The sequence below is a fragment of the Talpa occidentalis genome, unplaced genomic scaffold (genome assembly GCF_014898055.3).
Source record: "Talpa occidentalis isolate TD23 unplaced genomic scaffold, MPIMG_talOcc4v2.1 talOcc4.2, whole genome shotgun sequence".
NCBI lineage: Eukaryota > Metazoa > Chordata > Mammalia > Eulipotyphla > Talpidae > Talpa > Talpa occidentalis.
In genome coordinates this window covers 106017576-106305933 of record NW_023602073.1, presented here as the reverse complement: position 1 = coordinate 106305933, position 288358 = coordinate 106017576, and the positions used below count along the sequence as shown (strand labels likewise).

Sequence of the window (288358 nt, the reverse complement as noted above, 5' to 3'; positions counted from 1 at the left end):
TGTTAATGAGTGAGGGGTGTTGATCTGTATGCAGTTGCAGACTTATGATAAGCATGTTTGAATGTCTTTCAATTCACAAGGGCACTCTATTTACGTGTGCTAGTCAGCAGCAGAAATCCATTTTTTGAAATTGTACTCAGACCTTCATGAAAATGGGTGGTATTTTTTTTATTTTAAAGAATTTGGTCTAATGGTCCTAAAAGTAGAGTTTAAAATTCCACCAAAATTAAATATCTCATTTAAATATGATTCAAAATTATATTATCATCTCTTATTAATAAGCCACATTCTCTTTTTATATTATTTTGTTAAAATGTGTAAGAAAAAAATGATAATGGCCATCATTAAGTACTAGAAATAAACTGAGTATTCTCTGTATATTATCTCCATTAATTATCACAACAACCCTGTTTGTAAAGATTCATTATTCTAACCTTGCAGAAGCAAAACTATAAAATTCTAATTTTATTGAAGTCACAATTCTCTGTCCATGGTGATAGTTATTTTCTTTCAGCTATAATACTTCCTCAACATTTCTTCTTAATAAGGAGTGCTTATCAATATCATGTAAGACATTTTTTAATTCATATAGGCTTGGACCAGATATCTACAACTTCTCTTCAATAGGTTTTTGGTGATGTCCAAGTTTTATTTGTTTGGTCATGTGTGCATTTTAATTATTTAAAAATTTAAAGAGATCAACAATGATACTGATGTACATGCCCACTTTGAGTATCACAGTTCTTTGCTATTAGAGAATATAATTACTAAAATAATGTTTTCAACTATCACTAATATTTAGATACATATTGATGGAGCTAGACTCTAGGTTCCAGAGAAATGGCTTATATGTGATGATTACTGACTGATATTCATCAGTCTCTTATTATGTGCTTGATACTACTATTTTAAGCAGTTTGTGACTCATAACCACTGAATCCTCACAGTGGCATTACTGAACAGAAACTTTTTAAAACTCATTGTACACATAAGGAACTCAATCGTAGATATATTAAGGAATTTGCACAAGATAACAGAATTTGAATATATGATTTGTGTTTATAATCCTACATTCTTAAATAGTTTTTGTATACTTACAATGATGTCTATGGTACTCAATGAATTTCTTTTTAAGATTATAAAAGTAATTACATTCAAATTAATATGTATAGCACTGATGATAGGTATACAGAAGAATAGTAATAAATTAATTTGTATCAATTTTCCTTTTTCCTTTTTGTAGATTTGTTTATTCTTATTTTGTTATATAAATATAAATTTGCTGTCATCATTGTTTCTCTTTCCTATTGTATCATTTTCTTTTGGCATTTCTCTTTGACAACTACTTTCAAGTAATTTAAGGAGAACAAATTTATTATTTTATTGCATATGTATTTTTGAATCAGTTTCCAATCTTGCTGAGTGTTAAAATACTGCTTTATACCTGTCCCTACCAAGACAGAGTCAGACAAGAGGCCTTTTATTCTTTGTTGTGGAGATGTAGATACTCCTGGCTCTCTCTTTCAGAGGTCCCAGCTTTGTGTATGAGTCCCTGAATTAATTAATTCCCCACCACATAGATCCAAAAAGTGAAGCTCCACGATATATACATTTCTGGATTGTCAATTTCTTCAAAAGGTATGTATGTCTATGTTTTAATGTTCCATCTCCTTCTCCTCCTGCTCACTCTCTCATTTCTCAAAATTTCTTACCATTTTCTCTGATAATTTAATATATACTTTATCAACCTTTTTTTAAGTTATTTTATTTTTGGAGGGGTGATTTCAAGATATCTAGTATGCCACAATACAGACAACAGATACTACAGAAAACATAAATATGAGGCATAGGTTTTGAATGCTATGAAACACATTGTTCAAAAATATTGTTACATCTGAATTAAAACTCTAAGGCATTCCTCTAACCTTATCTGCATTTCTCTTGTATGAGGATGTATGAAAGAAAATTTTTGAACAAATAGACTCCAACTGTTTCTCCACAAGACCCAATAAAATAGGCATCATAACAAATCACAAAGAAAAAAGGTACAGGTATAAAGTAAAACACTGAAAACCTCAGGAAAGTCATTTTTATAGTTAAACTATGCAGAAAAAGCAGATTCAGTTACTTTTCTTGTGTATTTATTTTTATTTAGCATTTTTCTCTATGTAGCTTCTTTTGATCACTTATTTAATTTTATAGTCATTAAAAAAATCTGATGAAACAGACCAGTTTGTGGTACTAATTTCCAGCTCCTATTTATGATCTAGATTCAAAATAGACACAGGAAATACTCAAAGCTTACTGAAAATATGAATCCTAGGACTTAGCATAGTTAGTATAGATAAATAGTAATACACAAACCCAGTTAAAGAAATGGAAGGTTAATAAAAAAATAAACTTCCAAATGTACAACACCTACTATCTGACAAGCAAATCAGTTGACAAATATTTCTTTCTAAAGATTCCAATGTTGGACGTACATTCTATGACATTCATATTAGCCCTCCCATGTTTTTCTAATTATTTGTCTGTTATCAGGATAGTGCAACTGACGAGTATATATTATTTTAAAGTAGCTCATTTTATTATGAAAATATGATTTTTTTAGTCATTTAGAATTTTCCAAACTAAGTAGGAGGTAAACTTAAGAATTCTTCAGAGTCAATAATTTAATGTGATGTGTGTTTATTCCTGAAATTGGTATCATGGTGGATTTTGTGGTGTAGATAACAAACTATATATATATATATAAAATTTATGTTTATCATATATATTAGATATATGATATATATATTAGATATATTAGATATATATGATAAACATAAATTATAAATATGTATATTTAGATAATGAAAGCATGTAAACAATGCATTTAATAACTGATTATTAGACAATTATATTGATCTTATTTACTATGGAATGAAACAAATTAGAGAATGTTGTATCAGTGTCTGTTCTCTGAAGGTCATTCATTAAACCAAGCAAAGTGGCATGTTCAGTGAGCTTAAAGGGTATACACAAATACCCTAAAGGGTATGTAAAATCCATAGGAAGGGATTTGTCTCATTGCTTATTTCTAATTTTGAAATTCAGTCGTTTTAATTTCTTAAAGTTCTTTAACTTAACTTTCTCTGCTCTTTGATTTTCTGAACACACATTTTATCAAGAAGATATATAGGGAAAATTAGGAAAGTTTTCAAAAAAAGAGATATATTATGCTCTCTGCCTCATTATATCTCTAGGTATATGTGATCCCATTGTTTGTTCCAAATAGCAACCTCAGATTCATTGTCAATAAAATATATGTGAATACTGAATTGAAAAAAGAAAATCTCTATTTTTTTCAGTGAGCCAGGTAGCAGGAATCTGTGGTGTTATAATCAGTCAAATATTAAGTACTGAGGAAATAATACAGGAAAATATGATGAATATAGATTAGGAGAAAGTTGAAAACTAAAAAGAAAATCCAGGTGTTGTACTAGAACTGCTCACAGACTGAAACACAGCCCATGTAATGTTGACTTGATATTACCATTATCTCAAATAAAACTGAGCTTTTGTAGTATTAGAAATTGAGTAACTTCACACCCTGTCCTGCCAGGATATGTAATGGCCCTATTTTTAATGATGTATGGTGTTCTCCACTTGAATTGCAAAACGTGATTGTGAATTCTATTAATAATCTCTGGCTAATTTCCTTAAAATATTTCTCAAAGGACTGAGAAGATATTGGAACATTCACATCATTTTGAAATTAATTGCAATTAATTTAAATTTGGAAGCCTCCCATAACCAGCTGCAGTGAATGAGGTAGGGAGAGCTGAGCAGATCATTTTTGAGTCTTTTAGCTAGAAATGTGAGGAGAATTTATGTTTGTACTTCATTACTCTATTTGGTAGAGGAGACTGAGCTTAAAACATAGATAGCTATTAGAACTCTCGAGAAGCAATGTAAAATTTGTTAGCAATGAATAACATGGATTTGAGTAAATTTCAAAATACTTCTTTCAGAAAGTTCATGAAACAAGAGTAGTTATTTCCAGTAATTTCCAACAGTAGTCACAAATGTTTGCAGTTTGCCTTAATGAGATAGAAGTTAAAACAGTAAAGAACTGTTTTTTTTTTTAAGATTTATTTTTATTTATCTATGAAGAGAAGAACTGGGGTGTGGACCAGAGGTGCAGGGGGTGAGATGATTCACCAGAGACAGAATGGGGAAGCAGAACAGGCAGATCTACTGTAATACACTGCTGAGGGGAGCAGCAGGTGAGACAGGAGAGGTCTGCTGTGCCATGTGGGTTAGCTCCTAGGCTGGGGATTGAATTCATGGCTGCAGTGGCTGATGATAGCTAGATAGTGCTGAGACTTTAACCCCTGCACTGCCAGCAGAGACCCTGATAACAGTTTTTATATCAACATTGGACAGGTTGTGTTTGTATTTTTACCTGAGGCTGTCATTAAATATGTAGTTTCTAAATAAAATATATTATTCTCCAATAATAACTCTCTGATCTACCTTTTTTTTTTTTTTTTTTTTTTTGCTGCAGCAGAAGCATCTTTGGGAAGATGAACTGGCTGATGGAATCTTGATAGGTCATTCTAAAAATAATTTTGTAGCTGCTGTTTTGCTCTGACTTTAATGTTAAAGCAAATGAAAATTCTGACTCCCATCTTAGACATTCAGATACCCTCACTTTGAAGTTATAAAAATAGCCTCTAAAATGAGGTAAACAAGGCACCTTGGGAATACATTTACCTAACAACCTCTGTAAAAGCTAAAGCTTTCCGCATTCCATTAAGACAACAGCTGAAGGAAGTCATTTTGGCTGCACAGCTGGAAGAGTAGACATTGCTGCTGACAGGGCTTCAGGGAGTTTGGAACAACCAGCCATCTGCTGAGGGCAAAGAGCCCTCCTTGTAGTGTCTATTATATTATGGGGTTGCATTTGGTGTTACAGGGCAGAGAGAGTACCTTGGTGGGCAGGAAAGACCACTGAGCTGGAAGGCTTAAGGTATCTCTCTCCCAAACTATGTATAACTCCCAGCAGGAATCTTTGGTAGCTGGAGACCCCAGACCAAATCAAGTCAGATAAAGCAAACCTCCTAAGCTTTACTTCAATAATCCTCTTAGTGTATTTTTATTTCATGCATCTTTTGTTCCTATGTCTTTATGAGCAGGTCAAGTGTCTTTAATTTATCTTCAATAACCTACACTCTAGAAAATTTTACTCTTGGTTTAAAATGTTTATTTTATTCATTTTTGGGGGCTTAAAACATTTATGAATTGAGTCTTTGAGTCACTTAAAAAAGTGAAACTAGACATTTGTGAAAAACTTGAAGTATGATCTTGGAGTAAAAACTGGTTATTTACCCCATTGAGTTAGCTCCTATCTCAACAGTATTTGCTCCCCAGCATGTAGGTCATGTTGGCTATGGGTATTTTCATGTTCTTTGTCAGCATCTGGATAGCAAGGTTATCTCGAAATAGTCATTATGGAAATTTAAGTTTTCCTTCATCAGTACCAAGATATTTCCATCATGACTAAGTATCTCAAAATATTCATAAAATTGATTTTTTTGGTCTTACTAACTGGATCATTTTGTATCAATGCTGTTGATTTACATAACTTAGAAAAATTTCTTTCATGTATTCCAGATTAGTGTATCATCTCTAAATTGATCTGTTGATTGATGAGTATATAAACTCATAGGAGGCAATGATTCTGGCACATGATTTACTTCACAGACAATCAAATGTTAATTACTATACCCAAATAAATTAGGATGTGCTGTTTCTTGATCACCACACCCATTATATTATCACAATTCATGACTCTTAACATTGCTATTCCTATGGTAGTTGCCTAGTGAGATGATCTTTATATTAAGAAATGGAATAGGGATAGATAAGCCTATTCATTGTCTTTGTCCAGATAAAAGACAGTGTGAGCGATTCCTGTTGCCTTCTTCCTATTCCACTTTATTTTTTTTTTCCTATTCCACTTCAGAGACCATCCTGACATTCTCTCTTTATCCTTCTAGAAAAACATAGCCCATTATTTCATGCACTGCAACCTGCCAGTGGATGAAGATCTGAAAGAATTAAGGTCTGAAATATATGGATTTCTCTTATTCAATAGAGTATTATATCTCACAGGACAGATTTTGGATTACTCCACTTAAGATCACTATATTGTGCTCTCTGGGTCTTCAAAATGCTGAGGAACGTGATAACAAGGAAGGTGTGTGAATGCACACAGAAAAAATTGTGATGGGGAAAGATATTTTAAAATATGAGCCAATTTAGGTTACAAACAAAAGTCTTCTAAGAGTATTTATAGCCAAGGAGCACAAAGAGAGGTCTGTCAAAGGGGGAAGGTATTAGTTAGTTCCTGCTTGTAGAACTATGACGATGAGTTCAATAGTTTTTCAGATTAAAGAAGCAATCCCCCAGTTATAAGAAATATCCAAGGAGAGGATAGGAATCTAAAGAGTGATTTCAATATTGGAATAAGTGCTAAGGTTCCTTTGAAACTCCAAATTGAAATTTCAGCTTTCTTTTCTATGAACCTACAATGCTGTCTTCATTTGCTTGTATTTTCTACCAACACAAAATCCTTGCCTTCTAAAGACTCAGCTGAAGTTTCAACTTCACAAAGATCTGAAAGAGTCCTTTTTTTTTTTTTAATTTTTCAGTCCTCTAGAGCATTTCCTAAAATGTGTAGGGAATAAAAAACATTTACACAAAATGTTTACAGATGCTAGGTGTTCCGTCATTAAATCGATTTGGAAAATATCCTGTTAAAATTTAACAGGCTTAGTTAATATGAGTTTTCAGATTGAGAAATATAGCATGTCAATGTGAATTATGAGCTTCGAGACTAAAGAACAGATGACAAATTTCATACTTGTATTTAATATCAAAACATTTTTTCAGTGTGATGAATCAGTAAGTATTCTGTGGATCACATGAGAAACACTATCATCCGATGGCAATTATTATATTAGTTATTTATGCTATGTGCTATTGATAAATCATCTTTCTATCTGTATATATCTTTACTGATATTAAGGAAAATTAAGTGACTTAATGTATGTACTTTTCCCCCTCTTAATCCCAAAGTGCCTAATATAACACTCAATAGTACTAAATACAGAAATTGGCTTTCATGTGTTTTAATATGGAGTCTTTTGCTATTTTGTCCACATCATTGTCTTACTATGAACACTAAATTTTTATATATAAGAATTTCTTCCACAGTTCTTGCTCTTTCTCTATGTGTATGTGTGTATATATATATATATATTTCTAATAGAACATACATATCATATATATCAACTTATCAGACATATGAAAATGTCAGAATTTTAACAAAAGATACTTAGAAGTTTCTTTTTAAAAGGAAGAAACAGGGCCTCCCCTGGTGGCGCAGGCGGTTTAGCGCAGCACTGTGAACCTGTCCGCAGCCTCTGCAGCACTGGTTCTATCTCCGGCCACCAGCTAGGGTCCCACATGGCACACAGACCTCTCCTTCTGCGCCCACTGCTCTTTCCAGCAGTGTATTTCGTCACTCTGCCTGTTCTGTTCCCTGCTCTGGCTCTGGTGAATTCTCTTATCCTCCCGCGCTTCTGACTGTACCCAGTGCTTGTATAAATAAATCTTAAAAAAAAAAAAATCTTAAAAAAAATAAATAAATAAAAAGGAAGAAACATAATTTACAAAAAAGCTCTCTGTATTTCCATTTATTTCAATTATTTGTGCTCTTATTTCTTTAAAAAAATACTTCCATGCAAAATTTATCTGACTTGAATTATTTTTTTTTAATTTGTAAATTACTCTGTAGAATGGGAGTGTTTTTACAGTGAAAAAAACTCTTCCATTAAACTCACCTGAAAAATGTCATGAATTAGAATACCTAGTATTAGATTTTTCTTTGCTATGAAGTATACAACCTTACAAAGCAAGGGACTGTGATTCAGACCCAACAGTTTACTTTTCATTAGAAGCATCCTTTTTATGGTTCCTTCAGTGGGTTCTTTGTTTTGGGTGTCCCTGAGAACAATTTCCATTGTGATGTTGTGTTCAGACTTCCCCCACACCAACAAGAACTTCTTAGTCACCAACACACTGTCCAAAAATTTACACAATTCTGACACTATCTTCCTGGAGATAGCACTTGACACCACAGGTTAAGTGCTCAGTCTCCCAAATCCACATTCTACTTAACATAATGGGTGTAAACCCCAGCCAAGCCCCAGGCATTTACCTGTATTTTTTGACCAACCTACTACAAATCAGCTATCTCCAGGAAACTCTGCTCAGATTTGATTAATTTTCTAGAACAACTCAGAGAACTCACAAAACCCATTTATTCACTAGACCACTGATTTTTTGTTTCGTGAAGCTGTCTGTAGCCTCTGCAGTGCAGGTTCAATCCCAGCCAGATGGCGAGAATCCCATATGGCAAAGCAGACCTCGCCTGTCTCTCCCACTGCTCCCCTCATCAGTGTATTTCTGTAGATCTGCCTGTTCTGTTCCCCGCTCTGTCTCTGGTGAATCCTCTCACCCTCCTGTGCATCTGAACTGTACCCCGGTTCTTGTATAAATAAATAAATCTTTTAAAAAATTTAGGAATATAGCAAATAGGCAGGTATTATATTTGACCAGGCAGGTATTATATTTGACCAATATGTTTTATATTTTTTTTCATTCAATTAATGCTTTCCCCCCCACCCAAAGATTTATTTATTTATTTATTTATTTATTTATACAAGCACTGGGTACAGTCAGAAGCGCAGGAGGGTGAGAGAATTCACCAGAGACAGAGCGGAGAGCAGAACAGACAGACTGATGAAATATACTGCTGAGGGGAGCAGTGGGCAGCAGGAGAGGTCTGCTGTGCCGTGAGGGACCCTCACCCGGTGGTCAGGGATCTAACCGGTGCTGTGGAGGCTGCGGGCAGCTTCACAACCCAGCACCCAACTGCTGCGCCACCGGGGAGGCTCCAATTAATGCTTTTGTTAAACTCTTCACATACTTATAAAGTAGTATTTTATTACTTGACATATTTTCCATACAAGTGTACAACATAGTGTGTCATAGGTAATGTTCAGTAGCTTATAATGTGGACTTTCCTTCGAGAAAAGATCACTTATGTTATTTTCTACGGAGGTTCTGATAATGCAAGGACAATGTGATTTTCACATAGTTACACTTTTTAAAATTCAGTGAAGAAAAATTACAAAATTGACTCTTCTTGAAGCGACTACAAATTTACTTGTAAAATAACCAACTATCCTAATGAGAAAAAAACAGTGATTTAAGTAGCACTTTTTTCACAGCTATGTAAAATGCTTTATTCTGCTATACCCAGTGTAAGGTATGAACTTATTTTTGAGCAGTGATGCATTTTTGTGCCTAATATTTGGCTTTTCAGTTTTTTTGACCTCACCTTTTTCTTCTGTAAACTAAAAAAATGTTACTATGCCAAGTTAGGTTATCTATTTAATTTAAGTATTTCCTCACTGAGGCCTGAATCTTCCATTGAGAAAGACAGTTATTTTGGCATATTCAGGACTCTGGTGGTTTGGAAAAAAAATGGCAGCTGTGTTGTATCTTTCTGTTTGACATTAATTTCTTATATTTAAGTGTTTGTTCAACCTTAGACTCCCACTGGTACTTGAGATTATTTCTTAGCATGTTGGAGACTGTCCTGGAGCATTTTTTAAATTTTGCCATAGATGCATCAGTGCATTTCATAGAACTCATCCATATAGCTAATATGTTTTGTTCATATTTCTGGCTATGCTGGTTATAGTTAGGAACCCTAATGACCTTTCTGTAGTGAGCATCAAAGTGTCCTTTAATTTGTGAATAGGAACTTAACTAGATTTTAATCCCCTTTGGACACTATCCTGGTTTTGCTGTAGCTATCTACCTGGGCTACATGTTTTGCGTAATTAATAACTTTGTTCCTGAATTTGTTGGTGCTGTGTGGTTTAGACCAATCAGGTTAGGTCATTTTTTTTTTTTTTTAAGATTTCATTTATTTATGCATAGTAGAACTGGGATGTAGGCCAGAGGTGCGGTGGTAAAAGGATTCACCAGAGACAGAGTGGGGAGCAGAGCAGGTGGATCTACTGAAATACACTGCTTAGGGAAGCAGCGGGAAAGACAGGAGATGTCTGTTGTGCCATATGTGGGTTGGCTCCCAGGCTATGGATTGAGCTCAAGTCACAGTGGTGATAGTATGATAACACTGAAAGTTAGCACCGATGCCATCAGGGAGGGAGTTAGTTTATTTTTATAAGGAATATAGTGATTTTCAGTTAATATTAATGTATTTTTTTAAAGATTTATTTATTTATTTATTTATACAAGCACTGGGTACAGTCAGAAGCACGGGAGGGTGAGAGAATTCACCAGAGCCAGAGCAGGGAGCAGAGCAGGCAAAAGGACCAAAGTACACTGCTGAGGGGAGCAGCGGGTGGCAGGAGAGGTCTGCGCGCCATGCAGGACCCTCCTCCGGTGGCCGGGGAGCCGGGGAGCAGCCGGGGATTGAACTGGCGCTGCAGAGGCTGCGGGCAGCTTCGCAATCCAGCGCTCAACCGCTGCGCCACTGGGGAGGCCCAATATTAATATATTTTTCAAGAAAAATTTGGAGCAACAGAAATGCTATTAGAAATTCTTTAAAAGCATAATTCAGAACTTTGTTTTTTGATTCTTAGAGGCTATTGAATGAAAACATTGCGTGTATGCAGTTTTTTTTTTTAATTTGGATATCAGTGTTATATTAAGCTGCTTTATTTGATGTAGTAAAAGATTAAATCCAAAATCATGTATTTAAAAAATTGATAATTTATATTTTTATTTTCTTATTATGAAAAATAAATTAAAAATCAGTATATTTTAAAATAAAGTGGTAATAGCTGCTACTTACTCACTACTAACTTTGAAATGTCAATATGTAAAGCTTCATTATTTCTATTGGTAAATTACTTTCAGGTGATTGAAACGATTACCCAGTTGTCAAACTAGTAAAATATCTCTATTTCTGCTCTTAATATTTGCTTGTATAACACATCTTCTTAATGTATAAGGATATATGCACAGATCAAACTTTCAAGTAGATTTTTGAAAAAATTACTACATTTTATAAACCATTAATATCCTATAAGAGTTAAATTCACAAATAGTATGTTACCTATTCCGTACAAAACAAAGCACAACTAGTTAAGTTTAGGCTAAGCAGATTTACCTTATCTAAAAATAACTGTTGGAAAATCTGTCCCATCATTTTTTCTAAAGAATTATGAATATCATGACCCAGAGATTCATGCTAAATCATTTTGTTCCAATGAATGAGAGAACATTTCCAGTCATTTCAGGCTTGTCGAAAACATTAGTCTCCTATTTAAAAATCCTTCACCATGAAATCCAACTTTTAAGGAAGAAATGTATTTGTTAGCACCACTTTAACACATTCAATGTTCACCTAATAAAGCTGTTGTTTCAAATTAGGAATATTATCATGGCTTTATTTTTTAATTTTGAATTATTGTGATAATTTTGTATATAAGTGTTTTTAAGAAAGAAAAGAAATAATTGCACTTGACCCACAATTTAAATTGTGAAATAAAAGGCTTTATTTAACATTTCTTTTTCCTAACATCAAAAGCAAATCTAACAATTCTGAGGGACCAGCCACACCTTCCTTGACTCTTACTCAAGTGGAACCAAGTAACCTTTCCTAAAGGTGAAATACTGACTTGATTGAAAACTTGTTAACTACACAATCAAATCAATAAAATAGGCATGATTATCAACTCTATTCTCCTTGAATGGAAATCACTGGACTGGACTCTTAAATTCTCATGGGTGATTCTGTACTATATCATAAATAGGAGTTCTGAAATATATGTATTAGTGAAATGATTCTGGTATGCTAAGAGTTTAAAGAATATTTTATATATCTCCAACATTACAAAGTTTCAATTAGCATTATAATAGCATAATGAAAAGGTGTAATGAAATAGGTTATAATAGCTTTTCGAAGACATGCCAAATAGATGGATAATGATTGCATTTTCTATCCTCATTTAGATTTAAATCACATGTCTATCTCAATAAATATTGAGTAATAGGTATCAGACCTGCAGCCCAAACCTAATTTCTGTGTGAGATTTGAAAGGCTTGTGATTTTTATATGTGGAATATATTTAAAGTTCTGTAATGGCGTGAATTTATTTTGTATTATAGCATAGGCTGCTGAATTTATTTTTTAAAGGAGGGTTGGAATACAATTAGGAGTTATTGAGGACTTATCTGCAGGATGAGACATGCTAGCATCAATCACATTAACAGGAGGTGACAATTTACTACTATTCCCTATACTATTACTGATTTTTAGATATTTATTCCTTTGGCACATTGCAGTTTACAGATTTTCTCCTTAAGTATTCTTTATATGATTCTGACAACAATTCCTAAAAAATACAGATTCACGTCTTCATTCCCCAGTTTCCACATGAAAAAAATAAAGATAAAAGCCATGAGACCCTACTCCAGGTAAGAGTGGAACATTTCTTACTCCAGGTTCAGTGCTCTACTCCTTGCATTACAGCTTTCTTAATTCCCAAGGAAAGAGTATTTGCTGATAAGACATTTTTGGATACAATCTGTACTGATTTTGAGCTGGCAAAAGAATAGAGAAGGTAAGGCAGAAAATCTAGATAAATTTGGAAAATAGAAATGTGCATTATTTATCTCTGTATAATGTAAGGTTATTGTCACGGATCTTCTAAAATAATTCAACAATGAAGATGAGATCCCTTTGGAACCGTTGCACTCTTCTTTGAAGTATTTAATAGATGCTAGTAAAAAGTCTCTCTTTTAAATATTGTGAAAAATTCTGTTTGGTGTTAGAATATACAGTATGTATATATAGTATGTATATATGTCTTGTGTTCATGTCAATAATATATAACTCCTATTCATTATTTTAATGGAAGAATATGCATAAGCACAACTAGTTGGTAAGATGTGTTGTGTGTGTGCATGTGTGTGTGTTAATCTTATTGCTATCATTGATATCTAAATTATGAGTGCTCATACAAAGAAATTAAGGATTTTCATTTTTCTTCTAGACTGTTAATGAATGTAAATGATTAAAAGGTATTGGCATTTCTTTCCATATTTTAATATTTCCCAAATCAGTATGGCCTAACAGTCCTGGATGGAACCTGTCAACATTTTTGTAATTGTCACTAAATATTCTAATGATAAAGTTTTCAAAGATTCATGTATAAGGTTGTAATGGGGAAAGAAAGCTTAAATGTAATTTCTCTTGTCCTTCCTTCCATCACCTTAGGAAAGATGCCTAGCTATGTATCTCTGCCTGCCTCCATTAGACACCTGACTTTGTACAAGCACTTCTGGGTTTCATTCCTGTGAATACAATCAATAGAAATCATCACAGACCAAAATAGTAACCTGTATTTGTAATCATCTATTTGACATTGTCCTTCCTGTGCTTCATTTGTTCTAAAAAATCTTATCCCCACCTACCTGCCTTGGCCTTCTTCCTGCGCATATGGATAAGTTGGATTGATATAGGGTTATATTGCATTTTTGTGTCTTTATAATATCTGCTTTGTTCTCTTTAATTAGCATATACAAAATATCTGAATATAACCTATACATAAGAGTGTTCTGTAGGAGCAGGTTTTAATGAAATGGTTATATTAATGTCATTTTTTCCTATCAATAACCAAAGAAAGCCCTTCCCTTCCCATGTATGGTTTTGTCTTAATTTATAGCAACTTTTTGGAGGAATGGCATAAAGTGGAAAGCAAGCATGTGGTTTGCATGGTTGTGCTTGTTGTATAGTTGAAAAAAATTATTTGGAATCTTTGACAGCCAAATCAGTAGAATTAAAATCAAATACAGTGGTTTTTAGAAAGGGTACTCCTTTCTAAACTTATAATCCTTATAACTCTGGCAATAACTTTTATTAATTTGTGTAACAGACATCATATAGTACTTTCCTTAAAATTAAGCACTGTTTTATATTTCTTCATTTTCTCAATGTCTGGTTAAATATCTGACACGTAATAGATATTTAGTAAGTGTAAAATGAATTATTTGGTGTTATATAAATGCATTTAAAATTTAATGTAATTCATTTATTAAACAAATATTTATCAAACTTCCACTAAAAGTCAGGTAGTTTTTAGGCCATGAGGATATCTCAGAGAACAAAATAGCTTGGAATTCTTGACCTAATGGAATTTATGATATTTAACTATATGAAACTATAAAAATTTGACAGTCTTATCTATAAAAATGACAGTTATCTGTGTTCAAATGAATATATTTTAGTGGGAAAAATAAAATAGATTCAAACTTAATTGAAGTGGTGATGAAACTTCTTTCACTTGTTAAATTCTCCATGGTAGTTAGCATGAAGAACACAGTCAACATCCCTGACATCAACCTAGTCCCAATCTCCATCTTTCCCTAGCTGGATTATAGAAGTAGCCTCTAAACTGATCTTCCTTCTTTCTGTTCTTTTTCTGTCATTAAAGTAGCCCAAGTGACTCTTTAAAAATATCTGCACAAAACCCTATATTGGGTCTACATTTCACTAAGAGAAAACATTAACGTTCTTGCAATGGTCTACCCTGTAGACTTCATATATTCCAGTATCTTTTCCTTTTCTTTTTTTTTTTTTTAATTTATTTATTTATACAAGCACTGGGTACAGTCAGAAGCGCAGGAGGGTGAGAGAATTCATCAGAGCCAAAGCAGGGAGCAGAGCAGGCAGAAGGACCGAAGTACACTGCTGAGGGGAGCAGCAGGCGGCAGGAGAGGTCTGTGCGCCATGTGGGACCCTCGCCTGGCGACCGGGGATTGAACCGGCGCTGCAGAGGCTGCGGGCAGCTTCGCAACCCAGCACTTAACTGCTGCGCCACTGGGGAAGCCCTCTTTTCCTTTTCTTTCGGTATTTGTTTCATATTATACACACCCACATGTTCAAACTCTTTTCGTCACTCTAGTTTCTTGAATATTCCAGTTTTGCTTCTGCTTTAGGGTCTTTGTACTGACGTTTTACTTCAGCCTGGAAAACTCTTCCCTTAGATATCTACATGGCTAACTCCTCACCTCTTTCAAATTCTATCTCTAATCATTTTTTTTTTCCAGTGGGCCTTCCTTAATTACACTTTCAAATGTATTACCTATCATGTTAAATCACCTTCATGTTTTCATTTTTCTCTCTACCATAGCTCCTGAGTGTTTTCTGTATAACTTGCAATTATCTTATTTATTACATCTTATCAGTTGCCTCTCTGCCTTGCTAGACTGAATTTGTTGAAAATACTTTTTAATAAATTGTTCATCAATATCCCAAGGTTCTCAAACAGTGCCAGACATATAGTAGTACCTCCAAAAATATATGTGTAAACATACATGTATTTTCAATAAATGGATGACTTTAGCCATTTGTAATTGCACTATTGTTCCATTTTATTTGAAACATAGATTATGCTGATGCTCTTCCTATCTTAATATTCTGCATTATCATCTATAAGAAAAGCATGAGGAAATGAACATTTATTTCTTAACTAATATTTAGCAGGCAACATGCTAGAAAACCTGCTTTATTAGACTCCATTTAATTATAGTAATTATAATAATTTTACAGATTAAGAAGCTGAGAATAAGAGCATAGTCTGCATCTAGAACAATTACAATGTCTTAGACCTTTTTTCTTTCCATTGTATTTTGTATACCAGTAAATGTATTTTTAAATTACTCATGTATTTTGCAAAATAGGCATTAATATTTTGTATAAACCAGAAAGGAACATTTTAATCACTTCATTATTGATTATTTGAAAGACATGGGGTGGGAGTTGAGAGTAATGTATGTATTTACCTATTGATTGGGCTGTTAATTAGTACTAAGATATTCTTCACCAAAGAAAAATAATCAGAAGTTTCTTTTTAAAAAATCATGTTGTAACTGTTCAGTCAAATGAACATTAGAAATGTATACCACAGAGTTTTTTATAGCTTGTTCCAGTTTCTGACTTCATTAGAAAGCACTAACATTATGGGGAGATAAGATTAGATGCTACATTTTCAAATCAGTGAAGGCTTTTATTTATAAGTGTATGTTTGAAGATCTTTGCCAACTATTATGATCTTGAAAATGCAACTATAGGTGTCAGTCTTTGTATTGCTTCATGTGAACTAGAAATAAAGAAAATTCTTTTTAACAATTACTCAGATAGGGAGTTCTTTCTGACTACTTAAACATATCTCAATGTCATAGAAAATCTCTATAATCCTCAGAGCAAATTCAACATGCATTTCTATATGGAGTTGTAAAAGTTAACAAACTATCCAAACTTCTAAGAAAGTGCTAGAATAAATAAACTTTCTTCCATTACAATAGGGAATTCTGTATCCGAGTAAAATCAATTGTCATCTTGATTGATCTAAATATATCTTCTCTTGCATAGTGAAATAGTACCAATAATATATTTGAATTAATATATCCAGTTGACAGTATTATTCTTTTGACTGACTTCATAACACAAAAGTATGGTGTGGAATAGTGGACAATGAATTGATATAGTCATGACTTCTGAATAGGAAAGAACATTGACTAGTTCCATGGTTATTCTTGTTCTATTAAAGTGTGCATAGATTCAGAATGAAGAATGTATATAATGACTCTTTTTTTAGGGAAAAACAACAGCAACAACAAAAAATAAGTGTTTTGCATCGTGGCACATGAACCCCATTATCATTTATGCAGAGGATGGTTTATCACATATAGTATAAAACATGTATGGAAAAAATGGAGTGAATCATTAGATTTTATTTTCTTCATTCAAAACCATATAGTGTTTAAGGTTTGAGTCTAATTTAACTAAAGATATTTTCTAAATAATTTTATTTGCATTTATTTGTACCCTGCATGATTCCAATCCTTGGAAATTGGTCAAGGCTTTCTTATGATCCAGCATAGGGTTTTATATAGGTAAAGGTGCCATTCGTATTTCTTTTTCTTGCATATTCTATCAGTAATTAAGAAAGATCAACTATGAATGATGAAAGCCCATTGCATCTGGAAAATGTATATTTAAAAATTAAGGGGCCTCTCTGGTGGTGCAAGGGGTTAAGATGCAGCATTGTGAAGCTATCTGCAACCACTACAATACCAGTTGGATCCCCAGCCAGGGAGTTGACCCACATGGCACAGCAAACCTCTCCTGACTTGCCTTCTGTTCCCCTCAGCAGTGTATTTCAGTAGATCTGCCTGTTCTGCTCCTCAATCTGTCTCTGGTGAATCCTCTCACCCCCCACACATCTTGCCTATACCCCAGGTCCTGTATGCATAGATAAATAAATCTTTAAAAAAATAAAACCTAGATGATGTCACCAAGATAGCAATAGAGGAATTTCCTTGTTCCGCTCCTGAGAGAAACATGCTGCACTGAAAGTGTCCCAGAGATTGTGGTGAAACTGAAATGCCATTGCATATCAGACACCTCCCTGTGGCAGGGAGATTTGGAAGAAATTCATACTTCACTGAATAGTAGATTAGTGGCAAAAAATTCCTGGAGACTGTTTTCCAGGGCAGGCGATACAGACCACAGAGCTGTGAAGTCATCCAGGGACACTGGGGCACAGAAACAGTGTAGAGGCACACAAAAAAGAAAATTTGGAAAACTTGCAGAGTGTCAGTTTCCTTATCTTCATAGTTCTGAATGAGCACCACAAGGCCTTTTAGGAAAATGAGAAAATAAAAATAAACATATATTAACAACACAGCCCAAGTCTGCTTTGCTACAAAATCCAATGCTAGAGTAGTATCTTGACTCAGAACCCTGTTCAGCTAAGTCAGCTTTAATTAGAGTGGTATTAAAGTCATTAGAAGAAGAATAAATCAAGAAAAAAAATCCCATTTATATTGCATCAAAATAATTACAAACATAGGAGTAAAATTAGATAAGTCATGACCTCTATCTTATTTGTAAAATATAAAGTACTTTGTTTTGTGTAAGAAAGACACTAAATACAAATTTTGATAGAAAATTGCTGAATAAATTGCTCTTTTGGGTTATGGTTATCTTAAAATATGAACACCAAAGATGATGCTTAAGACTACCCATCTGTAGCAAATAATCAACTCAAATTTCTATCTTGAGCTCTATGTAGTATCGGGTCAAAGTATAGAAAATCAAAAACCCAGAAAATTATGACTGAATGAGATTACAAGTATCTGTGTAAACAATAAGTATACATTTATATTCATATACCACTTTTCCATATGCTAACATAGAAAGATACACATCCCAATGGCAATGAGTACAGCTAATCTGGAGTATTCTCCACTTAAAGGAACAAAGGACTCTTGAAAAACGATTGATTCTGGGGCCTCCCTGATAGTGATGTGGTTAAGTGTCAGTGCTATCAAGCTATCTGCAGCCACAGCTGCACGAGTCTGATCCCTGGCCAAGGAGGTGACCCACATGGCACAGCAGACCTCTCCTGTCTTGCCCACTGCTCCCCTCAGCAGTGTTCTGTTCTGCTCCTCACTCTGTCTTTAGTGAATCCTTTCATCCCCTGTATCTCTGGCCTACATCCCAGTTCTACTATGCATAAATAAATAAAAATAAATCTTTAAAAAGTATAAATAAAATGAGTCTGGGATTGAGACAAAGGAAATAAAAGATGAGCCTATAATACATTGCTCATCTACAGGGGGGGAATTGCACAAAAAATAAAAGGAACATTATTAAAGGACACAGACCCTAGATCATAGACTCTCCCATTGGGTAGATATGAGAAAATTTGACCATAAAAATAACAGAGCAATAAAATATCCATGGAATCTTTCACAATTTAATTTTAGTGTCTGCCAGTTTTCTGTATTGCAGAAATCCTATGTCCCTTCAAATTGATTAGTAATTTGAATGGAACATATTATTCATTCAATTATTATTTTCCCTAAGATTACTAATTAATTATAAGAGGGACAATAGTTTAGTATACCATATTTTATTTCACTATTTTCTTTTTTTGCTTTTAATTATTGTGATGTACAAAATTTATGATTTGGTCAGTGGGAGCTCATTCAAGTTAGGCTAATTTGACATGCAATTTACACAGGGTATCGATTTATGCAATTTCAGAGGATGGCTAAGGGTTCTCTTTATTGTCATATTTCTGTGTTGAATGCTGGAATTTGATCATGATGGGGCATGAAAGAGATAGTCAGGAAGAAAGATCATGAGAAGGATGTAACCCCAAGCAAACAAGGTAGAATTCCACAAGAAAGAACTAGGCAATGTCCATTTTAAGTGTCTTTATCCTTGATATTCTGTGCATTATTATGTCTTCTGATCATGGGATTAATACATACACCTGTCCTAAGAGTGAGAGACAGAGTGAGAATTCAGGAAGAGGTAAAACAATTGTTGGCCCAGATGATGACTCCAAATCAACAAAGTAAATTAGCAGATTAGCAAAAAATTGCATTAACTACAAAAGACAGTCTTGGGCTGATCCTAAGCAGAATTGTATACAGAAGGAGTTCTGAGAAATGCAGTTCACATCTCCTTAATACTAAATAGCCTTTAAATGAAGAAAATAACAGAGGCATACAAGTATTTATATCTCTTATGATGAAACTATCATATATATAACTGAAACACACTTTTACTCTAGGAGTATAATAGCTAGATCATATGATAGATCTATTTTTAATATCCCCACCAACAGTATATGAGGGTGCCTTTTTCTCTATACTCTCTACACTCTCACCAATACATGCTGTTTCTGGTCTTCATATGAGCTATTCTCAAAGGTATGGGATGATATCTTATTATGGTTTAGATGTGTATGTTATAATTTCAGGTCTTACATCCAAGTCTCAATCTATTTTGAATTGATTTTTGTGTGTCCTGTGAAATAGTAGTCCAGTTTCTTTCTTTTGCTTGTGGCAAACCAGATTTCCCAGCACCACTTGCCGAAGAGTCTTTTGTTTTTCCACTACATGCTCTTGACTCCTTTGTCATAAATTAACTATCTGTTTAAGTGTGGGTTTATTTCTGGGTTCTCCATTCTATTCCATTGGTCTGTGTGTCTGTTTTTTATTCAAACACCACTGTTCTGATCACTGCAGCTTTGTGTTATAAAGTCTATCAGTATGAAGCTGCCATTATTGTTATTTTCTCAAGTTCTTTGGTGGTTCAATAAAAATCAGTATTGTTTATTCTATTTCTTTGACATGTGCTTCAATAGGTCAATGCCACTTTAAAGAGATGGAGTGACAGTATAGTCTAGAATACCATCTTTGTTCTTTCTCTTTTAGTTGACCTAGATTTTGTGATGCATCTAGTTGCTTTGTAAAGTTTCCCCTTTTTCTTTTTCCTTTTTTTAAAAAGATTTATTTATTTATTTATACAAGCACTGGGTACAGTCAGAAGCACGGGAGGGTGAGAGAATTCACCAGAGTCAGAGCAGAGAACAGAACAGGTAGACTGAGGAAACACATTGCTGAGGGGAGCAGTGGGCGTGGCAGGAGAGGTCTGTTGAGCCATGTGGGACCCTCGCCTGTGGCCGGGGATCTAACTGGTGCTGCAGAGGCTGAGGGCACCTTCGCAGCCCAGCACTCAACCGCTGCGCCACCAGGGGAGGCCCAGTTTCCCCTTTTTCAAGGCTTAAAAAGATTTATTTATGCATACAAGAACTGGGGTATAGGCCAGAGGTGTGGGGGGGTGGGTGAGAGTATTCAGAACAGGCAGATTTACTGAAATACATTGCTGAGGGGAACAGTGGGTGAGGAGAGGTCTGCTGCCTCATGTTGGTAGCTCCCTGGGTGGAGATCGAACTCGTGATGCAGTGGTGCGGATAGCTTAATAGGTTGTGTCTTAACCCCTTCTGCCACCAGGGAGGCCCAAGTTTTCTAAATTTTCATTTTAGCAGAGAGCCTCATCTGTCTGTAGGCAGAAGGCTATAAATGTGTAACTAGGGATGTAGTAGCAGTTGCTTCCATGGGAGTGAATAGTAATAGCAAACTGAATGCATCACTTGCTTGCTGCTGGTTTATTTTTGGCAAAATTTCCACAAGGGACTTATTCTATTATCATGTTTTTACTTATGATTGCATCAAATTACTGCTCACTGTGAGAATAGAAATAGCTCTTCTCTGAATTATTTTATCTTTATCTTATGCCTACAAGTAAGCGTAGGAGTTAAATTGGGATCAAATAGAATAAATATCAAGATGGAATTATTTGTTTTTCTTTTAAAAAAATGAATTAACACTGGTTCACAAATTGTAGATGACTTAGAGATATAGTATTAACCAGGGTTTGTTACCACACCACACCCACCACCAAGACACTCATAGTCCTCCACTGTAGTCCATGATGCTCCCTCCCTAGTTTGCTCTCACCCACCAGCTTCCTCTCTGATAGTCAGATTTCTTGGGATTGTTATTGGTCTGGCTTTATGTGACCCCTTTTTTTTTGTTTTTTCTTGTTACATTTAAGTGACACCTTCTGGTATTTGTCTTTCTTCTGACTTATTTCACTTAGCATAATCTCCCCAAGTTCCATTCATGCTGTCCCAAAGAGTTTACTCATCTGTTTTTGGTTACTTAGGTTGTTTCCATTGCCTGGCTATTGTAAATAGCACTGCAATGAATATAGGAGTGCATGCATCCCTTTGAATTAATGTTTTTTGTATTTTTCTGGTAAAATCCTAGGAGAAGAATTCCAGGATTATGTTGTATTTTTAATATTTTAATGTTAAAATTTTTAATATTTTGAATAATCCCCATAGTATTTTTTCATAGAATCTGAATCATACTACATGCACAACAATTATGTAAGAGAGTTCTTTTTCTCTACATCCTGGCGAACACTTGTTGTTTCTGGTCTTTTTGTATGAACCTTTTTCACAGGTGTGATGTGGTATCTCACTGTAATTTTGATTGGCATTTCTGTGATGATAAGTGATTATGAGCATTTTTTTTAATGTGTCTATTGGCCATCTACGTGTCTTCATGGGTGAAGTTCCTATTTATTTTTCCATTTTCTGATTGGGTTATTTTTTTTTTTGAGTTGTATTTGTTCTTATAAATTTTTGTAAGACTTATTTATTTATGCATACAAGAGCTGGGGTACAGGCCAGAGGTGTGAAGGGTGAGAGGACTCACCAGAGACAGAGTGGGGATCAGAAGAGGCAGATCAACTGAAGCACACTGCTGAGGGGAGCAGCAGGCAAGTCAGAAGAGGTCTGCTGTGCCATGTGGGTTGCTCTCTGGCCAGCTAGGGGATCAAACTCATGCTTCAGTGGCTGCAGACTGCTTCTTAGGTTGCGTTTTAACCCCTTGCGCCACCAGGGAGGCCCTGTTCTTATAAATCTTGTATATCCAATCCTTGTCAGATGTGTGGTGAACAATTTTTTCCCATTCAGTAAGATGTCTTTTTGTTATAGTATTAGCTTCTTTCATTGTGTGGAAACTTTTTAGCTTGCTATAGTCTCAATTGTTTATATTCTGTATTCTACTTTGTTGTTCTTGTTATGGACATTGTAGATAAATCCGCAAAAATATCATTGACTCATGTATAATGGAATATTTTGCCTGTGTCTTCTTCTATGTATTTTATATTTTCAGGCTTTTATCCAAGTCTTCAAAATCATTTTGAATTAAATTTTGTGTACGAGATTAAAGAGTGGTCTAGTTTTGTTCTTTTGCATGTAGCAATCCAGTTTCCCAGCACAGTTTATTGAAAAGACTTTTTTCTCCAAATCTTTTTTTTAAAGACTTATTTTTTATTTATGCATATAAGAACTGGGGTGCAGGCCAGATGTGCAGGGGGTGGGAGGATTTAGCAGAGACATAGTGGGGAGCAGATCATGCCAATTGATATAAAATACACTGCTGAGGGGAGCAGCGGGTGAGATAGGAGAGGTCTGCTGTGCCATGTGGATTAGCTCCCTGGCCAGGGATCAAAGTCCTAATGCTGTGGCTGCTGATAGCTTGACAGTGCTGAGACTTAACCCCCTGAGCCATCAGGGAGGCCCTACTCTTGGCTCCTTTGTTGTAAATTAACTTCATCTAGGTATGAGTTTATTTCTCAGCCATTGGTTTATTTCTAGCCCATTGGCTTTTATATCTATTTTTCTTCCGGTAACATACTGTTTTGATTATTATAATGGTTTATTCTGTTTCTTTGAAGAATGTCATTGAAACTATATATTGCTTTGGCTTTTCTATGTATATTATCATGGCATCTGCAAATAATGGTACTTTCACTTCTTTTTTTTTTTTTTAAAGAGGCATGCATTTTTATTTATTTATTTATTTGTTTGTTTGTACATGAACTGGGTACAGTCAGAAGTGCGGGAGGGTGAGAGAATTCACCAGAGCCAGGGCAGGGAGCAGAGCAGGCAGAAGGACCGAAGTACACTGCTGAGGGGAGCAGCGGGCGGCAGGAGAGGTCTGCGCGCCATGTGGGACCCTCCTCTGGTGGCCGGGGAGCAGCCGGGGATCGAACCGGCGCCACAGAGGCTGCGGGCAGCTTTGCAACCCAGCACTCAACCGCTGCGCCACCGGGGAGGCCCGGTACTTTAACTTCTTTTAAAATTGGAACCCATTTAGATCCTTCTCCTTCCTGATTGCTCTAGCTAGGACTTCTTATACTATGATGAATAGTAGTGGTGAAAGTGAATAAGAGCAATGGTCTTGTAAGAATTCTGTAAATCCACAACAGGGATGACTTAAATTTTTGGATAACCAATAATCTGGAAATTTATGTGGTGAAGGTGCACAAGGTCAGGCAAAGATAATATAGTTGGTAAAAAAAATAACTACTGAGGAATTGTCAACTGTAAGTCCATGGATCACACAATACTGAGAGGTACATGAGTCTGTTTTTTGGTAGAGTGGTGGCACACTGTGTTGATCACCTGTCAGGAGAGGCCTCAAAAGTCATCACACATTCATAGCCCTGGAGTAAAGTCTAGTCTATGCATGCTTTAGCAAACCTAAAAAATAAGACAAGAATGCATCAAATTGTTCTAAAAATCACTTAAATGCCTAAAAAAAGGTCAGACAACAGAGTCTATACAGTCAATAGGATAATCTACCCAAAGCTTAGTATCAAGTCAAAAAGTGATGGACATACAAAGAAGCAGGAAAATGTGACTCACCAATATGAGATATATCAAATCATGGACTAAAAGATATAATGAGATTAGTAAAATATAACTTCAAACCAGCTACCATAGGCTTCAAATTAGTCTACTGATGCCTTGTATTTATGGCGAGGACAAAATTTCCCAATAATTTTTATTGTCTTCATCTTGGTTGGCTTTGGGTCTTTCATTTGTGTTTCCTCAGAAAGCAGCTCTTCAGTTATATTCCACTGTTAATTTTTACATAGTGGTGGTTCCTATGGGTCAGTGCATTGGCAGCCTTCATTTTTCCAGGCAGAGAAAAGGAGACTGAAGGAAAGATTTAAGAGAGGAAAAGGGATAGGGAAAAAAAGGATGAAAAATAGGATGGATGAAGGGGAGGGGGAGAAAGAGAGAGAGAGAATGGATACATGGTAGCAAGACAGTAGTCTTTTATTCATCTAACCTGTGAAATGTCACCCTATTACTCTATTCTATAGATGTGTCATTTATGTGCATTGTAGCAACAGGATAAGATTTCATGTGATGCTGAGAGAATTGGTAGATATTTTAAAGAGGGCCTACCAAGAAACAGAAACAGGGAGATTAATAAAGATCTGAACAGATAGTAATGAAACAGGACATAGACAAACAATAAAAAAAAAAAAAAACAATGAATTTGAAAGTTCTTGGAGAAGATTAATTAAATTGATAAATCTGTGAGTGAGTTTACCAAGAATAAAAAAAAAGACAGAAAACAAAGACAAATAAATGATCTTGAGAACAAAAGCAGGTACATACCTATAAATATGATATATTAAATAGTGGATGAATCTTCTGTAATCATGCCAGTAAATATTGCACACAGATGAAATAGAAAAATTCCTTGAATGGCAAAAATTATAAAACTGAGAAACAAATAGAAAATATAAAATTATACTTTTACAAAATAAGTAGAAAATCTCTCTCATTCCTGATATTGATAATTTGTTTCCTCTGATTTTCTGAATCATTGATAGTTTATCACTTGTTTTGATCCCCTCAAGAAAGAGATTTTGATTCTACTGATTTTCATAGTCCCATGTTTTATTTCTTTGATTATTGATTCTATTACTAAGTCATTCTTTTATTGCCTTGGGTGTAATTTGCTCTTCTCTTTTAGCATGTTAGGGTGGACATCAAGTAACTGGTTCCTGCTCCATGTATTTCTATTTTCAGTATCCATTTTTAAAGAGTTTCTCACATTGGGACAGCCTATTTTCTTGAAAAAAGTAAAAAGCAAGAGACTGGTGTCAACATGAAATGACTTTTCAGATTTATAAGTTCTTATTATATTTTGAATATTAACCCTTTGTAGGATATAGATTTGCAAATATCTTATCTCACTTGTTAGGATGCCGTTTTGTTTTGATTATAGTTTTGTTTTTTTTTTGTAAACTGTGGAAAAGTTTTTTAGTTTGAAGTAGTTGTTTGATTTTGTTTGTTTTTGCTTTTGTTTCCCTTGCTGTTGTATTAAAATTTTTAAGACCCATGTCAAGAAACATATCTCCTATAGTTTCTTCTAGGTATTTTATGTCTCAATTCTTGCATCCATATACTTAATCCATTTTGAATTAATTTTTGCATATAGTATAACATAGTGGTGTAGTTTCATTCCTTTGCATGTGACTGTTCAATTTTCCCAATGTCATTTATTGACAAACTTTCTTTTCTCCATTGTAAGCTCTAAACTCATTTGTCATAAATTAGTTGCCCATATGTGTTGTGTTTATTTCTAGGCTGTCTTATATGTTTCATTGATCTGTGTGTTTGTTCTTGTTCCAATACTATGCTGTTTAGTATATTGTTATAGTATTCTTTGAAATCATGAGCTTGATACCTCCATTTCTATTTGCTTTTCATCAGATTGCTTTGGTTGCTTGGGGTACTTTTATTTCTGAATAAATAAATAAAAATGTTGTTGGCATTTTGATAGGGATTGCATTGAATGTGTATATTCCTTTGGTATTATATTCATCTTAATGATGTTGATTAGTCTACTCCATGAACACAGAATATCTTTCCATGTTTTAGTGTTCTCTTTTTCTTTCAACAATATCTCATAGTTTTCAGTGAACAGAAATTTCACCCTCTTAGTTAAATTTATTCCTCGTTTGCTAAAAGTATAAATACAATCATTTTTTTCACTTCTTTCTCTTAGTTCATTACTTGCAAATATAAATGCAATAGATTTTATAAATAAATTTTATAACATAACTTTACTGTACTCATGATTGCTGACAGTTTTTTGCTGGAGTCTGTGGGATTTTCTGTGTATATTATCATGCCATCTACAAATAGTGATAAATACTACAAATCAGTATTACAGAAATTGCTCTAAGATGTCTGCTCATTGAAGGCACTCTTGCTTTTTTAGCACTGTTACATTTGTATAAGGTCACTTTTATTTTTTATTTTTTTTAAAGATTTATTATTTATTTATTTGTTTATTTATTTATACAAGCACTGGGGTACAGTCGGAAGCACGGGAGGGTGAGAGAATTCACCAGAGCCAGAGTGGGGAGCAGAACAGGCAGAGTGATGAAATACACTGCTGAGGGGAGCAGCGGGCGGCAGGGCAGGAGAGGTCTGCGCGCCATGTGGGACCCTCGCCGGCAGCCGGGGATCGAACTGGCGCTGCAGAGGCTGCAGGCAGCTTTGCAGCCCAGTGCTCAACCGCTGCGCCACCAGGGGAGGCCCTGTATAAGGTCACTTTTATATCTTAATTTGCAATGGGGATTTTGGGGTTAATTTGGAAAAATTGGCTCAACTTTCTATCTTGAAATAGAAGTCTTTCTACAGATTTAGTAACAGACAGGATCAATTAATTCCAAAAAATAAAAGCACAATCAAATCTATAATTAGTTCCTGGAATTAATGAGATTTATTTCATGAAGAATAATGGGCAACATGCCATTTCATAGAGAAAAGTATAGACTCAATAGCAAAGAAAGACATGCAAATTAAAAAAAAAAAAGGGTACAATTATGTCCCTGTTAAACTAGCAGAACAAAATAAAATATAAATACCACATATTGGCTTTTTAGTTAGGTAAAATTTGTCTCATAAGATACTTAAAATTTGGTATGCTCTTCTGTCTAGAATTAAATCTCACAACAAAATAACCAAACCAGCAAAACTTTCTACATATTTGAAAACTACATTTTCCCATAGGGAATGTCCTCCCAGAAAGGTAGTTCTCAAGAAAAATGTTGAAGTAAAACAAGCAAAGTGTTTATGATTTTAGTACCATTATATAATAGTTGGAAATAAAGTAAATATCCTACAAAATATTTATTTTCATGCAAAATATGTAAGGTTAATGTAATGGAATACTGCTTCTACTTAAAATGTTAAATGGGTATCCCATCTTGAAAAATGGAATTGTTTGCAGGAAAATCTAATTAATGCGAGTGTTATAATAGAACAGTACTTTTAAATGACTTATACATCTATACAAATATTGCAGTATTCACATTATGATGAAAATAATCAGAACATGTTCAGTATTCAAAAGGTCTATCAGTTTATATAATTTCCTAATTTAAAACATTACAGTGTTTTCTACTAAGTTTAATAGAAACTAACTGGCATGAGAAAGCATGATCTTCCTTTAAAACAAATCTTACTCAAATTGTCATATATACTTCTTAAAAAAATCTAGGTTTTATTTTAATTCAAGGTATAAATTCACATAATTTAAAGACCAAAACAGTTCTAAACAGCTTTTATTCAAATTTAACTTTCCCTTGCATATATTTCCCCCTTTTCTCAATTCTCAGAAACCCTAGAATCAACTATTTTAACTGATTCTTTTAGTTTCCACTATTTTTTTTACTACCTGCATTGCCTCTTTTGTCTATATTGGACATTTTCATTTTTATATATTTTTTAATTTTTTAAACATTCTTTGTTTTTTGACAAGACTTCTCCATTCAGGAGTGTTCACTAGTTTTATCACCACCAAAGTGCCCGCAGTCCTCCACTACACTCCATCACTCTCTCCTTGCACCTGTTCTCTACTTACCTCCTCTCCCTCCACCACCTCTTCCTCTCCTTAGGATCTCAGATCTGTGTTCTGCTTTCAGGGGTTAGTTTTACAATTCGTCTTTGTCTGAGCTTTCCTTGTTTTCTTTAGATTCCACAGGTGAGTGAAACCATGCAGTATTTTTATTATTCTCCTTCTGACTCACTTAGAATAATCCCCTCCAGTTCTATCCATATTGCTACAAATAACATGAGTTTATGTTTTTGGATTGCCAAGTAGTATTCTTTGTGTACATATGCCACATCTTCTTGATCTACTCATCTATTCTGGGGCATTTAGTTTGCTTCCATATCTTGGATGTTGTAAATAATGCTGCTATAAACATAGAAGTGCAGGTTTCATTTAAAATTAGTGTTTTTGTGCTTTTTGGATACATAACTAGAAGTGGAAATGCTGGGTCATATTGTAGATCTATTTTTGGTCTTTTGAGGAATCTCCACACTTTTCATAGGGGCTGGACCAGCCTCCATTCCCGCCAACAGTGTAACAGAGTTCCTGGTTTTTTTTTTTTTTTTTTTTTTTTTTTTTTGTTGTTGTTGTTGTTTTTAAATATGGGCCATTATCACAGGTGTGAGGTGGCCTCTCATTGTAGTTTTGATTTGCATTTCCCTGATGGTAAGAGAGGATAAGCAATTTTTCATATCTGTTGGCCCTCTGGGTGTCTTCTTTGGATAAGTGTCTATTTAACTCTTCTGCCCATTTTTTTCTCTTGATTGACATAAACTTCAGTAATATCTTTGTGGACTCATCTCTAGCAGCAATGAAAACAAAGAAGTAAACAACTGGGACTATATCAAACTAAATATCTGTGCAGCAAAAGAGACAGTAACTAAAACTGAGCCATCATACTGAATGGGAGAAAATAATTACATACCATACATCTGATAAGGGATTGATATCAAAGATCTACAATTCAAGAAAAAGAAACTAACCTGATCAAAGAAAAGTCATACATACTTTTAAAGCAAAAAGATAAAAATATTTTATCAACAATTGTTTTTATAATTTGTCATTTTGAAATAAAAGAAATATTTTTAGGAAAAAAAATGTTGCATAAAATTTCATGGAAAACGGTACAAGCAGGGTATAAATCTTAAGAATTCACTGCACTAAGCTGCTGTGTAAGGGAATCACTGTTATGTTTCACAGACAATAGACTTTCTCTTGCAATTACCATCATTTTCCCCAGTTTCTGATTATTTGCAAAACAATAACCATTTGGGCAGTGGTTAATTGTTTCTCTTCAAACATTTGACACATTCTTCATTACTTTTAGTGGATGTGAGTCTTTTACTAAACCACAATTATAATTAAGACTGATGAAATCATTAGGATTGTTGTAAACATTCAGTTTATCCAAATAGAGTTTGGCAACATTTTAAAGGTCTTCTGTCAGGTTCATTCAATGTTTAATTATTTGTTGTTGATGTTGAGTTCCAGCATGATTGTTGTCATTTGTCATTATGCTGTATTGCAGTAAATCACCTAATTTTATTTATATTTCTGATCCTTATAATTTAAAATAGCATCAAATACTGCTTTTTAAAAGTGATACTTTATCTCTTCTGTTATTAATATAGTGGGTGCCCAGAAATGGTAATATCCTTATCCCTTGCTGACTAAGTAAATAGGTACTTATACTTTATTAAGGACCAAGCCCAGGTGAGATAAAAATGAAAAACTGAAACATTATCCCTGACCTCATCTCTTACTTTCTAGTGTATTTACTGTGTCATCTATACAAAGTGCTATGAAAAATATAGAGAACTCTACCTAAATCACAATTAGGTTAAGGATTTGTGAGATGTTTTGCTACTCTAATTTTTTTTAATATAATCTGTGGGGATAGATGTCAGATTTCTTACATAAACTTTGTTTTTAAAATCTGCTTATAACTTGGCTAGTTTTTTGTATGGAATCTTGCTAGACCTTATTCCTTCTTTCTTAAAAATATGTGGTGAACAAACCATGCCAGTTTAATTCCAGAAGACCTTTGCCTTAAAAATACTTTCAGTTTGGTGGGTTTTGTGGTTTCCATCCAGTTTTTGAAATTAACTGTTGAAACATTTTTCTGTTTAGTTTGAAATAAAATAACAAAGGATGGTAAGTACACTAACAAACTTTATTTCATCAAAGCCCAGGGCATTTGGTGAATTTGACTGATTATTGAAGGTGGTACATCTCACTGTAACTCTCAAGATCTGTATCTTTACATTTCCAAAAGAAATTATAGCCTAGGGTGACATTCCTTAATTTCATATCAGTGAATGCATAATCAGTGTTAAACAGGAAATAAAAGACATTATTTTAAATAGTTCAAAATTTCTTTGAAAGGATAATTCTCCCAAAGTATCCTTGATTGAAATAATTGTACTATTTTATAGTCATCCAAGATTTTTTCAGAGGCCCTGTCTAGAGAAATCAAATTATTTTGTTAAAATTTACAAGGTAAGCTTAAAATAAGTATTTTATATAATCTATGACAAATTTTATTTTAAACATAAGACAGTAACATCATCTGAAACTCATAGTGGATCAAGTGGATTTTGATTCTCAGGCTACATCATATCACCTGGAGAATAAAAAAAAAATAATACTAATGCATGTACATAACATAGAGCACTGAATCCACATTTCTAGTTATCAGGCTCTGGCAAGGGTATTTTAAATAAATTTCTCAAGAGTTTTTAAGGTGCATGGCTGCTATAGAAAACTCTCTGGTAAGAGTTATCAGTCTATAACCAGACTTCAGATAACAGATAAATAACAGATAAATACTGTAATATGAAATTTAGAAGCCCATATAGAAACAATTTAAACATGATTATAGGATCACAGAAGACCTTTCTTGGTTTTTATGTATGTACAGCAGGATTATTATATATCATGTAATAGGGGTTATCAGTGGTCTTGACGTTGATTAGTAGTCCTTTGTCTTGTGCTGTTTATTCTCTATTTTTTAAAGATTTATTTATTTATGCATACCAGACATGGGGAAGAGGCCAGAGGTGTAGGGGGTGAGGGGATTCTCCAGACAGAGTGGGGAACAGAATAGGTGAACTGACTGAAATACACTGCTGAGGAGAGCAGCGGGTGAGTCAGGAGAGGTCTGCTGCACCATGTGGATAGCTCCCTGGCCGGGGATCAAACTCATGCTGCAGTGGCTGCAAACAGCTTCATAGGTTGCATCTTAACCCTTTGCATGAACAGGAAGTCCCTATTCTCTATTTTTTTGACTCTACAAAGAAGTTTATATTTTTTCTTGTGCAGCTTTATTTTATCTATTTTTTCATTGCTTTTATTGCAGTAACATAGGTTTACAATACTATATATATATAATTTAGATGTATATTTTCATACCCCTTCAGATGTTTATTACCACACCATGCACGCCACCAAAGCAACAATAATCATGATCAGTTGAGCTGCATCCCTCCTCTGTTGCCCACTTCCCACTTTCTCCCTCTGGTACAATCAATTCTATAGTCAGATTTCTAGGGTTTATTTTTGATCTATTCCTTTTTTTCCTTATATTTTTACAGATTATTGAATGCAGCTCATATGTATATTGTATATATTTCTCCTGACTATTTGGCTTTGCATAATCTCTTTCAGGTCCATCCCTGTTGTCACAAATCACAGATTTCCTCCTTTTTTATACCTGACCAATATTCGATTGGGTACTTAATCCCACATCTGTCTTTGGACACTTAGGTACTTTTCATGACTTGTCTATTATAAATAGTGTAGCAATGAGCATAGGAGTGAATGCAGTCCTTCAGTGAGTATAGGAGTGAATTGCTTTCTTCAGGTGGATACCTAGGAGGAGAATTGCTGGATCATATGGTAGAACTATTTTCAATGTTTGTCTAGCTTCTTCCCATTCAGTGAAGCTTGCCTCTCCTCCTCTCTGTGAGGCCTGTGTACATCTCTGATGTCCATGGCATTTTTGAGTTTGCCCCAAGTGACTAGGATTCTCTGCTTGTAGTATCCTCTGGTTAACTCTTTAATGTTCCTTTTAGGAGTGAAGCAAGGATACTCCTCTAACACCATTTTGGTGAGGTTCATATCAGCATTGCATTTAATATCCTAAACCCATCAAAGCTTTGGTTTATCACCTTATTGTGGGCTATAGTGATATCTTTTACTTAAATCTGGAACATTTCAATGTTCCTTAATTTTCTGTCATAGTATTTATGGCAAACTGTATAATTATATATATATATATTTAAGATTTATTTATTTATTTATACAAGCACTGGGTATAGTCAGAAGCGTGGGAGGGTGAGAGAATTCACCAGAGCCAGAGTGGGGAACAGAACAGGCAGACAGATGAAATACACTGCTGAGAGGAGCAGTGGGTGTGGCAGGAGATGTCTGTGCACCATGTGGGACCCTCGCCAGTGGCTGGGGATCGAACCGGCACTGCAGAGGCCACAGGCAGCTTCGCAGCCCAGTGCTCAACCACTGTGCCACCAGGGAGGGCCCTAATTATATATTTTTATTTAAGTTTTCCACTTACTGCAACTTAATTTACATAGGGATAGATCTTTGTTTGAACCAGGGAGGTATATCATGCAACCAGAAAAATATGAAGTCCTTACTACATATATAATCTGTGCAAAATATAAACACATTTATACTAAAAGCATATATATGTATATGTTCTTATTTTTTCCTTTTAACATTGTATTCTAGTAATTTTGATCCAGTACTAAATTAACCCTTTAGTGATTATTGCAGTTGAGCTTCATACTATTAGATATAATACATGCATGAAAACATTTTGAATTGTTTTTTTTTAAAGATTTATTTATTTATTTGTTTATTTATTTATACTGGGGTACAGGCCAGAGACATGGGGGGTGAGAGGACTCACCAGAGACATAGTGGGGAACAGAACAGGCTGAAATACACTGACTGAAAATGCACTGCTGAGGGGAGCAGCGGGTGAGACAGGAGAGGTCTGCTGGGCCATGTGGGTTTCTCCCTGGCTGGCCAGGGATCGAACTTGTGCTGCAGAGGCTGTGGATTGCTTCATAGCATGGTGCTTAGCCCCTTGCGCCACGAGGGAGGCCCCGTTTTGAATTGTTTTAAAATGTTTTATTCTGAAACTTTTTGTTTTAGAATAAATCCAATAAGGAAATGCGATGGGTGAGAAAATGTGAAAATTTGCTGTCACAATCTCTATTTTAATGCAACTAATGAATGTTCAAAATAACCTCTCTTTAAAAAGTGAAACTTAGGGGCCTCCCCGGTAGGGCAGCGGTTGAGCGCTGGGTTGCGAAGCTGCCCACGGCCTCTGGGGCACCGGTTCGATCCCCGGCTGCTCCCTGGCCACTGGAGGAGGGTCCCACATGGCGCACAGACCTCCCCTGCCACTAGCTGCTCTCCTCAACAGTGTACCTCAGTCTGTCTGCTCTGCTCCCCGCTCTGGTTCTGGAGAATTCTCTCACCCTGCCACGCTTCTGACTTTACCCAGTGCTTGTATAAATAAATAAATCTTAAAAAAAAAAAAGTGAAACTTAGATAGTAGGTAAATGGTTAAATAATTGACTGTTAACTGTTTCATAATTTCTCCACCAGTAATAAAACATAATTTATATATATATTCATTATATATGATATCACAATATATGCAAACACCTTTGCATATATTTGTGTACATTAGAATATAGAATTTTGATTAACTTCTGACATCTGAATACATTGTAGGCAATATTTAGCTTGTATGTAATTGAATATGTTTCACAGCATTAGAGTCTGGGATACAAGTGGGATTCTGCATTTCAGTAATATATTTGTATGATTATATTGAAGACTATACTTAAGAATTGACCGAGAGGGCAAAATTAATAATATCATTAAGTACCCTTTAAAAATGTTATATGATAATATAGTGAATACAGCATTCTCCACAAATTGCTGTAGTACTTTTTTCTCTAGTAATAAATGACATAGATTGAATAATTAATATTTTATATTGCTTATTAATTAAAATAACAAAATATAGAGTATCTGGAATATTTATCTGATGATTGAGAAAATCTATTTATGACTGATTATCTCAGCTTCTTAATTATGTGAACCAAACTATTGAAGGATAAATATGAAACAAAGTTTTAGTTTATTATTTTTACCCATAGTTGATGATATAAATTTTTTAGAAGTTTTTCTTTTTAGAGAAATCAAACAATTTTGTTCATCTTGACCTGTCTCCTAATTTTTGAGGCAATGCTGGAAGGTGTTTATGTAAAAGAGCTAATTTTTCCCTGATGATTTGATTCACACTGATTTCCTCTTTGAAAAACTCCATTTGCAACTTTTGCCTGGAACATGAAATTAGCAACTCATTATATGTTTTATTGTTCAATACTGACTAAAGGTAAAATTGTGAGTTCCCAAAAGTTGTCTGAGATCCTCTTCACCTCTTCTTTCTTTATACTTTCCCTTCTTTGTAAGAAGCCTTTGTCTGAGGTATTCTAAAGTCTTTCCAAAAGTGGGTTTTGAATGAATGTGAATTATAAAACATGGTTTTCTTGTTACTTACTGTTACTGTTAGTTTCCCCTTTGTTTCTGACTTTGAGGTCAAATGGTCTATTGCCTAAATAACAGCAAAAAAACAAAACAAACAAACAAACAAAAAACCACAATGCATTGTTTAGTCGGGATATTATTCAGTGATTCCAAAATCACAAGATCGTACTTACCTGTCATTCCTTTTCTAAAAACCCAGATCTGCAGATCAGTTTCTTCACAGAGAAGTTAGTAGTTTGTACTAGCCACCTGTAAATAAATTAATAAAGCAAAAGAAAGTCTTTTAGCCATTTTATACCCTTTCTTTTTATGTGCTTCTTATACTAGATATATTTCAGTAGCCTAATAGATTCATGCAGGTGGACTAAAGAAGGCATTTATGTATATTATTTCAATTGACTAGTCTATCAGAGGGAGTATATCTTCTGGTCTGTGTAATATAATTCTCTATGTTTAATTCTCTGTGTCTCAAATATAGTTTTTTTTTTTTTTTTTAGATAAAAGTATTTAATGGTGAGTATCCAGCATTTGCATCTGGGCGTTCTTCAGAGGGTGGGTGATTGCCTTCCTATAGAATCAGCATATCTTTAGATGATTTAATGATTTAAAAACTCCTTCATATTGCAACAGGGTGGTCCCCAGGAAAGGGGGAGGTTCCCTGCCCCACCCAAGGGAGGGTGGAGCTGAGCAGGAAGAGAAGAAGCTGCAGGAAGAGACTGAGGAAGGAAGCAGGATGGAGCCAGGAGACCTGGAGGAGGTGCATGGAGCCTAGAGACACGTGAAGAAACTGCGCTTGTCTTTGGGTTGTGGACTGGGTGACACAGACGTGGGTGAGACCCATGGGGAGGTGACAATGGCAGCTTTTATCTTGATGTTGATTTTGCTCTTTTCCTTCCGGGCTTGTCTGGTTATTTCTGACCCTTTGCTGTGGGTCCCCACTGGAAGATGCTTTAGACTTGTGGCAGGCTTTGGGACCTTGTTCTGGGCCAATCCCATATGGATGGACTTTTACCCACGAGGGGACGGGTAACTTTGGGTGCTTCATTTAGAAACTAGACTCTTTGCCTTACCTGTATTGTTTCCTAGTTTTATTAAAGTTCCTTCCCATTAAAGTCTCATATGTTTAGTGTTGATGCGGCGGATGGCAGAACCCATTTAGAATAGGCAGGTTTGCGGGGTTTGGGCTGCCCCTCTCTCTGTCCTATAACAGATTTGGCGACCACGAAGGGACAGAGCCATTCGTGGTTAGTCAGCCCCATGGGGAAATTGGGCTTCCCTATGGCACTGGCTACCACAAGCGCAAATGTGATTTTTGGTTTCTCCGGTGTGTTTGTTTCATATGTCGATTTGCTGTTGAAAAACTGGCTTGGGCTTTGTGAAGATCTGTGTGTCTGTATGTAATTTGTTTGTAGTGACTTTCTAAGACATTTGATTTTGTGGAAATTGTTCTGTGCCAGTTTTACTCAAAAGATTAGGCAGTACATTGGACCATGTGGCCAGATCAAAGATGGCATCTGAGGCCACTTGGCTGGCTCTTGTAAAATTCAGAGTTTCTTGTTGCTAGGACTTTGGAACTTTTTTTTTTCTTTCTTTTTGCAATCTCTGCTGTCTCATTAGCATTTCTAAAGGCAATAATGGTTCTTTAGTGGTATGTTGCTTTGTCTTTGGCAACTTCCTGCTCTCTGCCTGATGGAGGGGCAGCCCAAACCCCGCAAACCTGCCTATTCTAAATGGGTTCTGCCATCCGCCGCATCAACACAAAACATATGAGACTTTAATGGGAAGGAACTTTAATAAAACTAGGAAACAATACAGGTAAGGCAAAGAGTCTAGTTTCTAAATGAAGCACCCAAAGTTACCCGTCCCCTCGTGGGTAAAAGTCCATCCATATGGGATTGGCCCAGAACAAGGTCCCAAAGCCTGCCACAAGTCTAAAGCATCTTCCAGTGGGGACCCACAGCAAAGGGTCAGAAATAACCAGACAAGCCCGGAAGGAAAAGAGCAAAATCAACATCAAGATAAAAGCTGCCATTGTCACCTCCCCATGGGTCTCACCCACGTCTGTGTCACCAAGTCCACAACCCAAAGACAAGCGCAGTTTCTACACGTGTCTCTAGGCTCCATGCACCTCCTCCAGGTCTCCTGGCTCCATCCTGCTTCCTTCCTCAGTCTCTTCCTGCAGCTTCTTCTCTTCCTGCTCAGCTCCACCCTCCCTTGGGTGGGGCAGGGAACCTTCCCCTTTCCTGGGGACCACCCTGTTGCAATATCAACAATAATGACATCTTAATGTCAAAGACTCACTGTTTCTGATTATATAAACTAAATTCATGTTTATATTTCTCAGAAACAGTACTCACAGAGTAAATTTTGGCACTGATTCCTGGGTTTGAATCCTCATTTTATCTAATAAACTTTTTGTCTATTCTTGAGACCGTTTTTCAGTTAATAGATATTTTTATAGAATTTTGACAATAACACACAATTAATTAGAATTTTATATAATATAAGCTGTTAGTTTTATTTGTAATTGATTTGAACAGGAAAGATGATCTCAACTGAAAAAAATTGTTGAACTTCATATCATTTCTCACCATAACAATACTTTTTTAAAAAAGAATTCTGATATCTTCTCATTGATTTATAAGGATTAGCTCTTTTCTCAAAACTGGAGAATTTTGAATACTTAAACCAATAAAATGTGGCTGATTTAATGCTATCTTCTGAAGTTAGAACATAAAAAGCTACACAGCTTCCATCTGATTTATTTAATAGAATGCCATTCTGGGGAGTCAGTGGCCATGTATAAAGCACCTTCATCCTAACACAGCATGCTAGTCTATAGGCCACCAAAGCACAACCTTCTCTCATTTCCAGAGGTGTGAGTGAAACCCTCTTGGATTGTTCAGAGTAGCCCACTGGTTCCCTGAATATCACTGAGTGATCTCAGTCTTTGCCTAAGGGACCAGAAGAATTGCTCAGCTGAGTCTGGGGCTAATGCATTTGAAAGATAATAGAATTGTTGTTTTAAATCATTAGATTTATGGTAGCTTTTAAAATAGTAATATATAACTGGAATAGTTATCAAAACAAAAAAAATTCAGTGAACATAAAAGAAGCCAGATGTAAATACTCTGCCAAACCATGGGATGTAACATGACTCAGATGATATGAGATCTCAAAAGATAAACCAAGAACTCTGAGAAGAATAAAGAACAAAAGAAATTCTCTGTTATAAATGTTATGATGAACACTGTTATCTTGTGATTTTGGAATCACTGTATAATTTTAAAAAATTAGAAGAGATACTATAATACTATATATTTCTAAGGTATTTATATTCTTTTCATGATGTTACTCTCTTAGCATTTTTAGAAGAATGTATTCTTTTTAGAGAAAATATTTGCTAACAATAGACTGCGTTACTTTCTTCGTAGAAGAAATATCTATTGTTTCTTTTCATTTTTTTCTAAAGATTTATTTAATTTCTTTATGCATATAAGAGCTGGGGTGTAGGCCACAGGTACCTGGGTTGGGGAAGATTCACCAGAGACAGAATGGGAAGCAGAACAGGTGGACTGACTGAAATACACTGCTGAGTGCAGCAGGCGGTGAGACAGGAGAGGTATACTGAGAAATTGAAGACATGTAAAGAAGTCATAGTACTCTTTTCCTGAACTATGAAAGTCTTATGAAATTAGACTTTAATCTGTATTTTCATGGAAATCAGGCTCTTGATGGGCAATATTAAAGATGTCTCATTATAAGTCAGTAAAAATGAAATAATATTTGATTGATTTTCAGAATTAGGTTTTATTGTTTGATTTCTTAATTATGTTTTATAATTTTGGGTAGATAAGTTGAAGAGCAACTAAAGGGAAGAAAATAAAATCTTAAGCATTTTCTGATTGCTCTGTGTGTGTATGTGTGTGTGTGTGTGTGTGTGTGTGTGTGTGTGTGTGTGTGAGTATATTTTCTTTATAAACTTAGGAGAAAAACTGCAAGACTACAAATGTCGTCTTCACAATTTATCTAGTCATTTTTTGTCTCATATAAGATTATACTTCTACTGGATGATTTGATTTATAACCTCCTTTTTTGCCTAAGTAGCCATTATTTGTGTCCTGTTTGACCTTCACTTTCTTAAAAACCAATCCTCACCTTCTGAACAAGGAAAAAAACTGCTCATAATCTTTTCAATGTTAATTTCCCTCATATTAATGATAATGTCACATCCTTCTCAACTGTTCTTTACTTTCCTGTTTTTCTCTCTGAAAACTTATAAATTGCCCCAGAAAGTAAACCTTCAATCTAAAATTGAAATGGCAGTGATCAGCTCTTGATTTCAAGTTTATTGTTTTATTTTAGAACCACAGTCTACACCTATTTACCTTTTTTTTTAAGATTTATTTATTTATTTATACAAACACTGGGTACAGTCAGAAGGGAGGGTGAGAGAATCCACCAGAGCCAGAGCGGGGAACAGAACAGGCAGACTGAAATACACTGCTGAGGGGAGCAGTGGGCGGCAGGAGAGGTCTGTGTGCCATGTGGGACCCTCACCTGAGGCAGGGGATCAAACCGGCGCTGCAGATGCTGCGGGCAGCTTCACAGCCCAGCGCTCTACCGCTGCACCACCAGGGAGGCCCCTTCACCTATTTTTAAATGATGTTTAGGCAAACTTTAAATAACTAATATTTGCTATTGGAAAAAAATTCTTGTTTTTTTGTTACAAGCCATTCATAGTACTTATTAATAAAAACTATCTCCTATTTCAGATTCACTGAATAATGCACTGGTGAAAATATATTTAGATTCTTTGTATATATTATTTTAGAGCCTTCATTATATAGTATTCCTCTCATAAGTAATTTATCAAGTTTTCTTTTTATTACACTAATTTTTTTTTTTTTTTTTTTTTAATTTTCTAGAGGCATGTCTTATTTATTTATCTATTTGTTTGTTTGTTTGTTTGGTTTATACATGCACTGGGTACAGTCAGAAGCTGGGAGGGTGAGAGAATTCACCAGAGCCAGAGCAGGGAGCAGAACAGGCAGAAGGACCGAAGTACACTGCTGAGGGGAGCAGCGGGCGGCAGGAGAGGTCTGCGCGCCATGTGGGACCCTCCTCTGGTGGCCGGGGAGCAGCCGGGGATCGAACCGGCGCTGCAGAGGCCGCGGGCAGCTTCGCAACCCAGCGCTCAACCGCTGCGCCACCTGGGAGGCCCTTATTACACTAATTATTATGCAGTATCAAAGATTTAAAGCTATATTTCCTCTCTTATAGTTACTGTTTTGGAAAAGTTTTGCTTAGCTGTACATATCTGTGCCAGATTAACTAATCTACAAGTAAACAACTTATATCCATTTAAAAATATAATTATATTGGGACTACTTTGCCACAAATTGATAAGCAATTTACCTTTTAAATTTTATGAACTATAAAATATTATTAAAGATAGTAAATTAGCAATTCATATGTTTTTCTTTAAAAGCAATGAGATTAAATTTTTAACAAGACATCATCTTAATTTTGATATGTTTTCTAAAAAAGAAGCCCCTGTTTTGGGAAATAAAAGTTATCTAAATTATAAGACAACCAGTACTTTCTTTGAAATGATTCATTCATTCACAAACAAAGATTGGCCATCTACTATATTTTTGTCATTAGGGATACATAAGATAGGGTTAATATTACTTAATATTATGTTCTCTGAAAACATACTGCTGAAGTGTCAGTTACTCCAAGCTACTTAATTAATAAACTGTTGTACCTTAGGAAAATTATTTTTGTTTTGGTTTCTGCGCTAGTGAAAAGGGGTAATAATACTATCTTCCTCATTTGCATTGTTGGACTTAATGGCCTAGAACAATTTCTGATACTTACATGTGTTTCGTGTCACAAAATCTAGATTTGTTTTAGAACACAGATAAAACATATTCAAACATTAAATTATTTAAATTGATTTTTAAAAGGTTTACTTATTTATGCATATAAGATCTGGGGTACAGGCGAGAGGTGTGAGGGGTGAGAAGATTCACCAGAGACAGAGTGAACAACAGAACAGGCAGATTGATCGAAGTACAGTGCTGAGGGGAGCAGTGGACAAGTCAGGAGAGGTCTGCTGTGTTATATGGGTTGCTCCCTGGCTGGTGGAGAATCGAACTCGTGCTGCAGAGGCTGTGGACAGCTTCATAGGTTGTGTCTTAACCCCTTGCACCACCAGGGAGGACCCAATTGTTGAGGAAAACAAGAACAGGGAGTTGTGAGGAAAAATTGTAAATATCATAAATTCGGTCCTTAGATAAGATACAGACTTCTCCTGAATATAACATTTTTAAAGGAAAAAATATAATTTCATATACATAACTTAACTCTAAGTTAATATGCTATAAAAGAAGACTAGGGGAAGAATTTTAGAGGCAGCGAGAAAGATCATTTCCAGCTATTGGAAGTGAGAATTTCATGGAGACTTTCAAAAATTATACAAGCAACTAAACAAAGGGGTAGTGTCTAAGATAATGCAAGAAAATATTCAATTTAACAACAACAACAAAACATCCTAATTAATGAATGGAAGGCAGATTTGAGTAGATAATGCTCCAAAAAGGAAGGCCAATAGATACATGAAAAAGTGTTCAGTGTCACTTTTAATAAGGAAGCTGCAAATCAAAACCATAGATATGATCAACTAGAAGTGCTGGAAAGGATGAGGAGAAAGAGGAGCCCTCAGACACTGTCGATGCAAATTTAAACTGGTGTCGTCATTATAAAGGTATCTGAACCCACCTTAAAAAACTAAAAATGGAAATACTATATGACCCAGCAATCCCATCTGAGGGCATGTATCAGAAGAAGATGGAACCATCTTTTCAAAACTATATGCTCCACAATGTTTGTTGCAGTATTATTTGTGATAACTGAAACATGAAAACAGTATAAGCATGCACTGATAAAGGACTGGTCTAACAGGATATATCCACACAATGGAATACTATTCAGCTATCAAGGAAAAAGAAATATGCCCATTTCAAAAAATGGAAGGAGAATGAGTAGATTATATGTGGTAAAGTAAGTCACAAAGATGAGGACAAATAATAATTTGTATATTATATATGTAAAAGAAGGAATATTAGTGGGCAAATTGACAAAGCAAAATTATAAACTAGTGGACGTTCATAAAAGTTGCATGATTTTTGAAGTTCAGAGGGAGCAGGGTGGGATACAGATTCAAAGGGGTACAAGATGGGGGAAAAAGATTTGCTAAGTAATTGATGCAAATTTACAAAAAAAAAAAATTGTGGATGCCGGCCAAGTGTCATACACTGATGAATGAATGAGAAAATGGTGATATATATGCACAGAGACATATTATTCTGACTTAAAAACTTAGGAAATTATGACACATGGTACAACTAGGATGAGCTTTGATGACATTATCTTTTAAGTAAAAGGAACAACTTATAAAAGACAAATGCTGCTGGATACCTCTTAGTAATGGAGATAGGGTAGCTATATTTAACCATTTAATTGTACACTTAAAAATTATTGCTAGAAATGTGTTATTTTTCCCATTTACCACCACAAAAATTAGAAATTAGAAAAAAATTGGAAAAATTTTTAAAAATTAGAAAAAAATTAACTATTTTGTCCTAATTTTTCTAGCAATTCACTTTTATTGCTTGCTGTAGAATAGAGATAAATACAAAACAAAACAAAGCTCCTTTTGCATGTTCACCTCCAAGAGTTTAAAAACACTGCATTAATAAATTGTTTTGGAAAGATATATGATAGAGAATCAGTTAAATTTATAGTTATTATTTATGTTGACTCTGCCATAGACTTAGTTGACTCTTGGCCAAAATTTTGAGCTAGGATATGCTAAATACACTAATTGGAATCCTAATAGTATCAAGGTTACTACAGTAGATTCTTGTTAGAGGTTAATGCAACATAGGCTACTAAAGCAAAATTCAAGAAGCATATATAGTTTATTTTGTGTATTTTTAAATATGCAATACTGGGAATGATGCAATTATGTGCCTGACCTGCTCTGGGTGAATTTTGGACTTGCCAGGCTTAGACCTGAATCCTTCCCAACTGCACTACGTGTAAAGATGACTCTTACACTTCCAAAAGTCCTGTCAGCTCTTAGAGTAGAATTTTCTTTTAGGCTTTTAATTTTTTTAGACTTTAGCTTGAGGATAAAATTAACCAATCCTCTTCTATTGGGAGTTTATAATTATGCACTAATTTGAGTGTTTTTAGGAGACACAAAGAAGAACCCTTAAATTTCTTGCCAAAAATAATTTCGATACCGGAATCTTACTTTTAGAAACTGTTGAGTTACAATTAGACTCACTTCCCTGTGACCTTTGAAGTGAAACAAGAAATCCATTGAAAGATTCCAAAGAGAGTCTGAATTGAGGAAACCAGCAATCAAAATGGTTTTTAATATATTAATGATTAATCTTTAAGTTGTTGATCTTCAAATATAAACTTCATAGATAGATGCAACAGACCTATTCCAAAAAAATACGTGTCTCATATTAGGATTCAGCACCTGGCTTTTTCAGTAACAAATGTTCACTTGGCTTACATGAAACATGATGTAGTTATCCCAAGAAAATTTTCTATAGGTTAAGATTTTGGAGACTTGTGTATCAGATTGTATTGCACAGGAATATATTTCTGTACCTGGATTTAAAAAAAAAAAAAATATAGTGGTTGTATAGTTTACAGTGATTAATATGACTGTGAATAAAATACATCTTTACATTATTTATAAAGAGAAACATGTACTCATTCAGTCTGCATATTCAACCAGTTCCCTTTCAGATCTTTGGGGTTATAACAGTGGCAAGATTAGATAGGACTAGGATAGGCCTATGGCTTAGGAGAGTTTGATTCTGCTTAGGGATATGCTTGAAAATCAAGGGTAACTGACCAAGGGATCTAAAGGACTTTTTCTAAGTGTCACAGAGAGAAAACTTACCATGAAAACTCTGGAAAGGAAGGTTAGAAGATAGGTGTGTTTGTCTCTCTGGAGCAATTAGAAAGAAGGGATATTGGGAATCAGTAAAGAAAGAACCATAAAACTCCTTAAAACTCATGGATTATAAGTCTATTTAGTTTAATTTATAACAATTGCTCTGACTTTTGTTACATTACCTAAATCTTCAGTAATGTAACAAAAGGCTTAGTGTACTTGATACTATTTTCTTTATAATTGATTGAAATTAAAAGTATATTTTAGGTGCATATAAATATTTTCCAATATAGTGCTGGCAGAGAAATGTGTTGAGGAAATGTACTATTATATTGATTTTAATAAAGATAATGGTTTGGGGCCTAACTATTAGTCTGGGGTTAAGTCTGAGCACTGTCACCACAAAGGCTGAGTTGGATTCCTGGTCAGGGAGCTACCCACATATGGCAGAGCAGACCTCTCCTGTCTAGCCTGCTGCTCCCCTTAGCAGTATATTTCATTACATATGCCTGTTCTGCTCCCCACTCTGTCTCTGGTGAATCTTCTCACCCCCTGCACCACTGACCTATACCCTAGTTCTTCTACACAAATATAAATAAAAATATTTAAAAAAGATAAAGGTTTTTATGAACCAATAAAAAAATACTCTGTTTAGTCTCCAAATATTGATTGAATATATGGAGAAGAATACTTGTCTGCACTAGAAATTCTTTGACTACAAATAACTGACTTGGGTTAATCTAAGTAAGTGAATTAAGAGATTTATTGGAGGAAGTCCAAAATATCTTATCTCCCAGGGAAGTAGAAATGAAAGAGATAGACATTAAGCCAAATTCCTTTTAGGGTTTTCCCAGAGTTTCACATTCTATTGACTTTTTTTAATATATATTCAAATTATAAACCCTGCCATGAAGAAAATTATCTTGTAGTACTTGTTAGTTACTATGGATATTTTAAACGGACATTTAAGAATAATTCTCCATCCAGACTATCAGTGGTCGCCATCTTGGTTTTTTACACTATTGCTATAGCTATTTGGAATCTTTCAAAAGAAGAACTGCCACTATTCCCATCCTATTTGGATGCATTTTTGCTTGTGCTCAGAGTTTTACAGGATCTCTAGTTTTACAGGACCTCTAGGACCTCTCATTTTCAACTTCCATAATTAACCACATCTCCTATTTCTTAAGAAAACTTTACCTCAGTGCTGGGCTTTCATTTTGAAATCAAATAAATTCAAAACAAGTCCAAGCAAATCAAACACCACCCCATTCGTTTAATCCTCTCCAACTTTTCTGTTGCCTAGATCCTCCTCTAATCAAACTCAACCATCATTTTCTATTTACAAAAGAAGATCCTATGGTGAAATCTTGTCAGAAGCAAGTAATAGGTGTGAAGTCAAGGGTGATAAAAGCCCATGAGGTGCAGATCTTAGCCTGACTGTTGAAATTTCCTGTCACAATATGAGAAAAAGTGTCTCTCAAATTCTTGCAGCACAATCTTACATAGTAATCACAAGGAATTCCTTTGTTTTCCAGTTCAGTTGATGTGATGCTTTAGAGTACCCTCTCTCCCCCATCCCGCCCTTCCTACCCCTTTCTCCCCATCTCCCTTCCACTCTCCCTGTGACATTTTGAATCCAGCAATATGTCAGTGTTACTGTAGGATAAGTGAAGACTTCAAAGCTTAAATCTCCTTTCCAGATGGGAGTTCCCTTGCCAGTGTCATGTACACCTTCTGCTCAAGTTGACATGGTGATCAGTAGTGCCAGTTATTGTCTTCATTTGACATTCAGGATGGGACTGAAAATTGTACTAGTGTCTTGTTATATCTATTCATCAGTGCTTAATGTGCTCCATAGATTAGTGCTGATCAATGGCATCAATACCAGGATATATTTGGTCATTGATTTTACTTATTCTCTGACTTGTAGGTTCTTAAATTATTTGACTGTGATGACATAGATTTGTGACTCTCAGAAATTTGGGAACATAATCCAAAGACAATAACTTAGTTTTTTTGTGTATGTTTATAAGTTCTCTTACAAGCTACATTAATCATTCAGTAGTTCACTTAAAGCATGAAACGGAAAGAATTTTTTTTTTTTGAGGCAACATTGGTTAACAATGCTTTATATGATTTAGAGGTATTGAGTCACACCCTTTGGGTATATTACCATATCACACCCATCACCAAGGCATCTGTAGTGCTCCTCCATAGTCCATCGTGTTCCCTTCTTTCTCTGCTTTTATATTTCTTCCTCCCGTTTTGGTAACCTCAATTCTACCATCAGATTTCTACAGTTATTTTTTTGGTTTCATCTGATCTTTTGTTTCTCTGTATGCATATATAAATGACATCATCTGTCACTTTCTCCTTCTGGTTTAATTTATTTATTTTTTTAAATAATAAATTTTATTTTTATATTCCCCATACAATGCAAACGCCCCATTCTGACCCAATCCCTCCCTCCGCCCCCCATCCCCCAAAAGTGTCTCTGGTTCATAGTTTTTTGTTGATTTTGATTTTCACTTTCTTATATTCATTTTCCTGGTCCCTTATTTAAGTTTTCTAGATTCCTGCTATGAGTGAGACCATCCGGTATTTTTCTTTTTCTTTTGGCTTATTTCGCTGAGCATGATCCCTTCCAATGCCATCCATGTTGCTGCAAATTGCATGTGTTTATCTTTTTTGAATGCTGAGTAATATTCCATGGTATATATGTACCACATCTTCTTGATCCAGTCATCTATTTTTGGGCATTTGGGCTGTTTCCAAGGCTTAGCTATTGTAAATAGTGCTGCTATAAACATAGGGGTGCAGGTGTTCTTTGGAATTGATGTTTCTGTGTCCTTTGGGTAAATACCTAGGAGTGGAATTGCTGGATCATATGGAAGCTCTATGTTTAGTAGGTCCAGAAATCTCCACACAGCTCTCCATAGTGGTTGGACCAGTTTGCACTCCCACCAACAGTGCAGAAGAGTTCCTTTTTCTCCACACCCTCGCGAACATTTGTTGTTGCTAGTTTTTTTAATATGTGCCATTCTCACTGGTGTGAGATGGTATCTCATGGTAGTTTTGATTTGCATTTCCTGATTACAAGTGATGCTGAACATTTTTTCATATGTCTGTTGGCCATTTGCATTTCCTCTTCAGAGAAGTTTCTTTTTAGCTCTTCTGCCCATTTTTTGACTGGATTATTTTCTTTGTTGTTGCTGAGTCTCATCAGCTCTTTGCACATTTTTGTGATCAGTCCTTTATCATTAGTGTTGGGTGCAAAAATGTTCTCCCAGTTGGTGGGGTTTCTCTTTGTTTTTGTTATTGTCTCTTTTGCTGTGCAGAAGCTCTTTAATTTGATGTAGTCCCAGCTGTTATCTTTGCTTCACTATCACTGCTTTGGGTGATGTGTCTGTAAAGATGTCTTTGATGTGCAAATCCCGTAGTGTTTCGCCTATATTTCCTTCTATGTATTTTATGGTTTCAGGTCTTATGTCTAGTTCTTTAATCCATTTTGAGTTGATTTTTGTGTATGGTGTGAGGTAGTGGTCAAGCTTCATTCTTTTGCATGCAGCGACCCAGTTTTCCCAGCACCATTTATTGAACAAACTTTCTTTGCTCCAATGCATAGTCTTTGCTCCTTTGTCAAAGATTAGTTGACCATAAATCTGTGGGTTTATTTCTGGATTTTCTATTCGATTCCATTGGTCTGTATGTCTGTTCTTGTTCCAATACCATGCAGTTTTGATGATTATGGCTTTGTAGTATAGTTTGAAGTCTGGGAGTGTGATGCCTCCATTCCCTTCTTTCTTTTTCAGGAGAGCTTTGGCTATTCGGGGTTTTTTGTGATTCCATATGAATTTCATCAATAATTGTTCTATTTCTTTGAAGAATGACATTGAAATTTTGATTGGAATAGCATTGAATCTGTATATTGCTTTTGGTAGGATGGCCATTTTAATAATGTTTATTATTCCAATCCACGAGCAGGGGATGTCTTTCCATTTCTTTGTGTCTTCTTCTATTTCTTTTAACAGTGTTTTATAGTTTTCTTTGTATAGGTCCTTTACCTCTTTTGTTAGATTTATTCCCAAATATTTGATTTTTTTTGTTTCGATAATAAAAGGGATGTTTTTTTTGATTTCTTCTTCTTCAGATTTATTGTTTGTGTATAGGAAGGCTACTGACTTTTGCGTGTTGATTTTGTATCCTGCCACTTTACTGAACTGATTGATGAGTTGAATTAGTTTTTCTGTGGAGTTTTTGGGGTTCTCTATGTATATTATCATATCATCTGCAAATAGTGATAGTTTGACTTCTTCTTTTCCTATTTGGATTCCTTGGATGTCTTTCTCTTGTCTTATTGCTCTGTCTAGGACTTCCAGTATTATATTGAAAAGCAGTGGTGAGAGTGGACATCCTTGTCTTGTTCCAGATCTTAATGGAATTGCTTTCAGCTTTTCACCATTGAGAATGATACTGGCTGTTGGCTTGTCATAGATGGCCTTTATGATGTTGAGGTATGTTCCTTGTATCCCAAGAATTTCAAGGGCTTTTATCATGAATGGGTGTTGCACTTTGTCGAAAGCTTTCTCAGTATCTATTGATATTATCATATGGTTTTTATATTTCTTTTTGTTGATGTGTTGGATAACGTTGATTGATTTTCGGATGTTAAACCATCCTTGTGTCCCTGGAATGACTCCAAATTGGTCGTGGTGAATTATCTTATGGATACATTGTTGGATTCTGATAGCTAAAATTTTATTGAGGATTTTTGCATCAGTGTTCATTAGGGAGATTGGCCTGTAGTTTTCCTTTTTTGTGTTGTCCTTATTCGGTTTTGGTATTAGTGTAATATTGGCTTCATAGAACGTGTTTGGTATTGTCCCTTCCTTCTCAATTTTTTGGAAGAGTTTGTGAAGGATAGGCACTAATTCGTCTCTGAATGTTTGGTAGAATTCATTTGTAAATCCATCAGGTCCTGGGCTTTTGTTTTTGGGGAGGTTTTTGATTTCCATTTCAATTTCGCTGCTTGTAATTGGTCTGTTTAGGTGTTCTATTTCTTCTTTATCTAGCTTTGGGTGATTGTAGGGTTGTAGGAATTTGTCCATCTCCTCTAGATTGTTGAACTTGTTTCCATATAACTGTTCATAGTAGTTACTGATTATTCTTTTGATTTCTGCTGTGTCCGTTGTGATTTCTCCTCTTTCATTGATGATCCTGTTTATTTGTGCTTTCTCCCTTTTTTCCTTTGTGAGCCTGGCTAGGGGTTTGTCTATTTTATTTATTTTTTCAAAGAATCAGCTCTTGGTTTCATTGATCTTTTGGATTGTTTTTTTAGTATCAATTTCATTTATTTCTGCTTTGGTTTTTATTATTTCTTTTCTTCTACTGGTTTTGGGGTTTTTTTGTTGTTCTTTTTCTAGATCTTTGAGCTTCGAGATTAGGTTGTTTCTTTGAGTTCTTTCTTGTTTTTTGATGTGAGCTTCTATTGCTATATTTTTTCCTCTTATTACTGCTTTTGCTGCATCCCATACATTAGGATATTGGTGTCCTCCTTGTCATTCAATTCAAAGAATTTTTTAATTTCTTCTTTGATCTCCTCGTTAGTCCAGTGGTCTTCCAGTAGTGTGGTTTTTAATCTCCATGAGGTAGAATAGTTCCTTGCCTTCTTTTTATGGTTTATTTCTAGTTTGATGCCTTCGTGGTCAGAAAAGATGGTTGGTATGATTTCAATCTTGGTGTATCTGTTGATGTTTGTCTTGTGCCCCAGTATGTGATCGATCCTGGAGAATGATCCGTGTGCGCTTGAGAAAAATGTGTACTCCGTTTTTTTTGGGTTCAGTGTTCTATAGATGTCTGTTAAGCCCAAATGCTCTAGGTCCTTATTTAGAGCTTTAGTTTCTTTACTTATTTTTTGTCTTGTTGATCTATCCATTGTTGATAGTGGTGTGTTGAAGTCTCCCACTACGTATGTGTTTTCTCTGATGTCTGTTTTCAGAGAGGACAACAGTTGTCTGATATATTTTGGTGCTCCTTCGTTTGGTGAGTATATGTTAATGAGTGTTATTTCTTCTTGAAGTATTGTCCCCTTGATCATAATGTAGTGACCATTGGGGTCTCTTTTTATTTTTTTGAGTTTGAAATCTGTTTTATCTGATACAAGTATAGCTGTTCCTGCTTTCTTTTTTGGTCCATTTGCTTGTAGGATTGTTTTCCATCCTTTAACTTTGAGCCTATTTTTATCTTTTGTAGCTAAATGTGTTTCCTGGAGACAGCAAAAGGTTGGGTTTTGTTTCTTAATCCAGGCTGCAACTCTGTGTCTTTTTATTGAAGAGTTTAGTCCATTTACATTTAGAGTTAATATTGATATGTTAGCATCTGTATTTGCCATTGTTTGTCTTTCTTTGATTTTATTTATTTATTCTTTTAATAACTTTTTTTTTTTTTGGTCTTCTTTCATTGTTATTCGTCCCTCTGAGGTTCTGGCTTTAGGATTCCTTGTAGTATTTTTTGGAGGGGGGGTTTAGTCGTAATGAATTTCCAGAGTTTCTGTTTGTCTGGGAAGATCCTTATTCTTCCTTCATAGAGGAAGGAGAGCTTTGCGGGATAGAGTATTCTTGGTTGGCATCTGTTTTCTTGGAGTCTGTTGACTATGTCCCTCCACTCTCTCCTTGCCCGTAGTGTTTCTTCAGAGAAGTCTGATGTCAGCCTGATTGGTTTTCCTTTGAATGTTATCTGTTTCTCCCTCTTGTCAGCTTCATTATTTTTCCTTGTCCTGGATTCTTGGGAGTTTTACTATTATGTGTCTTGCTGTATTTTTCCTTTCGTCATGGAAGTTTGGTGTTCTTCTTGCTTCTTGTATATCAATTTTCAGCTCCTTCTTCGCATTTGGGAAGTTCTCTTCAATTATCTCCTGCAATATTTTCTCTGTTCCTACATCTCTCTCCTCTCCTTCTGGAATTCCTATAACTCTTATATTTCCTTTCCTCATGGAGTCAGATAGTTCCCGAAGTCTTTCTTCATTCTTTTTCCTTCGTACTTCTCTTTCCTTTTCTGTTTTGGTTCTTTTTATTTCTGGGTCTTCAAGAGTACTTATTTGTTCTTCCATTTCACTATTCTGCTTTCATTGCTTTTCCAGAGTTCTTAGTTCCTCCATTAATTCTTTGATTTCCTGCATTTCTTTTAGTTCCCTCTTTAGGGACTCAATTTCATTCTTCTGACCATTGTTTTCCCTCTTTAGGGACTCAATTTCCTTCTTCTGATCATTGTTTTCCTTTATGACTTCTATCACTTTTTTAATCATGGCAATTTTAAATTCTCTTTCTGGAAGGCTCATAAGTTCTTCCAAGTTGCTGTCGTTGCAATCTGGGGAGTGGTTTTCTTTTTGTGGTGTGCTTCTTTCCTGAGGAGTTGTTAGGTTGCGTGTGGTTCTTCTACTCCCTACTGTCTGTTTTCTAATTTGTCGTATGCATTGGGACACTGTGTTGCTCGGACTGGCTGGCATCTTGGGTGAACTTCTCCGCTCCCCTCTGGCTCCTCCAGGAGCCATCTCTGTCTTCTGGGGGAGCTTTCTGCTGGTTTTAGGCAGTCTTTACTGAAGAAATGTCCCTGTTCTAAAATGGCGAAGCGGGATGCAGTCCCTGCGCCTCCGGTTTCAGGCACACTCTTCTGCGCGCCCGGTTGCCCCGGACGTGGGTGCCTGCTCCCTCTGTGTGCTCAGACTGCTGGTCGGAAGGGGCCTGGTGTGGGCTAACTTCCCAGCTGGCCACTGGGTCCTCCAGAAGCCTTCTGCCCTTTTCAAGCAGTCTTAAGAAATTTCCTGTTCTATGGGGTGTTAGTGACAGTGACTTTTTTTTCCTGGTCGCTAGGTTGCGCCAGAGATCTCTCCTATTGTCCTTGGGGGGGCTGTTTTTCGCCTCCCCCCACCCCGTGGGACAGGGAACAGAGCGGGAATGGTAGGGTAAACCTCAACGGCTTTGGGGTGCTGTGTCTGCCTTGTGCCCCACCGTCGTGGCGAACCCAAGCCCCGAATTTCGTGCCCCGGGTCTCAGTTCAAAGCCCTCAGTTCCAAGAAGCGGGCTGTAGCCCAGTTCAGTGGCGCGGGAATGGCGCCTTTTGCACCCCGCTCCTGTGCCTGGGCGCCTGGTTCCTGTTCACTCAGTGAGGGCCTCCGAGCATCTCCCCGCAAGCCTAGGTCGCAGGCGCGGGGACCTGGGCAGCAGCGATCTGCGCGCCAAGCGCGCCACTTTTCTGCGCCAGCTTACCGGCAGCCCGGGCTGTGTGCGCGTCTCCCGGGGTCTTTGTTCTTCTCTAATGGCACCCGGAGCCATTTGCTCACTGCCGCGGCGAATCCTGCAGGGTTCTCCACAGCTCCCGTTCACAGGGTGTGGTGGCTGCAATAGTTCCTTTCCACTCACAGTCCCGCTTGCTGCGTCGTTTGTTCTTGTTGGCCGTTTTGGTTTGTTGTTTTCCTCCTCTCTGCCGGTCGGAGAGTGCCGCCTCTGTGGGCGGGGGAGGGGAGCAGGGTTCTGCGCTTTCCTCCCTTCTGGTCCTTTTTTATGGCCACTTTCTTCTTCGGGTAGTTTGCTGGCGTCACCCGTTTATCTTCCGTGTCCCAGTTCTCACTGGGACCTGCCGCTTTTCCTCCCTATTAACTTTTTTTAATGGGAGATCTTACTCGCAGCGTCTCCTCGCCGCCATGTTGCTCCGCCCCTCCCTCCTTCTGGTTTAATTTAACTTAGCATAATTACCTCTAGTTCCATCCAAGTTATCACAAATATGAGTTTGTTTTTATAACTGAGTAGTATTCCACAGTGTGTGTATGTATGTGTGTATATGTATGTATGTGTGTGTATATATCACTTATATATCATATGTATGTGTATATATATCACATATATGTGTGTATAGCTATATATCTATATCATCTCTTCCTAATCTACTCATTTGTTTTTGGGCACTTAGGTTGTTTCCATAATTTGGCTATTATAAATAGTTCTGTAATGAACAAAGGAGTGCATACATCCCTTGAAATTAGTGTTTTTGTATTCTTGTGGTAGATACCTGGGAGTTGAATTGCTGGGTCATATGGTAGATCTATTTTTAATATTTTGAGAAACATGTAAACTGTTTTCCAGAGCTGCTTGACCAGTTTACATTGCCATCTACAGTATACATTCCTACCAAGCCCTCTTCAACACTTGTTGCTCTGGCTCTTTTTGATGTGGAACATTTTCTCTAGTGTGAGATGGTACCTCATTGTGGTTTTGATTTGTGTTCCTCTGAGGATAAGTGATAATGAGTATTTTTCATGAGTCTGTTGGCAATTTGTATACCTTATTTGGAGAAGTGTTTATTTAGTTTTTCAGCCCATTTTTGATTGAATTATTTTCTTTTTTGTTGAGTTGTAGGAGTTCATTGTAGATTTCGGATATAAGTCACTTGTCAAATGTATGATGTGCAAATATTTTCTCCATCCAGTAGAGTGTTTTTATTTTAATTATGTTTTTTTTTTTCAGTGTGAAGATTTTTTTTTTTAGCTTGATGAAGTCCCATTTATTTTGTTTTTTGCATAACTTGCTGTTGCTGAGAAAGTCTTTGTAGGTGTTGGATATCAGCCAATGGGAAGATATTGAAAAAAAAAGTAACAATTTTATGGGCCCTAACTATACTCAATAAGTTTCAAACAAACAAACAAAAACCCTTCTATTATTTAAGTTCACTCTCTTCAAAATGTTCTGTGAACTACTTTTCTTTCCTCCTGTATAAAATTTCAGGCAGGTGCCATAGATTTCTTTTCGCTCTTGGAAAACAGCCTCCCAGACATTTTCCACCCCAAGAAGATTCTCAATGCTAACAATAATTAATAAAATGCAAATGTGTTGCAAGTCATACCCTTTTTCCTCTCCTCCTAATTGACTCTAGGAAACCTGCAATGAGGTAAAGCTCATGAGAGATTCCTGCTGTATTTCTTCATCATACATTTTTTTTAAAGAATTATTTATTTATTTATTTTTATTTTATTTATACAAGCACTGGATACAATCAGAAGCGCGGGAGGGTGAGAGAACTCACCAGAGCCAGAGCGGGGAGCAGAGCAGGCAGAAGGACCGAAGTACACTGCTGAGGGGAGCAGCGGGCGGCAGGAGAGGTCTGCGCACCATGTGGCACCCTCTTCTGGTGGCCGGGGAGCAGCCAGGGATCGAACCGGCGCTGCAGAGGCTGCGGGCAGCTTCGCAACCCAGCACTCAACTGCTGCGCCACTGGGGAGGCCCTCTTCATCATACTTTTGTATTTCTTCTCTGCTAACATACCATGGTTTCTGACCAAACTAGAGTTGGGGCAATGAGGAGAGAAGGATAAGGGAAAGGCCATATGGCCATCCATCTGACCACTGCTGCTATATTAAGATGCCAGTACTTGGAAGATATTTAAAGTTCAGTTTTTTGCAGAACATTTTTTTGTTTCTTAGATTCTTCCCTAGACAATATTCAAGAGGAATGCTTCTTGTATGACTTGGTGGCTTATAGTGTCAGCTGTTTTTGAGTGCTGCAACTTGCAAGATAGAACACCACAATGTTGTTTTAGTTTATAATTCATTTATGTGAAGTCTATCTCCCAGTAGCCTTTTTCTGTTGAATCCCCCAGAAGTCCCCAAGTATACTTTCTTAGGCAGAATGTTCTAGGCACTGACTTTGACTGCCTTTTCATTGGAGGAAGAACAGTATGTTCCCCATGCATCTGTTTCTCTTAGATCACTTCTGTCTGGCAAATGACCACTGTCTGCCAGTGTTTTCAGTCAATTGTACTTTTGTCTCTTGCGTGGGGGGGGGGGCGTATGACAAGTTCTCCAAGTAATCTTTTTGAAGACATTTTATTAGATCTGAAGAAATAGAACACCTTTACATATTTTTGAGACAACGTTTTTAAGCTGTAAGCCACAAATATGTAGACTCTTGAGATCATGGGCTGAGGGTGACTAAATTATTCAATATTTTTAAGCCACTCCTTTTACAAGTGCTGTAGCAGTGATCCAAACAGTGTCAGTGCCTCAGTAAAGGATGGGGGGTCCATGCATCCCTTGCATTCTTCTCAAACTTTGAATTATCACTGATCATTTTAACAAAAGTCATATAATTATACATAGTGAGTCATTAATAGAATGAAATTAAATAATGAGGGAAAGGGAGAATATGAGATTTTACATAATACTATAAAAGAGAGGAAAGTGATTACAGGAAGATGGCTTAATAGGAAAAGAAAAACTATAGTATAAAAACAGCAGATCTCTCCCATGAGCCTTAACTCATCGCATGTTTCCTAGACTAAATTAGGAGGAGAGGAAAAAGGATATGACTTGCAACACTTTTGCATTTTATTAATTATTGCAAGCAATGAGAATCTTCTTGAGGAGGAAAATGTCTGGAAGACTATTTTCCAAGACTGATAAAGTACAAAGTAAGACGTTGTGGGTTCCTGTCTTACAAGTTGCAGTATTTTTGAAAAACTGTTTGGTAAAACATGTTATTTCCAATGAGTCTGAAAGTAAATATTAGCATTCTTATCATCAACATGTTATTAACACTTTTTATGATGTGATTAGGGTTTGAACAAATTAAATGAAAAATGAGATAATCTGCATCATAGGTATTTGTTTTTTGACACTGTAGAAACAAGAATCGAGGTTTACTTGGATCAGCAATATCACCTAAAAAATGGAAAGCAGTGTAGAACCTACATTTTTTAAAAAAAAAAGTAAGAAGAAATGATATAGCTTCATGTGCAAGAATTAAACAGAAACATCCCTTTAGTGTGTTTACTCTTTGACAATATAGGTCTAATCATGTTCCTTTTTGTGTCTGTATTTTACAAAGTGATTCGCCAATAGTCTAAACACTATTTTTGGACAAGATAAAACTATTTTAGAACTTCTTTCAATATCTCCTAGGGTGACTGGCTTGTGCTTTTCAATCTTCATTTATCTGTAGAGGTGACTAATGGTGTTATTTGAGAATTGCAATGTATCTTTATTGTTTTAATTTTAAAACAATAATTTGTTCAAACACATGATTTGTGAATAGACAAAATTTCAAAGAATTTAATTTGATGAAAGAAGTAAAATTAGCACTTTTTAAAACATTTTGAACAATGGACAAACACAATCAGAAGGAATTGAATGATTTCCTTAAATTAGAAACAGTAGTCAAGAAGAAAATTGAAGATTAAAAATCTTAACAGTGTATGTTATTTTTCTTGAATTTTTGACACGAAATTCTAATCATAATAAAATACATAGGGGCCTCCCCTGGTGGTGCAGCGGTTGAGCGCTGGGCTGTGAAGCTGCCCTCAGCCTCTGCAGCGCCAGTTAGATACCCAGCCGCAGGCGAGGGTCCCACATGGCGCAGACCTCTCCTGCCAAGCCTGTTGCTCCCCTCAGCAGTGTATTTCGTCAGTCTGCCTGTTCTGTTCCCCGCTCTGTCTCTGGTGAATTCTCTCACCCTCCTGTGCTTCTGACTGTGCCCAGCGCTTGTATAAATAAATAAGTAAATCTTTAAAAAAATAAAATAAAATGCATAGATGTCATAGTATATAAAATGTAATTAAAAGTCACACAAAGATTATATTAAAACCCATTTAAAATGTATTTTTACAAATCTTTTGAGACTACATATTTTATAAAAAATATATTTTAATGGAAATTGTTATAAATCCAATTTACTTTAAAATGGATAAGTAATGAATATCTTTTATTCATATAATGTTTTCTTAGAACATTCAGAATATTTGAAAAAAGAAGAAATACAAGTAAAGGTATGTGGAACACTCATATTTAAAGGAAACTTTGGAAAGAAAAACATTATTATCCTTGTGGGTTTAATAGATTATCAGAAATACTTAAGTGCTGATATTGCAAAATTCATTTAACCAATGTATGTTCCCTTTTCTTTTATCATAATGAAGCTATCTAACTATCTGCAGGGAATGTTATAAAGATTAATTACTTCATTTTTGTAAGAGTTCATAAAGTTTAATAATATTAAATAAAAGGACAAGTGAAAGATTGAAATAAGAGCTATTAAACATTGTTGCAAACCCACCTATCATTATTACTTATAGTGATGAAGGTCACTGTTTCACTTGCAACATCTATTAATGTACAGTCAGAAAACATGATAAAATTTTATTAATAGTTTTAAGATTCTACTGTATATATTCTATGTATAAAATTTTAATGACAATTTTAATTAACCCTTTGCAATTTCTAATCTTTTTAATATTTTCTTTTCATACCAGTTTATTATATATCTTTTTTTAGCTCTATAATTCCTTTTACATCTCTTTCTGACTGGTATCTTCTTAAAAGAATGTATTTTTTTAATATTCTATCACTTTGAACTTTTTTTAGAATGTGTGCATTCTTTTGACTATATCAACTAATGTCCTTATTTAACTAGTTCTAGAATCCATATTGTAAGCCTCAGGTATCCTTTTCATTTTAGCCACAAAATACCATGTAAATTAACAGTTCCATATGGGTTTTTTCTATCAGTATCTCATAACCAAAATATTCAAAATGGCACATCTTATTAAGCTTCTTTTCTAAGAGCTGGGATGGTACTATGTATTCTCCAAGACTATCTTTATGATATTGTACCACCAGGTGAGTTATCTTCTCTGAGCTTTAGTCTCCTTGTCTGTAAATCGGGGTTGATAAAAGGTTGTGACTTTTGTGAGAACTGTTAGTAAGTGTGACATGTTTTTAATCGTATACATTAAAAAATATGTTATTGTTGTTTCTCCTTTCTTGGTAAGATAACAAAAACATAGAAACATACTTCAGTTATGCATTCAGTAAGTTCCTTAAAATAAAGTCAAAAGAAAAACATTTTTTAAAGATTTATTTATTTATGCATACAAGAACTGGGGTACAGGGCATAGGTGTGGGGGTGATAGGATTCACCAGAGACATAGTGGGGAATAGAACAGGCAGATGTACTGAAATACACTGCTGAGGGGAGCAGCGGCAAGACTGGAGAGGTCTGCTGCGCCATATGGGTAGCTCCCTGGCCAGGAATTGAACTCGTGCTGCAGAGGCTGCGGATAGCTTCATAGGTTGTGTCTTAACCCCTTGTGCCACCAGGGAGGCCCAATTTGTTAAAACTTATTAGAAAAAACATATGTGTAAGCCAAACAATGACAATTTAACTCCAGATCACCTCATGCTGTTACCATGTTATCTTTGGAATTCTCTTCCCACTCTTATATGTGGTAAACTCCAGTTATCCTTTGGGCCATGTAGAGTCAGTTGCTTTTTAAAACCCTTTTTTTCCATCTATCCTTTATCTCTTTCTTATACTACTGCTACTCTAATAAAAATATACATATATGGTATTCATGCTTATATATTTAAACTTCATATATAAGTATGAATTAATCAGTGATTTATTCATCTGTTTACCACTATACTTGATGGTATGCTATAGAGGACACAAGCCAAAATTTATCATTGAGTGTGTATAGAATAGTATTCTGTGCATGATGCTTAGGAAACATTAATTAAATTTCAATAATATTTAAACTTTTTACTTTGCTATTTGTGAATGTCATAAGATCACTTTAACTGATTATTCTGGAATTGTCTTCCATTATTCCCTCAACATACAAGGAAGAACAAAGCTCAGAAAAAACATTTATTTTCTGTGATATTTTTTAGCGTATTAACACAAATCGAGACAGAAGGTAAAATGTTGCAACTATTATGGAACATCTGTCACAATTTGTCTGAATGGATTTGCTAATTTCGAGTAGCCAGATAGATAATAAATTATGAGATTTAGAAGGACCAAAGTTGTGCCATTCTTGAACTGAAAAATTTTAGTTGAAATGACTTCAACTATTATAAAGTAATTAAAATGACTTTTGGGCCTCCTCTGGTGGCACAGTGGTTGAGCGCTGGGCTGTGAAGCTGCCCGCAGCCTCTGCAGTGCTGGTTTGATCTCTAGCTGCCAGGCGAGGGTCCCACATGGAGCACAGACCTCTCCTGCCAAGCCCGCTGCTCTCCTCAGCAGTGTATTTCGTCATTCTGCCTGTTCTGTTCCCTGCTCTGGCTCTGGTGAATTCTCTCACCCTCCCACGCTTCTGGCTGTACTCCGTGCTTGAATAAATAAATACATAAATCTTTAAAAAAAGACTTTTTATATGAGGAAAATGGTATTTTGAGGGCATTTATTTCCTATAAGTAAATATTCAAAAAATAATGGCCATTCTATGTTAGAGAGTGTGTGTGTGTGTATGTGTGTGTGTGTTGTGTGTGTATGTATGCATGCCAAAGAGGAAATTTACTTGGTAGGAACATAGAAAGACCTAGCAATTTAAATCAGTTTATTGTTTGATAATTGATAAATTCAACAGATGACATGTTTTTGTGGTACAAATATCTCTTTTATATTCAAAGGGAGCCTTTGAATACCTTTTGTGTCACTTGAATTTGTGTATACAACTATAGAATATGTTTTCTCGAGTACGCTAAATTCTAAAATGATAGTGGTGTTTCCCTTACAGGGTTGGTTGTGTCATTAAATGGAATCATGCATGAGAAATAAGTGGCAAAGCTCAATTAAAATCTAGACCCTGAAGAGACAACCAGATTTAATACCTCAGTTTCTTCCTTCCACTTACTAGCTATTCAGTATGTCTGATTTACAGTTGTGTTTCAGAAATATTGGAAATGATGCATTTTTTCATCAAGTATATTTAGTTCTAGGTGAAGAGACATCACTGATGAGAAAAAAGTGTAAAAGCAGTGAAGTTTCTGTTCCCATGGATGCAAAATTCTATTGAAGGAAATGGAATTGAATGCACAAACACACATACAAAAGCTATATAATTACAATGTGATATATATTATAAAGAGGCTTTTGTAGCTAATGAGAAGTGACATTTGCAGTGATGAATATCATGGAGGAATTGATATTTAATCTAAGACCCAGAAAATTATTAAAAGCTGGTCATGCAAAGTAGACAATATATTCCAAACAGAAAACAAGCATGTTTAGGAATTTTTGGAAGTGACTGATGAAAAAAAAATCTACAGAATTAATTATAATTCACCTTTTTTTTCACAGTAGAACTGGGGTGTAGGCCAGAGGTTCAGGGGTGGGAAGGGGGTGAGAGGATTCACCAGAGACAGAGTGGGGAGCAGAACAGTCAGGACCACTGAAATACACTGCTAGGGGAGCAGCAGGTGAGACAGGAGATGGCCGGCAATTGAACTCATGCTGCACTAGCTGGTGATAGCTTGATAGCACTGTCTTTAACCCCTATGTCACCAGCGAGGCCCCTAAGAGCAGATCTTATTAACAAGATTCTCACTGTATTTGCCTTTCATATTTCATTAAAAGATAATTTCAGTAGGCATTATCATTTTTCATACTTTCATATTCTAGGAACTGCTCTATAGTATATTTCTTTTTATTTCATCATAAAATAGATCATAAGTAGATTTATAAGCTTGTCTTCCATGTGGTTATAATTTTACATTGATTATTTCATGATATTAGATATAAATAGCCATATAGCCTACTAATTAAAACAGATCAGACTCTTATCTGTTTTTATTTGTTTTTAAACTGACATTTACAATCACATCATTGAAAATTTTGAAATAATTTTATCGTGGTTATGGTTTAACTTTTTTGCAATGCATAAATTAATTAAATATTCTGCTTCTGTACATCATATGAAAGAACTACAGCTTTACCTAAATATCTTGAAAATTATCATGCATTGAGTATATTTAAAATGTTTTAATTAAATTTGTTAATTTTTTTGGTGTAGCATTGGTGCACAATATTGCATGTGGTTTCGAGGAGTAGTGTCATACCCTTAGGTAATTGTTTGCACATCACTCCTACCATCAAGGTACTCTTAGGGATCCACCATAGTCCATTATACCCCTTCCCCACTCTGCTCTTTGTCATCTGGTAGCCTCAATTCTACATTCAGGTTTCTAGGGTTTGTTATTAGTTAGACTTGATATAACCCTTTGTTTTGGATATTTTATATCCCATATATTGGAGACATCATCTAGTATTTGTCTTCTTCCTTTTGACTTATTTCACTTAGCATAATCCTTTTCAGTTCTATCCATGTTGTTGCAAATTTTAAGAATTCTTTAAAGAATGCAAACTCATTCAGTACATTTATTTTCTTGAGATACATACATCATATAATGGAAATAGATGTTATAAATATCTTTCCATTGCTAGCTGTAGATTAAATGGGTTTCTCTTGTGACTCCAGTGTTTTTTTTTTTTTTCCCTAGTTTGCATCTGAGACTCAATAGCTGGCAATCCATAGGACACTCAGTGGCGTTTATCTTCCAGTAAACATAACCCATGGTTTCCCATCCTGTAGTCTTGGTGTACCATCAAGGTACCAATTCAATCCCAGATTTACCCACCATACTTCTTTACCTTTTATTAGACTGCCTTCTCCAATGGAGTCTAACTCATATGTTTAGAAGGGAAACAGTATGAGGGACACTTTCCACTTTACTACCCCACAATTACAGGCTCTTCTTTAGAGCTCCATTTAATTCACCCTTATTAAGTAATCTCCAACATAGGTATAAATAGCTAGTTAATTTTTATAGGAAGGTTTAGGTTACTGTGTATTTTCTTCTGACTGAACCATGATTCACAAACACACATGCATGCACACTCACATAGTGCAAAGTTGTATTTAAGACAATTAGCATTTACTAGATTTTTTGATACTTGGCTTTGATGTGCTCTTTAAGTTCTCATATACATATTTTGTGTATCAACTGAATCTATACAACAAATATGCATGACTTTTGAAATCTTAAAGCATATAGCTCTTTTCACAAAGCATTAATGAGCTAAGCTTGGAAGATAAAATTATATACAGTATTTTAAAACCCTGTAGGGAATCTAAACTCCAAATATTTAGGTTGAGAGTTTTTTTTTTTAATCATTCTAGTTTTGTACTGTATTTTCAATGGTTTAAAATGAAGCTAGAAAGGAATAAAGCCCTGAAATGAAATCAGTGAAGAATGTCAGGCATTTATGTTATTGCAATTGTAACTAATTGTTGTTGCAGACAAAAAAAAAAAAAGTGGAATTACTTTTCAAACTTTCCCTAGATCAAAATTACTCTCTTTAGTGCCCTTTAAATGAAAGAGTATAAACTAAGCAGACAGTACGGTGGATGCATTATCAGCATGCTGACATGGCCTCCTTTGCCTGTTCTCTCTGATTTAATGTCATCAGACAAAAGGTGATTTAGAACATTCTTGGTAATAATGGAGAGGCTGAAATAAGATGTGTAGATATTTTTAATGCCTTTTTCCTCCCCCAAGGTTTGTTCTTTGGTTAAGGCAATACTGTGGAGACAGTTAATATATAGGAGAATATAATGAAAATGAATATCAAGAGTAGATGACATTGACGGGAAGAAATCACTTTTAATTCTTGCAAAACCATATTGTTACTCAGTAAAAGGGTGATGTGTATGTGTATGATGTATATAAATATAAATATAAATATATATATATATATATATATATATATAATCTTTTTCTCTATCAGAATTTCAAAACTTGGCAACTTATACCACTGATGTAAGTAAAATTTTGTTTACATTATCAGAAGAGTAGGTAACTCATATTTCAGTTTTCTTAATGTTGTTTGTAACTGGGCACTTAGGAAAACAGTGGAAATTTACAAACGGATAGCTTTATTTTATGGTATACCAAGTTAAAATATATTTTAACAGGTAGAGAATGTTATAAGATCCCTTTAAATAATCTTAGGTCATCAGTTTTTTTGTAATACTCAAGAGTTTTCACATACAAAGGATATTTTTCTTATTGTCATCATCAGACTGTTAAACTTGACCTACAATTTTGTAAGACATGGGTGCAAATTAACACATAAATATTTATTCAAATTTACTTTCAGAGCAATATGTAGCACATCTTTATCATCTCTGATAGCGTTAATCCTGTGTTTTTTGTTTGTTGTTGTTTGTTTGATCCCTGTAATTTCAAAGTATCACCAAACACACTGGATCACATATACGTAGGTCTCCATATATGATTGTGAAATAAATTGACTGCATCAAAGACAATGATATTTTGTTACTCATTTATCTTGGTTGTTTTCCAAGAATTTCTCTAGAATACAAGTATGACTTTAGCTGTATTAGCCTTGCCATATATGTTGACTTGCATGCCAAAACAGCAACAACAACAAAAAAACTTTAAAAATAAGAAATTTCTGTATTTTCTACCCTTGAGGCAGGTCAGACACAGCTCCATAAGGACCTTAACTAGTCCTAAACATTGCTGGAAGAACATAAAAAGTCCTCTTGCTTCTTTCTGGTGGGTTTCCTGTTAATCCTTGACTCAGACTAGTATCTTAAATGCCTGAAGCAAGAGCAAGTCTGCTTCTGCTTCTTGATTTCCTCATCCTTTTGGGCAAGTTTGCTTTTAAAATTCTTTATTGCTTACCAGTAGCTGGACCTGTCAACTTATCAGTGAGAATAAGATCAGGATAAAATTCTTCCTTTAGCTATAATTATTTAAGCTCCATTTAACTTTCTCCAACATACCAAACCTCCCATCTTCCAAGATAGGAAGGGTGCCTGCAGCTTTCTTAAATAGACACTTCATCTTATAACTTATTTTATATTTTGTTACTTGAAACTGATCAATGTCAAAGTCCTTTTTCATACACTGGTAGTTGATCTTTTATTCTTCAAATTCTATATTTCCCTTTTTTCAGATAAGTCCAAAATGACAGATTTTGAATTATATTCTACCTCTACAATTTTTATAACTGCTTATATATGTTTATAAATCCCATTTGATTTTAATCTTTTTAGCTGAAAAACTTGAGTCTTTATTATTTTACCTCTTCCATCAAATTATCTCTAAATAATTACTTCTGCTTCAATCAGCTATCCTTTACGATTCACAATTTATGGCTCATTTATCCATGTTGCAGTCTAAAAGTTTCTTCCTTGGAAACTTTTTTTTTTAATCACTGGGTGTTCTTTGACATTCTCTGATGCATGTTTAAACACATATGTTTTAAACACTATCAAATTCTCAACATAATGGTAGGGCAGTGTTCTCAAACTTGACTGCACTTTAGGATTTGTATGGAATGGAACATAATTTCTGTGCCCTACCCCAAGAAATTTTAATTAATCTGGGGTAGAGCCCAGTGTAGGTGATATCAATCATCTGAGCCCCACCTCTACCTGAAAGGGGACTGTACAGCAGGGAGGAGATTGCCAGCATATCAGATAAAGACATGCAAAATTTATGATTCATTCTTAATAATCATATAATACTGAAAGACCCAAAACACAAAATACTAAGAGAATAATTAGATACAAATCATTTTGGATTTTATATAAAAACCTAGAGGTTAAGAAAATTAAAATGATTATTATCCGAAAGAAAAGATTTGTGTAAATAAGAGTAACCAGTGAAAGTTTAACAAGCATATACAACAAAGTATATGTTGGGGATATATCTGGGTTAATTCAGAGAAGGATAAAGGAAATATTAAAAATAGCATGATGGAAATATTAAAGGAAATATTAAAAATAGCAAATATTAAAAATATCAGGCAAATAGCATGATGAAGCCACTGAGTCATACTTATGTTAGCATTATAGGAAATTAGACTTGCTTGACTACAGTATATTTGGAAATTATGAGAAAAAGAGATGGCAAAATTAAAGACTGCCTTTTGCTCCATCTCTGCCATTCCTAGTGAAACATCAAATAATCAATGAAGTAAAATGGTAATATGGAAACCTGTATCTACCTTTGTTATTGGAATGTATCCATGAAATGATCAACACTGCATTAAAGAAATACTTTCAATAACATAGAAAGGTTGGAATATTCTTATCTATATGACAGAAACATTAATTATTTTACTATTACCATGCATAGAGGGCCTGATTAGAAGAGACATAGAATGAACTCTCTTTTTATTTATTCCAGTGAAAGAATACCTGAGAAATAAAGGAAGGACACCTTAATCAATTAATATTTTGAACACCTGCTAGAAGTATGAATATAGACATTTGGTATACGGTACAAGACACAACAACCAGCATGTGTTGTTGTGAAGACTACATTAGGAAAGTGACTATAATACGACAAAAGCCCTCATAGCAAAGTTCCTTGTGGTATGTGTCACTAAAGAATACAAGTAAGGCATAGAATCTCACCTGGCCCCCACATACCCTGTTCTTTGCATCAGGGCCTGCAACCTAGAACCCGACAATGAAACTACTGGAACACTTATTTCAGAACACTGTAATGAGGTCAGTTGAGATTCAAGTCCAAATGCTCTTGCTTACACAGGGTGACTTAGGCAGTTTAATTATTTTTTTTTTAAATTCAGTTTTCTTATCTATAAATTGGATTCACTAGAAAATAATCTTATGAGTATGTTGTGTGAAATATGTAAAATGAGGCAGGAAAGGAATGAGTGAGCTCCTTTTATATTCTAGAAGGCAGAGAAGGCAGAGATGTAGTCACAAGAAACACATGTAGTGAAAGAACATTCCCACAGAGTTAACCTCCACAAGAAAGAGAAAACCAATGATGTATGTCTAAATACCATGGAGAGAGATAACCAAGACTGAAAAGTTACACAGATCTCTGAGCTTACTCTGACAATCAGAAGCTGCAATAACCAAGTTCCAAATCAGTAAATATTCTCCTGGAGTGAGTTCCCAGGAAAAGGTCTAGCCTATAGAATCATGCTAATTGCTACTCCTAGAAAAAAATTAATTTACCGTAAGTCAAAGATATTTTAGAACATTGCAATAGAGGTGTTAAGCATATGGGGTACCAAAACCTTGAGAAGTAGAAGGAAGTTTGATTGGAATTCAAAAAACATTACAGTTTTTAATTACAGATAGTAAACATAATAGGCATGGGCTTAGATATTCAGATTGTACAAATGTATTTAAGAAAGAACTCCCTAAAGACACACTACATTGGGAATAATAAATGAATTAATAAATAGTTATAGATGGAAGAAGTAATAATGATAATTAAAATAATATAAAATGAAAATAATGAATAAGTTACCAAATATAAATGGGTTGAAAAAAATTTCAAAATATGCATCCCATTTTTTGATAGATTGGATCTAAATAATTTGGGGCTTTGGCTTAGTCAGTGGGGGATAAAATAAATCAAAATATCTTAACTAAATAAAATAAATAAATAAATAAATAAATAAAATCAAAGTATCTTAAAAACTCTTGATTTGTAGATTTTTAGAGGTTAGATTTAGATCTAAAAATATGAACTTTTTTTGTTGTTTGTTTTTGAAAATGAGGTGAGAGTCTACCTAGGACAAAGGGGAAGGGTGAAAGTAAACATCCTCTATTTCAGCATTCTTTTAATCAGAATACTTGTCATTACAATTGTTAGAGCTAGAAAAATATAGGAAAAGAAATGGAAAATTTTTGACCAACTATAGATAGGTGAGATATTTTTTAATTGTGCTATTATTACTGGCACTGAACAGATTCCCAGGCCACACAGAATATATTGTAACTAACAAAATGTAAAAATATTTCCTCTTACAACATTCTCTTTATTACATTGACTCAAAAAACACTATGCTAACTGAAAGAGCGAGCCCTTATAATCAAAACAACTAAATTGTCAAAGGCCAAAACAGTATTAATTATAGGGTCTATCAGAGGTATTAACAGTTGTATATTAAACAAAAGAGAACCGAAGTACGATGGGATTAAATAACTTGCCTAGATACGCAGAAATGGAAATGTGGTTACAACCTAAACATATGATTAAAAACACCTTTCTTTACATATCTTTCCAGCATCCCTCCCCACAATCTTTTTACTACTTGCCTTAGTGAGTTAAATTTGGATACGTCATTGGGTAGAACAGAACTATGCTAATAATCTACACTCGTGGTTGTTATTATTGCTTTCATGGATATATGCAAGTTTCTACAAGGATAAATTCCCAGTCCAGAATGCCTTATATGAGCTAATCATTATTAATATAGATATGGCATATGATTCACTAGCTTTCAAATCAATATGAGCTAAATATCCTATTAATAAGTCTTTCTGAGAACTTTTCTTCATATATCAACTACTTAGGTAAGTTTCTTTATATATGCATATATTCCTTACATGTATGTATATATGTATAAATGCATATAGAGATACATGCATGTATTTATATGTATATGTAAGGGTAACATGGAGTTACAACACTGTATGATTTAGAAATATAGGACCCCATCTTTCCATGTGTATGTTATTATACCACATTCACCACCAAGACACCCATAATTCACTGTGTCCCTTGTCCCCTTTTCTACCCTTCCCCTCCTGCTCTGATAGCTTCAGTTTTACAGTCAGGTTTCTAGTGATTGTTTTTGTTGTGTTGTGTTGTTTTTGAAAACCATTTTGTCCACTTAAGCGTTGTATGTTTTCAGTCAGGATTTGCATTTCAAGGGGTAGTGGTGAGGCTGCCACCAAATTATAGACTGTCCTACTTTTTTCTAACAAATTATTTCTCCTTGGATTTTTACTAGATGTATCAGGAAATTTGGGACAATAGGAGTAAAGGAGCATGTGAATCATTGTAAACATTTAATAGTGTACAAATGCAGAATACCTGCTATATTCTCAGTTAGTTTTCCTAGACTTTTTGTTGGACTTGAATTCCTGTGGGCTATACCATTTAATGTTCATAATTTTTAGTGTATCCTCAAAATTTTCCATTTGAACTCCATTTGAACTCTTATTGTTTTTTTTTTTCTGACCCTTTGTTTTGTTTCTTTATATTCCACATAAAAGGGAAATCATGTGATACTTGTCTTTCTCTTCTTGACTTATTTTGCCTAGCATTATTCCTTGTAGTTCCATCCATGTTGGTGCAATTGGCAAGATTTCATTTTTTTTTTTTTAATTACTGAGTAGTAGTCCATCGTATAAGTATACCACAACTTAATGCACTCATCTGTCCTTGGGCACTTAGGTTTTCCCATAACTTGACAATTGTAAATAGTACTGCAATGACAGATGAATGGATTAAGAAAATTTGGTATACACATATACCTAGCCAGGTATAAAAAAAATAAAATTTTGCTATTGGCACAACAACATGGATGGAACTGGACAGGATTTTATGCCGAGTGAAATAAGTGGGAAGGAGAAAGATAAATGCCTGGTGTATTCACCCATATGTGGAATATAGAGAAACAAAACAAAGGAATAGATAAAACCAAACTAAAACCTAGAAATCTGACTATAGAATTGAGGCTAACAGAATGGGAGAGTGAAGGTGTGAAGAACAAGTGTGAAGGGGTCTCAGTGAACAGTGTTGGAGAATGATGGGTGCTTTGGTGGTATGTGTGTTGTTGCATACAGTTGATAAAAAATGAACTTATACCTTTGAATCATATACCAATATTTCATCAATAAGAAAATAATGCAGGGCTTCCCTGGTAGCCTAGGGGTTAAGTCTCAGTACTATCACCACTAAGGTATGAGTTCGATCCCTGGCCAGGGAGCTAATCCACATGGAATAGCAGACCTCTTCGGTCTTGCCCATTGAACCCCTCAGCAGTGTATTTCAGTAAATCTGCCTGTTCTGCTCCCCACTCTGTCTCTGGTGAATCCTTTCACCCCTCACACCTTGGCTTACACCCCAGTTCTTCTATCCAAAAAAAAAAAGAAGGTAATACAATAAAAATAGACAGCATGTACTGAAGATAATATAAAATAGTGTAAAATGGAAATCTAGTTTACAAATAAGCTATGTTGTAATATATAGAATATAGAACAAAAGTTGAAATTTAATGTGATCTCTGTCTTGAGATATTGAACTTATTTTATTTTCCATAGAAAGAAAAAAATATCTGTTGTAACAAAACCAGTGAAAATTACTTCCATTAGTTATTTATTGAGCAACATCTATGTGCATACATTCACAATTATGATCATTGATTAAAAGTAGGTAAGGTAATATTAATCTTAGAAAATTTCATAATAGTGGAAAAATAGTAAACAAGCAACTACCACTTATCCTATGTGTTCTACTACTGTACTTCAAGACATTTTTGGTGTATATAACGGAAAGTAAACACAAACTTCCTTTAAATAACTAATTAAACGTTAATGTTTTGTGCGGATATGATCTTATGCTTGGGAGGCAGCATCATGGAATGAGAACATTTCTTTGGTTTATCGCCATAATATATTTGCTTAGTGTGATTGTATACCTCTATTCTGGTATCAGTCATCTCTTGTTTTCTCTTGTTGTTACATTATTCAAAAATATTCTTATATACAGGTATGCATTTCTTTCAAACTACCTTCTAAAGTGTGAAATTATTTTATGAGAGAGCAAATCTTTATTTTCCTGATTGGAATAGAATTTTCTTACAATTGAAAGGGAACTTTTAGTTTCTTCCATGCACAAATTTTTTTTCTATTATTTAATCATATTGTTTAAAATATTACTTTTCATGATAATTATGATCCCTTTCAGTAATGGCATCTTAGTATTGTAATTCTCAGTGGTTGATGAGAAAATTATATCCCTCTCTCAAAATCAACATCTACTAACTAATAAGAATCATTTATCTTTATGATGGATGTGTGAAAAATACTATTAAGGAATCAGATAACATAATCATAGAGACCACTTTATCATTTCAATCCAAAATTATAAATGCTATTTTGTAGCTTCCCTGTTCTGTGATATTTCTAGTTTTCTACTTTTTGAATTTCACCAAAGTATATATGTATAATGTTCATTGAAATACTGGCTCACATGCATTTATCAAAATGATAAAAATGTTATCTCACATGTATGAACATCAGAAATTCCTATTTTTTCCATAAATGCAATATTGTAAATTATTTTCAAATGTGAAGAAATTTGGTTCTTCAACACAACTCATTTTCTTCGCTTATAAAGAGAAAACATTGTTGAAATGTTTTTTAGAGTGTGTTACTTTTATCCTAATATTGTTTGCTATTATATGGGCAGTTCTTACATTAATGTTGTTACTAAATTCTTAGCTACTAAAGCAGCATAACTTGTATGGCCAAACCCTAATGTGAGTTCTTTAGGTCTTCTAAGAGAGTGTTTTCCAGGATAATGCAGTTTTAGTATTGAAATGCTGGAAAATACTCCAGAGACAAGCTTTCACTTTACAGATTAACAAATTACCCAAGAAAAAAAACAAAGTAACTTGTTTAATGTTACACAGGTAGTAAATTAGTGGCCTCTCCATGACTAGAATTGAAATTTATTGACTTACATTCCACTATTCACTCTGTTATACCACTAATTTCAAAACATTCCTAGAAAAAGTTTAAAATAAATTCCAAAACTGTGTCTTTCTTGGTTTTACCTTTTTTAGGTTTTCAGAGATGTTCAATACTAGATGTTTAGAAAGGCTTTGGGTACCTTGAAAATGTATGGATTTATGCCACTGGTTCTTACTGGTTTACTTCAACCTGCAGAGACTTTTAGATTATCAGGGCTTAGATTTTATTATAAATTAAATGGAACAGCATGGGAGGTTAAAGCTTGTGATTAATACTGTCATCATTAGCCTTTCAGAACACCACTCTGCTTGCTACGATAGACAGGAAGAGGTCTCTTAACCACAATAGAAATCAGGTATTTATGAAAGAATACTGATAATATCTACACATAAAAGTCCCAAGAAGATTTAAGTTGACATCAATTCATTTAAAAACAATGCCCTAGAATTTCAAGGTTGTGTGTGTATGGGATTATAGATGAGAACTAGGAACAGTGGTTGTTAGTTAACTGTATCTACTGTAATAAGCAGAGAAAGGATAACTATAATACTCTTAATTACAAATCATAGAAGTTAATGAGACTATCACATCAAGACTATTTGATTTACACAATGTTTTATAGTTATTTATTTTTGTAACTCGCACTGTAGTTTAGTCATGAAACAAACACACACTGAACAATGGCTATGAACCAGAAATCATTCTTGTGTCATTACAGTGATGAAAAGCTATTGACTCCTATCTTCCTGGAGCTTCCATGTTTGTATCATGTAGCCAGGTTAAAAAACTTTAAATGGATGAGATTTGGGATAGAGAGTAAATTTAAGGACAAGAGCTAGGAGGACTTTGGTTAAGAAATTTAAGGAAGACTTCTCTGATAGCAGAGTTTTTGACTTGATACTTACTGGTCAATAGAATATCATGGAAAATAGAGTTCTTGGCAGAGATAACAGAAAGAAAAAAAGCCCTACAGCTGAAATTAAGTGGTATATTTGAGGAACAAAATTAAATACCAGCTCTGGAGAGCAGCCGTGAAACAGAGGGTTTATGAGATGAGACAGAAGAAAATATCTGGTCATGTAAGACATGTAATTCCACTACATGGAATTTGTTTATACTGAATTTAAAGCAAAATTATGCCTTGCATAACTACATCCAATTTCTGAATGAAAAGATTAATAGTATAAAATTCGGTTTACTGAACAAAAATATTACTTGGAAAAATTATAGGATAATTATCATTTGTCCCTTTTTTTCTTTGCTCGTCATTAAAGTCAACAGTCTATTCGTAATACTGAAATCACACCTTAAAAAATAATAGACTGTTGAATGTTCTATTTCCACATTAGCACATAGGTTACCTGGGAATATTTGTTGTGTATTGGTTACTGTATTTCACAAACTAACCTAGTGCATGCCACAATGTGTTTAAATGTAATTTATGACTAGTGAATGAATGAATGAGCCATTGACAATTCCTATATATTCACCAAATCCATTTTTATGTGTTTTTGGTAAAACCAGCATAAATCCAAATAGGATATCAATGATAATGAAATGTCACCTAATTCAACATAAATATATTCAACATAAAAATAATACTTGCAGACCAGATTTTTTTTTTAAAGTCAGTTTCCTCAATAGAGAAAATTAAGTGCTTTCCTAATTTTCCTTTTCTACAAATGAGAAGGGGGGTGATAAAAGATCACCAGTGAGGATATTGGAATTTGTTTTTAGAAGTACGTTATATAGCCATTCTAACTAAGAAAGAAGCAAAAGAAGACACAAAATTACTAATGTCTAGCTTTACTAATAAAATGAAGACATCTCTATAGATCTTATGGATATAAAAAGAATAATATCTTTCTTGGACCTCCCCAGTGGTGCAACGGGTTGAACGCAGTGCTGTGAAGCTGTCCGCAGCCTCTGCAGCATGGGTTTGATTCCCAGCTGGCCAGGGAGATACCCACATGTCTCTGCAGACCTCACCTGTCTCACCTGCTGCTCCCCTCTGCAGTGTTTTTGGTCCGTCTGCCTGTTCTGCAACCCTGGTGAATTTTCTCACCCTCCCATGCCTCTGGCCTGTACCCCTGTACTTTTATTAATAAATAAACCTTTAAAAAAAGAATAATATCTCTCTGTGGGGATATTTATGTTTTTGCAATTTATGTAATTATTGTGTTTGAGGTGGAAAACTAGATTGTGATTCTGATGTCTGCAGTGGAGGAGGCAAATGTACTTTGGTGCTTTATTGGAGCTGCCTCCACTCAATGATGAAAATTTTTTGTCTTGTTTTCTATATGTTGATGAATTAAGTTTGCTTTTGCTACTCTTCACAGAGTGCATACACCATTTCTTGAGGACCTATCAACTTTAAACTAAATGAATTCCACCTGAACAAATCCTTTATGTTTATCTAAGGGCTCTCAGGTCATCAAAACTTTCCTACTTCTGTACTTAATTGTCACACTATCCAACAGAGGTAATAAAAGGTAATACGAAGTAACAAGTAGGCTTGGAAAATGTGATTGGGTGAAGAGAAAGGACAAAGGGAGAAAAGGAAAATATGGGGATTGTCTATTATTTAAAAAAAAAAAAGTCACCTCACAGTCATGCATTATATCCTCACATACTGTTCATTTATTAGAGGGTGTTAGAAAAGAAGAGATATTCAAAGAATCCTTTCCATTTTCTGACTTAGCCCTTTTGCCCCTGGAAAATGAGCACCAGGGATGTTTGTACCTCATACTTAAAGTAATATATTTTCTATTTGAACTGGGCTTGATCCTGTATAAATGCTTGTGTTCAGGAAAATTAGAGATGTTAGTGAGGTCATAGGTGACCTCTAGGCTAGAATCATCCAATATAAATATTCAATAAATGTTTTAGCATAGTCACACGACACATGTAAAATTACATGTGAGAAATATATATTTAATATATTTTATTATCCATCATATTGAAATATCATCCAAATGTAACTCATACTTGTCTTTTTTTCTCCCATTGCACCTTTGGTTTTCTTCACGCAGAATTCTAGCTACATTTTTTAGTACAACTCTTCTAATATAATTCCTCTTTTGGATATTTGTTGTTACTTACTATTTATCAAATTGGAATAAAACTGTTGAATTCTTATTCAACCTTTACCTCTATAAAACTCTTCTCTTTGTGAAACCACACACTTCATTTTCTTGGTATATGTATTTCATTTGTAGCTGCTCCTTAAGTATTTTTCTTTTTTGTCTGTACCCATTCCCTCCTTCATTTTCTTCATAAGGGTATTATTCAGGGAATCACATAAAACCTTTTAAAAATGTAAATTCCTTGGAATTTCTGGAGATTTTGGTTCAATAATACTGATGATCTACTTAGTTACCTGTATATTTTAACAGACTCAAGACTAATGTTAATAGGTAGCAATAAGAAATATTGGCCAAATAAAACCAACTGAATATATTTCCACTCTCACCATATGCTTTTATGACTAAGATTATTTGTCCATAATGTTTGTTGCTTCTGTAATTCTTCAAATCAGACATCTGTGCATATTTAGCTGGGTTTGTGTTTAGTACCAGGATACTTATGTAGTTCTAATTAGCTTCCATTCTATCACCTAATCGCTACATTTTGAATTGAAAAATGTTCTAGTTTTTAACCAGAAGATAAAAGCTAATGTCTAAAGTCTATGACAGGACATAACTGGTTTCTAATGATTCATATTAGGGACCTGTTTTCATTATTGTTATTTCAAAATGGTGGAGACTTTAAACAGTACATTTTTGCTTAAAGGAAACCTCTAATTCATGTATGTTGGCATGCAGTTGGTGTTCTGGATTTTTTTATGCCATTATATACCTATACCTATGTGTTTAATTTATACCAGCTTAGAATTACACCAATATCTTCAGATTATTATTTCAAATAAAAAATACTTTCCTCTCAAAATCAGTTCAATTTTTTAATCAAACATTGGATATGTATCATAACTCTAAAATAAATCTTTAGGACATGTAACTATTATCACATTAAAATTCAAGATGTGTGCCTTGAGAATATTTTTCATTATTCATTTATAATTAATGCCTTCTAATATTTCCCATATAATAATGATTTAACTTTCTAAGATATTGAAACAAGTCAATATAATTTTACCTCATAATACTCAACTAGTTCTATGGAAATGCAAATTAAAGAACAGAGTATTAGGCAAATCAAATTTGCATGCATATAGTGTATATATATAAAATGACTCAGAGTATTGGATATCATTATCCAATCATTACACTCATAGACCATAATAGGGAACAAGAGAAATTTGCCACATAAAAGACATTAACAAAATGGAAAATTTTACAGGCATACAATTTATAATCTATCCCTAACATAGACTTGAATGCCAAAATCTATTTAGCTAAGAAAATAAAGGTAAAAGCAACATTTCATTCAGTATTCTGAAGAATATCTCTATAGGGAATAAGTCTAATGACTTGGATATTATCTAGATCTCTTCAAAAGGACTTAACAATGCACAACTATTTTTTCCCATTTAAACATTAAACATTTCTATTTAAACTCACTAAAGTGAACATGAGCACATAGTATAGCAATTTAGAAGTTAAGAACATATTTTTGAAATTAGCTGAAATCTAAATTGTGGAATTAATGTTTACTAGTTATATTATCTTGCATGCATTTTTTAACCCACATATATCCTTTTCTTATACATATAGAATAAATCTTTTCTCACCGGATATTGTTAATATGCATGCTATAGTTATATGGTATTTGCATATAGTGACTATTAATCATGCATTACATATTACCTTTATTAATTGATGCAAACAGAATCTCACCCTTTTATCTCTTTTAAAATGTTTTTTTAAATGTAGCCCAAGCTTAAATCTTCTCATCTTAAATGATAAATAAACTCACTTAGAGGAAAATTCTCATATCATCAAACACAATCATTTCATAATTGCCATATTTAGAATATGTACTAAAATCCACTTACAATGTTCGTGGAAGTAGAAATATTAGAATACCCAATACTATAATGAAAAGAAAACACTTAATATTTGTCATTTAAAAATCAAATTTGGAATATAATTCACAGCAAGTTTGAAGAGAAAAAATCAAATTTGCATTCTGTTCTATAAATTCTGTATTCTACAAATCTGTATGAGTCCTTAATTTTAGATTTTGTCTTTTACTGTTCTTGTACCTTTTTAGCAACTCAGTGAATATCTCTATAGCTCAGTTTCCTTAACTTTAATATAGAAATAATAGTCCAATCATAGTTAGAGTTTTATAAATTTTACTGAAGTAAATTATAGAAGAACTTTGCAATGTGAAGAAAACTATCTAAATGTTGTTTACATATGTCTGAAATTTTCCCACTGGTAACTGTAATAAAATACGGACTCTTTAGTTAGCCAGAAATTATTTAAATGGAAATAGGAATAAATAAAAGAAAAAACAAAGAAAGTAGGTTGAAATGCCTTTTGAATTAGAATTATATTTCATATCTACTTTTAGTAGATATTTCATATCTACTTCTAAAATTGTTGTCATATTCTCTCAGAAATTCAAAGGAATAATAAATGTCATGAGACTTGTTTCCAAAACATATAGAATTATGGAACTTTATAGAGCCTTTAAAATAATATTTGGAAAAATACCTGGAATATTGGTATGTAAAAGAAACACTCTCAGGTTTTACAGAATAATATCTTCAATATGAATTAATCAGTTTATATATGCATTTATATAGAGACATATATTTGTACTTTTATAGAGAAAAAAGAATCAGAAAGATGTACGCAAAACTATGGATGTACTAATTACTTCTGAGATAAGGAGGTAAAAGTGGGCCTGATTAAAATAGGATTTTCACCTTTTTCATAGTTCTGAACTGAGTAATCTCTTCAATGAGAATGTTTTCATCTTTATGTACTTAATCAAAACAAATTTGGAGAGAAAATATATTTAACACATATTAAGGAAGAAGAGTCATTTGTAGTTAATCTCTAGATATTGGAATATCAAGTCTGCTATCGGGTAGAATTTCTGATAGACTTGAAAATCTAAATTCAAACCTTAAAGGTGAATAGTGAAATTCAAAATAGGTATTCCAGAGTTCAAAAATTTCTCTGATTTTTTTTAAAGATTTCTTTCTTTCTTTCTTTCTTTCTTTCTTTCTTTCTTTCTTTCTTTCTTTCTTTCTTTCTTTCTTTCTTTCTTTCTTTCTTTCTTTCTTTCTTTCTTCTTTCTTTTTTCTTTCTTTCTTTCTTTCTTTCTTTCTTTCTTTCTTTCTTTTTCTTTCTTTCTTTCTTTATTTCGTTTATTTATTTATACAAGCACTGCGTACAGTCAGAAGCGCGGGAGGGTCGGGAGGGTGAGAGAATTCACCAGAGCCAGAGCGGGGAGCAGAGCAGGCAGAAGGACCGAAGTACACTGCTGAGGGGAGCATCAGGCGGCAGGAGAGGTCTGCGCGCCATGCGGGACCCTCCTCTGGTGGCCAGGGAGCAGCCAGGGATTGAACCGGCACTGCAGAGGCTGCAGGCAGCTTCTCAACCCAGCGCTCACCCACTGCACCACCAGGGGAGGCCCTTCTCTGATATTATTAACTAAATCAATATTAAGTCTTAAAAATAACAGTGATGTATAGAAAAATAGGCAATTTGGGAGAAAGAAACAAAAACTTGAACTATGTTTTTTCCAGTAGGTAAGATATAATTTATTGTACAGTTGAAAATGTTGCCTTTAGGTATAGCCATTTTAACACATTGACAATGGAGCTTAAGATGTGTCTAGATGTTGGCAAATGTCTAGGTTTGATGAAGGGAGATAATATAGATTAATAGTTTCCGGCAAGGGGCCTCCATGGTGGTGCAAGGGGTTAAGACACAACCTATGAAGCTGTCTGCAGCCTCTGCAGCATGAGTTCAATCCCTGGCCAGGGAGCTACACACATGGTGCAGCAGACCTCTCCTGACTCGCCCGCTGCTCCCCTCTGCATTGTTCTTCAGTCAATCTGCCTTTTCTGTTCCCCACTCTGTCTCTGGTGAATCCTCTGACCCCCCACACCTCTGGCCTGTACCCCATCTCTTGTATGCATAAATAAATAAATCTTTAAAAAAAAAAGTGTCTGGCAAGAAGGTAGTAGAGTGAAGACCTCTACATGGTCTTTTCCACATATTCAAAACTAAATCACAACAAATCAAACACAAAATGCTTCCTATGATAGAAAATATTTTTAATAATATTATGAATGTTTTATAATTCAAATCAAAATACAGGTTATTTTAATAATATGATCCCTAATGCTTTTTACTATAAAACCTCAAGTGTTTGATATGTGATGAGAAATCTGGTTGAAAATGCTAAATATAAGTTCTTAACAAATTTTATAATCTGTACTGTTTAACTTAGTAACTAGAACTCTAAAATTATTTTTTTCATTTATTTTTTTCTTTTCACATGTACCTGCTTTCTCAGTTTTCTTTTGTTTTCATATCTCATCAGAGAAGCAGGCAGGCTTGTAATAATACAGATGTTCTTAAAATAATAGTGTTACAGAGATTTGGAAAATGGACAATCTAAGTGGATTTGAAATATTTTCTAAAATTAAGTCAGAAATGTTTTTAAAGTACATTTTAGTCTCCTGAAGTAGAAGCTTAAAGGATTGAGAATACATCAATCCTATCCTATTAAATTTGTGTTGTGCTAAAATAGATAGCTTGCTTTGCTAAAATGAAAAACTATTCCCTTTGTTTTGCTCAACAGAATACAATTCGAGTCAGATATGAAAATTTAATCTAGATGGTCATTTGGAATTTGTATATTAGAGGAGAAAAATTGGAACGATAATGAATGAGATTTGTTATAAATCCTTTCAAGTATACTTCATCTGATTTTCTTGCACAAGATATATCTGGCTTTGGCCTACTGTTATTGTTAATCTCCAAATTTTGTTTCTTCCTATTTTGAATTTGTTTTTAGTTTTGGATGTGTTTTAGCACAAATTATATTGCATATTGTTTCTTTTCATTTTTCCCAAGTATGTGTTAAAATTGAAACTAATGTGTCTACATGGGTAATTATTCTAAATCCTTTTACCTACCCTTAAACCATCAGCAAGATAAATTGCTATCCTACATATATATTTTTTTTCTCTATTAGCTAGCTACCTTCTTTTAATTGTGGTGTAATAACAATGTTTCCTACACAATTTTGAATATTCTTAAGTAAATCTGAATATAGCTATAGTTATAGAGTACCAATATTTACGCATCAGTGGACTCACTATTGGGAAAGAATCTTTGCCAAACAAAACAGATAATTAGAATAAAGCCTGTTTTATCAGAAGCACAGTGTTTAAATTCTTCACTCTGACTTTCTCTGGCTATGATTTCTACTGAGTTTACATGAAGGAAGTAAAGGGATATTCTGCAGGTGCTGATACAGGACACCTGGCATGACTAGGATGTTTCTTAAATTTTCTGGTAATCCAAAAAAGCAAGTTATGGTGTATTTTAGGAAAATGCCTTCTTCAGAATTATCACATGTTTAAGGAATGAAGTATAGATTGCTACCTTCTTGAAACCCCCAAAGCAGCATTTAAAAAGCATTACTTCTGGCAGTTATCATATTTATTGGAAAAAATGAAAATTTATTAAAAAAGAGGAAACCAAATGAAATATTTATAGACAAAGAGTTTAGAACCATCCATTTGATATACTACATGGAGTTCGAAATAGTAGTTTTAGTGACATGATAGGACAAAACCTTGGTTATTGAACATTTAGAAAAAATGAGGGAAGAGACAAAAGGGAATAGTAAAGGAGGACAAAATGGGGATGGCTATTATTTTATGAAAAACGAAATAATGTGCTTTTCAAGATGGAAAAATAACATTTACATTTTCGGTAATGTAAGTTCTATTGCATATAGAGATAAAAGGGAATTAGAGAAGATGTTAGGATAATGTTGAAGTAGAAAAACTAAATAAGATCTAATCTAAAAGTGAGAGGATTAGTATCTAAGCAGATCATAAGATGTTCTACATCATATGATGTTAAGGAATTATAAATTAAGTAAACCATTAGATATCACTACACACCTACTAGAATGACTAAAATCCAAAACACTAACAATACTAAATGCTGGTGAGGATGTGGAACAACAGGAGGCTTCGATATTTGCTGGTAGGAATGGCAAATGCAGCTATTATGAAAGATGGTCTGGCCATTACAAAGCAAAATGTAGATCTGCCCCAAGAACCAGCAGTTTCACCCCAAGCTTTTGACCCAAATGAGGTGAAAAATTATGTATATCCAGCCTCTTGCAATGGATGCTTTTATCAGCATCATTCATAATTTGCCAAAAGTTGGAAGCAAACAAGATATTTTGCATGATACTATAACAAGTTCATACCAATACTATGCATTTATTAAAACCCATACAACACCATGACACAAAGACCAAACTGCAATGTAAACTATGAAATTTAGTTTGTTATGATGCTTAGTTTGTTATGATGTTATAATGCAAGATGTGAATAGGAAAAACTGGGAAGATAGTGAGAGTATACAAATATGAACTCTGTAATATATGCATGCAAACTTTCTCTGGAAACTTAAAACTGCTCTAAAATGGCTATTCAAGATAAAAATAAACATAGAATTATAAAAGTATTAAAATAATTGGAGGAATTACATTCTGGGTCAAGCAGTAATCTTTGCTAACAGGTTGGAAATTAACATTCAGATATAGATGCTGGTGGGGAGAATATATAAGTAATGGTAGAAATTGTGATTGCTTCAAATTTCTCAGTAGGATATGAAGAAAGTTTTCATTTAAAATTTGAGTATATTTAAGTGTTAGAAACTTAAGATAAGAATATGTGAGGGCCTCCCCTGGTGGCGCAGTGGTTGAGCGCTGGGCTGCGAAGCTCTCCAGCACCGGTTCGATTCCTGGCCACCGGCAAGGGTCCCACATGGCGCACAGACCTCTCCTGCCACCCGTTGCTCCCCTCAGCAGTGTGTTTCATCACTCTGCCTGTTCTGCTCCCCGCTCTGGCTGTGGTGAATTCTCTTACCCTCCGAAGCTTCTGACTGTACCCAGTGCTTGTATAAAAAAAAAAAAAAAAAAAAAGAATATGTGAAATAACCTCTAGAGAGAGTAGAAAAATTAATGAATTAGGGAAGTGTAGGAAATTTGCAGTGCAATTAAGAATGCAGTTGACATCTGTGGTTTTAATTTGAGAGCAAGAACAGTTAATGTGGTTTTGTGTCTTTTTTTTCCTTTCCTCTAGATTTACTCAAATGTCTGCTACATGTATAGAATAAGAAGACATTGGATTTAACCAGAATTGCAAAGCAAACTCTAGGATGAAATGTGGGGATGGGGTGGGTAAGAGAAGGTGTATGAAAAAGAGTAATTTTAATAAATTACCGTTTTTTTTTTTTAAGGATTTTTATTTATACAAGAGCCGGGATACAGGCCAAATGTGCGGGAGGGTGAGAGACAGAGTGGGGAACAGAACAGCCAGACTGATGAAATACACTGCTGAGGGGAGCAGTGGGCAAGACAGGAGAGGGGTTCGCTCGCCATGTGGGTTGCTCCGAGGCCAGTGGGTATTGAACCAGCACTGCAGAGGCTGCCGACAGCTTCATAGCGCTGAGCTCAACTGCCTGCGCCACCAGGGAGGCCCTCATATATTGGTTTTTTAGGGTTGCCATAGCAAAGTACCACAGACTAAATGCTTTAAGCCACAAAAATTTATTTTTTCACCTTTCTGGAAATAAGAAGTCTATGATCAAGATGTCTGGTTTGGTTTCTCTTGAGACTTGTCTCAATTCAACCATGTTCTTTGCTATTTTATAACAAGAATTGCCTTTCCTCTAAGTTCAAATAATATATTTCACATCTGGGGTTTCATCAGAATCATTTTTAATGTCCCTATATTTGTCTTCTACCAATAGTCTATTCAAAGAAATCTAGGATATTTGTAATTTGCAACTCTCAACTTTTCCAGTCTAAATCCATTACCCAGTTCCAAAATCCCTTCCACATTTGTAGGCATTTGTTACAGCAACAATCCAAAATCTCTACCAAAATCTTACTACCAAAATCTCATTACCCAAAATCACTTTTAATTTGCTATAGCATGTTGCTTAAGCAATAGACATTTACCTTTTCATGTTTTAGAGGCTGGACATAACAAAATCAAGGTGTTGACAAATGTTTTCCTCTGAGGTCTGTCTCCTTGGCTTAAAGATGACCACCTTTTTGCTATGTCCTCACGTGTCCTTTTCTCTGTGCACACATATCCCTGGTATGTCTCAGTGTGTGTCCAGATTTCTTATAAAGACAGCTATGCGTAGCCTCTGCAGCGCCGATTCGATACCGGCCGGCTGGCGAGGGTCCCACATGGTGCGACAGACCTCTCCTGTCTCACCCGCTGCTCCCCTCAACAGTGTATTTCATCAGTCTGCCTGTTCTGCTCCCCGCTCTGGCTCTAGTGAATCCTCTCACCCTCCTGCGCATCTACACTGTACCCCAGTTCTTGTATGTATGTATGGATAAATAAATCTTAAAAAAAAAAAAGAGGTTTACCTTCTCTTCCAAGAGGTTTACTAAATTCTCTGATTTTGTTTCCACTTACTTTTTACTAATTAATTAATTTTTGTTTTATTTTAAAAAATATTTTTATTTTATATATTTTACATCATTTTCATTTTTGCACAATGTATGCATTTTCATCTTGGTTATAGTAGTCCCCATATAATTCCCACCATCCTTCTTTTGATCTTACTGCCTTCTTCCCACCCCCCATAGATTTTTTATAATTTTTTTTAAAGATTTTATTTATGCATACAAGAGCTGGGTACAGGCCAGAGATGCGGGCAGGTGAGAGGATTCACCAGAGACAGAGTGGGGAGCAGAACAGGCATACTGACTGAAATACACTGTTGAGGGGAGCAGCAGGCGAGTCAGGAGAGGTCTGCTGTGTCATGGGGTTGCTTCCTGGTGGGTTGGGCATCAAACTTGTGCTACAGAGGCTACAGATTGCTTCATAGTGCTGTGTTCAACCCCTTGCACCACGAGGGAGGCCCTTCACTTACTTTTTAGATAAGCTGATTAGTATCAGCCCATGAAATATATTGATACATATATTGGACTTATGATTCAAATCTGGGAAACTTCATAAATATACTGACAGGCCCTGAAGAGCAAATGTTTCAAACCTTCCAATGCCTTGATTAAAAATATCAAGTATAAGATAAAATAAGTAAATATTTCTTGTACCCTCTACCACTCAGAGAAAGACATTATTTTAATGGATTTTCCATATTATAACATATTTATATACATTTCTGGAAATTTTTTACTTATGAACTTGCAGTCTGCCTATTTCAAGTTGGGCCCTTAGTAAGAGAAAACTAAACCATTCAGTCTGAATTGCTAGAACCCCTGTCTTTTTACCCTTGTGCAAAATGTAAAATTTATAATAAATTTTATATATATATACACACACACATATAAGAACTTAATAAAAGGGATTATCTATAGCCTGAGTTGTGAATTCTCTGTAAACATTTCCTCCAGCTATATATTACTCATGTATTGATGACAGTTTCAAAAGTCATTCTGTTCTATATTCCACTAAATATTGTAATGAAAGGGAAAGAATTATGAAAGAAATGGTGAATAGCTTTTCTTTGAAGAGAGTATATCTAACATCCTCCAAGAATCAAATAAGGAGAATTAGACATAATAGACTACATAAATATGTTCACATTCTTCTCATCATTATGCAACACAGATGGTATTATCTAGAATTTTCATATGCTATTATTTTATAGTACACTTAATATTTGGTTTTAAAATTTCACCTTTTGTGAAATGCTTTAGTTTGTAATTATATGACTTGTGTTGAATAATTAATTAAGCTCCTGCTTTTGAATTCATATCCTATTTTTTGACTCTATAACCCCTGATAATGGTTCTGTTACCTACCATGAAAAAATCTTTTCTCTAGGCTTAATTTTGCCTTTATTGAAATTTACTCTAACCCTTAATTATTGTATTATAGTGTACTGTAAAGACAAACAGAAGATCAATTTTCATTCTATTTTTCCATAACAATGATAAAGTCTTTCTCCTTTTTCAGATACATAACAGGCCCTCTACAAGCAATTTTTTAACAGAGAAAAATGCTGCTATGATAGATTATGAAATATTATTCAAAATGGTTCCAAAATTTTCTCACTGTATTCTGAAATATTGTCCTTACTGCTCTCTCTGAGCCCTGGTGAATGTCGTAGAATGTTATCCCAGATGACATTTTTTTTTTTCCATCTAACAATATATAAAGTCAAAGCACATCTCAGATTAGAAATTTGCATCATTCATCATGTTGGGGTAAATCACTCTAAATTCGTCTTTAAGATTAAAAGCACAGATTTGATCATTACTGTCATGATTAGTCACAAACTACATGACATTTTTAAGAGTGCATGAACAATTTTCTCATGCACAAATTAGACCCATTAGTACCAATGTATGGTACCTTTCAAATCTTCGTTTATTGTACTGTCGTAGTCAGTACTTCACAGGAAATGGTCTCCTGACCTCAATATCAGCATTCCTTAGAGACATGAGTTTACTTGGAATAATCACACATGACCCAATTCTCAGAGCCTTTGTTGATTCCAATGACAAAATAGTCTGCCACTTAAAAAAAAAAAAAAGCTGAGTTGGACTAGTTAATTTTATATATTTCATTCCTTTCATGCTTGGTCACCTCCACATTAATAATGAAATTGTTTTTCTCTATCTTCTTTCTTATTTCTACTAAACAAGAAACATTCTTGGAGAAAAGTCATACTAATATACAGATCATCATGTCTATATTTTGGTAAGATTCACTAGTTGGCTATATTTTATATTCTTAATGCCTCCTCATTTTTCCAAATACTGTAGAGACCTCACATTTAATCATTAAACAGTGTTCCCTTGCATCCTCATTTTTTCAAAGAATATTTTTACTAATTTCTTGCCTTAACCAGATTCTGGTTCATCTGTGTTGACTTTCCTTGGGACTGCTCAGTGTGCTGACACCGTGTAGTAAAAACTTGGATGAAGAACAAGATGGTCACAAACTATCCCATTGCTACTCCTAGCTATTTGCTATCTTATATGCCAATCACTGTACTACTTGATTACTGTCACTTACCACTTGACCATTGAGTATTTTATGTGACTCATCTTCTTATCACACATAAATTCCAAGGAACTTAATGCTACTATAAATGTACTTTCTTCCTAAAATTACTCATAATTTATTGATATCCCCAATGTTAACTTTATAATCATATTAAATAGAATCATATTTTTATACAGTATCATTAGTTTACAACACTGTAGATGATATAGTGGTATAGGGTCTTACCTTTCAGGTATAGATTATTTTATCCTGGCTTTTCCTATCTCATCTGAAAAGGTGTTTTATTGCCTATCCTTTGCCTCCAAGATATTACATTAAGATGACAAGAAAACTCTATTTCTCCTTTAAGCTATTACTCCTTCCTGCTGCAGCCAAACCCTCAAAAAGTGAAATTTCTACTCTTTGTTTTCATTTTATCAGAATCTAGCATTACTTAAACACTTAACCATCCTGGTTTATACTTACCCAATCTACTGAACCTGCTTTGGTAAATTGCTTTCTTGAAGCATTGTTTATAGTGACTACTTGTTAAAAACGTGTTATTATCTCTATCAATCTATCATGGATATTGAGCTACAGAAGTCTTTTCTAATTCATTTTTGGGACAAAATGAACAGTCTATAGAGCAAAATTAGAGTGGGTTATATTCACCAGCCTGCCTTCTTTCACTGCCTAGAAACTCAGAGTTGCTCTATCTAAATCAAATATGGCTGATGTGGATTTCTGATGCTGCCTTAGTAAACTGGTAATTTTTTTTTCCAGTAATTTTCCAGTAATTTTTTTCCAGTAATTTTCAAAATCACATAAATTAGTGGAACTTTTGTAATGTGATCTTCTTGGCTTATTCATTTCATGCCATTATAGAATCTTACAAAGACATATATACTATAGTGGCTATTAGAATGTTCCGTTGGACTCTTGGGGTAATGCAGAGCCCTGATAATCACAGGGAGGGGGCAAAGTTAGAGAGAGTAGTTGTATGAATAGCTTTTGTAGAATCCCAAAAGCAGCTCATCAACTTGAGCTGTTCCATCATAAATTGTATTCCAAATATATTTAGTTTCTCTTTAATTTTTCTTCATAGGATGATTTCCATGGCCAATTATAATGAATTAAATAGAGCCTTTAAAGTCAGACACACTGGGATTAGTTTTCTGTCTTTCTACCTATGCAACTTACATCAAATTATTTGTTGAAAATAGTTCCTTATCCACAAGAAAAGACTTATTAAAATTTCAGATTTGAAGATTGTAAGACACAGATCTAACACATAATTAAAACAATGGTCTGGTTTAAGGTAGGTGACATTGTTATCTTTATTATGTAAAAAATATAAAAAACCTCTGGCTTTAAGATAAGATGTAAATGTTGAAAATGACTCAATTTCTCAAAGATAGAACCGAACCCAGATCATATGATTCCAAAGTGTTTTAGATAACACATTGATTGCTGGGTCAATAATAAGGAAAGAATAGGTAGAATCTTATAGCATTTCTATTACCTAACAAATACTTAATTCAAATATATCCTTGTATTTATAAAATTGCTTAAATTTTATAAATTTCTTCCATATTTTTTTATTTGAAGCTTAAAATAGTCTTATAATGGAGACACAATAAACACTGACATCCTTATTTTTCAGATACGCATACAGAGATTTGTGTTACTAAATGAACTTTTTTGAACATAATTAGCAAATGGCATAGTTGTTTGAATTTTTATATTTTTTCCTACAATATCAGAGTGGTATATGAAAAATAAATTTTATATTCCATTTGTAACATAGAAGAGTAATAAAAATTAGCTCAAAACTTTTATTTAATACCAATTAATTTTATTAACAGGAAAATTCTATATTCCATTTCTTCATTTCCTGTTAGCTTTATTTTCTTCTTTTTATAAACAGCTCCACAGAACAAAAGAATAAAGCTATGAGGTATATTGCTCTTTCTGAAATGGATGGTTAGATTTTTAAAAAATGGTGAAACAGAACACTGATTCTGCAAGAAGATTGAGACTCTAATTGATGAGGCTGCCCTTTAATGTCTGAAGCTGTACATGCTTCAGATAGTTTGTTTCTTATATGACCAATCATATTGTAATCCAATGTGAACTAAATTTCCAGTCCAGAAGGTTTATTTTTTAAAAAAAGAAAAACAACTGATAAACAGATCATCTACTAATAGAGAAATGTCAAACACAAGTAGCCGGAGCTGTTTGCATCCTTACAAACACCTAGTCTGTTATTCTCAAGGGTGAGTGGTATCTCTGTAATAGCAAATACATAAAAGAAAACAAAAAACTTAAGTTTAGAAGTCAAAAATATATTCATATACATTATTGATTATTGTGAGATTATGAAAAGAATCTTTTACTACTAATGATATGTAATGATTTGTATTTGTATTAACTAAATTGTGTTTACTTTTGATAATCATGATCTTAAATATCAATGATTAATATAACATAAAATTTGCATTAGTTGTTTATTACACATAAGCATGTTGTGATTTCTTGTGCTACCATTGTTTTACATGCAATTATAAATTCTTATTGAAATTTTTTATCATATGCATGCCTGTGTGTGTATATGAGTGTGTGTTTACTTTTTACTCAAATACCATTATAGTTTTTGATTGAAATGCTGCACTAAATATTACAGGAAAATTTAGGAAACACTAAAGTTCTGTATATGTTTGCAATATAAGTTATTAGAGATTTTAACTTTGGGATGTAAGAATAATCAATCAATTACTAAGATTTATTTTCACCTGCCTATAAATAAGACACTCCCCTTGTGGAAAAGGAGTGATCAATTAGGTGAATTACTATAATCCCAGGGTCAGTGTTTCCATTTTAATGCTGGAATGTTATAAACTAAGAGATTTATTGAAACACATACACAAAAATCCAGGTTTGTATTAAATGTAGCATAGTAATTCTAAATTTGAGATAAAAGTTTTCATAGCCTAATCGTACAAATACCCTTAGCTTTGCGAACAGGGGTTCATTGTCTTTATGCCTGTGTTTTCTCTTCTGCAAAATGGAAATGTAAATATGTTTGTTTTATAGATTGATTAATGACAAGTTCTTAAAAGAGAGTGTAGAACTGTTGACTAAAATATCAAATAAGATATTCTGATTTTTTTTTCAGTTCTGCTATTATATTATGTTTTTCTTTTCTCTTTACTTTTTATACCTTCACATATAATGCTACCTACCTGTGCATAAAGAAATGACTTTCTAGTAAACAAAACTATATTTCTTTAAGATTTTTAATATTTTTTTACATCTGGTATACCACATTGTAATGTTCTAGACTTCCTTTCTCTAAAACTCATTTTTTCACAGAGATGTACATATTGTTGTTCTTTCTTTCCAGCTTATTTTCAAGGCTGCTATAGTATTGCTAGTCATTCCCTAAAATATATGTATTTTTAAAAAAGTCTCCCACAAAATAAACAATGAGGATTTAATGTAACTTTAAAAGCTATTTACTTTCTTTTAAGATTGTTTTTTTATTTATGCATGCAAGAACTGGGGTGTAGGCCACAGGTGTGAGGGGGGGTGAGTTAGAGCATTCAACAGAGACTGAGTGGGGAGCATAACATGCAGATTTAATGAAATATACTGCTGAGGGGAGCATCTGGGCAAGACAGGAGGGGCCTGCTGCACCATATGGGTTAGCTCCCTGGCTGGGGAATAGAACTTGTGCTGCAGTGGCTGCTGATAGCTTGATAGAACTGACTTTAAGCCCTGTGCCAAAAGCTGTTTACTTTTTATTTACTGTTTAGATTTCTCAAGCTAAGAAACAGCTTATTTTTACTTCTCAGTATATACTCTTTAATGATTTCTATGCTTCTGATGATTCACAAGAATAAAACAATTAAGGCATTTGTTTCTGAAATAGTCAAGGTAAAATTTTGAAATAGAAGTAAAAAGGAAAGGCTGTGTACTCATGAAATAGCAAATGGTGTAACTGTTACATTTATTAAAATACAGAAAACTTTCTAACATTACATATTACATAAAGAATGGATCCCTAATCTACAGATTTGCAATAGGAAATGCCTTCATATTGAGTTTTGCTATAATATGATTTACTTATTTTTCACATACAAAGTACTTGTTTCAAAACAATAGAATTTTTGAACAGACAACATCAAATTATTGATTCCTTTAATGTGTGAAAATGTAGACTAGTGGAAATAATGTCCATCACATTGTTGTGTACTAAAAACACATGGCTTGGTGGTGATCAAGCATCTCTGCTTTGTTTTGGCATTCTATCACCTTCAAGAGCTATTTATTGGTTCATATATTCCAGTGCTATAAACATTATGCCTTATTTAAAAAATGTATTGTGACAGAAAAAAATAACAACACTCATCAAAGAGTGATATATAGCTTGCAAGAGCTTTGCTATGTAATTCAATATATAACCACATTGACATATCTATATTAAATAACGCAATGAGGATTTGCTTTTTGATTTATTTATAATATTGTAAATTATATAAATAGATTTAAGCATATATCTCCTTATCAAGCATTATATAAATTACAGGTGACTTAACATAAGATTTTGTTCTTACACATATCACCATGGCATCTCTTCTTTCTAAGGTGATTCACAGAAAAAAACTATTTTAAAGATCATTTTAATGTTATTAAAGGTATCTGTTATTTCTTGCTAAGATCACGGTGCTTTTATTTTAGTTCTTTTTTTTTTTTGGATATTTCATTATGAAAATGTCCTGCCAGCCAGGGGTGTACAATGAAAAAGAGAGTTTTGGTTAAGCATTACATATGGTAGGGACCCTGAGAACATTTCAGTCCATTGCCTGAATTCTCCATGTAAGCCAGGTGGTAAGGAGGAAACTGCACCATCATAACCTGGAATCAACAGAGAAACAGACATAGGGACACAGTGAGCCAATTCCAGTCAAAGGAGGTTCTTCTGGGTTAACAGGGTCTACACATATAAGTTTCTGTAATTTCTTCTGAGTGGTGGATTCATTTCTACTTACTAATAAGTAGTACTGTGAGTATATTATTCCTTTTGCCTGAAATATTATACTTTACTTAATCTTTACATTTATTTTTTAGTCATTTGGGAAGAAAGTAATTATAGATATTATTAACCATCTATATCTCACCTTTGGTTCAATAAGAGGTTTTTTTTTTTTTTTTTAAGCTCTAGAAAAACGGCACATACAGACCATCTCATTTCTTATACAACAATTTAACCATAAAGATGCATCAGAGTCTATATTGCATAGTATGGTTTTAGGATAGTATTTTCAGCAGAAAAAAACTACAAATATTCTAGTGTTAAGTATCAAGTATTGCACAGTTATGAGGTGAAATGGGACAAACAATGACATAGATGGAATAGATGATTCAATATGCTATTAAATATATAATACCCACATTATATATTTTACTTCTAATTTTGAAAATTTCAACTATATAAAATTAAACTCTAGAAAAGTTGCAGACATAATATAGAACTCTTATATACCTTTCACTCAGTTTCCCTAAAATGTTACATAAAAATGGTCCCATTAATTTACTTAAGGATTATCAAGTTCATAGAATGCAATGTGCTACATTAGTGTATTCTCACATAATTTCCTTGGACTTTTCTTGTCTGTCAATAATTGCTTTCTATATTTTATCTCTTAAATCAGAAATTGACAACATCAGTAGTGACATATAAAATCAATTAAAAATACTATCCAAACAACTATAAATAATGAGAAATTTATAAAAACTCATAATAAACTGTCATATTATGCAAGGTAAAATTCTCTTGTTAAAGAGAAATGTGGTCACTTTCTGTACTCTGTCTTTGTATCTTCAGACTCACTTAACACTTAGTGTCCATCATCCTGTTTTCTGACATTCAACACCTGTATAGTGGTTAGTGTCCCCTTGGGGTTGCTAGAATAGGTTTTGCCTATCAGCACATAGTTTCAAATTGGCTAAGATTTAGTAACTATCTTTTGAAAGCAGAATTAAGCAATGAAAGGCTGATGGATACAAACTATTATGACTTTAGTTCCCTAGCCCTAGGATAATTTTGAAGCATGTGTTTTATTGGCATTTCAAAGATTTTCTCTAAGGGTTTAACCTTCAGTCACCAGATTAGCTGGTTTGATAATCCTCTTTTTACTGACTGCCTGTGTTTTCTTTTTTCACTTTTTTCTCTATTATTGTTGCCTCCACTGACCACATTGAAGAAATGTGTGTCTTTTTTTCTTGGAAGGCGGTAAAAAGATCAATTAAGATAATACATATGATTAGTAAGTATTTTACAATCAACAACATAGATCCATGGAAGTTTCTATAAAGTTAAAACAGTTGAAACAGTCGAATTTCAAGATTTTGGGGTGATTTGCTCATCACTTTCCCAAATAATGGATATTTCAATGATAATTGTCTTTAACTTATCTGAATTAATTCTTTCTGAAATATCCAAAATTTTCTAATAAAACATTGAGATATCAAATCCTAGTGACTTATACTTGTTGATATTTTCTAATTTATTTGAAATAAATGGCAAGAGAAGATTCTGATGAATGTGAAATTGAAATATAGTCTAACAATTTGTCACTTGACCACACAGTCATTGATGAATTTGCAGTTAACATACTCTCTGCCAATGACATAAAACATGGCTATTAATTGTTAGGCATATTCAATTTTATTTCTGTGATATAGATTTTGTGATGAACATCTCTTTATCAACTACCTAAAATGTTTGTTGTGCATGTGGGATTATGTTTGTTCAATAGATGTCAGGTGCCAAAACTTGAATAAAATAGATTTGGGTACCAGTGCAATGCTTTCAGCCATAATTGTTAAATGATAGAAACAACTGTAGCTCTTCAGGAATTTATTTCTTTTAAAATAGGAGTGAGTGCTAGTAATGAGTTGTAATAGTAATTACAGAAAACATGTTTGCATGTATCTTTATTCAGCTCCTTTCCCAATCCTACAATTTCTTTCTTTTTGGTGGGATTATTCTTGTTTGCAAAAGTAAATACATCTCCTGGGGAAATTCACCACCAACATCAACATTCAACATTTGAAAAAGAGTAATAATTTTTCAGTGTACCTCATAATTATGAGAACTTCAAATTTTTATTGTGCCGTCTTTCAAATTCTCAAAATACATACTTTTTTTTAAGGTACAAATATATGAAAGCATGAGCACATTTTCAATCTATCATCTATCTTTGTCCTTTTTTATCATTCAATCTCTGAGAATTAGAATCTTGTTTTCTATTTTAGCACATGAAAATTGTCCCTTGACTTCTCACATTAGTTCAAGTTCTTTGAAATGATTTATAAATAGATGAAATTTGTATAAATATATTTTAAAAGATTCCATTTTGCCTGGTCCTTGGAAAACCACATTGTCAGTAGGAGTATGGATTCAACAGCTATCTGATTGGAATATGCTCTTATATATTGTTAACAAAGGAAAAAATGATTTTAGAAAGTTTTTTTTATATTCCTTATTTAACATTCTATCTTTGTAAACAGAAGATATTCTTAGCTGTTGATAAATGAGCTACTGAGATTTTTAAAATTCTACTGCCATTGTCTCCTGAATGAGTATTGCTTAATTTATGGTAACCTGCCATTCCTTATCTAACAGCTTTGCATTCAGTGTTTCACTTAATGGACTCCATTTAGCTCAGGAAATTTATGTTTCACATTATCATGGGCTTTGTTTCCCTGGTAAAACCAGCATCAAAATATCATAAAAGAGAGGCAGAAGAAACAAAATTCATAGGAAAAATGTACCTGTAGTCCTAAAAGAGATTACTGGTTCTATTTTCCATTCCATAATAAATAAAATGGCTAATATTGTCTTAACTTTGGAGGTGACCCTACCATACTTTAAATAATGAAAGGGAAATGATTTATGATGATGCATTTTATGCTATTACATTTGGACATGTATAAATGATGTGCAGAATTTCTATAATGCATCAATTTACCCATGTTATCTAAAGGTACAGTACCTTTCTCTTTTTGGCAGACTATGTTCTTCTGCTATATAAAAATTATCTTAAGCCATGCTCAGAACAAAATATCCTCAAATTATACTGAAATATGAGTATAACTTGAAATATATGTTTAATTTTATTTAATTAAGTATATTTTCTCATATTTTGTTATACTTTAGAAATAATAGACTTGTAGAAAAATAAGCTTATGAGATGTTCATAAATTGATCAACCATATACTAATTACATTTTCATATTATTTACATTATTTCAAATTAGTCATTCTTAGTTCAGTTCAAATAATTACTTTAAGAATTGCTCTCTAGAGCCTCCCTGGTGGCGCAAGGGGTTAAGAACTGCACTATGAAGCTATCCGCAGCCTTTGCAGCACCGAGTTCGATCCCCACCCAGCCTGGGAGAATCCCACATGGCATGGCAGACCTCTCCTGTCTGGCCCGCTGCTCCCCTCTGCAGTGTATTTCAGTCAGTCTGCCTGTTCTGTTCCCTGCGCTGTCTCTGGTAAATCCTCTCACCCTCCTGCACATCTGGCCTGTACCCCGGTTCTTGTATAAATAAATAAATCTTTTTTTAAAGATTTATGTATTTATTTTATAAAAGAACCGGGGTACAGCCCAGATGCACAGAAGGGTGAGAGGATTCACCAGAGACAGCACGGGGAACAGAACAGGCAGACTGACGAAATACACTGCTGAGGAGAGCAGTGGACGAGACAACAGGAGAGGTCTGCCGCACCATGTGGGACCCTTGCCATTGGCAGGCCTCTGGGGTTGAACTGGTGCTGCAGAGGCTGCTGACAGCTTCACAGTGCGTCGCTCAACCACCTGCGCCACCAGGGGAGGCCGAATAAATAAATCTTAAAAATAAAAAACAAGGTTGGCCTGGAGTGGGGCTACTGATACCTGAAAACTTGCCACAAGTCTAAGGCACTTTCGGGCTGGGAACCATAGGGAAGGGGCAGAAAGGGCCAGGCAAGTCTGGAAGGAAAGGAGCAAAATCAAAGTGCAAATCAAGATTAGTGCTCTGCCATTGTCAGCATCCCCATTTCTCTTACCCATGGGTCTCTTTCAAGTGTCTCTACATGTCTCTATTCCCTGTGTCTCCTTCCAGGCCCCTCAAGTCCCTGATGCAAGTTCAAAGCTGAGAAGCAAATGGGACTTCTTCATGTCTCTCTGCTCCATGAGTCTCTCCTTTGTCTGTCCTCCAAGACTCCTTTGGTTCCCCTCAGTGCTCAGCTCCACTCTTCATTTGTGAGGCAGGTAACATGGAATCACTCCTTTTTTTTTTTTTTTTTTTTTTTTAATGGGACCCTCGCCGGCTGCCGGGAACAAACCAGCGCTGCAGAGGCTGCGGACAGCCTCGCAGCCCAGCACTCAACCACTGCGCCACCAGGGGAGTGTGAGATTCTTCTCTGTAACAATCCCTTCCTGTAACATAAGTATGCTAAAAATATGAATTAACATTCTATCTACATATTTTATTTTGGAATAATTAGGTTTAAGGCTTTTTTAAAAAGATTTATTTATTTATGCATATAAGAACTGGGGTACAGGCCAGAGGTGTGGGGGGTGAGAGGATTCACCAGAGACAGAGCAGGGAACAGAACAGGCAGATAGACCAAAGTACACTGCTGAGGGGATCAGCAGGTAAGTCAGGAGAGGTCTGCTGTGCTATGTGGGTACCTCCCTGGCCGGGGATAGAACTTGCTCTGCAGAGGCTATGGACAGCTTCACAGTGCTGTGCTCAACGCCTTGCGCCACCAAGGAGACCCCGACCTTTTTGTTTTTTATAAAATATTTCAAAATATATATGGTGACTATAAATGAAAGCATGAATGACATATTCTAAATTTTTCAGAATTAACTTATATGAATGCTCACATTTTAATTATACTTTATAAAGTACATTTTGTTTTACTTTTATATATTGTCTTTCTTATGAAATGAATGTTAGAAATACTCATTGTATCTTGTTTATGAAATTTTGGCCTGTTTATTAAATGGTTTAAAAAAGAAATCTGCTAATATATAGTTAATCCATATTTAAAGTTGCCCTCATAGCCAATTATGTTGAATTAATTTTAGCAATCCTCTGAAGCAACCATCCTGTTTGAGAAGATTTTTTCTCATTAGAGATTATTTGTAGATTTTATAGGAGATAAAAATTACTGAAGCTGAAGAACAAAATGATGGGTAATTAATTCTATACAAGAATATCATGGAACCCAGATGCAGTAATAGAACCTGAATTAGGAAATTCAGATGTCTTTGCTGGCTTCATATATATGAAGATATATATATATTTTTTTTTCTTTGCCTTTTTGTTCTTTTTTCTACTCTCCTTTTTGCAACAGAATTGTGAAGAGTCTAAATTTATTGTTCGAGGTACTTACCACTAATTTGACAGGCTTAAGTCTCTGGCTTAATATGCTGTACCATGGTATGATATTTTTCAGATTTAGCATCTTGGGTTAAGTAAGTAGACCTTCTCTGTGCTTTCTCATGATTCATACTTGTTCAAATTCATCTATTCAAATTCTGTCATCGTGTGACCTTATCTCTCTTAGTTTCATTGTTTCCCCCTACTTAGTTTAGCTGTGTTCTGGAAAGCTCAAATCACGTGGTTGTAGAAGAAAAACACATTTTTTGGAATTGAGGAATATGTTTCACATTTCCAGGTGGACATAACATCTACAGATATTGAGGTTTTATTTTTTAACAAGGTATATTATCAACTGATACACAGCAAATTCGTAACATTATAAAGAAATTCTGTCAATTTAAAACAAAAAGTTTAATTAGTAAGCAATGAAAAACCCTTTACAGAGGGCAAGCAAGCCTACAAAATTTCTCAGTTGTACATTAGGTCACTTTATGTAGAAAGAAAGGAATTACATAGATAGTAGGAAAGCAGAAGTTCACAGAACAGAGTCAGGAGACGTGGTGAACGAAGCCCTGATGAAGGAACTGGAGCATGTGGGAACATGATTCTGGACCTTAGAATTGCTACAGACCAGTGACTCTGTATGTTTACAGTTTCCCCCAATTCATTGTTATCGACTAAATTGTATTTTTCCAAAAATTATATGTTAAAACCCTAAACTCAAATCTCACTATATTTAGAAACAGGACCTTTAAAGAGGCAATTAAATGAGATCATAACCGCTAATGTTAATCCTATTAGACTAAGGTCTTAAAAGAAACTGAAGAGAGATGTATGTTCAGAGGAAAGGCAAGCCAGGAAGAGAGGCCCCCTCAGAATGTAACCCTACTGAGACCTTGGTGTTGGATTTCCAGTATCCACATGTGAGGAAATGCTACTGTTTAAGTCACCCACTATAGTGTTATTTTATGCCTGTTCAAATAAACTAATACAGAATGTCTATGGCTGTTATTCTGTGGCAGCAACACATTGCAAGGTGAATGGAGGCTGGTAGATTCTAGTGTTTTTAGTTTACCAAAGGAATTAATATTTGAGGAGTCTTTACATGTGGACCTGGCATTGATCCTAAGTATCTGAACGTTGGCACATAGTCTTCATACATATATTATGATGAGCTGTGGCTTCTGTGAACTTAGAGGAAGGAATGTGTGTATTTTGCATATGAAAATGATATGATTATAGTTCATGAACAAACTAAGGGAAATTGTATTGTTCACTGAGGTGAGCACTAAGATGACATTGTCTCATTGTCACATGCTATTCCACAACGTTACCTTTATAGTCCTCCTAAGGAGATTTGGACCTAAGTACTGTTCCTCTTGAAACTTGAACAGCCTTTTTACTTATTTGTGACCAAAAGGATATGGAAGAAATGCCCTTGTAGTTTGAGACTAGGTGTCTTGTAGCTTTCACCTTATTTGCAGGCACTTTCCTTGTGAGTCCCAAATTGCCAAGGAACAAAATGCAATTATCTTGGGCCCAGACCACTGAGACCAGCTGTTCTATTTTTTCTAACATGGATTCTGTGAGAATAACACATTATTTTAATTCCCTACATAACATTTTACCCAAATATAGTAGCTTAAAAGGTTAGTAGTAGGAAGAGGATGAGATTTTTATACAATATGAAGAAAAATAAAGCTCTTATATAGATATAAAAGGGAAAAGTCATATGTTTTTAAGTATGGATAACTGAAACAATTATTAATAGAAGTAGAGAAATTAGAGGAAGGGAATGTTATTTTACATCATTGAATTTTAGATGGTAGAAAGAGACACCAAGCTAATGCATGATGATACCATAGGACAAAATTCTGAAAAAACAAGTGGAGTCTCAATGTGAATGTTAGTAAGTCATCTGTCAGAATAATTTCAGAAGCCATAGTGAGAGTTTTCTTCAGCTTTTTTTCTGAGAGAGTACTTGTAGAGAGAAAGGAGGAAAATATAGTTAAACATGTTTAGGGCAGGGCAATTTATAGAAAACTAGGAAGCAAGGGAATTTAAAAATCTTTGCAAATAAGAGATTGAAAAGTTTTAAGAAAAGATGATCAGGGCCTCCCCGGTGGCGCAGCGGTTGAGCGCTGGGTTGCGAAGCTGCCCGCGGCCTCTGCGGCGCCGGTTCGATCCCCGGCTGCTCCCCGGCCACCGGAGGAGGATCCCACATGGTGCGCAGACCTCTCCTGCCGCCCGCTGCTCCCCTCAGCAGTGTACTTCGGTCCTTCTGCCTGCTCTGCTCCCCACTCTGGCTCTGGTGAATTCTCTCACCCTCCCACGCTTCTGACTGTACCCAGTGCATGTATAAACAAAAACAAACAAACAAACAAATAAAATAAATAAATAAATAAAACATGCCTCTATAAAAAAAAAAAAAAAAAAAAGAAAAGATGATCATTTGTTTTCAAATAATATGTAAAGGAAACTATCTTACTGGCTTGTTCAATATATAAATACAAAGTTATAAATTATCACATATCCTTGAACATCTGGAAGTCCTATAATAATGCAAACAGAAGTAGATAATATCTTTTTGTGGTTTATTGCAGTCAATATCAATAATATTTACTTGCTGGTCACATTGATAGGTACTAATGATGCAAAGAAAATGAATATCCTATCTTGTTTTTGAGGGATGGCTATTTAATTGGAGAGACAGCTATATGAATGAGCAGATCCAATAGATTATATAGGTGAGGTAGTACTTCCGTGTGTGTCACTCAGTAGGATACTTCAGGTATAAAATGCAGAGAATGATACATGTTTGCCCCAGGAATTGCCAATCAGTTCAACTGTTCTTGCCCAGCTACCCCATGTGGCCAGTAGAGAGGGAAGACATACAGCTAAAATTTTTCAGACATTTCAAGTAAACCATGTAGATACATAAACCTCTAAGAGTGGCCTAGATTTGTGAAGGTCCCATCACTATGTCCCGAGTATACAATTTTTACATGTCTGTCCTTAGGAATTTGTAGACCTGGGAAGTTTGTATTCTAATAATATATACAACTATCCTTCCCACTCTGTGGGCATGTGAGTATATGAGGAAAATCCTTTACCTTCATTAAAGAAATTTCACTTTTTTTTTCAGTTTTTAATTTTTTTATTTAAATTTTATTTTTATATTCCCCATTTTGACCCCAATCCCTCCTTTCCCTGCCCCCCCCAATAGAGTGTCTCTGTTCAGAGTTGTTTGTTGATTTTGATATTTTCTTTCTTATAGTTATTCTTTTTCCTGGTCCCTTATTTAAGTTTTCTAGATTCCTGCTATGAGTTAGACCATCTGGTATTTTTCTTTTTCTTTCTGGCTTATTTCCCTGAGCATGATCCCTTCCAGCTCCATCCATGTTGCTGCAAATTGCATGTGTTTATCTTTTTTGAATGCTGAGTAATATTCCATGGTGTATATGTACCACATCTTCTTGATCCAGTCATCTATTTTTGGGCATTTGGGTTGTTTCCAAAGCTTAGCTATTGTAAATAGTGCTGCTATAAACATAGGGGTGCATGTGCTCTTTGGAATTGATGTTTCTGTGTCCTTTGGGTAAATACCTAGGAGTGGAATTGCTGGATCATATGGAAGCTCTATGTTTAGTAGGTCAAGTAATCTCCACACAGCTCTCCATAGTGGTTGGTCCAGTTGAAATTTCACTTGTTTCTATTGGGGTTTTGCATCACTCACTCCTGTTAACCTCTTACAAATTTGTAGTCAACAAAGAAGGGAAATCTTTTTTAAAAATTTTATTTATTTTCTTACATCATTGTTAATTCTTGGACAGTTTTTGGTTTCTCCCGCAGGTGTTGTCCCTGTACTTGTCCCGACACCATAGTACCTGTGATCTATTGCCATAGTGACCTGTTCTCTTCCCTCCTCTCTCCTGCTTATGCCTCAGGTCTATGGTCAGTTTGCAAATTTTGTCTTTTTCCTGACCATTTGTTCAGTTTCTCTATATTCCACAGACAGGTGAAGCCATCTGATATTTATCTCTTTCCTTCTGACTTATTTTGCTTAGTGTAATCCAAGAAGCAAATCCTTACTGAGTCAGGTGTCAGAATAAATTTTATCAAATAATCGATTTAACCTAAATCTTGACAGGTAAATGTCAGTTTTCCCTGAGAGTGTGAGAGATGGTAGTTCTTTCTGGTCACAGTATGAAAGTTAGATGAAAAATTCAGAGATATCTATAACTTGACATGTTTATGGCCTGAAAAATGTCCCGTATAGTGAGAACATTGGCAAAGAAAATAAGAAGGACGTTTCAAACTCCTTTATATAAATGGAATTTGACCAAGGAGTCCTTTGCATTGATATGATTGTGAAAGGATCTTAAAGTCTTTAGAAGTCCCTTAACACTCCCTCAGGTTAAGTACCTACTTATAAGTCAACTATGAATATATCTTAGTAGAAGAATGTAACTACTAAAGTTCAGTCTAACAAAGTATGATGATTTGTATATTTCCCCTAAAAATGTTTCAGGATAAGTATATTGAGAATTTTCATTAAAAAATTGTTTTTTATTGGGCCTCCCTGGTGTTGCAAGGGGTTAAGACGTAACCTGTGAAACAATCCACAGCCTGTGCAGCACGAGTTACATCCCTGGCCAGGGAGCAACCCACATGGTGCAGCAGACCTCTCCTTACTTGCCTGCTACTCCCCTCAGCAGTGTACTTTGAATTTTTTTTTTTTTATTAAATCTTTTTATTTTTTTTTTATAGAGGCATGTTTTATTTATTTATTTTGTTTGTTTGTTTGTTTTTGTTTATACATGCACTGGGTACAGTCAGAAGCGCGGGAGGGTGAGAGAATTCACCAGAGCCAGAGCGGGGAGCAGAGCAGGCAGAAGGACCGAAGTACACTGCTGAGGGGAGCAGCGGGCGGCAGGAGAGGTCTGCGCGCCATGTGGGATCCTCCGCCGGTGGCCGGGAAGCAGCCGGGGATCGAACCGGCGCCGCAGAGGCCGCGGGCAGCTTCGCAACCCAGCGCTCAACCGCTGCGCCACCGGGGAGGCCCGCAGCAGTGTACTTTGGTCAGTCTGCCTGTTCTGTTCCGCACTGTGTCTCTGGTGAATCTTCTCACCCCCTCATCTCTGGCCTGTACCCTAGCTCTTGTATGCATAAATAAATCATTTTTAAAGTGTTTTTATTCCTTTTAGGGATATAGAGCCAGATTAAATGTTTCCTTCAACTCAGCCTAACTTGCATATACTATGATTTCTTTAATTGATTCTGATTATAAGATAAATATTTTATGATTAAATAGACACAAATATTTTACTTTTAAAAAAATTCTTAATTTTGATTCTTATATATGCTTAGGCATGTACTTGATTTTTTTTCTGGTAGCATAGAAAATACAAATATACTGAGTGCTATAAAAATGCTAAGGGAAAACCATCTCAGTGAAGGCTTATAATTAGGAAAACCCAACCTATTTAAAAATAAAATGAAAGGGTAGACATATTTTAAAAAGAATATATTCCAACAGAGGACCAAGCAAGATCAGATAAAGACATTTTAAGAAATAACTCAGTAGAAAGCTGACTATAGAACTGAGGCTGCTAACAGAGGGGAAGGCATGGGGAAGGGGTGAGAGCAAGTTGAGGAGCAAACACTGTGGACTATAGTGGAGGCTGTGGGTGTCTTGGTGGTGAGTGAGGTGTGGTAGCAGCACTTGAGGAGGGAAGGATCCTATACTTCTAAACACAAACAATGATGCAAACCAGTGTTACTTCAATTTTTTATATATATATATATATATATATTTATAACCTATTTTAACTCAGGAAACTATAACTTATAGCCAAATTGCTTTCTGTTATAAACACTTAAAATCTTTCCTTTGCATGAGGTTTTCCTTTGCTTGTGGCTTTAATGCACTATTTGATCACTTGACTGTGAAATCATACAATCTGTGCTGAAATGGGTAATCAAGCCAGTTTTATTATTCACCAAAGATATCTCTAATGTTCCCAGGTTAATGGTATGCAGTACTTTGTATTTTATTATTCCATATAAAAGTTAAAGAAAGACAGATTACCTAGGTGTAAAGATTTGTGGATATAGAATATACATGCAGACAGGGAGGAAATTTGTTTACTAAGAAAGCTAAGTAGTGAACTAAGAAACAGAGAAATAAAAGGTTGAAAACATCATCTATTCCGATATTTCTCCCAACATAAAAATTTCTTCCACATGCCGCAAAAACAATGTGATTTTAGGTGCGAATATTTCCAGCAGTGTTAAACACTCGACTGTGTGTATCCACTTACCCTTTTTTGGGCAGTACTGATTTATATGGGGCTTCATCCAAATGAACCCAAACCTGTGAATGGTATGAGTTTATCTTTTTTTCTTGATTGCTGACTAATACTCCATTGTGTATATATGCCACATTCTCATGCCATTTGCAGCAACGTGGAAGGAATGAGAAGGAATTATGCTCAATGAAATAAGCCAGAAGGAAAAAGAAAAAAAATCAGATGGTTTCACTTATAGCACGAATATAGGGGAACCCAATAAGACATCAGTGTAAAAAATGTACAAAACACAACAAAGCAAAAATGGACAATTATAAATCAGAGACATCCTGCAGGGGAGGAGGAGGGAGAGGGATCAGAGGGAAGAAGGGAGGAGCACAGGGGACTGTGGTGATGGTGCACATGTGCACTGGTGGAGGAAACTCTATGAGGACTACACCTGAGGGGGTGGGGGGAAGCAAATATTATTTAAAATGAACGATGATGTAAAAAACCAAGAAAACAAAAAAACAAAACAAATGAACCAAACCTGCCTCCCTATGACTTCTAACCATTGATCCTATTCTTTGGAGACATAAAAAATTTTTCTTTAAAGATTTATTCATGCATGCAAAAGCTGGGGTACAGGCCAGAGGTGTGGGGAGCGAGAGGATTCACCAGAGACAGAGTGGGGAACAGAACAGTCAGATCTACTGAAATACATTGCTGAGGGGAGCAGCGGGCGAGAAAGGAGAGGTCTGCTGCGCCATGTGGGTTGCTCCCTGGCAGGCCGGGGAACCAAACTTGTGCTGCAGTGGCTACGGATTGCTTCATAGGCTGCATTTTAACCCTTGCGCCACCAGGGAGGCCCCAAAACATCTTTTGTCAAGCACTCTTCCATAAAATATCATGGCACAATGAAAATCTGACTTATATTCATGAATATTTTTGATAAAGTTCAACTGCATTTATCTCTCTATAAGAAATTATGTTTTGTACACAGTTGTACAAATTTATCATCACATGTTTTCTGATAAATTTGTCCCTCCTTTTTTTCCTTTTTTCTATAATGTATTTTTGCATTTTATCATTTATTATCTTACCTTTGTTTTCATTACCAGACCTTGGTTCATTTTTTTTGTATGTGTGTCAAGTAAAATTAATTATATGCACATAAACATATACATATCCATATGTCTATCATCATACACACCCAATAGGGTATCTTTGCTAGTATGCAATTTCTCCGCTTTGATGCTCTTCTTTCAGTTATCCTACAAGTGACACCTTTCAAATCACTCACAACTTTGGTCACCTTCCTGGCTAACAGTCCTTTGTGGAAGTCATGTTGTAAGGATAGACAAAAAAAAATGGTAAGAAGGAAAACCTTTACCATTAATGGATAAGGAATTTTAAAATCTTCTTTAACTTTATTTAATCAATTGTTTGTTTTCACCTTGTCCAAATCCTTTTCCTACTTCCATCTCAAATTATCTTCATACTTGGAAAAAAAAGGCTGATATGATAGCTTATGTGAAAATTTCTCATCTTTTCTAATCTAGAATATCTATATATTTTGCTCTTTTTTTTAAATCTAGAGTTTAATATTCTTTGGAACTTTCTGTAGTCAGCTCAAAATTTTACCATAATAGGTGACTTATATTGTTTTGTTTGGGTTACTCTAAATATTCTATTTTTACCTTTATTTAAATACTTTTATATATTTTTTATACTCATAGTATATTTTCATTGTGGTACATTTTTGGCAAATGCTGTGTTACTTCAAAATGTGCACTTAGGCTCTTTATTTTAGAAAAATATCTTCATCATATAAATCATATGGAAATATGTATGTCTTTCTTTCCATTGTTCTATCTTTGACATTTGGGGAATCCAACATGTATGTTTTAAAATTATTTTGTCATCTCTTGCTAATCTTAATTTAAAATTTCTTCAGGTTTGTTTTGTTAGTTTTTCTCATTAATACCTATCTGCTTCTGTATTTTACTAAAATTGCTATTTTGTGTTCATCTGCAATTAAGTTTTTAAATTTCAAATATTTCCAGAGTTTAAGCATCTCACATTTCATCCTCTAATTCTGTCACATTTATCTTATGTATTGTATTCCTAATTTGTCTTCTACTTTCACAGGGAAATAGGTCAACGATTATACCAACTTTTCTATCTTTATGTTTATCAGTTTACTAACTTTTTAATACAGAAACAGATTCATGTTTATTGCTCCTCATGGAGTGAATTGGCCTCTCCCTGCTATTTGCAGAGGTCTCCTGTGGATGAGTCAGGAACCATGATATTCTTTTAGTTTTCAAGGCTCACTACTCCACAGTAAACTTTATTGCTATAGAACGAGATTGCTGTGCTGTACAATTGTTTCACTTCGTACTTAATTCTCTGCTTAAATGAATGAAATTATTTCTATTGTGCTGCTTCTTTATATTGTTGCACCCAAAGGGTTTGCTTTCTGGTTGAACTTCCCCTTCGCAGGGTCATTTTACTCATCTATTTATCTTCCTCAACTCTGTATGTCTAATTTTTTGAAAATGAAGACTATTGTTTAAGAATGAACATTGTATTTATATTTCTTCACTTCTTATTCACTTGCCTTTTAATATAATTTCAAAATAAGACATAACTATTTTCTGTTAGCTAAAGATAGCTAGTGTCTATTAACTATATGAAATATATTTTGAAAAGCAGAACTGTAGAGACAAATACTGTTCATAGATTCTCATGACCTGAAAGAATAGTTACATATTAAAAGTTTTAAAGAAAAAAATCATTGAGAACAAAAGACACTGCAGGGGTGGGGGGAGTTGATTACTGATAGAAAAGCAAATTGAGGCGGGGGGGGGGAAGAGCTAAAACATACACAAAATAAGGGGTGATTTAAAGAAGAGTCTTTCCAAATAACGTTAAAATCACTAGGAATTTTAAATAGATTAATTAAGATGCAATTACTGAATAGAAAGAATAAGACAATCCTACACACAGATCATAACTTGATCTCATTTATTTAGGAATACAATTTAAAATTGTATTACAAACTTTATATAATATTATTAAATTAAAGTTATGAAAATGCTCGTAACTGATAAATGGAGCTACTTTGGAAATTTGGGATTTATTATGTGTTAATTAACTAAGTTGCTCATGTAAAATTTTATTTTTTGTACAGTCAAAATAGTGAAAATTACCAAATATAGAACAAAAATTGTAATGGTGCCATCAACTTTGTTACATGACCTTCAGTTAGTTAAATGGAAAAGTTGTCAAATATTTTGATTTTGCCATTACTCCTCATTTTGATACACCCTCACTGACCCATCACATTTAATTTTTTGGGTAACATTTTATCAGGTGAACAAATATGTATGTGTTTTTTATAATGATTTTTAACTATGAAAATAATTTTAAAAGTTTATATTATTTTTACTGAAATTTTTATTCAACATTCATTTATGGAATAACAAAAAAATATTTAACAGCTAATAATATTTACCAGCTTATAATATTCATTTTCATACTTGGATATGAGTGCCTTGTGAAGGACTTTATATTACTATGATGTAATGTTACTATCAACATTTTTATTAGAAATATATAGTTTTTCTGAAAAATATACTTTCCCCAGAAATGCAAATGTATATGAATTAGCTTATTTTTTTGTTATTTGAAATGATTAATAGTCTTTAAAATCAGTAATTATTTCCCCAATACGTTGCATGCATTTAAAAACATCCAAATGAAAGCATTTCTTTGACTAGTACTATTTTTTAATCAACTTGAAATATCTTTAATATATTTACTTAGAGTAAATGAAGGATTTCCTACCCTTTCTTTAGCAGCCCAAAATGTCAAAATTATGAGGCTAAGACATACTTCTGATGAATAAAGGAAAAAAAAAAATCCTGGGATTAACAGAAACTTAAGAATAGTTTACAGTATCAAATCTATTAAAATGTCTTTTCAATATGTGCTGAAAAATATTTTATTAAAATGTAATACCCATTTGATAAATGCCTTTACACAGTAATAGTTAAGAAAACTTTCAAACAGGATCACTCAGTTATATTTAAAAAAAAAGATGAAATCTTGCCATTTGCAACTACACAGATGGAATGAGAAGAGAGTATGTTAAGCAAAATAAGTCAGAAGGACAAAGACAAATATAGAATGTTTACATTTATATGTGTAGTATAAAGGAACAAAGGAAAGGAATGTGCAAAATTAAAAACAAACACTTAGATTTTTGACTGCACATTGGTGGGAAAGATATGGGATCAAAGACAAAGAGTGGAAGGGGGGCCAAGTGACTGCTGTGGGAGGTTATTGGTATCTTGGTGGGTGTGGTGTGCTAACATACATTTGAAGAGATGTGAACACTTATTCGTATATATGTGCCATGTTGTGAACCAATGCTGCTTTAATAAAAATAAATCAAAGGACTTGCTTTTCTAAAGAAAATCTAAAATGTCTATAGAAAATCTTATAAATAACAGCAAAATATTGTATAAATGTGACTTCTGAAAAAAGTTCTCAAATTACATAAAGCTCATTTCAAATTTATTTAAATAATGGAAATAGGTTGAAGTCATCTGCACTTGTAAATCAAATAATAAAGCAAGTTTAAGTTCTCTTAATGTATGTGACATTTTTAAATGCTAATAGGATTTTTTAGTTTATGCATCTTATAAATTTGTTTTCAAATCCAAAAACTTTCTAAAAATTCAAATGGAATCACATAAAATGTATTTTCAATTACCTAATATAAAATTTAGAAAGCAGAGTTTGCATTTCAGTGTTTCATATTCTCTTACTTTGTTTAATTATAGTGTTATTCTTTATTCTTTCTTTTTAAAGATTTATTTATTTATGCATACAAGAACTGGGCTTCATAGGTGTAGTGGGTGAGAGGATTCACCAGAGACAGAGTGGAGAGCAGAACAGCAAATCGAGTGAAATTCACTGCTGAGGGGTGCAGTGGGCTAGACAGGAGAGGTCTGCTGTGCCATGTGGCTAGCTCCCTAGCCAGGGATCCAATTTGTGTTGCAGTGGCTGTGGACAGCTCCATAGGTTGAGTCTTAAGCCCTTGCGCCACCAGTGAGGCCTGTTGTTCTTTATTATTAACAAAGTATTAACTGGCACATTGTCAGGTATTTAAATTAAAGTTTATTTCGTACATAATTATCAGAAATAAAAAGCCTTTTTATATTTATGTAAAAGTTATTTCAGATTAGCCAGTGCATATTTAGAATGGAGACCTTGTTACTAATAATGGCGTGAATTTTTATATTTAACTAGAATTTATAAGATTATAGATTTAACAAAAATATTACTTATGTGGCTATCTTAGAGTGAAAATTCTAAGGTTTATTTCCCCTTACAAATTTTTTTTCCTGTCAAACTTTGAAAAAATAGGCAAGCATAAATACATTAGATATCCACATTTAATACTTAAAGATAAAACAGTCTTAAATATTTCCTATTTTAATAATTATGTCACATTAATGAATTAGTAAGTGAAATAAAAAAACAGAAATAAATACATTTCTATTTGTTGGGTCTATAATATTTACATTTTATTTCACCAGTCTTAATCTCCTTTAATTTCTCAAATATTTCCAGAACTCTTAATTTGTGATTGCATAGTGATATTTCAAAATATGAACAGTAATTTAAGATTCCCTAAAGCAAATGTCAAAATCTCTACACACAAAGAATGAGATACATAAATAAAATTGCCATTCAGTTCAGACTAAAAGACATTGAACTATTCAACCATTAATAATAACTATTAGATTAATTTCATGAAGTTTTTAAACATTTAAAAAATCCACTTGTTTCATGTATTTTATATGTGTCCAAAAATTATTTACTTAGGAGTTAGTGAAAATGTTTCAGTAATAATCTGACTTTTATTATTTATACATTATTACTCCTGGTCTTCTGAACTAAAGAATTGTGTCCCTTGTCCTTATAAGGAACAAAACATCACCAAATAAATTAAATTATAAATTCAAGAGATTTCTTAAATAAATAGAAGCAAAACTGACTCAAAATCTAAAGTCACTTGTGACTCACATAGATGAGTATCATACATAGCTTTTCTTGAGATTCCTGGGATAGATGCAATCAGATGTCTATAAGAAAAATTCAGAAAAGCCAGTTGAAGGATTGGTAGAGATGAACTGCACTGCAAGAGACTGTGAATACAAGTATGTTGCAGAAATTGGAGGTTGCACTCTTATCACAGGGAATATTGGACAAAGTTTTTAAAAAGTAAGTGTCTGTGTGTGGATTTATGGGCAAATCAACTACATATGGCAAAGCAACCACTGTGAGATGCGCATTGTAACTCCATAGGAATACTTCTGTGGTCTTACTTTATGGAACAAGTCTTTATCTACAGGCAAAGAACAAAAAACATTGTCACCCTAAGAATGAAAACCTATTAGATCATGTGGAAGAGAACAGAAAATTACTCCTGAGATAGAGGCAGAAACAAGTGCTAGACTTTGAACTATAGCAGGAAATGGGGCAGGGATGCCACACTCCTGAGGAACAGAGACAGGGTACTTCAAAACTCTGTTATAATTTCAGAGTTATCTTAGAATAATTGAGTCTCAATAAACAACAGCAGAAGACAAGGTTGCCCTATGCTCCAGTCTTTCCCCTCAGACTAACAAATTTCATTAATATCAATAACAGCAAAATCTTATTAGGAGAGGTAGAGAGGGTGGGGAAAAAAAATGGAAAGAAATCTCTGGGGTGTAGTGCAAAGGAAAGCCCTATGGCCAAAGATAGGGCAAACATCCAAGGGAAAAACCAATAATAATATCAAATAAACAAAACTCCTCTGAAATATCAGCCCATATTTGACACAGAGCATTGCTACAGGGATTAGAAACTTGTGGTTTGCCATGTTAACAACAAATCTTAAACCCCACCTAACTAGGTTGTTGTTTTGTTTATTATCCTACTGAGATTAACTCAACCTTGTATTAAAGATATAGCAGGGAAAAAAAAAAAAAGGTGTTTCTATTTGCAGGAGTAAAACCTGGATGCTGAAGTTGGCTGTTCTACTCTATATCTAGCTTTCAGTAACAACAGCAAAAAATTATTAGGCAAACACAAGATAAAACATATTCCCATGAGATAAAATGTATTTTCAGAAACAGACTCAGATATGACACCTCTATTGCAATTAGCTGATAAAACTTAAAATATTTAAAATATTAAAGACTGAAGAAAATTATGAATAATATGAAATATCAGGTGGTGATAAATTTCAGTAGAGGAATAGAAACTGTAAGAAAATGAAATAGAAATTGCCACAAATGAAAAATCAGTAACTGAGAAAAAGAATAATTTTGGTGGGTTCATCAGTCAATTCAGTACAACTGAGGAATGAATCAGTGATCTTGAAGATAGGTCAATATGATTATCCAAACTGAAACACAAAGAGAAAAAAATTAAAGGCAAACAGTGCATCCAGGAGTATGAATGTTGAAAATATATATATAGTTGGAATCCAGGTAAAGAAGTAAGAACAAGACCAATGAAATATTTGCAGAAATAATGGCCAAGAATTTTTCAAATTTGTTGAGCACTTCTATTTCACAGATCAAATTAAGAGAGACAGGTCCAAGGAGAATAGGGAACAAAACAATAAATAAACAAAAACTTACACATATCACATAGAAATAGCTGAAAACAAAAGGCAAAAGGAAAATCTTAAGGCAGAGAAAAACACCTGAATTACGGAAGAGTAAAGATAAAAGTTACAGTAGACTTTTAGTCATAAACCTTATAAGCCAGAAGATAGCAAGATATCACTAACATCCTCATGGAAAAAAAAAACAAACCATAAAATAAAGCCCAATAAAAATGACAATTCCTGAACCAAATTTTATGAATAGAATATAGGATCTTAAGATGAAAATAAACAGAAAACTTGATTTTTTTTTAGTTTTGATAATTTTATAATGTTAAGTCATTAACATTAGGGAAAATGGGTAAAACCATTTTGAAATTATCTGTACTGTCTTTGCAACCCTTCTGTAATTTAAAAATTATCTCAAAATAAAAGGTTAATAAGAATATAAATGATTCATTGAAAATATTGATAGAATGGTCACCTCATGATCAGTTTTAGAAGAAAGATTTTTTCAATTTTTTAGTTACTACTTATTTTAATCATACATTAAATTTGAAGAAAAATTTTAATGCAATTTGCTTTGGAAGGTAAGAGTTTATTTTGTTGAATTTCAGAAGTCATAGTGAATTTTGATATTTCTTCTGAGTAGTAAATGCATTTTCAACAAGGAACTTAATGTTTGATGAAGATAAATTTCTATGGCTCACCTGATATGTTACTTAATTGTCTAAGTTTAAATTCATACTGATAAAAATAAATGGAAAGAAGAAGAAAGGTAGTATTATTGAGTACTTATTTGGGTTGTGGGGCATTTATTTCTGATCAAAGTTAAATGTGTGGTTTACTTAACATTGAGTTCTTTGACTTGGCATCTAAGATAATTTGATTTCCTATCTGTTCTGTATTTTCCTCAAAGTAAGTACTTTCTATCAAAAAGTACGTATCTATCATTTTTCTTTCCTTCCTGTTCTGTAAACCTTATTCTTTAATTTTTATGACACATTTTTGATTGTGTGAGATATTTATGCACATGGGTGTCAGCATGTATCTCCCCTGCTTTTCTAAGCTGGTATTTGAGTCTAAGGAGATGTATCCATGTATTCAAGAACACGTGATACCACTGCATTATTTTCCTCTTCTTCAATAAACCTTTACTTTCCCCATGTTTATATCAATATTTACGGCACATGAATATATCTAGCCCTATCTGCCTAGAGAAATTTAATGTATTCTAAATGGTTGGATTCTTGATAACTTCATTAATAGTTTCCTGATCATCTCTGATTAAAAAGTCTTATCTTTTTTTATACAAATGTGGGTTATTTAGTGCTATATATTCATTTTATATCCACATTTAATTTTCACATTTTTGATGCAAGGATTCCACATACTTGTGCTATCTAGTGTAATAGGAACACTTGCACAATATTTTTGAGACAAATAAGGACATTTACAAACACAACCTAATTCAGTTATCTATAGTCTGTCCTCAGTTTTTTGCTGATTTAACATTTTTTCCAAAAGCAAGCAATAAAACAATCATATAAAAATTGATTTATTGAATGTTGTTGACCAAACAGAAAAGATATATTTGTATCTATCACCATTCTTTCTAACTTCTACATGTGTAGCTTTTATTTTAGGTACTTTATTTTTTCACTCCATGTCTCTCGAAGGTTAAGACTCCAATAAAAGAAATCTTATATTCCTCTAAATCCTATTTGTGTGTCACTAAAATGGATACAGTGACACATACCACATTCACTTTAAATGTTACTATACTATGAACATCAAAACAGTAATTGTATATGCACAATTGTGTAGGAAATTATCTGTGCTCTACTAATTTAAAGTAATGGCAACGGACCAGAACACTCCTTAAATTGTATAAAGCCTCAGGTATCAACAACACTAAGACATTTCTAGATACATTATACTTGACTAATCATTTACAGATGATAAATAGGAAACCAGAGACTTTGGAAGTAGATATATCTTTTCCTGATATTAATGTGTCTTATCTTTAGAGACTGAGGTAGAATGAGATGAGGCAGTGGCATTATTCTTAGCTATCATGTTTAGATAACTCATTGTATCAACTTGTTTCTTACTAGTTTTAGTAGTCTTTAATCTGTATTTGGAAGTTCATAAAGCTGCCACAAAAGTTATATAAGTTTAATGTTGTAGGATAAAGATTATTTTAATAACTTTTCTCATAAAATACTGGCTTAGAAACATAATAAACATGTTCTTTTCATAGATAGCATAGACTTTTTATTGAGAGCTACAGAAATTTTTTAGAAGAGGATACTGTTATAAATGTTGTCCCCATGAAGAATAATTATGTTAATAATTTTTATATACAGTTGCTGTGATAGTTAAAATTTCCCTGAGCTTGACTAAACTTTAGGGCTCTTCTTGACTATAGACCCTTGACCCTAGTGTTTACTATAGTATTTACTTTAGAAAACTTACAGATGCAAATTGGTTCTGTCCCTTTCTTACAACCCAAGACCATCTTTATCAACATCCTGGGAACCATTCTTTTGAAATGTCAAATGCTTGAAATCAAGAAATATAGTGCCCCTAACTCTCAGTCTCAGCAGGAGGGTAGGAAACTAAACACAAATGGTCTAATCACACTGAACAACCTCCCTCACTGACATCCTCCATCTTTTCTGCCAACTTAACCCAAAATTTAAAAACTCTCTCTCCCTAATGCAATAATTTTGAATAGATTCTTTCCTAACTTCCATGTTTAACTGCATGTGGAACATTTGTTTTCCTTGACAACAGAAAACATGATTGATGTAACTGAATCATTATGCTGTAACTGCTAAGAAGTTCAAAGGCAGATTTGGAGATTAAAGAATCATGTGGGATACTTAGCTGCAAATGCTGTAACAAAATCTCATTGGTTGACTAGCTAAAGCAACAAATTTCTTTCCCACACTTTTGTAAACTGGGAAGTCCAGGAATATGGTGCTACAGGCATGTAGATGTGTCTGCTTGCTGTGCCCTTACAAGGCCTTTCTTTGGTTCATTATGGGGAGGCACAAAGAGGAGATTAGGGGTGGGGGGAGTGAGAGAGAAATCTTGTGTTTCTGGTTCTCTTTTTATAAGGACATTAATTATATAATTAGGGTTCCACACTCACAATCTAATCTAACCATAATTATGTCCCTAATATCCTACTTCCTAATATCATCACACTGGGAATTAGCTAGGTTTTAGAGATTCACAGGTGAATGTGGGGGAAGGAAGGGACACAAACTTTCAGTTCATAGCAGATTCTGTAACATTTATGATCAGGCATTCTCTAATTCATCAGTTAATTGATTGGATTAATTAATAGAAAATTAATATATTGAGTTTTTAAAACTTAATTACTATATTTTATTATCAGTTTCAATATTTTATACAAGCAGATAGAGCATAATATTAATAAAAAAGGAATGATAAATCTTAACTAAGATTTATCAGAGATGAAATGAAAAGATTTACAGAGAAGAGGAATTTTTACAGAGAGGAATCAGTGTCTGATGGGACTTGATATATTATTTTGAATATTTTACCAAGAAATATAATGTGCTCTTCCCAATCTAACACATTAGGTTTCTGGAGGATAAACCTCCCCAAGATATTCAGTACCAGCCTCCCTAAGATATTTAGAAAAGACTTTCCCAGTATGTGGATTATTTCAAGCTGAGATCAGGCCCCACAAGTTCATGAGTAACATTTCCCTTTCCCTTAACTGCTTAGAAGAATGAAAATTGAGGGTATAAGCCAGAATTGGGTTATTACCATAAACAACCTTTCTATCGGAATCACTTACTTATATTGTAGGGCAAACACCTAGTTATAGAGCATCTGGTTTTCATCATATGAATCCCCATAATCTCCTTGAAGTCCCAGGCCCCTATCCCATTCCTTAATTTAAGATATACAACGTCCATTTTCCTCATTGTTTTTGGAAACCATATTTCTATAATTATTTTTTTTCCTTCCTACTTCCTAATAAGCTGTTCGGTGTTCATTTGCTTGTTCATCGAGTCCCAGAAGAGCCCAGAGAGGTAGGGGAAAAAAATTCCCTAAATTTATCTAGTAGCTACATTTTTTTAAAATCTAGTAACCTCTGGTTTTGGTTTTGAGGTAGAATAGGGAACTGCTATACCCTATTTGCTTAATGCTACAACCTGCCCATCTCTACATTCCTCCATCTAGAAGACTTTCAGTTCTAAGCTTTCACTGTCAAAACCAATCATTTGTCTCTCCTGTTGACTTTACAGATGAATATTGTAAATGGCAAAAATAGACTAAATAATTTTAATAAAGTCATGAAGAAAATTAGAGACAAACAAAAACCTAGCCTATGGGGGAAATTTATGTTTAGAAAATAGAATATTGAAAATTTATTTGTTTTCTGATATTTTGAGGAAACTGAAGTCAAATTTTCTCCATAATTTTATGGAACACTTCTGTTCTATTTACCTAATAACTTAAACGAATCTTTATTCTTTTTAAAATGCCATTTATTTTAAATGTAGTTTCAAATGTCTAAGTAGATTAACTTAGAACACCTGTAAATTTAAAATATATTTTATGATGATTATCATGTAAAGCAAACAATAATTAAATATATCTTCTCCTGTCTGATTTTCTTGATTTTAATTCTTATTTTGGTAAATTTATAAATTTTAAACTTAGATTTTTTGCAAGTTTCAGCAGAGGTAATAAAAGTCTATATAAATGCTTAGGGAAATCCCAGCACTCTCTACGTCTGGAGATCATGCATCTCTCTTTGAATCTTTGTTGTAAAAATCAGAACTTCAAACAGGATTTTTGAATATCTAATAGGTATAGTTGCCAGTTCAGTCTATTTTATAATTTTAATAGTTTTACAGAGCGCACAAACACACTTCCTTTCTTTCGATGCTTAGAATATTTACTTGGTCTTCTTTCCTTCTGCCTAATGAACCAGAGACTCCCTAGTGACTCAGTCTTTCTTTGTCTTCATATGCTTAGAAAGGTACATTAACTCTTTCAGACCTCCAGAGACCCTGTAGTGTGCTGCATTGAGAATTAGCTTTGAGAAAAACACATAATTTACTTTAAAGAGTTTATACTCATACTGTTAGATATTGTAAATATACTTTTTATTTTCATGAAGTTGATGTTTGCTCCCATTTTCAAAAGCTATATAGTACTAACAGAATGTTAATAATAAGAGCAATAACCTATTTCATACATTCCCAGCTCTGCAATGGGTCTTCAGGATCAACCCCTTCCAAATTTTTACCGCTTCTTTTTTTAAAAATTAAAAAAAATATTTTAAAGACTTTTGTTTATTTATTTATACAAGCACTGCATACGATCAGAAGCGCAGGAGAGTGAGAGGATTCACCATAGCCAGAGCAGGGAACAGAACAGGCAGACCGATGAAATACACTGCTGAGGGGAGCAGCGGGCACGGCAGGAGAGGTCTATCATGCCATGTGGGACCCTCGCTGGCGGCCAGGGATCGAACTGGCGTTGCAGAGGCTGAGGGCAGCTTCACAGCCCAGCGCTTAACCACTGCGCCACCTGGGAGGCCCAAAATTTTTTATCACTTCTTATGGTACGTATTTTGCTACTCTACATTGTATGCTTATTCTGAGAACTCTTAATTCACTATTCCAGAATTTGCTAGAGTAAATGAGTGTCTGGAACTATATCACCTTTATTCTTCTAGGGCCTTCCAATATATATTTTGTAAATCAACTTTTTTTTAAAAGATTTATTTTTTCATGCATGCAAGAGCTGGGGTACAGGCTAGAGATGTAGGGGGTGAGAGGATTCATCAGAGACAGAGGGGGGAACAGAACAGTCTGACTAACTGAAATACACTGCTGAGTGGAACTGCGGGGGAGACAGGAGAGGTCTGCTTCACCATGTGGATAGCTCCCTGGCTGCTGGGGATTGAACTCCTGCTGCAGAGGCTGCGGATTGCTTCATAGTGCGGTGCTTAACCCCTTGCGCCACCAGGGATGCCCTGTAAAGAAACTTTTTATTAAGTCAATATTCAATTTTGTTATTACACTAAAGTAGGTATGGCTCAAAACTGAACTAGTTGGTATACCAAAATTACATTTCCCCACCTACAATGTTTAATCAATGTTTAATTAAGGAGTATGCCAAAATTATTATATTTTCCTCTGTAGTTTAATTTTCAGTGTCACTTTTTAAAACTATTTGTGTATCTTCCCAAAAACTCACATGTTTCAGCTAAATTTTCACAAATTAAAGTACAGTTCTTTTCTGAATTTGTGAGACTGGACCTTCCAGCTCAGGTATATCTTCACAATTTTCAATGCTTTATCCATTTATATTCTGAAATGGAGCACTAGGAAACTGAGTGGGTGCTTTGTGCCATAGGTGAGACATTAACTATTGGGCATCACCCTGAGTCAGTTGCACAATAAGGCAGCTTTTTATATTGGACTTTTAAAGCTTAGTATTGCTTTTCTTTATCTGGAGCCCTTCCCTTAATTAGAGAATACTCCTTCAGTTCCCAGTCTAAGATAAAAATTAGTATACTGAGAACAATTTCCAATGTGGATAGGAGAGTTCCAGCCCATGTACAATAACTTTCCAAACACTATCTGGATGGACATCATACAATGTAATTCAGCCCAATATCGATAATTTCTGGAAATAGAATTAGATTCCATAGGAAAAAGGATCAACTTCCCAAGACCATCCTTCTCTTCAGATGCTGGTTTCAAGCCCAATCTATTAGTTAGGCTTCTGGCAGACTAGTTGTAAATCAGAAGTTGTCATGATTCCCTCCTCAGTTTTGATTAATTTTTTAAATTAATTAATTAATTTATTTATACAAGCACTGGGTACAGTCAGAAGCACGGGAGGGTGAGGGAATTCACAAGAGCCAGAACAGGGAACAGAACAGGCAGACTGATGAAGAAATGCACTGCTGAGGGGAGCAGTGGGCGCCAGGAGAGGTCTGTCATGCCATGTGTGACTCTCGCTGGTGGCCGGGGATCGAACCGGTGCAGCAGAGGCTGCGGGCAGCTTTGCAGCCCAGCGCACAACCTCTGCGCCACCAGGGGAGGCCCGGTTTGATTAATTTTTAAGAAAGGCCACCAGAGCTCAGGAAACTTGTTTACTCATTAGATCACCAGTTTATTACAAATGGTACTAAATATATGAATAAATAGCCAGATGAAGAGAATCATAGAGCATGGTATGGGGGGGAAAGCATGCAACTTGCATGCACACTCCAGGGATGACATTCTCCCCAAATCTCTGCATATTCACCAACTCAGATGTTGGAATGGAAGTTCCAACCCTCTAATCACATGGTTGGTTCTCTTGGCAACCAACTCCTATTCTCAGGAACTTTCCCAAAATTCACTTCGTTAACATGAGACATGTTTATCACTCTCAGTACTTAGGAAGTTCCCAGGCTTTTGTAAACTGTGAGCCTGGAAGAGTGGACAAATAAAATATATATGAGAAATATTTTTTGGTCATCTGAATGACCAAATAAATACTTCTTATAAATCACAGTATCACAGATAGTGTGTATATATATATATATATATATATATATATATATTTCTATTTCTGCCTAAGACATCACAAATTTTGTGACTTAAATAAAACACGTTATTTAATTTTTGTGGGTCAGGAATTTAGGCATAACTAAGTTGCGAGCTCATAACTTCACAAGGCTGTAATCAAGATTATCAGCCAAGCTGAATTCTTATGTGGAGTTTGAGGCTCTCTTCCAAGTTCGTTCAGATTGCTGGCAGAATTCAGTTCCGTACAGTTACAGGACTGAGACCCTGAGCACCTAGATGTTCATTTCTCTGTAGGTTATTCATAGAAAAGCTGCAAGCTTCCAAGCCAGGAGGACATCATAACAGATTTCAGGAGAAGACCTAGTCCTCTTTTCTACCCCCTTTATTATTATTATTTTTAATTAATGAAGTACCATTGTTTTACAATATTTTAATATTTTCACAATATAGGATTTCTTCTTTAGGTGCCATCATCATAGCTCTCAAACCCCCAAAACACCCATAGTCCTCCACCATAGTCCATTGTTCTCTACTCTCCAACCCCATTCTCAACCCCTCCCCTTTTGAGTGCCTTAGATCTATGCTCAGTTTTCAAGGATTGGTTTTTACTATAAAATATCTGTTAAAAGACTTAGTTCTCTTTTAAAGAATTTATTGAGTCATTGGGTAAGAGGATATTTTCTAGGGTCAGAATAGAGTAGGAAGAAGCCTAAGGAAGTCTCCAGAGATAAGGACAACAAATCCCAAAGGGGACTAATCAAACATCCTCTGTACTAGTGTCTATAGGTCATTTATGGACAAGGACGATAAAGATATGGACTCTATGATAAGGACTGAGATTTCAAGATGTAATTCTGGGCACAGTGACATTAAGGCAGAGTGAGACCACCAGGAACTAACTAATCATAAAGAGGCTGATGGGGTTTAGAATAATTAGGGAAAGAAGATAAATATTCTGTAATTCCACTTCTGGTTCCTTGCCCCTCCCTGGCCTGGTTCCACCTGCCTGGGAGTCCCACTTTCTCTTCCTTTTCTCCTTAAAAAACTTTTCCTTTTATCTGTTTCTCTAAACAAGTTTGGCTCTTTTCATGTGCTTGTCTGAGTGTCAGCAAAGTTCCTGCTGCGGCTCTGTGAGACACCAACCCATGGTTGTCTAGTGGCTGGGACTCAGCGCTGCCACTGCAGCCTGGGATCCACTCCTGGCTGGGAGGCTAGGCCTGAAAACCTGAAATTATAGTATCATTATCTATTGATAAATTCAACATATCCTGAATAACCTGCCTTTGATTAATTCAAAGTCAGCTGATGAGAGATCTTATTTACATCTGAAAAATTATTTTCTCATTGTAATATAATCATTAGAGTGACAGCTCATAGTACAAGTCTGGATGGCATTTAAAGGAAGGAGATTAGATGAGATCGGGCGCGTTCAGGGTGGTATGGCCGTAGACTAGGGAAGGAGATTGCATATGGTTGTGGTTCACTGGAAATCTCTGAGGAATTATGCTTACTACAGAGTGAAAGTTTGTCTGGTGAAGGTGTAATTCTGAGTGAAATTTCCCTATGAATTCTACTACTTTCAGATGAGTGCTTCATTCTGTTTTCAGCTGTGTCTGCTGGCACCTGAATCAGAGAATAGATACATCACTCTCCTGCTAGACAAACATGAGGTTCTGAGATTTTAGAAGTTCTCCTATTTTAGAATTGTGCCTTCATTAGCTGCTTAGGGTTTCTGGCTTTCCAATACTTGAGAAGAGACAAGGAATGAAATGGTTTGCCTTTCACAAGTACCACCATCTGTCGCCAGTTAGGTTTCACTGCTGTAGCACTCTCACTGCATCTGGTGCCTATATGTAAGTATTGCTCAAAGAATAATGTCATATTTAAGTTTCAGTTTTTAAAGTCACCTCCCTTGTCATTTGCATGTTTTCTGAATATAAGTGGCACAGAAAACTTTTAATTCACTGTAAAATACTTAATGATGTGGTATCAGGCTCTCTCCCCAAGGATGAAGTAGGGTTTCCTAAATAGGCCCAGAGAGGCCACTTGTCACATTGGTACGGGGAAGAGAGGTGAATCAAGACCACGAGCACTAAGAGCTTTATTTCCATTACTTAAAAGGACACAACTTGTTTTGGGTTGAGAGAATTGAGGGCCCTGAAGACTAGGAGATGCTTTTGTTGTCACTAAATCCTTCATCTTTCCCTAATCTAAAACAGATCAAGTCCTAAGCTTCTTCCCTATTCCTAATGGAAGAATCAACCACTATTCCCTCTCTTATAATCTAAAAGAATGTAGTTTGGGGATCTCATCCAGTTGCTGGTTTTTCAATAAAATGCTTTCTCTAAGAGTCTCATCTTTGCTGTCAGAATTAGAATGAGGTTACTCCCTCATTGTCATATGCAGTCTCCCCCTCTCTTGCCCTTGATGTCCCAGGTCCCAAAACACAGGATAAGTAGTGAACGGACATTTTGGTTGCTTCCATCTGGGTTGTTAAGAGTAGAGCTGGCACAGACATTCTTTTTTCATGCTCCTATTGTAGGGGAATAAAATATACCACCCCCAACTATGTCACTTTGGCATATTATTTTGAGTTGGTTCTTTTTAAGAAATAGCAGACATAGGAAAAACTGAAAAACCTAGTAGAAGTTACACATTTTTATTCTTTTTTTTTACTATCTTAATCATTCTTTTTTTTAAATAATAAATTTTATTTTTATATTCCCCATACATTTGCAGCCCCCCCATTCTGACCGCAATCCCTCCCCTCCCGCCCCCCACTCCCCAAAAACTGTCTCTGGTTCATAGTTTTTTGTTGATTTTGATTTTCACTTTCTTATAGTTATTCATTTTCCTGGTCCCTTATTTAAGTTCTCTAGATTCCTGCTATGAGTGAGACCATCCAGTATTTTTCTTTTTCTTTCTGGCTTATTTCGCTGAGCATGATCCTTTCCAGCGCCATCCATGTTGCTGCAAATGACATGTGTTTATCTTTTTTGAATGCTGAGTAATATTCCATGGTGTATATGTACCACATCTTCTTGATCCAGTCATCTATTTTTGGGCATTTGGGCTATTTTCAAAGCTTAGCTATTGTAAACAGTGCTGCTATAAACATAGGGGAGCAGATGTTCTTTGGAATTGATGTTTCTGTGTCCTTTGGGTAAATACCTAGGAGTGGAATTGCTGGATCATATGGAAGCTCTAAGTTTAGTAGGTCCAGAAATCTCCACACAGCTCTCCATAGTGGTTGGACCAGTTTGCACTCCCACCAACAGTGCAGAAGAGTTCCTTTTTCTCCACACCCTCGCCAACATTTGTTGTTGCTAGTTTTTTTAATATGTGCCATTCTCACTGGTGTAAGATGGTATCTCATGGTAGTTTTGATTTGCATTTCCCTGATTGCAAGTGATGTTGAACATTTTTTCATATGCCTGTTGGCCATTTGTATTTCCTCTTCAGAGAAGTTTCTTTTTAGCTCTTCTGCCCATTTTTTGACTGGATTATTTTCTTTGTTGTTGTTGAGTCTCATCAGCTCTTTGCAGATTTTTGTGATCAGTCCTTTATCATTAGTGTTGTGTGCAAAAATGTTCTCCCAGTTGGTGGGGTTTCTCTTTGTTTTGTTATTGTCTCTTTTGCTGTGCAGAAGCTCTTTAATTTGATGTAGTCCCAGCTGTTTATCTTTGCCTTCACTATCACTGCTTTGGGTGATGTGTCTGTAAAGATGTCTTTGATGTGCATATCACGTAGTGTTTCGCCTATATTTCCTTCTATATATTTTATGGTTTCAGGTCTTATGTCTAGTTCTTTAATCCATTTTGAGTTGATTTTTGTGTATGGTGTGAGGTAGTGGTCAAGCTTCATTCTTTTGCATGTAGCCACCCAGTTTTCCCAGCACATTTATTGAACAGACTTTCTTTGCTCCAATGCATAGTCTTTGCTCCTTTGTCAAAGATTAGTTGACCATAAATCTGTGGGTTTATTTCTGGATTTTCTATTCGATTCCATTGGTCTGTATGTCTGTTCTTGTTCCAATACCATGCAGTTTTGATGATTATGGCTTTGTAGTATAGTTTGAAGTCTGGGAGTGTGATGCCTCCATTCCCTTCTTTTTTTTTTCAGGAGAGGTTTGGCTATTCAGGGTTTTTTGTGATTCCATATGAATTTCATCAATAATTGTTCTATTTCTTTGAAGAATGACATTGAAATTTTGATTGGAATAGCATTGAATCTGTATATTGCTTTTGGTAGGATGGCCATTTTAATAATGTTTATTATTCCAATCCATGAGCAGGGGATGTCTTTCCATTTCTTTGTGTCTTCTTCTATTTCTTTTAACAGTGTTTTATAGTTTTTTTTTGTATAGGTCCTTTACCTCTTTTGTTAGATTTATTCCCAAATATTTGATTTTTTTTTGTTTTGATAATAAAAGGGATTTTTTTTATTTCTTCTTCTTCAGATTTATTGTTTGTGTATAGGAAAGCTACTGACTTTTGCATGTTGATCTTGTATCCTGCCACTTTACTGAACTGATTGATGAGTTGAATTAGTTTTTCTGTGGAGTTTTTGGGGTTCTCTATGTATATTATCATATCATCTGCAAATAGTGATAGTTTGACTTCTTTTCCTATTTGGATTCCTTGTATGTCTTTCTCTTGTCTTATTGCTCTCGCTAGGACTTCCAGTTACACATTTTTAAGGGGCATTTTCATGTCTACAGGAAAATCCCCATTTATATGGTGTCTCCCACTCTATACTAGGAAATACAAGGTGACAAAAATCCCTAGAAAATTCTAGTAGTGAGCATGGCAATTTCTTTAATCTGCATAACGTTTATACCCTTGTAATTGTGTTTTTTCTGATACCTTCCAGAGTTGATCATTTCCTTCCTTTTAACATCTTTTGATTTTTGCTGAACATGTTAAAGGGGTGGTTTGTGCCATTACAATGTGTTACTCAATTTTCCTGGATATCTCCTATGTATACAGGCTTTATAAGTTGTTAAACTTTAGTTTGTTTATATTTTGTTAATCTTCTTTTATTATAGGAGTGCCTCAGTCAAAAAACAAGAAGTGTAGAGAGAAAATTACTTTTCTTCCCTACAATGCAAATGCAATTCCAAGTATATACCTTGGGATGGAATTAATGGGTCAATATGTTTGAGTATGCTAAACTTGGTAGATACTACCAAACTATTTTCTAAAATGTTTTTGCCAAGTTATTTTTTCAAAAACACTGAATAAGAAATCTTATTTTTTTAATGATAAACTATTTTAAGATTTATTTATTTATACAAGAACTGTGGTACAGATCAGAGGTGCGGGGAGGCGTGAGAATGCACCAGAGACAGAGCGGGGAACAGAACAGACAGACGACCACTGCTGAGGGGAGCAGCGGGTGAGGCAGGAGAGGTCTGCCACACCACGTGGGTTTCTCCCTGGCCTGCAGGGATTTAACCAGTTCTGCAGAGGCTTGGAGAGCTTCACAGCATAGCACTCAACCCCCTGCACCACTGGTTAAGTCCTAAGAAATCTTATTTTTATACACCCTTACTGACATTTAGGATTTTCAGATTAGAAAAGAATAATTTTAGCCATTCTATGCCTATATAGTATTATCTCAGCTATATTTCATTTTTTCATACTTACAATGAATCTTGAACTGAAATTCTTTTGCAAGTGTATTGAAAATTTGAATATTCTTTATATAATGATTGTTCATGCCATTTTCCCATTTCTGTCATTTTCTTATGGATTTGTAGACCTTTTCTTTTTAGTCATTTATTCACTGTTCCCTACTATTAATCTAGTTCTGTTTATCAATTACATTAATTTTTTTTGGTGATTAATGTCTTGGCTTTTTGCATTTATAGATAAATTTTATTTTTTAAAAGATTTATTTATTTATGTACTCAAGAACTGGGGTACAGGCTAGAGGTGTGGGGTGTGAAAGGATTCACCACAGCCAGAGTGGGGAACAGTACAGGCGTGTTGACTGAATGAAGTACACTGCTGAGAGGAGCAGCAGATGAGACAGGACAGGTCTGCTGTGCCATGTGGGTTAGCTCCTTGGCCAGGGATCAAACCCTTGCTGTGCTGACAATTTACCTCTTGCGCCACCAGGGAGGCCCCTACAGATAAATTTTAGAAGTACTAAATATTTTCTGAAACATTCCTAATGCGATTTTAATGAGGCCTTCATTAAATATACCTATATATTGGAATATGTAACATGTTTCTAACATTGAATTTTCCAGTTACTGAGAACATATAGCTCTTCATTTGCATTTGTTTAGATTAGTTTTATTTTTTCTCAATACATTTCTGTTTTTTATATGTAAAGCTCTTTTCTCAAACTTTATATCAAATAAAGTTTTTGCCTTTTTTTTTTTAAGATTTATTTATTTATACAAGCACTAGGTACAGTCAGAAGCACGGAAGGGTGAGAGAATTCACCAGAGCCAGAGCGGGGAGCAGAACATGCAGACCGACAAAGTACACTGCTGAGGGAGCAGTGGGCATGCCAGGAGAGGTATGCGTGCCATATGGGACCCTCACCAGCAGCCAGAGATTGAACTGGCGCTGCAGAGGCTGCGGGAAGCTTCATAGCCCAGTGCTCAACCATTGCACCACCGGGGAGGCCCAGTTTTTGCCATTTTAATTTGAATTCACTTAAAGTCATTTTTCATTTGCAGCTATTAACTAGATCCACATCTGACTTTGTATATTGACTTTGTACCAAGCAAAATTGCTTATTTCCTTTGATTATTTCTAATATTTTTGTCAATTTAAAAATCTTTCTACATGTGTGGTTATACAACTAAAACCATGATTTATTCTCCAGAATACTTATGCCTGTTTACATTTTGAACATGGTTTTATAGAAACAACAGAGCATGATGCTTGTCTGTAAACCCTGTAACTTGTGCATGTGCAAAAGCAATTCACCTTAAGCCAAATTTCAAGCCAGTTAGAATGAAGAGACCACTTAACACTAACTAAAGAAACACTAAAAACAAAAAGTTAATCCTACTTTACAGTGTGAGGGGTTCAGCAGTAGCTTCTCAGAAAACATTTAGAATGGGCTCATCAACCAATCAACAAAGATCCTAAGACTCTGAAAACCCTTTCCATGTATGGACAGATTTATAATTATCCAGTCAGACTTTGCCAAGTCAACTACCTTTATATCCCTAACTATTTTTTTCTTGCTTCCTATCCCCCCTTATCAGGGAAACAAATTTGAGCCTTGCTTTCTGTTTTCAAACTGGCAAACTGCAGTAAACTAACTTTTTTCTTCTTTCAAAAGCTCCTACCGTAATGATAAATTTCTATGTTCTTGGAGCTATAAACATGTGCTGTGTTTCACAATTGTGGATAATAGTGCTTTACTTATTAATAAGCTTGATTCTATAACTTCCTTTACATTAATGCTCAGTCTATGACCTCTAGTATTAGCTAAATAAAATTTATAACAGTGGGCATTTGTGTGACCTTTTTAATTTTAGAAGGAAAGATCTTAGTATTTCACCATTCAGTATATTATTCTTGTACTGTTTTCTAAATATCTTTGATCACAAGTAATTTTATATTGTCTAAGACTGATTATATTTATATAACCTTGTTTTATCATTTTTTTCTCAATTTATTGAGCACATACAATTTTTCTCCTATTTTAAAAACATTTCCATATTTATATCAATGGATTTTCTTAAGTGAGTTTGAGCACCCCTTGTTTCATATGGAATATATAATCCCCATTGCTTTAATGTATATGTAGTTCTTCTTTGAGGGCCTAGCATTCTGATAATTATTTCAAATTCCTATGGTTTCAAAGCATAAAGCAAAAAATTTTTTTCAAGATAAATTTTTATTTTGAATATCTGTTACAAGTGCAATGTTCTTTCCTCTGATTCTGACTTTTTAGAGCTAATCCAGTCAGCCTTTAATGTGATCCTAAGCAAACTCAAGGCCTGAATGATAACACAGGTATACATATAACACAAATCTTAGCTGGCATGAAGCTTTACTAGTGATAAGCAAAGACTCCGAGAAACACAGTAGCCACTCAATATTTACCTCCATGTTTAGGAGGTCCCAAATCAATTACATGAACCCTCTTATTCCCCTGCTTTTCTTTGTCAGGGCGTGTTTTGGTTTCAGTAATGAAAGGAAAAGGTAGATTCAGGTCAATATAGTCCCTTAGTTTTGGGGGTCTATCTCATTAGCTCTAGCTGAAAAGCTCTAGCTAAAATTCTTCAGTGTATTTGAGGTTTCATAAATTGACAATTATAGGTTTATTTACTCACAGAAATGTCTAGCATAGGTATATGCTGTTAAGCAGGTCCCTTAGAAAGAAATCTATACATACCTACCATTAGAATATATGTATTTATCTTATAGTCAGTAAATCCTACAAATATTTTTAACATGTATCTCTTTTCAAAATCAAAATATTTTCACTTGCTACTGAGGGAGAAAATGAGTTACCAATCTACTTCTGAAGTGCTTTATTTCTTTGCTTCTCCTTTGACTTAATCTATTATAAACAGTTGTTCAATACATTATTTTGCATTTATGACATATTATAGATTATGCTCAATATTCTCATGACCCATGATGACCATTAGACTCTGTCCAAACATAACCTTCATTTCTATTTCTTCGTGTTTTCTGAAAAAAATCAATTATGTCATCATACCTTAGGATTTCCTTCTAAAAAGATAAACACATGCAGTTTGCAGCAAAATGGATGGAGCTAGAAGGGCTCATGCTCAGTGAAATAAGTCAGAAAGAAAAAGAAAAATACCGGGTGGTCTCACTCATAGCAGGAATTTAGAAAACCTAAATAAGGGACCAGGAAAAAGACTAATTAATACAAATTAAAAATCAAAATCAACAAGCAACTATAAACCAGAGACACACTATGGGGGGGAGGGGTGGAAAGGAAGGATTAGGGTCAAAATAAGGGCGGGGTGCAATTGTATGGGGAATATAACCAAGATGAAAATGCATACATTTTGCAAAAATGAAAAATGATGTAAGAATTATAAAATAAAATATTAAAAAATAAAAATAAAAACCTTGCTTTACTATTAGTATAACATTTATGTTCAACTTCAATTCTAATTATACTTGAAGTTTCAAATTATTTAGAAAAAAATTCCTAAATGCTTGAAATTAGTGATTTTTTATCATGCGATAGCAAAATATATCCCTTGTAGTAGCCTACACGCTTTCCCTTTTTAAATACATTTTGTATAATTAATTTGATATAAAATTTTCATTAAAAAGTTAATATACTTATTAATTTATTTCAGCTTTAAGTAAAGGGAGCCCTAAACTGGGCTTGTCAAATGATTTCTTTTTTATTACAGCAATCCCTTAGATGTGATAGAGTCTCAAGTATGTTATTAAAAATAATTCTAAACCTAAGACTAGACTCAGCAGGAAGTAGCTTAAAAACTGATTAATAATGTCTGCCCTGTTTAAAAAAAAAAACAAAACACAACAGGGAACTCAAATGGAGTCTCAACAATACAATACACCACCAAACCAAGACTTAATATCTAATCTAATTGCAGTTTCCACCCTCTCCAGGGATATAATCTTGAGAGATTTGGAATATCCTGGTCAAACTCCCAGAGGTATTCTGCCTAATAGACCCTTTTGTTTCTCCCAAAGGAAGGTGACCTTGTATGAAATAATCCTTTATTCATTCATGACTCCCTTGTCTCAACACTGCTCAGCTTTAAAAAGCCTTCCATTTTGTACAGTTCCTTGGAGCCCCTTTCTACTTGCTAGACAGTATTCTGCATGATTCATGAATTATTGAATAAAGATGATTAAGGTTTCAAATTTTCTCGGTTGGATTTTTGTTATTTAACAGTCCTAAATACAGAAGTGAAGAGGGACAGCAACACTTATGTTGCCTTCAGTGTGTGCTGTAAATTTTGTATGTTTTACATAAGATGTTTCAGAAGTCTAAACACAATAAAAACAAACAAACAAACAAACAAACTCATGAACAACTTAAAGCTTCAGATTTTGAAAGACCACCATTTATAGATGACATCTTAACAAGGAGAAAATGAATACTATTCCAATAACTTTTAAGAGCTAATTGAATTTTCATTTTAATTATAGCATATTTACAGGAGAATCTGTGTTTAATGGAATTTATTAAGGTAAAATAAAGGCAGTTTTCCCTGCTTGAGAGTTTGCATGTTAATTTTCATACATTGTATTTTAATGGATTACCTTTACAGCTTATTTGTTCCATGGCCACCTGCTCAGTTCTGCTATGTTGCACTTAAATGCCATGAGTCATTGTGTTAAATCAACTATAGAATTTCTGAAATAGAATATACCTGAGGAGGAAAGCAAGGATTAGGAACACAAATGATCTAATTGATGCTTTGGGTGTTGTTATATTAACTTTTTCTTTCTTTAATTTACTTTGTAAGAGAAAATCAGATGATTTTGAATTATTCACCACATTTCCTTCCAATGTGAACTTCTTTTTATTGTGATTAGACTTTTACATTAACTGTTAATGCTTTTTACTAAGAAGCAGGTTAATTGTACCATCTATTTTCAATTAGCCCTAATAGAGTACATGTATAGCTGTGGAATCTATTGTGCATGTCCTTATAGAAGTAAGGAAATGGAGTAAAAGCTATTATTTTGATGTCCTGATACATTCTACTTTATATTATGTTAGATTAACAAAATGAATGACTAATGTTCCATTTACATGTGAGCTGTGACAGCATTTTGACTCTTAATAAATCTGAAAACTGGTTGATATCCAATTTTTTTTAATATTAAATGCAAATTAAATCTATATTATTTCATTACTTTCAGTCACTAATTTATAAAAGCTGATCTATATATACATACAGCTACTATTGACTTTCAGTTCTAATCAGGCAAATTCTAATATATTTAGGCTCTCTATTTTCCAAACACATGTTTGGCAAACTTAAGGGAACTAGGGAATGAAATTCTTTGTCTTAGTTTACTGGGAAATGGAATATAAAGTTTTATTTTGTGAATTGTGAAATGTTTATTATTCAAAAGTATATATATATATATATATGAGAGATATGAATAAGGTTATATATAACATGTTTTAAATATAAATACATTTGTAATATATTTAATATACTATATGCTATATGATACACATTTATGAATTACATAAATATACATTAAATTTTATATAATTTTTACATATATCCATCGAGACTCCCTAATTGATAGTTCTTTGACTCATTTCATTCTCAAATAAATAAATCAGTTGTTAACAATGAGTTATTTTCTCTCCCAGCAGTGAGTACTCTGATGTTTTCTGGGGTCTCCTATCAAAGTATTCCTTCATATTTAACTCTGAAATCACTACAGAAGGAGCTCAGACACTGATTCCACTTAATTTGTTTATTTCCTAAATTATTTACAAAATATAGTTTACATTTTCCTCTTTTTTGTATTCTAGGTGTATGTGATAGACTTTTGAAGGATGTATGGAGAGATTCATAATTAGGCATTGGCCATAATCTTTTTTTTTTCTTTTAAATAATAAATTTTATTTTTATATTCCCCATACAATTGCAACCCCCCATTCTGACCCCAATCCCTCCCCTCCCGCCCCCCACCCCCAAAAAAGTGTCTCTGGTTCATAGTTTTTTGCTGATTTTGATTTTCACTTTCTTATAGTTATTCATTTTCCTGGTCCCTTATTTAAGTTTTCTAAATTCCTGCTATGAGTGAGACCATCCGGTATTTTTCTTTTTCTTTCTGGCTTATTTCGCCGAGCATGATCCCTTCCATAATCTTAAGATACCCAAAAATCTCCTACTGAGTCTATAATTATTCTTTTCAATATTGAAAGTTTTACTTGATTGTCAAATGTTCTTGTAATTTTAATGGCATCTTATGTTTCAGCCTCTCCTTTATTAATTGAATCAAAACATTGCATCTGTGTCTTATAAATCTAATATCTGTAATATTTGTGAACGTCTTTCAGTTTTGTGTTCTTTTGCTGGTTTGCACTGATGGTTGGCAGTTTTTTTTTTTTTTTTTTAATTTGAGATCTTTAATTCTTAGATCATGCCTCTTGGAATTTGCTTTTAGTAATTATTAAAGTTCCAGGTGAAATTATATACTTTATTTGACTAGAGCATGATAAATCCAAAATAACTTTAAAATACTCTTTAAATTTTTGACACTACTGTGGGAAGTGAATCAATTTCAAGCCCTTGTATTGAATAGTTACGATAATATATTGTAGCGAAGATCATTCTTGTAGCTGTTGTTTTTCTTCTATTCTCCCAAGGCCTGATGGACACCGTCTTTTGTTGCCCTTTTCAGTACAGTTGAATTACTTCTCATGCATACTTAAAAGGAGTATAGTGGCTTTTGGAGTTTCTTCTTTACATGCTTTGCAAATAGGATGGATTCTTGGCCTTACTTCTTTCACCTCTGCCTGGTACAACTCCAAAAACAGTAACTAAGGATAATAAAGTTTCCATGAGGACTATCAATTCCATTCTTGCTTAACTCCCAGGTCTTCTATTTTATTTTAATTTTGCACTGATTTTCTGGCCAGCCAACTCAGCAATATATGTGAAGAAAGCTTTTATTTTTTTTACTGTAGTTTTACCCAGCCTTTTGTTAGTGGTTTTCATACACAGGAGGAGAATTTCCCTTAACTTGTTTGTGACAGTACCCTTTTACATTAGAATTCTGATTCTAATCATAGAAAACTTGGTATGACTGACAATTAAGAGGAACATACCAACATAGTATTGATGATTTTCCCTTGAATAATATAAAAATATTGTATTTTACATGATATCATACAAACTTCTTAGAATATTTGATTCTACATGTAATTCCCCTGGGAGATGCATATACAGAAAACCTGACATAAATTTCATATGCTTAGGATAGTACCTGAGAAAGATATAATTCTAATGAGCAAGTATTTCTTTCTCAGTCATTGATCCATCTAACCAAATTTCCAGTGAACTATAAATCATCCTCAAGTGAGGTTTTTAGTTCTATCTGAAATTCCTCAAATGTATTTTATCAACATTTGCAGTATAATTATTAAGTTCAAACCTGTAACAAGAACTGGAAGCAACTATAATTCTTGATTTTTTAGTTTATTTTTACTTTTTACTAAAAGGGCATTGTTTTACAACCCTGCATTAAGAAATATATGATCACACCCTTCTACCCTCACAATAAAGCCCCCATAGTCCTCCTCCATAGTTCATTGTGCCTCCTCCTCACCTTGCTCTCCTCCCTTTTCTTCTGGTAGCCCTAGTTCTACAGCAGATTTCTAGGGTTGGTTATTGGTTTTTGTCTAGCACTTTATTCTGTTTCACTATATTCTACATATAAGTGAAACCATCCAGTATTTGCCTTGCTCCTTCTGACTCATTTTGCTTAGCTTTAGTCCAGCCACACATGTTGTTGTGAATGACAAGGATTTCCTAATTCATTTATCTGACACTGGGAACTTAGGTTGTTCCCATAAATTGGCTATTGTAAAGAGTGCCACAATGATTATGTACATGTATATGTTCCTTCAAATTCTTAACTTCTGTTCCATACACAGTCTTATTGGAGACCAATGTAAACTAGAAACGAAAATATTCTCTTTTAATCCGGGCTCTTCTATGAACTATCCTGTGTTTCTTGGTAATCTGTATATACTCTAGTCTTTCTTTCTTTCTTTCTCCATACAAAAAGGTTAAATATTTGGTAAATCCCCCTATATATTTAAACTTTTGTCCTTGTACCTTTATATTGTCATGCCACCCAATAATGCCTTCTTTTTAAAATTGAAATTCTAGAGGATGGAGTTTTTAAAATTTCCACTAACTTACACAATTAAAATTATTAATTTCTTACATCTTTTACCATAGAATGCCAGAATTTTAGCTATGACCATCCAGAGTAAGGGCTATTTTTTCCCAGTGTGTACTAACTAGATGTAATCAAATAGTCATATTGTCTGACGAACAATATAAAAAAAGTGATGTCTACAATTTTCATTATTGCTCTTCAGTATTTCATTTTATTCATGTTGTGCTTGTGTGGAAATTGACATGAGAGAAGAATGATTATCTCAGGTTATAGGATGGAATCTATATTTAGAGAACAGTAGAGCAAATGGTAACAGAAGTCTGGACCTCTAGCCTTGTTACCTCCATATCACTTTTGGCCCTTCATTTGGAGTATTGCATGACACAGAATTATCATCTAGGTTCCTTAAACCATAATTTGACATTTTTTAAATGACAAACATTTGTATCAAATAATGATGTTAGAGATGTGATAAAATAAGCATAGAGAATAAGTACCCAACATATATTATTTTACTTACAACTGTCAGCTTAACAGTAGTTAGATATCATGTCACTTTATTGTCATTTTAAAATTTCAACAAAATTAATTATCTCAAAGAAAAACCCAGTATAGTTCTAAAATTTGGTAAAATGAGTTTTCAGGTGCTCATTATCTTTCACCTGACTTTGAGAAACTACCTTCTAAACTATACTGTATCATCTAATGTTTTTCTTTTTCTCCTTTTAATAGGACCTGCTGTCATTTTACTAATGAGACATGAATTGAAAACATTTGATTTTTTAAGTCTGTTGTCTGGTCTTGCTTATTGCAAGAAACTAATTTATTGCAAGAAGCTAATTTTATGATTATGATAATATCTCTTAAAAAGAAGAAACTATGAAATATAGGGAAGGAAATTATATAAAAATTATATGAAAATAAATTTGCCTTCTCTGGATACTATTGTGAGATTATCTTGTAGGCAACTTAGTTATTTCTTATTGTTCTTTCCTAATTTTTTGTACTATCAAGATCTTTTCTTTTGCTATTCATTATTTTCTGTCAATAAGTTTAACAGGAAAGGAGTACACTAGTGAACTCAAAATATTTATCATCTTGCGGCAACAATGTCACTCCTGACCATCTTCATTCTTACCTGACAGCATTTTGAAACAAAATATAGTTTCTATTGATAAAAATTTCAGCGAATATCTTTTAAGGATAAATCTCTTCTTGAATGTATCCACAATATAATTGTCAAGTCTAAAACTTACAATTCCAGTTGATTTCAGTGTCTTATTCCTGAACTAAACCAGGTTTAAGGCAGTATTTTTCAAATACTAAAACACATAAAGTAACTTAAAGACCTGATTAAAAATGCAGATTTTTCATTCAGGAGTTCTGAGATAGGATATGAAAATTTTGTGATTTTATTGCTCCTTGTCACACTTTGGCTTTGAAAATTATGTTATGCTTACAATAAATTTGTGAAAAGGTATACAAGATTCTTATATAGAGATTTTTTTGTCAATTTTTTACTGTAGAGCCTCTCTCTGTTTCCCTCCACCTATATTTCTCATTTTCTCTTTCATATCTTATTCTTTTTCTGATGTGTTTAAGAAGTCAGGCATTGTCCATGAAAAACCTTACAATACTTCCTCATTTAGTTCTTAAAAACAAGGGCGATCTTTATGTAACTGAAATACATTCATCAAAATCAGGGAGTTAACACTGATAAAACACTACCATGTCATGAGCCCTCAGTCACCACATTGCGTTTAGGTGTCATGCCTCATAGTTTACTTCAGTTTGGAACTTTTCTTAAGTCATTCCTGTATTTTTCTTTTGTTTGACCTGGATATTTCAAGAGATTACAAACTAGTTACTTCTAAGGATATTTATCATATTATTTTTGATGATATTCCCTCATGATTACACTCAACTTTTGATTTGGGGTAGTGATGCCACAGAAGTGATAGTTTGCCTCTTGTCCTGCAATGTATCAAGTGACAATCAATGACCACTTCACCCATTCATTGATGCTCATGGTGTTACTTTTGACACTTGGTTAATATGTTGTCCTCAAGGAATCTTCATTTTAAAGTTAATTTAAAATATGTTTTCTAAGTTGATATTTTGAGATTATATAAATACCTTGTTTCTGGCAAGATCTATTCCAAATAATTTTAGAATTTATTTTTGGCTCTTGCTTGAATCATTCATGATTGTTTCATGATAGCAATTTTCAAATTCAATATTTTTTTCATTTCATTAGTTGACAGCCTACTGACATGTAGAACCAATCTCCCTGCTTTTCTCCTCTTTCCTTCCCTGCCTCCTTGCTTCTCTTCCTCTCTCTCTCCCTCCTTTCCTTTCCTTCTCCATCTTCTCCTCCTTCTTTACTATGAACTCCTTTTTTTTTTTTTATTTAATAGTTTAAATCCTTCACTTTTATTTTTTTCTCTTGATGCTCAGTGTTCCATTTTCAGTCCACTCCTATTGCCTTTTAACTCATTCTATCATTCTTAGAGAATCTTCTTAATTTCTGCACAACAAACTATACCAGGACTGGTAGGCATTATTCTTGCCCCAAATTTGGATGGGCCATTTTCCCCCAAGAATCTCTATTTCCTGTAGCTAGGGACTAATTACACTTTTTTTTTAATTTAAATTTTATTTTTATATTCCTCATACAATTACAACCCCCTTATTTTGACCCCAATCCCTCCTTTCCCCACCCCCCATCCCCCCATAGAGTGTCTCTGGTTCATAGTTTTTTGTTGATTTTGATATTTTCTTTCTTATAGTTATTCTTTTTCCTGGTCCCTTATTTAAGTTTTCTAGATTCCTGCTATGAGTGAGACCATCCAGTAGTTTTCTTTTTCTTTCTGGCTTATTTTGCTGAGCATGATTCCTTCCAGCTCCATCCATGTTGCTGCAAACTGCATGTGTTTATCTTTTTTTGAATGCTGGGTAATATTCCATGGTGTATATGTACCACATCTTCTTGATCCAGTCATCTATTTTTGGGCATTTGGATTGTTTCCAAAGCTTAGCTATTGTAAATAGGGCTGCTATAAACATAGGGGTGCAGGTGCTCTTTGGAATTGATGTTTCTGTGGGACTAATTATACTTTTTACTAGTGAAATACAATTGATTATAAGTACTTAATGAATAACTACTAGAAATGACAATGTTAAACACCAGTTATTTTGCTATAATTATTGATAAATATAAAACATTAATACTATGAGTTGTGTGATTTTTAAAATAATATTTTCTCCTTATAAAAATAACTTATTTTTATAGAGAATTTATATTAAACACAATATAACAGCTGTAAGAGAAAATGAGGCATATCATTTTTAAAAAGCGAAGAAAATTTAATAAGCAAAGGAAATAGTTGGCAGAAGCTAATTCTTTGAGAAATGATTCTACTTTTTAGTAGAATAATAGTAGCAGTATTTTTAATGATTGTAGATAAATCTATAATATGAAAATCAGTTTATTTCAAAGTTTCCATATGTTTATGTATGCAAATTTGTTTGCGACTGATGAATAACTAAAGGATTATATCTGATCACATTGAGTTAACTATTTTCAGGGAGAAAAGCCATTAAAATTAATCCAAATGACCAACTTAACAATTTAAAAGAAACATGTGTTTTAATTTGTTAAGCTCTAACCTTTTCTGTATTAGAAAAATACTTTGACACAAACACTTTACAAATGTCAGCAGAAAATCTATACTCCATTTCTTCACATTGGTTTTGTGACATTGTGTTTGCTGATTTTCGACAAGGGATAAGTTGGGATTGATTTCTTCTGCCACTGCTCTTTTCTATTGTATTATGGGAAATTAAAAGGCTGAAATGAACTGAGTCTTTCACAACCCTATAGTCACTCATGTGGGCAAATCTACAAAAGGTAAACCTATGTGCTCTCTGTGTCTTAAAGGTCAATAGAAATTTTCATAGTAGCACATCCATTTAAATTAGAAGGAATTAACAAAAGCTTAAAATCTGTAAAGAAGATAGGTTCCTCATGCACGCTTTATAAAAATGATTTCAATATGAAAATGTCTCATGAATGTACTACCAAGCTCTTCCTACTAAGCTGCATCTAAAGTTGAATAGTAAATTCTCACTTTCATCACTGTAGAAAACCAAAGTTTTTAAGGTGCCCAAAGAGTTTTCAAATGACAGAGAAGTCAAAATGAAAGGAAAGACTATATTTAATCAATATAACAAATATTTAACCTGGATAAGATGGAGAATAGCAGATTTTTATTATCTATAAGGTCATTTAAATTTAATGAATTTTTGGTGAAAATTTGAATTGGTACAGCTTTTGATGAAAGACAGAATTAAAAAACATATCTTTGATCCAGAATCATAATTTCTAGAAAGATATATTTGTATGCATTTGCAAAATTTTATCACTATGTGTCCTGTATGCTCATTGCATTATTTTTTTGAATAGTGGAAAAAGTATTCAACTTCCATTTCTTAGGATTAAAAAAAATAAGCCAAACCAACATAAAGAAACTATATGCAGTCATTAAAAATAAAGACCATATTTATAGGACAAAGGCAGTCTTTCCAAATTATAGTGACTTAACATCAATAAAAGAAAGATGCATAAGATGCATAGAGATATGTTTACTGTGTTTACGTCTGTATGAAAACAAATATATTCTGTAAAGTATCTTGAGTATTTGGAAGGATATCAATAATTTGGAAGGGTATCTTGAGTATTTGGAAGGGTATCAATGATTTCCTTTGGAAAGAGGCACTGACATTATAAAAGAATTTACTTTTTATTATACATGATTATCCATGTTACAATTTTCTAAATAGATAATTACTCTTATAAAAGTTTTTTTTTTTCAAATGAATTCAAATGCTAGAATGATTTTTGAGCAAAGGTGTTAATAAATGTTAGAATAAGAGCCCAGGGAATTAACAAATAGTGTAAAACTTCTGAAAATTGAATTAGGTTGATGAAGTTTCATGATTCAGGTTTTATGAAAAGAAAATACCCATTATCAGAAACAGGAATTGTAGAGTACAGAGATTAATATTTCAAAAATATGTTACTTCTGATCCTTGAAAGATGATGAATATCAGCAAGCATGCATAATATGAAAATATACTTGCATTTTCATTTTCAGATGTTTTGCTTCAAATGTAATCACTAGATTCAAAGAATACAAGTAAAAATATTGGCATGTGCTGAATTATTCATAAATAATTGTTTTATTTCATGGACTAAAATGTTTGCATTGTATCTAATTCCTGTTAAGGTCTGACATGGATTTGCTCAGGTTGATAAATAATGCTGTTCTTATTAGAATTCTGATTCATTCATTAGTTGATTATTCCTTCTAATTATTCTATTTCCCATTTTATATGCATATCCCACTCTGCTTCAAATCTAACAATATGCATTTGTACATTTCAAATAATAAGTTGTCAGGTATATGAAATCAGAACATGTATATTTGGTTAAGTAAAGTCTGTTATCAAATGCATATATTTGTCAACTCAAATATTTGCTATCACATGTAGCAAATAATTATAACTTTAATATATTTATAAATATATAATTTTTGCAATTAAGGGTAGTGAGTTTCACTTAATATAAAATGATTCGTAAATTACGTATTTTTTGGAATTTTAAACTGATCCGTTACCTACTCTAAAATTTTACTTGTTATAGTTTCTTATATCTATTAAGCCATGTTTTCATGGCTTAGCACAAAGAAATTATGGGCAGCAAATATGAATAAATATTATTGCGTATTTAATTAAACTACTTTTTCTCACCATACAGACAAATATCCAAGCTTTCCATTCACATTGGAAAATAATAAATCATTACAGTTTTAGAAGTCAGTTGTCTCTGTTTCAGGTCCATAGGAAGTTTCACTGGAAGTAAAATGTAGTAATAAGAACTTTGCTGTAGGGATAGTATTATGCTATCTCTATACTCTGAGATACTCTGAGTCACTAGTGACACAGGTGCATGTGCATTTTATAATGGGTTGTGTGTGTGTGTGTGTATGTGTGTGAGAGAGAGAGACGAGGGAGACAGAGAGAGAGAGAGACAGAGAGAGAGAATGAGACCGGTAACTTTATAAATCATGGGCCTTGTGGAACAGTTCTTTTTGTCAAGACCTGATAGACAACGATAATAAAATTCATACACATCTTAGAAATTGAAATTGGAAGATCATGCCTATTTCCTTTGAATCTCTGAAAAATAAATTCCTAGTTAAATAGCTAGAATATGTGTTTATTGTCTTTTAACTTGATTCAAATTTCATTGTTCCATGCATTAACTATATATCTTAAAGTCCTCAGAAATGAATTATTTGTATGTTGTGTTTAATTCAAAATATTACTTCCTATTTCCATGCTATTTTCTAAGAAAATATTTTGATTATAGGCTGATGTTAATTTCTAAAATGCATATATCAATGACCAAAGAGTTAAAGTATTTATTTCCCTGGATATAGTCCTATTGCTTACAAGATGTCAATGATATGATACATATACCTTTCTGATGAAGCGCCTGTTGAACTTTAGATTGCAATAATCAAAGACTTGTTCAATTTACATTTTAGATTATTTAAGAAGTCTTCAGCAAAAAAGACATTATAATATGTGATGATTACTGTAGATGTTATGAAATAGGCTGTTAAATCCAGCGGGAATGTTCATCAGCATACTGTAATCAGCAACAAGAGAGAATGCTTAATTACAGTTATTTAGGTGACAAGTTGATGTAGTAGTGGCATTGAAAGCAGAAATAGATGCCCAGATTAACACTTGCAACATGTAAGAGGATATGAAAATACATCAGAACCAATGAGGCTATCTCCTTGTGTGACTGCTTAATTTGTTTTATTCTACACATTTCAATTGTAATCCTTACTATCACTTGCTTACATATTTGAGAGACATAGAATTTTGTATGTGAATAAAATATGAATATTAAAAAAGGATTATTTAAATAACATCCAGTATAGAGTGATTTAAAATAATATTTTTGACTTTATGTCAACTTATAGACAGTATAGAATATAAGCAATTATTTCTGATTTATTAAAGAAAACTCATGTATTAAAGAATATTTAAAGAAAACTGTATTTAAAGGAGCTATGCTTATAGTTCTTAGTTAACATTCATATTGTTTATAAATAATTAATGAAAAAAGCAACTCTCAGTGCTGTTCTATTAATTTCCTGTGGCTGCTCTAACAAATTTTTTCAAACCTTGTGTCTTGAAAACTACAGACATGTGTTTTCTGACAGGTCTGGAGACCAAAAGTCTGAAATCAAGATGTTGTTGATGAACCTAAAAAACTACAAAGTCTCTAGGAAAGATTCTATTCCTTGCCTATTCCACCTTTTGGGGACTGTCAGCATTTATGGACTTGTAGTTAAGTCACCCCAATCTCAGACTCTCTGGTCACATTCTTTCCTCGTCTCTGTATCACTCTTCTCTGTCTCTATGGGACACTTGCTTTTGAATCTAGGGCCCACCAAATTATCCAGGATGATCTCATCTTAAAATCTTTAACTGAATTACATGAGTTAATATATATTTTTTTTTTTCCAAAAAGGTAACATTTTCAATTTCTAGTGACTAGGATGCATTGTTTTTGGGTTAGATATCATTTAGCCCATTCCGATTGTCTTATAAGATAGTATAATCATATTATAAGTTCTCTTAAGAACACCACATAGTTTTTGAAATCAGATTCTAATAAGATATGGCATATCAACTAAGTGAATGTTATGTATATTTAAAAACCATAATAGTATAGTGTCATAGCTTTTAATATCGGGAATGAATTCCAGTATGAAGTGTATTTCTGGGTTACAACAAAGTCCTTAAATGATGTTTTATTTTAACAGAATATTGCTTGATCAAATAAAACTTACTGCTTTTATTTTATGGGGTATATTGAAATATTCTATCCTTACTGATAAAAATGTTGCTCTTCAATTTTGCTACATGGCATATGTTTATTTTGGCATTATATGAGCCAAGTGCATGCTGGGGGTGGGGAGAATGAAAGACTCTGCAGGTATGCTATAGCAAATGAAATATAGTGCAAAACAACAGTATTATTATATTACCATGGTATAAAATTGGACACATGTGTATACATAATGTTGGCCAAGATGTAATTAGGGCATAAAAAAATCAAAGCTTTTATTTGAGGATAGAGACCATGAGGTTCCAGGCCGACTTTCAGAGACCAGTTCCAAGGTTTATCCATCAAGGACAGGCCATGGGATCAAGCAGGGGGTTTGCTCTAACTAAGCTTATGTCATTTTAAACTCTGTATTTATGAATACAAAGAAATATTCATTTTTTATTTGTTTTTTTAGTTGTTACTTTAGTAGCATTGTTTTAGATCCTTGCTAGTGTTTTGACTGAAGAGTATTTCCTTCCTCAGGTATAGTTCACTGTATCACTCCCACCACCACAGTCCATTGTGCTTGTCCCTTCCCTCACTTCTTACTCCCCCCCTCTGAAAGCCACAGTTTTCAAGGGTTGCTTTTAAAGTCTTTGTAAATCCTTTCATTTGGCTTTTCTATATTCCACATTTATGTCATAACATTTGGTATTTTCTTTCTCATCCTGGCTTATTTCACTTAGACAATTCCTTCAAGCTCCATCCATGTTTCTGTCAGGTGCCAGGGTTTATCTTTTTTGATCACTAAGTAGTATTCCATTGTATATATACATCACATCTGCTTGATACATTCATCTGTTTTTAGGCATTTAGATTGTTTTCACATCTTGGCTTACACATAAAATATGCATGTAATTATGTGTTTGTAATTTTATTTATTTATAAATGGAATGTTTCAAACATGGGTCTGACTCAGAAATAAGAAGTAACATAGTACCAGTGAATTAGCATCAGTTCTTCCTTCACCTCTTCTCTGATCTCACCCTTTGCTAGAATGATAGGGACCCAAGTTAGGAAGTTGCAAGGAAAAGCTCTTTCCTACTTTGTAGACCATAGTTTTGTGAAGGGTTAACATTAGACAACTCTAGAGCTTCATTATTACCTAAGATGAGACATTTTAATTATTGAATTGAAATTTGTAATTTAAAGTTATTATAGAACTTTCTGTGATTAACTGTAACTATCATAGGACCTGTTGAAATTTTATCCAATGCCTTAGTAAAAGCTTCCTCTTCTGAACATACATCAAGGAATGAAGATTAACGAGACAAAATAAAGATGAGTTATTATATTTTGGACTAAAAGTAAGGTATGATATGAGATAGAATGAGAAACATGAGACTCATTTTATTACATGTATCCTGTCTCTTCCACATACTGGATATAGGTTATAAGGAGTGATCATATATCTAATGGATACATTAGGTAAGGTTGTTATGGAAACAATTTCCCATGTATATTTAATTATTTTACGTACATTATTATGAGAAATTAAAAAAATAAGCTCAACACAGTCAAAACTAGATTCATCATAATTTCCATCAAATCCATCTTTATTTCTCATCTGTCTCCTTTTCAATTTACAATCCAGATTCTAGGGTTTGGGCATCATGGGCTGCATGTGAAAGCAGTGAGTGACTGCCATTTGAAAACTGCTTGAGTAGTGGTGTAAGAGAAGACAATATTGAAGAAAGTAAAGGCATAGTTGACAATCAAAAAGATTGTCAAAGACATGAAGTTTTGGTTGAAAGAATACATTATTGTGATGACAGAGACTTCAACTAGGAATTGAAAAACTAGAGTAAGTAGAAAGGAGAAAGAGTGAAGACATACCTACAGGGCAAGTTTCAATTTACAGTTCATTATCACCTGCTACCATGTATGTATAATAGTAGTAATACCCCAATTATACAGGCCACATCCATAAGGACTTTGGAATTTCCTAGAATTCTCTTTTTTTATTTGCCTCCCTTTCTATACCAATATTAGAATTCCCTCTGATCCTTCCTCCTCCTCCTCCCCTACAGGATGTCTCTTGTATCCAGAATGTATATAAAAAACAAATAAACAAAAAAAAAACATAAAACCTCTTAAACTTAAATAATTTGAAAAAAAAATCATAGGAATAAAACTTGAGCTGACACTTTACCTAAAAATTAATACAAATGGCAAATGAGCACATTAAAACATGGTCAAAATCATGAACAAATTAAAATCAAAATGCAAAATCAGTATACAATCATTAGATTGGTTAAGATTAAAAAGAATGGTACTACCAGTCTTTCGAATGATGTTATGCTATGGAAATTTTACATTATTGCTGGCAGAAGTTAAAAATAGTACAGTAATTTTAGAGATCAACTTCTCATTTTTAATGAAGCCAGAGATAATTAACCATATTAATCAGCAATCCTAATAATAGATATTTATCAGACAAATAAAAACATGTTTACATAAAGACCTATATACATCAATGTCCCTTATAACCTTTATATAAATAGCTTAACATTTTCCAATGTTATTGAATAAACAAATTTGTGGCATATACATTAAATAAAATACTATTTATGAATATAAAATAGCAATAAATTTAAGAATGTACATAATTCTCAAAAGCAGTATATTAAATGAAATAATCCATATACTAAAAGGTACATAATATTTGGGTTCCTTGTAGGAAATTCTAGAAAACAGTCACTATAGTGACAAAATATAGATCAGATCAATGTTAATTAAATAGGTAAAGGCATAAAGAGCAATAGTTATAAAACTGCAAAAATATGTTTAAAATATTCCATAGATCAGCTTGAAAGAGGTCAATGATTGCTTTCAGAGATCATTCAATAGAGTTGTGAAACTCTTACTAGCTGAAATTCTCGCTGTGGGTAAGTTTGGCAGTTCACTGCTTACTCTGTTTTAACTTTCGTATTCAAATACTAAACCATAGCAACACATGGGTAGTATTCCTCCTCACAGCTTATTTTATCAAAGAAATATGAGTAGTCAGAAGAGGCAAATATTTTTATGCCTTAGGGCAGATATTGATGGCTTAGATTTGAAAACAAATGCTTAGTTCTCTGACAATAATGGATTGAACCTACCATGCTTTGAGCACTTCAGTGATTTAGCTTTTGAAATCTTGTTTTCATGAAACTAATTCTTATCATCACAATATTTTCCTTACAATCACTATGATTTCTATACTTTAACTGTTTTTCATTACTCCTAGACACATTTTAGAGTGATTTGTATTCCAAATGAAGTCTTGGACTATTTGATGCCCAGTGCTTAAAGCATTAGATTAAATGGTTAATTGAATTATTTTAAATTATTTCATGATAAGCTAGTCATTCTATCTATTACTAATGCCTAAGATGCCCTAATACAATGATCACTAGAGCAATTGTAGTGATACAAATTTTCTAGTCCTACCATAGATACACTGAGAACTGGGAACAACAATTTTTGATTGGGTTTAAGGTTGATATTATAATACTTGACAATCAAAAATGAAAACCTTTATAGGGAAATTTCTTCTTGACAATTTTGAATATAATTACTTGTTTTCCTCTGGATGGACCTTTATTGTCCATATACCTTATTTTTTAATGAGTTTCTTGGTTAATGCAAGACTTTTTTTTCTTACTGTCATTTTACACACTCTAGTTTTCGTTGAGCAAAGTGAAAGAGTATTGCTGAAAACGTTAAATTAATTCTCTGAATAGCATTTAATATGTTTATAATTAATCAAAGTTACGAGTTTTCTTTTTAAAAATATGTATAAATCTTAAAATTGTTTTGTTTATGTTTTGAAACATCTATCTACTCAAACTCCTAGGTCTAGCTCTTTTCCAGAAAATGAGATTTATGCTTGGAGAATGTTATTAAAACAATATGAATTATTTAAGATGAGAACGATACTTTAAATAAATTTTAGCACAATTTCCCCTTTCACTTCAGTGCCCTCTACTTTCCATGTCATCACTATATTTTTTACACACTTAAAAGATAAAAGTGTTTGGGAATGTTGTTTATATTTGAGACTTGAAATAAAAAATTAGAAATATACATTTATACTAACTTAATGATATATTTTATTACTTTTCATAGCATTGGAAAATACATTAAGATGTATATAAAATGTAAATATGATAGCTTTGACAGTAATTGTTTCATGACTTCTCAGCTATTTATGTATTTAATTATAAACCACCTCAAAACAAAATAACATTTCAATTAAATACCTTGTTCTGCTATTTGACTACCATTTTCTTAGAAAAGATGCAATTATCCTCCAATAGGGAGATTAAGTGAATAAATGAGATAAGTCTGCAAGGCAAATCTTTTGGTGAAAGAGATGACTTCCAAATTTTCACATCAACTACATCGGCAGTCTTATATCTGAATAAAACTATATATATTTTTCTCTTGACTGTATGTTGTTATGTGGTTTTCCAAAAGTTTCATACTATTTTTATTAAAACTTGGTATCTTTTTTGGAACAAGAGAAACCAATGAATACACTTTATACCTGCAAATATTTCTGCCTTTGGTATGTTAATTTCAGTTGATCTACAAGAAGTATTTCTCTGACTGTTGTATGTGGTATAAGGAAAGCATCTTAATTAACCTCGATGTATGTATCACAGCCTGCACATTCTTTAAAGCATAATTTGTGATTTAAGGTTGAACCTAGTTTGATTTTTTTTTCAATATCTACTTCACCCTAACTTTAAGACTTTCTGTGTTTCCCTCTGTAAGGATCCCCAGAGATAAATATTGTTCCTTTTTACCTAATTCTTGCTACTCTGAATACTAATAACATTCCAGTTAAACACCATCTCATGAAGGCACTCTGATTCCATGTCTCAGAGGACTGAACTTCCCAGTTATCTTGTCCTTCCATAGTCTCTAGTTCTAGGCCCATTCCAACACCTATCCATTTAGTGGCTATTTATCTGTTCTTTTTTTACTAGCAACATTGAGATTGCAACTATGCCCTTAGAAAATGTTTTTTTGTTGCCCTTTTCCCATAGATGCAGGTTATTGTGATCTAGGGGAGCTTATTTTGGTCCCCCTCACAAAGCTTAAGCTGTTCTCCACCCCAAGGCATGTATTATGATAGATGCTTTCTCAGAGCTCTGTCCAGTGCTGTTTGTGAGCAACTAGTGATTTATACCATAGAAAAGTCTTTACAATTTTGCTACCTGTCCCTATAGGTGTAATATCCTTGGGATTCACAGCTTCTCACAAAAGTGGTGCATTGAGAACTCTGGTGGAAAGCCATTGAGTCTTGGGAGCTGAGAACAAAATGTTGTATACTAATGAGAAAGAGGAAAAGATAGGAATAAATGCTGAGACCAGATCTTCTAGCTGCAGTTCTATAGAACAAGATACTAGTACTTAATGTACTATATATTTATATATATTCATACATACAGTATGTGTGTATATATATTCACACACATGCATGATATGTATATATTCATACACACATACACACATATATGCACAGACAGATACACATATGTCCCATTTTGTTTTGCAAATAAGCTCTAGCTGTTATTCCAAAATGCTGGTTTTGTTATTCATTCAGCAAATAGGTCAGTGTGTGAATATTGCCATATTATTTTACTTAGGAACCCAGTTCCAATAATTCTTGTGCTTCCTCTCTGTAGATCATAAAACTTGTTTCCTCAGCAGACAATTCTAGGAAAACATGAGTTGATTGTGAGAACAATTTTATGAGTCTGTCAGTGCTTTAGACTGAATGTTTGTGTGTTCTCAAAATTACATATTGAAACCCTAATCCCTAATGTAATAGTTTGAAGATGGGGACTTTGAGAAGTCATGAAGTTGGAGCTATCATGTGAGATTAGAGTTGCCTCCAGATGCATTGATTTCTTATAGAAAACAGAACACAGCATGAGCTAAGAACAATATTCAGAATACCTGTTTCTGTTTCTATAAAGTTAAAATGAATAAAGTTAATATTACTGTATTTCACATTTTTATGAAATATTCTATATCTGGGTAAATATCTCAAATTCCAGGCAATCTACATCAATGTCTTATAGCAGTTTCTGAGAATTTTCTGCTTATATCAACATTTTTAATTTCTGTAGTTCACCTGCAGCCTCCTTCCATTAGAGTCAGGAAAAATCTTTCTCTTCCCTTCACTTACACATGTGAATAGATTTTAATTTAACCTATCTGCAAGGTTGTCATACTTTCTGTAAGATCTACTTTGATTCTTCTTGCCAGTTTGTCAGCTGGTGATTCCAAACTGCTACATTTGGCTTGCAACCTTTAAAATATTACTTGAGTATAGAGTTCTATTTTAACTTTTTACCGTCATTCTTCATGAAAGCTTTAAATGAAATATTGACACTTCCCATATTCATTTAAGATATTATATGCACCCTCTGCAGTTCTTCACTGTTTCACATGAAATAATTTCAAATATAGGGATATATAATTATATATATATATATATATATATATTATAATTGTGAGCTTTCTATGACAAGCTATTAATCTTGGAAATATTTTGCCCAATGCTCTGATGTACTGTCAGAGAAGAAGTGGGATTCATTGCTTCAAAATTCATTTGGGCAGAAATAGAACATCATTATAGACATTTATCATTTTTCACACACTCAAAATTTTGGTAAATGAACTACATCTGGGTCTTCTGTTGGGTCATCACAATTAGCACCTAAACAATTTAAGTGTGAAGTATCATTCATCAGACAATAATGAATTAATGTTCTTGTTTTATCTTTATGATATTTGTACCTGTCAAAAACTTTACCAACTTCAGTACTTGAAATCTTTCATGAAAATATAAGAGAACTGTTTAAGAGTTAAGTCTGTGATTGGGATATTATTCATAATAAGTTTAAATATCATATCATTATTATTCATTTAACTTGTCTGTTTTTACTAAACAGTCATTATTTAGATGAGAAAATATATTAATTACTTTATGAAAAGTAGGTTGCTTATTTATAGGAACATTTCAATTTTCTTGCTTTCTCACATTGCCATTATTTAGTGGAGGTTTTTTTTTTTTAAAGATTTATTTATTTATACAAGAATTAGGGTACAGGCCAGATGTGCGGGAGGGTGAGAGGATTTACCAGAGACAGAGTGGGGAACAGACCAGGCAGACTGATGAAATACACTGCTGAGGGGAGCAGCAGGCTGCAGGAGAGGTCTTCTGCGCCATCTGGGACCCTCGCTGCGGGCCGGGATCAAACAGGTGCAGCAGAGGCTGTGGACAGCTTCAAGCGCAGCACTCAACCGCCTGTGCCACCAGGGGAGGCCCTATTTAGTAGTGTTTTAACACAGAAATGGCTTGATAAAGAGATTTGATGAAGTAAAATAAACGATTGAATTTGTTTCATATTATTTGACAGTTTATTATGTGAATATTTTGATTTTCAATTCAGCTTTGATTTTTGATAAATTAGTCTTTTGGGACCTTGGCTTCCATATGGGTAGGATTAGAGTTTTGAGTTCATTAGTTTCCAAAGTATTTCTTACAGCAAAAATTCACTTATTACATTTATCTTCGATGACACCAGAAATATCCTAAAAATACTACTTCATACTTTATTGTTTGTCTCAAAGTAGTGACATCATGTTATTTTTCTCTTTATTTTTTGTTTGTTTTCTTATTTTGAGTGATTTTTACAATAGTGGTTTATACACTTGCTTATTCTTCAAATCATTAATAAAGTGACCTAGCGGGAAGTATATAACTAGCTTAAGTAAAAATTGAAATACAGACTCTTATGTTAAATTGAAGCAAATTTAAGAATCTTTTAAAAATACAGCCTTGTAAACTTTGGTAAAAAGTTACAAATAAAATTCTGGAAATTAATTTTAGTAAGATATCCCTATTTGGGGATATACCTGGGTAATTAATAATTAAATTATACTTTAATATAGTGTCATCTTTGGTATTGTTTATTAATACCTTCGATGAAATAACACATGCATTCTTACATTAAAAGGTGTTACCTGCTACTCAGAGATGCCAACAATATTCTGCTTGGATTTGAGAAAAGAAAGGACTATTTGTGGAGCTGGGTTATCAGAAGGTAGGTTCCTCATATGGTTTATATTGTATTTTGGGAAGTTGGGCTTGGGAGATCAAAAAAGTTGAATTCCACTGCTGTGGAGTGGAATGTGTTACAGGAATGTATTTGACAAGAGATCATTAGGTAAAATGCATGGAGGCAGAGGAATGCAGAATTGGCTGAATCCATTGGATAATTACAAATCAGTTCACATGGGAGAATGTCCTTTTCAAAGGATTGAATCTTTCTGGTGGATTGACCCCTTGCTTCTAAATGAGGTCAAGTTATTTCCTTTTCCTGTCTTTTTGGTTTCCTGTCACATACTTCTTGGTTCCAGTTATATGACTCACAGTCAAACAACATGCCATGCCTATGTAAATTGTAAAAATAAGTTGAAAAGATAGTTAACCACTCCAACCTAACTTTGCTGACAGGGTAGGTCAGCAATAGATTCAGATGTCAATAATAAATTATAAATTATGACTATATTTTTTTCTGTAATATGAACATTATTGGTAAAATTTATTTTGTATTTTCTCACATGTACCATTAAAATAGACTACAAATCCAGGAATTTATGTAGAGAATGTAGGCCTTATGCAACTTATAGTTAATTTTAAAGTAACTGTTTAATATATTTTATTTTTAAAGATTTTATAGCAGAGCTGATAATTTCATTGTCTCCCATTAAACCTTATATAAGGTTAGTTAACTGCAAATATTATTTAATCGTATGAAATATTGTATGAAACTATCAAATTATTTTGTCATTTGCTGTGGGATAAGGATATGTAGTGAAATGGAGTTTTTTTTTTTACTGTGTAAAAAACAACTTTAGCAATTTAGAGCAATTTAATAACAGATTAAAGTTATTTACAGTCATATATTAAAACAAAAGCATTTAGCCATTATGACCCACACTAATGATATATTCTAATAGATTCTCTTAGATCATATATAATTCAAAAATTGGTAATCTAGAAAATACCTAATATAAATTAAAGAAATATATATATGTTTTATGTACGTATAGTACATTTATATATAGTACATATACTGCATATACTATATATATATATATAGTATCCTTGTCAATTTTATTTTAAGACAGACAGTTCTTTGCATCATGTGGAAAAATTCAAATCAATGAGGATAAGTATATAATATGGACATTTTAGAATCTGTAATGAGAAAGTAAAAAATAAACATGAAGAATAGATCCATTTCTAATAGTATATATTTTACAACAAATTTCTTCAATCTAATATTATGATTTACTCTGTGAGTATATATATGTATGTGTGTGTATATAAAGATGGCATTGCTAAACTTTACCTATATACATGTAACTAAAATGGTTTTTTTTTTTAGTTTTGTAGATTTTATTTTTTTTAATTCTTTGTTGAACATCATTCTTTTTTTAATAATAAATTTTATTTTTATATTCCCCATACAATTGCAACCCCCTTATTTTGACCCCAATCCCTCCCCTCCCTGTCCCCCACACCCCATAGAGTGTCTCTGGTTCATAGTTTTTTGTTGATTTTGATTTTCACTTTCTTATAGTTATTCATTTTCCTGGTCCCTTATTTAAGTTTTCTAGATTCCTGCTATGAGTGAGACCATCGGGTATTTTTCTTTTTCTTTCTGGCTTGTTTTGCTGAGCATGATACCTTCTAGCACCATCCATGTTGCTGCAAATTGCATGTGTTTATCTTTTTTGAATGCTGAGTAATATTCCATGGTGTATATGTACTTAAATGGTTTTAAAAGCAATGTATGCTATTTGTTGTATTAATGAGTGATTATGCCAGTTTCTTGAAAATAAGTATACAGATTTCATATTAGTAATGAGTAAGACTATGTCACATTCTGAAACAATTCATTGGGAAATATGGTTCTTAGTCTATAAGAATAACCATATCTACTTACTTATCTACATTTAACTCACATGTAGGATTTAGATGTATGTTAAAACCAATCCCACCAAGGAAATAGCCAGTTAACTGTTTTATTTCTGGATAGGCCTGAGGGTATTATTATTTTGTTTTTAGGTGGCTTTACACACCTAAATACTTCACCATCTCCCACTTCCATAAACATGCACACTGTCTTTGGGTTATTGCATTACGAATCTGTACCACAAATGAGGAAAGGCAGCATCCAAAAAGTATCAACAAAGAAAAAAATATTTATGAAAAATTGCAAAGAACAATTCCTTTCTTTCTTTGAGAAGTAACTTATAAGCATTCCCTCTCCTTATTTTAAAAGTATTGTTATAGAATGTTTACCATCCACCTCTATTTAAACAGAGAATACCAAAGGAGTTGTTTTGATTACCAGTGAATACACAGAACAAATAATTTTTTCTACCTATGCTTAGAGTTTGAATCTCTGGTTAACAGCTCACTTATTTCCAGAGTGAGCTTGTTCTATTAGTCTAAATATCAGTGTAGTGATTCTGACATTTGGCTGATAAGATTTGCCTTAAAATATATTTTCAGAAGTTATGTTTAGCTAATATACAGCTCTTCACAACCTTTATCAATTTCAAACACACTTGGTTTTCTCATGCATGAAACTTACTGGAATGTTTGTTAAGAAAAGCAATTCTACATAAGAGAAAAAACAGGTAAGGGAAAACTGTAAACAGATGTGTTTCCTGTGGAGTTGAGATGAAGCAAAGAATCAAAAACAAGATAATAAATCCTTATTTTAGTCATCTACACTTATTTTAAAGCAAATGTCTTATGCAAATATACACTATTAGCATTATCATTTTCAACAGAGTAGTTAATATTTTTTGTGGGTATTCCATCTTTGGTCTTTTGTATTTCTATTTCTTATGATCCCAAGAACTGACTATAAAAAGCAGCAGCAGGGTCGCAGCAGGCGGCAGGAGAGGTCTGTGCGCCATGAGGGACCCTCGCCCAGAGGCCAGGGATCAAACTGGTGCTGCAGAGACTGCGGGCAGCTTCGCAACCCAGCACTCAACCGCTGTGCCACCGGGGAGGCCCCTATACACAAATTTTAAATTATTTTAAATTATTTTAAAGTTCAAACTGTTTATACTTAGTTGCCATGTATTGAAATTTTACAGGGTTTGCCATCAAGTTAATATGTATTATATGTTTTAGGTTTTAAAATAACAGTTCATTGATTTCTAGAATTTAGTAGAATTATATCAAAAGTTTTCAATAATAATGACATAATAGACTAGTTTTTGTTTTGAAGTTGTCTGAAATTAAAGGAGTGGGAAAAGATATTCTATGAAAATTATAACCAAAAGAGAGCAAAGTAACTACACTTATATTAGCCAAAGTAGACTTATGTCAAAAACTGTCATGAGAGAAGGATCATTATGTAATAATAAAAGTGTTAATACATCAGAAAATATATAACTATAACTTTAGTTGTCCCCAATATCAGAGCATAAAATGTATAAACCAAACACTGCAAGATCTGAAAGGTGAAATAGACTCAGTACAATAATAACTTTAATACCCAACTTTTAATAATGGACAGAACATCCAGGCAGAAAATCAATAAGGAAACAACAGAAATAAACACTGTAGGCCAACTGACTCTAAAAGACATATGCAGAACATTTTACTTAATAACAAATATTTTTCTCAAGCTCACAATGAATGTGCTCTATGTTAGATAACAAGCATAGCTTAACAAAATTTCAAAGATTGAAATCATGTCAAGTATCTTTTCCTGCCATTATAAAATGAAAATAGAAATCAATGACAAATAAAATTAGCAAATGTGAAAATTAGTCAATGCTTGACCAATTATTGAGTCAAAAACTCAAAACTGGGACTTAGAAAATATCTAATGACAAATCAAAACACAACATATCAAAACTTGAAACACAGTGTAAGTGTCACTAAGAGGAAAGTTATAAGATTAAAAAGCTACATTAAAAGAGAAGTTCTGGGGACTCCCCGATGGTGCAAGGGGTTAGGTCTCAGCACTATGAAGTTATCTGCAGCTAATAAAGCATGAGTTCGATCCCCAGCCAGGGAGATGACCCACATGGTGTGCAGACCTCCCCTGTCTCACCCACTGCTCCTCTCAGCAATGTGTCTCAGTAGATCTGCCTGTTCTGCTCCCCACTCTGTTTCACTGGTGAATTCTCTCATTGCCACCCCCTGCACCTCTGACCTGTACCCCAGCTCTAGTGTGCATAAATAAATAAATCTTTAAAACAAATAAGAGAAGTTCACAGATAAGTAACCTAACTACAACTGAAACATCTAGAGAAAGAAGAACAAACTTAGATCAAAGTTAACAAAAAGAAAAAAATTAATAGAATAGTAATAAATTGAATAGAAAATAGGGAAACAATTGAAAAATCAGTGAAATGGAATAATTTTTTTAAAGTTATAATGGAAAAATCTTTAACTAGACAAATGAAGGAAAAAAGAGAGAAGACTTCAATGAGTAATCAGAAATTAAAGAAAAGATGTTGCAACTGATACCACAGAAATAAGAAGGATCATAAGGGATGGTGTGCCAATAAATTGAGTAACCTGAAATAAGTGGATATATTCTTGTAGACGGCTTACCAAGATTGAATCATGAGGAAATAGAAAATCTAAACAGACCACTAATGCATAAATCAGTAATAAAATTTCCTATTAAAGAAAAGCACAGGAACAAATCCCTCATTGATAAGTCCTACCAAATATGTAAAGATGAATTGAGTTAACTTCAATCCTTCTTACATTCTTCTAAAACATTGAAAAAGGACTATTTCCACACTTATTTTATGAAGCCAGCAATATTCTGATGCCAAAGACAAAGTCAATATAAAAAAAGAAAACTATAGACAAATGTTCCTTATAAATATAGATATAAATGTGGATATAAAAATTCTCAGCAAAATCTAATGATAACCAACAGCATATTAAGATGATCACATGTAACATAAGTAAGTGGGATTTATTCCTGGTATGCCAGAATGGTTCAATGTATACAAATCAATTAATGTGCTACATCATATTAATATAATAAAGGATAAAAATACTATGTTTATTTCAAAAGATGCAAAGACTATAATAAAATTCAACATGCATTCATAATGAAAAAATCAACAAAGTTGATATAAAATGAATGTATCTCAATATAATAAAAGTAATATATGTAAAATTCATAGTGTTATATACTCAACAGTGAAAAATTGAAAGCTTTTCATGAATAAGTTCATGACGAGGAGATTCATTCCTGCCAATAATTTTCAGCATAGTATTAGAATCTTTGAAAAAGAAAGTAGGAAAAAAAAAAGTCATCCAAATCAAGGAAGAAGAAAAATTGTGTCTGTTTGTAGATGACATGATTTTATATGTAGAAAACCCTTAAAACTTCACAGAAACCTGTAGAACTTCACAGAAACCTATAGAACTACTAAACACATTCAATAAAATTGTGGGGTACAAATCCAGCATAAAAAATCAGTTGTGTTTTTATACACCAATAACAAGCTATCAAGAATGGAAATTAAAAGAACAATTGTTTTTGCAATATCATTAAAAACCAAAATACTTAGGGATTAGCTAAACCAAGGAGATAAAAGGTGTTCTACTTAGTTAATGTAATCACTATCAAAATACCAATGACAGAAAATAGAATTAAAAGGACCATAATATTCATATGAAACAAGAACCCCAAATAGCCAAAGAGCTGGAGACATCACATCTCTTAATTTTAAAATATATTATAAAGCTATAATAATTAAAAGATGATACCGACAGACATACAGAACAATGACATTGAATAGAAATCCCAGAACTATGTTTATGTGTGTCTAGTCTTACCTCTCATACCTGACTACTTACATTAATTATGTACCTTGATGAAATAATAGCTTTAAAGTATTAATAATTATCCCTTGAAATCCAGTGATTCAGTATTATGTAAATTAAAAGCAAATTTATGAAAGCTTCTGGAAAATATTCTTATTTCCTACTGTAGAGTCAAGTTTTGAGCTTTTTTAACTGAATGTTCAGTTCACCACATTATCATTTCAATCTTTAGAGATAATACTTTCCTCATAAACATTAGCTATAATGAACATAGCTATACTTAGTCTAAGGCTATGATGATGGAGTTATATAATTTTCTTTTATTTTCTAGATCAATGTTACATCCACAATGTTCCTAATTTTGCTAATCTTACACAGTTTTCCTTTTCTCTCCCTAGTACCCCATATATATATATATATATATATATATATATATAATAAGAAATTTTCAGTTTTAATATCACACTTACTGAGTAATAGAATGGTGATACCAAAAATGATGAAAGGGCCTCCCTGGTGGCGCAGGGGTTTAAGTCTCAGCACTATCAAGCTATCACCAGCTGATGAAGCATGAGTTTGAGCCACGGCCAGGGAGCTGACCTGCATTGTGTAGCAGTCCTCTCAGGTCTCGCCCTCTGCTCCCCTCAGCAGTGCATTTCAGTAGATCTGCCTGTTCTGCTCCCCACTCTGTCTCTGGTGAATCCTCTCACCCCCCTCACCTCTGGTCTACACCCCAGTTTATTTTTAAGGAAAATAAATCTTAAAAAAAAAGAACGATGAAGAGCCTAGAGTGGTATTACTAAAATAGTGTTAAGAGAATAACCATCTTCCTACATTATTAAAAGCAAATTTTGGAGCAATGGGGATGAGGATATTAAGAGGTTCTATTTACCATAAAAGTTATTTATCAATGATAATTGTTTTAGGTAACATGATATAATATACCAGATGATGATAGTGTCTCATGCCAACTATTAGAATGTTTATTAGGGCCTTCCTGAATTTTTTCATATTAAGTTTCAATATGAAACTTTCTCACAATTTATTTTTAACCCATGATCTGAACAATTGCAACTGAATTTTCCTGTGAATGTGTGTGTGTGTGTGTGTGTGTGTATTTGGCAGCAAGTTAAAAATAGAGGATTCTTTGATCTACTAGAATCATTATACAGAAGAATCTGGGATTTATGTGACTCTAATCTCTCTCCCTTTTTCTCTCTGATATGTATTATCTTTTAGATTTTAGTTTTTAATGGTATAGTTGTTTTTGAATATTTTTTAAAAAAGATAAAAGAATTCATCATGAAAGACAAATTTAGAAGTTTAAATTTATCTTTAATTTTAATTAAAATTTAGTATGAGCAGAGCATGATGGTTTATATCAAAGAAGAATACAAACAGTTTTATAGGGGGCCTCCCTGGTGGTGCAAGGGGTTACACCTCAGTACTATGAAGCAATCCGCAGCTTCTGCAGCACGATTTCAATCCCTGGTTGGGGAGTTGACACATATGGTGCAGCAGACCACTCCTGTTTTGCCCAGTGTTCCCCTCAGCAGGTATATTAGTCAATTGGCCTCTTCTGCTCCCCACTCTGTCTCTGGTGAATCCTCTAACACCCTCTCCCCCTGCACCTCTGGCCTGTACTCCAGTTCTTGTATGCGTAAATAAATAAATCTTAAAAAAACAAAAATGAAGTTATGTATATATTGTTTTGATGTCACAACAAAAACATTATCCCTAAATTAATGCTTTATGAAAAGGATAAAGGTATTTTTGAGTGAAAGAAGAGAAGAAAAAGAAGTAATAAATGTTTGTTCTGTATGTATAAAATGTTTCACTTAATTGCATCGACTTCTCTAAGTTACTAATTTTGAATTTTTACACGTATAGGAAATAAGAATTCCCGAGTTTGTATTACTTGCCTCAGCATTCACCTAGTTACTCCATAATCTGATTCTTTGTTCCCGATATTTTCCTTTAATCCGTTGCCTTAGTTTTGTAAATATAATAAGCAGGCAGTAAAAAAACAGCATTTTGGAAATGCCTTCCTTGAGCCAGCATGCATTTAAAGATGGATAAATTTAACTTCCTCATCTTTTTTCTTTGAAGCCCAGAACAAATTATGTCTTTCTTATCTGCAAAATGAAACTGAATATGATTGAACACACAACCAATGATGTTGAGAATATGTATAATGGTCCTTTAAATTACAATAATAACAAAGATCTGGAATATAGCTCCAGTGGTTTTGAATCACTTCTAGTTTTGTTTGTTATTTCATGCATTCATAAACTTTATTCAATTAGGAAGTATTTTTTAAAATATAGTTTTATGTCAAGCAACGTGCTACATACTACACTTTGGAGGAACTAGAAGGACATTGAAATTCTCTTTCCACAGTCTTTTATTCACCGTGAAAGATGAATAAATAATACTAGTACTTTTGGGAAACATGTTAATCTCTAAAGAGATTTAATCTCACAAAGCTCTAAAGAGCTACTATGGTAGCTCAGAACAAAGTGTTTGACTCAGGGTTGAAGGCTTTGGGAAAATCCTCTCAGAAATGACCAACATTGAATTGAGCCAAATAAAGTGTTAGTAGATGAGTATTTGATTGAAGAATGGTGATAAAGATGTTCTAAATGGAAGCATCAGAAAACTGGTATTCCTGCAGTTAAGGGAAAGAATGAGAGGTATTGAAGAGAAGCTGATTATGGCAGAATGTATTTAAAGCAAGTAACAGTATGTGAAGCTTAATTGAAGCCATTCAATTTATTACATGAGTGCTCCTGGCATTAGCACCGGAGAAAGGGAGGAGAAAAGCAAGACTGACTCTTGAGTTGCTATGCAATCTCAGTGAAGGCCTCGGCCAACTTCACTGGATATCTGGAGTTGAGATAGCCCTTCAAAATTGTGTTGAGTTTGGGGGGGTGTGCCTTTATAATTCTCCCATATTGATCTGTTTTTGGATGCAACCTTCCCTGGAAGGATTTATGACCTTGGGCTTGATCATTTTCTTAGTAGAGAGCTGACAGCTGAAGGCTGTATCAGGCAGCTCTCTGATCAGCTGGTTAAATAAATCTATCACACCTGAAGGGATATCTAGGTAAAGCACCAAGGGTCACTATGGAAAATCATCCTAAGAGTTACTGTCAGTCACCGAAAAATTTTAATTAGTGGAATGAGAAAATTTGAATCTTACTCTTCCCCTTGTTCCGAATTGAATGGATGAAGGCAATGCTTGCTTGCTGTGGAAAACATTCAGACTATAATTTATGGTTATATATCTTTCACTACATATAAATCTGCCTACCCATAAATACCTATACTTCTAAACTTTATTAACATATAATACTAAAGTATGCTAACTGTAGGGTAAGGAAAAAGTATCAGGCTTTTTCTCCCCTCCCGCCATTAGGATAGATGAGGGAACCCTGTGGTCCTGAATGCATGCCTGATGGCGGCACCTGGAGTGGGTACACCTGCGCTAAGAGACTGAGTTTATAAGGGCGGTGTCATGGGGACGCCAGCAGAAACCAAGAATGAACAGAAGCTGAGAGAGAAGAAGAGAAGCAGAGAGAATGCCAGAGAGCCCAGATGGAGTGAGGATTTGCGGGGGCTGGGAGGACTGCCCGCCTCCCTGCCCCCCAGCACCCCTGCCTGCCATATGCCTGGTAAATCTAAATAAAAGACCTGCAAAAGCCACTGAGGACTCTGACGACTCCTTTACCCGGTCTGCTGGATCACTCTGACTCCTCCTTTACCCGGTCTGCTGGATCAGAAAACCTGCTCCGTGTCCTGTCCTACCCTTACACTACCTACCTATATTACCAACTTACTTGGAATTACCTATATTACTAAAAAAGTCTATACCATCATTTTCATTTCTTACCCCTCTTTCCATAATAACCCCTGAGCCAGTCTTCTTATTACATATTTGCCCCTTCAAAAATCCCTTCCTACCTGGCAACCAGTTAGAGTTGTTGTACTCTAAAAGACAGAGTGCGGTAGGGGGCAGGAATGGACTCAGAGCAGGTTTTCTGATTCTATGCGGACGGGGTAAAAGAGGAGAGAATCCTAGAGAGTCCTTGGTGGCTTTTGCAGGCTTTTATTAGGATTTACCAGGCACATGGCGGGAAGTATACCGGGGGGCCGGGAGGCTGGCAGACCTCGCAGTCCCCAGCAAGTCTTCACTCTGTCTGGGCTCTCCGGCCTTCTCTCGTGTTCTCTCTGCTTTTTCTCTCCCTTGGTTCTGCTTCTCCATTCGTTCTGCTTCTTTGCTTCTGCTCCTTCTGCTGGCGTCCCTGTGATGCCACCCTTAAAAGCCCAGTCTTAGCCCAGGTGAATCCCATCTACATATGCCCACACCCTACTCCAGGTGCCCGCCATCAGGCATGTATGGGACCACAGGGTTCCGTCATCTATCCTAATACTTTTACCTTACTGATACTTTTACCTTACTCTACAAGTGCTCTTGCTTAAAGCTTTCCAGTCGACTTAGAATGATTTCAAGACGAGAACCTTACCTACTTATTTGACGAAATAATCTCCATTAATGTCTGCTTTTGAGCCAATTTATACATATTCTAAAAGAGATGTGAGTTTAACAGGAGATTTGGAAAACATCCTGAAAGTGAGTGGGGCATTTTGTTTGATGAGGAAAATGTACATGGGTAGTTGAATCTGTTGTCTCCAATTCTTAATGTGCCAGTAGAACATTTCAAAAACTTCATTACAATGTTATGATGTATTTGTTCATTTTATAAAAAAGTGAGGAGAAACTATTTCATTAAACCTTATATTATTAGCATAACAAAAAGATAAATTCTATGCATTTTCTGGCAGCTTTTAAAAATATAAAGCTAGCTAAAATTATCAGAGCTTCCCACAACTTGCAATTTAGGGAAAAAAATTCCCTCTAGTACAAATTGTATTTAGAATGCTTTCCAAGTAACCTTAAATTTTTATACATTATTAACACTTAAGATCTTTGTGAAACGGCTAAATCTTCATATGAATAAACTCATTTTTCTCATATAAAACCTTGTAGGTAAATATTGAAAATATACAGAATTCAGATTTACCTTTGCCAGATAATCGGTATTTATCTTTCTCCCTCTGACTTATTTCACTTAGCCTAATTCCCTCTAATTCCATTAATGTTGGTGCAAATTGCAAGATCCCATCTTTTATACTGCTGTGTAGTATTCCATTGTCCTTATTTGTCATCTGACAATTAGGTTGTCACCATAACTTTGTTATTGTATTGTAATGAACATGGGAGTGCAATGTTCCTCTAAATAGTGTATTTTCAGATACCAAAGAGAGGGATTATTGGATCATATGGTAGATCTATTTTTAATATTTAAAAAAACCTTCATACTATTTCTAGAGAGTCTGGAACAAACTATATTCCCATCAAGAATTCCTTTTCCTTTACACCCTTACCAATACTTAATATTGTTGATTTTTTTTTTTAATAATAAATTTTATTTTTATATCCCCATACAATTGCAGCCCCCCATTCTGACCCCAATCCCTCCCCCCACCCCCCGCCCCCTAAAGTGTCTCTGGTTCGTAGTTTTTTGTTGATTTTGATTTTCACTTTCTTATAGTTATTCGTTTTCCTGGTCCCTTATTTAAGTTTTCTAAATTCCTGCTATGAGTGAGACCATCCGGTATTTTTCTTTTTCTTTTTGGCTTATTTCGCTGAGCATGATCCCTTCCAGTGCCATCCATGTTGCTGCAAATTGCATGTGTTTATCTTTTTTGAATGCTGAGTAATATTCCATGGTATATATGTACCACATCTTCTTGATCCAGTCATCTATTTTTGGGCATTTGGGTTGTTTCCAAAGCTTAGCTATTGTAAACAGTGCTGCTATAAACATAGGGGTGCAGGTGTTCTTTGGAATTGATGTTTCTGTGTCCTTTGGGTAAATACCTAGGAGTGGAATTGCTGGATCATATGGAAGCTCTATGTTTAGTAGGTCCAGAAATCTCCACACAGCTCTCCACAGTGGTTGGACCAGTTTGCACTCCCACCAACAGTGCAGAAGAGTTCCTTTTTCTCCACACCCTCGCCAACATTTGTTGTTGCTAGTTTTTTAATATGTGCCATTCTCACTGGTGTAAGATGGTATCTCATGGTAGTTTTGATTTGCATTTCCCTGATGACAAGTGATGTTGAACATTTTTTCATATGCCTGTTGGCCATTTGCATTTCCTCTTCAGAGAAGTTTCTTTTTAGCTCTTCTGCCCATTTTTTGACTGGATTCTTTTCTTTGTTGTTGTTAAGTCTCATCAGCTCTTTACAGATTTTTGTGATCAGTCCTTTATCATTAGTGTTGGGTGCAAAAATGTTCTCCCAGTTGGTGGGGTTTCTCTTTGTTTTTGTTATTGTCTCTTTTGCTGTGCAGAAGCTCTTTAATTTGATGTAGTCCCAGCTGTTTATCTTCGCCTTCACTATCACTGCTTTGGGTGATGTGTCTGTAAAGATGTCTTTGATGTGCAAACCACGTAGTGTTTCGCCTATATTTCCTTCTATATATTTTATGGTTTCAGGTCTTATGTCTAGTTCTTTAATCCATTTTGAGTTGATTTTTGTGTATGGTGTGAGGTAGTGGTCAAGCTTCATTCTTTTGCATGTAGCGACCCAGTTTTCCCAGCACCATTTATTGAACAAACTTTCTTTGCTCCAATGCATAGTCTTTGCTCCTTTGTCAAAGATTAGTTGACCATAAATCTGTGGGTTTATTTCTGTATTTTCTATTCGATTCCATTGGTCTGTATGTCTGTTCTTGTTCCAATACCATGCAGTTTTGATGATTATGGCTTTGTAGTAGAGTTTGAAGTCTGGGAGTGTGATGCCTCCATTCCCTTCTTTTTTTTTCAGTAGAGCTTTGGCTATTCGGGGTTTTTTTGTGATTCCATATGAATTTCATCAATAATTGTTCTATTTCTTTGAAGAATGACATTGAAATTTTGATTGGAATAGCATTGAATCTGTATATTGCTTTTGGAAGGATGGCCATTTTAATAATGTTTATTCTTCCAATCCATGAGCAGGGGATGTCTTTCCATTTCTTTGTGTCTTCTTCTTTTTCTTTTAACAATGTTTTTATGTTTTCTTTGTATAGGTCCTTTACCTCTTTTGTTAGATTTATTCCCAAATATTTGATTTTTTTTTGTTTCAATAACAAAAGGGATGGTTTTTTTGATTTCTTCTTCTTCAGGTTTATTGTTTGTGTATAGGAAGGCTACTGACTTTTGCGTGTTGATTTTGTATCCTGCCACTTTACTGAACTGATTGATGAGTTGAATTAGTTTTTCTGTGGACTTTTTGGGGTTCTCTATGTATATTATCATATCATCTGCAAATAGTGATAGTTTGACTTCTTCTTTTCCTATTTGGATTCCTTGGATGTCTTTCTCTTGTCTTATTGCTCTGTCTAGGACTTCCAGTATTATATTGAAAAGCAGTGGTGAGAGTGGACATCCTTGTCTTGTTCCAGATCTTAATGGAAATGCTTTCAGCTTTTCACCATTGAGAATGATACTGGCTGTTGGCTTGTCATAGATGGCCTTTATGATGTTGAGGTATGTTCCTTGTATCCCAAGAATTTCAAGGGCTTTTATCATGAATGGGTGTTGCACTTTGTCGAAAGCTTTCTCAGCATCTATTGATATTATCATATGGTTTTATATTTCTTTTTGTTGATGTGTTGGATAACGTTGATTGATTTTCGGATGTTAAACCTTCCTTGTGTCCCTGGAATGAATCCTACTTGGTCGTGGTGAATTATCTTATGGATGCATTGTTGGATTCTGATAGCTAAAATTTTATTGAGGATTTTTGCATCAGTGTTCATTAGGGAGATTGGCCTGTAGTTTTCCATTTTTGTGTTGTCCTTGTTTGGTTTTGGTATTAGTGTAATGTTGGCTTCATAGAACGTGTTTGGTATTGTCCCTTCCTTCTCATTTTTTGGAAGAGTTTGTGAAGGATAGGCACTAATTCGTCTCTGAATGTTTGGTAGAATTCATTTGTAAATCCATCAGGTCCGGGCTTTTGTTTTTGGGGAGGTTTTTGATTACCATTTCAATTTCACTGCTTGTAATTGGTCTGTTTAGGTGTTCTATTTCTTCTTTATCTAGCTTTGGGTGATTGTAGAGTTGTAGGAATTTGTCCATCTCCTCTAGATTGTTAAACTTGTTTCCATATAACTGTTCATAGTAGTTACTGATTATTCTTTTGATTTCTGCTGTGTCCGTTGTGATTTCTCCTCTTTCATTGATGATCCTGTTTATTTGTGCTTTCTCCCTTTTTTCCTTTGTGAGCCTGGCTAGGGGTTTGTCTATTTTATTGATTTTTTCAAAGAACCAGCTCTTGGTTTCATTGATCTTTTGGATTGTTTTTTTAGTTTCAATTTCATTTATTTCTGCTTTGGTTTATATTATTTTTCTTCTACTGGTTTTGGGGTTTTTTTTGTTGTTCTTTTTCTAGATCTTTGAGCTTCGAGATTAGGTTGTTTCTTTGAGTTCTTTCTTGTTTCTTGATGTGAGCTTCTATTGCTATATATTTTCCTCTTATTACTGCTTTTGCTGCATCGCATACATTTAGGATATTGGTGTCCTCCTTGTCGTTCAATTCAAAGAATTTTTTAATTTCTTCTTTGATCTCCTCATTAGTCCAGTGGTCTTCCAGTAGTGTGGTTTTTAATCTCCATGAGGTAGGAAAGTTCCTTGCCTTCTTTTTAGGGTTTATTTCTAGTTTGATGCCTTCATGATCAGAAAAGATGGTTGATATGATTTCAATCTTGGTGTATCTGTTGATGTTTGTCTTGTGCCCCAGTATGTGATCGATCCTGGAGAATGATCCGTGTGCGCTTGAGAAAAATGTGTACTCCGTTTTTTTGGGGTTTAGTGTTCTATAGATGTCTGTTAAGCCCAATTGCTCTAGGTCCTTATTTAGAGCTTTGGTTTCTTTACTTATTTTTTGGCTTGTTGATCTATCCATTGTTGATAGTGGTGTGTTGAAGTCTCCCACTACGTATGTGTTTTCTCTGATGTCTGTTTTCAGAGAGGATAACAGTTGTCTGATATATTTTGGTGCTCCTTCGTTTGGTGAGTATATGTTAATGAGTGTTATTTCTTCTTGAAGTATTGTCCCCTTGATCATAATGTAGTGACCATTGGGGTCTCTTTTTATCTTTTTGAGTTTGAAATCTGTTTTATCTGATATAAGTATAGCTGTTCCTGCTTTCTTTTTTGGTCCATTTGCTTGTAGGATTGTTTTCCATCCTTTAACTTTGAGCCTATTTTTATCTTTTGTAGCTAAATGTGTTTCCTGGAGACAGCAAAATGTTGGGTTTTGTTTCTTAATCCAGGCTGCAACTCTGTGTCTTTTTATTGAAGAGTTTAGTCCATTTACATTTAGAGTTAATATTGATATGTTAGCATCTGTATTTGCCATTGTGTTTGTCTTTCCTTTGATTTTATTTATTTATTCTTTAATAACTTTTTTTTTTTTTGGCCTTCATTCATTGTTATTCGTCCCTCTGAGGTTCTGGCTTTAGGACTCCTTGTAGTATTTTTTGGAGTGGGGGTTTAGTTGCAATGAAATTCCGGAGTTTCTGTTTGTCTGGGAAGGTCCATATTCTTTCTTCAAAGAGAAAGGAGAGCTTTGCGGGATAGAGAATTCTTGGTTGGCATCTGTTTTCTTGGAGTCTGTTGACTATGTCCCTCCATTCTCTCCTTGCCCGTAGTGTTTCTTCGGAGAAGTCTGATGTCAGCCTGATTGGCTTTCCTTTGAATGTTATCTGTTTCTTCCCTCTTGCCAGCTTCATTATTTTTTCCTTGTCCTGGATTCTTGGGAGCTTTACTATTATGTGTCTTGCTGTATTTTTCCTTTCGTCGTGGAAGTTTGGTGTTCTTCTTGCTTCTTGTATATCAATTTTCAGCTCCTTCTTCACATTTGGGAAGTTCTCTTCAATTATCTCTTTGAATATTTTCTCTGTTCCTACATCTCTCTCCTCTCCTTCTGGGATTCCTATAACTCTTATATTTCCTTTCCTCATGGAGTCAGATAGTTCCCGAAGTCTTTCTTCGTTCTTTTTCCTTCGTACTTCTCTTTCCTTTTCTGTTTTGGTTCTTTTTATTTCTGTGTCTTCAAGAGTACTTATTCGTTCTTCCATTTCATCTATTCTGCTTTCATTGCTTTTCCCAGAATTCTTTAGTTCTTCCATTAATTCTTTGATCTCCTGCATTTCTTTTACTTCCCTTTTTAGGGACTCAATTTCATTCTTCTGACCATTGTTTTCCCTCTCTAGGGACTCAATTGCATTCTTCTGATCGTTGATTATTTTTCCCTTATCATTGTTTTCCTTTATGACTTCTCAGTTTTTTAATCATGGCAATTTTAAATTCTCTTTCTGGAAGGCTCAGAAGTTCTTCCAAGTTACTGTCGTTGCAATCTGGGGGCTGGTTTTCTTTTTGTGGTGTGCTTTTTCCCTGGGGAGTTGCTAGGTTGCGTGTGGTTCTTCTCCTCCCTACTGTCTGTTTTCTAATTTGCCGTATGCGTTGGGACACTGTGTAGTTGGGACTGGCTGGCATCTTGGGTGAGCTTCTCTGCTCTCCTCTGGTTCCTCCAGGAGTTATCTGTCAGTTTCAAGCAGTCTTTACTGGAGAAAGGTCCCTGTTCTAAAACGCCGATGTGGGGACACACTCCCCTATGCGCCTGGTCTGCCCCGGCGGTGGGTTCCTGCTCCCCCTCTGGGCTTGGACTGCAGGCCAGAGGGGGTCTGGCGTGGGCGAACTTCCCCCGCTCACCTCTGGCTCCTGAGGAAGCCTTCTGCAGGTAGTCTTTACTGAAGAAATGTCCCTGTTCTAAGATGGTGATGTGGGACACACTCCCTGTGCGTCCGGTCTCAGGCACACTCTTCTGCGCGCCTGGTCTGCCCCGGCTGTGGGTGCTCGCTCCCCCTGTGGGCTCAGACTACTGGTCGGAAGGGGCCCGGCGTGGGCTAACTCCCCAGCTGGCCACTGGCTCCTCTAGGCGCCTCTGCTGGCTTCAAGTCACTAGGTGGTGCCAGAGATCTCTCCTGGAGCCCTTGGGGAGCTGATTTTCCACCCCGTGGGACAGGGAATAGAGCGGGAATGGTAGGGTAAACCTCAACGGCTTTGGGGTGCTGTGTCTGCCTTGTGCCCCACCATCGTGGGGAACCCACGCCCCTAGTTTCGTGCCCCGGGTGTCAGTTCCAAAGCCCTCAGTTCCAGGACTCAGGCTGTAGCCCAGTTCAGTGGCGCGGGAATGGCGCCTTTTGAATCCCGCTCCCGTGCCTGGGCGCCTGGGCCTGCTCACTCAGTGAGGGCCTCCGCGCGTCTCCCCGCAAGCCTAGGTCGCAGGCGCAGGGACCTGGGCAGCTGCGATCTGGATCCGCGTTTGCTTTTCAACTGCACTGCTTTTCCGCGCGCGATCCGGATTCCGATCCGCACTTGGTTTTCCAGCGCGCCGCTGTTCCGCGCAATCCTGACCGCGATCCGCGCCTGTTTTTCCAGCGCGCCGCCTTTCCGCGCAGGCTTACCGGGCAGCCCGGGGCTGTGTGCTGGTGCTGGTCTCCTCCCCGGGGGCGGGGTCTCTCTTCAATGGCGCCCAGAGCAGTTCGCTCACTGCTGCGGCGGATCCTGCAGGGTTCTCCACAGCTCCAGTTCACGGGGTGTGGTGGCTGAAATAGTTCCTTTCCACTCTCAGTCCCGCTTGCTGCGTCGTTTGTTCTTGTGGGTCGTTTTGGTTTGTGGTTTTCCTCCTCTCTGCCGGTCGGAGAGTGCCGCCTCTGTGGGCGGGGGAGGGGAGCAGGGTTCTGTGCTTCCCTCCCTTCTAGTCCTATTTTATGGCCACTTTCTTCTTCGGGCAGTTCGCTGGCGTCACCCGTTTATCTTCCGGTGTCCCGGTTCTCACTGGGACCTGCCGCTTTTCCTCCCTATTAACTTTTTTTAATGGGAGATCTTACTTGCAGCGTCTCCTCGCCGCCATGTTGATTTTTTTGATAAGTGACTGTAGGGTAAGGTAAAAAGTATCAGGCTTTTCTGCCTTCCTGCCATTAGGATAGACGACGGAACCCTGGATCCTGAATGCATGTCTGATGGTGGGCACCTGGAATAGGATGTGGGCATAGGTAGATGGGATTCACCTTGGCTAAGAATGGGCTTTTAAGGATGGCATCATGGGGATACCAGCAGGAGCAGGGAAGCCGAGAGCAGAGAAGCAGAATGCTGGAGAGACCAGACAGAGTGAAGACTTGCTGGGGGCTGGGAGGCCTCCCAGCCTCCTGGCCCCCCAGCTCCCCTGCCTGTCATGTGCCTAGTAAATCCCAATAAAAAACCTGCAAAAGCCACTGAGGACTTTGACTTCTTCTTTACCCAGTCTGCAGGATCAGAAACTTTCTCAGTGACCTGTCCTGCCACTACAGTGACATTCTCATAGGTTTGAGTTGATATATATTGTGGGTTTTTTTTAAAGATTTATTTATTTATACAAGCACTGGGTACATTCAGAAGCGTGGGAGGGTGAGAGGATTCACCAGAGCCAGAGCAGGGAACAGAACAGGCAGACCAACGAAATACACTGCTGAGGGGAGCAGCAGGTGTGGCAGAAAAGGTCTGCGAGCCATGTGGGACCCTCACCGGGTGGCTGGTGATCGAACCTGTGCTGCAGAGGCTGTGGGCAGCTTCGCAGCCAAGTGCTCAACCATTGTGCCACCAGGGAGGCCCTCATATTGTGGTTTTGATTTGTAGTTCCATTTTGTATTTCCCTTGTAAGTGGTGAATGAGCTTTTTTTATCATATGCCTCTTGGTCATCTGTGTATCTTTTTAGAGAAGTGCCTGTTTAGATCTTCTGCTCATTTGTGTGTGTGTGGGGGGGGTTGTCTTCCTATTGAGTTGTATGTGTTATTGGTAGATCTTGGATATTAGCCCTCATCAGATGTATGAAAAATTAGTCATCTTTAAGATTGACATTATTTGTATTTTTAAATGTGTATAAAAATGAATTTGTTTAGTTCAAATGTATGATACAGTAATTTTAATGAAGATCTTTAAATACAACAAAACTGGCATTGAAAATTACCCAGTATTACATTTTTAGAAAGCAGATAAAATTCAAGTATTATTTCTATTTAAGCTGATGTAGGATTAGAAGGAAAAATTAAGAGAGATCAAAATTTAATCAGGGAATCCCATATATTTGATGAATAAATCTGAAGGTCACAAATTGAATAATTTTATATTTAGTGTTTGGGGTTAGTTAAGTGTAAATTTGAGTCCTGCTTCTCTCAGTTGGGATCTTTGTGACTTTGGGAAAGTTATTCAAACTTTTTGAATCTTTTCTGTCTAAAAAATGAGAATACTATCTATATTGACTATTTTTATGATGAGTGCAGATGACATAACTTTTTTAGAACAACACTTGACATACAGATGATATGTGTTGGTAAGAAGGCTGCATAACTTCTAAGCAAGAAAAAGACAAAACCTCAGGGATTTAGATTTCAAGTTCAAAGGTCTTTCTACTAAGATATTTTGAAGATATCTAATTATCAATTAAATTTCTCCCTTTATAATAACAATCAGTATAGATTTATACATGTGTTTGACTGAAAATGCAGGACATGCCACAGAAAGTATATAACATATGCTAGTTAGTAATATAAAAAGAAAACTTACCTGAGGGTATGAGTACTTATTTGACATCTTTGTGTAAGTTCTACTTTAAAAAAAAAAAAAAAATCTCAAGTATTTCATTGTCTTTCCAGGAGAATTCTTTAGTACAGTTTAGCTGAAGTTCTTGTGCATGTAAACATATCACAGCTACACATGTTTTGGGAGAGGTAAATAAACTTGCATGACAACTTTTATCTCATGCTTCCATTTAACAGAACACTAACATGTATTTTAGCTTCTCAAATTGAACTGTTCTTTGTCAACACTCCCTTTATTGTAGCATAAACCATCACACTCTCATTGATATGCCACATTTGAGTCATAATGAGAGTAAAAATTCAAAAAAAGCTGATTTCAGCATAAACAAAAGTATATCTGAATTAAAATTTTAGTAAATTACTTACTTTCCCCCAACTTTTTAGCATGTTTTCCACTTCTAGCTTTTTTTATATTCAGATTTCAATTCAGCAACAATTTCTCTGTCATGTTCACCGTCATATAGAAAATTAAAATTGCTCTCTCATTCTGAAGGCATTCAAATCCTTAGTGACAGATTTTTGTGTGAATTACCCTGAAAGTCAGTTTTATAATGCTACTCTATTTTGATTGGTTCAGAATATTGTTCCTGAAAAATAAAATATCATCTTCTAAATTTTAAAGTGCCTTCCTATCAATTATACTTTATTTCTTAGTCTGTTGAAAATCTATGTCAATATAATTGACTTTAAGTATCCTAATTGATAATATATTTAAAAAGAAAAAGCATGTTAGATTCTAAAAAATGTAATGATTTTAAATACTTAAATGATTTTTCCCTGAAGCCTGCAATACAATTTTCAGAATTGGTGTTTCTTTCATGTTTGTCAGTTGTTAGAAAGTAGGGCTTCTTACTTTAATAGTAATACAAATGTTATGACTGAATTAGAAAAGCTTCCTAATCACTGAAAGGTCTTTGAAAGCTCCAAAGTAATTATATCTAATAATTATCAGAAAGTAAAGTTCCCCAATCATTCCAACAGTCAAGCATTTACTGGGTCTAAGCCTGAAGCTATGTGTGGATAAGATTAGCTACTAATTATAGGGAGGGAAAATAATTAAGGTGAAATAAATTTTTCATTTTAACTTGAATATGATATTTTTAATAAGGATGTTTTCTGCTCTTACAAAATCATTTCCAGAAGTCTAGTTTATGGAATGTGATTGCACTTTAAAAAGCAATGGCAAGGAAGGTAAAGGGCTGTTTGAAATGTTTTATAAGAAAAATAAATATGCTGGATAGTTTTGCTATAATTAGTAGTTTAGTTTTATTGTGCCAATTTATTGAGTGGATTAAATTAAGAAGATGCATAGACTGACAAATAAGCAAATGTTAGTGCTTAATGAACTAATAGTTATTGCCATATTGTCTGTAGGACTGACATATAACATATTTGTTTTGTTTTAAATTCCAACATTAGAAAATCAGTGATCTTGACCTTTTTTCCCAAAGTATCTTCCACTGAATGCAAGTTCTGTTAATAAAAATATGAGATTTTGAAAATCCTCAGTTATGGATTCAATGAACTATGTGGAGTAACTGAAGAATTTAACATGTTTTTAATATGCATTGTAATTTTTTACTTGGAAGGTATATAATGCAGAATTTCCTAAACATACTTAACCTGTGGTCTATATACCCAGAATATATTTTGGAATATACTCGGGCAGGTCATTCATTTACATGCTGTATTGGTCAAGCAATAAGACTAATCCACACGATAGCAGTCCCACAAATTTAATTTCTTAAATCTTTGTTATAGTATTTAAAAAAATTACATTATGTTATTTTAACATCTCAAATGTGACGTCTTTTAACAACTTTTACTAGTCCCCAAACTTTAAGACTTATAACACTACTGATCAAACCTAGAAATATTCTTAAAGTATATTAATTTATAATAATAATTTTGTTACACATGTATAATGGTTGGTATTTTCTAAATATTAACCAAGCTATCTGTTAATGTTAATTTGTGAAGACCATGAGGTGTTATCAGATTCCACAGTCAGTGTTTCCCCCCTTCTTCTAAATGTTCCTACTTTCATTCAGGATTGGAACGAATGTGTCAGATATTTAGATATATTTAAATAACACACAGAATCAGAAATTATAGTGTGTTTTCTTTCTGAAAATTATGTTCTGTTTCCCCTACCTGATGTGAAAGTTGAATTTAATTCAAAAGCAGGAATTTTGAATCACCAACTGGGCAGAGAGAATTAGTGTTTGCAATCCACTCCCCTTGCTTCTGAAAAATATTTTTTCATGATTTGCAACATTAGGTGTGATTTTAAAATATGCAAGTATTGCAATAGTTTCTACACCAATAAATGAAGACATGTTGAGAAAGAATAAAACTGTTGGTCAGCAATCTAGACCCCAGTTCAATCTTTTGAAAATATTATTTACTGTCTTATCAACATTAAGAAATCATGATCTTTAAGACATGGAGTTGTCAGGCAAATATTAACAGTAAACATGTCATTGAGATTTGCCACTCAAGCAACACTTGAACTCATAGTGATGTTTTTTACTGATTTTACTCATGTCATAAAGGAATCTTTTTATCTCATTTCTTGATTTCAGATCTCCACTGGATTTCTAAGGGAAAAGTGGGGAAAAGTAGTAGTAGAAAAGTATACACATAGATCACACTTTTGTTGAGAGTGCTAAAAAAATTGTTCATTGACCAAGAATTGAATACATTTACAACATTAATATTTTTTTTTGACAATGGTGAAGAAAGAGGAAGCACTTTAGAAATGGCCATTATTTTTCTCAGAGAATAAGACCAGGTATTTTTGGAATTCAGATAAAATATCTTTTTTTCCATATACAGATGACTTTCCTTATTGAACATACAAAGCTAAAGCATCATCAGAACTGATGTATTATTACCTATAACATAACCATTACTTAAATAACATCAAAAAGTCCCTATTTTTCTGTTTTGAGCTGTTACTGTAAGATCAAGAATTGTCTACTTTCCACAGTGTTCTAGATGCAAAGCACACTTATTTAATTCAGCAATTTAAATATTTTCTTGAAATATGTATCAAGGCATGGCAGCATGTGCTCACACTGCTTTACTGCTTTACGGACCAATTGTGTGAAATAATCTTTCCACACAGAATAATCTTTCCACATGTGGGTCAAATGTATTTCTTCTTTTCTCGGAGTATAATTATTGCCATTAGATCCATAGTGGTTTTACAAATTTAAATCCAAATATAATTTATTTCTATTTTTATTGTGAGGAATCCATCAGTGTTGAAAGATGCACTTATAGTTTTGGTTTTTACTACTAAATATTTGTTTACAAAATTTTTCCATTATATACTTTAAAACATTACATTGAGGTTGTTGTGTTAATGACTCTACTTATTTTCCAGAAAAAATAAGGTTTTTTTTGAAAATAAAATAAAGGCATTTATGTTTTCATGTCACTATGAGGCAATACTATTTTTTTTTTCTATTTCAAAATGCTGGGCATATTTCTGCATTTTGCTCTCATTACTATTTAATATCTAAAGTGCTTTTCCAGTTCATGGATCGTTTTTCAGACACTCCTCAACTTTTGTGAATTAAATCTCTCCCAATATCAGGATAATTGCATTCAGAATCCTCTGCTTTTACCTACCCCAATCTACAACCAGAGCCCAACATCCTTTACCAGCCTTTCTCTTCTGCCCTGCTTTATTACTCCTATGGAATATATCATCTGAGCCACCTTGTTGTGTAGAAGATGTTGGTTGGCCGTTGGTAGGCAGAAGAGAGAGATTAAAGATTAAACAGTAAGAGAGATTAAAGAGTGGGATGAGAAAGAGATCTGTGTGTTTCTTTCTGCTTTCCTTGCAGAACTGGGCTCATCAGTACATCAGAGCCAGACTGATGGCTCTTCCCTCACATAGCCCCAATAACACTATTTCTGTGGTCTTCAACTCCAGAGAGATATGCACATTTCCTAACTAGTATACAAGACTCTCATCTTCCTTTATTTATCACTTAAGGATGCCCAGAATTTTATAAATAATAATCTATTTCAGTTTCTTCATATAAATTACTTGAGTGAATTTTTATTTTGTCAAACATGTTATGTAGTAGTTCAACAAATTTAAATTCTAACCCCCCCCAAAGGAAAAAAAAAAACACAAGATTAGGTACACATTCTGTAAGTAATGAAATAAAATGGATAAAAGATCAATGTAATTTTTAATACATGTGTCACTTCCAACACATAGCTAATTGTTTTAGAGTGATGGGATTTCTTTTTTTTATCATTGATTATTAATTTTGTATTTAAGACCAAATTTTAACAAAAAAATGTGGTTGTTTTATTTTTCACAAAGAACCAATTCATAAAAAGACAATTGTTATCTATAGAATATACAATAGAAAACTTATTTGAAGTTTTACAATTTTTTCAGAAAATAAATAAGAAAGCTAAACAGTATTTTGGGGTAAAAATAAAGGGCCAATTTCAGTTACATAGGGCCATATTAACTAATTACATTTAAGAAGTAAAGAATTCAATGAGAAATAGGCAATGCAACAAAATTCAATGTATAACTTTCAGTTGTAAGTCCAATATGTAAAGAGTTTAGAAATGGGCACTCTGTTTTAACAACAAATAAAAATCTGAATGTGTGAAAAATTAACAACTTTTCTTTGATACGTCAGAGAAGTGATAACATAACAAATTGCTAATCCTAAAACTAGAGAGATAGATAGATACAGAAAATTACAACTTACTTAAGATGAAATCCATAAGCATAATCCTTCCTGGGCATGAGCATTGGAAAACCTGAACTGTAAGTGAGGGATTGCTGGAAGTTTAGTGTGAGAAATAGATAAATCCAATATTACAGTTGGAAACTTCATCTCACATCAATCAGAACTAGAAGTGATTTAACTGGCAGAAAATCAGTAAGGTCATACTTAAACTCAACTGTACCATCAATCAATTCAATTTAATTGACATCTACAAACTACTTCATTTAAATTTTGCCCTAAAATTTGACAATTGAGACAAACAGACTGATTCCTTGCATATCACTCACTCAGAACTCATGAAAGGATAGAAAACCTGTATTTTCTAAGGAAATTGGATCAATTAATTAATAATCTGCACATTAACACATACTCTTTCCAACCTCATATGGAATATACTTCAAGAAAGACCACATTCTTGGCCATAGAACAGACCTCAACAATCAAAAGGAACTGATAGCATACAATATATACTCTCAAATCATAATGACATTAAATTAGTAGTCAACAATACAAGGTAACTGTCGAATCCACAAATACTTAGAGATTAAACAGCACATTTCTAATTTTCACATAGGCAAAGAATAAATCTTCATAGAAAATTTTAAATTAAAAAATAGTTGAACGAAAAATATTTTGAAAGCAAAATTTATAAAACTTGTGGAATGCAGCAAAAGCTATACTCAGAGGGAAATTTATAATGTTGAAAATATACTAAAATTATTTTTAATTTAAAATCACTAGTATAACCTTTTAAGGAAACTAGATCAGAGCAAATTAAATCCAAAATAAGAAAAGGAAATGAAATGATGAGAATTTGGTAAGACTCTATTTTTCTGCTCAATTTGGTTATAAACAGAAAACTGCTCTAAAATTAGTCTACTTATGAAGAACTCAAAGTATTAGCAAATATGAAATTCTTGGGTGCTAATGTATTTTAAATAGCATCTTTAATCCATGAAGCAAATTTAGTACTTATATTTATGAAGATAAACATTATTTGCTTCATCTAGTTTATACCTTCTTTTTAAATAAGCCAAAGTATTGTTACATTAAATAACATGCCTGGTGGTTCCATTAGTTTGTAATGAGAATATGACATTTACATGCTGTAGTGAATTGAATTGTGTCACCACAAAAGATACGTATAAATCCTCAAACTTTCTCTGACTGTAATTTGGTGGAATGATTTATGCTACTAAGGACATACTAACATCAGAAAGCTAAAACAGGGCCATAGGAATTTAAGTTTCAAACCTCACATATCCTAGACTGTTACTATTTTGAGTTTGTTCATCATCTTCCCATGTAATTTCAGCTAAAGGTTTCGTAAAAGCACACATCCCTACACTACAATTCGTACTTCATATTTCTAGATATGAAAGTCTTGAGAATCATTTTTTTCCAGGCAATAAATCTTTGAGCTTTTGACAGCTATAGAAATCATTAATATGAATAAGATTTTACCCCTGAAGTTAGTAATTTTCTAGTCTCTTCATTCAAATGCATTTTGAAATTTATAAACAATAACATGGCATTTTTTTTTTTTTGCTAGAAAAAGCCTTTTAATTTACTTCTCTTGATATATGTAAATGCTCTGTGAAAACTGGTGTTATATTTATGATGATATCTGAGCAATTTTGAAATAAGATAAAACTGATATAAAAAATGATGTTTGTAAGGATACCTGATTGTGTCTTAAATATCCTCTAAAGACAGAAAATGTTCTCCAGAATATCTATCAGAAAATTAATGATATGGACTAGAAAACAACAATCCCTTTACATGTTGCTGAATTTTCTTGTATCACACTTCAAAAGCATTTGCTCATTGATTTAGTTTTGAAATGTCATTATCATTTATTAGTTGCTAGCTTTTTATTTCATGCATCATGTTTTGCTGTCTCCTTTTACAAAGGCTTTTTGTCTATATCAAAAATCTTTCAATGAAAAATCCTTTCTCTTTGTAATTTCTACTTTTTTGTGAACTCTTAGTTGCCTTTTGCATGCTTTCCTTTTTTCTTAGGAGTTCTTGAAGATTCCTTAATAATTGGTTTCATCATTTCTTTAAATGCTGCTCTGGGATTTTTCATTCTCCTTTTATTATTTTAGTTTTTTTATAATATAATGTGCTAGTTTCTTAGAATTTCCTTGACTACTTCAAAAAATAATAAAAAATAAAAGCAGAGCAATACAATCAGACTGAATATGTCTATCAATTAAATTGTGTGCGTGTGTGATGCTTACTATTATGTCTTTTTTTCAAGCTAGGCACTGGATTATGTTTAATGCATTTTCTTTTTTCATTGATTTGAAATAATAGTAATGTATCCTATTAACAAATAAAATGAAGAAAAATTTAAGAAAAGGAAAGTATTTTTATATAATTCAATTATTATTTCTAGTTTAATTGTTTTATTACCTGTAAAGTTAATGCCTACTTGTGATAAGTTAGTGTTAAGAGAAGAAGCTAAACATCTCTAAAACTTCTCATAAGGCAAGTTGTCCTTCATTTGAAGTTCATTTTTTTTTTTTAATGGAAACAGAACTTCCTGCTGCAGAGAATGAGAATCTGCCTTTTCCAATAGTGTGACTCCAGGTATTAATATAAACAGAAAATTTTGAATACATAGGGTAACATTTATTGCAATAATGGATACTTATAGGGTAAAATGAAAACAAGAAGAATACCCTGATTGCCCTTACGGTATTAAAAATATTGATTAAAATCCGCCTCCCTGGTGCCGCAGGCGGCTGACTGCAGCGCTGTGAAGCTGTCCGCAGCCTGGGCAGTAGGGATTGGATTCCAGCTGGCTGGGGAGCAACCCACATGGAGCTGCAGATCTCTGTCTCGCCGGCTGCTCCCCTCAGCAGTGTATTTCGGTCATTCTGCGTGTTCTGTTCCCTACTCAGTCTCTGGTGAATCCTCTCATCCTCCGGCACTTCTGGCCTATACCCTGGTTCTTGTGTAAATAAAATAAATCTTAAAAAAAAAATGAGTAAAATAGCACTTTTTCAGATTTTTTTTTAATATAAGACTACAAAAATAAATAGTTTTTGAGTCTTACTTTTCCAGATAAGTACTTCAAAAATATTTGTGACAAAGTGAATTTAATTTTTTTCAATCTATTCAAATATCTTGTGCAATAAAATAAAAAAAAATCATTCAAAAATTAAAGGTAGAAAACATACATGGGAAATTAAAATCCTCATTTTTAATTAGTTTTGGTAGATATAAAATACTTGCCAAATTATCAAAGTATTTTTTAAATATTTACTCTAAATTTTTGCCCCTAATTTGCTGCCTTCTGACAATAGTTTGTAGACCATTACCATTCTGCAGAACATACTTTGAGTAACGCTGCTATTGATCATGTGGGAAAAACTAAGTAAATTTTGTTTTAAAAATCTGTTAAAGTAGTCAATAGGAAGGAGAGATCTGCATCTTTCTGACACAGCAAAGGGATCTGGGCCTAACAGTACTGAAATGTGGAAATGTCTGAATATCTGTATGTGTGTGGATGTGTGTGTAAAAAGTAAAAGTTTATTCTAGTTGGAAACAAGAGCAAAAGTACTACATCAACAAAACAAAGAAAATGAGATGTTGTGACCGCTGACTTTATCCTTAGATTTTTAAAAACATTGTATTGTTTTAATGTAACATATACAAACTATCTGACTTTTGACTTTTCTTACCAAAGTGAATATATCAGCATTATCAAGTGTCAAAATCCAACTAAATATATGTCTTCATTTTACCTTACTCCCCATAGAAAAGCAAGGAAAATTGTTAAGGGCCTGAAGTCTAAAATAGGAAAGTAGTTAGTCTCAATAGCTGCCATCAATAGGTATTCAGAAATATAAATTACTCTTAGCTTTTATGAATGGCTATTTGATATCTCCTTAGAGACTCCTAGTCTAAGAGTGCCTATTTCTCTCATTTATTTTCTCCAATAGCAATGAGAATTGATAAAGCTGAAAAAGCCAAATGTTACATTTGGTGTGTTACTGGATGACTGCATTGATTTTTTTTTTTTTGGCTTGTGAATAAATTCAAATGCATGCAGAATTCAGAAGTTTCTGTAGTTGTAATTTTGTTGGATCTTCTCACTCAATAAAATCTCAATTTTCTAATCTACTGTGAGGTCAAAGGTGGCAGATTGTAGAATAATGTTTTAAAACATTACTTGTGCAAAAATTCAATATCTTATAGTAAGCAAAGCAAATAGTATTAAACACTCAGTTTTGACTTTTAAAATTCATATTAATTACAAGCTACCATCTGTTCAAGTTCTGTGGCTCTGTGGTACCTAAAAACCTGGACCTTTGATTTTATTTTTTTTATTTTTTATTTTTTTTAAAGATTTTTTTTTTTTTAATAGAGGCATGTTTTTTTTTTTTATTTATTTGTTTGTTTGTTTGTTTTGTTTATACATGCACTGGGTACAGTCAGAAGCGCGGGAGGGTGAGAGAATTCACCAGAGCCAGAGCAGGGAGCAGAGCAGGCAGAAGGACCGAAGTACACTGCTGAGGTGGAGCAGCGAGCGGCAGGAGAGGTCTGCACGCCATGTGGGACCCTCCTCTGGTGGCCGGGGAGCAGCCGGGGATCGAACCGACTCGCAGAGGCCGCGGGCAGCTTCGCAACCCAGCGCTCAACCGCTGTGCCACTGGGGAGGCCCTGGACCTTTGATTTTAGACAATAAAATTTGTAATTTCTGCCTGAACTCTTTAGTGTAGTAATATTTGAAAGCGTTAATTATGAATTCTTGAAACTTAAGTTTAAATTATGAATTATATAATAATGTTAATGTGTACATATACATGTATTTACATAATGATTTTTGAATATGTCACAAACACACAACTTAAAAAAAAGCAAGGAAGTTCTTTACATTACAGTACAATAATTAGGAAAGAGTGAAGGGGAGACAGACTGAGAATAAGAAGTATCATCTGAATTATATAAAGAGGTTGATGAAGTGTTTTTCTCAGAATTCCTTGCTCCTTCATGTATAGTTGCTTGACCTATCATCTTACATTTCTGATTATTGACTCAGACTGGCAGTTGACTGTTGCTACCTAATCAGATACACACACACATATCTTATAAGGTACTTAAAAATATAATTTATTTTACTCCTTTAGCTGTGGTTTATCAAGCTTTTTATGTTCCATCCTGTTTACATATATACCTTGCATCACAGTTGCTCTACATTGATTCTCAAAACTCACTCTGACCTTTCACTTCTTGGTGATCTTCTAGCTTCTGGTTGTTTATTTCCTTTTTTTTTTAATGTGTATGATACAGTGGGAAGAACATGAACTAGTTAGTTGTAAGATCCAGGATTTGAATGTTCAGCTACTTAGTGATTCTATTATCATAGGCAAATTATTTCCATCTTGAGATTCAAGACGACCATCTGTAATAGTTATCATGAAGGGTTCTTGTCAAGATTAAAAAATGCAAGGAATAAATTAATTAGCTTGCAGCAAGTCTAGCAGGCTTAAATAGTCTCTAGAGCATAAGACTGTTATCTTAGATGACAATAACAGGATACAAAACATTACAGAACTTATAATTAAATTTACTATGAACTATTTTAGTTAACTCTGAGAAGAAACAGGTAAAATGTAAGTGTCAATGATTTCTAGGCTGTTAGTGGTTACTTATTTATTTTATATTTTAGTCTCTATTTTTATAAGCTTATAAAATGTGTTTTTTAGAAGGAAAAAATACATGTATAACCAATTACTAGGTATAAGGAAAGTGAGTTAAAATCAGGCTATTTTTTGCCTTTCACACAACAGAGTTCATACCTTGGTATGTTATGTTTTCCACCATTTATACATCTAGCTGGGCCTTGCATTTTTAGCAATGTAATGTTGTGTGACTGTGGGCATTTAACAGTGTAAAAAGGGGGCTAGGCAGAAGAGTTGCTCTTCTGCCTCTTTCAGAGTTGGAGTCTCTCTTGCTTTTTCTGCCTGCTTGTATATATGGCCTCCTGTCTCAGCATTAAAAAATCTGCTCCAAAATCCTCTTTTTGTCTGTGAAAACTGACAATGAACCTATACAACTCTGGATGGTTGCACAACAGTAAGTAAAAGGTTTAATAGAATGGACTCCTCATGTGCTGGGGGAAGTAATAAAAAGGAAATAATAAAGTTGAAGGAAAATATATGAAAATAGAATAAAGCAGAGTTTTAATTACTTGCTATTAACTTTTTCCCTCTGAAGTAGAAGATAAAATGGTTACACAAGATCTAAAATGAAATAGTGAATAAGGGATCTTGAAAATATGCTGTTGATGCAGTCATGAATTGAGATAGAAAATTCAGATTCACTACATGACCCAGAAGATTAATAGATTGATAATAGATATAGATAGATAATGATAAAAAGAACAACTGTGTGTCATTGAAGGGCACAAAAATAAGAGGTAACAAAGGAAGAGCAAGCAAGGTGAATGCCCAGTCTATGAAAACAGCAAGCAGATAATATATGAATGCAGGGATGCTCATCAAGATCAAATATAGCTCTGAAAACTAGGGGAAAAAAACTGAAGAATGTTGGTGATCATAGTAGCAACTCATTCTTACAACCAGACCATTAGGAAGACAGCCTCTAATAATAGTGGTGAGGCAAGTAGGTGCAATCAAGACAGATATTTTCGTAGGACTTGCCCAAACCTGTGAGAATTTAAAACAAGTGGACATGAAAGGATTGACTGTAGGAAAGAATATGAATATCAGCTTTCTCAAGCATGAGGAAGAGTTTCTTATTGGGGGGGGGTGCAGAAAGAAGCAGAGAAAAGACACTTTCTGTAGAGGCTGTAAAGTTGACATTTGTGGAGCCATTTTTAAAAGGGAGCTGGGCAGCCATGGCAGAGAAACTGCCATTCTTGTCTTCTTTGTACTGAAATGAAAGACCTGTGGATAGGACCAAAAGCAATTGCTTTTAGAAGCCATTAAACAAACAATTGTTGATGAATTATCAGGATAAGGATGACTGATAATGATTATGGACTTTTCCCTGTAGCATAGAATCAGTGACCAATTATGTATATATAGCCAAGAATAATTTAAGCATGTTAACACTAGTTAAAGTTTTTACTTTACCTCTTACTTCATCTTCTTTTTTTCCCCCATAAAATATATATCTTGGCTCAGCAGACCTCTCCTGACTCGCCCACTGCTCCCCTCAGCAGTGAACTTTGGTCAATCTGCCTGTTGTGTTCCCCACTCTGCCTCTGGTGAATCCCCTCACCCACCCCCCCACATCTCTGGCCTGTACCCCAGCTCTTGTGTGCATAAATAAGTAAATCTTAGAAAAAAAAATGTATCTTTTTTTTTTTCTTTTTGGAATACTATTTGGTTTTCTACCTGAACCAGTGCCCCTAAATTGTAATTCTTTGATCCCAAATAAATGTGCTTTGCCTTTTTAATTGCCTCCTGCATTTCTAGGTAGATGAAATAGAGATTTTGAGAACAGATAAGTACTAGAGATTCAGAGACCTAGAGAATGACAGATAATATAGCTTTTAAAATGTGATTTACTACAGAAACAAAGGTGATACAGTGAACATGCAATTAGCAGACATTATGTCAAAGTGTCTTATAGGGTGTGTAAGATATCAAGGGAACTTAGAATAATCATTCCACAGCTCTTATAATTAGCATCCTAATGTAAAGTTCATTCAGTTATTAAGATAGTTGAAAGCATGGTGTAGAAGTAGTGAGAGAAAGGTCATATCACAAGCCTATGGTTTGCCAATGAGAATGCTTCAAGTGAGATGAAAGACAAGATGTCTGAAGATAGGACAATCAAGGAACTGTTGAATTAACATTTAATATGGACTTAGAAGTCACTAAAAATATAACAGGAGCCTAGGTATAATATCATTATAAAATATATTCGACCTTCTGAAATTTTAATGCAACATTCTATGATGTCTCACCTCTAGGGGTTTCTGTCTCTATGAGACACACACACAGACACACACACACACAGAGACTGTATACAGTAGAGAGTACATACTCTATTTATAGTATAGAACCTATAGAGTATATGGATTGTATAGCATATATAAAATAATTTATATGCTCATGAGATGTAGAAAACATTTTAGCTGAAAGAGTATGATTACTTAGAGAAAGAGATAACCTTTAGAGAATAGTCTCGAGAGAGATCAATAATAATTAGGAAACATTAGGAAATGCTTGAGCATCACCTGTATAAGTGTTAAATGTTAACCTGGATGTACATAAGTCAGAAGTAACCAGCACCAATTTCAGTTATGTACAAATGGCCTGAAAATGAAGATGATGGGCCAGAAAGTTAGTTTTGTCTTCTAAAATGAAAACATCAATTGAGATTCTAATTACTTTATGAAGAGATTATTGCATGAAATAGAGTCAACAGCAAAGAATAAAGACACTGTTGTAGTTTAATATAGAATAGAGACAACTTACGGTAACTTCTTATAGCTGCTTATCTGAGTTAGAAACATTAGGACATAGGAAAAGTATTTATTGAAAAGTGTTCATTGTGTATGTCCTTTCTTTCATTGTGGAAACAACTATCAAAATTTGAAATGAGGTGTTTGCTTTTGCAGCACATATACTAAAATTGGAACCATACAGAGAAGATTAGCATGGCCCCTGTGCAAGGATTACAGGCAGATTTGTGAAGCATTCCATATTTTTCAATAACAATACAAAACACAACAAAGCAAAAACAGACAATTATAAATCAGAGACATCCTGCAGGAGAGGAGGAGGGAGAGGGATCAGAGGGAGGGAGGGAGGAGCACAGGGGACTGAGGTGATGGTGCACGGGGGCATTGGTGAAGGAAATTCTATGGGGACTACACCTGAGGGGGTGGGGGGAAAGCAAATATTGTTTAAAAATGAACAATGATGTAAAACATTAAAAAAAAAACACAAAAATTTGAAATGTGAACTGTGTTCAACTTAATTTTCTTTTCAATGCTCTTGCTCTCACTTAAGCATAACTCTAAAAACTTTTTATTTAATACCATGCCCATAGCACACCCCTTTACTGAATGCACACTGCTACCAATCAATTGTCCTTGATGATAAAGAGTTGACATAAGATATTAATCTAATCAAAACTGTATTGCTTAAAGTGCTTCTCCAACTTATCTCTGACTACATGCACTAATACCAGTTCACCTTCACATTCCCCATAGATATTTTTCTAATTGATTTGTTCAAAATTTTTGCAGGTTGCATCACATTTGCATACAAACTACACACAATTGAGGCACTGTGTGTGCAATTGTATCTTTTAGATTAGGTACACTACCCACATGCAAAACATGTTTTTCTGCCTTGAAAAACATAATCAAAGGTATCCTCCAAGAGTAAATTAGAAAATGAAAATAGTGATGTAAACTCCTTCCATGAATGAAATAGAAGTGATCCTCAACATCAACAATATTGCTTCTAGATAATACAGGTAGAAAATGAGTACATGCAAACTCCTTCATGGGTTATGTGAATAATCACGTCTCCTGTTTTAGAGGAATGAGTTCTTTATGAACCATGTGTGAGAGGACTGAATGAAGGGAACACAGTATGCAATAGGCACTTCTATATCATCACTGCAAAGTTTCTAATTGGGAAAATCAAGAAATGAGAGTGTGTTTGTGTGTGTGTGTGTGTGTGTATCTGTGGTCCTGGTGATGGGAACAAAAGAAAAGGCAAATATATTCGAACAACTATTTTTAAAACAATCTGATAATTAAGAGTCTTTAAATCTTCAGGCTCAACATGTGAATTTGGGATATTGTTGGTACAGGTAGGGCTTCCATAAGTTCTAAGCACATATTTTAATACTTAGAAAGATCTATAAACACTGTGATCTCAAATAAAAATAGGGGAGAATATAAGTCCACAGGAAAGATTGTATTGGCCTATCTATATGTACATCACATCTCTTGGTTTATGTAATATCCATATCTATAGCTGCAACTTTATCTACATCCATATGTACCTATATATGTGTGTGTGTGTGTGTGTGTGTATATATATATATATATATATATATATATATTTTATATGTATGAATGAGGAATGAAAAAAAGTTTTAGGATATCCTACATGCCATAAATGTTTCTATCAGTATATTAATTAACAATGAAAATAATAATTGATGTAAAAATAATACTTCTCCAAGTCTGTGTAAAAAACATGTCCATTCATTCTAAGATGTTACTTAAATGGGAAAACAAATTACAATTGTGAGAAAGGATCTGGGTGAGCATGCATAACTGGAGGCAGACCGGTCTTAGGACCAATGCTCTAACTAACTAGATTCAGAAATTATTTGTCAATAGATCCAAAAGATGTTAGACTGAAGAGATTTAACCTTTGTGAAACCTCCCTCTCTTGGAGAAAACTTGGATAGACACTGCTAATGTTTGCTACTGAGAGTCTTATGTATATATGCCTTGTTGCCGCAAGGATAACACATTCAATTAAATATAATCTAGTTTTGTTTCTTGGGATAACTTTGCAATCCCTGTGGTGACAAAATATATATTGATTTTGTAATTCAAAACTCAAAAGATAACCTTATATTCCAAATATATTATTAAAGGAATCAACCGTAGATCTTAGCAATATTTCTTATACTTTTTTTTGTTAAGAAAATAAAATGTAGACTATTTGTTGACTATCTAAATAGTACTTTACATCAATAATCCTTTTTTTTTAAATCTGTCATTAACATGGAGAAATAGATATTATGTGTATTTTGGTAAGGAAAAAGTAGTATATCGATGTCAAATAATTTCCTTAAGGTCACATAATTAAGTATCTAAACCAATACAGAACTGTCTGTTTGGTCCCAAAAATCAGTCTTTGTACTATTCTAAATTTCTGTTTTGAAAGACCACTATTACAAATATTATATTTAAAATATACTTGTCATTTTATATACTCAATATGAACAATGGAATGTAGTATAAAGAATTATGTACATTAGAGGAATATATGGAAATATCTGATATATATAAATCTGGTTATATAATACATAAACATACTTTGTGTGTCTTCTGTGTTGACAGTATTATCCCAGGAAATGATTTTTTAATGTTTGTCAACATTTTTAATTCTGAAAGTGAAGACTGGACTTGGCATTTATGATATATAATTAATGATGGGGATAGTTCTGGGACTATCATTTCCAGGTATAACAAAAGTTAAACTTAGTTCTGATGATGATTCATTTTACCTAATCAACATCTTAATAACAGGTGAATAGATTAAGAGCAATAAGTAGTCTCAGTTTCTTATTGCTGATTGCAGTGATATTTTAAAGTTTCAAATCAATAATTAAGATAATTAAGTCATTCAATGTCAACCTTCTATGCAGACATTTAAAACTATTTAAATAAATAGCTGTCTTGCATCCATATGACCTTTGGTTTATTCTGAGACACTTTGATCTATACATGATTAGGTAAAAAAAAAAAATCAGAATGATGCACTTACAAATCTGCTAAATTATTAGAATTTGTAATAGTACTTCTTAAAGTTAACTTCTAAAGAGGGAGAATATGGCATTGTTGAACTGAGAGGCACAAGAACTGAAACATTCTCATTTTCATGAAATGTGTTTACTCATATTACTTTATTATCTAACACCATTCAGAGAATTGCAGACAGCTAATAGGACATCCAGCAGTGTACTTGATGCATCTGCTCATCCATCAACCTTATGGTGAATATGCAAAATGAAAGAATTGCCTTAGGTCACAAAACCAAAGACAAAATTTAATTATGGCAATTTAAACATACTTTTCCTTTGGCTAAATTTGTACCAAAATTACCATGTTGACTATAAAATAATCCAACTGAAATCTCTATGTAGATCTTAGGCAACTGTCAACTCCTGTCATATATGACAGACAGTACGTTAGATGGCATTTGAAGAATTCAGTCAGTTAAATCACTATAATAAAAATTGTAAATACAAGATTTATTTGTTTTTGTGGATAATTTTAAAGTGATAATCTCACATCAAACACTTTCTGAGATGTTTATACAGGTGGGGATGATGATAACTTAAATTGACCCACCACAGTTAAGTAACCTCACCATGTAATAGAGAACATTTCATTATTGCTTTTATAATAAATCCCTTTTAAGTAGAAAATAATCTATAACTTGAAAGATGGAATTATGCATGCCAAATTATCAAGAGCTCAACAATACACCTACATGATAAAGTTAAAATTTCGTATATATCAAGCAAATACTCAGTTTGCCTTGCAATGTAATGAGAACAGGTACATAATTATGCTTTATCTTAAATTTGGTGTTATATATATTGAAGTCTATTTGAAGTAAATAACCTTGAATTGTAACTTCTAATGTCTCTGTATGGTATTTTTCTTATTCATTTATTCAATACAAATTATGAATCATTCATGATGAAGTTTATAAGTATTAGGGATACCACAATAAATGGAATAGTGTCTGCCTTTGAATCACTAGTTGGAGAGACAGGTAAGTAAATATTCAAGTAAAGCACAGTTTTATAATTGCTATTATGTTCCTTAATTCAGGAGAACAGTGGAAACCACGGAAAAGTTATATATTCTCTCTTGAGTATCTAGGAACACGTCACAGTGAAGGTAGAATTCAAGATGAGACTGAAAGCATAAATAGGTATCAATCAATGAGAAAAGAAAAGAGCACAGTGGGCTATGTTGGAGGACTGTGGGTGCTTTGTTGGTGGGAAAACTATGGTTACCACACCTGAGGGGAGAAAACCTATATTGTGAAAAGTCAACCAAGAATGTGAAGTAAAAATAAATAAAATTAAGAACTCTAAGATTTTTTTTTAAACCTTTTTTTTTTTTTTTAAAGATCCATTTATACAAGCACTGGGTACAGTCAGAAGCGTGGGAGGGTGAGAGGATTCACCAAAGCTAGAGCGGGGAACAGAACAGGCAGACCGACGAAATACACTGCTGAGGGGAGCAGTGAGCATGGCAGGAGAGGTCTGCGTGCCATGTGGGACCCTCATCGGTGGCCAGAGATGAACTGGCGCTGCAGAGGCTGCAGGCAGCTTCGCAGCCCAGCGCTCAACCGCTGCTCCACCAGGGGAGGCCCCAACTCTGAGATCTTAAAAAACAAACAACCAAGAAAACAACAAAAGGAAGAAAAGAATATGTAAAAATTTTAAAAAAAGATGAAGAGTATGGCATTTTTAAAGAATCACAATGCTTTGAATATAGAGAGAGCAAATCACAGATGTATGTTACAAAGCTGTAGTGTTAGTAATAAGAGAAGAGTCTGGTAGATGTTGAATCAATTCCAGTAAAAGATAATCACTACCTGATCAAAATACTGACAATAAAATAAGAAGAAATGGATAGATATCAAGCATAATTGTTTACTGATTTTCTATGAGGTTGAATAAAAGCAATTTTTAATATAAGCATTTAAGTAAGTCCTAAATAATCAATCAAGCAATACTATTTTGAAATATTTATGTAAGGATCTGGCCAACAGTGAGTAGGTATTTAGGAATTAATTCTAGAATTCAGAAATGATTTTGAAAGTAATTATTCATAACTGCAAGAGAGGAGTAAGATTTTACATTCCTTCTTTTAACATGTTTCTTGTTTGAGCAGCCAGTACTGTGTCTTATTGGGGGGATATGACAGCTAAATCATAGATGAGGAACAGTCACTTGCTGACATTTTCTATACAATCTGTAATTCTTGTCAGAAAATGGAAAGGGCTCATAGCAGACAGAAATGTTTAGGCAAAATATAATGAATAAGAAGTAATCTCATCTCCCTGTCACTGCAGTAAGAAAATTTTATACTTTTGTGGAGGAAAGAACATCATTGCTACAAAATAAATATTTCAGCTTTTTCCCCCAAATGCATATTTTTAAACTAAATCCATAATATGATGATATTTGGAGGTGGGAGTTTAAGAAATGTTTAGATCATGAGGGTGAGCCCCTTATGATGGAATAAGTGCCCTTATAAATTAGACTACAGATCTCATGCCTTTTTCAGAATAGAAGGACACAGTGAAAAGACTGAAGTCAAATGAAGCAGGACTCTCATCAGACACTGAACTTCTTAGCATCTTGATCTTGGATTTTCCAACCAACAGAACTGTTAGGGGGAAAAAAAAAAACTATCATCTATATATTACTTAATCTGTGGAATTTTGTTATAGGAACCTAAATGGACTAAGATAATCATCATGTAAATAAGGAGAACATGGACATTTGTGTGTTTGGAGGAAGGGTTGGTCAAAGGAGAGAATACATGAAGTCAGCCTCATGATCCATGTTCCAGACATGTTTCTTAAATATATGTGCCTAATTTCCTGATAAAAATCTGAAATAGCTAGCAGGTCCAGAGAGAACGAATAACTGTGTTGAATACCTGCAAAAGGATCTTAGTCGCAGAAGTTCTCGACTACTGTATAGCAGAAGAATAATTACAGTGCATTTGCAATAACAAAGAAGCAATGAAAATGCTTCTTTATATTAGGAATGCAGACTAGAAAAGCAACCAAAGATTTTTGCTGGTTTTCATGTTTACTCTGTGTAATGCAAGATAAATCAATATTTTTATTTTTTTTAATCATTTAAGTTTAAGAAACAAAGTTCTTTTCTGGATGCCTATACTGTAAGTATAAAATAAAAAAAAAATAAAGAAATAGAAACATCTCTACACTTCCTGGATTGTCTCTTGTGCCAAGAGTATCAGAAATGAAGGGGAAAAATAAATTGAGAAATGAGATGACTCAATCATTTTTATGAAGTCATGGCACTAAAATAGAACAGTAAGATGTTATTACATTTTATGGTAGGATTTCCAGATTGATCAAGAAATATACTAAATGCTAATCTGTATAACATGAAGCTTACTGTTTCTAGGAAACCTGTGGAAGAAGCTGCTAAATGAAAACATGTGTTCTTTCAAAATGGAGATTTATATTATACTCACTAGAAATGAAATATCTAGTCATTCAAGTTAAAAATATACTTTTTAAGGTTATGTATAGCAGTTGATTTCCCTAAATCACTTATCAAGAATATGAGCCTACCTCTGTGTTTATCACCAATCTGAACTAATTAAACGAGTAAGAAAATGGAAAAGGCTACCCATCCTGCAAGATATGTGCTTAGCATGATGTATATTACCTAGAACTCATCCTGCCAACATTTCTATTATATTTGGATTGTGCTAGGAAACACAAACTATTTGGAACTCATTGATTATCCAGGATAAATGACTCAGAGATGAGAATTTGCCTGGATATACATGAATGAGTCTTCCTGGTGATAACCCTGTGAGAAAAGTGAATTTCCTGAAGATTGAATGAAAGTTTTAGAAAGTGTGTGCAGAGACTTTTAATGCTTACCATAATCGAATAAAAATAATTGAAATTGAAAATAAATGACCCCTGCTTTGAAATGGACAAAAGCACCTAGGAACACATGGAAAAGTACACATTAGTGCAAAAAGTATGATTCTCCTCCTAACTTATAAATCCCTTCTGAAATTTCTTCATTTTTTTCAATAAAGAAATATATACAGTAAACAAGGCCTAGTGAGGTATTACTTGGTAGATTAAATGACAGGCTGGCAAGAATATAGGTGTTTTGGTATTTTTGCTTTCTCATATTCCCAAAAAGAGAACAGGCATAATCAACTAAGAGATTTATAATTCAGAGTCCCAGATGATTGCTGGAAGTCCAGGAGTGTGGATTTTCCTGAATATAAAATTTGATGTCCTGTGTATATGATTCAATTTTTGATAGGTTAGCTAAAAACATCCCAAAGGACAGTGTAAGAGCAATGACTTCACATAGCCCTGGCCTTAAATCTTAATTCAAATAAACTATATAACCTTGAAGAATGCACTTTTACCTCTATGTGTCTTGGTTTTCCGGTGGTAAAATGCAGATGATGTTATTTCTCACTGGAATGGTATGGGCATGGGTGTGTATGAAATTGAATAATGAAAAAGAATAATAACATGAAGGGTGGTTGGCATATATTCAATATGTATTTAACAAATTATAGCTGTTGTCATTATTACTATTATTAATAATATTATTATATAATTTCAAACCTGGAAACATACTGTTAACAATGTAGATTGATTTAAAGGTATGGTGCTGTAAATACACCTCACAATGACACAGTTAAATGGATTTGCTTTTTCTAAGGATTTATAGAAGGCTTACTTTACAGATAAATTTATGAGGAAGAGATTAGAACACATTTTTATCTCTTGGGAAACATTTTGGCAAGTATATGCATGATATCATTTAAAAATGCAAGACTGGACTTTAGGGAATTTAATTTGATATTCCGGTGCTAAAAATACATGTTTCCCTTCTTACTGATTTTTAATAGGAATTTTCCTATTCCCTCAATGCTATCTAACTTAAAGTAGCCCTAGTCTGAACAGAAACTATTAAAGAAATACTTGCACTTATTCTGTAAACTTTTATGGTAACCTAAAATTACTGTATGAAAATATATCTTAGAAGGTAGTAGGTGTGTACATTAAACTACTTAATTTAGATTTTAAAATCCATTTATTAGTCACCATTATTGCATTTAATTTATATAAGCATGCATTAGTTTATGTTTTATATCCTACCAAAGGATGAAAATGTATATAGGTAGATTTACTGGTAGCCTAATATGTGAAGAAACAGTATCAAAAACCATGAATACATTAGCTCTTTCAGTTAATATTCAGTTGAAAGGGTGTGTGTACATGGGCCTGAACAGCTATGATGACAAGCCTATTTCTCAGCAATTTTTTTTTCCTGGTTCCTAGAAACCTTTCATATAGTCATATAAGCCAATAAGAAAATACAACTATAATATATTTCAAGAGATTGTAAAAATGCAAAATGTGGACTAGTGTAGAGTGTGAAGCCCATGGGATAACAGATATAAGGAGCTTCACATACTTTTCAGATTTTTCTCCCTTGAATCTTACAGAGAAGTTGAGGAAATAAATTCCTGAGGAAGCTTTTCTTGGAAGTTATAACCCTGAAATCCCACATAGAACAGGTTTTCTAATTCCTCTATGCAATAAAAATTTTTATCTACAGGGCAAAAAGATTATGAAATACTGTCACTTCAGGGCACTGGTGAAATCTCACTTGAGTTTTATGTAATTATCCATTTTATCAATAGGAGACTGACAGCTAAATTCTTAAAACTGAAACCAAAATTAAATGACATGGTAAGTTGTTACAGTGGCTATAATACTTTTTTAATTGAAGTAATATTGCATCATAACATTATATAAGTTTCATATATGTATCATTGAGAGTCAACATGTGTTTATAGACTCCCTTAAATTCACCACTAAAAATCCAGTTCTGTTATTCACCATACATACCATTATTCTCTTTTAGTGATTTGCCTTCTCCCTTTCTTCTTTCCTTTGGTAACCACTAGTTGGTCTCATAGTCCAAAAGTTTATTATCCTTGTATTTAGTGCATCTGTTTTCTCTATACACCACATATGAGTGAAATTTTATGGTGTTTGTCTTTCTCCCTCTGGATCGTTTTACTGAGCATAATTCCGTGTAGGTCCATCCTTGTTGTTGCAAATGAAAGAATTTTGACTTTTTCTATAGTTGAATAGTATTCCATGGTGTATATATACCACATCTTTATCTTCTCATCAGTTGATGGACATTTAGGTTGTTTCCAGTTCTTGGCTATTTGTAAATATTGCTACAATAAACATGGGGGTGCATATATCTCTTTCAATAATGTGTTCGTATTTTGCAGCTATGGTATGAGTTGATTCTTATTATTTTGATTTGCTTTTACCTGATAAGAGGTTATGAACCTCTTTTAGTGTGCCTGTTAGCCACAATACTGTGTTTAATAGCTCTTTTCTGGCACTTGGGAATTTTCAATATTTATTATGTTATCTATAAACAGTCATAATTTTACTCCTTACTTTTCAATTTTACTCCATACCTCTTACAACCTTTTCTTGTCTAATAGCTTTTGTTAAAACTTTCAATACTATATTGGCTAGTAGTGATGTGCATGGACAGTCTTTTTCCTGATCTATTTTTAATATTTTGAGGAACCTCCATACTGCTTCACTAGTCTGCACCTCCTACCAGCAGTTTACAAGGGTTCTTTTCTCTTTCCCTCCCCAACATTGGTTGTTTCTGGCTTTTTTGATATGACTCCTTCTCACAGGTGTGAGGTGATATCTTATGATCATGATTTGCTTTCCTGATGATAAGTGATGTTGAACATGTTTTTATGTGCTTACTGGCCATCTTGTTGGGTCTTAAGTTCTTTGTAGATCTTGTATATCAATCTTTTGTCAGATGTATGATGTGGAAATATTTTCTCCCTTTTAATAGGGTGGCTTTTTGTTTTAATGATATTAATGATTTCTTTTGCTGTACAGAAGTTTTTTTTTTTTTTTAGCTTGATAGAGTCTCATTCATTTATTTTTGCTTTTATTTTCCTTGCCATTGAATTTGCATCCCCAAAGACCTCTCTGAGGTCAATGTCATGAAGTGTTTTGCGTATGTTTTCTTCTATGAATTTGATAGTGTCTGGTCTTACATCCAAGTCTTTAATCCATTTTGAGTTAATTTTTTTGTATGGTGTGAGAGAGTTCTCTAGTTTCGTTATTCTGCATGTGAATATCTATTTTTCCCAGCACTGTCTCTTAAAGACACTTTCCTTCTGTTGGTATAATCTTGTCTCCTTTGTCGTAGGTGAACTGTCCATTAAATGGGTTTATTTCTGGTATCTCAATTTTATGCCATTGGTCAGTTTGTCTATTTTTATTCTGGTGCCATGCTTTTTATATATAGCCTTGTATATAGTTTGAAGACTGAGATCATGACACCTCCATTCCTCTTCTTTTCAAGACTGCTTTGACTATTCAGGGTCTGAACAGTGTTGTTTTGGCTTTTTACTCTGACAGTTACGTCCCATGGGAACCCATGGGAACCAGGCCCTGCAGTAGCTTCTGCCAGTATCTGTCACATCTCCTGTCCTTGGTAAGACCTGCTTCATTGCTTGCCAGGACCTACTGGGTCTAAGTTGCTTCCAGAACACTCTCTAGGGCTTGTTAGGGGCAGTGTTAAATTATTGCAGCAGACTTTCTTTCCGGTCCTGTACTTTGACTTGCTGAGGCTCTACTGAAGACTTCTGCCAATGAGGAAGCTTTCAGGACCAGCTCAAGTTTTCTGAAATCTGCCAAGAGTTAAGATGTAAAGATCTTGCCAATTATACTCTGCTGCTTGCCTGGCCTACCAGAATGCCAAGGCTCAGCTCACCTTGCTTGGCCAGTTCCACTGCTCGTTAGGGTCCCCCTCCCCTGGATATTACTCCTTAGCATGTGCTGTAATTATCTATTTTTTTCCTTCAGAGTTATTGGCTTTGTTCTGCTGTAGTCTACCTTTGAGTATGTGTAGGAGAGTCTGGCATCTTCACTCTGCTACCATCTTGCTCCATCAGCCCCCCATTTTCTATTTATGTTTAATATCAAGTCAATTTAAAATGACTTTTCTGCAGAATCATTGCTTTTAAAAGAGTTTCATCTTGCTACATAAATGGAAAACAGTTTAGCCTTTTATTCTTAAAGTATAGCACATTGATTTTAAATGGTGGAGTGTTATTTACCCAATACTGCAGGAGAAAAATAGAGTTTAATGATTTTTTTCCTATCAATAAGTAATTGCTATAATTCTTTTTTCTAATAATTTTTCTTACTGTCAAATTAGTTATAAATATATATTTACTTGTACAATATTACCCTGTTATGGCAGGATTCCATCAGGTAACCAGGAAGCACTCAGAGATGAGGGAAGCTCTTTATTTGGGGGGAGGGGCAGAGGAGATCTTTCTCCAAAGTCTGAGCTCCCAGCAGTTAGTCAAGGACTATATTTATTGTCTCAGGAGGGGTACACTTGCACTCTAAAAAAAAAAAAGCGGGAAGTGCAGAAGCAGGAGATTCCTAAGTGGTTATCTGGGGTGCATAAGTCAGGCCTGTGCCCTTGAGAGCATTTATCAGTTTCCCTGAAAGTTTCAGTCTACATTGAGGCTTTGTCTTTACACAACTTTAGCTAATTAACAAGTCAGCCTGACTATTTCCACTTCAACACTATTTAAACTTTTGGGTAGTGTTTATAGATGAAGATACAAACTTAAAATAAGAAAAAATGTCCAAAAAACCCCTCAATTTTTATAAACAATAGAGATGCATAAAACTCTGTGCTTTGAACCTAACATTTATAAAATTAAAGAATAGGATATTTATTTTGAATTCTTGAACTTGTAATGCTTTGTCCAAATGACCAAATTTGCCCTGTTTCCCCATTAGTGCCTCTACAAGGATAGATAGTTTGTCATGAATTACTTTGTCTATATGAGTATATATAAATCTTCTTCCAGAGAGACTTTATTGCTTTTAAGAATATTTAATGGGGGAAGAGAAGTAATAGCAAACTCCTCTTTCTTTTAGGGAACATAGTGATTAAGATGTTCAGTGATTTCCAAAACCACTTGGAGAAGAGACTAGAAAACATTAATCTGACAAAGAAAAAATATTTTTCAGATCTATCATTAAAGTAAATAAATTTGAAGACTAATAAATAAACAACATTCTAAATAAAATTAATAATAGATAATACTGAATTTATTAACTTGATTTTATAAAATAATTCAGCTTTCCACGGGGTTTCCTTAATTTTATATACCCCAGACTTCTATGTATTACTTAATGAATGAGATTAGTAGTTACACATATAGATATGAAAAAATTAATAAACAAGGAGGGAGGTAAAAATTATGTGTCTGTATGTGTATGCATGTGAAAATCTATAATCTTTTGTTATGTCTATTGGAAATTCAAGTAATTTTTCATTATTAAGAAAAATATAAATCTCTATTCATTTCAGTAACACACTGATGAATGTCATCAATCTTAATGGACCATTGAAGACCACTTACCCTTGTAAATCAATTTATAGTGCAATTTAAGTATAAAATCAATTCCCCAAACTATTTATGCTTTGCTCATACAAATATAAACTAAGTTCATTTATCATGAAGAACTAAGGAAGCAGAGAACTTAGAGATAGGATTTTTCAATGTAAAATCAACCTGTAGTTAAATATTCATATACTTCCTAAAGTAATGCTACCTTAAAAACTTAATGATTTATATAAAAATATACTTAAATGCTTAATTTTATACTATGCGTTCTGGGATTAGTTTACTATTTTCATAGTTTGTCCACTGGGGTGATCATCTCATTTCATCTTTACCTGCAAGCTTAGTTTACCTTCTAATGTAACAGCTAAATAGTCAAATAAGTAACTGATAAAGGAAGAAACTACAAAAATATTTAATGAAGTCTCATATTTGTTTTATCAATAAACATGTATTACCAAATTAAATATTAAGTGTTGGTCTAGGCAAAAATATCCAATCTAAAAATCCATTTTTCAAAAATAATAGAAATTTAAGGGGTAGGGTATACGTAATAATAAATTCTTACATCCAGCTTTGTGATTGTGGTGGTAATAAGGTATGGGTGGGTATTGGAAAAGTGAGATGTAACGTAACTCGGCATGGGCCTACCAGGAAGGTTTACTTTTAGAGGTAGAGCAAAAGCAAAATCTGAGACAGTGAGTTGGGACTTCCTTTTACAAAGAATTTCAAAACAAATATTTTGTAATGCTTGAAACTCTTAATCTTATTATTTGCTTCATTTCAAGAGAAAGAATAGTCAGTGACATTACTCATCAAATGTGCTATTTTGTGTTTTAAATTGAATCTGACATATACAATTCCCATTTGTGAAAGGATGTGACTGTCACCAGTGCCTACATGCACTATTCTTTTTTTCATGAAGAATGCCAGTATTGAGATTCATCACATTAAAGGGAGTGGCATTGGGCAATGGAGTTTTTCTTGATGCAAATAATAATAACTATAAAACAATATGCTGGGCAATGTAAAGCTATATAAAGCCTTCTGAAAGTGTGGTCAGACAAATTTTTCTGTCATTGTGACCATGGATACAACACTAGCTTTTGTGGTATGCTATTACTGCTTTCTTAGGAAATGAGAAAACAGTTAATAATGATGTGCCCTTGGCAAATTCTGTGACATGTTTTCCTTCATTTTTGTATCTGAATAATGGAAATAATTGCAATGCCTACCTTTTCATGTTTTTTTTTTTTTTTTTGTGTGTGTGTGTGTGTGAGAACCAAATGAGATAATGCATTTAACATGCGTAGGAAAGTGCTGAAACTCTAGTAATTTCTCAATTAAAATTGTGTTAATTATTCAAATTTATGGTGTCTACTAAAAACAAAATATTTTTCAGTCTGAAATTGTCAATTTGCTCGTATTTTTCAGTTAACAACTTTTATTTACAACCTTTGGAGGGTTTCAAATTGCATGTCCCTGCCATGTATACACTCTATCTGCATAGTCTATTTTATCTTATGAATTGATTATTAGTTATACTTCAGTGATTTGGGGGGCACGTTTTGAGAACTGACTCATCATGAAGAATAAGAGGCATAAACTATCTTCTCCCACAAAAAATAAAAAATATTCTAACACAAGAGCATAGTGAATAGTAACAGCACTATAAACATGGAAGTTACCATTATTAGAGCAGAAATTTTAGGCTATTAAAAATAAATAAATGAGGGCCTCCCCGGTGGCGCAGCGGTTGAGTGCTGGGTTGCGAAGCTGCCCACGGCCTCTGCAGCGCCGGTTCGATTCCCGGCTGCTCCTTGGCCCCCGGAGGAGGGTCCCACATGGCGCGCAGACCTCTCCTGCCGCCCGCTGCTCCCCTCAGCAGTGTACTTCGGTCCTTCTGCCTGCTCTGCTCCCCGCTCTGGCTCTGGTGAATTCTCTCACCCTCCCGCGCTTCTGACTGTACCCAGTGCTTGTATAAACAAACAAACAAAACAAATAAATAAATAAATAAACATGCCTCTATTAAAAAATAAATAAATAAATAAATAAATAAATAAATAAATGAAAAGCAATGGGATTCTCTAGGAAAGTGATGAGAAAAAGAGATCAGAGTTCCATAACATTAGGACAGGACATTTGTATAATTAACATGTGTGCTCCAGATCAGTTGATACAAGGACCTGAGAAAAGTCACTGGAAAAATACGAGTAGTGATTATTTTTAACAAAGTATTCAGAGAAACAAGATCTTTTCTTTTGAAGATCAGTAAACTTCAGGATTTCCCCATGAGATACAGCAAGAATGAGAGAGACAAAGCTGTTTCCCCAATACATAGGTAAACAAGTATGTGTTAATACTTGTTTCAACAAATTGCTTGTACCTCCAAGCCAGCAACATAGAGGGTTGACACCAACCTTAAAATCCTAGCCAGCATACTAAGAAGAAATAAATAAGTAGAAATAGTAAAGAAAAAGGCACTAGTATTCATAACTAACATTAATGTAAACATTAAAATACAGGGAAACAAAGTTGATGAGAATTATGAAGCTCATTGAATTTGCGGATATGGTATTTTAAAATGAAATCAATTGCGTGTTACAAGCTAGCAACAAGCAGTAAGATAATAGATTTTTTGGTTAAAATTTAAATGTGTAAGAAAACTATTAAGTATCTAAGATAAGAGTAATGATAAATAGGACCTTTGCAGAGAAAATTATAAAATTTTAAAAATGTATTGAAAATGGACTAATCTATGTAGAAAAATGTAAGTTTATCTAACCAGGCATTTCATAGTATTTTTTGTCTTAATTCATTAGTAAATACATTAAATTCCAATTATAATTTTGACAATTTTTAAGGGAATCAAACTACTCAAAAATCTATTTGTAAAAGCAAAAACTAATAATGAAGACAGTTCAGAAAAATAAATAGCTCTGTAGGAAAAATCATGGTTATGTAACAACTTATTATAAAGCTATATTGATTAAAAAATGTGACATTCACTTACATATATATAAATAGACCAATGGAAAACAGTTCAGAAACAGAACCTGTATGGGCAATTATCAGGATATCTTGGTGAGTAAAAGGAGGACATTTCAAAAGTGTGACAATTAATTATTTATAGAGACAATCATAATACCCAACCATTCTATATCATTCAAAAAATAAATTCTGGAAAAAATGAAATTATATAAATGTCACAAGAAAAACTTTCATTTACACTATTTTAGCCTTGCCTTTTTTCATTTAGGTTATCTGGATCAATAGAATTTTCTTCTCAGAGATTAGCATTGCCATTGGGCTAAAAGCAGACATCTAGATCACTGATTGATAATAAAAGCAAAGCATGTGACTGAAAAGTCAAACATCTGGATGATTACACTCTAGGGTTTCCCTGTTTTCTCGCTTCCTAAATAAAGCATGCTGTTTAATGTATCACAGAATTTTGAGTCTTTTGAATACTTAACTAAAATTACTTTTCATTTGAACTAATGTGCTTGGATTTTATCTTAGAATTCATTTGCCATTCACATTTTATCCCAAATTTTTAATAATACAGCACCATATGAAAAGAACACTATAAATAACACCAACAACAAGAACTAAAACAAATTTTTCCTGAAAATCAGTTTAGATGTCCCAGCTACATTCAGTCGCCTTGTTGCTAAGTGTATGTATTTTAGAAGTAAATTCTTATTTATTAATATTTTTGTTTTAGGTCATAAAAGTACATGGACTTTAACTTGTTTAAGATCATATTTTTTCAATTATTATTGCTTTCAATAAGTTGTTCAACTTCTTTTTTCTTTTAACTAATATCATTAAAATCATTTTGAATCACTATGAAAAATTAGAAGAGCATTGCATAATTTCTTTTTTTTTTTTTTAAAGATTTATTTATTTATTTATACAAGCACTGAAGCACGCGGGTGGGGGGGGGGAGAATTCACCAGAGCCAGAGCGGGGTACAGAACAGGTGGACTAATGAAATACACTGCTGAGGGGCGCAGCGGGCGCGGCAGGAGAGGTCTGCTGCACCATGTGGGACCCTCGCTGGCGGCCAGGGCTCGAACTAGCTCTGCAGAGGCTGCAGGCAGCTTTGTAGCCCAGTGCTCAATCACTGCACCACCAGGGGAGGCCCTGCATAAAGAATTTCTTATTGAAATAGTTTCTTTTTTATTCTGTATTATTTTCCATAAATTTGCACACTCTGAATGAATTACGGAATAAACTTTGGTGAATGATACCACCTTTTATTTTTACGTGTTCCATTGATTAAATAGTCTACATTTAATGACATTAGTGGCTTTGCTCATGCACTTCTTTAGTAAATCACATCTAAAATATATTAAAGAACAAATTTATGAAGTATATAAATCTAACATTTGATTTATACTTTACTTTGGTAAAACTTAACTCAGACTTGTTTTGTGCAGTCGTTTCTTCAACTTTGATTTCCTCTAAAAGAAATCAAAATATTAAAGTATAAATGATGCTAGTAGTAAAGCAATCACCAGAAATGTACAAACAACTTCAAAAGTGGCAATATATTCTCATTTAAAATATGTCAGTTGGGCCTCCCAGGTGGTGCAGCAGTTGAGCGCTGGGTTGCGGAGCTGCCTGCAGCCCCTGAAGCGCCGGTTCGATCCCCGGCTGCTCCCAGGCCACCAGAGGAGGGTCTCACATGGCGCGCAGACCTCTCCTACCTCTAGATGCTCCCCTCAGCAGTGTACTTCTGTCCTTCTGCCTGCTCTGCTCCCCGCTCTGGCTCTGGTGAATGCTCTCACCCTCCTGCGCGTCTGACTGTACCCAGTGCTTGTATAAATAAATAAATAAATAAATCTTTAAAAAAAAAAGTCATTCAAAAATAACTGTGGTCTAAGGAACAAAAATAACTATGAATCCATACTATGTATGTGCATAATTTCATTGCCCTGATTTCACAGTCCTGGTAACTTCATGAGTCATTTTATTATCATGAATAATAAATGAAAATTGTTGGTAATAATATTACTAAATTATTGCTAATCATATTACTATTGCTAATCATATGCTGGCCACCAACTAAATATGAAACATCCTACTAGATTCTGGAGATAAAATGTTGATAGACTGATAAGGGGCCAAGAGATTTATATTTCGAAAGGACAGTCAGACTACAACTCTGTGGGAGATGGGGGAAATTGAGGTTAGAGCTGAAGCTGAAAAGGAATGTATCCTGTGTGAGAAAAACTTCAAGGGCAAAGGAAAAACCTTTTAATGAATCTGAGACGGACAATAATTAATTACACTCCCCAAGCTAAAAGAGTAGTGTCTACTTTGAAATCTTGCAAATTTGAGTTGTTACACTAAACTTTATATATTTTTTCACTTAGACATTCATGATCCAAACAACACACTACTGGAGAAATATTATGTAATAATAAGAAAGGAAGTAAGGAGGGGAAGAGAGAAGGAAGGAAGGGGGTAAGGAGGAAGCCTCAGCATTTTTGAGGCCAAATTTTTAATGAAGGTAAACAACTAAACAAGCTCACAATAATAATTTCATAGTATATAAATCTTTGAACCATTTTCTCAAGGAAAAGTGCAAGATAAATCAACACATATGAAATTAAACTCTAATTTTCTTGAAATATGTGATATTATCTTTACGTTGGGGTTTTAATTAGCCATTCACCATAGTTACTGCTCTTGAATCTTTTTCATTTATTTTCGTTCATTAATTCTCACTGTCCTATCCCAACATTGTTATTTTTTTAATTGTTGTTAAATCATCCATACACAAGTAACAATACTCTAGAAACATAGCTGAAGGAAGCCTAGGTTCACTTCATCTCATTTTTCATGCTTGAAGTCATAAATAATAAGCAGGAAAAACATCACAACAAAAAACTTAATCAATTAAATGGTAGAGAATAAAACCCCACAGATTTCAAATTCATACTGCTGTGAGCTAAGACAACTGGAAATTTTAGAACATGCAGGGAAAGCCTCAATGCTGTGGCTCTAAGACAGGTAATGACTGAGAAAGTGAAGCAGGTATAGTAATGATAGGGTTTCGCTGGACATATCCGGTCCCAGAAGGAAGGATCCTCTCTGAGTGGGAGAAGCTGCAAAGAGGGCCACAATTAATCTTGATTCTTCATTAGGGGAAAGCAAGAAGTATCTTGTGAGAATAGTAGGGAGCACAAGTGACAAATCTCAAAAAAAAAAATCAGTCCCTGCTATAAAAAAGGATGGGCACCCTTAAGGAGAAGGAGCTCTATGCTGTAACAGTTTCAGGTGGAGAAACTTTAGTCTGAAGGAACACTTCTGAACCGGTTATGTTTGAGAGGCACAAGAGATTTAAAAGTCTGCCCATCATATTAGAGATATAAGGAACAGCCCTGGAGCAGAGAAACATACAATTCTCCTGTCCCTTTTCTCTCTTTACTAATATAAATAAATAATTTGTATAATTATAATTATAAATAGTATAGTGTATATATAATAGTATAAATAGTATTTACAAATCTTCCTCCCCCCAGATTTACTAAGATATAATGAACAAATAGATACTTTATAAAATTAAGGTGTGCAACATGATGACTTGGTGTATGTATAAATTGTGAGATTATTTCCACAATAAGGTCAGTTTATACAGACTTTCATCACCTTGCAGATCTATAACAGGTATTGAGGGGTAAGAATATTTAAGATCTACTGTAAAGCGCATATATAAAATGCAGTATTGTTAATTATTCACCATGTTATGTATTAGATCTACAGAACTTAATCACATTCCTCTTGAAAGTATAACCCTTGACCAACATTCCCCCCTTCTTCTCACCCCATCCCCGGGAACCATCTGTTTACTTTATTTCTGAATTCTACTTTTTTAGATTCTACATGTAAGTGAGATCATATGGTATTTTTCTTTTTACAGTACTTGAAAAACAAGTAGTTTTTGTTTGCTTTTTAAACATGTTACTATTTCCAGGCCTCTCCGGTGGCGCAGCGGTTGAGCGCTGGGTTTCAAAGCTGCCCGCAGCCTCTGCAGCACCGGTTCGATTCCCGGCTGCTCCCCGGCCACCGGAGGAGGGTACCGCATTTATTTCATTATATACAATAGTCAAGGTATGGGAATAACCTAAGTGTCCATCATTAAACAAATGCATAAAGAAGATATGGTAAATTGGGCCTCCCCGGTGGTGCAGCGGTTGAGCGCTGGGTGCGAAGCTGCCCGCAGCCGCTGCAGCACTGGTTCGATTCCCGGCTGCTCTCTGGACACTGGAGGAGGGTCCCATGTCACGCAGACCTCTCCTGCCGCCCGCTGCTCCCCTCAGCAGTGTACTTCGGTCCTTCTGCCTGCTCTGCTCCCCGCTCTGGCTCCGGTGAATTCTCTCATCCTCCCGCGCTTCTGACTGTACCCAGTGCTTGTATAAATAAATAAATAAATCTTAAAACAAAGACAACAACAACAAAAAACTTGTTACTATTTCCTTCTACCACAACACTTAATCGCAACTTTTTAGTTTAAATGGTTGATCAGGTAGTTTAGATTCCATAATATAATTTACTAAATAATTTTTCTTCATGTTTTGATATTATCCTAATTAAATCCATTAACTATTGGTGTTTTTACATTTCACTGCCTGCTCAGTCTCCATCTGGCACTGTCCCTGCTCACTCCCTACCTCTCTTTCTGGTATTTTCCATTTTGCATGGATGACATCAATCCAATTTTCACTTGATGCTCTTCCAATTATATTTTAGTCTCCTGTGTTCTGCACGTTTTCTTCTCTTTTTTGTGCCTTGAGCAGTAACCAAATTATATCAATTTGGTTGAAAGTCATTAATCACAATCATTAATCTTCTCACACTCTCAGCATGACTAAGGTTTTGGAGATGACAAAGGAAAGGTATTCTTCTAATACTAATTTAAATAAACATGAGTAAGTTTAAATAACTTGTGAGAAATAAGTTTATTATCAATGTTGATAATTATAAAAACAGGGTTTAAATTTAAAAGAACATTAAGGAATTGCAAAAGATATAATTAGCACATTAATTTAATTCACAGCAGATTTGACAGTATATATTGCAAATGTTCTAATTTCTTCCTTGAGTATCAAATACTGTAACTAACATAACTTTCATACTTTGACAATATCCGTTTTTCATTATTTATTGTGTGAAGCCATAGGCTCATTAAAGCTGTACTTTAAATAATTATTTTATTGACTTAGGGATTAGAGTTATTGCTCAAGGTCATCCTTATATGAATGATCCTTTTTTTGTGTGTTTAATGATTTTAGTAATACTACCAATGTATTATTTTTGTGAATAACGAGTCATATAATTTTATAAAGTTATTAAGATATATTTTATAGGTTATGTTTTATTTATATATTTAGATATGTATCTTAGAATACAAACAAGTTTAATATTTGCATACATTCCCTTACCATCTGTAATAAGATTACAAATGTTAAACAACTCATGAGCTAACATTTTGAAATAAAAATCATAGGTGAATCAATGTACGATGAAATTTTTGGCACTAGAGTTTTTCTTTTGCTCCCTTAAAATAAAATGTCAAGGTCTTCATATTACATTCATTGATTAACTCAGAGTTGCTTCTTATCTCAGATTAACCTGTGATTTCAAAGAGGATAGTTTTAAAATTTAGGTTAGTACCATATAAATTATAAATCAGGTAAAGTGAAATATTTTTTTCTTGAAGGATCATAATAATTTGGCTTTACTAGCATCCAGGTAGCTGCAAAGTTGCATAAACAAGTAATATGTAGTTCTATTAAAATATTTTAATCATGGAGACAAATTCTGTTATTCCAAAGTGCTTCTAGTTCCATAACTGGGAAAACCATAATCCTATAATAAACTGTACAGATAGGCAAAATGATGAGTCTATCTCTTAGATATACTACATTCAAGGAACATTGTGGACACCTCACATCCAATAGTCTTACAAGTTAAATCAAGTAGTTTTTATTCCTTATGAGATGAAAATTTTAAAATACATGGTATTGACACTTAATATGATTAGAAAAAAATAGTATAAATATACCCAATGTATTATCTCACTGATAATTATTGTTTTGTGTGTAAAATAAATGTTTGAAGATATAAATTACACATTTATTGCTCATTTAATACAAAAAGGCTTTGAGTCTTTTTTTTAAATTCAATCATTAATTTTTTAATTGAGGTAATATTAGGATACTTCCATCATTTGTTGTAACCATAGTGCACCCACCACTCAATCACTCATAGTCCATTGTGTTTCCTTCTTTCTTTGTTCTTACCCTTCCACTGCTTCCCTATCCTTCCCCTGTCTGGATGCCTTAGTTCTATAGTCAGTTTTCAAGGGTTAGTTTTTAAGCTTATCTTTATCTGAACTTTAGTTTGGTTTCTCTGGTTTTCATACATTAGTGATACCATCTAGTATTTAACTTTCTCCTGACTTATTTCACTTAGCATTATCCCTTCCAGCTCCATCCATGCTGCAACAAATGACATGGAATTATCGATTTTGATCACTGAATAATATTCCATTGTGTACATATACTGTATCTTCTTGATCCAGTCTACTCTTTCGGGGCTCTTAGGTTGTTTTCGTGATTTGGCTGGGGTAAATAGTGTTGCAATAAACATAGGAGTGCATGTTTCCTTTCAAATTAGTATTTTTGAATTTTTCAGGTAAGATGCCTAATAGTGGAGTTACTAGGTGATATGGTAGATCCATTTTTAATGTTTTGAGACATCTCCATACTGCTTTTTTAAAAAAAAAAAATAATTTATTTATTTATACAACCACTGTGTACAGTCAGAAGCAAGGGAGGGTGAGATAATTCACCAGAGCCAGAGGGGAGAGCAGAACAGGCAGACTAATGAAGTACACTGCTGAGGGGAGCAGTGGGCGGCAAGAGAGGTCTGCACGCCATGTGGAACCCTCACCCGGTGGCCGGGGATCAAACCAGCACTGCAGAGGCTGCGGGCAGCTTTGCAACCCAGCACTCAACCACTGCACCACCTGGGAGGACCTCCGACTGCTTTTTTAGGACTAGATTAGTCTGCATTCCTACCAACAGTGTTGAGTCATGGTTTAATGAAACTAATTAATGTGGTGAGGGACATGTCATTTCAGCTTTGGTCAATCAAAGACAAAGTAAGGTGTTAAAATGTTTTTCTTAGAGGTAAAATAAATTAGGGCTGAAATTATTGATGTGCTTACTCTATAAGTATACTATTAATATACTTATCTGATTTTTGAAAATTATGTGTGTACTGATAGCTCCCCTATTCCAGAGTATCATCATGTCATAAGCAGAGAAGAATAAGGATGCCACTGCTACTCATATTGTAAACATCTTTATTACTTTGATATTTTAATATTCTAATATTTTTCTTTATTGACTCAGTAGAATAATTATTTGTATTATCCATTTCTAAAATTTTCCATCACCGGTCAGTATGTTTTCTAATAAAATTTATGAAAAATTTCTAAAAGATAGTGTTTCTAATAGGCGGCATATTTCATTTAACTTTTCCTAAGAAAAATATTATGGGCTTAGTTTAAAGAAAAAAAAAAACAAAAACAAAACTTAATTGCTGAGATTTAAGAAAATATGAAGTTAATCAGGAATGCTAATTACTATGCTATTTGAAACAAAATCACCAAATTAGGTAAAATATATTAAACAACATTTTTCAAGATACTAAAACACCATGAACTGAATGACTGTTGTTTTTGAGACAAAGGAAACAAATGATGCAAACCCTACATTTCCCCACACCACCACCCACATTCTTGAGGATTGTGAGCTGGCAGACAGGGTATGGGAAACCAGGAAATTCTGAACAGTTGAGGCAAAGTTTAGATCTAGATAGGCGAAGGTGGCTAGAGTACATAGTGAAAGCACCAGTAGAGAGAAACTAACAAAACGGGAACTCTGGCAAGAGACTTAGTGCTGATTAGTGAATGTAATTAAATAAGCAGAGAAGATAAAATCGAGAGGAACAGAGATCAAAAATATCTAGAGTTAGAAAGTTTTATTGAAAATACAACAAAGTATCATAAAATATAGAAACACAAAAGAGTATTAGGTGAATTATTCACAGTAATTACTAATAATCAAAAATACTGATTTTTGGCATAAAATAGTAAATTGTTGTAAAATAGTAGATTCAATATTTTAAAATGATATGCATAAAAGCTTCAAAAATACAAAAAAACCTAGGTCTAGTTAAAATAGTTTTATTAATAGCATTTTACTGAGGTAACATTGGATTACAACACATATGTTTCAGGTATACATCATTAGTTTGACATTCCTATAATTTAGACTATGAACCCCACTAAATGTCTATTTTCTAGTCAGTCTATACAGTTGGCTTCATTTTCATTTTTCTTCCAGGTCCCCTCCCTTCTGGTAACCTCCAATCTGTTTTCTGCATCTAAGCATTTTGTATTTTTTTTTTCATTTGCTTTTTTTATCTTCTACATGAGTCAAATTGTATACTTTATTCTTTTGACTTATTTCACTTTACATAGTCCTCTTGTGATCCATCCATGTTGTTGCAAGTGGCAAGAGTTCATCTTTTTTTCTAGGTAAGCAGCATTTTGCTGCTTATCCATTCAAGCTATGTTGATGGGCACTTAGGTTGAAAAGCCTGGCTTAAATTAAGCATTGCATTTTCTGCTCAAGATTTCTTGTTTCCAATAATTAATTTTATATATCTGGATTTTATCCAGAAACCTCTAGTCCATATGATTCTTGAATAGGTAAATTCTAGAATTGTCGTTTTCAGTGGAGTGGAAATAAAGCGATGTTACTATGGTAAGTTCTCATTTTCCATGTTTTGCATTCATTTATTTACAGATAGAGAAACACCTACATATGAAAGATTCTGGCATCTCATCACAAGGCCTTTATAAATGATGAGTCTAGAAAAGTGATAAACAAAACATTTTAAAATTTTGTATCAAATGAAAGATATAAAAGGCATCTACATAGAAAATAGTGAAATATTTCAGCTACAAGCTGTGAGTTGTCTAAATAATGGATGTAGTCATGTATTGAAAGAATACTATAAAAATGTTAATTTCCTCCAAATTTATGTATAGACTAAATGTTATTACAGTAAAAATGACAGCAGGTTTTTAGGGGATATAAGAAAGCTGACTTTGAAATATAGATGAAATTCAATTGTCAAGAATAGATAGTAATTTGAAGAAGTACAAAGTACAGGAAACTGAGATAGCAAAGCTTAATATTAAACACAAGTATTAAGACATATAAAAGATCATGCACTGAAAGGGTAATGTAACTTGAGTTGGAAGCTTCAGTTATTTAAAATATTTATCTTTGTTAAATATGCCTACTGTTTTACAGTGTTTGATACATGAAGTGTTACAGCACCACTTTCTTAAGTCTTTAGTATTAAAAACGATCTTGTGATTTTTTTTTGTATTGTTAGTCATCCATTTTACCTAGAGCACAGAATTTCTGTGAAACTTCTTTTTTTTTTCTTCTGTATGTGCTAAAACTAGGTAAAACAACACTTTGAAAATAAATAAAACAGAAATAATGTATGTTTAAAAAATAACATTTTCTTTTCTCATGCTTAAATAAAATAGCAACATATTGGTTTTTAATCTAATTACTGAAAATTTTAAAAGCTTACTAATGACTGTGGTTTGATTTGATGAACTTTACTTTCACAGTTTTAATATATGAAGAAATGGTATTGTTCACTTAAAGCTTATTAAACTATGGCTCATGTTATTTCTTCCTATCCTGGAATGTCAGCTCACATACATTATTCACATGAAGCAGAGTGAACTTTAAATAGGGAGATTATACTGGAGGGAAATGAGAAAGCCATCATTCTCAATTTTACCCCATACTGTTATTAAAGGTTACGTAGGCAGTGATCTTTCTTTTCCCACTTTTTAAAAAGCTTTATCTCTTTTCTTTTCACTTTCTGACTGATTCCTTTTCATCTACTCTAACTTCCATAAATTCTACTTGTTTTTTGTATTGTATGAAGAACTGCTTGAATTTTAAAAAAAATGATATATTATCTTTATGTTGTGAGTAAGACATTTAAATAATTTATCATGAGTAAGACATTGCATACCATTACTTCTTCTATTCTTTGTTGAGAATATAGTTAAGGTGGATTAAAATCAGTAAGTGTGAAAATATTTACCTGAAGAATTTGAGTTCCAAGATTCAAGCTAGTATAAATTAAATTGTTAAAAAATGACAATTTCATTGAAAATGCTAACAGACATGTTACTAAACAGTAAGCTGTATTATTACAGGTAGTGTTTCCTGACAATATATGCTTTTTATCAGCAAAATATTTCTGTAACAGCACTTCCATATTGTATGACTGATATAAGATTAAGTACAATAAGGAATGTTTTAAAAGAACTGCTTGTTATTAAGACATTGGTTCATGATTTCTAGGGAAATATTTAAATTGAAACTTACAAAATGAAATAGTCAATTTTATTGCTATTTTAATTTTGAGCATAAAAACTAAAAGTAACAGTACAATATATCTTTATAAATTATTAAATGTGATAATTGGTGTTATTATAATCACTACATTTGTTTGTCCTTGATTGTCTTTAAAATGTTTCATGATGGAGGCAATTAGGAAAATTAGGATAAAGAATTAAAAGAATTTTAAAACATCAGCTACTGATATATTTTCATGAAATTCCTTATACACATGCCAGAAACATAGTGAGTTTTGTGGGAAAGAACAAAGGACTTTGAGGTGTAACACCTATTTTTTCCATTCATTTGTTGTATTAGTAGAGGTAAGTTACTTGACAACCTTAAAACTCAATTTCATTATTGGCATAAAGAGGAAATAAAAGCAGTGATATAGATTTTTTCCTAAGAGAATGACTTATTATAGAGAACTCTCACTCATTTGTCCTCCTTTCCTTTTGTTAATTTGAAAGTGTACTTTTCTATGTCTATTTTTACCTTATCCATTGTTCCATCACTGCCTTTTTAGATTTTCATTTCGAATTTATTAAAGATAACCCTTATCTTCCTAATGTGCTAACCTTTAACTTAAGTATTTCTAAATATTGCCTCCAGGAAAAAATATATTTTTAGACTTGATTCAAGTTTTGTAATCCTGTGGCAAATATCTGACTAGTGAGTGCTCTCTTTCCTTGGACATCTCACCATTATCTCAATTTCCTAGATATTTACTGAACCAACAAGAAAATTCATATCTATATAAAACTCTGTACACGTTTTTATCAAGCAATCCTTTCCATAATTACTGAAAGATGGAAACAGCACCATGAGGCTCTAGTGATATAAATAAATGATTAAGTAATTTAATAATGGATTGGGGAGAATAAATAAATATCCTTTGAAGAACAATCTCAAATAATTTTATAGATGATCCTCCTTAAAGTAGGTGAAGCATAATTCTCCATTCCCTAAAGTGTAGACTTTGCACATTGTCTTCACTGCAAATAGTATAGTATAGAAGCAGGGGTGGGAATTAAATAATTTTATACTATGACAAATGATCAAGGTTACATCAACAGTGATAAGAGGATAATCTGAGGATATCGTTTTCTGTCGTTCCAACTTTCTAGGGAGGGTTGCTCCTTGACACTTTGCTTGATGTCTGGACTTTGACTTCAGGTCCACTTACTCTATGCTGCCCTCAAAATTCAAATTCAAAGTTACCTGTATCAACAAAGGCCTTCAGGATAAAAGTGACTTTGGCAATTATTATACTTGTATTACCAGGCTCCTACTATTTGTTATTTTGACTGGATAGGCCTTCTTATATTTCCAGTTGTTTGATGAATTTAAAAATTTTAGAAAATGCTTTACGCAGAGTTTTTACAAGGGTTTTGTGAATTGGTTCAAATAATCAAGTCAGTTATCTTTCCAGAAATTAATCCATGCATGTAAAATCTATTCTAGCTATTAAATTTGCAAAACTGAAAACAAAACAAAAAACAAACCAAAAACAAAACAAAACAAAACAACACAAAAACCTTGCAAAACTATTTGTGGAATTAGAAATGGATTGTCTTTGGCCTAGCATTATTTACTTCCCCCCTCACCATCCCCACCACTGCCACCGGCCCCAGCAAATATATCTTCATTATAGTTATATCCTCTGGTATTATTATGGGAACTGAGGGGTCAACTAAAATCTTCAAATGGTTCAAATAGTGTTTTTAGAATTATAATTTCTGTCTGAAATGATTAAAGCTTCAAACTATTGGTTTCCAGACAGTTTTATTTCATATTTGAATACTTCTGTACAAAAAGACTCTATGGGGATTACATCTGAGGGGGTGGCGGAAAGCAAATATTGTTTAAAAATCAACAATGATGTAAAAAAAATAAAAGATAATAATATTAAAAAAATAGTCTATAAACAAAAAAACCAAAAAGACTTTCCTTGGTTTCAAAATAAAGCTCTCAACATTTACCCTCTCCTTGCAAAATTAAGCAAACACACACCAATATAGTAACAGGTATTATATTGAGAAAGTTTTATTCTTATGAGAAAATTAACAAATGGGATATATGCTAATAAATTAAAAGGAGTGATATAAATAAATTTAGAGGTAGTACAGGAAGGCATCAAAACAATTCTATTAAATGAGTCCTATCTATTTCAATGATGTTCAAAATAAGTTTCTCTCTTTAGAGTGAGGATGTATACAATTTGAAGATAGATGTGAATGGAGAATAACTGAGGAAAATGGGAGAGCTAGTAAGGAGGTTTAAAATATGTATATATGGACAACATTTAGGGCCAAGTCAGAAAGTACCAGGAAATTGTAGTCAATCCAATACACAGATTTCTGTGAATTTCTTTCTTTTTTCAGCAGCTTGAGGAAAGGGCTGGGGATTTATGTTTGTTAGATTATTTGTCATATTTGTGGTTTTGCAGAGCATGTATGATAAAAAAGGCAAAATAGAAAAACTCTTCAGGTAAGGGAGACGGAATATAAGCAATGTGATGATTCAGGTATTTATTACTCAATAGTTAAAAATATTAGACCACCATAGAGTTTACAGATATGAAGAAATTGCAGTGATTTGGGCACTGAAGAGTTGATGAATTTTTAAACTATGTTTATTTAATGAAACAATGAAAAGACATACACTTACTAAATATCTGCCTGTTGACTCAAAAGGCAATGATGTGTTATATTAACTCATTCAGTGATTTCCAATTATCCAAGTTTTGACTAATTTTTCTTCTGTTCCCTAAATTTACAATGCACAGAATTCTTTGTCACTGTTTTAAATAGGAATATTTTTACCTTGCATACCATTTGATTAGAAGCATTTTGGAATTATTTGATTAAGCATGAAGAAAAATATTCTTACTGGTCACATTATTTTTCCACTTGTAAAATGTACATTTGGCCTTTATTAGCATTCAGTCTTGACAACATGATTTTGCTTGTATTTTCTTCTAAAGTGAATGCAAGGGATGAAATGGTATTCTTAAGTATGAAACTTCTAGCATGATTTATTTCTAAAATTTTGAACATCTTCTGGACTAATTTTGTCATTAAATCACATTAGTACTAATTGAAGAGACTGATTTAGAGTCTTGTTGTTTCTAGTTGAAATATAATTTAAAATCCAAGAAATGTAGACTGTCATTTCTTCTTATGTTAAATTAAATTGCTAGAAAATTATGCTGATATGTCTTAAAGTTACTGGCACTTTACAACTAAAATCATTCAAGGAGTAATCATGATTATAAAGCAACTCTTAAGTGACTGGTTGCACTGGATACTGCACTAGGACACAGAAAGAAATGATGATACCAATTTTGGCCTTTGCTCCCCAAGAATTTCCAAAATTACGCTCTACTTTAGACCTACATGCTGGACATATAGAGGAGAAAAAATATTATTAAAACATAATTGCAGCAGGCTGTTTAAAAACACACATAACCATATATAATTCATATATATAATATAATTCCTTCTTTTTACAATGTCATTTCTATATACATCTTTCCTTCCCCAAGTCCCATGCTTCTTTGTACATCTGAAGTACCATTCTCAGAAATGTTTACTTCCTCCTAAAGGAATTATTAAAGAGCTAAATCAATACTGTATTTACAAACTAGATTGCCTCAGGTTGGTTTCAGGGTTATCTAGGGATCTGGCTATTTTACTAACTTATAGCAGTTCATTTCAGAAATAATTAGATCAAAAGTAATTAGATCAAAATAATTAGGGTCAAAAGTCAGTAATGACAATGGATATCATGAACAATGTGATAGTAGAATATTCAGGTACTTTTGAAGAGAACTCAATGTAAAGATGACAATGAGAGTAAATAGAAAAAATTAAAGAGAGTGGCTTTCTAAATCTTTTATTTGTCGTTGCTATTCTAAGTTGAATTATTATTGACAGGTCAGGTTTCTGCTGTATTAAGGAAATGTTTCACTAAATAGAGACTTTTAATTATAACTGAATATGATATATAGTCTGTGCTTCCCCAGGAATATTATTTATAGCAGCAGCAAACTTTTATGATCATTTTGACCCCCATCTCCAAAAGTCAGTGAAATATGTTTATGGAAGGCTAACAATAACATATTTGATTTAAATTCAGTATAACAACTACTTTTCAAATCACACATGAATGACCCTATTAAACTAGATTAAAATACATTTACATAATATAGTCCTACCACAAAAAAATGAAGCAACATGAAAACATTGTACAAAAACTATGTAAGTATTAATATAAAACTAAAATTAATTTGAAGGAATCAGTACTATGTCACATTGTAATAACATTATTATTAAAAATAAAATAGAAAATCAGCATAATTGAATTGAATTTTATTTTTATATTCTACTAGAGCGCCTAGGACACTGATATTCAAGATATTTTAAATTCTATCAATATTCTTTTGCAATTTTCAACATTAAACTTTTCTTCAGGAAAAAATGCAAGTCTTTAATTTTTTTGTAAGATGAAAGTTTTTAATTTAAGATATATTTTAGGGTTTAAATTATAAGAATTCATCTTTATTTACATTATTCTTATTAGCCTGAGAGAAAATAAACTTTCTGGGAAATCCATTAACAAAGCCTGCAAAGAAATAAATCTTTTAAGATGATCAGAGTTTTCTTATTGGTTCACAAAATTTAAGTGCTTTCATAAAATCACATATGAAATAGTCTGAGTTATTCCCCATGTTGACCATACCATTATATTCTACTTGATATCTCTTAGATATGGATGCATATTTCCCCCATTTTTGTCCCCACCACCTAAATTTGAAAGCACTATCATCTTACTTGAATTTTAACACAATGATGAGTTTTTTAATATCTCCATTCCTGTTGCTACTCCTGGGAAGATATTAGCACAGTTAACCAGTTAAGAATCTGATTGCGGGCCTCCCCTGGTGGCACAGGCTTTTAAGCGCTGCTCTGTGAAGCTGTCCACAGCCTCTGCAGCTCCGTTTTGATCCCCGCCGCTCTCACAGAGGGTCCCACGTGGCGTGACAGACCTCTCCTGTCTCGCCCACTGCTCCCCTCAGCAGTGTATTTCTTCAATCTGCCTGTTCTGTTCCCCACTCTGTCTCTGGTGAATCCTCTCACCCTCCCGCGCATCTGGCCTGTACCCTGGTTCTTGTATAAACAAACAAACAAACAAACAAACAAACATATATATTTTTTAATCTGATTGCATTTTTGTCTTGTGGCTTGTCCCTATATTTGGAATTATTTTTCTAGATAACTAAATCACCCCTGAAAAGCTTAAATTATGTTACTCAAATTTATGAAATTTATAATTATATCTATTACATAATGGGTCTTATGGGAATGTGTTACTAAAACTTTGACTCTTGTTTCAATAACATCTTCACAAAAAATAAGTAAATATTATGCCCATAACAACTTTATATTGCTTTTAAAGATTATTTTCTACCTTTTTAATTAAAAATATAGTAAAAAAGTAAAAATTATTTTAACCAAGTTCTTTTTATGGTCCCTTTTACTAGTTGAAACAATTTTGTAAAAAAATGTATTTTAGTATGTCAATTACAGAGGTACTATAAGCATATCATCTAACTTTTATAATAAAAATATAACCTGTAAATGTACAATACATTACTTTTCATGTATTTCCGTTCTTTTGGATAGAATATCTTTCTATTTTGCTATCAGTATTTGAAAATATATTTTATAGGCATTTCTATAATTTAATTTTTTTTGCATTTCATTGTTATCATTTACCAGAAAACCTTACAAAGAAAGTGTAAATTGGAAGTTTTTTTTTTTTAAGATGTATTTATTTATGCATACAAGAGCTGGGGTACAGGCCAGAGATGTGGGGTGGTGAGAGGATTCATCAGAGACAGAGTGGGGAACAGAACAGCCAGACTGACTGAAATACACTGCTAAGGGGAGCAGCGGGCGAGAAAGGAGAGGTCTGCTGCGCCATGTGGGTTGTTCCCTGGCCGGTTGGGATTCTAACTCATGCAGCAGAGCCTGCAGATTGCTTCATAGTGCAGTGCTTAACCCCTTGCGCCACCAGGGAGGCCTGTAAATTGGAAGTTTCGACACAATATACAACGGTGATGACATCATTGGAATAAAGATGAAAAAGTTATTTCATCCAATTTTTCCTGCTTCCTCTTTGTAGCCTAAGTTTTCCTTTATTCCAGGCATGCAATGCATTCAATGATCTGTGTTCTATCACTGTGGGTTATTTTGTACTTCTGGAATTACATATATGTGTTTATGCTATTTTTTGTGTGTGCATGTGTATATCTATCTATCTATCTATATACACACATACATATTTAAATTGTAAGAAAAAATATGTATGTCTATATAGCAAGTTCTCAAATAAGTCATTTCATTCACTCTAATATAGTTGTAACATTGATAAGAAAAATAAAATCCTGGCAGATAATGAATGAAAATGATGCTATTTGAGAACCTGCATTCATTATATATTGTTTTGTTTAGTCAATCTTCAAGAAGCTTTCAGCATTAACATTAAGTAAGGCTATATCGCCTAGTTTCCTTTACTAAGTTTAATTTCTTTGCTATTCATGCATATTATAGGTTGTATAAGTAGGCTGTTCCCGTTCATTGCTAAGTGCAGTAGTATATTCCATTTTATGAACACAGAAAAGGTTATTTATCCATTTTTCTGGTGATAACACTGTTCTTGTTTCCAGTTGTAACTATTGTAACTGTGACTGATAGGAATGTTTATATACATTTTTTTTTGTGTGTGTGTGTGTGGGGACATAGGTTTCTTTAAGCTTGGGTAAAAATGTCTAAGTAAAATGACTGAATTATATGGTTGGTATATGTTAAATATTTAAAGAAACTGCAAATATGTTTTCCTAAATGGTTATGCCATTTTGTATTGCAACCAGTAGTGTATGAGATCTTCAGTTCAGTAGTCACACCAATATTTGTTCTGGTCAGTCTGTAAAATTTTAGCCAATCCAGTTAGTATGTAGTGGCATCCTGTTGTAATTTAAATTTCAATTTCCCTTATACATAATAATATTTAACACTTTTCATTTGTTTTTTGATATCTGTATATTTTGACTATAATGGAAATCTGTTTTTGAACTAATTGACATGTACTATTGATCAATTTCTCTGTATTTTCACACACAAATACCAATAATCTTGATAATCAAACCTTTATTATAAATCTTGAAATCAAGTAGGGTAAATTCTTTAACTGTGTTGCTATTTGTGGAAATTGTTTTTGTTATGCTTGTTTCTCTGTACTGTTATATACATTTTATTTGTCAGACCTCTGTTCAAGCTTTGTATTTCTTGATTCAGTTTGGTGTGTTGTATGATTATAGGGATTTATACATTTCTTCTAGATATCCATTTGGCTGGGATATAATTGTTATTGACCCTCTTGATCCTTTTAATTCGGTAGCATCTTTTGTAATATGTTCCCTTTCATTTCTGATTTTGTCTCTTTCTTTTTCTTTGTTTAAATGTTAGCCAAAATTGTTTATCCTTTCAAAAGAATAACTCTCGCCTCTATACAAGCTTGTTATAGCTTTTGTGATTGTCCCATAGTACTTGACATAGTCTATTCAAATTTTACTTTATATTTTTCTCTCTGCACTTCAGATTATATATTTTCTAATGACATATCTTCAAACTCTCCTTTCCTTGACCAAGTACATGAGTGAAACCATGGAAGGTATTCTTCATTTTTGTTAGTGTTTATTTCTAGCATTTCTTCTTCATTGATTTTTAGAATTTCCTTCTCTGATTACATTCCACATATTTTCTTGTATTTTGTCTCATTTTTCCATTAAAGCACCTAGTCGTACAACTGAATCATCATTTTTTTGAATTTCCTGTCTTATACTTCCAAAATTTCTGTGAACATTGGTATCTGATTCTGATATTTGCTTTGTCTCTTCACACTGTTTTTTCTTGTATTTGAACATGGCTTGTAATGTTGAAAGTTGATCAGCATGAATTTTGTAATAGGAACTGAGGTAGTCTTGCATTTGGTTTATTAGACTGGGTAGGAGGTCTAATGTATTTTTTAAACATTTATTTATGCATACAAGATCTGGGGTACAGGCCAGAAATGCAGGGGGTGAGAGGATTCTCCAGAGACAGAGTGGGGAGCAGAACAGACAAACTGACTGAAATACACTGCTGAGGGGAGCAGCGGGCGAGACAGGAGAGGTCTGCTGCACCATGTGGGTTTCTCTCTGGCCGGCCAGGGATAGAACTTATGCTGCAGAGGCTGTGGAATACTTTATAGTAAGGTGCTTAACCCCTTGCACCACCAGGGAGGCCCAGGAGGTCTAATGTTTAATGTTTGCTAAGGCTATAGGTGTCAGAGTCTATAGTTTCCTCTAATATTCTTACTCCCCCCCACCTTTCTTTGGATCACCCACTGAACTTCTTCCTATGAACAGTCTGTATTTTTCAGCTCTTTCAGTTTTAATCCATTAATATACTGGAGGCTCATGAAAGTGGTGGCCAAGCATGAAGGAGGGAAATACTCTATAAACTTATCATTAAACCTTGCTCTTTTAGTAGCCCTGAGTTCCTTCACTGTGCTCTTCATAAATGTTTGTTAGTGTTGTCATTTTTCTCCTTTTCTTTCCTTAAGTGTAGCAAGAAGGCTGGACTTCGCTAACTGCCTTTGACTAGGTATATAAGGCTCAAGTAAAGTAATGACTTGTTGAATACGCCTTGTTATATCGTATATATGGCTATATTTCAAAATTTTGCCTGCTTGGTACATGAAGGGATTTTTCTTGGATCATTACTATAAAAATCTGGAATTGGGGGCCTCCCTAGTGGTGCAAGGGATTAAGTCTCAGCACTATGAAGTTAACCTCAGCCACTGTAGCACGAGTTTGATCCCCAGCCAAAACCCAGCCAAGAAGCTAATCCACATGGAGCAGCAGACCTCTCCTGTCTTGTCTGCTGCTCCCCCCAGCAATGTATTTTAGTCATTCTGCCTGTTCTGTTCCCCACTCTGTCTCTGGTGAATCCTCTCACCTCTCCACACCTCTGGTCTGTACCCCAGTTCTTGTATGCATAAATAAATCAGTCTTTTAAAAAAAGAAAATCTGGGATTGGTCCTTGGAGGTAAAAGCTACAAAAGAATGGGCCACTTCCTAGACTGAGTCCTCAGAAATGTTTTTTATTAAGCTGGTCCACACTCAGCCTCCAGTAATTCATCAACATTACTATTTGAATGTTTCTACCAGTGTCCATCTCCAGTGACTTTTGCTGCATGTGAGCTGTTCTTGTCTTGTGCATATGTTTGCCCGTCTCTCAAGATTTTTGGGTGATAGTTTACCCTGCAACTTTAATGATTTGAAGATCTGAGAAATGTCTTTGACTGTCAGTATGTTTAGCTTGTTTTGTTATTACATGTACAGAATGATGATTTTTTTCAGTTATTGAAATAGCAAAACTGCAACTAGAAATCTACATATATTTTTAATTCTTTAATTATCCCTTTTAAAATAAAATGCAAGTGTATATATATACACATATATATGTGTATATATATATATATATATATGACAGTTCTTATCATTTCATTCATTTGAAAGCACTTGCCTTAGGTTCATGGAGAATCATTATTTTATCTCCAAGTGAGAGTCCAAAAATCCATGGCACTTTGGAGATGCCATCTTTTGCTTATCATTCCCCCTTGAAAATGGGTGAAATTTTCTGGACTATTTGTATATTAAATGTTTTTGGACCGTTTCCTAAATATTTTGAGTGTGTTGTGCATATACTGATTATTCTAAGCTAAGCTGCTGTTCTGTCTATATATATATGTAATATGAGCATGTGGGTAAAATAACGGAAATGTTACATTTTCAATTAGATTTTAATCATAGAAGGTTAAATATATTTCATTGTACAAGTTTGGATGTGAGATTAAAAATATTCAGGGTATATTTAACTAGACTTTACTAGATCTAGATTTAACTAGATTAAGGACCTTATATCACATTTTAATCAATGCACTGCTTCCTTCAAAAATTTCTTTATATATCTCTATCTGTGTATCTCATCTATTTTTATATCTATATGTAGTTATCAGTTGAGACAAATCAAATTAGTGACTAGTGACTGCACTGGGTCAAATTTTGTATCCCCAAAGGATACATTCTACTCCTAAATGAGGTATTTGTTTTAAATATGTTTAAGTATGTTTCAAAAAAACATAGTCTATATTTTTTTTAATAAAATCCAGATGAGATGTATGATTTGCAAGTAATTTCTGCCATTCTTTGAGATAAATTGTCAATTTCATGAGTGTCCTTTGGACCATAGGTTTAGATGAAGTCCAATTTATCTATTTTATATATTTTGTTAGTGTTTTTATGTCTTATCTGAAATCCAAAGTCAAATCCTAGATTGTACATAATTACTCCTGTGTTTCCTTCTAAGAATTTTATAGTTTTTCTGATTAATTTTTGGTCATTAAGCTCAATTTTTTTTAAAAAAATATTTATTGATTTATTTATACAAGCACTGGGTACAGTCAGAAGCGCAGGAGGGTGAGAAAATTCACCAGAGCCAGAGTGGGGAACAGAACATGCAGATGGACCGAACTATACTGCTGAGGGGAGCAGTGGGCGCGGCAGGAGAGGTCTGCACACCATGTGGAACCCTCCCTGGTGGCCGGGGATGGAACCAGCGCTGCAGAGGCTGTGGGCAGCTTCACAGCCCAGTGCTCAACTGCTGCACCACCAGGGGAGGCCCCATTAAGCTCAATTTTTATCTAGTAAGAGTCATATTTCATTTTTTTGCATGTGGTTATCAGTTATCCCAGCAACATTTGTTGTGAAAACTTTTCTTTCATTATTGATCTAGATATCCTTGCTGAAGATTAGTTGACCATAGCCATACAGATTATTTTCAGACTCTTGATTCTATTATATTCTATATGTCTCTTTATCAGTACCACATTCTCTTAATTACTGTTACTTTGCAGTTAAGTTTTCATATCATGAGTTCTCCAACATTGTTCTCTCTCTCTCTCTTTAATGACTATTTGTCTATCCAAGTTTGCTTGCATTCATATTAATTTTAACATTAATTTTTAAAAGGTATCCAGTTTGAATTCTGAAAGGAATATGCTAAATTACTATATCAATTTTGAGAATTTTGCCGTATTAACAATATTAAATTTTCTACCATAAACATGAATTATATTCTACTAAATCAAAGCCCCTTGAAGTTCTTTCCACAGTGATTTGCAGCTTAAAAAGTATAAGTTTTACACTTTTTTGTTAAACTAATTTGTTAATATTTTATTCATTTTGAAAGGCATTTTATGTATTATGTTAAGAGGAGATCTTTTATAACATGTATATCACCTAAATACATGGGAGAGAATGAGCATGATTTACTTGCCCACATGTTGGTATATTTTTTTATGTATTTTCTTGATTTCACTTTCAGATTATTTGTTACAAACTATATTGAAATATGATTCACTTTTTGTACATTGTTCCTGTGCCTTGCAGCCAATCTAATTTATTAGCTCTACTTTTTTAAAGTGGATTCTTTAGGAATATTTATATACAAGGTCATCTAATCTGCATATAGATGTCATTTTACTTATGTTCTAATATGAATACATTTTTCTTATTTTTTGCCCAAGTGCTTTGGGTAGATCTAGTCCATGTTGACTAAAGCAGGTGATGCCAATCATTCTTATTACTGATCTTAGGAGTGTTTTTTTTTTTAATGCCTGATGCATTGTGGTGTTTTGTTATCTTCATTCTCTTATCTCAAAATATTTTCTATTTTCTCATTTGATTTTTGATGCATTGGTTGTTAGAAAGTGAGCTTTTCCTGCAATTTCTTGTATGTCTTAAATTTCTTTCCAGTATCATTTCTATATGTTTTCCGTTGTATTGTTACTGTTTTCTTAAATTTATTTAGGTTACTTTTATGACCTAATATGTTGTTTATCTTGGAGAATATTCTAAGAGTGTTTGAGGAAAATGTTTTTGAATGAAGTGCTCTAATTAGATCTCTTGGGTATAACTGGCTTATAATATTGTTCAAATTGTCTAATTCCTTGTTGATATTATATCTACTTGCTCTATCTGTTTTTTAAATGTAGGGTATTAGAGTCCCTAACTATTATCATTATATTGTCTTTTTTCTTCCTTTATTTTTTCCAGTTTTACTTGATGTACTTGATGTATTTTAACGTTCCATTGTTAAGTATTATCTCTTTCTGATGGATGAGACTTTTATCATTATAAAATGTTCCTTTTTATTGCACCTCTTTTGTGGCAATTAGTATTATATGTCTTTTTCTGATCTTTTACCTTTAATTAACTTGTAACTTTGAATAGAATAACCTGTGAGAATGAAAGTTTGATGAGAAAGCTCATGAAGAGAGAATCTGAGGAGAGCCTCTAGGAGATAGCCTGTAACTTTTATTTTAAAAAATACATTTCTTGGATATAGATCTTCAAATGAAATATTTGGGGTTTTTTTTGTTTGTTTTGTTTTAATTGTGAACATTTTAATATGTTAAGCCAATAACTCTGGCCTCCATTTTTTCTGCTGATGTCGGTATTTAATATTTTGGGGTTTCCTTTTAAAAGGTGACTCTTTTAAGAAGAACATCTTAAAAACAAGATGTTTTGTTTTTAGCTTATAATGCATTTATTTTTGTCTTTCTTTTTGTCTACCAACTTTAACTTCATTGAGCTTTCTTGATATAATAGTTAATATTTTTTGACAAATTTGGCATGTGTTCTGCCACTAATTTTTTGTTTATTGTTTTCTAATCCTTCATTTCTTTTTCCTTCTGATACACTCATTATACTTGGTGGTATACCAAATCTTTTTTCACTCCTCTCCATTTTTTGAATTACGTAGTCTCTATTAGTCTATCCTCAAATTTGCTAATTATTTTATTAGTCAATAAAGAATAGTCTTGATTCTTATAGTCAAATCCACTATTAAATATCTCTAGCAGATGTTTCATTTCAATTATTTTTCTTTTCAATTATAGAATCTCCATTTGATTTAAAAAATAAACTAATTTTAAATATTAAAAATATTGATGTTTTGTATTTGATTTGATGTCATTATAGATTTCTTTGCTCCTTTAGGTTTGATTAACTTTGTGTGTTTGAATAGTTTTACAGTAGTTATTTTGAAGTTTTTATCTGTTAACTCTGACATATTTTTGCTTTTCTTGGCAGCATCTGTTCTCTGTTGGTTTTAACTTGTGGGTCATACTATCTTTCTTCAACAATTCCACAATTCCCTGAGGCATAATTGTTTCACAGACTAATTTCTCTGAATTTGAGTTCCTTTGAAAGAATAGTTCCTGAGGTCATTCTTTGAGATTTTTTTCTTAGCTGAGGAGAATTCTTCATAGCTGTGTCTATATTTTAACAGGGAAACATGTTTATTTATTTTTTTAAAGATTCATTTATTTTATACAAGCACTGGGGTACAGGCCAGATGTGCAGAAGGGTGAAATAATTCACCAGAGACAGAGTGGGGAACAGAACAGGCAGACTGACTGAAATACACTGCTAAGGGGAGCAGTGGGTGAGGCAGGCGAGGTCTTCTTCACCATGTGGGATTCTCTCCAGCCGGCTGGGATCGAACCTGTGCTGCAGAGGCTGAGGACAACTTCACAGCGCTGCGCTCAACCCTCTGTGCCACTGGGGAGGCCCCAAACTAGTTTAGTTACCCTTTAGGCTGTATTGCCAAAGAATCTATCAATGCCTTTTCTGTTGGCTTTCACAACTTTCACTGTTTTTGAGAGTGCCCTTGCTTAGTTCTTTTGAGATATTTGGTGTTCTCTGTTCTACTGATTGGTTGGTTCCCTACACTTACCTTTTCTGAATCTCAGTAACAGTGATAAGACAGGGCACAATACAATGATGTACTTCTAAGTGAAGAATTCTTACTTAGAAACTAAATTTTAATGGAGAGTAGGGAGAAGGCTGAGATCATTTTGGCTTGCATGTCTGAGTGTAAAACCCTTTCCTCATGAAGGAAGACAAAAGTAATTGGGGCAGCAGTGTTTTCAGCAGTGTTGTACCAGGTAGAATCTTTGTTGTATGTGGGATAGACCTGAGAAAGGAGTCCCATCTCTCAACAGCATTTGCTCAAAAATTAGCTTCACCAATGGGTAGAAGGGCCAAAGATACAACAGTAATACTTCTTGTCCCTTCCAGGAAGATAGTGCTCTGATGGGAAACTTGGGAGAAAGGGAGCCCTATGTTCTTATTTGTATTTGTCTGGAAGGACTTTTTAATCTCACTGAGCTGGGAAGAAAAAGGAAGTTATGTTTCTTGGTTCAAAAACTACATATCCTCCATATCCTCACAGTTACTATCAAATGCTATAGATTTATCTTGATTTTTTTTTTTTTCTATTTGAGATCTCAGTGATTTTATTTTGGTAAATTCTGCTAGTCTTATGGGGATTGGGTCAATAGTACTTCTCATACACTCATAAAGGAACTAGAATGCCTAGAAATGTATTTTTATTATATTTTATCAAAGAAATGATCTATGATATACAGAAAAATAAAAGTAATGCTAGTGTTTCACTACTTTGGGAAACAGTTCATAAAAGGCTTGTTTAAGGGTCTCCCTGGTGTCATAGTGGTTGGGCGCTGGGTTGCAGAGCCCGCAGCCTCTGCTGCACCAGTTCAATCCCCGGCTGCCGGGCGAGGGTCCTACATGGCATGCAGACCTCTCCTGTTGCGCGCTGCTCCCTTCAGCACTGCACTTCGTCAGTCTGCCTGTTCTGCTCTCTGCTCTGGCTCTGGTGAATTCTCTCACCCTCCGGCACTTCTGACTGTACCCAGTGCTTGTACCCAGTTGTTTAATCCATAAATAGATCTTTTAAGCTGTGTTGTAGGAAAAATTATTTTGAAGTGTGAGAATGAATTGACTACATCAATCAAAGTTAGGTGAACTGAGTTAAATAAACTTTGACTTTTGGAAAAAAACTGTTAAAATTCCTGAAAAATTTGGCTTATGAAACAATACAATTATAAAAAAAATTATTTCAACTATTTAAAAAAGCTAAGGAAATAATGGCTATGACAACTAATCTAGATTTTAGTTTTGTTTATGCTTCTAATTAAATGTATGACTTTAGGGGAAAACAATTACATTTTAGTTCTTCATTTTTTTCATTGTAAAACAAGAGGATGCAGTACTTTTCAAGGCCAACTTTGGGTTCTCCTTATGTGAAGATCATTTACCTATTATTCAGACACTATCTTTCTGGTTGATTATGTGCTGTTTGTATGTTTGTTTTGTGAATACTTTTAGACTATCATCCCAATATCAAAATAATTTGTTCACTTGACTTTTACTCCCATGAATGCTAAACTCATCAAAGGATGAATTGCAATTTGTGAAATTCTAAAAGAATATATAAGATACACTCCATTAATTCAAAGACTTTAAGATTAAATAAAAAATTAACTGAATTGAAGTTTAACTAACTCTATTCACATTTTCTGAAGCCCAGTTGTTATTAGAATTTAATATATATTAAAATACTTTTATTTACTATGATTTGTCTTTTTATATTTTCAAAAATTGAATAACCATAAACTTTGCTCTTTTATTTTAGTTACTACCTCTATGAATTTTTTCTAACACATTGGTAGGCTTTTCTCTTGAGAATTACTATTCAAACATGATGTGAAAGTGGTTGTATTTCCAAACTTTCTGGTAGTTAGAAAAGACAAATGATAAAATTCATAGAAACAGGCTAGTATGTTATTCAGCTATCCCACAAGAAAAATTATTTCATTAGTAACTCACTGTGATCTAGACCACATTGAAACCATTTAATCTTTGTAGAGCATGAAACTAACTTTAGATAATAAATTGCTAGTTGATCAGATACCATCATTTTTCACCCACCAAACATAAAACAGAGTAATATATTTTAAAAGCCCATCTTATTAAATTATGTATTTTTCAAAAAATACATTAAAGTATACCAGCATAGATGATAATTTGTAACATATTATTGTTTAAAATAGGCAAAAATTATTACACTGATGATTTTATGCAAAAGTATTCATTTTTCTCCATGTTGGATGACATAAACTTGTACAACTTCTTATGAAATATGTATTTTGCACCTCCCCCCACATTATTGCATCTCACAAATTTCTGTGAGATGAAGCAGCAATTGCATATTGAGATAGGTGTATATCTATCTGTTTATTTACATAAACATACATACTAGTTTTCCTCTATTAACTGTCAAAGTATTTTTTTAATCTTCTCCTAGTTAATAATGAAAACTATGTCTTCCTTGGCTTATCTACAAAAAATTTATACTTCTAATAATTCAATGACCAATTCTTAGGAAAGTTAAAATATCATATTAGTGGAACATTGTTTGAAGAAAGTTTAAATTTTATCTGATATGCTTTTCCCTCCAGAATTAAATCTAAAATTTAGGATTTACTCTATTCCTTTGTAATACAGCTTTCATGAACTTACATTTGGAGGTTTTAAAGTAACTAACTTTGTGACAATTGAATAAAACATACTGTTTTGATAGTGATATCAAGAACATGGTTCTTTGCTATATTTCTGAGATACTGGAAACTTTTGTTCAATTCTAGTAAAAAAAGACTGTTTTCAGATTACTTCTCATTTTTGTTCATCTTATTGACTGAATCTCTTACATTTGATTATGCTTGACTTTCTTTAGGATACCTGCCAAGTTTGTAGCCCAATTCTAAGCATTATGCACAAGTTTAGGTATTTCATATAACAATTTTACTCTTGTGAAGTTCCCCATGGTTTTTTAATATTTTATTTTAATATAAAATATTTAGAAGTATTTGTATTACAAATAGTAATTAGATTGAAGTGTTTACTGGAATTTTATTGAAAACTATAATGGTTGCAGCATTAGCAACTAGTAGAGTCACAGAGACTATTTATGACCACGTGATTTGGCTCTCAGCATGTTAATGAATCCTAAATGAAATTCAAACCAATTTAAATATACTATGGAATCTCCTTATCATTAAAAAAACAGTAAAAAATACTCCATGAAGTTTAATTCTCTTCTAATGTTATGTGTTTTGGGCGGCAATTTTTAAGAGACTTGATTAGATTCTGGGGGGATGGGGAGGGAGTCTTACTGAAATAAAGATAATGACTCACATTGAATAATTTCCTCTCCACCAAATAAGCCCTGGTAATTGAAAATTGTGTCTTTAGGGGTTAAGTTTAACTGTCTTTAAAATGATCCTTTCACTGTTGACTAACTATTCAAATGAGCTCTGATTGGAAGCAGTCATTCTTTGAAAGGTCTTTGACAAATATTACAAGGTGCTGTGTATCCACATTCCCAGTTCAATTATCTGTGCCCATAATTTGCCTGTTAGAACAAAGTGTGCGGTCAGTTTGGTCATTCTCAGACCCTTCTTAGTAGGTTGAGAGATTATTATTAAACTCTTTGTATCTGCCTAACACCTCTAGTACCCGTAGACCATGTAAAGAAGATGTTTCTATTCCAAATACCTGAAAATGAGGCCAACATTCTCAATCCCCTTTTCTAAATTAAAATATATTTATTAGGTATTCAAAATTGAATAATAGTTCAACAATGCTAGTTCATGGACTGGTTAAGGCCAGATGTGCACTCTAAGGCACTGCTGCTTTTGCTAAGACCTGTGCTCTACTCTGGAGCTTCTCCTTTGTGAGCAAGCTGACAGCTGACTCAGTTCTGCTTGGTCACCTAGCTGCCCAGGAGACAAGCTGCCTGTTTGTGGGGATGTGGTCAGAAAGAGGACTGATGAGATTTCAGTTAATCAAATTTCACACAGGCCAGTAAGTTTGATTCTTCAGCTCCTAAGCAAAATCCTTCAAGTCCATTTTATTTAAGTCCTGAGCTGTGAACTTAAAAAGCTGTTGCAGCTGCTTTCTCAGGCAAAGATTTTCTAGGGGTAAGGCCCTACAGATAGTGTGTGCTTTGATATTCATTTTTCAAACACTAGAGCATATAGGAGAAGAGAAGCAGTAGCAAGGGGAAGTGTAATGTATTTCCAGTAAATCAAGAGACTTCTCATCACAGGTAAGTATTAAGAGGACTTAGTACACATCAAGTTGCCTGAAATGAGATGGTCATCTTATCTTACCTTAATGTCGTGTTAAAGCCAGCTGATCCCTTAGATACAAGAATGCTCTCTTCACAGTACAACCTACTGACCAAGACAAAGCAGTGGGTCTTTATAGTCATAGACAGCACTAAGTCCTAGTAACTCTTAAAAAGTTTATGAGAAAATCACACTTTACTTGCAAGTATATAATATCTGTGCCAAAGCACCTATCTTAAAAATAATAATTTTTGCATGATCAACATTTTAGACATTATGCATAAACAGCTTAATTAACACATTTAAAAAAAAATCCTGTTTTCCAATCCCAGTAACAATCTTATGACTTTCCCCTTTATTAATCCTTACTATATAAGAAGAATATAGTTAAAACCCTCATAGACCCTAATATGTTCTTCCTTCAGCACATCTCCACATTGTTGCCCAGGGTAATTTTTCTAAAACTTGCACTTGAATAATGAACTCCTTACACTGCTAAAATAATCAGATGACTCACTGGTTCCCTAAGGGTTTTCCTAAGTATGACCTTCAATATGCTCACAATTTCCCACTGTGTTTTTCCAGTTTAATTTTCATACCTTATACCTAATCTCCAAAATTGTCCTTTAATTAGGTGAAAATAATTATATCAAATAAAACAAAAGTCTTTAGTTCTTCATGTTCTTTCCTTAATTCATGTTCTTTCATGCTTGTTCATGATGTTTGTGTGTGTGTGTGTGTGTGTGTGTGAAATACCCTCCTAATTCTCTTTTCTGACATTTAAATTTCTAAGTAAGTTTTTAAAAAATATTTATTTATACATACAAGAGCTGGGGTGTAGGCCAGAGTTGCGGGGAGGGTGAAAGGGTTCACCAGAGACAGAGTGGGGAGCAGAACAGGCAGATTGACTGAAATACACTGCTGAGGGCAGCAGCGGGCAAGACAGAAGAGGTCTGCTGCACCATGTGGGTCACCTCCCTGACCAGGCATCTAACTCATGCTGCAGTGGCTGTGGATTATTTCATAGTGCTGAGACATAACCCCTTCCACCACCAGGGAGGCCTTCTCACAAGTTTTAAGACTCAGTTTCTTAAGAACCTGAATTCATTTTCCTTCATTTTATATAATCTCCCTCAATTATTATATTTAATATCTTTCTGTTGTCTTTTTATATTCAGTTTGAGAGTTTCCAAGTTTCAGTCTGGTGGGCAATTTCCATTTGAAAGAGTATGGAGGTATACTCTTTCTATCATATCATGAGTCTTCATATTTTTTAAATTTTAAGTGTTTTTTTTTTTTTTTTTTTTGTGACATTGCTCTGGCTAGAGAGAAGTGACTCTGTTTCATTATTATCTAGCATTTCCTTTTGGCTTCCATCAGCAAGAGGAGGAAGCTTCTCAAGACATGGAGATGACAATTCTGGTTAGCCTCATGGTCTTTCCACTGCTGTAATGACGGGTCTGGCCTGCTTTGCACTGGGCCATGGGAGAAGTTTTGAATTTCCTCCTCTGACTCTCCTTCCATTCCTGCTGGATGTGTGTTGAAGTCCAGGATCAATGCATAGTCTTTAGTGGAAACATAATAAGACACATTCTCACTAATGATTAGTGGGGATGCAAGTTCTAGCTCCCTTCTTGGTATTTTTCTGATATCACCCCAACAAGAATTTGAGACTGTTTGTTATAGACTTGCTATTTGGCAATATAAGTTCCTCACATAACCTTTTCTAAAGTGAGTTGGGAGGGGCCCACAGTATTTTCTGAGGTATTTTGCCAAAATAAAATGGTTACTATCAATATATGAAAGTTCTCTTTCCTCACACTATCCCAGAAAGCTTATACTAATGGCCGAATTTTATCTGCTAGTTACAAAATAAAATATTCATCAATCATTTATAAAATTTATGATTAGGTTACCTAAAACACATTAATTCTCATCAACCAATTTTTTATTTGGTTTTACTAAATACATCTAAGAAGAAATCTGAAAGTTAGTGTTAGTGACAAATAATGAACTTCCTTTCATTCTTGAAGTCTGAGAAAGTTGGATTGATAGTGAATAAAATACTATTAGTGAATAAAATACAATAAGAAGATAAATACAATGAGTAAATACTGGTTATTTATTTATTTATTTTTTTTTGTGGAACCCTCTGCCGGCCGCCCGGGAACGAACCGGCGCTGCAGAGGCTGTGGACAGCCTCGCAGTCCAGCACTCAACCACTGTGCCACCAGGGGAGGCCCAATACTGGTTATTTTTAAGATTGTAGTGCGTTATAGAATTTTTTATATGCATTCTATATTAGCAAAATAGTAATTAACCAAGCACAGTATGCATAGCTTATATTGTTTAGATAATTGGGACATGTTTAAATGTCACTTAGTAGTGCTTACAAATATATGGCATTGATAGATGAAAAAGAAAATTGCCATTTCAAGTAGACCTCTTCTATCTAAACCGGTGCTGCCTTGAGTGAGTTTAGATAACTACATAAATTAGTCATCATTAAAAAAATTGCAAGCTCTAAAATATTGGACTTTCAGTTGTACTTATAGTTAGAAACTGTTCTACAAGATAGAGCAAAACTCACTGAAGTAAAGGAAAGTGAATTTGTATTTTTTTTTTACATTTTCTTGATGTGATTCAGATTCAGAAATAAGAAAATCTTTAATTTGCCTTATCTAACCACTACTTATAAAAAAGAAAATCTCTCTGACAAGTTGTATTTAATTCTTGTTAAAATTCTGTTGGATAACTTTAGAAGTGGAAGATTCATGTACACTCCACCATTTCTAGTATGGAAGTCAATCAAGCAAAGATTTTGTTTCTAATAAGAAAAGTTAAGATTTTCATAATGTATATTAACTAGCATATTTCTGAAGAGGTATGATTTTATACCTCTGAATATACAGGATTTTAAGCCAATGTTACCTCAATAAAAATATTAAAAAATAAAAACAGATTCACAAAAATGTAATTTTATTTTATTAGATTTACCTGAAGGTTTGTTCCCAATCAAACTGGATTTACTTTTTAAAAATAAAACAACAGAAAAGCTGTATATATTTCTACTTAGGTTCTTTTAGTGTTAGCCATTTGTTAAATTCTTTGATTCATTTAAAGTCAGTAATTTTTATAATTTTATAAAATCTGTTAAACATTTTTGTATTTTACTTGATACTGAGAAAGAGTAGCTGTGTTAGGTACTTAAAATAAACTGCTGGGACATATATAGGACATAACTTCTATTCGGGACGTGCTAAGGAAATTAAAATTTGTAAAATTTTCTTTTTATTGTGTTTGTATGAGATGATGGACATTAGCTGAACCTACTGTGGTAATCGTTTCATAAATGTATCATATGTGGTAATCATTTCATACATGTGCATATATACATGATATATGTATATATGATTTAAAATTCTGCTTCCCACCCAATAAAGATAGAAATATTTCAAGTGTTCTGTGGTCCTATGTGGCTAGTGGATTATCACTGGGACAGTTCATATTTAGAACCTTTTTGTCAATGCAGACATTTCCATCGGACTATATGTCTTGAATAATTTAGTCTGATTGTGTAAATTTATATATAACTGGTAAAACTAGAAAATTTTTAAAAATGAAATGGAACCCAATTTCTAATTAGCCAATTACACAAGATAGATATTACCTACTTGATTTTATGCTTACATTTATGTGTACACTCAGATTTTCCATATTTGCAGTTTACAGTCTATCAGTACTACACCTATTTGATTCTTATGTGAATCCTTACATCACAACATATTCCATAACTTCATATATTCTAATCCATTCTATAGTATTTCTAATTTTTTAGTAAGTTTCCTGTTTATGTCCTAAGTTAAATTATTTTCTGAATAACTGCTTTATAGCTTGAGAGTATGAAGTTAAACAGCTTCCTAAGTAGTTTTTACTATATTCCTGAGTAGCTTCCTAAGTAACTTTTACTATTTTTGTTTTTCACTTCTTGAGGTTTTTGTTTTGCACTCACATCTTTCTCAGCAGGCCTAATATTATGAAATTCATTAAGTTCTTTCTTTTGGAAAAAGTTCACATGGACATTTCTTTCTGGAATACTAAGTTACTAGTTATAATGGAGTAGGAGAAACAGTTCATTGAAAGTCTGATGTCTGGGCTAAATTCCATAGTAAACCAGTTACTGAGCAAAGGAAGCTGGTCAAACTGATTTACTATTCTGGTCTTATTCTCATCTCTGTTTTGGACATATTTAATATGCATTTGACTCAATGATCTATTGGATGAATAGAATTCTATAACATGCATATGAATTGCTTTGATATTTGGAAGCTCTCTAAAATATCAGTTACTTTAACATATATTTCTTAGGATGTTAAAATCTCTAACTCTCTTTATATTAGGTTAAAAATACTTTATCTTGTTCCTCCTGAATAGGAAACAAAGGTGTGTAGAAAGAAGGCTCAGTACTAAGCTTCAAAATATATTTTATAAATTTATCTTTCATGAACAATTTTCAATTCTCATCCTATTTGGTGCTATTAGATAATTTAGTCAAGAGTTAAATTAGCTGTACATGCAGACAAGTTAAAGTGATCTTTAACATAGTTTCTATAGACTTGACTTCTTCTTTTCTTTTTTTTTAAAGAAGATTTATTTATACAAGAACTGGGGTACAGGCTAGAGATGCAGGAGGGTGAGAGAATTCACCAAAGACAAAGCAGGGAACAGAACAGGCAGACAGACTGAAGACACTGCTGAGTGGAGCAGCAGGTGAGACAGGAGAGGTCTGCCAAGCCATGTGGGTTGGCTCCCTGGCCGGCCGGGAATCGAACTGACGCTACAGAGGCTGTGGACAGCTTCACAGCGCTGCGCTCAACCCACTGCACTACTGGGGAGGCCCCCAACTTCTTATTTTCTTGATGAAATCCTATTAATGGAAGGATTGTTGTTTGCATTATCTATCAAGGATTTTCTAAGTGTTAGAAATATTTTTGTAACTAGTTTTATGAAATATGATCTGGAAGCTGTAACAATTTTCCCACAACAGCCAATCATTATGTATAAGAATCAAGAATTTATATTAACCAAAATATGAAAAAATTCAGTTATTTATTCGTCCAGTAATAATTCCAAGTACCTATTATGTTATTGACCTTGTGTTCACATCTGGGAATGGAAAGGTAGATAGAAAATGTTACTTGCTCTGCAGAAACTGAGTTTTGTGTATATGTATTTATTTGTGTCTCTATATGTTGAAGTTGGATGAAATAATATAAAGTATATTTACCATTCTTATAGGGCATACATTTTAGTGTACTGAATATTCTGGGAGCATTATTGTGCCTAGTGCTCATTTTAGATGGGTTGTAGGTTCTTGAGGTGAGCACTATACAACTAGATTTGTATTTAATCAACTGGTCAATGTATATTATTAAATGATATGGAAAACAGAAAGAAATAGATTTCACAAAGAAATCTTATATAAAGCATAGAATTCATTTTGGAATTTTTTGAACTTAGAAAACATTACTGGCTACTAAGTAGAGGGATTAGAAATATAAAGTTCTGATCTGCAGTTCAGAGAATAAGTTCAGTGAAGTCTGCAAAAATCAGAACATCTTCAGCCTATAAATTATATTTATAGCTTAGTTTATAGCAGGAAAGTTACTAGAAAGAATGGAATAAAGAAGTATGGCTGTGGCAGAAGCTAGGTAAATACTTTTCTCTGAAGAATCATGGAGCCTAAGAGATGCTTGAGCTTAGAAATTCACAGTGGCACACACAGCCTCAGTTGCTGTGGCTCGTGGTGGCCACATTGTCATGGTATGATAAAACCAAACCCACTAGAAATCTTTTGGACTCTACTTAAGTAAAGCATAGGAAGTGCTGTCTTCTGGATCTGTGTATCCCCCCAAAATTCATGTGTTGAGATCATAACCCTCCCCTAGATTTAATGGTATTAGTTGATGGGCTTTTGGTAGGTGATGAAGTTGAAGCCCTCATGAATGGGAGTAGTGCTCTTATAAAAGAAATCCCACAGCGCACCCTAGCCCCTTCCACTATGTGAAAATACCACTGAATATCATATGAAAGTTCATAAAATTTAAAATTACAGAACAACAAACTTTTACTTACATTGTCTCCTTTGCCCATTAGGTTTATTAAGTAGCTACTATTTAGTTTGGCAGTATGCTTTAACTCAAAGATATTTGTGATTCACTATTACTTGTCTATACAAAATTTGCAAGTTTGTAAAATGGTCTATTATCCTAAATGCCATCTGTATTCTTACCCAGAATTTTACATGAGAGCAGTGAAGTGCAAAATATATGACTTCACTTGAATAGGATCTGACACACACATTCAATAGGGGAATAGGTGTGTGTGTATGTGTATGTGTGTGTAATGTTTCTGACCTCCAGATGTTTACTCTAGTTTCCAATCCCATATGAAAGAACTTGGAAGTTGCCATTTTGTCCTAACAACAAGTAAAAACCACACAATAAGAGCAAACAAAAATCAACTCTTCTGAGATTGGTGAAAGAAGAGAGGTCACCAGGCAAATTGGAACAACTCAGAGCCAAATGCAGAGAATTACGACTAACCCAAGCAGAAACACACAAGCAGAAATATTCACTGAAACTAGTGCTTGAGAAGGAAAACCTAAGCTATAATTGATGAATTGCTAGAGACTAGTGTGCACAAGTCTAAAAGTAAAAACCTCTGAGGGAGAAGGTTATAGCGAGCATAGACACATTTTTTTGAGTTTTACTTCAAGTTACTTAACCAGGTTCTCACAGTGAATATAAGAGAAAAATTCCTTTAAACTTCTGGGAAAGGAGGAGAAGTAATCATTTTCATTACTTTGCATTGTCTTTCTCACTAAGGAGAAATTATTGAACCATAAGCCTAACTTGCTAGAGATTTTTAGAGTTAAACTCACCTGAAGGAAGGGAAATACCCAAGTGGAGTCCCTTGTATTATTCCACGTAGAAAAAGAAAAATACCCAACATCAGGCAGCCCATACTAGTCATCCTGTCCCACCTAAGTAGGGAGAAAAAAAACTGAGGAACACTTATCACATTCACAATCCAGAGACAGGTTCACTTAAAGGCTGAGAACTAACCATAGGATTATTGAATGCATCCCTCCCTCCACAACTCGCCATCATGTTACTAAAGCTCCTTTCACTTTGTACATCATGTCAGGCTTTCAACAATAATCGACAGAGTATACTAATTTTTTTTTTAAAAAAAAGAACAGTTCAAAGGGACAGAGCAATATTCAGAACCAGAAATGGCAGGGGTGTTGCAATTGCCAGATTAAGAATTTAAAACCACTCTGATTAATATATTAGGAACTCTAATAAATGAAGTAGACAGCATGTAAGAACAGAAGAGTTTATGTAAGTAGTAATGCAAACTACAAAAAAGAAAAAAAAAAGAAAAAAAACCTGGTGATTGAGAACTCTGTAACAGAAATAATCAAACACAATAATCCTTCCTGAAATTTGGATAATCAGATACAGATACTTTATTCCCCCCTCACAAGCATAATTTTAATTTAGAATACTTATTGCATTATGGGTTCTAGAATATAAACAACAATGCAAATCCTTATAGTAAAGTGTATATGCCAAAAATGGAATTATTAACAATTACTCTATGCATTCTAGGAAAAATTTATACTGTTTTTTGGTTAAATTAAATACTTAGAGATGTATTTATTAAAAAAAAACATCAATACCCATATATGCATATAAAATGTTTATAATCTCGTATAACTGTGCATTTGTATGATATAAAATTATTGAGATGTTTAAAAATATAATTATTTAAATATTTTTATATTTCTGATTTTTTATTTTCAGATATATTAATCCTAAAAGATACAAGCGACCATCTGGTTATTTTATGACCTAGTATAATATTGAAGCAAAATAACTTACTAGATATTTAATAAGATAAATAATTAGTTCTGTCATAAGATTTTATTTAGTAATGTATACTGGGATGACAGAGAACAGTATTTCTGGTATGCCACAAAGGTTTAAATGACCTTGGATGTGAAAAACAAACTGGAAAGTAAATCCTGTCATGTTTGGTTTCACAGTCACATAAAATGTAATCAAATGTCAGAACAACAGCTTGTACACTAACAGCATCAGGTCCCAGTAAAGTGTTTGGAGTGCTACATTAAGTTATTGGTTACCGATTTTTTATCAGATTTGATTTTTCACTTGAGAGATTTGATGAAATCATCACCATCAGATTTTATGAATCAAAACCCATTATTTTGTTTAAATATTTCTTTCATTTTATATTTAGCTTGTGAAATAAACATTTAAAAACCAAGAAATAAAGCAAATAATTGGGACCATTTTAAGGAGTCTGTTTTGTGTAATTGTATTTTCTCCCTTCATAATAGTGCAACATATTGACAACACCCAAAAATCTCAGGCTTTGTTCCAAGAGACCACATTCAAACAACAGGTGTTTATAATAAAGACAGTTCATTAAGAATAATGCTATCAAAATGTTCATATTTACTAATGATGAAATTTTTCACATCCTAAGAATCAGAGATAATTTATCTCTGTCTTCTCTAGTTTAGTAAACTAATATTCATTATACTTCCAAAACATGGAAAATATCAAAATATATAAATCAAAATATAAGCAGTACACAATGAAATTATAATATCAGTGAGCAATACAGAAGTATCTAATGAATAGGACACCATATGTGTGGTTTGGATTATTCATTAATGTGAAAGATAAAATTCTGCACAAATTGGTCATCATATCTGTAAATCAATATCAAGCTCAAAAAAATTCCTACAGGATTTTTAGGATAAATTGACAAGGTCTTTCTAAAATTTATATGAAAATGCATAGGACCAAGAATAAGCAAAAAAAAAAAGAGAAGTTTGTGAAAAAAATTCAATAGATGAGTGAAATAGAATACAAATTCTTGTCTTGTTTTCTCTTCCACTTTAATCTTTTCTGTAAGCAGAAGCTATTAAAATTAGTCGTTATATGCACTGATTATGAAGTAGCCTTATATAATGATCAGTTGGAACTTTCTGATCCCATACCCTACACACACAGCTTATACACCTGCACACAATACATATTTTTCCCCCGTGGTATTCTCTTTTAAAAATGGCATGTAATACCAAATTTTGCTTTAACTATAAAAAAAATATATAGTATATATTAATTTTCCCCTCATAAAACATTTTAAATTTAGTGTTAGGTGTTTGATTTGTTTTCAGTTAAGCCCGTTTATTATATTGGAATGAGTATTAATTTGTTGCTTCACATAATATTCCTATAAATAAAATGCATGCCAGAATATATTCCATAGATAAGTAATTTTTAAAATATTTCTGTATTCTTGAGATTAATTTATCTAAACACTAAAAATATAATTGTCTGAAATGGGTTAAGTAAAGCAGCTTTAATATATGTGGCTCTGACTGTCCATCTTGACTCAGGTTAAACAGTTGCTACATAAAAATAAAATTAAAATGGATACCTGGAAATATAATGTACAATTTTTCTGTATATTTCTAGGTTTTAGTTATAATGTATTGGGTTTTTTTCTCCCCCTTATTTTTTTTTACCCATTAGTCCACATTTATATTTAAGTCACAGCATGAAATCAAACTCAAAAATTATGAAATCATTGTAAACACAGTATGATGCCTCCAAAGAAAATATTTATGAAAATTGGAGTAATGCACTGTTTTACCCAACAGGACATGAGATGACTCTTTCTATTTTAGAAATGTATAATCAGATATTGCCATTCATCTTTAATGTTTCTGTTGACTCAGAGGTAGGCTATTTATATATTTATTTATAGGATTCACAGTTTGTTTTGATTTCATTTGTTTTAACTGACATTTTAAAGGTTAAATCATGGCTTGATTATTTCATTGATGACTTATACAGTTAATGCCTCACTTCTACTTACCAAGTAGCAATTTAATTAATTTTCTTCTCTTTATTTTAGTTAACAATTGTTCACATGAGATCAGTAAAACAATAACAAATATCATTAGATTTTTACTAAAATAAACATTAACTAAAAGTTATGTTGTGTTGAGGGAATAGCAGCAAGCTCTAAATGTGATTTATAGAGGTCACTTTGACAATTGCTATTACTTAAAGTATAATTTTAGCAACAATTTTTATGTTATAAAGCAATGGTATTTCAATGGGTAAATACATTTTTGTAGATAACGTATGTGCCATTTGTGTTCCCACCTTTCTCCTATATCCTATCATAACAAAAAATGCAAAGTAGAAATTAGTATTTGTGAGTACTATAGAAATGTTTTCCTGAACTTTAATGTAGCCTTAGCTGTTCTGATTATGCAAAGTGTTGGTCCACTACAATTGTCACTACAATGAGCCACAAATACACATTGTGACCTTGTGAAGCTCCTTCCTCTTAATGTTCTAATGACTTGCCTTAGTCAACTAATTATGACAGATCTCAAAATATGCCAAAACTGGACATAGACATTAATTAAGAATGCCAGGCATCATCTTTGATTCTTCTTATACAAAATTAAACTTCTAATGGAGCTTCCAAGTGGGAAGAACAAGTGGAAAGACCATACAGTGACAGAGAAACCTCAAAAAAATTGGAATATGAGAGGAAGTCAGTTATCTCAGTGTCCCCAGTGAACCAAGAATGTACACCATTTGCCAGTTAAAAATACTCTTATAACCACCAGCAAGACATTTTGTGTGTGTGTTTTGTTTTTTTTTTACCGACTTTCCTAGACTGATTCTGCATTACCTGAAGTCTGTGTTCTGTTAATTTACTAGTCAGGTGATTGGTCACTCCTTTCCTCAAATGTTTTAAACAGTATTTTTTTTTACTTTGCTGAGTACTCTCTCTATGTAGTGCTTGAGTGCTTTGGTGCGCAAGCAGTTTACAAATACAGCTTCAGCTTTTTCCTGGGCAGCACCTCAAGTCAGCCAATGGTGGGCAGTTGATATTGTCTCAGGTCTTTCTTGACCAGATGTACAGCTCCGCATATATGTTCAGACTGCCAAATCATCAAGAATAAGGAGATTTTCAAATCCCCCATGCATTTCATTCTTTCACTGTTGTAACCCTTTGATAAATTTTCAGTCCTAAAAATACTGAAGTGGACAATTTTTGTTAGCATTTTGTTACTTTTTCTGGAGGAGTAGATTTTGGTGATCTTTGCTCTGCCACAATGCATGTCCTAACAAGACTACCCCATGCTTAGAATAAATTTGTAGAAGATACATCATTTAATATAAGAATCTGTATATATATTGTTTATTTTCAAAAGGGCTTTAATCATTAGTATTCACAACAGACGGGTATAAAAATGACTGTTTTACACACACACACACACACACACACACAGAGGTTGGAGTAACATTTTTTAATGTTTGCCAATATGACAGATCAAAAAAGCAGCTAAGTATTTTTATTATTACATTTATTTTGAGCTCATGATATATACATGATATATAAATATATACACATATCAAGGACTTGTTTAGTTAATATAGACATTAAGGATATGTCTATATTGAGTTTCTAAGAATGTTTCAGAAAGTCTTGGCCGGTTAGAAAGCATGTTTTAATTTCAAGAATGATTGAGACTCAGAAGAACCCATCACTAAAAGAGTATCTTTATGACTCACAGAAAAATCAGTTATACCAAATAATTTAGTCCTGTCTTATTTTGTTGTCTTTAAGTACATCCACATTGGAAGGGTTTGGGGAGTATAGTGTCTTATATCTATATTTGTATCTACATATCCTATATTCTCTTACTTTATGATTTTCTATGGTTGTATGTTTTTTTCTGGGACAAAGAATATATGACCAAGATCCAATAGATAAATTACTAACAGGTATTTAAGTGGAATTTGGTGAGAAATAAGCTGTTATAGAGGGAGATAATGATGAAAGTTGCAATTAAATGTTAATGAATTGTTTTCCAAATGTAGTACAATTTTCTGTTCATCTGTAATACCTAGAATGTTCTGAAAGTCATGTATTTACATTTTTATGTAGATAATCCATGAATGGATACATAGCATGTTTAATTGTATTTCTGGACCTATAATTAACTTCCTGTGTTATTCTGAAACAGCCTATTAGCTTCTCTGTATCAGATGTTTCAGTTGTAAAATTAAAACTGAATAGCTTGACCTATGATTTATTACATGAATAAAGAAAGGTGATTGGACATTTTGCACATATAGGTTACTTAAAAACTAGAATTTCTCCTCCAGGCATGAAATAGACTATAACCATTAATCAGTATGTACTTTTAAATTTGTGTATAGGTATATCCTCTGGGTATGACATCATTTTGGATTCACCTTTCAAAATCTGAAACTTAACTTTCCAGGTTGTTGAAGCAAAATTTCTTGAGTACATTTTTTGCTTTTTTTGAAGAGTTTGGTGGCAATGCATATACTTGCTTTTGTAGATGTACTATAATTAGTCACTTATTTTTAGACTGAATGTTAATGAGTCACTTCATGTTCTTATTTAAAATTATTTCAGAATGGCATTGAGCCCATAGAACAAATGGTCAAATTAAGTCCATTCTGCATGATAGTTAACTTCCATTTTAAATACATAATTTTTTTTAATTTCTGAAATTAAATGCCAACATTAATGCTATAATATCCAAAATTAAATCTATATTCCTTCACCAATTGATAGTTGAGGGGAATGGATATGGTATTCTTGAGGCTTTTTCCTTCTGTCATAGTTCTACCATGAGGTTTTTGTTGGATGGGGGACTAGTCTGTATTATAAAATATTGCAAACAAGAGTCTTTGGGCGAATATAGTTTTATATAGACTGTGTTGATGATATACATTTTTTCATTTTACATATGACTCCTCCCTCTGATAATGTCTGTCCCAAGTTCAGTATCTTATGCTTTGGAAATATTTTTCTTATACTTTCTATCCTTTATATGACTCCTCTCACTAATTTTTACTTCTAGCTCTGTTTGTTTCTCAACTGCCTTTTCATTGCAGAAGTCCCTTGAAGATTGTTTATTGCTTCCTTCCAGAATGATAAAACTTACTGTTACTCTGTCCTTCTCCATATCTCCTCAATAGTTTAATGGCAACTGTTGCCAAAATTTCTTAATAAGACTGTCTCTTAATAGTTGAAAAAATCACCATGACAATATGAAACAGCTTATATTATACCCAGACGAGTTAAATCTCAAATGCTATTTCAGGAAATCAATTCTACTATCAGTGGTACTGATAGCTTGATGGCACTGACTTTAACCCCTGCACCACCAGGCATGCGGAGGCATACTAATTTTCTACTACCTATGCTGGCCTATACTAACCTATACTAACTATAAGCCTAGTATGTTGTTAGTAAACAAATAGTTGGCACTTATTATCTAGAACGTTAGAGAGTAAGAAAAACTGGAGTCCCTTTTTCAAAGACTTTACATTCTGTTGGGCAATGGAGAGTAGTACAAAAGTAAACAGCAACTAAATAGTACATAAATATATTTTCACTTAAAAAATGAGCTGGGTGATTTGACAGAGTTTGGGTAAAAATGGTGCTTGAAATAGAGTGGTCATGACTGAATGGAATTGTGCTTCATAGGCAGAGAGAATAGCAACAAGCACCCAGACTCAGGAACACATTTTCTGAGGGCTTGAATGGTGGTTGGTGTGATTGAAAGTTAGTGACCTAGGAACAATATGGGCAGAATGAGTTTAGAATGTTAGACAGAGTTCTGATCATATATGGCTTTCTAGACCAGAGTTAGAATGTGTGAACAAAAAGCTATGAGTTCTAGTTGGATGGTTTTCAATACAGAAGCTATATGAACTGATTGTCATTTTAAGGAAATCATTGTGGTTGTTCTGAAAAGGACAATTGGAAGGTTTGAGTGTAGAAAGTAGAGAGTTAGTTATGAAGTTGCTGCAGTAGCTCAGGTCAGAAATATTGACTTTTTGGGCTAGGACAACACTGAGGATATGTAGCAAAGTAAGACAATTTGGGATATATTTTGTGGTTAGATCTGAGGAAATTATGATCGTTCATATGTAACAGAGAATGATAAAAACTCAAGGACAACTCTGAAGTATGTGGGGTGAGTTGGTGGATGGCAGAGTGGTTACTGAAATGGGGATGACTGATTTGCTATTGATTTTGGGGAGAAGTGAGTCAGAAGTTTTGAAGATATTCAATTTTCCTAATTTCTTAAATTTCCAAATAAAGGGTCAAGTAGATAACATAAATCTGAAACTAGAGAAAACATCATGTTCTCCAGATATTATATGTGTAATTATCAACAAAGTACAATTTGGTACTTTATTGACACTTATGACACTTACGATACTACAAAGTAGTTATTACTATCTGGCATTGTATATTATATTTTTCTTTCTGTTTATTTTCCTTAAAATGTAAATCAGTGAAGCAAAGAACTTTGTTTTTGTTACAATTGTCTGTTTCAGTCCCAGAGAAGTATAATCTATAGGAGCCACTCAACAAAAATTCATTGTGAGAATGAAAGAATGAGTATTTCTCTCTTGCCCACTACTCTACAAGGTCCTTGATGGAAGAATTGTCCATAACAAGTAACCCATAATAGATATTTAAATATATATATATATATAATTTAATAAAAGAAAATTATGGTTTAACTGAGGCTTACTTTTCTTTTTACGGTATGTACAGTCATCTTTGTGTCCATCAATGTTTAGGGCTGAACCTAAATCTTTATTTTTAATGAACAAGTGCCACATACATTTTTATTATCACTGTAAGTTTAGGTTTTCACTAATTTCTATTTTCTTACTAAAAATCATTTTCATTTGGAAAAAATAATAGCCAACAATAGCCTTATGTGTTCAAGGGGGGATTTTCCAACTTTCAAGAGCAAAATATTGGAATTATCTAGTTTGATGATTCTAGGTATAGCATGTCTAAATATCATAAAATCATTTAAGAAAATAAATAAAGCACATAAAATTAAACTCATTCCTTTTAAATTACAGATGTGACTATACAGGAGTAAAAATGAAAAAAAAAAGACTATTATTTTTTGTGATGTCTAAATCATAGGATGAGATTACATTCAAGACCCTATTTTGCCATTTTCATTTATACTGTTTTAATTCTCTCTAAAACACCATAATGTAAATGCCCACTTTATCATCATCATCCTCCTGATGAGGAAATTGAGGTCAAGCAACATTTCTGAGACCAACCAGTTTATAAGAGACAATGGAATAATTCAAAACCAGTGCCAGTAGAGTTCAGGAAAGATTTATTATGTGAATTATTGTAATCCATTCTTCATGCTTCCTTGGGTTGAATTTAAATTTACCAATTTACATTTACTAAATGTCACTTCTTTGGTATGTTAATCGGTATCATATATTACAATTTTGCTACTTATAATGAAAAGACAAAACTTCAAGTCATGACAGAGGAACTGGTGCTTCATAAATAAGTATACAACTTGAACAAAATATATGAGGTAACTTTTTTACGACTGAATAAAAGGCCATATCCTACTGTGATTTTGAGAAAACAATGGAAGTTAAAGATGAGGTTTAAACATGTCCCAACTTTCTGCCAAGGGGCACAGTCCTGCAACAGAGAGGAAAAGAGGGGGCCAAGAAAAGCAGCAATCTTTCCTCAAGAACAATAGGCTGTATTTCCAGGTGGCCTATGCAAAGGGATTTCTAATGCAGGATGCTGGAAGAGAGAGCTGCACAGTGGGTGTATTCAAGATAACTGATAGGGATCCACAAAGACTCCTTGGTGGAGAATGTTATACAAGCATATGTTGAGCCAGCAGTGAGCAAGTAAAAGTCTCCTACTACACAGATGAGAATGAATGGAAACGCCAGAGCTTGAGCAAAGTTGGAAGTCAGAGTTCCAGATCAAATAAGTGAAAGAACTCATTAAGTATCATGAACATTCAAGGCAGCCACAGAAAGGCCACACCTTAGAATGAGTCATACCATGACGTGAAGTACAAAACCAAAATTGACTTATTCTACCAAATAGCAAAACTAAGATTGCCAACAGCAAAATCTGCTACAGTTTCATACAATGATTAAAAAAATTACCAGACATGAGAAAAATAATATTTCAAACTGAATATAATAATTTTCTTTTTGGTAAAATTTAACAACTTAGGTAAAATGCAAAAATTTCTTGATAACCAAAATAAAATGAACACAAGAATACATTTATGAATATTTTGATTAGATTATTAATAAATACCTTTATTCAAAATAAATCTTTAGGTTCAGATGGATTGCTGAAAAATTATATAAAAATAAAAGATGATATTAATAATAGACAAACTTTTCCAGAAAATAGTAGCGAGAACACTCTAACATGTTTCATGTATCCAGCATGCCATGATACAAAAATTTGACAAATAGACACACATAAAAAAAGTGAACCACAAATTCTTCATAAATATGGATACAAATTTTCCAATCAAATAGTATCAAATCATATCCAGCTAGAGCTAAAATGATTTAATCATTACCAAGTGAGATTTATTGCAAGAAGCAAGATTGATTTGACATTTGGAAATAAAGTACTTACCACATAGTAGAATAAAGATAGAATAACACCCATGATAATCTCAAGGAAAAAAACCACTTGGCATATAATCCATCACTTGTTTATGATAAGCTCTCAGCAAAATAACTATAGTCCCTTAAAATGTTCTATTAAAAACCCACTTAATAGTAAAATACTGAACTCTTTGCCTTGATGATTAGGAACAATATGAAGCCTTTAATTGCCAAGATAAGAGAGAGGGGGGAAAATGTCACAAAGAATATTTTTATATGCAAACAAAACTTCAAAGACCCCTTACAGAAAAAAACTATGATAACTAATTGTGACTTCAGAAAGAGTGCAAAATACAAAGTCATCATTCAAAATCAATTCAACAGTTGGAAAATAAAGTTTAAAATAAATTTTTAAGATAATATAACAGAAGCCATGTAAGACCTCTGAACTGTAGAGCTTCAAAAACTCTTTTGAAAGGAATTAAAAACTATATAAATAATACATGTTCTTGGGTAATTTTAAATTAATTTCCTACACACTGATTTATTGATATTTAGAATATCAATAGGCTTTGTTGTAGAAATTGATAAACAGTTACAGCTTTTTTTTTAATTACAAAAGCCATTTACTTAATAAAATGAAAATATTATCCCCCTTAACTTTTTCTACCCATAGTTTTTTTTTCAGTTTTTTGTAGTCTTAAGTTACTAGTGCTTCTGTGAACAGGGGAAGCATTTTGCAGGATCAGCATAAGTAGCTGTGGTTATTATTTCCTGACAGGTCCCCACAACCCTGATCCTGTCCAGGTGCAGGAGTCTACACAGGCTGCAGGACCTTGTCTTTTGAAGTTGAAAGTCCACCTCCCTCCCTTAATTATAATGCTTCAATCTCCACCCCCAACTGAACATGGAGTTCATGTAATATGTGATGAAGACTGAGCATTTTTTCTTGGCCAGTCTCAGAACTACCCAAGCTTTTACAGAAACTTAAAATTATTTACAACCTCCCTTTGAATATCTTCATAAATACGCATGACCTCCCTCTAAAATCAAAACCCATTCAAATGGGTGAGCATGGTTTTGGTCCCAAGACTTCCTCTTTCCTGGCTTGCCAGTTTTATGACATTTGTTTTCCAAGAATATGCACTTTAACAAATGGATTTAGGTTGTAATGGAAAGTAGGGACACAGACTAGAATGTAGTGGTAAAAAATATGGATAGTGTCAAAGACTAAGGCAACTATTTTTCCCTTAGATTAATAAATCTTGAATAAGGACTACCATTTTGCACACTATAGTGTGTGAATTCCTAAGATTAAAGGCTAATTAACAACTAACTTTGTCTATTGCAATTTTATTTTCCTGACTGCAATTATGCTATGAAAGTACAATAATATGGATAATTTCAGACAATTCTTGTTTTCAGATGGATATAAGATTTGTATTTGATTTTTAAATGATCAAAATTAATTTTACTCTATTTTCTATACTGAAATTGCAATTACAAAAACATTGTTTTTAATTATATTAAAATAATCTGCTTTGATAATTTTTTAAGATTTGATTTACAGTTTTGTCATGCAGTATTTTTCTTAGAAGGAAATATATATTTTCTTCAAAGTTAATGCTTTTATAAAACATAAAGATATTTGATGGTAATCTTGTAAAATTTTACCATAACATTTTATCATTTTGTTGTAGAAATTGATAAGCTGACTATTTGGAAATGCAAAGGACCAAGAAGCAAAATATTTCAGTTTAAATATCATGTACTTTCTTTAGTGTGGTTTATATAGTCTTTATTTTCTATACTCTACTCCCCCCTTTTTAAAAAAAGAAATGTCATTTAAAATTAAAACAGAGAGTGGTAATTTGCTTCACAAGCTTTTAGCTCTGATAACCCTATATTAGGAGCTAAAAGGATGTTTTGTAAGGCTGTAAACATGCAAAGTCTTGATGTACACTGGAGATAAAAAGTGCCATTTAGGAAACATTGGATGTGTTTATCTTTACATAAACAAATCTGTTTCTTAGATGGGAGATTTTTAAAAATGGAGCATTAAATCACTCAGGTTAAACTGCAGATCCTTTTTCTATGTATACTTTTGCTTAAAAAAAAGTCACTTAAACATATTGGATTCTGATTTTATATTTAAAGAGAGGCTATGCCACATTTTCTAAATCACAATAGGTATTATCTTAGACATCTTCATGAATATAATTTTGTTTCTAAATCTTTATATAGAGGAAATTATGTTTCCCTTTAATGAAATGTTGCCTTTGTTTTTGCTATAACAGTGATTTTTTTCTGTAGCCCTTGATGGAATTGTTTTAGTTAAAGACCACATGAAACAGTCACGCTGAGAATAGCCTTGCTGCTTTGAAGGGAGACTCTTGGCCTGTTGTCTCACCATTAACAATCACTATCTGGAGGTGATTGTGTGCTGTTAATAACAGCTTTTATGACTGAAATATCTTTTATCTCTTCATAACTGAGTGCAATTCTAGTAAGGAAAATGAGCCATTTAAAAAACAAAGTTTTTACCATGTGTGTTGCACATTTTTAGGAAATACTATATTTGGGAAATAGAATAAAATGAATTATCACTTCATAATTAACCTAAATTTTTCTACTTTGGGCAAACAGTTTCTTTAAAAACAAATTGACTGCTCTGCTCCCCACTCTGGCTCTGGTGAATTCTCTCACCCTCCCGCGCTTCTGACTGTACCCAGTGCATGTATAAACATACAAACAAACAAACAAACAAATAAATAAATAAATAAATAAAACATGCCTCTATAAAAAAAAAAAAATTGAAATTAATTTATTTCTTTATTGAGACCTGAGAAAAAAGCAATGTTTGATAAATCGACAATGTAATATTCAAAGAAAAGACTATTTGGCATTGATTAGAAGCAAATCTTTAATTTTTGTTGATATAGATTGGAAATTTTGGAAGGGAAATTTCATATTTTCTTTCTCATTGAGGATTTTCATTTCCTTGTCAGTCTCATGACATGTTTGTATGAGTTAGACACTAGGAAAATAAAATGTCTCTCATTAAATAGAAAAAGTAAAGACAAAATGCTTTACAGTTGTACATTCAAGTTACTTTTGAATTTTTAAACATCTTTTATCTCTTTAAGGGTGTCACTTTTTTTTTTTCATATAGAGAAAACAAGAAAAATTACTATCAAGGAAGGAATATTTTCTGTTTATTTTGATTTTAAAAGGAAAACTCATATTTTCTCAAGTAATCCAAAATATGTCAAACAGCAGTAATTATAGCTACCTAATAATACATAATTATCAGAATCTCAACAAGGAAATAATTGAAGATACACTACAAAATCATGAATGTTTTTGGTTATTCTGTAGGGGGCAGCAAAATCTAAACAAAATAAATATAGGAGGGCTACTGACAGGAACCACTTAGCAGCTAGTTTGTGCTATGAGCAAAGGGGTGGAATATACCTGTGTTGCTGCAAAATTATCATCTTCCTAATTAAAATTCTTTACGTTAGCAACAGGGGTTGCTTGTATTCCCTTTTATCTAATCTCTTCTTTTATATACACAACTACTGAAGCTGAACAAAACCAGTGAGATAAAATTAACACACAAATTGTTTTTCCTCCCTTTGGGCAGGAAAAATCCTGTTTACAAGGAAAATGATATTATATATAAATATTTATGAAAACAACAGTCAAACAAGATCATTGAGTTTTTGTGTGAATTAGCAAATAACATGAAAAAGAATATATGACACATTTATGAGCAGCTCCACAATGTCCAAAGATAAAACCTCTTTGAAAAAAAGAACAGTTTCTACCATTTGCTATCAAAAATTAATTTTAGTTTGTATGAGGTGCGAGAAATGACAACTAATGAACTGATATTATAAGTTAATTTCTTTCCTGTCCATCATATTATGTTTAAGTTTTAGTATATTATCTGAATTGATCTCCCCATTTTCTTCACCTCACAAAGTTTTGTTAGGAAAGAATTGAAAAAACAAAGATATATGATCTTCATTTAGGATTCTAAGGGAAATTTAATGTGATCAGTGGTTTAAAGAAATGAATTAAAACAAAGGGCAACATTTTTCATTTAACACGATATCTCTATCAGCCTATAAAATCAGGTGATTTTTTAAGAAATGCAGAATTCATTACACTTCAGAATTAAATTACAGTATTTTATAAAAAACCTGTATAAGAAACTCTAGGGTTATATCCTTATGCCATGTTCTTTGATTTTACTTCTTGGTTTATAGATGTTTTTCATAGACACAAACAAATGGTCTATGTGTAAATATCAGTCATTGATCACAATGTAAAATATATAGGTGGTAATTAAAATAAACAATAATTTCTGACAAATGATGATTCTTAGCATGTTAAATTTAAAATGAAATAAGATCATTTAAATAGTAAAAATCAAATAATGTCAAATAAAAATTAATTCCTTTTTTCTTCTATTTAAAAGTTTATGTAAAATCTTAGTTTCTTTTTGAAATCTCCAACTCTTATTCATTGCCTTTCTTTTTATTATTCCATATTCAAAAGCTTCTTCCACTGGGAAAAAAATATGAGAAATTTTACTCGGTATCTAGTATATAATTAACTTTCAAATTTTTTTTTTCCCCTAACATTACAAGAAAATCAAAAATTGAGAGATGGGTACTTTTATTAAGTTAGAAAGAGCATTGATTTATGTTGATTTCTCTATTTAAGACATTTTTTAGATTCAGTATTCTCATTCCATTATCCATCAGCATTTTAATATGATTTATTAGTGTTTGTTGTTCTTTTATTTATTATGATAGAACAGTTTGAGTAAAATACAGACCACACACATAAAAGTAGTTCATTGTTTGTAAAATATTGTGTTTGATAAAATATCAGTATGATATTCTGCAGGTAACCCATCCCCTCTATTCTCAGTCCCTTATTTCTTTAAAAAAAGGTACAGCCATTATTAAAAATAGTCTGAAGGAGTCTCAAAAAAATTAAAAATAGAACTACCTTATAATCCATCACTTGTACTTCTGGAGATAGATACACACACACACACACACACATGCAAAGGAAACTAGAACAGGCTATTGAAGAGATATCAGTGCTCTGATATTTATTTCATTATATACAATAGTCAAGGTATGGGAATAACCTAAGTGTCCATCAATGAACAAATGCATAAAGAAGAGATGGTAAATTGGGCCTCCCCGTGGTGCAGTGGTTGAGCGCTGGGTTGCGAAGCTGCCCGCAGCCTCTGCAGTGCTGGTTCGATCCCCGGCTGCTCCCCGGCCACCGGAGGAGGGTTCCCATGGCGCGAAGACCTCTCCTGCCGCCCGCTGCTCCCCTCAGCAGTGTACTTCCTTCCTTCTGCCTGTTCTGCTCCACGCTCTGGCTCTGGTGAATTCTCTCACCCTCCCGCGTTTCTGACAGTACCCAGTACTTGTATAAATAAATAAATAAATCTTTAAAAAAAAAAGATATGGTAAATACATATATAACAGAATACTATTCAGCCATAACAAAGAAGAAGATCCTTTGCAAGAACATAAATGGACCTTGAGGGCATTGTGGCAGGTGACATAAGTCAGACAGAGAAAGATAAATACTGCATAGTATTATTTATATGTGGTCTCTAAAATAGTCAAATTAGAAACAGAATAGATTGATGATTATTAGGGACTAGGGATGGAGTAAATGGGGAATGTTTGTCAAGAATTCAGACTATTTGAGCCATTATGGCAATCTGACTGGAGGTTCCTCAGGACACAAGTAAATGTTCTGCAATATGATACAACTATTCCACTCCTAGGAATCTACCCAAATGACACAAAAACACTAATTTGAAAGGAAACCTGTACCTCTCTGTTTATTACAGCACTATTTAAAATAGTAAAGCTATGGAAACAGTCTAAATGCCCCCAAACATATAAATGGATCAAGAAGATATGGAATATATACACGATGGAATACTAACCAGCCATCAAAAAAGAGAAACTCATACTCTTTGTGGCAACATGGATGGAGCTGGAAGTGTTGATAAGTGAATTAAGTCAGAAGGGGAAAGGTAAGTATTAGATGATTTCGCTTATATGTGGATTATAGCAGAAATCAAAGGGTCAGACAAAGACAAACCTTGAAAGCTGACCAGAGATATGAGGTATTCAGGATGGGAGGGGGAGGAAGAAGGTGTAGAGAGTGTGAAAAAAAAGAGTGGGGAAGAGCACAAAAAAATAGGGTAATGGGTGCTTTGGTAGTGCAAGAACAACAATGACCACACCTGAGGGGAGAAATCATAAATTGTTCAAAAATTCACAATGAAGTAAGAAAAAAATCACAATATTTAAAAATTTTAAAAAAATCAGACTACTAATTAGAAAATAAGGAGGTTCTTGGAATTTAATATATAATGTTAAAATTATACCTATAAGTGCTGATATTTTTTATTTTTATTTTTTATATTTTTTTAATTTTTACATCATTTTTCATTTTTGTACAATGTATGATCTTACTCCTACTCTCTTTTCCCCCACTGTAGTGTCTCTGGTTTATAGTTGCCTGTTGATTTTGATTTTTACTTTATTACAATTAGTCTTTTTCCTGATCCTTTATTTAGGTTTTCTAAATCCCTGCTATGAGTGAGACCATCTGATATTTTTCTTTTTCTTTCTGGCTTATTTCACTGAGCATGATCCCTTCCAGCTCCATCCATGTTGCTGCAAATAGCATGAGTTTATCTTTTTTGATTGCTGAGTAATATTCCATTGTGTATATATACCACATCTTCTTGATCCAGTCATCTATTTTTGGGCATTTGGACTAGATATTAAATGTTTTCTTTACAACAACAAAAAAAGTAATGATGGGATATGATAGAGATATTACCTAACACTAGGTGGTAATCATATTGTAACATACATGTGTTATATTAATTTGCTGTACATCTTAAACTTATGTGTTATAGGTCAATTATATGTAAACTAGAAAAAATATAGCAACTATACTTACCTGATATGTGTGTAAAATTTTATCATAATGCCTTTCACTTGGTAAATATGCCAGGAACATTTATTACTACTATAATTACTCCAGCTATTATTGCTATTAATATTTTGGGCCTGATTTACATTATGTTTTGGAAGAATTACCCTCTTCGTGGAAAAAACAATACTGGCACTTCATTATTAAATGTAATCTAGAAAATCCTATGCATATACATACATATAGGCATACATGCACATACACACACACACATATATACACAATAAATACAGTCTTTTCACTGTGGGTATAGATGATTATGTATATGGTTATGTAAAAAGAAGTCCACACCAAAACTTAAGGATTAAGTATGCAGTGAGGTTTTTGTGCTGTTTTAAAATGCAAATCTATGTTTATCAGTTTCTCTAGAGATTCCCAGAAAATTTTTAAATCATTAGTTTAAAATATCATTATATTTACTGCTCCATGAACTGTCACTTTTGATAGATGATGCTTTCTTGCAGAGGGACCCTATGTGTGGTATCAGTTTGAGAAAAGAAACTTCTATGAGATGCCCATTAATGATCATTCGTAATTTCAAAGACTGACAAGTCAGACAGTATCTCTTATTCTATTTTCAGATCTACTTCCGTCATTGAAATAATTTAAATTTCTTTATTCTGTGGTCTGTAGAGATTGTGAAACTCCATTTGAATTAGATGCTGTCAAAATCATTAGATCTGTCAAGAATTCAAATTCTATGCAGTTCAATATTAAAATTTACCTGTCATTTAAAAAAAATACTGAAGGTAGTTTTCTCTAAATGGGGGTGGAAATGTCAAAAATGTCTCTAACCATTTTAAATACTAGATTAATGAGTGTCAGTCAATAATCTTATTTCAGGTCATCTTGGCTCCATGAAGTGCCATGTAGAAATAAAAATATTCTGTTACACTGTGTGATTACTTTGTAAATATTTAATCTAAGAAAATGTCTACCCTTTGAGTGGCAGATTGAAAGGTCCTTGCTGTTGGACAACTTTCTAGCAGCAATAGAAGAATATATGAGCTGGAAAAGAAGAGCAAGTGATCATTTATGTAAGAATGCAAGCTGATATTTTAGGAGACTCCAAATCACATCATTATAAAAATTTTCTGTAATGAAGATTTAAAATCATGTCAGAAAATTCAAACATTTAATCTTAGATTCAGAAAGCCCACGCCTGTCTTTCAACCTCTCCTACCTCTATTGTCCAGCATATCTTTTTTTTCTACCTAATCAAAAATAGACAAATTTTCAAATTAACTGTGTCAACTATTCCCCTCTAGGCGGTGAGAATGCTAGTAAAAAGATATTTTTAAATAATATTATAACTTTTTAAAATCTCGTCTGTGATTTAGAGCTATTTCATATTTCATTTACTTTTCCCAATCTTCTCTTCCTATCCTCAGTAGTGCTCATGTAAATGTTTCCTTTGGGTTTCAGGTCTGAAATAAAATGCTACCCAAGCTGCATATAAAACCAGAGGAAGTCTGTAAACTCCTTGTCACACATGCATATCGTCATCATCATCATCGTCATCATTGTCATCACTATCACTACCATCATCCTCATCATGGCAGCAAAGTGAGTAGAAACTTTTATTGCCAAGTGGCAGTGTAATTTTATATCAATTAAGTTTATAGAACATAAAATTGGATGGTTTGCATTACATATGTTTGGTTTTACATTTGATTTTTTTTGTATTTCACTACTTACTACATTTTTGCAATTGTCAATGTACACCACATTAATTATTTTTAAAAATAAATAACTGGTCTTTCATCATAGATAGTTTGGAAATTGTTCTAGTTTATCTCTGGCTCACTAACTCAATGACATTGGATATTTTTGTTTGTTTTATTTTGTCTCATTTTTGCTTCCCAGTAAAATAGAGGCCTGTATATCAAAACTACAATGAACTATTTCCTAGACTAAAAAGCCTCAAGCCAAATTTGTAAATAAAATTTTTGATTCCACCATTCAGATTAAAGAGATCAAATTAAACTCCCTAGGTCTAGAAAAAATGTACAAGAAAATTGATGTTGTGAGAAGTCCTATTTGCAAATGATGTTAGGGTGGAACTGGCTTGGGGCAAATGTCACAGACCTTCTGGAATTGATGCAATAATTTCAGTATTTCTTTTCATGTGGGAGAAGAGAGCATCTTAAAGTCTTAAAATCCTAGCCTATCAGCTTATAAAGATTAATAGCATGTTCATCTACCCCATCTAATAACACACAGTTTCTAGCTGCACTATACTCCTTCTCATTCCTGAACACATATTTTTTTCTGCTATACAAATTTTGAGAAACAAATTAATAGAATGTAATAGAGGCATGGCCACAGGAGGGGGAGTTACCATGTTCCCTGTCCCCATTTACACAGCAGCCTTGGAATAGGAAATAGGGGTTCATTTTATAACTATTATGTCTCTTATCTCTGCGGTTTTCTCAGCTTCAGCCTAGATGCTTACCATTTCTTGCTTTGAGATGTGTTGAACATTGCCATTTGGCCTACTCATCTCACTACTTTCACTGTGTGCATTTTCTAGTACAAAGCATCAAAATGCAAATGTCTCTGCCTTGATTCTCTAGTATTATGGAGGTTACTACAATCACTGGTTTCTGCTTCTTAGAGACCACTCAAGATGATTGTATCGAGGGTTGTAAAAGACAGAACAAGACATCCTGCATATTTTTGGAAGCTTTTAAATGGAATTTAGTGTCAACATGGCATCAAGTCTTATACCCTAATAATGTGACATCAGTGACAGTTTTAAATCTTATACTAAATGATAGGTTGAGAAGTACCAAGTGCTTTGTGAACCTTTATTTTGAATTGCTGAGGAAAGCAGAATCCAGTGACAGTTTCAGCTCTGTAATCATCCTTGGGAAATAGTTTGACTATAAAAAAGGATTCAATCTCTCTCTAGTTAAAAGTTCTATAACTGAAATGCAAGGAAGTTGTATGTTTTCTTATTCCAGTATAAATTTGGAACATCCTATGTGCAATTATTATTTTGCTTAATGATTCTTAATAATAGATTACCCTATCTCATTTTAAATTACTACCTGCAGTATATCCACAAAATAAAAGCTACAAAGTCCTTCAGAAGAAAGACAAACTATTTCTGTATTCTACTAAACTATAATCATTAAGGATCAAAGACTAAAATGATAATGTGGGTGGAGTGGTAGTATGAGAATTTGATTCAGGCATGTGAACTAATGGTTCTTTTTAACTTTCTCCGAGTATGTGCTATAGTGGATTACATACAGAAAATATTAAATCATTATTTAAATTGTGTTTACTGATTTTAAACCAGAAGACTTGACATGTTTTCTATTAATGAACAGATATTTTTACTCTAGACTCTTTTCTGATTGGTCTAGAACCATATTTTCTACTTATCTAAAAGAAAAATCTCCAATTTTTTACTTTAAATTTCATTTTCTTTTATCCAAAATTTGAAAAACAGTATAATTGTAATAGAGGTATCTCCATAAAAGGGGGAGGTAGCATGTTCCCTGCACCCATTTAAATGTGGCCACCCTGGACTAGCTTCTAGGAAGCAGGGTGTGGAACTGAGTTGTCAGGTGAACCTATGTAACACGGAAGGCAGGTGAGCTCTGGAGAGACACAGGGAAAACACAGAGAAAGACATGTGGAGAGGAAGGATGAATTTGGCTTCTCAGCTTTGGACTTGCACCAGGGACTTCAGCTAGGAGGAGACACAGAGGATAGACACATAGAGAGGCCGATAATGGCAGCTATTTCTTGATTTGTACTTTAATTTTGCTCCTTTCATCCTGGACATGCCTGTCTCCTTTCAACCCCTTCTAATGGTTCCCCAATAGAAGGTGACTTAGACTTGTAGCAACCTTTCAGGACTTAGTAGCCCTGCTTGGGGCTGACCCTGTTTGTGTGGGCATTTACCCCAAGGTGTTAGGTAATTTTGGGTGTGAGTTTTTTTCTTTTTTTTTTTTTTTTGGTATGCAAAACTATTATCCTTTGTCACCTCTCTCTACACACACTAATCCTATTAAAGCTCTTTACCCACTAAGTGTGCTTTGTCTTTGTGTGCATGGATGGCCTGCACCCTACAGCCTGCAAGTCGGGGTTCCCAGGGTGCCCTTTACTCTGCATACGAACAGATTTAGACAGAATTTCTGAGCTCTTATTGACTGATTTCATCGATATTATCAATCAAGATCAATCGCTTGAGCTGGAATGGATGGAACTTTGTCTGGTCCTGATAATTTAACTCATATATTGTCACATAGTTCTGAATGTAAGCATATACCATGACATAATTTTAAGTATTGAAAATACTTTGCATCTCACATTAAAGAACACTTCAAGTAGATGGAGTATTTCAATTTATTACCTAGAATTTCATGATGAAGAGCAGATGATTGCTAATAAAACTTCATCACAAATGCTTAAAAATTTACTTGACTCAATAATGAAAGCACATGTTGATTGTTACATGTTGACTGTCACATGCGCTTTACATTCATTAACATTTAATTCACACAATAATTTTGTGTGAGAAGTATTATCTTATTCTCTAGATAAGGACTGACACAAAGACTAAATTATTCTGTAGGGTTTCACAAAGAGAAAAGGACAGTATGAAAGGGGATGAGGTTTATTTGGGTTTTTATTTATTTTTATTTATATTTTATTTTTTTAAAGATTTTTTTTTTTATACAAGAACTGGGGTACAGGCCCGATGCGCGGGAGGGTGAGAGGTTTCACGACAGACAGAGCAAGGAACAGAACAGGCAGACTGATGAAATTCATTGCTGAGGGGAGCAGAGGGTGAAACAGGAGAGGTCTTCTTGCCGTGTGGGTTGCTCGAGGCGGGCGGGGATGGAACTGGCACTACAGAGGCTGCAGACAGCTTCACAGCATGGCGCTCAACCACCTGCACCACCAGGGAGGCCCCAATTTTTTGTTTTTTATATTATGGTCTTTTTGCTCTAATCTTCTTCATTCATTCAAAAAATAGAATAAGGTATGACCTTACAAGATAAATTAAATTAGTAGGTAAGACAGACAAGTTCTCTGCCCTTATTTATAGATATATCAAAAAGTCAGTCCAATTATAGATTCAGGAGTAAATCTTTCATGAAATCAAATAATCAGAAAATTACAATGACCCATAGATCATATTAATTCAAAGGGTACATCACTTGGATGTGTCAACCAATAGACCAAATCCAAGTTTTTTATTTTTTTTAAAAGATTTATTTATATAAGCACTGGGTACAGTCAGAAGCACGGGAGGGTGAGAGAATTCACCAGAGTCAGAGCAGAGAGCAGAACGGCAGACTGATGAAGTACACTGCTGAGGGGAGCAGCGGGTGGCAGCAGAGGTCTGCGCACCATGTGGGACCTTGGCCTAGTGGCGGGGATCAAACCGGCGCTGCAGACGCTGCAGGCAGCTTTGCAGCCCAGCGCTCAACCACTGTGCCACCAGGGGAGGCCCCCAAATCCAATCTTTGTGAGATAAAGAAGAGTTTATTACCTGCACAAGTAATGAAAACAAAGGGTGAGGAGGGAAGGCCAGAGGAGGAAAAGGGAGGGAAAAACTGAGAGGGAGGACAGTTTGAAGGAAAAACTGAAAAAGAGAGCTAAATTAGGTTTTTCTCTGCAAAATTCATTGAACCTTGTTATTTAATGGTAATCATATTATGTAATAATAGTGTTGTGTATAGAAGTTTAAAACCACTTTCAAAAAAACTTTTAATCTATGATTTATGTAAGTTTAGATGAATAAATAAATGAAATGACCATTGAATTGTACAGGATAATAGAAGTTAGAGATTATTTAGTGTTAGGAAATGTTTAAAATCAATGGAGAGATTCTGGGATATAATTTGGAATGTGTGTTATAGAGTAACAACCAGAATATGTTAAGGAAAGAGAACACATACACATAATTCATAATTACACACACACACACACGCACACACACATCTTAATTGTAGGAATGACACTACACTAGAATCAAAAAGTTTTTTGCAAAATTAGGAGATGATTATCAGTATGTAAGATGATTTATATAGAGACCACATGCAAACTCCTAAGAGGGAGTGGAGGCTAGTTGCTACATGCATTAATATTATAATGATCCTGACTAGTCAGGAAATAGGTGTAATTGGAGTGACTTTTGCTAATAATTTAAAATGATAAGTAGATTTAGGAGGCAAAATAGATAAAAGCCTTGCTATATACAGAGGTCAAGTCCCCAAAATTAATAAGTCTCTCTGATAAAACACTTGTGAAGTAATATAACTATAGGAGCTAAAATAATCCAACTTAAGAGATTTGGACTCCCTCCATTTGGTGACCTGTGAAGCCTTCTCTGGATTTATTTGCTGCAGGAGTAGCAGCGTTGCTATCCTCAGCAAGCTTAAGAAGTGAAGGAAATTCCAGAACCTGAATGTTACTGTTCTGCTACCTGGAACCTTGTTTTTAGTGTTTCATAACTCCTTACTCCCATTTACTGTCATCAAATTATAGACTTATTACAATCTTTATTTCCTTAATAAACCATATTGTAATTGCATGGGATTGGCTTGAATAGTAACTGAAATTTCTTTAGCAATGTTCAAGTTAGCACATTGAGATCTGAAACACATATTACACAAGTGAAATTAAGTAGTGGTTCCAATGTTTATCAGACACTTAGATATGTGGAGAGTAAGATTGAGATGAGTTTGAAATTACTCAGAACTTCTCTATTTTATGTAAAAGAAAAAAATCATAATGTGTTCTTTTGGAAGGAAGAAAAGCAGAGCCATTGCAATCATATTTGATGCCAATCATTAGCATATAGATGACTGAGTATTCAGCACAAATGTTTAAATAGGGCAAAGTGGGAGCAAACCAAAGGTTAAGAACATTCATTTCAGTTGTCTACCTGTTAGTGTTGGAGGAATCAATGGGTCATGCAGCACAGAGTGCTGAGCTCATTCAGGCCATCTTCTGTACTCATGCCTCTCTGCTGCCAACATCACAGGAGCCTTGCATTACAACTCCCAGCATGTTGGAACCAGACTTTCTGAAAGATTTGCTGCTGGGAAGGAGGAAGTAGTTGGGTGTGTAAGTTGAAAAGGGAAAAGAACTGAAGCCACCACCAGTAGATGATACTCTTGGTCTTTCCTTTCTTTTCAGGCTTTTTCCTCTTTGTCAGGCAGCACAGTCTCACTTCCTTGAGAGACAATGGCAGTTGCCATCTTGACCTGTGGTGGATTCAGTTTGGGTGGTACATTCTGAACTTTGGTTCTCTCCTCTACCACCCATGGCCCTGTAAAATCACTTTCTTGTGTTTTCTGTCAGCAGGTGCCTTGGATTCATTCTCCTGGAACATCTATACTAGGACCTTTGCCTTTCTGCTTTGGGTCCTGCCCTTTTGGCTGTATTTATCATGAAAAGGACATTGTTGATTTAAGAGTTTGATTGGGAATCCACATTTTGAGATCCTTCTCTCTGTTCTTTTTCTTCCTCTCTCTCTATTCACTTTGAACTTTCACTGATTAAATTCTTATGCACATTGGAGTTTGAGTATTTTGCTGTTTTGTGCATAGGTGGGTACAAACCTCTAACACAGGCAATATGGATTTTCCCTTTAAGACTTTGGAGTCTAGACACCTCTTGGTTTTACCTGGTATCATTAGAAAATATCTTTCCTTGAAATCTAATGTAAATGCAATAGGATAAGAATAAAGCAAACTCAGAAAAACAGCATTATTATTTAGACATAGTACAAGTGTCCAGAAAGATAGACTTTTTTAAGCAAGAAAGGTATTTAAAGGAAAAGCTTAAAGATGGTGCTGTGCATTATACCCATTGCATTGTGTTACATAAATGCATGGATATGGTGATATTTCATGTGACTACTTGGTAAATGGAATCAAATAACTCAAATGGGTTTTGAGAAATTTTCTGTCCTAATCCTTTTTTCTAAAGGCAGATGGATGAGTAAACTATGCAGGACAGGTCCTATTCTGTTATTAATTTTTCCAAAACATACCTTACTAACTCACTGTTTCAGTATTTGCTTTTCATTTTTGGGATTTGTTTCTGTCTACTCGGAAATCATTTCTGCTAAGAGTTAACCATCCACTATGTTGCAGAAACTATGTTAGACACAAAAAGGAAAGAAAATGAAAACATTTGTCACCAAATGTTTATGATTTAAAAGACTTGTGGTTACAATTTGTGCCACTTTATTATTAGCTGAAAAATAAAGAAAATTTAGACAGTTTATTAGATAATCAAAATGAGGATTTGAACCTGGCAGTAGCTCAACAGTTCTACTGTATGAATATTGTTCTGTCAAACATAAGTTTGGATTTTGTTTATATAGTTAGAAACAGTGAGTCATTGACATTAAGAATGCAATTATTCCTGAAGGAGGTGCTTCTGTTTCTAAATTGTCCTGATCTAAAGATATGCTGATGCTAGAAGATAATGCAAGATTTAATCTCTGTTCTGAAGATGCAGAGATGCAAAGCTTGGGTATCCATTGTTAAATCTTTTTATCTAAAAAGACTTATTTACATCTTCAGGCAGCTGACTTTTTTTTTTAATTTATTTTTATTTATGTATGCAAACAAGAACTGGGATGAAGGCCAGTGGGGTGCGGGGGTGGGGTGGGCCATGAGAGGATTCACCAGAGACAGAGTGGGGAGCAGAACAGGCAGATCTACTGAAATGCACTGCTGGGGGAACAGTGGGCATGAGAGGAGAGGTCTTATGCCACAGTGGTGATAGCTTGATGGTGTTGTGACATTAACCCCTGTGCAACCAGGGAGGCCCAAGGCAGCTGATTCTTCCATATAATATGGAACCTGTGAAGATGGGTTTTCATTTTCCTACTAAAACAGGAGCAGCATCCCAAGAAAATTTTATGTTATGTTGACAGTATACCTATTTTAATAGTTAAGAAAGAGAACCTAGAGTATATATTTATTATTATTTTATTCCTCACTGCTTAAGGAAGAAGAAACTGGCTCTATATTTAAAGATTCTTTTCGTATTCTGAGTTCCACTTTGTTTTAATATAATCGTAAGTATAAATCTCTAAATTTAGACACAAGTTCTAAATAGGGCTAGATCCACATATACTAGCGAAACTCTCTATTGGGTCAGGTGAATTTCTTTTCTACTCGAGGCAAGTGTTTGCATCCTTATTTGAATTAAAAAATAAACATGTCTTAACAAATAAAAAAGAAGCATTATTTCTTGAGCTTTTCATATTGTTTTCTTTTTCATACTTCCCAGAATGAGTCATTTCCATATTATTTGATGATGCAACTATAAAGATTTCCAACAAAACAAACAACAAAACTTGTCTCTTTGTATTATGTATCACACACATAATACACATACACACAAGAACACATAATATATATATACACACACATATATAAAGAAAACACTATTAATTTTGACTTATTATGGGCTTCCTGCTGGGGAATAAGTATCAACTGCTGAACACTTTTTGTTTGACCTATCATTTATTTATTTTTATTTTTTAAAGATGTATTCATTTATGCATACATGAACTGGGGTACAGGCCAGAGGTGTGGAGGGTGAGAGGATTCACCAGAGACAGAGTGGGGAACAGAACAGGCAGACTGACTGAAATATATTGCTGAAAGGAACAGAGGGTGAGTCAGGAGAGATCTGCTGCGCCATGTGGGTAGCTCACTGGCCGGGGATTGAACTGTGCTGCAGTGACTGCGGATAGATTCACTATCCGCATCTTAACCCCTTGTGCCACCAGGGAGGCCCAATTCATTTATTTTTTAAATTTCAGAAGTATATGTTTGATTTTTCTTCTGTCTAGATGAAGAGATCAAATTTATTTCCAATTCCTTATTTTGTAATAATTATATACATATCTGCAGGACTAGTCAAGTGTCTTAATTCTCTACTAAGTTTCTTTTAAGTATACTAATTTCATAATGTTGTTCTGAAAAGCAAATACATTTATAAATGTTCTTTGAAAAATACTTAGCAAATTATAAATTCTCAAAAATAATAGTAATAATCCTAATTAAGGGCTGTTACCATAGATGATTTTCAAAAATGATATAGATCTTCTATTTATTAGATATATTTTCAGTTCTTTATGATAACCTAGAGAATAGACATCTTCATGATTATTACAATATTCCATTATTAAGTAAGAGAAATAGAAAAATAGCACATTGGTGATAAATTAAAGATAAAAATTATATATTTTACAAATTATTTGTTAGGAAAATTAGGTGAGATTCTCTTACATTTGCAGAAGCTAATATATAAACCTAAAATGTGTTAGTTTTATCTTTTTAGATTAGAACTGCCAAAAATTTCATCATTACTGAGAATTAAAATTTCCAAATAAAAATTTTATATTTGGACAAAAATGTAAAGCTAGTTTATAATACAATTTTTACATGTAATACATAGTATTCTGCTGAAATTTTTAAAAATGAATTTGGATAATATGTGGTTATTACCACTTAAATCATGTTGAAAAGTTGAGATCTAGAAGAAGAGGTCTTAAAACATCTTCTACTTATAATACATCATGTCATTTTTTTCCTGGTACATATCATGTGTTGTGATATTATATTATTTGCACAATAATGATTTGATTTCATAAATCCATACTAAAATTACATTTAACTATAAGTTTATAATTTAGTTAATAGCAATTTCTAATGCTGTTATGTGTGGTAGCAGATGATCAATGACTCATGGACAAAATCAACTGTTTTCTAAATTTAAGCCTAACGTGCACAGTACAGTGAATGTGGACAACAGTGTTATAATCATTAAACTTGCTAAGAGACTAGAACTTAATTATTTAAACTTCTAAAAAAGTGATAAATATGCGATACAAGTGTTAGTTATTGCTATAATGGCAATCACATAGTAATAAATTATAAAATTAACATGTCATACATCTTAAATTTGCACAATGGTTATTACTAAATGTATTTCAATAAAAAATAAGAGCCTCAAAAGTAGGAGAGGTTCAATTAATGTTAAGTGATGGGTGGTGTGGTGTGGTGACATATATCCAGAGTAAACTAACATTGCCTCAATAAAAAAAATATATATATATAATTAAAATATTGACTTGGTTGAGAAATTACTAGAAAAGAATACATGAATCAGGATATTACTTGATTTCAGAACACATTTAACTGGAATGCAATATATGTCTTTGTTTTGTTATTAGTTCTCCATGTAAACTTTATAAAGCTCCATAGTTTCTCTGCCCTGTTTTTTTCATATTTAATAGGAGGTTTTAAGTGCATGATTATGTTCATATAAAATATATAAAACCTAGAAATCTGAAAGCCTGAATGGTAATCCTAGCTTTGCCACTAAAAAAGCCATTTTTTTCAAGTGTAAATTAAAATTAAATCTTCTTAATTGAATTGTAAAAGCATATAACCAAAATGTCTACCCTGTTTATTTTTCCTATGTTCTTTTTTTCCTTGGAAAGTGTTTTCCTGTTCCAATGATTAATAATTAAGTTAATAACCTCTATAACTAACGTAAACATGAGGAATCTGGACATTATCAACCGAAACCATTTTACAAGTTTTAATCTCTTCTGTTTGGGGAATGGAGAATATTAAGTCCCACAGACCAGATTATAATCTCACATCATGAAAATACCAAATACAGATGCACTTCAGCACAACACTCATTACAACTTTTTAAAATCAAACTTTTTAGTGATGTGCATCTCCGCAGGCAACTAATCCAGAATAACTTTGAGGATGACTCTTAATACTGACTTTAAGTAAGAATGACTGGAAAAAGACAGCATTGAATTATATCAGCTGGTAACGTGTGACTACTCAGCTGTCATTGAATTAGCAGTGAGGTGTAGTGGCAGGTATATTGGAGCTGTAACCGCTATCAAATATATCCAGGACATTATGCAGTAATAAAGCAGTAAAAAGGTCTTCTCTCTGAATGTAATATTCACTTCTGCCTAAAATCAGAATATATACACATGTGGATTTCAGCATACTGACACTGACATGACAGAAGTTGGTTAAGTTTGTGCTAAGGCAGCCCCTGGCATGACTAAATTTAGTCATCTCTGGCTGCAAGATACTGCTGATATAGCTCTCAACTTAGTTTGCATGGCAATCCAAATATTATCTCTAAATAGATATTTAAAGCAAGGTTCACCAACATGAACTTCTCTGTTCAAGTTCTCTTTTGTCAAAAACTTGTAAAATGGTTTAAATTATCTCTAAGTTTATGTGTGCTTACCATAAAAACAAAAAAACATAGAAATTCTTATTTTGACCTTACCCTTGTTATTAGAATTAGGGGCAAATTTGAGGAAATTAAATTAAGATTTTAACTTTGATGATAGATTATGAAAATATGGTATGCAGTAGTCTACTATCTCATACCACATGTGTATAATAGTTCAATTATGTGTGATTGTATTACATCTACACATCGTGTGCAGAGAATTGACATATTAAATATACTGAATATTCCTACATGTTTGCAGAATATATCTATTTATTTGTATTTTTTTGATATTTTTAAACTCATTATTGAAGTTTAATGGGGGTTATATTTTCAATATTTCTACTTTTAAAACATATCAAGTAAAATTATGATAACTGTTTTAAAATACTTTTCCCCTAATTATCACTTCTGGAGTACTTTCACTGATTATTTCCTTATTATAAAGCACGTGTCCCTGTTTCTTTGCGTACATCCCTGTAATCTCTGATTTTATGGCAGAATAATGTTAATTTTGCATCACTGTTTTTTGGATATTTTGTATTCCTAGAAATGTTCTAGATCTTTGTTCTGAGATTGAGTTAAGTAACTTAAACACATTTTGTTCCTTCCAGATCTTGATTTTATTGATTAGGTAGTGTCAGAGCAGTGCTCAGGCAGATAATTCATTCTCATTAGTGAAGGGTGTATGGCCTTCTGAGTTTTTAACCTATTGCTTCATGAATTACAGATTTACTAAGTTGTGGAAAGGTCCATATTCCATACCGTATGTGAGCACCATGCATTATCTTTTTATCCTTTTGAATAGTGCTTTTCCCAGTTTCAGCTAATTTTCTCAAATGTAAACACCAGTATTCAGCTGACTACTTGAGGAGACTTCCTGTTGCCCTCTAGCCTTCTCTCTATGCAACTTTCTCCTTTGCAGTATTTTGCACTGTGAATTCTTACTGCTTAAGATTCCTGGAACTTTTCAGCTACATCTCCTTAACTACTGGAATCAGCCAGTCTCCTCTTTTGCATTTTGTGTGGACACTCCTTCTAAAATGTAAAAATGATGCTGACATTTTAACTCTTGAAATATGTTTTATATGGCTTGGCATAGCTTATAGGAGTTCTCATGATTAGGTTCTTGCCTTCAATTTTATACAATTACATTCAGACAAATAGAGCAAAGTAACCTAAATCCCACTCATTATAAAATCTCCTGGGTGGGTTTTAGTTTAAGTTTTATATGTTTTTAGAAAAGTTTCAAAGGACATAAAGATTATATTTCCTTCATCAAACTTCTCTAATGTAAACATCTTACTTGACCATAGTACAGTGATTAACACTGTAGGGGATTAACAGTGGCACAATACTGTGGTATTAACTAAGCTATGACTTTATCCAGATTTTACCAGGTTTTCCTCTAATGTCCTTTTTGTTTTCTCTTACAGGATACCACGTTGCATTTGCTATTATTTTTCCTTAGTTTAATGCTTTCATTTTTTTAAACAATTGACAGGTGTTTATTTTTCTTTCATGACCTTGACCTTGATAATTTTGAAAAGTATTGGTCAGTTTTTTTCCTACTTTGGATATGACTGATATTTTATCTTAATTAATATAAAATTTACATTTTTGGAAAGAAAGCTACAGAATGATCTTATGATATTTTTATTATATCAACTCAGAAGCTTCAAGAAATCAAAATATTTTAAGACTGTTTATGTTACCCTTTATCATTGCTCAAGTTGCCAGTTTTATTCATTTTAAAGTTTCTATTTTCCCCTTCATAAGTAATATATATCTTGGGTAGCTACCTTGGGTAGCTACTTTCACTCACTAACTTTTTAACAACCTTTGGTGGATCTTATCTGCAACAATTACCAGTTTGGGTTTTACCTAAAGCTATTTTCCTCTGAAGTTTAACTTGGACTTCTGTGAGGAATTTTCCCTTCCCCACCATTGGCATATTAAATACTCATTTGTGTCAGTGTAGACTCAAGGGTATGGATTATAATCCAACACAAGCATTATTTTATTGTTCAAGTTATTTAGCCATTAGTTTCTACATTGGGTAGACACCGAATCCTTTGTCATGCTTTGATCCTTTTATGAGAAATTTCTTATTTTCTAGCACCCGAACATGTTTAAGGTCCCTCTTGTAATTCTCTTGACTAAGCCTTAGTCTCAACCACTTATTTAAACATTGGATCCTAGTGTTTTTTAACTGGACAATGGTTTTTAGAAAAAAAGATTTAATCACTAATGGTAGTCATTGCTAATACCAGTTCTCAGTGGTGAGAGCTAGAAAATATATGTTGTGTATACTACTCCATGCGTACGTACGTACGTATCTATATTTATATTTGTATCTATATTTAATCTAACATTCAATAATATATCTGTCATCTGTCCTTATCTGTCTGTTATCATGAGTTTATCCTTTTATACTAGCACTTCTTAGTCAATATGAGCTTCCTCATTTCCTGATTTAAAATTTCTTACTCAGACTTTTGATCAGTCCTTATCATCATTATCTAGATATATATATCTATATATTTGTTTAATGCTTGTTTATACAGTTTCCAAAATTCTTATTCATTCCATTGGCAACGATTCTAATAGTTATATATGTATATATTAGTTATATACAGACTTATTTTAGTCTTTACCTTTAAAAGTAATCTAGGTTATAATGTTGTATTGCCCAAACCCTTCCATTTGGTTATGTTATTGACTTGTATTACAACTAGGTTAATTAAATTTTTACTGTGTTACTGTATTTTGGTTTCATATCCCCATTGTGGTTGATTTTTATTATGTGTTGAAAGAGCTCACAAAGTATGTGTTTAATGGAATGTAACTCCCTCCTCATCCAATTCTTATTCAACCCACCTTAACAGGTAATCAATATCTTCCAGAAACTTTTTTTTTTTTTAAAGATTTATTTATTTGTGTATACAAGCACTGGGTACAGTCAGAAGCGTGGGAGGGTGAGAGAATTCACCAGAGCCAGAGCAGGGAGCAGAACAGGCAGACAGATGAAGTACACTGCTGAGGGGAGCAGTGGGTGGCAGGAGAGGTCTGTGTACCATGTGGGACCCTCGCCCAGCGGCCGGGGATCAAACTGGTGCTGTAGAGGCTGCGGGAAGCTTTGCAACCTAGCACTCAACCGCTGTGCCACCGGGGAGGCCCCAATCTTCCTGAAACTTTTTCCACCTTGCACTTACCTATCATTTTCTCATCACGTATATAATTTTTTAATTGATTAGGCTTTAAAATGTGCTAATATTTTTGTAAGTATTGCTTTGTTTGATCCTCACAAAAATCTTTAAATCAGTTAATGTTCTTATTCTAGTCTGATAGGAATGAAAAGCTTAGAGTCTAAACTAAATTGTCAAGGGCTACACAAATATGTAAGTGACCTAGCCAGGGTTTGAGAAATTCAGATCTGTAAAATATGCAGTAGTATATCCCAAATATTTTCCAATGAACAAAGATATTTCTGTATTGAAGCCTTTCATAACCTTGTTGAGCCAGATATCCCTTATCCTCCTTCTCTTGCATAGTACCCTGCTCATTCTACTCCTATAACATTTTGAATACAAGATCTGTCACTTACTATTTTATGACTGTATAATATAGCTAACCTCTCTGTATGTCCATTTTTTCAAATCTATTATAATACCCCCTCAATGGGTTGTTTGGAATTATAAATTAGTTAATATTTATAAACATTTACATAGAGCATAAAATCTAATAATTACAAAGTATTGAAAACTAAGTTCTAATTAATTTGTGTTTGCTTTATTAAAACAATATTTTGTGCTCAAATTCTTCCAACAAAGTTGTGGGTTTGCTGGGCTTCCTTGCAATTATCTCTGTTGCTTAAAAAAAAAAATGACTAGAATATAGAACAGTGGTAAATATCTGTTTCAGACTATATGACTGCATACAAATTAAATGCAACTTGTAGCACTTCAAAACTTAAAAAAAGAATGAGGGCCTCCCCTGATGGTGCAGGCGGTTGAGCGCCACGCTTTGCCTTGCCAGCCTGCGAGGGTCCCACATGGTGAGGCAGGCCTCTCCTGTCTCTCCCGCTGCTCCCCTCAGCAGTGTATTTCAGTCAGTCTGCCTGTTCGGTTCCTGCTCTGTCTCTGGTGAATCCTCTCACTCCTTCCCCCGACCCCGCGCATCTGGCCTGTGCCCCAGTTCTTGTATGAATAAATAAATAAATCTTTCAAAGAATTGAATGATGTATAATTTTTAATCTACCAATTAGTTGAAAGTCAAACTTAATATACACAATTAAATATCTGCATTAATATATGCATGCATTCTGAGAATATGTGCCATTTTGTTGAAGATTAGGTGTAGTGTAAATAAATATTAATAACAAAACAATTTTTCCAGAGTGGCTTGTGGTTTTTTCCCTTTAAACTTAGTAAAAGTGCTAGCCTTTTTGCTAAAGATTTGGAGGCAAAGCATTATATACTGCAGACTCCCTCTACTCTGGCATCAATGAAGTAATAAAACTGACTTTGAGGTCCTCAGGGACAGCCTAGGACCAGAACTTGATGCCCTTCTCCAAACTGGCTCCTGAAGAAATTCTGGTGTGAACTATGAAATTAAAAAAAAAAAAAAACAAAACTCACTTAACCAGGAATTTTGAAGCCATAAGGCATAAACATTACTTTCTAGATATTTAAGTCACCGACATGAATCAAAATATTACTTTCCATGGTTTTTACCAGGTCTTTTACCTCCCTTTAGGGGATGGCAGGGGGACAAAAATGAAAGAAACCCCTCTGCATAATTAGTAAAATCAAGGGATAGTGAAATGAAAGGGCATTTAAGTAGATTTAATGGTGTATCCAAATATATCAATCTTTCACCTACCTGTCTATCAATCATCTATTTATATTTACTTAAACATTTTGCACTAGTAAAAGAACTAATAGAATAGCTATAAATGATGAGCTACTTTTTCCCCTTTTAATTTTTCTTTTTAATCAAACACATCAGGCTCAAATGTGGTCATGCATAATAATGATCTCATGGTATAGGAGAGAACTTGAACAGTAGCTGCTAAGGAGAGTCAACCTGTTTTGCAAGGCAGGGCTCTGAGAAGGACACTACGTGTTCTCCCCTAGTTGCAGAGTCCCTTCAGGTTATACATGTGGCTCTTTTCTTCTTGATACATACCATGCTATGTTTACTGACCAAGTCTCATGGGAGAAAATATCAGCTATGTACTGAGCAAAAGATCTGGTGTACAGCAATTAAGAAAGTTTCTGATGGGCTAGGTAGATTGTTCTGCTTGAATTTCTAGGTTCATGAACATATTATATTATTAAAATACTCTTTTTCCTTTCTGTGTAGGTTTTTAAGCTAGTAAGAAAGAATTAGCATGCTCTTAACACCCATTACAAATAGTTGTTGGAGGTTAACGCTTAGCAACACTGTTAAGCATTAGATACTGTAGCTAAGTAACTGTCTCTATAATCTCTTCCTAGTCTCATTCTCAAGCTTATTATAAAATTTAACTTATTCATTTTTCCTTAGTCTGTCTCTATTTTCCTTATTATTTTTTCCAAGATCCATTCCAGCCTTGCCTAGCTATTTGAACTATTATTTTTTAGAAGTAGACAATTCATTCTACTTCTTTATCCTTTTTCAGTTTCAACTTCTTATTTCCTTCACTGACTGACATACTCCAATGAGATTTGTAATTTTATATGTGAGAGGCTACGAACATGTAAGTCAAAGATGTCTAGGTCCACTTTATTGCAAATTGCTTAAGGCAGTGAAATACAGTGTGTGTGTACTTAATGAAAACTTTTTGATTATAATTTTGCATATACAACTCTACATTAAAATGTAACTATTTCATAATCTATAATATGAGGTATTTTGTATGAATGGCAGATTTTTTCTTAAGTTTTAAAATGGCAGGTTTATAATAAGGGCATGTAATAACACAGCTGGCACTACATTCCTAAAGTGTGAAGGAAGCATTCTTATAACAACTCTACTTGTGAGCACATATCACACTGTTGGTTCTACCTTCTGCTCCTAGTGAGAAAAAGGGAGGTGATTTTTTTTAAAAATACAAAATACAGTAGGAAATATAATAGATATTTCATGTGGTTATGAAACATACTCTTAGAATTTCAGATTTCTGGAACTTGTCATAGACCTCAGTAATTATTTCTACTTTCCTTCAAAACTGTCAAAACAATTTAAAAAAAAATCATCTAATCTATATTAACACTCTTCAGATTTCATTTTATTCAATAGTAAGATAGATATAATGACAGATTGCATTGTTACATTTTAAGTATTTTATCTCTTCTTTCATCTCCGTGTCTACTTCTCTCCTATTCTTGATCTTTGTTAATAACATTGCCATCCTTTCTGTCACAGAATAAAAACCTTAAAGTCAGGTTTGACCCCTCTCTCACCTTCTAACCTTTATATAATTGAGTGCCAATTTCTGACAATTCGTTCTACTTCTTTGTCCTTTTTCAATTTCAACTTCTTATTTCCTTCACTTACTGCCATACTCCAAGCATTCAGTAAATTTTACCTGAATTGTTCATATTGTCTTAAATATTTTTCATTGCTCAAAACCATACTTTCATGTGCTGTAGGCAGGTTTTTCATTCTTTAGTTATATATCTGATCAAATGCTCTTTCATTTTAAGAATGTGTGATTGTTCTCTGGATAATGTGAAATCAATTGTGAAGTTTTCACCCCACTTAACATATTCAAGAATCTGATTCTAGTCCATATTTTATTGTTTCTGTTTTTTAATTATACTTTTTTGATTTTCTTCTGTGAGTAAAATACTTGTTAAGGAAAATGTAAAATAGAAAAAGTATCAAAAAGAAAATAACTTTGATGTATAATTCCATTATTAAAGGCTAGCATAATATATATATATTATAAGTATATATTATATATATTATATTATATATATTATATATATATACTTTATACTCTATATAAAATTATCACTGGGTACTGGCATAGTTTTCCTTTCTTTTCATTCACATTACATTTTTCTCTAAGAAAATCTCATTTATAGTCTATATTATGACCATAAATTAAGTTAAACACAATGTTATATGTACCTAAAAAACTCTTGGTGTTAAACATGAAACCTTAAAAAGTTTACCCATAATGTTCTTTTGTGTTCTATTATTTGTAGATTGGAATCTAACTTTGCTTTGTGACTTTTGTATTTTTGCAGTTGTAGAAGTTTGAACCTATAATCTCTGGAGCAGATGCAAAGATATAGACCTATTTTACCTCAATAAACATAATTTGGGGGGAAATAAAAAATTAAAATATTCCATTAGAAAAAAAATTAAATTTACTAGAATTTTTAAAAAATATTTGAGTATTTAAAAGTTTTCTAATTATTAGGTGAGAAAATGGCTCAGCAGTTTTTGGAACTATTACATTAGGAAAATGATGAATAGTCCCCTTAAATACCAATTATTTAAATAATATCTATAACAAAATACCTAAAAACAGAGCATGATGAGTGGACATGAAAGAAATTTCCACACTTTGAAATTGATCTTTAATTTTAAAACTACCCTGCTACTACTAAACATTTATATGCTGCTCTTTAAGCACTCAGTATATGTGAACTCAGCATTTTATCTTTAAAATTAAGTTTGGAGATGTTGCAAGGGTTTTCTGGCTTTAAGTTATTTCAATTATATAAATAATTTCAAGTGTTATAGTAGTTTTTTTGAACATTTTAATTATTTATTTATTTTATGCATACAAGAACTGGGGTACAGGCCAGAGGTGCAGGGGGTGAGAGGACTCACCAGAGACAGAGTGGGGAACAGAACAGTTGGACTGACTGACATACACTGCTGAGGGAGGCAGCAGGCGAGACAGAAGAGCTCTGCTATGCCATGTGGATAGCTCCCTGGCTGGCTGGGGATCAAACTTGTGCTGCAGAGGCTGCTGACAGCTTCAGTGTGCTGTGCTTAACCCATTGCACCACCAAGGAGGTCATTTTTTAAATGACTTTAATTCCCTTTCACTTACACTTTTTAAGTTTTCTGCTACCTGCTATTGAGACATACATCTTGTTTTCATTAAAAAAAACAAAACAAAACAAAACGAAACAAAACAAAACAAAAACTGTTATGTCCCTTTAGAAATTTGTTTCTTTCAAATTACTTATGACTTTGGCTGCTGGACATATCTAAAATAGCCTGGTTTTAAATTCAAGTTTTAGAGTTTTCAAGTTTTAAATGATTCCATTTAAGTTACCTTACAGTATTATAAAAAATAGAGAGAATAGAAAATAATTTTGGCCAATATATTACAGACCATTAAATAAGAGGAAGTATATTTGAGTAGATGATCTTTATTGCTCTTTGAATGGAAATATCATATATTTTATAATTTGAGTCATCTACTTCATTTTTTATTATTGAAAAAATATATGGACATGTGGATTTCACTGCTGTTTATTTTGACATCTGACTGTTATATTTAGTCAAGGAAACATTAAGCAAATACTAAAAATGTGTCACTCTATTAATTTCAAACAATAAATAGCTACCTCTTGCCTTAGTTAACTTTGAAAATGTTCTTTTGTGTAAATAATGCTTTCCGTGATCTAGGTAGACAAGACTGTCACACACTATAATCTTGAATACAAGATTATTCAATAATCTTAGATATTCAATATGAGGAGTCATTTTATAAAATATTCAAATGTAAGTTACTCTCTTTTTTTGGAAAGCCATTTTTTTCTTGAAAGTCAAGTAAGCACTTGTCCCACTTTTCCCAATATCTAAGAAATTTTATCAGTAGGAATTAATGAAAATAAATATATACAAATTAAGGTGTAAACAACAAATAATCATTTTATTTCATTTTAACATATAATTTAAAGCTAATCACATAAAACTTTGAAAAGCCTCACAAACAGGGTCTCCTGAGAGATACAAAATGTCATCAAATCTGCTTATTTTGAATTTTTAATTGAAATGCATATAAAAATAATGCTGCAAGATAGTCATTTTTCTGTGTGTTTGAATTAAAATCTGCATACTTTTATGATCATAATAAATCTGTATTTCTGCTGTAAAATGTGTTCAACTGGACTGCAGGACAGGATTTATTGTTAGATATCTGGAGGCCTAATGATTGACAATGCTGCCACATCTCTCTGAACTTTTAGATGTGCGTTGATGACTCTCTGGCTTGGAAAATACCTCAGGGCATAAATGGCAATTTCTCTCCAGCATTTTCACATATTAGGAGCAAGGTGCACATTTGTCAGTTATAAATTTCCCTATTCTCTAAGTCAGAGTACAGTTGCCTAGTTATAAATTATCAACAGATTATATTCTCTTACCTATACTTTTATTATTATGCATCTCAAATAAGTTTTTTTTAAGATTTATTTATGCATACAAGAGCTGGGGTACAGGCCAGAGATGCAGGGGGTGGTGAGAGGATTCACCAGAGACAGAGCGGGGAGCAGAACAGGCAGACGGACTGAAATACACTGCTGAGGGGAGCAGCGGGTGAGACAGGAGAGGTCTGCTTTGCCATGTGGGTTTCTCTCTGGCTGGCCTGGGATCGAACTCATGCTGCAGAGGCTGTGGATTGCTTCATAGTGCAGTGCTTAACCCCTTCCGCCACCAGGGAGGCCCTAAGTTTATGTTTTTGGCCCAATAGCCTTAAAAAAGAAGTTCACAGTCTTATTACATAATGTGATTCCCTTGAGAGATTTATAAAAATTATTCATCTATCTGACTACAAAAGATGATTTGTTGATTGGGGAAAAAAGCACAAAATAGTTTCTCATATTTTCAGTGTGTAGTTTAAATTTGATATGACTCTAATTAAAAAAAAAACACTTGAAAATAAAATAAAATATAGATTTTGAAACTACTAAATCAAAATAAAAAATAGCAAAAGCAAATTATTTGGAAAGTCACTAGATAAATTTAGTTTTACATATTAATATGATATGTGGACCAAACCTCATTCAAGGGAAAGTGTATAATAGTTGTTTTAAGGTCAAAGGAAAGAATAAAATGGATGAGCACACTTCAAAAAAATAAGTTTAAATAATTGTAACCTTTAAATTTCAAGAAAGTAAGAGATAGTAAAATGAACAAAATATGTGGAGGGTTTAATTAAAAAAGCAGGAAAAATAGAATATAAAATGAAATCAAATGCAGTTTCTTTCCAAAATAAAACTTACAACCCCCTTGCAATTCTTAGAGACTATTTAAGATGTAAATCTCACTCCAATAGCTCATTCATTTAAGGAATAAAATTCATTTTTTAGTATATTCAGAAGTCTATAATGATCACCATAGTCTAACTTTAAACATTGTCATTACCTATAAAAGAAACCCATGCTCCTTAACTCTCAATTCCCAATATCCCTCCCCTCCCCTAAAAAACCATTAATCTACTTTCTGTTTCTATAGATTTACCTATTCAGGATGGCTAATATAAATAGAATAATAAAATATACAGGTTTTTTTGGTGCCTGGATTATTTCATTGTGTTTAGATGTCCTCTATTGATATGATCATATCAATATAGCCTTGATATGATCATATCATTCCTAGCCTGTTGATTTGATGGAATCACCTTAGTTGATGCTGAAGCAGTCCAGCTTTTCACACCTAATTTAATTACTTGTTGTATATAATGCTTTGTATACAGTCTTAGAATCTATCTACTAACATTTTGTCAAGGATTTGCACCTTTATTTGTGGGATATATTGATCTGTGATTTTCCTTTCTTGATATCTTCGATTTTGATGTTAAAATTATACTGGTCTCATAGAATGAGTTAGAAATTATTCCCTCTGCTACTACTTTCTGATAGAGTAGAAAGTTGATATAATTTCTTCCTTAGATAGTTAAATTCGCCAATGTGCTTGTTTGGATCTGTAACTTTTTGGAAAGTAATTATCAATTCAATTTCTTTAGTAGATGTATTAATATGTTTCTTCAGGTCATCTATTTTTTCCTTTAGAGAGTTTTTTTTTTTTTTTTAAAGATTTATTTATTTATTTATACAAGCACTGGGCACAGTCAGAAGTGTGGGAGGGTGAGAGAATTCACCAGAGCCAGAGCGGGGAGCAGAGCAGGCAGAAGGACCGAAGTACACTGCTGAGGGGAGCAGCGGGCGGCAGGAGAGGTCTGCGCGCCATGTGGGACCCTCTCCCGGTGGCCGGGGAGCAGCCGGGGATCGAACCGGTGCTGCAGAGGCTTTGGGCAGCTTCGCAACCCAGCGCTCAACCACTGCGCCACCGGGGAAGCCTAGAGAGTTTTGATAAATTGTATCTTTCATGAAATTGATACACTTCATCAAAATTACCAAATTGTGTATAATGTTCATAGTATTTTTTTCTTTTTATGTCCTCGGGATTCATATTAATAGTGGTCCTTCATTATTGATATTAATAATGCTTGGCTTTCTTTTATTTTTTGGACAATCTGGGGAGAGAAGTATTGACTTTATTAATCTTTTCAAAGAACAAACTTTCGTTGTTGTTGAATTTCTCTATTGATTTCCAGTTTCCCATTTCATTGACCTGATTTAATTCTTATTATTTATTTTCTTCTCTTTAATTTGGATTTAATTTACCCCCTCCACCCCCCAGTTTTCAAAGTGAAAGTTAAGACATTTGTAGATCTCTTTTTTTCCTTTTCTAATATATGTGTTTTGTGATACAAATTTTCTTTTAAGCATTGCTTTTGCTATCTGACAAGTTTGAAGCATTGTATTTTTATTTTTATTTAGTCTGCTTTTAATTTCCCCTGAGACTTCTTAGACTCATGTGGTATTTAAAAGTGTGTTTAATCTCAAAGCGTTTTGGGATTTTGCAACTATCTTTCTGTTATTACTTTCTAGTTTTATTCCCTTTTGCTCTGAGAACATGTTTTCTGTGGTATTTATCCTTTGAAATTTTTAGGCATGATCATGAACCAGAATGTGGTCTATTTTGGGTGACTCTTTTGTCTGAGTTTAAGAATGTATTTTCTGCTGTTGCTGGTTAATTGGCCTATCGATGTCAGTTACATCCAGTTGATTGATGGGTCAGCTATCTTCAAAAATTTCTGCTGATTTTTCTAAATACTAGATCAGTCAATTGATGATAGAAAGATGATGATATCCTCAACTAAAAGAGTAATTTATCTATTTTTCTTTGAAGTTCTACCAGGTTTTGCCTCATGTACTTTTATACTCTGTTGCTGGGTGCATACATGTTATGGAGTATTTTGCGCTAATAGACAATATTATTGTGTATGATTGTAACAGGATGGTCCCCAGGAAAAAGGGGGTTTCCGGGTTTCTTGCCCCACCCAAGGAGGGTAGAGCTGAGGAGAGAGGAGAAGAAGTTGAGAGGAGACTGGGGAAAGAAGGAGGGATAGAGAGCAAGAGGGAGACCTGGGGAGGCACATGGAGCAGAGAGACATGTAAAGAAGCTGCACTTGTTTTTTGGTCCTGAACTGGTTGAAACAGATGTGGGTGAGAGGCCCATGAAGAAGTTAACAATGGCAACATTGATCCTGGTTTTGATTTTGCACTTTTTCCTCCAGACTATCTGGCTATTTCGGACCTTTTTTGTATGGGTACCTACTAGAAGGTGCCTTGGACTTGTGGCAGCCTTTTGGGTCTTTGAGTCCCTGCTTTGGGCCAACCCTGTTTATATGGGCATTTACCCATGAGAGGATAGGTAACTTTGTGTTCTTAATTGTAAACTTTATTCTTTTCCATTCTTCCCCTTTACTGTATTACAAACTAATTGTATTAAAGTTCCTTTCCATGGAAGGTCTTATGCACTAGAGTATGTTTTGTCTTGATGCAGTGGATGGCAGAACTTATTTAGAGTGGGCAGGTTTGGGGGGTTTGGAGAGCCCCTCTCCCTGTCCTGTAACATGATCTTCCAATTATATGTTTGATTCATTTGCTTTTTGGTTGTTCTAGGACTAATTTTATACACCTTAACTGAATAGAATCTACTTCACACATACAGACTTGGTTACAGTACAGTGAAATATGGAAACTTTATTCTCATATAAGTCCATCATGGTATCTTTTTTGTGCTTTTATTGTTATACATATTACTTCTATTTAATTACAAACCTAATGGCACATTGTTAGAGTGATTGCTTTATATAATTGTGTCATTTAAAGAAATTGAGAGAAGAAAATTTTGTGAGAGTCTTGTTAGATAAGAGTTTAGAAATTGGGAAGTATTTACAGTTTTATTTAGAACACTTTCAATACATCATCCCATCATCTACTGAAATCCATTGTTTCTTTTTTTTTTTTTTTAAGATTTATTTATTTATTTATACAAGCACTGGGTACAGTCAGAAGCGCAGGAGGGTGAGAGAATTCACCAGAGCCAGAGGGGAGAGCAGAGCAGGCAGAAAGACCGAAGTACACTGCTGAGGGGAGCAGCGGGCGGCAGGAGAGGTCTGCACGCCATGTGGGACCCTCCTCAGGTGGCCGGGGAGCAGCCGGGGATTGAACCAGTGTGGCAGGGGCTGCGGGCAGCTTCGCAACCCAGCACTCAACCACTCACTGAGCCACCGGGGAGGCCCAGAGCAAAGGAAAACATACTCAGTTTTATACTGAAAGCAAGTTTTATTTTGGAAGGTATGTATATACACACACTAATACTTATTTACACATATACTTAAATGCATGTGTACAAATAATAACACATGTACATATATTCATATATGCATATGCTCATATATACTTATCACTTTATATCCTAAGCTTTTATGAATACATGTATATCTACTTGTGTCTATGTATATATGTATAAGTTAGTACATGCTCCTAAGAGATAGTGTGAACTCAAGCTTTTATAATTATATTTGTACATATATGTAATACAAACAACTCTCCTAAACTACAATTATTTTCATTAGGATTCATAAACTCTTCCTTGGTATTTAAGGATTATGTATTCTGAATTTATTCTTTTCTTTTAGACTCTATGCTCATCTTCCTGCTACCTTTTTCCTGCCTTTTATTTATTTATGTATCCATTGTTTATCTCTTTTAGTGAGGGCTGACACATGTAAATTATTCTTTTCCACTTCTTTTGTTTTAGCTGCTTCAGCTCCTTGGAGTTCTTTTTTTCCATTTTCTTTCCTTTCAGATTTGACCTCTCACTTCTGCCTTATTAGTTGACAAGCCATTGCCTTCATTTTCCTGCTCTTCTATACCGGCAAGCATTTAAGAGATGAGCAATATCCAGAATTATAAATCTTACTCTTCCTTTTTCTAACTTTCAGTAAGACATGAATGCTAGCTGAGCTATCTTTCTTATAACATATAGCAGCTTTTAACATGAACTTCTGTTGTCTGCTCGTCCTCTTTATGCATGTTTTACTGACTAAGCTATTGTGTTTATTCTAAGTCCCAATTCCATAATATCTGGGTAATGTGTTTAAACATATTTTATTAATGATTTGAAAATTCTATCTCCTGGCAGCCTATGTTTAAGTATATAGACATTTATATTGAGTATTTTCTTTTAGAAAATGCATTATAAATCTTTATCTTGATATTGCATATGTATACTATCAATAGTTCAATTAAGTTTACTTTTGAGGCAAGTTACAGTACTTATCTTTTTCTCCTATAATAAATTCAAATTATGTCAGTTAATTTGCAATATATGAGAATCCAGTGGATGCCACAAATAAGTTATTAGTCATTCCATAATACATTCTCTTTGACTAGAGTTTAAATCAAATCTCATGAAAATCATTGAAAGCAAAATTATCTAATTAAATATGTAGTTTAAAAAAGAAGGGACTATTTTTATTGGCAATTGTTTTTTTCATTTTCTTCAACGTTGGTAGTGTAATCTGTTTTTATACTATGCAAATTAATTGACTTTATGTCAATTAATAGACTTTTACAAGTTGATAAATAAATACTCCATAAATTGGCTATAGTACTCTTCTTCCTCCTTTATCATACCTGATGTTCCATATGTCAATAGTATTGGTAAAGTTATGTAAATATATGTATATGTTTTGCTTATTCCACTTTACTTCTTCAAAAATTTAGAAAAATGTTTAATTTGTGTATTTTTAAAAATGTATATATATGTATTACTTTGTTAAAAGAGAAGTAGAACATCCCCCTAATAGAAAATTAGCATTAGATTTTATCTATACAGTATTACACCAATAGGTATCACAAATTACCTTTAATTATGTTTGTCAGATAGTCTTTGTTACAATTTATTACTTTAGACCTTTGGTCTATTTTAATGTATAGATAAGCTGTCTTGTACATTAAATACTTTAATTGTTTATATATACTAAAATTGATTACCCTGTTTTAATGACTTCTAGGACCAGGTTTGAATAGCAAAATCTGGTAAACAGAATCTGGAAGTTATGTTTTTTATAATATTATGTGATCTCCACTATTTCTCAGGACTTATGAAATGCTTCATACTGAAAAATATGCTTTCATAGAGATTGCACCATGATTTTCAAATCCCTTCCCACCAAATCTATTCCTTCCCATGACAACTATAAAACATATATATATATATTCTCACTAAATGATATTTTATTAATGATATTTTATTAATTTGAAATTTTGATGTTATGAACAAATCTTGACCTAAATGTCTCCCAAACCATGCAATAAATATCCTAATCTAATTTACTCTTGCTAAGCTATAGACTTTCTGGCAGGATTACAGTAAACGATAAGGGACCTGGATCTCCTTCTCTTAATGTAGTCATTCTTTTAAATTAACTGGAACAAGAAGGCAACAGTGGCATTAGTGGGTCTTTGGATCTGGAAAATAGTAGTTGCTTAAATAAAATATTTTTGATGAAAATATAATAAATTTGGAAAAGTATTTTACTGACTGACAATTTAATATTAAATTTATTTTAAGTCAGATAATCAGATATTATTAAAATAATGCTGGTGTTTAAATTTTACCTTGTATAAAGAAATAAAAAAAGCAAAATAAGACTATTATACTAATTATCTTCTCAGTATTTGCTACTCAGTACTAAATTCTAATAAAAGGCTTTCCCACCATGGATGTTAAGTATGTTGATTATACATGTTCATTTTTTACCTAGTTCACTGGAAATACATTGTTTTAAGTTTTCCTCCATGTAATGAAGAGTATTTTGAAAATTACCATATGTAAAAACATTTCCTTAATATTATATTTATCTTGGAATAAGGGACATCATAAGACTATGATTACATGGTGTTTATGATGTTCTGTAAGATATGTTAGCATGAGAAAGGATTGCACTGATGTCTTAATCTATGTTCATATCAAAGTGCTATAGATTTTTTAATTGCCTAACTTTTTATTTATGTTAGATTTTTGAGTTTGTGATATAATTACAGAAAAAATAACAAAGGATTTATCTGAGAATAAGATCATATCTAATGTAGAAAGCCATGAAATAGTCACATTTTTCTGTATAAAATGAAAGTATTAGGATTTTATGAATAGCTTTTGTTTATAGTTTATGTTTATGAAAGAATGTTTATGTTTTACGTTTGTTAAAGGGCATGATTTCATCAGTAGAAGCCTTCTGAATTCACTACAGTTTCTTATGAAAATTAACTACATTCACTTTTATAAACCATAACCATAAATCTAATTACTCAATATGAATATGTATAAATGTTTATTATCATAAGCTATCCATTTTAGCTTATTATTGGCAAAAATTTTTTTCTCATTGAAATGAATTTTATTCTTGACTGGAAATATTTCTTTAATTTTGAGTTATGGCAAAAACACATTTAAAGCAATATAGGTTTAAAATGAATGTGCTTTTTATCAGTAATAGCTATATTTTATCATGTTTATCTTTTAAACATTATTCATAGAGTCCTAGAATTTAAAGGTTGAAAAGGGCATTAAAATTTATCTATTAAGTAGATAAACCAATCTATCTTTGCTATCTTTAGAGAAAAATAAAACAACCAATATCCTTCAATGTGTTTATAAAAAATGAGCAAATAAGTAATGTAGTAAAGTATTATATAACAACATATTAGAGGATATACCTTTATATGTTTTATATATATAAATGTATTTTTATATACATATAATTATATGTGCATTATATATCTAGTGTACAATTTATAACATCACAATAACATATGTTACTATGGTAATAAAATAACAATAATTAAGATACAGTGTTGCTAGATAACTTTTTCAGTGTTTTGGCCAGCTAATTATAATGTCAATGACTCTTGACTGGGTTCAAGAACCAAGTCACGAATCTCTCTTCTATGTTCTTTATTTTTTAAATTTCATATTTGGTTCAGTTTTCATGCACCAACACTTAATAATTCCATTAATTTCTCAAGAGAGCTATATGTACGACTCAGTGTATTCAAACATGTTTGTAATCTAGTCATGCTTTTATTTTTCTTGTGCTAACTGCCATAAAGACATCTGCCTCATTGCTTTAATGCTTCAGCTAGACAGAAGTAAATTTTTTACATTCCTGCTCTTTATTGTTATCTAAGAACTTCCCTATGTCATCCACTTGGAAATTTCCCTCTTAATTTCTCCTCATGGTTCCACTGTTTTAGTTCACTTGGTCCCTTTCTCTTTTTACCTTTATTCTTTGTTTTGGAGAACCCATTAGCTTCTTGTGGGCTTATGAAAGTAACATTTGAAATCTCATAAAAGTTTTCCTTTATCTCCAAATTTTCTAAATAATTTTGTAGAATATCGAATTTCCAAGTAGAATTCACTTTTCCTCAGAAATCTGAAGACTTTGCCCTATTTTGCCTTTTCGTTTCCACTGTTATTGTTGTATAGTCTAAATGATATTCTGACTCTTGATAGTTTATATAGGATTGGTTTGGTCTCATTGGAAATGTTTAGAATAGTTTGTTTCTAACAAGTGCCTCTACCTAAAAAGGGGATGTTCCATGTTCCTAGCCCCATTACTGTGGGGCAGGACTCAGGAGCCACGTGAAGCTATATTTGGAGCAGAGAGGCAGATGGAGAATAAGGGCTTGCTGGCCTCTTGGCTTTGGACTTGTACCAGGGACTCAGGGAACTTGGATGAGACAACGGAGTCAAAATATATGGAGACACTTTGAAGAGAAGAGGTTGAGAGACCCAGGGGAAGGTTGAGAGGCCTGTGAGAGGCAATGGCAACTTTTAACTTGATTTGTACTTTAATTTTGCTTCTTTCATTCCATTCTTGCTGGCCCCTTTTGCCCCTATCTATCAGGGAAACTGATAGAAGGTATCTTAGACATGTGGCAAGCTTTTGGGTCTCAGCAGCTGTGCTTTAAGTGGACCTTGTTTGTCTGAGCATTCACCCTCAAGGGTTTGGGTAATTTTTGTTGTTTTATAATTTTTTAAAGATTTATTTATTTATATATACAAGTGCTGGGGTACAGGCCAGAGGCATGGGAGGGTGAGAGGATTCACCAGAGACAGAGCGGGGAGCAGAACAGGCAGACGACCAAACTACCCTGCTGAGGGGAGCAGTGGGTGCCATAGGAGAGGTCTTCCACACCATGTGGGAATCTCCCTGGCTGGCCGGGGTTCGAACCCGAGCTGCAGAGGCTGTGGACAGCCTCATAGGGCTGCTCTCAACCTGCTGTGCCAAACCGGCTGTGCCACTGGGGAGGTCCAATTTTTGTTCTTGTATTGGGAAACAATTATCCTTTCTTCCTTTTTCTCTTTATGCACACTAAATTCTATTAAGGTTCTTTTACACTAAGTATGCTTTGTCTCCACATGGCAGATGATAGAATCCCCTTTAAAGCATGTACATTTGATGTCCCAAGTATCCCTCAGATTTCTTGATTTGGAATTATTTTTTTTTTCATCTAATTAGGTAATACTTGTAATATTCGGATTCTTTCAAGAGATCTCCACTAAAATCCTTGGATCTCTTTGATTAATTATTTTATCTCGTCAGTGTTCATTTTCTCTCCTTCTAAAACTCTTACTAGTCAGATGTTCTATCTCCAGATTGGATCACACAATGTTGTCATCTTTTTCTCATATTTGCTTTTGCCTGTTTTGCCTGATTTCCTCAACTTTCATGTTATCAGCTTCCCATTAATATTTTTTTAGAATCATACATATTATTGACATAGTTTCTTGTTTTATTGAAATATTGTTCCTATTTCTTCTGAAATTTCTTTTTTGTATTTGCTTTTCTGTTTGGGTGTTTTCTGTGTTTCCAGTATTTCTTGCTTTTTTTCCTTTAAAATAGTTTTAGTCTAACTCCAACCAAAATATGTTAGTATTTAGTGACACCATCTGGTATTTGTACTTTTCCTTCTCACTTATTTCACTTAGCATTATCCTTTCAGACTCCATCCATGTTGCTTTAAATGGCATGAACTTATCTTTTTTTTTTTTTTATTTCTGAGTAGTATTCCATTGTGTATACTATATCTTTTTGATCCACTCATCTGTTCTGGGAAAGTTGCCACCTTTCTAGCTCATTGTTTCCATAGTTTAGTTATAGTAAATAGTGCTATTTAAAACATGGGAGTGCAGGTTTCCTTTTGAATTAGTGATTTTAAAATTTTTGAATGGATGCCTAGGAGTGGAATTACTGGGTCGAATGGCAGATCCATGTTTAATATTTTAAGACACCTTCATACTGCTGTCCTTAAGTGCTGGGCCAGTTAGTGTTCCCACATGCAGTGTAGGAAGGTCCCTTTTTCTTCATCCTCATCAGTACTTGATGTTTCTGGTCTTTTCAATATGGGCCATTCTCACTGTGGTGATAATACCTGATGGGGCTATCCCAGTATTACCTCAATTAAAAATCAATTAAGGGCCTGCCCTGTGGCGCAGCAGTTGAGCGCTGGGTTGCGAAGCTGCCCGCAGCCTCTGCAACGCCGGTGCGATCCCAGGCTGCCAGGCGAGGGTCCCACATGGCGCAGACTTCTGCTGCCCGCTGCTCCCCTCAGCAGTGTACTTCGTCATTCTGCCTGTTTTGTTCCCGGCTCTGTCTCTGGTGCATTCTCTCACCCTCCTGCGCCTCTGACTGTACCTTGTGCTTGTATAAATAAATAAATCTTTTTAAAAAATTAATTAAAAGGTGAAATTATAAAAAAATATTTTATATTTAAAAAGAGGGGATTATTTCAGGGATTATTAGTTATACTGATAGTGAAACATCTAATAAGGAAATAATGGGAGAGTATACCACTGTCAGGTTAACCAACAAAGGGATCTAGGTAATACACTCTGTGGGCGTCATAATGTGGAACCCAGCACAGTAGGGAATGGTGAGGAATGAATTTGAGGGCAAACAGTCCAAGGAAATGTTAGTTAGGGCTCTCTAGAGAAATAAAGCCAACAGGATATAACAATATTGATGGGTAGAGATAGACATAGAGATATATAAAATAAGATTATGAGAGATGGGCTAAGGGTATTACTAAATCTGAGCTATCTCACGAATTGCCCCCTGAAAGCTGAAGAACCAGGAAAGCTCATTGTGGGTGTCTGAGTACAAAGGTCTGAGAACCAGGAGCACTGATGTCCTGGGGCATGAGAAGATGGATGCCATAGGTCAAGCAGTGAGAATGAATTTACTCTGTCTCTGCCTTTCCCACCCCCCAATGTGGGCCCTCAGTATATTGGATGATAACTCCCACATTAATGAGAACAATTTTCTTTACTTAGGCTACCAATTCAACGTTAATCTCTTCTGGAGACACCCTTATAGACAAACTCACAAATAATGGAAATAATATTTGCCACCTTTCTAGGCAGCTCTTAGGCAAGCCAAGTTGGCAATAAAAAATTGCCCATCACAAACTAATACATGTATTGAAAAGTGAGTCTTGAAAAATGGATGGGAAACTCTTTTGCATATACATTAATTTTTCTACTGGTAGGATTCATAGCAGACTACTTTGGTAGGTACCAAGCAATTTTCTTCATTTTTCTTTGGATAATCAACATATCTAGAGCAGAGTCTTAAAACAATTTTCCTGGGAAATGTAAGCTTAGCTGGTACATAAACATGTGGAAGCAGCTAATAATCTCACCACTTGTCAGCAGGTATTCTCTCAGTTACTCATCTTCTGCCTGTTACCAAAGCCCTTTGTGCTCTTTGTATATACTTTCCTTTCTGCTCTACTATATGTAAAAAGTGAACTTTGCAGCTAGTGTAGCAGCGGCATAGGATCTGGCTGAGTGATATAGAAGGAAAGGACTGTGCCCCAGCTTCTGTAGATTTTAATCATCTCCCTAATTTTACATCCAATTATGCCCTTACATTGAGAGTTCTGATCCAGAAACAGTGTGCTTCTTGTTTAAATCTCTCCACAGCAAATTTCAGCTATTTTTATTAATTAATACTATTGCTTGTTCATTAAGTTTTCAGCTTCCAAAATTGTGTTTACATTGCCCAGTTGTTCTCAGTTTCTCTTTTTTTGTGAATTTATAGTTCTTTGTTCCTTTGCTTTCCTTTTAGTAGGACTATATAAATGAACAGAGATAAATGTGAGTGTTTAGTATCTATTTTTCTGTCTTATCATCATAATAATAGATAATGCTAGAGATAACAATTTAACCACTGAAATATTAGTGATAACACTGCCTTTAAAAACAAAAACCTTAACAAGATTCTTAATCTTGCAAAACAATGTTATATATGTTTATTTCATTCAATTTTCCCATATAGCTTTAATTTTTAATGTTTATCTTATAATTACATTTGACAGAATTGTAGAAGTCTCACCAGAAGTTGGCATATTACTTATATTGAAACTTTTCTCATTTATTTTAGAATACAGGATCACTTCACAAACACTATGGAATTAGGACTGGTATCAATATTGTATTTTCTGTTAGATCCATTAATCTAATATGTGTGACAGGAATAATGACACATTCTGTAGATGAATGAAGAATATATCCCTTCAGTCTGCATAATAGTAACTGCCCACAGATGACACACTTTAAGTAGTTGGTTGTCAAAGCACAGTTTTTCAGGACAGAGTTGTATTTTCTAAATTTTATCTGATAAAACCCAATCTTCAGTGTTTAATAAAAATCCATCAAGTTATTCATACAATTTACTTTTAATTTTTATTACTAAAACTTCTATGTTATTGGACATGTGTGTGTATGCTATTATGCATTTCCTTTTGTCCCCTAACTTTGTTTTTTTTTTTTTTTTTTTTTTATAGAGGCATGCTTTATTTATTTATTTATTTGTTTGTTTGTTTTGTTTATACATGCACTGGGTACAGTCAGAAGCGCGGGAGGGTGAGAGAATTCACCAGAGCCAGAGCGGGGAGCAGAGCAGGCAGAAGGACCGAAGTACACTGCTGAGGGGAGCAGCGGGCGGCAGGAGAGGTCTGCGCGCCATGTGGGACCCTCCTCCAGTGGCCGGGGAGCAGCCGGGGATCGAACCGGCGCCACAGAGGCTGCGGGCAGCTTCGCAACCCAGTGCTCAACCGCTGCGCCACCGGGGAGGCCCTGTCCCCTAACTTTGAATGCAGAAAAATATTTCTAGGACTACGTCTTTGAAGAATGCATGTCATGATACATAGACTTCTTAAACTTGAAAATGTATAAATTTCCCATTTATTTATCATCTAGAATGGATCCCTTTTTCTATATGAAGGAATCTGCCCTTTTATAATATAATACAAAGACTACTACTATATTCTCAGTGTGAGGGCAAAAGGCTTGGATAAGTTTTACTTAAGCCAATTTTTAATGCAAGTAGCAAGGATTTCTGTTCTTTCAGAAGGTGAATGAAATATTTACTTCTGACTATGGCAGAATACAGTAGAATCAGGCTTAGGGTAGATGTTTGTTCACTGAAATGTTTGGAGACATTTTTCAGAGCATTAGAAAACTATGAGGCATGTGAAATTAGAGAAAAGAGAGAACTCTGAGTATTCTGAAAATTCTGAATAAAATTAAAGTAAAGCAGAACAACTCAAACAATTCATAAGCTGTCATTGCTGGCATGTATCGAATTTTGCAATTGTGTGGATGTATTTTTTTTTTCATTTTTCTTCTTTAAACAGAGGGCCTACAGAATTAAATAATTTTCACCCAATTTAAATACCTCCCTGCAACTGTGCGCTAACAAAGTAGGACTTTGTTCAGCATAGATAGTATTGATGTGAGGTAGCAGATTCATATATATATATATATTCATATATATATATATATATACTATATTAAAAATGGCTCAAAGGTGAACTTAGATGTTCTCTCCGAAAAGAAAGTATGACTCTTGCAGTTTATCAAATGAGGTAATGTTCCTTGCATTATGTTAGACTAGAAGATACTTGTATATTAGTAAGTATGGTGGTAATCAGTGTAAATTATAAAATGCAAAGATAATGTATACTGTAAATCATAAAGACAAAGCTGACATGAATTCAAATTATATATAATTTTTACATGACTTTTGGTCTTCTACACTTTATGCTCTATTCTCATCTACACTAACTTACATCTTATGGTTTTAGACAAAAGATAAAGATACAACAAAATCTATGCTTGGTCTAAACACAACTTAATTTAGAAGAATGTATCTTAATTTTCTTCACAGATCTTTCCTTATATAATCAACAGAATAGTATGTAATTATGAGAATTTTATTTTATTTTTTATTTATTTTTTTTTTATAGAGGCATGCTTTTATTTATTTATTTGTTTGTTTGTTTGTTTTGTTTATACATGCACTGGGTACAGTCAGAAGCACTGGAGGGTGGGAGAATTCACCAGAGCCAGAGCGGGGAGCAGAGCAGGCAGAAGGACCGAAGTACACTGCTGAGGGGAGCAGCGGGCAGCAGGAGAGGTCTGCGCGCCATGTGGGATCCTCCTCCGGTGGCCGGGGAGCAGCCGGGGATTGAACCGGCGCCGCAGAGGCCGTGGGCAGCTTCGCAACCCAGCGCTCAACCGCTGCGCCACCGTGGAGGCCCATATGAGAATTTTAAATATGTATCATTTTATCTTCCTTAATGAGAATTATTAACATAATGAGAATTATAAACATAAATGTTCAGATAGTTGTTTCATATTTCTTATTTTCTTATTAATTGTGTGCGATTAGTAAAAAATGTTAGATGTCTTAGAACTTGTCCAAAGGGAAGTTTATATAAATATTACTAATGATAACCAAATCAAGAGATTAATGATTATTTACCCAGTATCTCAGTGTGCAAGGGATAAACTTGAAAGAAGGAATATTTTGTTTTTTGGCAGATCTTTATGTTGTTTATAGGTGATAACCAAGAAATTTGTCTCTAAACAATGACACAGGATAGAGACAATAGAAAATACACTTTTTAGATATCTTCGGTCTCTACTATGTCTTCAATGAAGTATTTTGTAACAGAGGAAGTCAAATGATAAAAGTAAAGCATGCTTATTGCATCATGTAAAGAACAAATTGCCCTTGAGAGATCCTTATTATACCTAGAAATCAGAACATTTATTCTGGTAGCACATAACAAAGGATATAAAACAGAATAAAATGCTCAATATGTTGGTTGTAACAAGGTCAGAAGCTAGATTTCCACAAAGCAAGTTTATTAGAGCCCTAAATTAGAAGGGAGTGCATTGGGATTCAAATCCCTCCATACCAGTGTCTGGTAAAGCAAATTTTTCACCCTAACAGAGATTTTTATTTTTTTTATTTTTTTTTTGTAGTTTTGACATCTTTTATTTATTTATTTATTTATACAAGCACTGGGTACAGTCAGAAGCGCAGGAGGGTGAGAGAATTCACCAGAGCCAGAGCGAGGAGCAGAGCAGGCAGAAGGACCGAAGTACACTGCTGAGGGGAGCAGCGGGCGGCAGGAGGGGTCTGCGTGCCATGTGGGACCCTCCTCCGGTGGCCAGGGAGCAGCCGGGGATCGAACCGGCGCTGCAGAGGCTGCGGGCAGCTTCACAACCCAGCGCTCAACCGCTGCGCCACAGGGGAGGCCCCCTAACAGAGATTTTTATATGCATCAAAGGAAAATGAATAAGAGAATGCTGTCAATGATAGACTTAAGAGAGCCAATAAATATATCTATTCCATGTAAAATATTTTACAAATTATATTTGTTTAATAGTTTCAGATATTTTTGTCAAATACATTCTCACATACATGTCCATTAATTATATGCAGTAGGTTTTATTATTGCCATTTTATTGATGAGCAAACAAAAGACTAACTGGTTCAAAACAGTAAATGATGGAGATAGAACCAGCATTAAAATCAATATTGTCATTTGTGCTACATTTCCTTCAATAGTATTATCATGGTCTATAAAGTGGTGTATTGTAGTCTTGTTTGGAAAGGCTTTTGAAAAGAAGTAAATTATACACATATATATGTGTACCTAAGAAAGTATTATTTACTGAGCTACAATACATGAGCTGATCATATGTTAATATTCAAGTTCTGCTAGTCTGTGTTATTTGATTAAAATACACATTTGAAACATAATACTAAACATGAAACTACTTAAATGACTCTCCAAAGTCACACAGATAGTTCCATCATACGATAAGAACATAAACCCTGTTGCTGAACTACCGAGTATTGTCAGTTCTGTCTGTGTAAAATATCTTCTATAAGTGGTAGTCTCTGGCAGGATAGATGGTGATGTGTTTTTATCTGTTCTTTTGTTTTTGGTTTTTAGCTCTTTGCAATTAACAGTTCTAATGTGTTCCCACTACTCTTCCTGCTTTTCAGTCTTTTTGTCTTTGCTTGTTTTGGTATAATACGAGGATTTATAAACTATAAAGTTTGTAAATTTATTTTGTGACTGGTAAAAGTTGGACACAATTACTGCTTATAGAATGATATCAGGAAAAGTTAAGCTTTTATTTTCATATTTGTATCTTGCTGTTTTCATGTGAAATATACATCTCATGTAATTGGGGAGGAGTAACTTTTTCATTGATAAATATATATGATATATAACATTGTGTAATGCTGACATTTATATATGCTTGCCATTGTAACAGTAGCTAAGAACTCTATCATATCATTTAGTTATTTCTTTTTCTGTGGTGAGAATAATTAAATCTAGTTTCTTAGCAGGTTTAGAGTTTATGACATTATTATCTTTATTACAAGCTATCAAAGATTTCTGTATCTACTTTTGGCCAGTTCACATCCATGTCTAACATCACTCCTGCCTGTACCCCCAGCTTCTGGTAATCACTGTTTTACTCTGTTTTGATGTTTTTTCTTTTTTTAGACTCCATATATAAGTGACTTGGTGAAGTCACATTTAATCTTAGCTTGTTCTTTATAAAATAACACTTCTATACACTTTTTTAAAAAAAGCAATTACATAAAACAAATGTAACTTTCCTCAAGTGTTTTAATTTTATTTTTATGACAGAATCCCTTCAATTTTCAATATCAGCATGTTGTGAACTACTGCTCTAATTACCAGTAATGCAATGTAATGCAATTCAATTAAATGTAATTAAATTGAATGTACCTATTATTGTTTGAACATAAAGCAAGAGAAATCAAATGCATTAATTTTCAAAGAAAAAAGGTAAATAAAAATACTTCTGAAACTCTTTTTTAATGGTTTTGCATACCACAATGAATTTAGACTACTTCACTTTACAGAGTGAAATTCTAATATAATCTAACTTTTCAATTATTTTTTTTTAGATTTATTTATTTATTTATACAAGCACTGGGTACAGTCAGAAGCGCGGGAGGGTGAGAGAATTCACCAGAGCCAGCGCAGGGAACAGAACAGGCAGACAGATGAAATACACTGATGGGGGGAGCAGCGGGCAGCAGGAGAGGTTTGCGCGCCATGTGGGACCCTCGCCCTGGGCCGGGCCCGGGGATCAAAACTGGTGCTGCAGAGGCTGCGGGCAGCTTTGCAACCCACAGTTCAACCGCTGAGCCACCTGGGAGGCCCTATCTTTTCAATTATTATTTAAATATTCCAATGAAGGCTAGTAAATATTAAAGAAGTTGCTAAATTCTGGGTTTTTAGCATCTGACATTTAAATTACAAAATAAAATGGCATATTGTGGTTTGTTAATTAATTAATGTGGTTGAAAAAATCATGCCTATCTATAGCAGTTTAACAATTGCTTTCCTTCATCTCTAAATTATCACAGATTTTGTAAGCTAAATTAGCAGTTGGATTTGATAAATCTTCTGTATTTTGTAATGCCCTGAAATGACTTGGTTATATATTTTATTCATTTAGTAAATCCAGCAGGAATTTATACTGTTTTTTGATTTCCCATACTCAATTTTAACATCTTATTTATATTATCTTTTTCAACTGATATAGTTTCACATTGGTGTGTGTGTACATACACACATATACGTGTACACACACAGAAACTAATTCAGCGGCAGCAGCAGAACTTCTACCCAATAGATGTTGATGAACTTCCTGCAAGTTTTGAGTATTTATCACAAATTTTTTATTTCCTTATCCGCGTCCATTCAATATTCCTTAAAATTATGAATTTTTCTCCTGAAGATGTATACCTAGATAAACTGTATCAAAATGATGCCATTTGATTTTAGTGTTTCCAAATAATCAGTAGTTCTTTTCTAGCTTCTATGACAAACTATCATAGACTGGGTAGCTTATAAACAACAGAAATTTGTTTCTCCTGGTTCCGTGGCTGGGAATTTGAGATGGAATGGAAATAAGATTGGGTTCTGGTGAGCAGCCCCTTCCAATTTTTCTCTTCTTACATGTGCCCTCATACTGCAGAAAGGGAAGGGAGCACTCTAGATCTCTTTAATAAGGACACAAATCCCATTCATTAGCGCTTAGCCCTCATGACCTAGTCACTTACCCAAAGCCCTTACAAATACTGCCACATTGGAGATTAAGTTTCAACATAAAAATTTGGGAGTGACACAAACATTTAGCAACCGTTCTTATAAATAATAAGAAGAAATATATATTGTGTATTTGTTCCATTTCAGGAATGCCTCAGAGAGCTTCACATTTAATCCTTAAAATAACCCTTTGCAGAAAGTGACCATTATCCATTATCCCTATTAACAGCACATGGGGCTTAGAGCAGCTAGCTAATTTGCCCAAGGCTACAAATGTCTAAATGTTTTTTTTTTTTTTTTAAAGATTTATTTATTTATTTATACAAGCACTGGGTACAGTCAGAAGTGCGGGAGGGTGAGAGAATTCACCAGAGCCAGAGTGGGAAGCAGAGCAGGCAGAAGGAGCGAAGTCACTGCTGAGGGGAGCAGCGGGCGGCAGGAGAGGTCTGCGTGCCATGTGGGACCCTCCTCCGGTAGCTGGGGAGCAGCCGGGGATCGAACAGGCGCTGCAGAGGCTGCGTCCAGCTCAACCGCTGTGCCACCAGGGAGGCCCTCAAATATACCACTCTTATCTTCCTAACTCTACTACTGCTTTTCTAACAGGAGTTTCTCAGCTTCTGATATGGGTACATATATGAGAAGGAAAGAAAAACGCAATTCAAAAGGGAAAGAGGCTGTCTATACTGTTTCTTTAAACATCATAACCTTCTTGGTTCCATTATTACACTTTCACCATTTAAAAATATCAGTTGGAAATCATAAGCATACTTTAGTTTTAAATAATATATTGGCTATAATTTAAATTCGCAAGGTGTTTAGCTGTTCTCTAGGCAGAAATCTGCAAAAGTATGCCATGAGGGTATGTTCTGACAGGACAGTGTTAAAAGATAATATGAAGCTAGACAGTTTCTACAGCAAGATATTCTACCTGTACATATATTTCAGAAATTGAAAAATAATTGTTTTAAAACAACACATTGAGATCTTTGGTTAGGCTGTGAGGACATTTAAATGTAACAAGCATATACCAAGCACTCTACGAATATAAACCTTATTTGCATTTTTCACACCAAAAGATCTCTTTGAGAGTAATATATAGAAAGTATTAAGCTGTGCAAAAGAACCTTTCCTATAAAAATGCCATTCACTCAACAGAAGGAGCTTCAGTTTTAAGATGACATCTTT

The 288358-nt window shown here is 33.8% G+C and overlaps 1 long non-coding RNA gene and 1 other non-coding gene across 2 annotated transcripts; both read left to right on the top strand.

Annotated features, from left to right (window-relative positions):
* Window positions 1–56601: 56601 nt before the first annotated feature.
* LOC129146495 (uncharacterized) lies at window positions 56602–262328 on the top strand. Its single transcript, XR_008553304.1, has 4 exons — window positions 56602–56629; window positions 146289–146375; window positions 248481–248621; window positions 262294–262328. It is a non-coding gene; the product is annotated as an uncharacterized LOC129146495 (long non-coding RNA).
* On the top strand, window positions 179284–179390 carry LOC119253574 (U6 spliceosomal RNA). Its single transcript, XR_005127112.1, has one exon. It is a non-coding gene; the product is annotated as a U6 spliceosomal RNA (small nuclear RNA).
* Window positions 262329–288358: the final 26030 nt, after the last annotated feature.